Below are 222,101 nucleotides of genomic sequence, written 5' to 3'. Positions count from 1 at the left end.
GGGGCGGGGTGGGGGGGAAGGGGCTGCTCGCAGAGGTGGGGGGGGGGGTTGTGTATGTGTGTGGTGTGGGTTTAGGGGGGGCGGTGTGGGAGCGCGGATGGTGGCAGGGAAGTCCGCTGCATAAGGCGGTAAGTTGTGTAAATGCGTTGCACGGAGTACGTGAGCACCAGACCCAGTCTGACCCGAATCTCGCCAGTTAGCAAAACTGGTGCTGTAAGGTGGCTTTCGTCCTCCGGGGTGCTTTGCTTTTGCGCTTTGCTTTTGCTTTCTCTGTTTGTTGCAAGTTAAGTAAAACCCAGTCAATTTTCCAAAGTCATTCACGTTTCTTTCCATGCAAAACATTTTCCTTGATCTTCCAATATGCTGCATTCTTTGGTGTTGCTTTTAAAAATCTGAATTCCAAGCGTGTAAAATGATTTTCTAATGTAAATTTCTATTGCATTGCTTACTGGATTTCTTTGATTTGGTGTAAAGCGTTGATTTGATTTGCAACTTCAGAGTCAACAGGTTTCTTGTGCTACAGCTTGCCGGTGACCGTGGTTTGCTATAGGGAACGGAAGTAAATCTCTCCAAGAAGTCTCTTTTATTTTTCTGAGAGCTGTAATGTACTTGTGATGCATTTATTTTTTATCTTTATATATATGTTGCATGTGGGATGCAAACTTGGCTATTTATGTTAAGTTATGTTTTATGTTAAGGAAAGAAGAGCTTCTGTTACGAGTTGTGGGAGAGTGTAATTTCCCAATAGTTTCTGTTAAACAGCATAACACTAGTGTTTGGGAGCACTCAAATTAGTATTCAAATATTTTTGCTTTGAATATCTTAAATACTTATGTTCATGTGAAAAAAAAAAAACCAACCCACTGTGCAGTGTACTGTACTTTGTGACCTGTGATTTTTGGACAAAAATATGCAGTGCTATATAAATGTTTTAGGATGAAAGACTGCTGCTGGAAAACTCCAAAATAAGTACATCAGTTGTGTTTTATAATTGGGCAAAGTCATTTATGTAAGGACTACCCTGCAAAGCTGAAGAAGCTAAGTGCTCTCTAATGCCTGTCTCCTGGGTGCCCACTGACATAGACTGTGATATTGGATATTAGCCAGATAATTTATTCTGTGACAAGCAGGTGTCCCCAAGGGTTTTAAGAGTGACTGCTTTGAGGAAGTACTGCATACTGATTCTTCTGAGGCAATTTACAAATATGCTGGCTTATTTATTTTTACACTGTTTAAATTTTATAAGACTGATACTTCAGTGAGGAATATGCTTTTATTTCTTGTGCAGAATGCTTATATCCTATTGATTGTTACTCAATCTGGAATACTTATGGATGGTCCTAATACTTCAGAAGGCTCTCCCTTTAAAGCATGAGTCGTTTTCAGTAATTCATAAAATATACTTGTAAAAAATGTAAAAATTATGAGTTAATCTACCTGCACAAGAATGCATTAGAAAAATGTCTTGTAAGAAGCACTGATCAATTATCATCCTTAAATACAGCATGGTGGAGAAGTTTTAACAACATCCTACAATCTTATATAATTGGTAAATTTACTTGTATGACTGTAATTTGTTGGTTTTGAAATTGTGATTAGCAATTTAATTAGTGATTCAAATGTTGCCTCCTGTTAAAGAACAGCACAACTGCATTTTAAGCATGTGAAGGGGTAACTGTCTAGTAGAGTTAAAATCAAAATAAAGGTATGCAAGGCCTCTGTAACTTAATTCTCTGGTCAGAGAGTGGCCAGTATTTTTTGCAGGCTTTAAATACCCTACAGATGTAAGGGTAAGATGGAATTCTGGTGTGAAAAGAAGTGTTTAAAAGCTTAACTTAAGACTTAACTGACAGGACTGATTAATGTGGAAGATAATGACCCTGACTTCTGGCTCATTGGCTCAGTTTCTTAGAGTTTTAGATCACAGTGAGAAAGAACATAGTAATTCAGAAAGGGAACCCTTTCAAAACCTAATAAACCAGGATACGATACTTTATTAAAAAAAAAAAAATAGACCCAAAACAAACCCCAAAACCCCAAACCTAGCTCTCTTAACATCCTCTAAAATGTCAGATTTATCAGTAAAGGTTATTATTAACATGATAATATTAGCTAAGATCTTTTCAGTACTTTGTACAGGCAAAACCGTAACTGACTTCAATTTTCTTGAAAGATCTTGAACATTCTGACAAATCTTTTGAAAATGATGAATTAGGTCTAGGCAAGAGCTATGCCTTAATATGGAATAGTAGGAAACTAGGTGCATGTTAGAGGCTATCTTCTCATGTCTTTTTCTTGTGCAAAAATTGAGAACGGGCTCTTTTTTTAAATGAGAGACATTCCACCATAAAGATGGGGGTGGGGGAAGTGTATTCTTCAGATGTCAAATATCAACTCCCTCAACTTCTATGTGTGAGTCAAGCATTTTGGGTTATATACAAGGATATGTTTACTTTTTGCCTGTAGTAGCAGGGGAGGAAGAGTTTTTAACCCAGTCTTAGTGTTGCTGCAGTCCAGTTGCTGAGTAGCTGCAGCTCTTAGTTGTCACGAAAATAAGTCTCAGGGTTGATGTGTTTATTAAGGTTTTTCAAGCTGCCTAGTTAAGCTGCTTCAGCAGCCAATGGTGTCATGATGCTGGGAAGTCCTAGCTCTTGTGTACATATCCTTTATTTATTTCATGCTTGAGAATTAATGTTCTTTAGTAGATGCTAAGTTAGGGGAATCTTCTTCATTCATATTTTGTTATATTTATAGCACTTTGTGCTAATGGTCTTGTCTATGATGGCTGCACTAGACTTTTGATAAAACTGTATGTATAAACTTTAGTTTCTCTAAAATGAAGATTATTCCTTTTAAAAATGTAATCAAGTAATGGCATTATATTTATACACTCCTACTTAGAACATCCTAAATCTTATATATCAAACCTTCATTAATCATAATGCTGTAAATCTGTGGAGAAAAACAAAATATAGGAATAGTTCATTATTCTCTTTATGACTTGCTTCCAAACAACAGCACTGGTTTTAATCCTAGTATAAAACATAATGGCTTTGCCATTTATAATCGCGTGGTCTTTACAGCCAGTTGGACAAAATTTCACACAACCGTAGTTGTCTGTTGTATTGCTATCTGAAAACTTTTCAGAAACTTTAATTTTAAAACATTCTTTAGAGTAACTAATTTTAGTCATTGATATTTGCAAACAGTGTCTTGTGCATTTGTGCTCATTAAAAGGACTGTATAATAAACATAATAAACATGATAGGACGAGGGGTAATGGGCATAAACTTGAACATAGGAAGTTCCATCTTAACATGAGAAGGAACTTCTTTACTTTGAGGGTAGTGGAGCACTGGAACAGGCTGCCCAGAGAGGTGGTGGAGTCTCCCACTCTGGAGACATTCAAACCCCGCCTGGACGCTGTCCTGTGTAACGTGCTGTAGGTGACCCTGCTCTGGTGGAGGGTTGGACTAGATGATCTCCAGAGGTCCCTTCCAACCCTAACAATTCTGTGAATTCTGTGAATTCTGTGAATTTTATATGGTAAATTTTACTTGCTGCTTAAAGAGAATTACTTATGATCTAACTCATTAGTGATTTTTACTTTTTCTTTTCAAAGAGATCATAATTTAAGCAATTCCTGTATTTGCAAATTTAAGATGCATCAGGAACTTTGTAGTGAAAGATACTTCTATTATATAAATAAACTCCGCACAACTCAACTATGGCATAGTATTGTTATGAAATAATATGATCAGTTGATCAGTGTTTTCAGTTGCATCATGCCACAGTGTTACTATCATCCTACCATATTAAGACAGTTATCAAAGATAAGGAAAGTAGAAAAAAAAAATCCAGTAACAGACCGTAAAACCTGTCAGCTCTGAAGTGGAAGTTTGTACTGGTAATACTACCTTTTACTCTGCTTCACTATGAAGTGTTCTCAGTTGACTATCAAATATATTGCCTTCTAAAACATTTGGCAGTTTGGGCAGCTCATGTTGACCTACCAAATGAATCTTTTGAAGAAAGTTAAAGCGTATGGGTTTTTTTTGGCATTACTGAAATCTAAACCTCTGTGTTTGGAAAGGATATGAATTAAATACTAGGTCTCCATACCAATTCAGTAATTACCAGCATTCGTTATTCTTTGTCTGTTTGGAGGTTTAAGGCTTCTCAAAAACAAGCACCCTCCGGCTGCCCAACTAAACTCCGTACCGACTATACACCTGGTGACTCTTTACTGTTGCGAGCAGAACATCTCTGCCCAACTGTACATCCACACAACTGCATCTCTGTATAACTAAGAAAGCCAAAGGTTGTTTTAAAAAGGATGCATCACAAGTTTTTTGCACTTTATTGTGTGATCACTATGTAAATATTTGGAAGGTTTTCATGTTTCCAGAGCAGAGTACTGATAAGCTTATGTCAAGAGGAGAAGGACTCCTGTTCAAGTTTTTTTTTCATTGGTCTAGAATCCCTCCTAGTTTATGGAGAGTGGTGAATGTACTTCAGAGGAAGTCAGTATTTAGGATTGGATAGTACGGCACTCATCAGTATTTCCTCACTAATATTTACTAAGAAGCTGTGAAAATAGGCCCAGTAGTCTTATTTGTCCTGTACGTTTTATGGTTCAGGGTAAATAAAATATATCTCTTTCCTCAATAGTGGGTAGGGCAGCTCTTTTACTACATACATATGTTTTGATAGAAAGTTATGATTATGACATCAAGAAAAAAAGGAATTGCAGAGCAGGAAAGATGAACTTCTTCATTGTGATGGCCTAGGCCTATGTTAAAGTAAGAACTTGCTAATAAGTTAGTTACTTTTTCAGTTAGGGCATAGGATCTGTTTTCCACATGCCAGTTTGTCACTTGAAACTTATCAGCTATTCTAAAGTGGTATTGGTCTTTCTCTTTTCTTCATGACTTATTTTGTATGATCTTAGTTTTAATAGTGTAGTGAAGGAGGAAGAACTTTGAAATCTAGGAGATCTGACAAAGGAAGAGTACCTACACCTATAATTACTACCTTTGAAATGAAACTAATAAAGTAAGACTTGAGTACTATTTTTAAACTGAAATATAGGAAAATGTTAGGAATTTGTATTAATTTTAATTAATTAAGGAAATTTAGGAAGCTGTTTAATTGTTTGGCACTCCTAAGATGAACATGGCAAATTATAATGGGAAGGAGTAATGGAAATCTTAAATTTTCATTTCTCCTGGATTGTAGGAAAAAGCTTCTGATTGTTGTATGTGCTTTTAGTTTGTTCTCAAGTATGAATTCCTTTTTTCTTTCACCTGATTGCTTTTCCTCTTGTCTTTTTTTGCTGCTTGTTTCTAGTGACAAGTATTTTTTATTTTTTTTTTTTTGTCTGCAACGGCAGTCTACTAATCTCAAACTACTGTTAACATTGAACTCTTAACTATCTCTTGGAAGGCATTACCATGGAAGCTCTTTACATAGCTAACATTTAGGAGTTAAGTAAACTAATGTACTTTTCCTTAGATTGCCCTCGTAATCTAAAGTAAAGCTGATAACATTGTTTCATCTTATCTTTATCTCCTTTCTCCGAAGAATAATCTTTATTTTCTTTGCTGTAGGTTGTTTAGTGGATATGGAGACCTAGTCTTATCTTGTCTTACCATTAAATCTTATTGGAATTGACTCTAGCCATCTGTGCTTATTATAGTGTAGTATAAATAGCTTTGTAATACAGTAATAGATGGTAAAAGTAACAGAAACTGCATAGGCTGTCTTGGTTTTACAATCAGAAAGGAAAGATGTCTGGAGCAAGAGGTATATTATAAAGGGAAGCTGAATGTAGAAAACAATGGAATATGAGCAGAATTAGAATATCTATGTTTTTAGACTAACACCATCAATTATTTTTTCTGTCTCCATCTCTATTACTCCATAGTCATTGAAGCATTTGAAGTCACTAGGTGCAGAAAGGAGAAATAATAGCTTGGCTAAATATGTTTACAAGTCTTGGCCAGTTTTCAAGTGTAACTCTTTAAACAGACACTTCAGTTTAAATAGTTGTGTGTTGTATCTGTGTTGTCCTGCCCCCCTCCCCAAGATATGCCGAATGAAATAAGGAAATCTTTGAACAGGTGGATTTTGGGTTTTTTTGGTACCTAGCTTTAGAGCAACTCCTAAGTTTTCAAGCATAAGGAAACTTTTATTCTAACCAAGGGATTTCTCTCTTATTAGTACATGAAAAGTACTTGTTAGTAAAATAGCTTCAGTTTTGCTTTATGGATATTTTTCTAATGTAGCCCTTTTTAAAAGCTGTGACACTGCTTTTGCAGTGATGTTTCTCCTATTGTGTATTTGTCTTAATCTGATGTTTGAATGTATTAGTAACCACAAATGAACAGCTTCTTTTTCTGCACATGTTAAGTCTTACTTTTTCTATGCTCAGTGCTAAGAATCTGCCTTGTTTGCCTTGGAAACAAGTATTATGGAGGCAATGGCAGCAAAAGCTAACATACTATATTGTATTAAAAGTTTGTGTAATTTTCATGTTTCTTGAAGTTTAATTTCTAAACCAGAGAAGATTGTGGCTATTAATATCAGCGTTCAAAACTCAACTGGGCACTCTTACTGCATGTGAATGATCTTTAGTTATTTATTAGCTCTTTTTTTAAATGATTTTTCACTTTTGCTTTCCTGTCTCACCTCATTTCACACTGATTAGATTACGGTAGTGAAAATTACTGTAGGAATTAATGGTTTACCTGAGAAAGGTGGTACAGTGTAAGGTAGCAACCTTGGACAGGACAGGAGAGCTAGTATGAAATTCTAACGCATGACAAAGCTTTCATTTTATAATGAGGCTGTGATTTCGCTGCCCTGTTATTATCTTTGCAAGTGACTGCTTTAAGAGAGCACAATAAAAGAATGGGTTTAAAACATGTAAATCATCCAAACTTTTTGGTATTTTGGCACTTCCAGAGAATATTATCTTAATAGGTTGTTATTAAAGACTATGCAGTGCTTGACATTTTTCTGCAGAAAATTCTTATGAACTATTTTTTTATTTTCTCAAGCGGTGTATAATCATTGGCTCAAAGGAGACTCCGTTCACAGCTTGTTCAGCATCTCTCTAAAAAGAGTCTGCAAGTCATCAAATAATTTTATGTAGTGCACTTACACAGGGGCCTGCATACAGCTGAAAACAAACTCCTTTGACATTTTTGAGCTTGCATCGATGATGGAAATTTATTCCTGTTGTTAAATCTGTGTAGCATAGCAATGTGAAGTACAGGACTTACTCCTCGGTATATGCTTCTGAGTATGGAAAATGACTTGTGTTTTAACAGCTATTTATTAAAGTAGAGGGAATTTATTAATATGAAGAATCAGGGATATATATATTTAATGATGTCTTTAAGGATTTGATGGTGGTTGTGTTTGTGACTGAAACATCACTTGGGCAGAAAACCCATACAATGATTCTTATAAGCAGAACCAATTGGCTGGTATGTAAAGCACAATGCCAGGAATCCATTGTGTAAAGTGCCCTTCCAGACTTTTGCTGCAGAATAAGTTAACCAGTTTGGTCAGATTTAGAAAGCCCAGGTGAAACTGTGAATTTAGGGCCAAACAGACCACAGGATTTGACAATATGCTTGCCTGTATATAGTGGCTCATTAACTTTTATCCTGACAGATTATGTTAAATCCAAAAAGTCTAGTTGGGCAAAAGCGTTTCAGGAGACTGTACTGTGTGCTGCTGGCACAGATTAAGCTAAAGATTTGATCTCCAAGGCCTGCAATGTGAGAGAATTAATTAGCTGCAATATTTGCAGCAGAATAAGGGAGAATACCATTTAGGTTCATACTAATCTGATCTGGGAGTGTTTCCTTCTTTAGCCCAAATATGATAATGACTAGGACTGGTGCTTGGTTAGACTTTTTTTATACTAATTTCCCATTTAAAAGGAAATCTATTCTGCCACCTTCATAGGATTTTCTTGTGTGTATTGTCAGTGATTGTGGCCAGTTACTTTTACGTGAAAAATCACAAATGATGTGGGAATGTAAGCTAATTCAAATCCTAAGGAAGACGGTCAAGTGGCTTCTGAATTTCCATTAAGATATTCATTCATTGTCTTAATCCGGGGTGCAAGTGTTTAAACATACTACAGATTAGGTACGCAGTCTTATTTCCAACACCCAGGAACGAAAAGCATGAACATGAAGAGCTCAGTAGTTTCATACATTCCAAAGCCAGCAAAGGGTTATCAGGTTGCTCAGTGTACTCAAAATAGTGTGCAATATTTCTTACGTGAACTGGATTAAAGCACACCGAGTGCATATCTATTTTTGTAAACCTTAATAAATCTGGCATTTCCCACCTAAACTGCTAAGCTGTTTAATTTTTCATCCATGTACTTATTTTAAAGTTGAATATATCTGAGTTTACTCAGGAATTCTTAGTAGGCAGCTACAAGGTCCTGTTTTGGTGTACTCTGGTACTTGGGGCATGAATGGACAGAATTTATTTACATTAGTAAGAAAAAGACTCAGTTATGTTAGGAAAACAAGCAATTGGTTCCAACTGTGATGTGATATTCATGGGCTTCTCAAAAGAAAACATCTCAAAGAATGCAGGGATGTATGGCCAAAACGTCATTGTAGTTACTCTAAGTAACACCTTAACATAGTTAAGTGTAACATGATGAATCATGGGATTTTGCTCTGAGATCTGCAAGTGTAGTTTCATAAAGACGGAGAAGGAGGGATATGCAGAAGTTGATTTAACTATGTAGTTTTGCACTGCAGATTAAACCAATACAGATGTATAAAACCTCAAAACATTTCAATGCTCTTCACTAGCATTGCATGTGCATTTATAAACTACATTCTAGTTTATAAATGTGTAGGCTGTGTAGGATTATACACAGCCTTAATCATCAGGGACCTCTGTGCCTAATTTGGACAAAAGCTACCATACCTTTGTGTCTTTTTACGCATGCTGAATGTTTACCATTCCTCTTTTATTCCTTTCCTACATAAAAATGATACTTTCTTAGGGCATATGAAACACTTTTTTTCCTGAAAGTTTTCTACATTTGGATTGTAGCATAGCTTCTGTAAGTTGAAGGCATGAGTAGCATTTTTCCCCAGAAGGTTTTAAAGTACTAATGTTAGGGAGTATTTGATGCTCAGCAAATCAAAAAGTTGAGCTCTTGTGGTTTTTATAATAAATATGAATGCATGCCACCTACATGTGTAAGTGCATGCACACACATGCACAGGCTAACAGGTATCTTGGATCAATTATGATTTTAAGAGATTTTACTCTGCCCATCCCTCATGCTGGGGAGCAGAATACCTCACAGAATATTAGAAGTATTTCATAGGTACAACCTCATCATGTCTGCAGATCTTATCTTGCCACCAGAGTTGAACATCCCATTGATTGCAGATCATTTTTGGGTATATACTGAGAGTGGCATGAATTTAACAATGTTTGTGGTGTGCAGAATAAAATAATAATTTGTAATTAATATCTCAAATATGCGAGACAGTTGTCTACAATAGTTTCAGTTCATTGGCTGGAGGAAATACCTTTTATATGCCTTTAAGTATCACATAGAACAAGACAAGTATGACTACAAGTGTCTAGAGATTTTCAAGAAAATGTTTGTGTTGAATTCCAGTTTCCCCAAGAAAGGTAGGAGAAGGTATTGAAAAGATTTTAATAAAATTTGTGAAATTATTCTGTGAAGTAAAACTGAAGTTAGCATTTAACAGTGCTTATCTGGTTGTAAAATGTGATAGTATTTTACATATTTTATGTTTTAAAAAAAATCTTTCTTGTCAAACTGATATTCCTTTAGTTCAAAAGTAAGGGAATCTTTAGAATTATTTTTTTTTTACAAAGAGTTGGACTGTGACTTTCCAGCCCAGTTTGAGTGTAGTTGGACTATTCAACAGCATGAGTGTTAGGAAACTTTTTTCTTAAAATGTTGCAAGATACTGTCTAACATTAATAACAATTAAAAGTTCATCTTATTAATAATATTTGTATAATGCTGTTTTTTCCACAGATATTTCTGCTTTTTAATCTTTATTCTAATGCAGATAAAGGTTAGTAATTTTCACATGCTTAATTTCTGCATATACAGATTCTACTCTTGCTTGGTTCTATCAGAAAGAACATTTTTTACTGAATAAATGTATTTGTTAAAGCTAAAATTTCTATAGCTGTAAAATTATACACATCGTTTATACAACTGATTTAAAATAGATCAGTGTTCATCATTTACTGTGATAAACAAAATTAAGCTTGAAAATCAAGTAGATATATTTTCAGATTTGACAACTGAATTTTTCAGTTGCTTAACTTAGGTAGCTTTAGCAAAACAGCTTGTTCATTAGACCAAAAAACCTGCCAAGAGTAATCAAGCATAGGGATGAAACAAAAGATATTGTGATTTACCATTTTATGCTTGGCGCTTGTCAAGAGAGGTGGATGATTGAGGGGTAAAAAGAAGGAAAAAAGAAAAGAAAGAAACCCCTTCATAATGCTGAATTAATTACTATCATGAAATTTGAAAAATCTCAGTGATGTGTAGCCAACTAGTCCTGTAATGCCTAAGTTGTTATTAGGATTCTTTCAAATAGTGTATTTTTAAGAAGTTTTGCTGGAAGTGAACGGCTTCGGCTGATTTTTTTTTTTTTTTTTCCCCCGTCTTTATCAAACCTTCATTGTGGATTTCACTGGGATAGTGTTCTATTAGACTCGATCTGAATCCAGTTTGTGTGGAATCTTTCCTTGTCTAGTTGACGTCACTGAGACTATGTTCACTGATGTTTGTGAGAGTTGAAATAATTCTTTAATGATGCCAGTCTAGTTATTTAAAATCATTATTTGAACATTAAATCTACAAAGCAGACTTCTGACTATGTTTTGCATCTTTGAAAAATTGAAAGAAAGCAAACTTGAACTGGAGAACAAACTAAGTCATCCCTGCAGTGGTAAATTCTTTTCATTAGAAAATCCTATCTAGTGGTCTAAAGTAGAATACATATCAAGATTGTTGTGTGGTGTTTTTTTCCTTTTTTTTCCTTTCTTTTTGCTTTATTGTCTATAAAGGAATTCTTAATTTGTTGGTACTTCTTGGAACACAATGAAAACATTGTGTCTTTATTTCCTTAAGCTACTGGATTTGATTGGGGATTTTATTTCTCTTTTTAAACGAATTGTTTTCCTGAATAAGTTGTTACTTATTTCTTATTCTACTCCCCCACCTCATTTTCGAGGTGAGGGTAGAAAACAATCTTTCAATTTCACTGACCTGAATCAAAATATTTCATTGTTGCTAATTCATCTGAGACAGTTGCTGTTTGTGTATTTATAGTCTGTGTCTGATTCATTTGCTGCATTGCTTCATGGAGTTGTAGGTAGGTGCCTCTGTGCTGCCTTACATGCCAGGCTCCTACAAGGAATTGCATATTGTATGATGTACGCTGCTTTCCCCTCTAGCTGAATCCCATGTTGCACTGTGCAAAACAGTGCAGAGATTCAGTTAAATGTGAGGGTGGCAATTACTAAGTAGAAAAAAAGAAAATCAGACAAGCATAAAAAAAGCGGCACAGTGCATAGCAAGCCAATATTACTGAGGCAAGATTTTCATCCTGTATCAGAAAGGCCATTTATATAGATAGTAATACTATTAAAAACTAACGCTGAATAACCTATTTTGTGAGAGATAGTAAAGCATCTGCTGCATGGCTCAATTCTGTGGGAAATTATAAGAGTTTATGGCAAAGCTAACCACTGGGATGGATTTACCTAGTATTTATTTCTTTTATCTGAAACTGGATTTTATTTTATTTTTTTATCCCCTGGGAGCTGATGCTGGACTAGATGAGTCATCTAGTAGTAGTAATTCTTAGATGTCCAAAGTAAGGTGCAAATGTGTAGGCAGTGCTTTAACTTGATTAGACAAGTACATGGTGTTTCTTTCTGTGTCAGAAATCTCACATGAGCAAACTGCAATGTACCAAGAAACCAGGGATCTACAGCAAATCAAAATCTGGTTTAAGTAAGATATACCATAGTATAATTCAGGCTAACTTTTTTGAAGTCTTTGGTTTGTTCTCTGTTCTTATTAAGGTATATCCTGCTCACTTTGCTTGTCTTAAGAGTTCTGAAGTTCTGTTACACCTATCTCAGCTTTATTTTCTTACAAGGTTACTGGGTCACTTGGTGTTTCCAACATTTGTATTTTTCTACATCTTTATTCAGAAATCTATTAAACAATTTTTTTTTACTCCCCTCCTTTGCCTAGAAAACACAGACATTGTGTGTTGTATATGTTTAAATATTTTTCTCGAAAACCAAAACATTTTACATCACTTTCCTCTTATGAGGTTCACCAGAAAATTAGAAAAGAGGGGGCAATGAAATGAAAATCAAAATTTTATCAATTTTATGTCAACTATAGGGATTTGCAGCATGTACATTCTTTGTACGGAGATTTCTTTGATAATGATCATGCTGATAGATGTCCCTGTATATCCAGCCTTTACACCAGGTTCAAGTCCTCGGTCATTCCCATAAACATTTCAGTGGCAGTTTCCATGCTCAGAGGCTTCAGACAAGAACCAGTGATTTTTATGGCTTCTTTACACTGGTTGAAATGATTTCTGTTTCTGGTATGAAGGAACTGGAAAAACAGGGGTGAAGAAAGAACCCTTCTCTTTTTCAGTCTGGATCTAGATATCTTCTGTTTTATTCAGTTAAATGCACGAGACTATAAACTCTGAAACTGAAGGTCAACAGTAGGAACCATTGAACACTTTGGGGGGTAATGTTAGTAAACATGTAACTCCCTGCTCTCTTTGCATGTAGATTAGTAGAAAGTTGCTCAATATAGTTGCATTGCATCAGAAATAGAACTTCTTACCTGAAGTGACAAGACTTGAGTATCAGGTTCAGATCAGAATTCCAGTTCTTATCATCACTTAAACTGTTAATTTGGAAGAATTTTTTAGCATTCTGTTCGAGATTTAAACTTCAGGGGAGAGTTCAGAGTTGGAATATTTTTGTCCTTTCTGACAGTAGACTGTATTTATCTATAAGTCTTTTTTTTCTTGCCTCCTGCAAGTTTAAGTTTCTTAAAGAAGTATTGGAGTGAATGGTGTGCTTGCTTAAGTTAAATATCTGTAACAAAAATCTGTTTTATTTGTGTGTGTATTCTGTGGAATTTGACTGTGACTTTTAGATAACACTTTCTGCTTTTGAAATACAGTTACTATTTTTGTGGGTTTTGTTCAGGAGTTATGATGTGACTAATTTCTATTACAAACCAGGGCAATTTGGCAGGGAAAACATCCTGAAGACAGTGTAGGTTGTTCACTTGGAAAAGGGTTTAAGAAATGATCCAGTTTTATGCGATTAAGAGGAGGTTAAGGGCTTCAGTCCAACGGCACAGAATTAGTTAAAGACTGTAATGCTGTAGTTTAGCTGTGCGTTGCTGCTCTGAGTGATTTTTGGCTTGAGCTGTTAGGAACAGGTATTTGTACTGACTGGCTGGTATTTCTGTTAAGTAGATTTCTAGGACAGGGAGAATCTTGAACTCTTCTTCAAACGCTATGTATCAGCTTTCTAAGAAAAGTTTGAGAAAATGTGTGAAGTCTTATGGAACAGCAGAATACTCAGTGTGTTTCATTTTTAAAATATAAAATAGTATTACCCCACCCCAATAACCTTAGCTTTAAAGTTAAAAATAGGCAATGCAAATATGAAAGAATTATTCCACATTGTCCTTTGGTTTACTCTTTCTCTCTTAGTTTAATGTCCACATTCAATTTAGATTGTTTCCTCTCTATTTTGTTTCTTACACACAGCAATTAAATCAGCACTCTAGGGAGAAAGCTTAAGAGTAATTTAGAGGGTTCTTAAAAAAAAAAAAAAAGAACAGTTTTATGGTCAGATGAAAAGAACAGAATATTGGTTCATGATTTCTTGTTGTGAGAGTGGAACAGCACAATTTTTGAGAATATATTTATCCAAAAGCATCTTGGTGCCTAGAGTTCTTAGCTCATTGATGTCTCATTACCCTAGCCAGCCAGCCTTCTATACGTGCTTATTTGGAGGAGTGGAATTCATCTGATTCTTTTATCTGTATCAGTTTCCTAGTTTATTTCTAGGAGTCCGTCTTTTACTATACTAGAAAAATAACTTGCTTATTTCCTTACGATATCTTAGTAATGTGATGAAAATAAGACTGAATGCCAAGTCTTGGTTTTCACAATGGTCATCAATGTTTGAACACACAGGTTTAGTGCATCCTTAAATGTGAGGGATGAGATGGTCTAGTAGACTGATCTGTTAATACAACGTATCAACATAAAAAATTCATATTCAGTCCAGTGCCATTGTTCAATATGATTTGACATCAATCTTAGAGGAGTTTCTAAGTTTCTGAGTTTCTAAGATGAACCAAACCAACAGTGTAGTTTTCCGTAATTGCTCACTACTGGGATTGCAGTGATTTCCACACAGTGAATTTGAATTTCTCATGTCCTGAGTGCTCTGTGCCATATCCAGCAAAGAGTTTAGGCCTATGGTTAATGTAAGCCTTATAAGTAGGCTTCCTTTGAAATCACCTGCTATGTTTTAATTAAGTGAGACTCTCAGTTTGCATTAAGATCATTCCTATCTGGCCAGTTTCATTCCAGTAGGGTTTTTTTAGATATAATTGTTGAGTTTGTTTGCTTTTGGTATAGATAATGCTATTAATGGTGGGCTTGAAATTTATTTCTCATTAAATATTTTCCATAAAGCTTTTTATAAAACGAACTTGGCTTAAAAGAGATGACATTTAATGAAAAAAAGAAGCTACGGATACTTCCTTCAAGTGGAAAAGTTGTCTGAGAATTACTGTGAATGATTGTATATCCTATTGGAGAAAAACATGCCATAGTGTTATTAGGGGCTCTGTTCCTTTGCTAAACATTATCTGTAAGACCTCGATTGCAAAATAATATCGCATAGGCTATCAGAGATGAAAGTTTTAATTTTCCTGTTGGTAATTTTAAGTTTTTGTTATTTCTCCTTTAGTTTGGAAAGTATTTTCTCCTTACAGCCAAAGGTTATTTTATTATGTGTTTTACTAACTACCAAAAATGGGTTTTGGTGCCACTACCATTTAAAGTAATGTATATGAAGTTTTGAAAGTTTGTTTTTCTATGGTGGCTAAAATCCTATTTTTTTAAAAAATCAGGTTAAAACTATACTCCTTGCTTCGACTAATGATTAGTAGACCTCTCAGAAACATGTAAGGACTTAATACATTATGTTCAGAAAGAAAGAATATGGAGAGTGAAATATTCTATGCCTTACGTTCCTGTAAATATTCAAAAATTGAGGAATTTGGTTGGTTTATTCATATTGTATTTTATATTAATATTTGGTTTGATAAATTTCTTAAATAGCAAAACTTAAATGTCGGTCTCTGTTATTTTTTAGAGCAGAAAGAAAACAAAAGTGGTAGGCATTAATTAATTCTGAGGTAGTCCAACAAGTTGTGCCATTGTATTTTGGTGGGAGATTATTCTACCTGTCCAATTATGCTGCATTGTGATGTGATCTACATGATTTTTGAATCCGCTTTTCTGAGATCAGCTTCTTTTTACTAGCATTTCAAAGAAATGTTTGCGTTTCTTAGTCTGACTTTTGACAGATGTTTCTCAATTGAAAAACAATTTTTATCCATAAATGTTAGTTGCATGGGAACTTAGATGTTATATTTAATGGACCCAACACCAATATTCAGAATTAGGTTTTTATCCCAATTCTGCAGCGACTTACATTTTTCTGTACTGCTTAATATGTGTGTGCATGTAGTATTTTTTTCTGTATAAAACAATCTTGGTACAAGAAGATTACTTTGACACTTCAGAAAGTAAAACTCCACTACTTTGGTAAGATTTATTGTAGCACCAGTTTTTTTGACAGTCTAGTTCACATTTTAGACATAAATCCCGAACTACTATAAGCTGTCAAACTACTTGAAATATAGTGACTGAAATTTTTTGGTTCTTTTTTTAGAGAATGTTAATATTGCTGCTTTTGTGGACCAATGAAACTTGGGAACTTCTTTTAAATTAAGTTTCTCATTATTAAGCAAGCTAAGTATCCAAACCATAGAATTTGTGGAGGGATCTGCTGTGCAGGAGCAAATACTACTAGTGCCGGGTAATATTAGATCGGGTAGGTAGAAACCTGTAGATTAATTTTTAGATAGTTATTTGCAGGTATAACTGTCCTGAGTAAACTCTGTTTTTTCAGTATTTTAAACTTTATTAAAGAGGAATATACATCAAGAAACTCAAAGTCTTTTCAGTAGTTTACATAGTTAATATTATTTGGGGCAGCTTTGAAATTATGTTTAACAGTAAAGCTGAAATGAAGATTGTGTTCAAATTTAAGATGTCACTTCAGCTATGTACTCTATCTTTTTACTGTACTTTTCTGTGCCTGAAAATTCTATATTTCCTTTATGCCTGGACACACCCCACCCACCCCTGCCCATGACTTACCTCTTAAAGTTAAAAATTTCTGTCATACACAAATTGTCAGTTTGTTTATTTTGCACCCTGGCTTGCAGGACATGGATTTTAGAAACTTTCCTTATTTGTAAACCTACTTGTTCTTCTGTAAATGTGTTTTTGCTGTAGATCTTTCACAAGAAGAAGCAATAACTAATCAAGTACAGCAAAGTCAAGGGCATGACCTCAACTTTTTTATATCCTAGGGAAGCACTTACTATATGAAGTGTAATATGACTATCGTGAACTATAGGCCAGGTTTCCTTTAGCGACCAAATCCCATAGTTTTTGTGCTGTCATTACAGCTAGAGCTGGTGCTCTGAAGACACTGTTCTGAATGAGATTTGTATGTTTTTTGACTTCCCTGGGACAGTTTTGTGTTGGTAATTTTTTTTTTTTTTCAGGTTCTCTAAGACTATTGATGAATGCAGCAGAAGATGAAAGTAAATTGAACACATGTAGAAAGCAGTTGTTTTTTAGATGGAAAATAACCATATCCAGTGGGATTTCTGTATTGTTCTTTCATTATTAAAAAAAAAATGAAAAAGATAAAAGGAATTTGGATGTTTTTTGTGCGAATTTAATTGTTTTCATCAGATCTGATGATTTGCACTTAAATGTTCGAAACTGTAAACAGTCAATTTGTCTTCATTTAGACATTTTGTGTAGGAAACAGTGACATGTATTTGAGGCACCTGGTATGGAAAGTTGCGTGCTTATAGACTTGTAGCATTAAGTGTACACAAGGTAATCTGGAAAAAAAATCACCAGATGTACTGTTTATGTGTGAAAGGTTTCATGAGTTGTGGTGAATTCAAGGTAAAACTCTGACCTAGGAATGAAAGTTATACGCTATCAGACTATTGAAAAAATATTGTAAAATACATGATAAAAACTATTGAACAAGTGTGTGATGTATTGCTGTTTACCATACAGTGGTATTACGCACTCCCAATTCTTGCAGTTGTTTCGCAATGATAAAATTTACTTGTAGCCTATGCATTTCTTGGTTGTTTCTGTCAGCATGTATTCTTTCCTCACCACCCCCGTATCACTGATTTAGTATGAAAGCACACAACATGATACTACAGTGTGTTTTCACAACAGACATTATATTTCTTGATGGATTTTGGTGATTGACAATATGGAGAGGTATATGTAGCTCTTACATTTTTATTTAAAAAAAAAAAACCCCAAAACCTACACAAACCCCAAAGGACAACAAGAAAACCCAAAACCAAAAAAAGAAACAATGTGCTGCATATAATTATTTTTTCTCGTTATTAAGTTAGTATTAATGGATTTTGTTGTTTGGTGAATAATTCTTTAGCATGGATTGTCTAAATAAATGGCAAAGTATGCTTAATATTTGCTTTCCATTTTTAAGGAGTAATTTCACATGCTTTACATTTTCACATACTTTCCTGTTTGTTTTTATTGCTCTACTTCCATGTTTTTCATATTCTTGTGTCTTGTGATTACTTTACTGTTGCCTTATTAGATAACTAATGGAACAAAGGAAGCTGAGAGGTTCTCTAGGGGAAACAGCAAAATAAAATGTTGATGAATATACAGCAAGAGCACTAGAAGAATATTCCCATGTCAAAAATTATAGCAACAGTATAGTAATTTCTTCATAACTGGATTTTTAAAGTTAGTATTATTTTAGATTTATTTAGGAGCAAAACAACAGGTCAAATGTGTGGTTGGCTGCAGCCGGAGCAGGGTTGTTTTTTTGTGTGTGTATATATGCATATGGTGGATTTTTTTCAGCATAGAAGTCATTTGACTACAAACTATAGGATTGCGACACTAATATTCTTTTTTTCAGACTGCAAGAAGAAAAAGCAGATGAGACCAGATGCTAATTTTACCTTTTCTTTAATGCTAATTACAGAGCTGAGCTTGAGGAAATCATGTTCTAGGTTCTTTTTATTGAATGCCTTGTCGTGTATGGTGTGGCATAGATTAAGTTTGTAGGAAAATTATAAGCTTTTTTATTTGTGGTTCTTTTTTTCTTTTGCAGGTAAAATTTCCATTAGAAGCTGTTATAATTTTACTTTAAAAGGACTCTTGCAAAAATAGAGACTTGTTAAATTTGGAATGTGCACATTTGGTCTCTTTGGTCTCATATAGAAGTTTTTCATTTAATGTGGAAAGGTTAGGAAGACTTTAATCAGTTTGTGATAAATGGACAGTGTGTCATCCTTGCCATCTCAATTTTAGTGAACATAGAGAGAAGCTTGGAATTACTTTTCTCCCCAAATTAAAATAGAAGACCGTGCAACAATTCTTTGTCATTTGTTCAGAAAAGTATTTGTCACCAGGGCATCGGTCACTCCTGTGCGTATTAATTTCTACTGAGTGCTTTTTCTGTCAGTGATAGAAATACATCTTTGAGTTTTATCTTGAAGAGTGGTATAAGCTACCGATTCAGGTAATTTTTTCTCTGAAGTCACCAATAATCTGTTGGATTGAGTCCTGATTACAAAATTGCTATCAACAACTGATACATGTATATGAACACTAGTGTAGAAAAAGTAGAGTTGGAGAGCAAACTACAATGCTTTAGCTATTCCTTCTGATACCTCCCTGTGGAGAGATTTAAGGTGCGTCTACATGGCAAAAGGTTCTCGAGATATGTGTAATGAGTGAGGATACAGAAGTAATAATAATGTAGAAACAGTATAGCTCTAGTACAGGCCATTAAGCAAGCAAATTTGTCCTGTTTGTGCGCAAAGCCTACAAAAAGCAATATATGCTCACACTTCTCTTGATTTAGGCATTTGAATTTGGTGTGCAGAGATGATTTGGATATATCTGTGGTGTAGTTTGAACAAAAAGTGTGGTTATACAACAGAATACTTGTATGGAGTAGGTTAATAGAAAACTAATTTTTACTAACTCCAGTTAAAGAGTTATTGCAGAACAGTTGACTTGCTTGTACACAGCAGTTTTTTCATTGATCTTATTTTTGAACAACAACCACTGAAAAAATTGACATATTGTGGCTAGCAGGATATGTATTACTGTTGTTTTCTGAAACAAAAAAATGTTAAGTGGCAATGTTGTAAAAGTGTATTGCTGATGTAGGCTGATTTGGAGGCAACTGAAAATCACTACTCTTATCAAAAAGGTTCCAAATATATTTAGTTTACAAAATGTTAAACCTGAAACTTGGAAAAAAATACTTCAGTTGTGTGCTTAATTTCCTAACTTTGTAACTAAATCTTAATTCAAATGAAGACGACAAAATATTTTTTAAAAGCATGTATTTGGCACATATCAGAAATTTTGCTTTCTCCTTCAGTAACACTTCAGAGCTGTGCAAATGCTTATGAGTACCAGAGAAAGACCCAATGGAGATCAGTGTCTACAAATACTATTCATAAATGAACTATACTGTTGTAGCATTTCTGGTATTGCAGCTGAGACTCAATTCAGGATCACCAAGGTTTAGAAGTGACTAGTTTTTGGTTTTTAGAGTACCCGTTTTCTTTAATTCCTTTTGTCGTAGCAACTGCTGTAGGTGTGAGAGAAGGAGAGAGCCCTTCATCTATGGGGAAAATTCTTTAGGTATTTTATCAGCCATGGTTAACCGCAGCTCTTAACTAAAGGCGTAAGTGCAAAGAGAAGAATTAAATTGAGAGGAAAATAAGGGTATACACACTGAAAATTTTATAATAGTAGGGAGAGAAGGGTTTTTCCTTGTCTGTTTCTGACAGTGATTGGTGAGAGGAGAAAATTTCAAACAAACAGAGTGAAAGGATTGTTTGAGATCTTTGTCCTTTGCGATGTATACACATAACATTTAAGTAATTTGCCTGTTTAGCAGTAAAATGAGAGAAGCCTTTTCCTATCCATGTGTTGCTTCAGGGTTCTCAAAGATAAACCAGCCTCTGGCAAATAAAGATATCTGTTTAAATACTTTTCAGAGGTGTAATTTCATTTACTTTAGACTATTGCATCTTCCCTTTTCCTGTAAGGACAGATTAGGAGCTCGACCCCAAAGTACCGAAATAAAAGATCATACTCACATGGGAAAGCATGTGATTTATATTGGATATTGTTATCACTGTTCCGTGGCAGCTTTATGATTATGAGAGCATTTATACAAGCTTAAGACTCTTTAAGTGTGTTTATAATAGTCTAGATGGAATTTATATTAGGAGTTACTAGTTAATATTGCAGTAACCTTTCTACTTTGTTAACTATGTTCCTGTACATTAGATTCTATTTTCTGTTTTTCATTGTGAGACTATCTGGAAATGGAGGAATTAGTAAGACATTTATCTTTTAAGCCTTTCAGCTTTGATTAGTGTGACAGTTGGAGAGGGAGAAATTTTGCAAAAGTTTCCATCTCCTGAAAGGTCATCTCTTTTCCACTTAATTTGAGTTGTAATTAAAAGCAAGAGTTGTTTAAAAGGGGAGTGAGCTTAATAGATACTACACTTGATTAAAAGGGCAAATCTGCTATCAGTACAAATTCTGCTTACCGAGTGCCTGGATTTATTTATCATGAGATCTTTCTCATTCCCCCCCCCAAGCCTTTTAAAACCTTACATAAGTTTCTTTTTCCCTCGGTACTAATCATTAAGAATACAGTCCAGGCAGGGGTAAATTGCTAACATTATCATCAGAGGAATGAAAAGCCTTAAAGCTCTGTAGATGACAGTGTTGGTTTTGCGGACTGTCTGTTACTGTCTCTGCCTTAAGTCAGAAGATGTGGTGTCTGGAAGGTCTGTGCTTTGTACTGGTGAACTGCCAACCCCAGTGTACTGGTCTGATAGCTGTGCATATTGTTGCAGCTGCAAATAGTTAATACTTGATTTGCTTCTGCTCTACCAAGACATGAAATTTGCTAGGGAATGATTTGACCAATATTGCTGTCTTTCCTGCTTTTGTATTTCTTTCCTGTTTCCCTCCCCATCTCTTGCATGCTGAGTTTTTTCTTGTCATTTATTTGATCACAAGTGGCAACAGTCAGTTGGCAGAAATCTGTCATGTGTAAATTTTTCCAGTGCTGAATGATTCTAGGTAGGATTGCTCAGGATCAGTTCTGCTGTAGATAGTTACAGCACTACTAGTGTTTGTTGCCTTCGAGTCTTTATGGAGGAATTTTGCTTTAATCCAGATGTCAAGTACCTCAAAACTTCATTGTGTTCACAGTGTCCTGAGATAGGGCAAGAGGAGATTTTAATTTCTGAACAGTTTTGGTAGTAGAAATATAAGTGAAGAAAAATGCCGATATTTTCTGCAACCCATCATCCCTCCTTCTAAGCCCCATGAAATCTACTTCTGTCATAATTTGTATCTTTGCCATTGGGATATGAATTCTTAGAATCTGAGAAGACTAAAAGATCCAGGTCATGAAAAGTTTTGATAGGAAGAATGCTGTTTCTTAAGGATCTCAGGGTAGCAGTGCAGTTCCTTATGGCTAGATACATCTATCACCCTGAAAATTAGGTAGCTACTAGTGGAAAAACTTTAAGGAGAGGCCTGCTTTGTACAGTTCATATATCTTTATGTATTAATTTTTCTGTTAAAATTATTACTGGCAAGAAATGAAATTAGAATATGACTTCCATGGCTTATGCTGGAGTAGGAAGGCTGTTCACTACTAGGACACTTACTATGGTTCCTTAACAATCAGAAATTTCTCTCCCCTTATTTCCCTTACCAAATTTCTGTCTTTACATTTCTGCTATTTTTCTTCTTCAAGTCTTCGAATTATGAATGTTATTTTCACCAAGACCTGAGGCTAGACATGTAAATTGTCTTTGCTTCAGAGTAGTGGAGAATGTAAATTAGATATCGCCATATTATAAGTGGAGATACTGATTCCTTTTGGGTAGAAAAATGATACCAGCATTAAAATACTTCAAAATTCTTGTTTCAGGGAAAAAAAGATTAAATTTAAATGAACTATTTTTAGTAGCTTGCAGAAAGCTAATTCTAATCGAGGTTGAATTAAATGTGATAGCAATGTATTGCTTCTTTTTGTTTGAAGTTGCTTAATGTTACAGCCTGAAACTGCTATGTAGATGTAAAATGCCACAGTGCTGCATCTGGAAGAGAAATAACATGTCAAGGAAAAGCTCTGCCCCCCCAGCTTCTTCCCAGAAATAGCTGCATCTGGAAAGGTTCAATTATCTTTGGGTAGATTTTGCAAAACAAAGAAAACTTGTTTATTGTCCTAGGTAAAGCACTACTGGGTTTGTGTCTTGTGGTAATCAGAGTTTCCTTGCTTAACTGAGTAACTGTTGAGAAGTCAAACTAAGGTATTCAGAAGGTAAAGCTGAGACTTGTGTTGCCTAACTGTAATAGTTGAGAAGCTTATTGTAAGCTCATTTTCTGTGGGCTTTCTCCGTAGTAAGTGGACACAGATGTCTGCTTCAAAAAGTTTTTTTGTTGTAATTTTGTGTACAATGTACCACCCTTTCAAAGTGGTCACCTTCTTCTGTCAAGAAGGATAGTTGTCCTAGATGCTCTGTACTGATGAAACAGCTAATTTTTAAATGACTAAAATTAGGTACAGTTAGTGTGTATTAGACCAAGACCCAAATCATAGGTGCTTTGTACAAGTGGATGGAAAGGCAATTCCTTTTTCTTCTGTAGATTCAGTCTGTAATAGAATAAAATATAGAACCTGCATGTTAAAGAGTTGCTTTATGTATAGACTATTTTAGTTTTTTCACTGAAGCATTATACTGCTAAAAAAAAAGTAAAAAATTTAGTCCTGGTATGTATAGTTATGTGGTTAGCTGATCTTTCTCTAAAACCTGTTATTCCAAACATCTGCTGAAGCATAAAAATTAATTATTTTGTCTCAACATTCTTCCACTTCCAGCTGGGTTTAAGGTTATTCCTTAAGAATAAGTTAGACTTTCAAGTTTATTCCCTACAGGGTCTTTTCAGGATTTTTATTTCTTTTCTAGCTTTTAATTTCAATAAAATTATTGATGAATAGATGACCCTGTCATGAGCAGTAGATACCCTTTTATGACCACACCTATGTTAGAGAAGATACGTTATACGCATTTAATTATTTCTCAGATTTTTCACAGAAGTGGCTGATTTTCAGATTAGCTTGTTTAAATGTGAAATATTGCAGTATATTTTCTGTATGATGTGGGACTGAGAAAGAACACGACCTGAAATTCTTGGAAATCTTTAGAGTACTTCAGCGTGCTGTAGGTTGGACCTTGAAGACAAAGTGCTGGTTAATGCACTCAGTGGATATGAATGTCCCGTAACACTTTTTTCTTGCCCTCCATGTGATATGGTACAGTACTTTCTCTGAAGTTGGTGTAGGCATATATATTTTGTGAACAATCCTGGTTTTGCATACTGCTGCAGTCTGCAGTGCAGGTGTTGCTTTCTTCAGGGAGATACTGAAAGAACATTCTTATGTGTGGTATAGCTTGTGAAGGAAGTATAGCTGTACAGCTGTGAATTGCACTGCTCTCACTCAACAAACCGCATCCATTTATTTTCAGTAGTTTCAGGGAGAACCTTCAAAAGCTGCTGATCAGAGTAACAAATCAAAGGTTCAGTATTAAATTCTGTATGAAAAAAAGAAGTGAAAGCAGATAAGGTCAGTGTTTGAAAAACTCCAACTTCATAAATGAAGTGAAAATGACACAAAATTGAGGTATAATATGCAGATATATCCATGCATAGGAAAAATTGTTCAGCAAAAAAGGAGAAAAATCTGAAAACAAGAAATGAAGCAAACAAAACAGCTTTGTTTATACTAGATGTCATACTCTGGTCATCTAGGGATGCAGTATATATATATATAGTATTTATGGAGTTGCCTACTGTACGTACAAAGAAAAATTGTGAAACCTGTAAGCTTTTCACTGCAACTGTTTGTTTTTGAGCCTGAAGAAAAAAAAACAAAACAAAACAAAACAGAATTGCACAATGTATTAAATTACCTATGGAAAGATAGAAGCTTGGGACTTTACCCCAAAATGCCCAAAACATAGAAAAAATGGACGTGATGACTATTTTTGGCATATTTTCTGAAATGAAACAACTTTCGTTATAAACATTTTTTTTTTAATTGTCCTACTTCGACTTAGCCTGAGAGGCAATGAGAGTTCAAAATAAAAAAAGCTCTGAATGTAGGGTCTTACCCTAGGGTAGGGGCATCAAGAAAGTATTTTGGTGGCTCATTAACACCTGAAACATTCTGATTAAAGGCATTCTTTCTCTGTCAGCCAAAAGAGAAGAGACAACTCTCTGTCAATAGATATTTGCAAGTAGTTCTTCTAAAAACATTCACTGATTGAATTTGTTTTTCTAGGTAGACTGTACTGGTTTGAGGTAAAACAGAACCAATTTTGGTCAGTAACTTCGCTTCTTAGCTGGGCCTCTCTTGCTACTGAAATTAACAGCATATTGTGGAGACAATGTTCACTCTCTCAGGGTGATAAGACCTGTGTTTATAGCTGATGCCCAGCCATGGTATGCAGAGAGGCTCTTGCTTATACTTATTGCTATAACAGCCAAGGCCAACCGACTTTGTTATTTGCCCCGTTGGAGGGTCGGAAGCGGAAAAGCGCAGTGGGGTCCCACCTGCAAGAAGGAGCGAACAGGACAGGTGACCCAAAACTGACCAACGAGGGTATTCCATCCCATCTGCCTCATGCTCAGTATAAAGGCTGAGGGATCAAAAGGTCAGCTCTCTCTCTTCCTTCAATGGCAGACGTCTGAGGAGGACTCTGTTCGTCTGCCTGCGATCCCGATCCTGAATGCGGATCTGGAATCCAGTTCCCGTCCGTCACTGAGTCCAGCCTGGGACTGCCCCAGTGCCAGCCAGTGTTGTGATTGTTATCTCGGGAGCTTGATATGGTTTTGTATATATTTCATTTTTTTATTATTTTATTATTAATATTTCATTAAAGTAGTTTAGTTCCTTCTAAACTCATAAGTCTCTTTTTCCTCCTCTGCCCCTCTCTCTGAAGAGGGGTAGAGGAGAGCATCTGTCGGTCCCATCTGGGGTCCTCCAGGTCCCCAGTAGCCGATTTGGCCTAAACCACGACAGTAGACAAAAAGTATTTTATTAGGGACTATGAGAACTCTTGTCTTCAGCTTATAAAATTAAAATGATTTTGGGCCACAGGATATACTGAGGAAAACATTTTGGAAAGAAGAACCAGAAGTAGGCTATGAATGGGCTATGTAAAATACTTTTAAAAAGTCATTTGAGTGCTTTAAATGGAAGCTTTATTTCATGGAGTAAAGCTAGCAAAGAAATTTTGAGCAGCTGGGAATAAGTAAGTGCTGGTTTTGAATACAGAGTAATGCTTCTAATTCTTGAGAATTAAAAATGCTGGTCTGTGTTGTGCAGAGGAAATAAGAATGACAGGATCATAATTGCTTTTGCATTTAAAAGGAAAGGATAACTGGTACTATACATTCAAAGAAAATCTTAGTTTACTTTTTTTTTTCTTTAGTGTTCCTTCAGATAAGCTAGGTGGCTTCTATATTTTGAGTGTTACAGCAACCTTAAAAAAAAAAATAAAAATCTTACTGGGGTAGGAATTGTTAATTCCAGATCCTGATCTCTCAGTTTGTATGAGGTTCAGTTAAAGTTGATACTCTTGATGGTTTAGTTTTTGATTCTCTTGGAACATCACTTGTTGTGAACAAACATAGAGGAGGATCTAAGTAGGTTTAGTCCCATCTTCCTAATTTCTTCAGTGAAACTGGAAAAAAAATGGGGTATTTCTTTTAGAAATTGTATTTTGTTTAAAACCTCCAGTGCAGTTTCATAGTAGTAATGTAAAATAGTTGAAATTACAGTTGTCCTTACAGAGAATAGTTAATCCGCCCTAATAGGAAAACAGTTCTTGTGTGTATACCTTGTTCTAATGTTATATGGCAAAGTAGTTTTACTCTTAAGTCCAACTCCTTTTAGTCAAATTGAATGTTCCCTCTGGTTTTAGACTTGTGATTTCACCTATATTGGGGTAGCCTAAAGATGAGTTTCCTAGTTTTTGGCAGGCCGTGAGCTGTTTTTGCAGTTTGTTTTGTCACATGGAGCTGTGACCATCTGATGGTAGATGTTTTACTTCTCCTTCTGGAAGTATACTTTGTCCGCTGAACCTAAATATTCTCTACTCCCTTTAAAAGTAACTAACTCTTGTTCTGAAGAGCCCTGGGAGTCCTTTTCATCTAGAATGCCCTTATATTCTAATAGTAACCTGGGAAAGAAGGCTTACATTCTTGAGACAGGAAGCCTTTGTCTCTCTTTGTATACTGAGCAATATGTAACTGTCTTTGGGAGTTCCTGTTTTGTCTTCACTGGTTTGGAGGAAAAAAGGTGTATCTTGTATCCTTATCAAAACTCAGACTGTCCTTAGACCTGGGACTCCAGTATGGTTACTTCAAGGCTCTTGAAATTTTTGTTGAAATTAAGCCGCTTGATACTGTTTCGCTTTCTTTTTCCCTTTCTGGAGAGCCTTTATCTTCTTAACTTAAATCAATATAATTATACAGAAAGTACGCTAATGACTAGGGTCATTATAGGACAGCCTTAAATTTCTGAATGATCATAAACAGGAAAAATTCCCTAATTACTTTAGACATAAGTGCTCTTCAGTAAGTACATAATTAAATTATTTATGTTTTCAGTAAATGTTTTAATTGTTGTTTCTTGTAAAGGACAAAGACATTCTAAAATATAGAAACAAGAAATATCTTCAATTTTATGGACAAAAATCATAAGTTTAATGATTAAGGAGATAACATGCACATCTTATTTACAGTTGTGTTTCATTGTATTGAAATTTATGGTATGAAAATAATCCTGATGTGCATGCAGTAGCTTACCATTTGACCTTGCTGGCATTAGTGGCTTTGCTTATTGATGAATGGGATTATTTACTTTTGGATAACAGAATTGAGAGTGCTCTGACCATGAGTGTATAATTTCTTTTTATACTATCTTACAACACTGTGGAGAAGTTTTCTGAAAAAAAGAAACTTCTGAAATTTGTGAACGAAAACCATGGCATGCTCATCAGGCTTCTGTCTATTTCTAGTAAATTTATAGAAAATTGCACTCGTCTTTAAAATATAATGGTATTGTTAAGATTAACTTCAGTTCTACTTTTGTGTCTCATGTCAATGGCCTGTTTCTTATTCTAGATTATTGTAGGTGAATCTGAATTCTAAATAAAAGAAAAGATTGCATTTGACTATGTGTGCAGGTATGCTTTTCTTGAAAAGTGTGTATCTGTTCAAGAAGAAAATGTGATTATTATTTTTTTTTTTGAAGAACATCACAAAGTCCTAAAGAAAGGAAGGAAAAAAAATGCTGCATTTCTCCCGAAAGAAAAAAAATGTATGGACAATTTCATAGAATCTTAGAATCCTTTAGGTTGGAAGGGACCTTAAACATGATTGAGCCCAACCATTAACCTAATGCTGCCAAAAGCACGACTAAGCCATGTCCTGAAGCACCACATCTACATATCTCTTAAATACCTCCAGGGACGGTGACTCCACCACTTCCCTGGACAGCCTGTTCCAGTGCTTGACAATCCTTTCTGTGAAGAAATTTTTCCTAATATCCAATCTAAACCTCTCCTGGCGCAACTTGAGGCTGTTTTCCTCTTGTCCTATCACTTGTTACTTGGGAGAAGTGACCAACCCCCACCTCTCTACAACCTCCTTTCAGGTAGTTGTAGAGAACGATAAGGTCTTCCTTGAGCCTTCTTTTCTCCAGGCTAAACAACCCCAACTCCCTTAGCTGATCTTCATAAGACTTGTGCCTCTAGTCTTATGAACTAAGACTGTGAAACTTCAGAAGGTGGTTTAAAAAAAAAAATAAATAATTATTCTGATGCCAGAGTTAATATCACTGATAAAGAAACTTTGAATCAGGACTAGTAAAATGGCTTCTCCACTGATAACTAGCTAGATCTTTATATTACAGAATTGTGTGAAGAGAAACCAGACAGATAATCTTAGGTGTTTTTCTCCTCTTTTTCTTTTCAGTAGCTTATATTGCTGGCAACTGTCTGGCTTGCAATCTTGTTTGCATGTAATAAAGATATACCTGAAAAAGGAAGGCTTTGTGTAACTTGTATATCCAAAAATCAGTTCTTCTGTGACAAAAGGCTGTCCATTTACTCCAACTTATACTCAAGTATCAAAACTACTTAAGATAGAAATGCAAAAGCCACAAAGGCATAATGCTGTCATTTCAAAATGATACAAAAGCACTTCAGAGCAGCAAATAATATTACAGACTTTATTTTTTTCTTTCCTCCATAAACTCCTTTACTATACAAATCAAAATAATCAGGTATTTGAAAAAAGTTATATAAGGCAAAGATGCTACTCATCTTCGGTATAGTTAAAATGACTACAGCTAAAGAAGATAATTATTTCATTGCTTCATCCACAATTCCCCAATTAATCTATAAAACTTATTCAGAAAGACTTTGTAATTTTGGCACTATGCTCATTGAAGGCTGTTTTAAACCAAGTAGTTGGCTCCGGTGCAATAATACATCTTATTATGCATAAGTCACTGGAAATCTTGTTATTTTTTTTCACTTAGTTGCATATAAAAGTCCCTTTCCTTGGCTGTATTACACAGAATACGACAAGCAAATATTTAGAATTGTTGCTTCAGGTGGTAGGCAGTCATTAGAGGGTTACACATATTCTCATCTTGCTTTTGTTTTTTCCAAATGCTCAGGCAGCTGTCTGTGTGCATTTATTTAGTGTGTGAGGCAGAATTGGCAGCTTACTGAATGTTTGCAAGCAGAATACTCTTGTTGGATGTGGCAATAATGGGGCTGCAGGACTGCCTAGAATCTTCATTGGGATAAACTGTTAATGTCAATGTTGTTTGCTGAAAATACAGGCTTTATTTACCAACTCTTGAAGTCTTGAGTCCTTTTTAATTTTTCTATACTTGGAACTCTTTGTGCAAAAGAAGCCCCTTTGAGAATCTACCAAGCCAATTGGTTTCAAAAAAGGGCGACAATACTCATCGTTTTGATGGGAAGTATAAAGTTGATGCATATATTTGTTTCAGACTGTTGCAGTTTGGGGAGAAAAAATGGAAAGTGGTTTTTTTTTTTTTTTTTGGAACAACAACTTAATGTCCTGTTGCATGCTGGTCAAATTAATGTGTTGCTATTCAGAATCACAGAGAATCATGTATTCTCAAACAATGCTTACCTGATTAAGTGTCTATCTAGAACTGGAAATCATGGAATTTTTGGTATGACATTTCTGTTCAGCCCACTCAGACCTGATCCCCTGCGGACATATGAAAGGGCTTCTCTTCTCATTTAACAATTCAGTTGCCACCGTTTATTTCACATTTGTTCTCGCCTGCTATGAGTTTCTTCATCAAACTCTACCAAGAAATGCTCCCAAATACTCTGCTGAATCAAATTCTCCACACTTAGAGGTGTATAGTGGCAACAATCTGCGTTTGAGTGGTAGTTGTCACTTATCAATACAGACAATTTCACAAGTGCTTTTGAGAAACTCCAGTAATTTTCTCTGGAATTCTGTTTTTATCCTCTGATTTGCTGAAGTCTAGTGGCATAAATCAACCTGTTATGTCTGTCCTCCAAAACTGTCTGTCCTCCTTCTGCACCTTTTTCTCTTTCCAGAAGATTAAAGAAGTTACATTCTTTTAGTTTTAAAAAATATCTTAAATCTGGCTAAAGTCTGGATCTGTACCGGTGGTTTGGTGGACACTCAAAGATACGTAGTCAGAAACTGCAAGGGGAATACCAAGTTAACAGCTACAGTTGTGTGCTAAAACATATATGAGGGGTTAGATGAAGAACTGAAAAAGTAATTGTAACATATCTATTGCCTTTTAATTAAAATGATGCCAGTGTGTATGCGTCTCTCCTCTAAATGTAGCCAAGCTTGGAATTGGCCACCAGAGGGCAAACTAAATGTACATGCTCCCCTGTTCTGCATGTTCTTGAAAATCAGCTACACTTGTTCATACCAATGTAATTTGCTTTTTTGCTACAGTAATTGTAAATACTTTTTCAAGAAAATATTTTTTTTTCACTGAAGAGGTCATATTGTCTTGGTTCGTTGTGTGTCAACAATAACCTGAAAGACCAACTCTGAAACAGCAAGTAGGTGTTCAGTATGAATTGCGTAAAACATGAACAAACTAGTTATACGTCTTATGCGGGATAGGTTTTGATGTCAGCTGTAAGCAGAAGATAGTCTGTGAGTCTTTTGCCTCTCCTCACTATCTGAAAGAGCATTAATCAGTATGAGGCGATCAAAGTGGCTATTTTATGTACAATAGGAAGTTTTTAGTTGTATAAGATTGTAATAAACTATTCTGAAGACCCTTTCCGTGATACTGTGAACACTGGAATTTGAAGGGAAGCTCCCATACATTTGAAACAAGATAAAATTTTAGTGTTCCGTAATTCAAAATGTTTCCAGGAGTTTCCTTCTGCGCTTGAATGGAACTTTGTTATTTGCATTCACAGAATCACAGAATGGTCAGGTTTGGAAGGGACCTCTGGAGATCATCTAGCCCAACCCCCCACCAGAGCAGGGTCACCTACAGCAGGTTGCACAGGACAGCGTCCAGGCGGGTTTGGAACGTCTCCAGAGTGGGAGACTCCACAACCTCTCTGGGCAGCCTGTTCCAGTGCTCCACTACCCTCAAAGTAAAGAAGTTCCTCATGTTAAGATTGAACTTCCTATGTTCAAGTTTGTGCCCATTACCCCTCGTCCTATCACTGGGCACCACTGAAAAAAGACTGCTGCCATCCACCTGGCATCCTCCCGTTAAGTATTTGTAAGCATTAATAAGATCCCCCTTCAATCTTTTTTTCTCTAGACTAAACAGACCCAAGTCCCTCAGCCTTCATTCCCTTTAGATGAAACCAGTTTACTAGACAAAATTTCAGTAAAATTTTATCTGAGGCATATACTGAATTGGTTCTCTGTTTAGTTATGAAAGATGATACATCTCAATGTTTATATATTTTTAGGTCAATAGAAATAGAGGCAGAATATATTCCTTTAAAGAATTACATACAAAATTAAAATGTATTAAGAATAAATAACCTTTTAACTGTTAACAAGAAGGGAATGGATTATAGTCACTAAATTTAGTAGCTTAAATTGAGATTATCTTCTGTCATTGTGTACTGATAGATATATTTTAATTTTCATTTGGTTTTCCTTTGTCAAATAGGAAAGATATTCTTTATATTGTTGTGGCTGTCAGATCAAGTAATATATGTGTTGAATGCGTTTCTTGTTGGAATGTAATGTTACAGTGACTTCATTTGATGTCAGTTTACACACTGATTTTTAGGGTTTTTTTTTCATCAAAACTTCAGTATGGCCTATATCAAACCACTGTGAAGATAGATGAGGTATTGCAGAACAGAAAGAAATGCTTTGGCAGGTTCTATATTGAGTAATTTCGATGTGCAGAAATTTTGGATTTATTAACCCTCATGTGAATTTTAACTCTCTTTGCAAGACAATGATTAAATGGCCAATATGTTTACAATAGAATTTAACTGTCATTCTTGTCAATATTTCTAAATATCTCTTATATTTGTTTCTTGGCTTTTATATGACCATGTTGAAATTTTGGATCGGGTTCACTTAGCATTGCTCATTTTACGATGAGATCACTTAACAGTTGTAAAATGATCCTGGTAGAATACATTAAATATTTGACAACTTTTAAGTGGATGTGTTTTGTAGACAGTATGTTGTAACATAATTATGGTTTTGTTCTGTCTGGTAGAGGGAGATTTTGAACTTATACATCTGTATACACGTACTTACTAAAATGAGTTACAGTAAAGGACCATTTTGTTTAGTGTCATTTTGATATATTTTTCCACAACATCTTTTACACTTAACAAAGTTTTTCTTTTGAAAGAGTGAGTGGGCAAGATGAACACGTCATTGTGTGGAGGTGTGTCCTTGAGTTCTTAAAGAATCCAAGAAAATAAACAAAAGACTAGAAACTCTCTTACAACAGAAAAATGGCAAGCTTCACGCATTTGTTTTGTAAAGAAAATATGTACGTTCTCATACATACAGAATTGATTCAAAAGCTATTTCAGACAGGTTTTCTTAATTTCCTTTTTATCATGTGACTCCAGAGGTTGGAGCTGTTCTGAAGCAGTGCAATTCAATGCAGAAAGAAGGAACAATGTCTCAAAAGTCTGTAGAAGAGGAGGAAGCTCCTGAAGTCAGCAAGCACAGAAAAAGTGATCTTAATGGTAGATGTTTTTAGAAATTGTGTTGCAGTTTATAAGATGGAAATCAAAACATCCAGTGTTGTTACTCAGGGTTTAGTTACTCTGTTTAAAATATTGACTATTCACCTACATTTATTTCATGTAACAGCTCTAGAGAAAGTGTGTGTGTTAAACCACATGTGAGAAAGTGTGGCTATGACTGTTCTTAAGGGAAAGGACAGCCTATAAACAGAATGACTCCTCTTTTATTGGTGGCTCCAGTTTTCAGTAGGTGCGCCTGGAAGCTAGAAAGGTGAATGAAGGGAATTTTTTAGCTTGGAAATTCAGCTTTTCAGAAATAATTTCTACATAATGGCATTTCCTCACCTTTCACTTTCCAAAGACTTTTGTAAAATACTTGTTTGTGTCTCATCTTCATGGTAGATCAAACAGCTTAAAGACTCATTTGATAACATTCAATGCTTTTTTGCTTTTTCAATAGAAGTTTGTTGTCTCAGAACAAACCTCAGTTGAATTTGAAGGAGATTCACCTGAAGATAATCCAGAATAAACAAGACATATTCATAGGTTCTGATCCAGTCTGATTTTTTCAAAAAACAGAACAAACAAGCAACAAAAACAATGCAACAAAAAAATCGTCTAAAGTGAAAAAAAAAAAAAACAACAACCAACCACAGACAAACCCTAGTAAATGCTCCCAACTAAGTAGGAGATGGAAGTAAATCCTTCCAAGTTATTGATACACAGTAATCCGTAATTGCTATTTGTGAAATAGCTTCTGTTTTCCTTTTGAATTAAAACACAGTAAGCATGAGAAGAGACAAAAACCTGTCTGTTGCTTTGGTAAATCACTGTAAAGATGATGCATGGTGTATGTACAACAATGTATATTTTGTTCCTTTTCTTTTTTTCAAAGCCATTGAACACATGAAAATGCTGTATTGAATATATACAATTATTTTTTTAATTTTTGAAAAACTTATTTTAATAAGAATCTTTAGCAGCATTCTTTCAGAATTTCTACTGAATTGTCCTAAAATCCTCTAGAGCTGTTAGGTAGCATGCAGCCTTGTATCATAGGAAAGAATTGACTATGTTACAATTGGAACAATAGTCTGTATTTATCTTCATAGCTTCATAATAGTAATGTGGGAGATAATTTTATAATGCCTTAATAAAAATTTGGCCATCTTAAGGAAAAAAGTACTCAGTCCTATTATATTGTCATTTTTTGAAACTGAAACAGTGGTTTTGGCATGTACAACTGGAGCAGGAATAGTTGTGGTATTACACCAAATTCTTTCCTGAATATATATTGAAATATGTTTTAGAATTCATTTAGAAACTGTTGTTTTCATGGCATTACTGCCAGCTCCTGTCCTGTTTGAGCTTCGATCTGTATGAATAATACAGATTTCTCTTTCCTCTCCCTTTTCCCTCAAACAGACTTGACCTGCCTGTTCATGTTCTTGAACAGATACAGGAATATCTACTCCACATGACTCCTAGAGAGAAAAAATATTTTGGAAGTTAACTGCAAAATGGGAACTTGATGTATTTCTTAGTGTATTACTTCTGTTTCATGATCAGAGTATAATGAACAACTCTAATGGAAGGTGATTCATAACATATCAGCTGAATTATTGAGACGAATGTATTCCCCAAAAATGTCCTGTTCACACATCAACAGAGGGATTTCCAGATATATCAGAAAAAATGACATAGGTGGCTTTCCTTTCTCTGCCTTTTGTGTTCCAAACAGAAGTTCTTGCTACCTCTGCATAAGATAAGTGAGTGACGATTCAAGGAAAGGAAAAATGGATTTTCAGTAGCTATTCCTTATGACTGCTCCAGTTTGTATTAAGTCAAAACTGCCTCAGATATGGTGTTGACAACTTGAACCTTAATGCCTTAGGATGCATGTTTTCTCTCTGTGGTAGCGTTCTTTTAAAAACCTGATATTTTCAGGTAATCCTAACCAATTTATTGTTTTATCACTATGAACATGTGTTATATATATAATTATGTGATATGGCATTTTTTGAAGGCAATGTTGTTTCTTTGTTAAACGAACTGCCTTACTTCCAAGGTTTGTTACTGTTTTAGTAATGCGCAGTTAGTGAATTATAGACTGCACCTTAATGAAGTAATTATTGTGGGAGAAAGTCTGCATCCACTTTATAATTGTCTTTTACTGGTTAATGCAATCAAATGCGTAGTTAGACCCATTCAGTTTTTTGTATCTCTTCTCTAGGGTATTTTAAGTGGATCGTTCTAGAAATAGACCAGTTGGTCTATGTGATCTTGTAAATACTGTGGGTATTTAAAGTTTAAGGTCTTCTAGAGGAAAAAAACCCAATTCCTTCATTGATGGACAAACCCACACATGTGCAATGTTGCCTATTGCTTTTTACGATGCTGGCTATTAACGGTCTGTTTTGTAATTCTTCCACATTTGAATTGAATCTGGAGTTTTTCACGAGTCACTTAGCAACCATCTCAGGTTCTAATAAAACATAATTGGACCTGATGCTTCTGCAGAATAGTATCTGAAGTAACTATATCAATGTCTCTGGAATATTTTCTGCAAATGTAGCAGAGCGGAGAGAAGAAATAAGATCAATTTTTCCTTAAGTTATGCAAGAATAAGGGTGTTTGGAACCAAGATGTTCAATCCATATATCAAACTTTAGATATATATGTAACATTTTGATTCTGATAAGGTTGCACACAACTTTCTGTATTTCAGTTCTCTCTGTGAGTGTTGCTTTCATAATCAAGTAGCAAACTTTAAAGAGTAGAAAGCGTATGACTTAAATACGTGGTATAGAGGGGCTCTGAAACAATAGCAGTACAAGACATCCAGGTCAGAAAACGGCTTTGGGGTGACATATTCATGATGTAAAGCTGTTTACCTTTGTATATTGTAAGGGAAAGATATGTTAGGCAGACAACAGTTGACCAGAATTAAGACGTATAGAGTACAAATGAGTTGCCTAAGCACAGACATCTAGTTTCGGTTTAGATGCTGTAAATTATTGTCTGCTCTCCACCTGTCAGTCCAGGAGTACAGATTTCCCTTACATGTTGTGTCATGTACAATAGCATCATACAGTTGTGTAGAATCTCCTAGGTAACACAATGTTTAGGCAGCTGCATCCCACCTCAAGTCTTAATATGTGGGTGTGTCCTACATGTGGGTCGGGGCAGTCCCAAGCACAAATACAGGCTTGGCAGGGAATGGCTGGAGAGCAGCCCTGAGGAGAAGGACCTGGGCGTGCTGATTGACGAGAAGCTCAACGTGAGCCAGCAATGTGCAATCGCAGCCCAGAAGGCCAACTGGATCCTGGGCTGCATCAAAAGAACTGTGGCCAGCAGGTCAAGGGAGGTGACCCTGCCCCTCTACTCCACCCTCGTGAGAGTGTAGTACTGCACCTGGAGTACTGCATCCAGCTCTGGAGTCCCCAACATAAGAAAGACATGGACCTGCTGGAACGTGTCCAGAGGAGAGCCACGAGGATGATCCAAGGGCTGGAGCTCCTCTCCTAATAGGAGAGGCTGAGAGAGTTGGGGCTGTTCAGCCCGGGGAAGAGAAGGCTCCAGGGAGATCTTATTGCAGCCTTCCAATACCTAAAGGCGGCCTACAGGAGAGCTGGGGAAGGACTTTTTACTAGGGCGTGTAGTGATAAGATGAGGGGGAATGGCTTTAAACTGGAAGAGGGGAGGTTTAGATTGAACATTAGGAAGAAATTTTTTTACTTTGAGGGTGGTAAGGCACTGGAACAGGTTTCCCAGAGAGGTTGTTGAGGCCCCATCCCTGGAGGTGTTCAAGGCCAGGCTGGACGTGGCCTTGGGCAACTTGGTCTAGCGGGAGGTGTCCCTGCCCATGGCAGGGGGGTTGGAACTTGAAGATCTTTAAGGTCCTTTCCAACCTGAACCATTCTATGATTCTATGATCTTCAAAAAATTAACATAAAGTAATATGAAATTTTCTGATAATGTAGGGAACAGTGAATAAAGGAAGGAAAAAATTTCAAAACTACTTTAATAAACTAGAAGTGTGATAGATATATGGCCTATTAAATTAATTGTAGAAGAACCTAAAATAATGAGGGCATTGACAAAACCTTAGCAGATCTTATGGGCCCTCAGTGTCTATATGCTACAAAACAGTGAGTGGAATAATAGTGGATAAAAGTCTTAAACTTTGTGATGGTACCTTGTGTCTCCAATTTTGGAACATAGAAGCTTCAAACAGGAGACAAGAAACAATTTTAAGATTGTGCAGATCACCTGTAAGGTTACAAAATTAATAATCTACAATTTTGCTCCTTTGTTTTCTCGAGAACATTAAATAAATGAAGCATAAGGCAATGTATAGTTTTCAGTAACGCCAATGTAATTTGGAGGATGAGTACATGAAGTGTGTTTTTTGGAATGTGGTGTTCAGGAGTGTTGAATTTATACTTCATTTAGGTTTGCTGTGGAGGTAGTTGAAGCTGATATTATAGAACTGTCTGATAGGTAATGAGGAAAAAAAGTAGAGGGTATCATTTGGCAATTGGTGATGGCATAACAGACTGTGTAGGCATATGCGAGAGCTTTGCCTATTCAAGTAAGCATGTGCATGTTTTTAAGTTAATGTTGTGGTATTATATTGTTATCATCTAGTGCAAAAATTTTTCCATTTATATATATATATGTGTACATATATATTTAAGTCCATAAAGCTACATTAATAGTAAAGAGTGAGGTAATCTTAAAATTCAGTCATTGAAGTAAACTGCTACTTGTCGTATACTTTGATATCACATTTGAGTTTCTTTGAGGTCTACAGAGCTTATGTGGGTCTCCTGTCAGTATTAAATCTTTAAAAGTAGGATCAAGTATTCTTCATTGCTTGAACCTGATGCTCCTAAAAGTTCACTAAGAGCCAGGTTCTCTCTTCCTGCTTGAATGTTGCAACTAGCTATTGCATCTTCCGGTTTCAAGGTTTCTTTGTGGTCATAGACTGAAGATCATTGTTTTTTCTCTCAGCTGTAAGTGTAGTTATTCTTTACCTTCAACAGACCTGTGTGGTTGTGCTGTTGTGTCTTCTCTTTTTTTCACCTCTTTTTTTTTCCTCGCTACTTCTTTCACCTATTGGTATATAGGAGACAAGACAGGTTGTGGAGTCTCCCACTCTGGAGACATTCAAAACCCGCCTGGACGCTGTCCCATGCAACCTGTTGTAGGTGACCCTGCTCTGGCGGGGGGGGGGTGGACTAGATGATCTCCAGAGGTCCCTTCCAACCTTGACCATTCTGTGATTCTGTGATTGTAGGGCAAAGGCGTCTTCATATGTGAATAGTCTTTTTCCTCATCCCAGCTTTCTGAATTTGTGTAAGGGACCATAGAGACTGTGTAGGTTATTGGGTTGTGGTATAATAACCTGTATATGATAGCACTGTAACATCAAAAATATATATTTAAAACAGGAAGAATTCAGTTTGTGATCCCTGCTTCCTTTAAGATGCACGCTGGATTTGGGAATATGGATATTTTAATTTAGATGCAGGCTGATGATGTACACTGACAGCAGTACACAGATACTTGTACCTTCCAAACATGGACTTGGAGAATGGAGCGATACATGCTAATAACTGTTTTTTAATTCAGTGTTAAGTTAGATAATACCAAAAAAGAAGTAAATGGTATTTTTAAGTCTGGAAGTAAATGTTTAACAGCTGTAGCCACTTTACTGATGCCCCTGTGTGGTTGGTTGACCCCAGCCAGCAAGTAAACCTCCACCAGCTGCTTGCTCACTCCTGCACGGGCCCTCCTTTCCCACTCAGTAGGATTTAGGAGAGAACAGGAAGAGCAAAAGCAAGGAAAATCTCATGGCTCAAGATAAAGACAGTTCAATAAATGAAGTAAACTAAGTGATGCAAAGGCAATCACTCACCACGTCCCACAAAGCAGACTGATGCCCAGCCAGTCTCTGAGCAGCAGCCACCTTGGAAAGAGACTCTCCCGGTTTTCACTGCTGACCATGTTGTTATGTGGCATGGCATATCGGTTTGGTCAATTTGGTTTAGCTGTCCCAGTTGCATCCCTTCCTATCCTCTTGCCTACCTCTCGCCCACTTGCTGGGAGGGCAGACTGAGAGAAGGCTTTAGATTTGGGTTAGTTCTGGGACTAACTGGTACTGTTTGAGCACTGTTCAGCAAAAGCTAAAACATTGGTGTGTTACCAACACTGTTTTGGTCGTGAAACTAAACACCATGCTGCTGTGACAAAAAGGAACTCCATCCCAGCCAGACTCAGTACTCCATGTTGCCAGTTCTTATCTTGCATGGCTTTTATCAAAGCTACATAAAATTTCTGCAGCTTTGAGTACTTCTTTCTGTCTTGCCAGAGTTCTGCCTCTTCCTTGCTTCTCCTATGTTTGCTTGCACTACTATCCTGCTATGAAGCCTGCTGTGAGAGACAAGACCTTCACATAATTTACCTTCATTCTATCTATAAGAGCACTTTTCAAACTTTGATTTGCTGCTGTAATCATACATTGCTCATAAATGGTTGAAGTCAGAGGTAGCTGCTTCTCCCAGGCTCCAACTTAGCTTCTAATTTAGAAGCATTACAAGATGAATTAGTGCTGAATTACTCCCTCACATGTATTCCTCTCTTAAAAGGACAATTAGCCACTTCATCAGTGTTGACTGAGTTGAGTACTTTTAGTCCTCTGTCCCACTCAGTTTGCATTACTGTTTTTTGTTCTTTCACCACATGTTCTCTGTCTCTTTGACCAAAACAGCTGGAGCTTATTTAATTTCGTATGTACTTAAATACATGTGTAAAACTTGTTTTGATGAACTTAATTATAGTTTCATCTTTTAAAGTTATTACTGTCCATTCTCTAAAGCAAAATAAGCACTTTGATTTGGCAAACAGACAAAACAAAACATGACTCAGACATTTTAGAGTGCTTATGAGCAACACTATCTAAGAAACATTATGAAATATGTTGTTTCTTTGTGGAAACTCGGTGAATTCTTGAAATTATTGAATTAAAATGGTTGACTTAACGCCTCACAGGACTTGAAAGTTATGCTGTTGGGTAAGGTATGCATGAAGATTTTAGTAAGTTTTAGTTTTCTTTAATGTTTTTGGGTTTTTTTTGAAAAGTAAGATGTATCAGCATACAGTATGGGTGTTATCAGATGTTCATGCTCATTACTACACTTCAGACTATAGGAGGAGACTTGTTTTTTGGAGTACTTGGTAGATTCTTGCTTTACATAAACTTTGTTGCAGAAATTGTACTGTGAAACTTTCACTGTAGTGGATAACATGTTGCAGTCGTGTGCCTGACCAGCTTCAGGAATTCATCCTTACGATATCGATATACTTATGTATTAAGGGTACTACATACCCTGGTTTCTTTACCAAGGATCCTTTTAAGATTGCGGTATTGAAAATTTTATCTTTTTTCATTGTTAGCTGTGATTTTTCTGTCACTGTATTGATTAATTTTTATTTTTTTTAGTTGCTGTTTGACAGTGAACTGAAAACACTGGAGACCTAAGGCTTTTGTTTATAACAATGTGTTGTCATTACAACACAATGCTGTTGAAGTTACATTTAAGCATTTTCTTTCATTTACTCTCTCCTTTCATTTGGTTGTAGCCTTGTGGGATAATTCCATGGAATAGAGTGCAAGCAAAACAGTGGAACCACTTATTCCTATGAATAAAGTTTCTACTTAACTTTTTGAGTAGTGTGTTCTCTGCAAGTAGTCCAGTTAGTATACATCCAAAATTCAGGTGATGAGTTACAGAGCTTTATCTTTACTAACAGAAGCCATCTGACAAAAAAAAAAAAAAAGTCAAGTTATATGTTAGCAACTATTAAAAAGAAATACAAAAGCTTTAGAAGATATGGTTGAGTTCCTGTATAATTCTATGGGGCACATTGTATTATCATTCCCCCTGCCTATCCCCCAAGATATAGTAGAATTAGAAGAAATATTAGAAGAGCAGAAGAAGTGATAGACAGTATGAAAAAGAGCAGATTCTCATGCGAAGCCATTTAATATTTTAGGACTGTCCAATATGGAGAAGGAATGGTGACTGAGGGATATTGCTTTCCCTCTTTTTTTTTTTTTTTTTTTCCCCCTCCAAAGACCTCTGTCTGTTCTTCTGTCAGTCTTTATCTGTTCAATAACAGATCATAACTGTCTGTTCTTGGCTCCAGTTGGAGGTGGAACCTGGGCTAGGTGGTTCCATGGGACAGGGCTTAGTTGCCTAAATACAACGGCATATATTTTAAAAACAGAAACGTGTGTAAATGGAAGTATTTAAATGCACAGGAAGTCTCATGGAATGAATACAAGATGGATTCATTTGAAATTTAGAAGTGAAGACAGAATAGCTTTCATAAAGAAAATAGGAAAGGTCTATGTGGCATAAGTAATAGATACTTTAGTGGGTTCTCAATCTTGACAGGGACCATGCACTTTGAGAGCAGAAAAGGTACTTTTTATTGAATCTATGCTGTTTCACATAAGAAACCCTTAGGGTCACAGGGACACTAGAAAAAATTATTTTCCATGGCTTATGTCAGCCCTGACAAACATACAAGCTGTGTGAATTTTTTATTTAGTCCAGTGCCAATACTAGCAATCAAATAAAATTTCTGAAAAACAAGTGGTGATATCATGATGTGTTTTTGAAGTGTATTGCTAAATTCATTATTTTATAATAACAGTAACCCTCTGTGCAAACATGTTCTGTTTCCAGTGCATTAAAACCAAAATTCACGTGTAGATCATAATGTAATTTTCCTTGCTGCTTACTGAAAATCAAGATGGCAATTAAAGAACAAAAAAAAAAAAAAAAATCCCCAACAAAAGGCCAGCAAACAAAAGCAACAAAAAACACTTGTGAATTTTCCTTTAGCTTTTGTTGTCTTCAGTTCCTCTCATTCTGGTTTTCCTACTTCTGTTCAAGTTTACAAAAAATAATCTGTGGATCAGTAAGCATAACCATCACCTCTGTTAATGAACTGGGGTTTGTTAGCCCTGTGAAAGAGTGGAATCTTAAGTATGGAATATCACTTCTGCAACATTGAACTCAGTTTTCTTTGAGGAACTGCTGAAAAAACACCAGCTGGAGACAGATACGGACAAGGAGGACTGTTTCTCTTATTTCACATTGCTTTGTCCTTGTCATTGAGATTTCAGTATCTTTCAGGACTTTCATAATATAATATGGGTGGGGTTTGACATGTGACCTTTTTTCTTCTTTTAATCAAGTTTTTAAACTTTATTTTTGATATATTTGTTTTTCTTAGTTTCTGATGATGATTTTATTTTCTCTGGAAAGGTATGACCAGAGGAGTAGACATAGTATTTTGGAAGGGCAAGCGGTGATGCCTTTGAAATGTGGTCCTGCAAATCCTGTTGCTGTTAGTGATTGTACAAGGTATCCAAGAAAGAGAAAAACGGAAATTTCCTGGAGAAAGTGTCTTCCTGCAAAAATTATGCTTGGCAGATAATTCATCATGGCATAGCGAAGTTTGAGCGTGCTGTCAAAAACTGGGCCTGAACAATGAACATTGAATCATTGCAGAGAGATGGAAGGACTGGTACTTGGCATAAATTATAGAAGTTGCCTAAAGAATTAATTTCTTCCTGGTACGCTTGTTTGAGATAGATGCAATAACTGAATGAGTAATTGGCTTTGTTAGTCAAAGCACGTACATTTTGTCCTCGTAGAAATTATACAGCTAGATCCAGAGGAAATTTGACCCAAACTCTAAAATGCTTGAAACTTTCAGATGTGACAGTAAGCTGAATTCACAAAAGAGAAGTTGGCTGGCAGAGAGGAGCTGAGCACATGGAGTGTGTGACTTTTTTGTTTCAAAGTCATATCAGTGATCTCAAATACATCCTAACCCTGTTGTGGCTGTAACAATTCTGCAGTGTTTTGTTGTTTGTTGTGGATTTTTTTCTTTTGCTTTGTTTTTTTTTTTGTAGATTTTAGAGGAAATATGTAAAACTATAGTTTTAAAACTATAAAGATGCATATTGTGTTTTTTTTTTTTAAAGTAGTTTTGTTCCTTTTTGATTTTTTTTCTTCGTTTTAATTTCAGTGAGCTTGAGCCATATGTGGCCATAATTTCTCCTTTCATTCTCAAATGCTCTTGGAGGATTTTGCGGAAATAGGCTGCAAATCTTGTAATATTGTGGCATCTTGATTCATATCTGCTTGATGGTGTATGTAGGAGAGCTGTTGCTTAAAGTTGCTTCCTTGTAATGGAGACGAAGTGGAGTGTTTAAGACTGATGACTTATTTAGAATCATAGAATCATTTAGGTGGGAAAAGATCCTTAAAATCATTGAGTCCAACCGTAAAAATATTACTCTTGCGTTATTCTGATCCTTCTCTGGTAAAGCTGCAATAAAGCAGTTCTGAGTCAGGTCAGTGGAATTTTAAGTATTCATTTTAATGATACATGCAAAGATAATACCCCTTAAACACAGTGTGAATAAGCAGCATCATGTTTATAAAGTCTTATTTTCTTCTAAATTTGCATGGTGCCATCCATGTGGTTTATACAGTATCTTAGGGTAGAAAAAACTGATGAGTAAACAAAAGTGAGTACTGAAAATGAGGAAGACGTATGTTGCAGTAAAGTGCCTCCGGTAGCATTAAAGTGTCTAAGGTTAGAAAAAAGCTGACCAAAAGTAAGAAGGTGTTAGGTAGCAGAACAGGATGTCCATGTAGTGAATGATACGTTGACATAAAAGAAATATGGCAAACCAGCTATTTCATTCAGTTGAAACTGGAAAAAAGAATTCTTCTTCATGTATTTACTTACTCTAACTTCCTGTGTTACATAGGCCAAGTAATTTCATTACTCATCTCTGAAAAAATTAGTAATTCCTTAATACTCTCAGTCTGATTTATAAATGCTAGCCTGATCCTTAGAATATTAAAGTTACAGAGTCAAGCATTCAGAAATTATGAAAAACTTTCGACCTGATACCTGAACTGGTCCTTTTTTGGATATGCAGTATGATACAGGCTGTAACTTCATGCTCATATCTTACCTGTTAAGTGAAAAGGATTTTCTCTGAACTGGAGATGAACCATACGTGTCTTTTGAAGGACTTTGAGTCGTCATACTCGTGTTTCAGTCATGTTTCAGCGTACAGACCAGGTACTGAATAAGGCACAGAACTGCAGGAATTAAAAGGAAGGACTTCTGGTGAACGTAGTTGATACTTCAAGTCATGTACTGAAATGTTGTCTCTTGTTTCCATGTTTATTTCCTAGTAAGTGCCCCACTTTTTGAATATTCAAGCTTTCTAACTTGAAGAAAATAGTAATGGTCTGAGTGTAATTTAAAGAATTTAATTGACATAAATGTTTTGCACAAAAGCATCTATTTTTGTGAAATAGAAGTGATGGATCAGTACTGTAGCATTGTCAAGTCTAATGGAACATACTCTTGGTTCTCGTACATGAAGAGAATGTTACATTTAGAAGTCTGACTCTAATATCATTCAAAGGTTTTTTTGAGGGAGGTCCCAAATGGGCTTTGTGTCCATGAAACTCAGAGAAAGGTTGCATATCCCCAGAGTGAGTATACCTGTAAAACAGTTTAAATTCTTAAATGTGGTGGTACTTTAAAATATAAGGCAACCGATTAATCTGGCACATTTTGCTGCAGAATAAATGGCAGAGACTAAATGTAAAGTTTCAGTAACATTTCTTTCGTGCAAGTTATCATAGGAATTACAAAATTAATAACCCAACTGAACGTGGCCCTGAGCAACCTGCTTTTGTTGACCCTGCTTTGAAGCATGGGTGGAACTAGACAGTCTTTAGAGTTTCCTGCCAACTTGAAGTTTTCTTTGTCTGATTCTGTGAAATTCAGATCTTGATAGTTTCCTGAATGAACAAATGAAGCTATCGGTCATTATTTTCAAGTTTACATCCAACAGTAGGCTGTTGATAAACCCTTAAATATCTTCTGTGTTTAGGTTCTTGATAATTTGTGGTGGTGTTTGGTGAGGGGTTTTTTGTTTTCTTTTTTTTTTTTTGTGTGTGTGTTAGTAAAGACATTTTGGTATGTCTCAGATACAGGGATAGCATGCAACTCATGTTTTGATAAAGTGTTCTATTGCAACTCCAGTGGCAGCATTGCAAGTGTATGTTACGTGTACACACTCACAAATAAGGTAAATGATACAATGCTTAAAATTGACTGTTTTGTGTTGTCCTACAAGTGTTTTTGTTTGTAAAGAGAAGAAAATATACTTTCAGGTTCTGTCCAGTGTTTCTTTCTTGCATACTTAGGTTGTTCAAGGTGATGTAATGTCACCTTAATTTTCACTCAGTATTATATTTAGATATTTTGGTTCCCCTGGTACTTTGTTCTTCTGTCTCAGTAGGATTTGCATATTCTGTGTCTTTGTTGTCTTGTCTTTGTATTTCTTCTGGCCATTTTGTTTCTGTGTTTAACAGAATCTTTCTTACAGCTGGAACGTATGTACTGTATATGTTGTGTAACAATGCAATTCAAGTTGTTGCAAGCACAAAGTTTATTTCTGATATGTCTTGTTACCTGTGTAGCATTGGTCTATACTTCCAGAAAAATAGCATGAAACTTAATTTATTTTGATTAAACTGCAAATTATTATATGACTAGAAATATTCATTCAGTGGTAGTAATGCACCAGTTTAAAGATTTACTGAGTTAAAAGTACAAATATGGTGCTTTCTTCTGAAGAGAGGTTATTAAAAAAGCAGCATTTGCTCTTTGTGCTTAAAATGACTTTTCTTTAGATGATGATAGTTGCTTATGATTTAACATGAGCCTTAATTAGTTTATTCTGCTTCATTGTCATATTCCTCTTTTTTCCTAGACAAATATTTTCTAGTTAAATATAATGCTTACAAACTAAAATGCAGCTTATTTAAAACAAATAAAACATAATATGATTTGCATAGAGGGACACGGAAAAATATTTTTCTTGAATTCCTATTAGTAGTGTTGCTAATATGTGTGTGTGTATCTGTGTACCTCGTAACGAAACTGCCTAATCTGGCATGTTTTGCTGTGGAATTAAGTAATAAGATTGAAAGAAAAGCTTCTTTGTGCAAATGTAATGAAGATGTGTATGGATTTCAGTACGTAATTCTTAAACAGAACTTAAGTGGTTTCAGTATACTTCTGGAAAATAACTGGCTTAAAACTTTATGAGCAGGTAGATAAGAAAGCAGTTTCTTAAATTTGTGTGTGTGCGCATGCATGTACGTGTTAAGCCATCAAGCTGTTTAGCAAATATAGTAGTTTTCATTGGCCATTTTAGACACAGTCTTTACTTCCTAGTGAAAAACAAAACAAAACATGCCATTACAAAATTGACATGAAATATTATTCCAAAATGTTGCTTATTTGTCATGTAAGTACTGGAGTGCTTTAGCGAAGATTTGCTTCTTGCTGTTGGCAATAGTATAGAGAGGAATTCCTCAATATTTGATACTTGTCCAAATTCGGGTATCTGTAAATATTTCAGGAGTAGTATTAATATTTCAGTATAAAGAGGGAAGCTACAGTGACGTTAATGATATGGATAGTGGGAGGATAGGAACTGAAAAGCACTTTTCCCCTATACATTCTTCTTCAGAATCTGGAACTGAACTGAATACTCCAGCTCCAAGATAATAAATTCTTTAATATCAGCTGAAGCTGTTAAAATACTAAATCTGTATGCAAGTAGGTGTACAAATTGAGGGGGGATATTGTTTCCTTCTTCATTGTAAGCCAAAGCAAATAAGGTCCAGTCTCTCTTATGCTCTCTGTTGTCATCTGAAGACTTAAAGATGACTTCGTATAAAGGGGTCATTGGCCCTTTCTGGCTGCAAGCAGTGCTGTTGAGCCAGAAATGACAAGGTGAACTGGAACATGTAAATCATCATTGAATCCATAGAATGGTTAGAGTTTGAAGGGACCTTAAAGATCATCTAGTTCCAACCGCCCTGCCATGGGCAGGGACACCTCCCACTAGACCAGGTTATTCAAAGCCCCATCCAGCCTGGCCTTGAACACTTCCAGGGATGGGGCATCCACAACTTCTCTGGGCAACCTCTTCCAGTGCCTCACCACCCTCACAGTAAAGAAATTCTTCCTAACATCTAATATAAATCTACCCTTTTTCAGTTTAAAACCATTAGTCCTTGTCCTATCGCTACACTCCCTGATAAAGAGTCCCTCCCAATCTTTCCTGTTAGGCCCCCTTTAGGTACTGGAAGGCTGCTATAAGGTCTCCCTGGAGCCTTCTCTTCTCCAGGCTGAACAACCCCAAACATCCATCAAATCCATGTCTCTTCAATTTAGAGACAAGGATGTCTTGCAGGACAGTGTCCAATGCTTTGCACAAGTCCAGGTAGATGATGTCAGTTGCTCTTCCTTTATCCACCAATGCTGTAACCCCGTCGCAGAAGGCCACCAAATTTGTTAGACACTATTTGCCTTTAGTGATCTGCCTGCCACCTGTATTCTACTTGATAGAATGAGTAATCCCTGTCAAAATGAACTAAAAGAGACAGAGTTGAAGATAAGCACTATAACTTAGAGTTTTATGTTACTCTCCACCAACAAGGTACCTGAATGCCTTTCATGTAATACTGAAAGGTTTTCAGAAGCCTCTGGAAAGATTCAATCTGAGTCACTGCTGGGGCTGTCAGATGTCATTCTGTATCAGAAAACACCACTAAAAATAGTATTAGCTCACCAGATTCCTTTAGTTTTCCCTTTGAATGCCTTAATTTGTTTTTCAGAATTCTGTTAACGTAATTTTTCAACACTTTATCTTCCTTTTCATGTCCCATGTTTCATTTTTCCATGAAGTTTTGTTTAGGAAGATCCAAGTAATACATTTTTTTTTTTAAGTGTTAAAACCAGTTTTATTTTAAAACTTATCCTTATAACCAGCTGTTTTACAAAGTTTAGGTCTTGTAATGCATGTCATTAACAATTATGGCTTATACCTTATAAGTATTGAGTTACAAGTGTTTTACATCATCTGAATTTAAGTTGTTTCTGATGATTGGAAGTGCCAGTGCATATTACCAGGATTACCAGTTTTTTGAGACCAGTTTCGGCAGCCAGTGTCTAAACAGATGACATATATAGTACAGCTGAATAGTGACCTGCTGAGCATCCAGTTTATTTGCTGACTCTAATGTAGTTTAAAATTTACATAGTTTTTTAGCTTAACATAAATAGCAGGTGTGCAGAACAATTTTTAGTTAGTATTCACTGAATTGCATTGATACAATAATCTCAGTAGTCCAGTGCAAGACCAGGGGCCTGTGATGGGGCTTTCTGAGCTTTTGCAGTTCATCTTATTAGATGTTTTAGAGCACTGCCACAATTGATGACTGTAGTTACTATAATTTAGACTAAGGGATTTGTTACCCCTGGGAACTATTTACATAATTCTGAAGTACTGAAGAAGAATATTGCTGTGGCACAGCCTCCTAGTCTAAAGGTAGATGGTGTAACAGATTCAGTTGCTTGGGGATCGGGGGCAATACAGGATGGCTGAGGCAGCAGCAGATCCAAGGAATGGAATTACACTGAAAAAGCTCTAGCCCAGAGAGCAGAGAAAGGGACAGCTGAAAAAGTGTAATGCATTTCTACTGTGCATTTCAGAATCCAGTTTTGGTCTGACCCTAACCAGAAATAAACATGCCATATATAGGCTTCATTGTGACTAATTTCTGTGAGGCCGAACTAAGTTTATTGTCAGGAACAGCAGTACGTGACTTGCCATTTGATCTGGTGTTGTGGTTTAGGCCAAATCGGCTACTGGGGACCTGGGGGACCCCAGATGGGACCGACAGATACTTCTCTCTATCCGTCTTCAAAGAGAGGGGCAGAGGAGGAAAAAGAGACTTATAAGTTTAGAAGGAACTAAACTACTTTAATGAAATATTAATAATAAAATAAAAAAAAAAAGAGAAATAATTAAATATATACAAAACCGTATCAAGCTCCTGAGATGACAATCACGACACTGGCTGGCACTGGGGCAGTCCCAGGCTGGACTCAGTGAAGGACGGGAACTGGAGTCCAGATCTGCATTCAGGATTGGGATCAAAGGCAGACGAACAGAGTCCTCCTCAGATGTCGGCCATCGAAGGAAGAGCCCTCCTGACCCTTTGATCCTCAGCCTTTATACTGAGCATGAGGCAGATGAGATGGAATACCCTCGTTGGTCAGTTTTGGGTCACCTGTCCTGTCCGCTCCTCCCTGCAGGTGGGACCCCACTGCGCTTTTCCGCTTCCGACCCTCCAACGGAGCAAATAACAGAGTTGGTTGGCCTTGGCTGTTATAGCAATAAGTATAAGCAAAGTCCTCTCTGCACACCATGCCTGGGCATCAGCTATAAACAATTGGTCTTATCACCCTGAGAAAGTGAACATTGTCTCCACAATATGCTGTTAATTTCAGTAGCTAGAGAGGCCCAGCTAAGAAGTGAAGTTACTGAACAGAATTGGTTCTGTTTTACCTCAAACCAGGACATTCCACCCCTTATTCCATGCCATTTGCATCTTGCTCAGATTACTATTACTCTTATCTATCAAATCTACAAGCACATAGATTATATATAACATGGATGCATGCAGGCCACTCATCTACGGTTTATGTTTATATACAAAAGTTTAAGTCCATTTAGTTCATGATTGCAGGATCTCATCTCAGGGCAGGAAAGATGGTATGAAATTCTGTAAGTTTTTCTATATTCTATATAGAAAATTCTATATATATAATAAATATAGATATGTATAATTATATATAATAATAATAATATAATTTTATAAGGTTTTCTTTAAGTCAAGTGACTTGTGAAAAGAAGGTTGGAAGAAGCCCTGAAATAAATGTATTTAAAGAGTAATATTTGGTGTTTCCAAGAGATAAGATTTTAGCTCTCATCGGGCAGTTATGCATATCAACTGGAAAATGGAGCTTTATCCCATATTGTTGGTTGTGATCCATCACCTAAGCCTATATTTCATTGATGGTATCTAATGAGTCCTTGGCTTTAATGACAGCTATAAGGAGACTGACAATTGGTTTTAAAAAGTTTACACAGATGGAGACACGAAATGGGTCAGGGCATCAACTTCTAAGTCAAAAGATACCAAGTTTCGAGGGTATCAGAGATTTCAAATTACCAACAATTATTTTAAAACTACCTTATCCAGAGATTCGGATACTGAAAACTTTTGAACTTAAGTCACAGAACTAAATACTTCTGTTCTCTACATACATAAGCTATAGTCCCATTGCAGAGAATATTATCAAAGGCAGATTAAAAATTGAAGTCCACAATATTAGTTGTTGACATTCATAATAAATAAACTTGGAACAGCTTCTTTTCAGAACTTTTTGCATTGTCAAGATTACCATTTTTGCTGAACTGCAAATCTGATGAATATCTGTGGCTTGCTCCTTTATTGATATTTGCTGTGGAAAGCTTTTATTCTGATAAGCCTTTGAGAGCTAAAAGGGTTTCTCTTTTGCACATCTCTCGGAAAAATCAGTAACACAAAATTCAATGTAATGAATTAGAACAAATGAACAGTTCTCTTTCATAATGGAGTTTCCCCCTGTTTTTTTCTTTTTTTGTCTCATCTAAGACATTCTGCTAGTAGACAGTGCATATTTGAAGAAGTAAGATGACTCCAGTACAAAGCTGACCTATTGTGGAAACCCTAATAGGCTATAAAATAGGTCTCTGAATTTACTGACTAATCACGTTTCTGTGAGGATGACAATGTAAGGGTATTTGCATTTCCTTTTCCCTCATTTGCTGTTACAGAAGAAGGAATCCTTAGATGTGAACTTTCTGAATCGACCTTAAATAACATAAGTTTGATCTTAGTGCCAGAGTTGCATCAGAATTACAGAACTCCTGTAGAATTCACAATGGGAAAGAAGCCTTTCCCCGTGCACAAACCACTCTATGGCAGCCACTTCAGTCTGTGTTGTTTGTGCATCCAATACAAATGGAAATATAAGGACCTGAATATACACAGTAGGGGATCCAGCAATCACATCTTTATCTCTGTTAAAACTCTGTAATACATGCCTTAAAAAGATGTAATGTGGAATTGAATTTTGTGACATCCAGAATTTTTTGGGGTTTGTTTCCTTGGGGCTTTTTTGCACAAACTCTGAAAGTCCATGTGTCAGGTACCAGTCCATGTACCAGGAGGTACTGGCCAAGGAGGTATAGACCAGAGAAGTGACTTGGCCAAAACTCAAGTGTGATGTCATAACCAATGTCTCTCTTAAATTATTTTGATCCTGACTGAATGGAAGAATACTTAAATGATGCCTCATATCACACCAAGCAGAACATGTTGATGAATATTTGATTTAGAGGGAAGTGTATGGAAAGACACAGAAATAGATGGAGGAAATACTCTTTTCCTTATGGAAGAATTAGGAGTAGAATGACAGTGAGCATCGTGTATTTCAGATTAACTATGAATAGTCGTTCAAGTAGTCTCACATATATTGCAGATTTTGACCCAGAAATGAAAGAAACATTTTGACCCTACATGCAGTTATTAAAAGAGTAATACTGTATGTATTCCGGTAATGTGATTTAGGTAATTTTAAGTATTTGTCATGGTAGTGTCTTTCAGAAGTTAGAATTTGAAACAGACATAATAAGAAATATCACTATTACCTTTAGAGAGTGTAACCAAATGAGAAGGAAAATAGCATTATATTACTGCTTTCTAGGATATTTGTCTTCTCAAACTATGTGTTGTTACTGCTTTACAAAAGACATTTTTCCCATGTGCCAGAAAAAGGATGTTAATGTTTGGGGTTTTTTGTCCCCCTGTCCCCCTTTTCTTCATTGCCTTAGTTTGTCTGTTTTGACTGCAGTATGCTGTTTCAATTGAACGTGAAAAATCTTGATTTCTTCCTGAAGCGTCTTGAATAAAAGCTGTGTTCTGGAGCTTTGATACAGCTTTTACGAAAGACCTAAAAGCTCATGTAATACAACGGTCAGCTATGTACCTCCCAAATGCTGGAAGCTGAAACATCAGAAAATAACAGTTCGTATCTGTAAATCAAATGACAGGAAATCCAGTTTTATTGTTTTGAAATCAGGTGCTCTGTGACAGCCTCAACTATGTCATTAATACAGCACAAAGCTGTTATTTCAGAAAGGCACTGTTTCCAATTTTATGCCTGCCCTAAACCCTGAAACAGTTGAAACTGTGTCTGTGGTACAAATGAGGATAAGCTCTTTCTATTGTGGTATATACGTTATGCTATTTTGCAATTAGGATATTTGCCATGTAAGTGACTTCTTAGGGAAACAGGTTGATGATGCCAGTTCAGGTAATCACATCTTTTCTAGGTATTCCTTTTTATTACATCCTTCTGCTTCCCAGGTCTTCCAAACCTCCTCACATGTGCAGACTCTCATGCACGTTTACAGATACCTAACCCAACAATGAAACAGTGATCACAACTTAATGTCAAAGAGGAGCTTTGTTGCAATTGCACAGTTAGAGCTACACTCAGCTTGAAGGACTGTATACCCTATTGACTGGTTGTGAGGCTTTGTTAACATCATGTCCCTCTGCTGTGTGACTCTGGTGCCTGGTAATATTCTTTGCGCAAAGGCATTTTCTTTCAAGCTACAGATTAATATTCAGTGCTGTATTTGCAGCCACTTACACATTTCCTGTTTATTTTTAGAGACTCATTGGAGAAAGAGTCTCCTTGTCTTGAAATATTTCTGTCTTTTCCATTTGGCTTTTCACTCAAAGTGTCATGCAGCAAGGACTGAAAAAAATGTTGCACATTTGAGGAAAATCTTGAGCTTGTTCCTTCAGAAATGGCATTAGAGAGGTTAAGTATATGCGTTTTTGAATAACAGCAATAATTCCATTCATATACACAGAGAAAAAATGGATTGGAATGGTGGAATTCAAGACATGAGTTGGACTTCATGTTCATAACCAGTTTTCTGGTACAAACAGTGTATTTAGAGCATTGAGAGAAGCTTGAGACCTGATGGTCTGTTTTTCCACAAAGGGCAGTGTGAGTGGTTATGTGAGATTCTTGTCAACAGGATGCTAACATTTCATCTTGAATCAAGTCTCTTGTAAAATAATTTAATGTAAAAACAAGATGGCCACCTAAATATGATGACAGAAGAAATCCATATTGAGGAAAGTTTGTAAAAATAGCTGCCCCATGAAAGTTTGGGAATACGTGCTTTTCATTATTGAATAGATTTCATCATAAAAGGCAATCAAGACCTTTCCATGTATTGAGTAGAAATCTGTTATAAAGACATAGTTAGCCTTATAGAGCAGTTCTCTTGGTCTTGCTCTTTCAATTAAGTATTATAATTGGAGCAAGATAGATGATCCATTTTGCCCAATGTATTTTGGAAAATAAGAAAAGGCATTGATATGTTTGACTGTATTTCATAGACTCACAGAATGGTTGTGTTGGAAGGGACCTTTAAAGGTCATCTAGTCCAACCACCCTGCAATGAGCCGGGACATCTTCAAGTAGGTCAGGTTGCTCAGAGCCCCAGCCTGACTTTGAATTTGTCCAGGGATGGGGCATCTAGAACTACTCTGGGTAACCTGTTCCCATGTTTCACCACCCTCGTTGTAAAAATTTTTTTCCTTAACGTATCTAGTCTGAATCTGCCTTCTTTTAGTTTAAAACCATTACCTCTTGTTCTGTTGCTACAGGCATATTTGTTTTGCTTCTGTTATTTCATAGGTTATTTTATTATTAGCTAAGCAGGAACAGTCATTAGCTGTCATACAAAAACATCACACATGAAAGTACTTTATTAAAAAAAAATATTGGGCAATGATCTAGAAAATGTTGTGTGGCTGGAAATCAGGCTTGTCAATCCTTACATACTGTAACAACTAAGAAATTGGCAAGATATTCGTGGGTTCAGCTTCAGTATTCAATCTATGCTGTAGAAGAACTGATGGCTTGAGTATATTCTAGGGCCTGACAGGCAGAAGATAGATCTATATTATTTTTGGTAATCTGTAAATTATAGTCAGAGGATAACAAACTTACTGTATAGATTGTGATCTGCATTTATGTGCTGTGTGTATTTTTTAACCCCAAACTTTGAAATCTGTTGTAATACTGAATGTCCATTGTAATAGAATAAAAGAGCATGGACTTACTTATTTTTGCCTATTGTCTGTTAAGAAATGTTTATAATGTACTTGGAAAGTGTTTGCATGAGAAGAGGATGAGAACTTTTTGCTGTTTTCTACTGTCTTTTGAGGTAAAGGACATGTTACAACATGGGAAATCCTAATTAAATAAAAGGAAAAAAAAATCTTATGAGAGTGGACAAACATGGGAATGGGTTGCCTAGACCAGGAGTTGGAATGTCCTTTCCTGTAGAAACTCAAAGCTTGACTGGGCATGACTCTGAGCAACCTGTTCTAATTGGACATGCTTCAAGCAGTGGTTAGACTAGATGATCTACAAAGGCGGTTTCCTACCTAGATTATTTTGTGATCATAAGGAAAATTAGTATCAAATATGAGACATTGTTGTACTTATGAAGTATAACTTATAAACTATTACAACTTGGTTCACTAAACAGTTAGTGAAAAAAAATTGTGTAATTTGTGAATGTAAATTGGAAGCTTTGAGTATTATGTCTGGTACTGTTCTGCTGAGGAAATTTACAGGATGTTCTGTCCTTTCCTAATTCACAATGTATGTTACAATTATCAGTTATTTCTTAGCTTGTTTTGAGTATAAGAAATACTTGAGGGAGAATGATACAATAAATAACCCATTTTCTTTTTAGATATAACACAAATGATACATCATTGTAGAAGTTAAATTGTTGAACATTTTTGAGAAAAATGATGTGTATTTACGTGTACATTGCACACATACATAGATACATGTACCAGTTTACAAATTCAGAAGTTGTTGGTGTTACTATCAAACTAGGAAACTTGCTTTTAGTCTCTAGTTAAAATGAAAATAGAACATAGGATAGACAAATGGTTATGTCTTACAAAGGTGGATTTCTGTTCGTGCCGTTTGGCAGGAGTAAGTTTTGTTATTTAAAATTTTTGTGAAAAAACTGTAATTTTATTAAATCATAGTTTCATCTTTATTTTTAACTACAATTACCAACCAAAATGCATTGAAAAAAAATGTTTTTTAAGGGCTATTTTTCTGTTTTAATTTTTGTTCGGGGCATTTTGGCTCAAGTTTCCTTATCTGTTATGGCCTGTTACTCTCTCCCTTTATCTGTATGCACAGTGGTTTTGGTATAGTAATTTCCCTATCTCCTGAGAGTAAAGATAGCTCTGTGTGTTGATTGTAATAGCAAAGAACAGACTACTTCTACCACTTTTCTTATATCAGTATGTTTTTGTTAGAATTTTTCCAGCAGGGCATCTTACAAACATACTTCTTCTCTGAGCCTTTTAACTGTTTTATCTCTGCTACTGCTGAGGCACCTGATTTTTTTTTTTTTTTTTTTTCCTTCCCAATTTCACTTTATAATGACATGAGAGGGGAAGGAAAACTCACAATCTCAGGCCTAGGATTTTTTTGAGGGGGCTGGTGGAGCGTCATCTGCTTTTGGATCTAACAGCATTGTTGAAGCATCTCTCCTAAAACCTGAGAGATGCTATGGTAGAGGATTTGGGAGAATGTATCGTGTTCACAGGCGCAATGATTTTCCTGCAATACTTTAAGGTGTATAGAGAAAACAGGAGTCTGAATGCAGAGGCTTGTTGTAGGGTTTCAGGTCCCAACTGACCTCATAGTCCAAAGCAGACACGTTCTCTGAAATATTTCATGGAGGAGATTGTGTTCCAATGCAGTAGGTTGTAGCTGTTGACCTGGAAAACATTTTCTTTTTTGCTTTTATCGCCGTAGTGAACTACAACTGATCCTGGCAAAATTATGAGTAGTCGAAAAGTGGGAACTCAATCTATCTATAAGGTATTACTGAGAAGAAATTAACTCAAATGTTATGTACTCAAGTGCCCTTTCAAGCTGTTGTTTTTCTTTTAAGCAAAAGGAAGGTGGCACATACAGGTCATTAGAGACAATAAATGACAGTATTCAGCTATGATTGCAATTTATGTATAAAGTGTGTTATTACTGAACATTTTCAGTGGACGGAAGAAGGGAGTTAGAATCTAGTTGTAAATGTTAACTGTAGTTCTTGTTAGCAAAGATTTGGTGTGTTGTTTTGTTTTAATTTTGTAACTAGCACTTCGAAAGCCATGACATTCTGCTACTGCTGGTTTGCCACCATAACTAAGGCAACCTGACATATAGTGCTTGTAGGTAGACACACAGTATAGGCACTAAGGATTTGATCCCCAGTCTTGACATGTAACTGGTTTTTATTGCAGAACTTCAGTGGCAGAGATAGGAGATGATATATGCGGTATTTTAGAGGTTAGTTTTATGGTAGATCAAGATTTTCTAAAATGCCATTAGCATTATATGTGCTGCATTGAGACTTCATTCTCTACAAGTATAGCTGTTTTTACTACTAAAGTCCTTCTGTTTTTATTTGTTATGTTCCTTCGGTCTAGTTGATACCCTGTAAAAAGCACAGGTTTTGCAGCTAAATCAGAATAAAATCTTAATGTCAACATTTCAAGGAAAGGTCAGACAAAGAGGACACACAGACTGAGAAAGTCTTGATTCTCCTCCCACTTTTTATTGTACCTCTTTTAGAATCAAAGTAGAATGAAACTAATATAATGAGTTCTCCATTATGTTTTCTTTGCAGTCTCCAGGTTCTTTATTTAGAAATGGGAGGTCACAGCTGTTTTCTACTAGAGTAGTCTCCTCAGTGCCAAGCTTTACTTGGGCAGGGAATCTAGGTTTGTACTGGCAGACGCATATGATACCTTTTTGAATTAGGTATGCCATCTTTAATAAACCTTGGTTAGAAAAATATTTCATTTCCATAGTGACATCACTATAAAATGGAAATAAGAGAATGTATTTAACTAGTGATATAAGTGTGATTTAATGCCAATCTTCTTTCAGTAAGACAGATTGTGCTACATGGTGTTTCCTAATGAAGTAAACTCTGATTACAGATGATCTGTAGTAAATAAAAAGTAGGAGTAAATAGCACGTATCCTATTTCTGCTGATAAAAGATCAGTAGTTCTTGTTTGTGTTAGAATTTGGGATAGTATGAAAAATACAACTAGATATATGCTGGATGTGTGAAAACCACCATTTCAGCAATTGTTATAATTAGTTGTACTTTCTAAGTCTCTTTTCCTGCAAACATTAAGTATGACTCTTCATTTGTTTTGTTCTTTTTTTTTTTTTTTTTTTTCCCCCTCAATAGTGATTAAACTAATCATGAAACCTGGTCCCAAAGTGAGGAAAATCTGTGGAAAAGCATTTATTGGCTTATGTGGATTTTGGGTCAAGTCTCTGGGCAAACATTGCTCAAAGCTGGGCTTAGAAACTTGATATAGTAAAATGAAAAATGGACTAAGGTGATTTTCGACATCATTTTTCAGCATAATGCTATGGAGGTTCTTACAGGAATAGAATAGAGGTGAGTAGATAGAGTGTGGGTTATAGATAGTATAAAAAGTACATTTAATTTGTTTTTATATTCTCTTAGCTCAGTTCGGGCTTTTAACAAAGGCAAACTACAGCAAAGTACTACAGAAAAATTCTGAACAGAAAAGACAGCACTGTTTGAGGAAGAGTAGACAGTCGTGTTTTTTCTCATTCTCAATATAGACCACTGCATCGGGGCTTAATTCAGAAACTAAGAGCAAAAGAAATAGTAGGAAGAGGCTGAAGTTCACAAATTGCCTTCTGTTTGGAAAGATCCCAAAATACATTGCACTGTATGCTGTACAAACGAATAACATATGGTAACACTGAAATTAATCTAATTCTGGAGCAGGTTATAGCAGATTTTAGTGCTTAGCGATATAATTCTATTTTAAGGCAAATTGAAGGCTGTTTTCGAAGGATAGGGAAATCTCAAGAATGCATAATGTAATTTCCTAATCAAACACTAAAAGGGCTAATCTTCCAAATTTTGTGTGTGTGTGTGCAAGAGTCATGCCAGTTTTAATTATAGCTACCAAGAATTTAGCCAAAGTAAAATAGTCAAGTCTTTAGTATTAAGTCCCATAGAAGAAAAAAATGCTTCTAGCAGCACAGTCCTCTCTAATACGCTGCTCCTGTATGAGTTCAATGCTGACATTGTGTGTCGTGTACTGAAGCTTCAGCAGGGTTTTCTGCGTCAACTGGGATTATCCTTTGTCAGTCATCCTGGCAAGGTCTGAATCTGCTCGGTTTGAGATTAAAGGCAATAATAACCTGGCATAGGACCTGAGGCACTGAGATAACAGAATACTCTTGTGGATCGGAAAGGAGGATGATGTTAGGGGTGCAATAAGGTTGTGAAAATAGGACTATGTAATTTCTTTAACTGTTGAATAATGATTTGTGTTGATTCTAGTGTTCTATAATAGTTCTAAGGTGTTAGCAGAAATTTGGTATTGGCAGTTAGAAGGTACGAACCAAGCTTTGTGATAAAACTAGCTTTTAATTTTCGTTTGAATACTCTAATCCTTTGGTAGAATCAATGAATGGGAGTTAGGCATTGGAAAATTTCCTGTGTCTCACTGAAGTCAGCACACGGGGCAAGACACTGCTGAAGCAGGGATACTAGCCAGTAGACTTTTTATTTCAAAAGATTTCATTCTGGTCTCAAATTTAGGGTAATTTTTCCACTATTGGTCGTATCCCAACACAGGAAAAGATATTTTCTTTACTCATGCTAGGTGTTGACGTTTCTCACTATAGAACTTTGTCCTGTTATACATTCAGGATATCTGTAGTCAGAGAGGATCTATACCAATATTCAGGGTACCATTTAGGAACGGCCTGCTGCTTGCTCCTTGTTTTGCTGTTCTACAAGGGATGCATTGTGAAGCATCGTACGGGACCACTGGCCAAAGTTGATTGGAGTTTTTCATATAAAGCAGGAACTTCATGTTGTATGAGATGTCATATTATTTTGGAATAATGTGGTTGCTAATGATCTAGAAGAAATGGGTCAATTAGTTCGAGTTACAGTTAAATTGCATGTAAGAATAATTTCTTTAAGAAATTCAGCACTTGGTGACGTACTGGTTCATTATCATAGATGAGTCTAATAAAAGAATAATGCAGATATTTCAGACTTTCTTTTGTGCTTAAAATTAACTAGATTCCTTTACTGAGCTGCCTTTGAAGACTTTTATTTCTTTTTTTCTTTAAGCTTCATTGATAAAAGTTCTTCCTTTAGGGGCTGACAAATACTGTTCTCTTACAGAGACCTGCATGTTGAATTGCTCTTTTTCTGAGTAGCTGGCTGTTATTCACAATGAGACTGCAGCCAGTCTTTGCTTCCAACAAAAATGAATAATGGCTCTGGTTACTTTAGAAACAATGGAAGAAAGCCATTTCAGAGGCAAACAATTCTTCATTAATTTCCCTGAAGAACACTATTCTTATGCCACAGATTTGACAGATAACATTTAGTGATTAAAAACAGTTGTAAAAATTGTATGGTACCAAAGTGAGCTTTTGTAGATATTGTCACCTCTGCTCAATAGAGAGGTTAAGGATGAATGTAAGGTTAGGATCTAGATATACATATAAGGAAAAGAGACAGCTGAGCAAGCTAGGAAAAGAGAATGAAGGTAAGATGTGTATAAATAAGCGGAAGAATGGAGGTGCAGAAAAGATATCGAGCACATTTACATACCTAAGAGAAGAGCACTGTAGGGGCAGATTTACAAAAAATTCTTTAGGGCTATTCCCAAGTATTTGGACTAGAATTTGGGCTGTATCAGCTGCCCTGGAAATGAATGGGCAGGAGTCGAAAGCGAGTGTGTCATGTAACAAACATTGCCTGCCATACCTTGGAATATTTATAGAGGAGGCTGAACCTGTATGAGCCCTCTTTTCTGCCCCTGTTTCTGCTGTTAATAAACCTGCACTTGCCATTCGAAAGACATAGGAAGGCCACTTTATCTCAGGTAATTTGTGGCCTCTGCTGATGGTAGGGTGTTTTGACTCCTTCATGTTTCAGTGTAACATATCCAGCTTTTCTTGGTAAGTATTTTATGAAAGTTAATGTTTAATAACATAGTTATAATACATCTTAGTATTTTAGGATACCAAGTATCATAGGCACTATTTACTTCATGTGAGAATTTCTTATATTCTTTTTAGTGACACTTTCATATATAAATAGGAATTTTCCACACATGGTTAGGATCTACAAACAACTCTCCACAATAATGGCATCGTGGGTGGATTTAGGGGAAGAAAAGATCTGCAATTTCTTTAAAATTAGTTTACTTTTATTTGGGGTATCAAGGTTTCATAAACCTTTGGTCACTTCAGTGTCAGTAGGATTCAGCCTAAACTTCTTGTCATGTTTATAGACCTGGTATAACCAAAGTCTGTTTTATTTGAAACTGTTGAAACTCTCTTGTGTTAACTCTATCTTAGCATAGCTTTTGACAAGGGGAAAAAATAATTAGAATGTACAGTGTTGTCAACATTTTTAAAAAATTTAATATTTGCAAGTAGGATAAAGAAAAATGTCACAAGATAGGTGTTTCTTAAGGGATCAGTAAAAGGCACTTAAATTAAGGTCATGCTAGAGATAGTGTTTGAGAAACTGAAACATCAGAAAGCTTTTTGAGATGGAAAAATCTGCTGATTTATCTCAAAAGTATCATAGTGCTGTATTAATTTTTGTTAATAAACAGAACTGTTCTTTGAAAGTAAACATTACTTCTGATTAGGCAAAGTTCAGACTAGGTGAAGTAATTAGTGGTATTAAGAATTTTAAACTTATTTTTCACTTTAAATGGAGGTTGAATGAGCCCAAACCTTACTGGTTCTTGTTTAAAAGACTGGCACATTCTTGAAAAGAAGATTGTAGTTGTGAAGTACACATCCTAAGGAGATTAACTAAAGCCTAAATTGCTTGTTAAGCACAGGGGACATAGACTTGCAAATATTTTTCTAAGAAATGAACTCTGATTTGGCTTTCTTTAAACAAACAGACAAAGACACCTCTGAAATTCCTCTTTCATGTGTAAAGTAACTATTTATTTTCCATGAGGCAGCTGATTTTTTCCAAATGTATCTAATAATGGAACCCAATTCAAGTATGCATTACTTGGTGAAGTATTTTTTTTATTTTCTCAAGCCACATGATACATTACTATTACTCTACTAAATAACACATTACTCTGAAATTTGTATGTGCCTTATCTAGTGTGTTCTCCAATTTGCTAAATTTGTACATCTTTAATGTTGGCAAGAAGTGTGGGAATTTTTTTGTATCCCAGAAATAAAAAGGGGGTGACTGACTTGTTTAGAACATAGTTCTTTTCTTCTTAACAACTTTATTTTCTCTTGCCTCTATACTTGTTCTGTTGTTGAGTTTAAACTGTATGACACCTTATTTACATTCCTTAATTGAGGGTGCACAATTATGATTGTATTTTCAGAATACTTAGAAATCTACTGATGAAAATGGTACTGTTTTTAGAAATTAAAACAACTCAACTATCATAATATCTCAACCAGCATAATGTCTGTAGTGTGTGTACAGATGCAATTTAAAAAGTATTTGATATAAAGCTACATATACCTAAAAAATTACAAGTGATTTAATATTTGAGACAAGGTATATCAGCCTTGCAAATACCTTTGATTATGTTAGGATCCTGTGTGGAAGGTACTAAAATAGTAAATTGTAGTCATTGTTTATTTTTAAACTTTACAATGTATATGTTCTCATTTGGATAAAGGAAGTGGTTTATATCAAACATTTGAAGGTTAGCTTATCGCAGCAGCAGGGAGTATCGGGAAGGTGAGCAAAGTACAGCTTTGGAAAGCAGGGAGAAAATAGTCAGTCACCTAGGTGATCAATACACGCTTGAGGAAAAGGATGCTAACTGTATCCACTAAGTAATCACATCAAAATTGAAGTGGGACTGAATGACAATTAACTTTATAACTGAATTGTGTGTATAAATGCACATATACATCTATGTATATGTATGAGATAATAATAATAAAAAAATCTTGTGTCTCATATGTGAATACAAGCTACCCTAGATTTCAGTGAGGGATAAAAAGTCAGTCAGTTTTGGGGTTGTGAGGAACACCGCTAAGCTTACACAAGTCTGAGGGGTTCCCTCATTCTCTCCAAATTTCAGTCTACTAACCTGCCACTCGACATTTTGTGCTGCAACAGGAGTCCTTTGCCACAATTCAGTGTTCACCAGCTTGCTCCCATATAGTTTTCATTTGAAGATTGACCCTCAATCCACTTTCTTTGGCTCACCCACCACTACAAGTGGCTCAGGAACTCCCAAGTAACAGAAGCTAGCAAACAGCGTCTTGGAAGAAATTGTTAATGCTGCTAGAAAGACAGCTGAAAACATTTTTGGTCTCAAAGAATCCCACTGTATCAAAAGACTTCTTTTGACTGGCAGTTGGATAACCCATAACATGTATAATACCTCTTAAAACTACCATTAAGTAGCATTACTTTATATAGTCCAGATCCAAACAAAGCATCTAAGCTGCAGGCACCTAGAAGCCAATCAGCCTCTTCCCGGCTCCAGTAAGCAGATCATGTGCTACCTACTAACTTGATGTTAGAAGTGGCAAATACTGAAGAAAACTCAGAACTCTCTCCCTCCACCCTCACTTGTGACCAACCACCACTCTTTTCTGAGCAGCATTTTAGGCAGAAAATGTGCAGGAAGGTGCCAGCCTGATAACTATTAGGTATAGAAAGCACGTGCCTTTTTATTGTCTAAGGGTTTTGCTTACAATAAAATGTTATCCCTATCCTCCCCTCCCCTCACCGCCCCCACCACACACTAGTTCAATCCTATATAATTTTACCAAACCTGAGATGCAGAGATGGCTCTTCAGTCATTCAGACTCGATGTTTTTCCATGCTTCCAAATTAAGTGATATGAATAGTGAACTGTGATAGTAACGTGCACCCTCACAGGAGATCTTGTCTTTAAAAAAAAAAAAAGGTTTATAATAATTCGATAATAATTCGGGAATATATATATGTATGCACATACATATTTAGTGTAGGGTTTTGGAATCACACATCTACTATCTCAAAAACTTCATTACTATTTTGATTTTTTCCTTTTGTAATTGTTGTATTTCTTAGAGGTAATCGACACTTACTTTATATAAGCTTGGTAAGACTTCTCTTGGATTTTCTTTAAGTTACCACTATATGCAAAAGTGTAATTGATATCAAATACCATTATTTAATTCCTGCACAGTTTTGTATAACAGTATCTTGGCTGGTTAGGAGGTGGATTTTTTTTTTTTATTTTGATATGTCTGTAACTGTATTGGTTCAGTGGTAGAGTTAAATACAGCTTTAAATCAATATAACATCTCTTTTCTGCACGTTAATGGCATACTTATAAAAGCATTCATAATGAAAACATGAGAGGTTTGAATGACTTATTCTTGATAAAGTGATGTAGCTTTGTGTGTTACAGGTGTAAACTATTTTAAATACTTTATTGTGCAAGTTGTTAGCTTGCTATGCATAATTTAGAAATTATGATAAGAACATATAACTATCTAAATAGTTACGATGCACAATGCTGAGGTCATGTAAAGGCTCTAATTCAAAACGTAGGAGAAATTGGATAACATTTTAATATGTTGCATCCAAATTGCAACCAAGCCTCAAGGATTGGGATGCAGTCAATAGCAGCTGGGGATGTGTATTTCAGTTTAATGATAATATTCTACAGTATACTGCTATGAGAGTTAGATCAGAACATTGTTCTGAGCCTTGGTGTAAGAGACTACCTGCTGGGAGAAACACACCAAAATCCTATCTGTGGGAGTGGCATGATAAGGCCATATGGACTCATGGTTATCTTTGTAATGAATTTTCTCCAGACTGAAAAACAAATAAGCAAACAAAAGCAAGGGCAGCAAAAGTATAGTATCTGTTTTATAACTGTTTCCAGATTTTTCTCCTTGACTTGCTAAAACTACAAAATCTTTCAGCTTCTTGAAAGAAAGCTGACAAGTAGTACTTATCTTTCTTCTTGCTGTCCTCATATATGGTTGAAATAATGTTTTCTAAAAATTGAGCAAGGGCCAAGGCCTTTCCAAATACCTTTCATAAACATTAAGTAGACCCTTAAAACTGAGACTTTTTTTTTGTCTTTGTGCCTTCCATGTGTCCTTCGTGTCTTTCAGGGCTTCTGTACTGAACACAGTACAACAATTTTCATAGCTGCATTATACAAACAAAAAGGGGAGGAAGGGGGTAGATAAGTTACATGAGCTCCTGTCATTTGTGGAATAGTGCAACATTTGAAACAGAAGGACATTATTCTTCAAATTTTTACTCATCGTATTTGGTGCAAGTAGACTGTTGAGCCAGTCTGCCATCCACCCGTTTTTTAACCTGCAGGGCTTTCTACTGGAAGGTGTATCACTTGCTGTGTCCTGCTGTGAAGATTGTTTGACATGAAAGAGATTTAGAAATTGCAACTTCTGTCTTGTCTCTGAATTTTCTTTCTATGGTTCTCCACGTCAGTCAAACTGACCCTATTTTTGTGGAGTTCCCTTATATAAGGTTTGGGGTTTGGTGTTTTTTTATTTGTCTCTTTGTTTGTTTTTTCCCTTCTGGTTATTGCTGGCTTGCTCGTAGTTTGAAAACAGTCTGTTTCCTAAGTTGTATAGTGTAGCTATAGTAGATTTAATTGATATAGCAAGCTGAATAAACTGCTGAAGTTGGTATTTTTCTGTATCAGATACTGTTCTGGAGGGTTCTTCTAATAAGGTGTCTGAGAACAAAGATCCAGTTTGCCTCCCTTGAGAGTGGCACCCTGCTTTTTCTGCTGCAAGGCAAAAGTGCGATTATCTGACGCAGTGCAACAAAAAAATTCTCTTGACTTTGTTTCTAAATGTGTTCTGGAGTATGCTAAAAATCACTAAACAGTATTTTCTTGGTCAGTGTGTTGTTTCCCTTATACATATTGTGAATCACTTTTGTTCAAAAAACTATGTTTTCCCTATTTCAAAACAAAACTGTTTTCAATATATTTCTTATTCTTGTTTCATATAGTATCTTCACTTTTGGATTTAGTGTATGAGACAATCAGTAAATGCATCTATTTCCCAGTTTTAAACTACGAATTTTTTATCATGTAGTCTGCAAAAATCTTAATGAAAGAGCATAGATATCGTATGGTCTTCCTCTTAAAGGTTTGGAAATGCTGAAATTAAAACTGTCTAGGTTTAGTTCCTGTCATGCATGCTCTATAATCATTAATGGCATGGTCTTTAATAAATGCTCATACGTTGCTTATTTGTAAGGCCCCCTGTATATTGTTCACTGCACATAACAGAATGAAAAATTTTAAATTATTTCATTCTATCCAGCTTGTTTAGTTTGTGAACCTAGTGTTTGAGCTTCTCGCTCAAACTGTTCTGAAGACAATAATCATTTCCTCTTGGATTTCTAAAGTGATCTTGAGAACACAAAATGCTTTAAAAATTACTCATGTTCAGAATAAAAAAAAAGGTAAAGAAAATGAGGTGCCATTCTTCTCTTTAGTAGCAGGAGGGATGAGATGAGATAGAGATCATGAGTGCATGCTCTTTAGAGACATAACCTTTGATCTGAGCATTTAGCAGTCCATCTAGCATTTTAATAACATTTGACATACTCCATTAGCTCTGAAGCACTGAATTTAGCACTTGATCTAATTGGATTCTGGACTTGATTTTAATGATACTAATTAATCAAAGATTTGCTTATAAAATTTCCTAGTTTTTAAAAAAGCAGGCTGAGAAAACCCTAGGAATTTGTATTTGATGGAGTATTGACACATTATTAATTCTAATAGACGTGTAGTTCTTAAAGTTACCTGAAAGCCTAGACTTGATCAAAACCAAACTTTCCATGCCATGAGATTTTTTGACATTTATAAAATGTTTTTGTTTCAAAATGGGATTTAAGCTAGAAATTTGAAATTTCCTTTCAGAAGAAATGTATAAACCAGCTCCTTTTTAGTTTAGCATTTTTTATAACCAAAATGAACATTTCATGTGTTCTTAGTGTTTGAGAGAAGACTCTAAACAGAGAGCATGCTCTGTATGAGTAGTAGAAACCCCATTGTTATTTGGGGTATCATGTTCCATAGAAGGTAGTTTCAGTACTATCAGTCCCATTCTACTAATGGGAGTCCCAGTCTCCTAATGTCTATGTTACCAAATTTTGGTTTCCAGAAACTTTGTGACTCCTCTGTTTACTTACCTTATTCCAAACCTCTGTTTTTGTTTGGTGTGCTCCAAGCTTCTCACCTAATCTACTTACTCCTTTTGTCCCCAGTCATCAGTTACTTTTTTTTTTTTTTTTTTGCATACCAGTATTAGAAACTATCATATACACACATGCCAGTTCAACTATCCAAGCAGGAAACATAGGTGAATAAAGAAAATAATAATACATTTCAAAAGGACAGGAAGTAGAAAAGAATTGTTCCCATTCTTCAAATATTTGGAATTAAGAGTATTAATGTACTGCAAATATTCATCAATTCAGATAAATTTTAGTTGGAAGGTATCCCTGAGGGATCTAGCATCTCACACAGAGTTGGTGCTGTTGCAATGCTGGATTGATCAGGTCAGCTGTGAGTTTTTTCCAGCCAAATTTGAAAACCCCCAACAACAAAGATGCCGTGATCTCCGTGCACAGGTTGTTTTGCTGCTGCACTACACTCCTAGCAAAGACATTTTCCCTCATATCCAGCCTGAACTTCCCAAGCTGCAATTTGTGACCTCTGCACCTTGTTTAAATCATTAGGCGCTGCTGACAGGAGCTGGTAATTGCCCTTGAAACGGTTGTAGGCAACCATCCATAAGCCTCCTCATTCCCAGACTAAATAAATCCAGTGCTCTCAAATTTTCCTTCTGTCCATTGTAACTCACAGGCCATTTTCAACAGAGTCAGTTGTTTTGTAGCCTGTACCCCACATTCCTTCCTAGTTATTCCTTCCTAGGTTCACAACTGTCCAGTTCTTATTGAGCCTTATTTTTCTGCTGGGCAAACCCTCAAGTTACTGAGGTCTCTCTGGATTGAGCCTTTGCTATTTGTAGTGTCATCTGCTCCCACCAGTTCAGTTGTTTATGTCATGCTCTGTCTTATCATCCAGGTTGTTACTAAAGACGTTAAACAACATGATCACCAGAACTGATTCTGGGGTGCTTTGGCCATTAGTGGGACACTAGATGGATGTTAAGCTGTTGACCACTGATGTAATCAATTTTCAGCCCACTTAACTGTCCAGCCTTGACTTTTGTCGCTTTCAAATGAATGCACTATGGGAGACTATCAAAAGCCTTAGTAAAGTGAAGGTACACTACACCCACCATTCTCCCCTTGTGCCCAAAACTTATTTCATTGTAGAAGGCAGTCTGGCTGGTCAAGCACTGTAAATCCTTGCTGGGTCTGCACTGACTATTTATTCTTGTCTGTCATGTGCATGGAAAAGGACTCAAAGAGGATATTTTTCATTGATCTTTACAGAGAGTGAGGTGAGGCTGCCTGGCCTGTGGTTCCCTGCATCTACCTTCTTACATTTTGTTTTTTAAGACGCTGTCTTTTTTTCCAGTTCCCAGAGGTCTCCCTGATAGGTTCCACCATTTTTCATAGATACAAACCATAGCCTCACAATCATAGTGGCCATTTCTTTCAACACACTTGGGTAAATTCCCTCCAGCCTGGTAGGTGTGATCTAATCTCTCTGTATAGTCTGTTGCTGTTCTGCCACTCTTGGCTGTCCTTCTCTTTGCCAGACTGTGGCATTGTATGCAGAGGTCACGGACTAAGTTTTAGCCTTAATACCAACGTCTTGTGCATTAGTGAAGAGGCACCTGAGGAGATTGAACAGTGACCCTTCTGACCAGGTGTGTGAAAGTCCCACAGATGGCCTTCTGCCTCACATATGTCATCTTTTTCAACTCTGTTAAGGCTACAGCTCCTGTTGTGTAATAAACCTGTTTTAAGGCCCTCCTCACAAGTTGAATCTTGACAGCATAATAGGAGGAACATGGCCAAAACTTTTTCTGTGTGTCTGTAGTGAAAAGATGGCTCATCATTTTTTTTGGTTCATGACGAGAAATATGAGATGAGCTTTTAAAAAAACGTGTTAAATTTTACTGGGATTTAGAAGCTTATCGTGTTCATGCTTTGATATTAATTCCTTCCTATTCAAAATGTTTTTCAGTATTTTCTCAGTATTTGTGAATATAAGCTTTAGTGAACACTTGGTATTTCTTGGCAAATGATTTCAATACTGTGCTATTCAAACCTGCTGTTAGTAATGCTGCGAGTACCAAATAGCCTCCGCAAAAATCTTACTGAATGAGATCTGTGAAACAGAAAGAAAGGGCTGAAAAGCGGTGGCTCTTAGCCCAGCCTCATCAACAGTACTAGAAGCATGAGGCAAAGGGAGCGGGATAAACATTGAGTGTGGAGAGCTGAGTGCCAGAGTTGCTGGAAGCAGTTATTGATTCTAATTGTGCTTTGCCAGCCCTGTGAATACAGGCCTCGGGGGTGGCATGGCCCGGGAGTCTGGAGCAGCAGAGGAAGCTGACATCAGCCTCCCTGGAGGCTGGCACTGAACAGCAAACTAGCATCCTTTCACCTGTCACTCTGTCACCCGCTCAAGTAGGCTAGCTGCCAAAAAAGTAGGAAAGCAGTTTTGTAGCAAGGCTCAATCTCGCCTACAGGTGTTTAGGCCCTTCATTACCAGAGGAGCAATGCTGATATTACCTCTGTGGTGGTTCATTATTTTGGATTTTGTTTTCTCATATTGATTCTTTAAATTACTAAATTGATCTTTAAGGTTACCTGATTCACAGAAGTACTGGATGTGATGTGCTACTGTCTGAAGTGCATTATGCTCTGAAGTACTTCTGTTGGTTTTGGCTAAACTAATATTTCTTATGGGAGACTTAGTCTGGGGAAAAGGAGTTAAATCTGGCAGTAGTCACCTTTCTATGCTAGCCTGGAAAAATCTTCTAGACTTTGTTTTTTCCTTAAGTTCAGGTAATAAATCTGATTTTTTTTGTTTGTTTGTTTGTTTAAACCTTGATTCACTAAAGAAGGGTTCCTGCTCTGTGTTTCTTTGGAGTGTTGGAAAGGAATCCTCAAAGGTGGCTTCATGGGAGGCATAAGAGGTATCTCAGCTGGTGAGGAGAGGTAGATCTTGTTAAGAAGAAACTATAGAGCCAAAATTTTGCTAGACAAACAGTCCCTGCCTTCCTGGAACTACTTCCGCTCCTAGTTCTACTGCAGGTCCTTAGCTATGTGGCGTCACATAAGGTACGCACATATTGTCCTACAGATTAAGCAACCTATTGAATTCATCTAGGATAACTAGTAAAAAAAATGTGCTCAGGAGTGCATGGTCTGTCCATGCTTCTTGCCCTCACAGATCTTCTGAGACACCTAAGATGCTGCAATATTAAATATGGTGTTGGTCAGTGTAGTAGCTACTTTATTCCCTTGAGTGCACTATTCTGCAGTTAACTGGCTGAATTAACACTCCACATTTATACAACAGAGTGCTTACATGGCTTATGATAGATCAGATGTCTGTGCAGGTCAGTAGAGATGAAAAGTAGCATCTGATAGGCAGGCGGGTGTCCACATGCTGCTGAAGAGCATGTCTGTATCCTGGATGAGGATTCTGGACTGGCTCAGATTTCAGGTTGAAAATTTCCCAGTACACAAGCCTCATGCTTTTTTAATGGTGCAACTTACACTTCCCCATTTATGGCTTATGTTTTGGGGTAGTACTCTTCCTTAGATGTTGTTGAGTATCTTATTCTGTGTATGTTGCCTGTGCCTGTCATTTATTTTGGGAAACTGCAGTATTGTGGTGGATTTCCCATATGATTTTGATCACCACCAAATTTGATGGTGTCTTGTCCTTTTATTGCCGTAACACTTCTCCATGTGACCAACAATTTAAGGCTCTGCAGGGTAATGGCAATCTTGCTGACATTGGGCTGAAGGTCCCAGAGCAAGATGTAAGTAGTGAAAAAACTTCTGCACACTATTAGTGCTAACTTTTTTTCCAGCACTGGAAAGAGGCTGGGACAGGGGTATCAAGTGACAACCTTTCCACAGCTCTTTCAGTGGGATTTAAAATATAAATCTGTGTTATGGAGTCACTGGGAAGGTTTGGTGCAGATGAGTCAAACCCTCTGCTATTGGAGAGGTGCAAAGACGTGAAGGGGAGATACCTGGTGAGCTCAAGCCTGCTGCAGAAGTGAGCCTGAGGCAAGTGGAGGACTGTGATGTGGGGCTATTGGCTCAATTCTGTTGGCTTGTTGAAATGAGTCTGAAAATAGCATAGCTACCAAATAGCAAAGACTAGCCTAAAAGAGGTAAAGAGCTTTCAAAACAGATGAGAAACAGATGTATGTACTTAAGATGCAGATAGAAGAAATGGAATAGAAACTCCCATTAAGAACTCCTTGAAATTAAAACCAGCAAAACAGTCTTATAGCTAATGGCAGCAAGGAAAAAAATCCGTATCTAATACTGTAGGTTTTAAGTTAGGGAGGATGTGCAGCCTGAAAGACTTTTGTTTCTGAAATTGTCAAAACATTATTTCATGTCCATCTACAAATTGGAGTATGTAGCTCTTCTTTGATAAAAACAAACCAGCCCCTATTTAAGAATAGGGGGGGCAGCAATAAAATGTATTTTTTGCATTATGTAAGTTGTATAAAATTTGAGCAGAATTTTGTATGGGCAAAATTGAGATTGCCGTTGAATAAAGTTCAGGAAGTCTTTTATCTTTCCTGCTTAGGTAACTGTTAGAAGTATTGTTTCTTTAAAAGTCATTATATATGAAGCAGTACCTCACATTGAACAGTTGCCTATTAGACTTTTCCCTAAATTGGTAGTTTGTAAGTCACACAATTAATAATATCCCTGCTGTACAACCTTTGCTGTAGCAGTAAGTTATACTTAGATAAAATAGGAAGATAATTATAAATTCAGAAAACTACTTCAACTTCAGTGGATACTCTGACATAAATTTGCTTTGATTTTGATATATTGGCTTTTAAAGCATAGGCCATACTAGAGATAAAATGTGAATGCGAAAAAAGGTCTCGATTTGCTTTATACATTTTTTCAGTTCAATCTTGGTCTGAAAATATTTGTGAGGAAACTGCTCTCCTTGCTCAAGGACACCTGATGTTCTCTGAGTCAGACTCATCGTACCTACCATGTATCATTATATTCTTTAAGAATATAGATTTCTGTTGGACCACTAGGTGGATAAAGAACTGGCTGGACGGTTGGCTTGATGTCCAAGTGGAGAGAAGTGACGAGTGGCATTCCTCAGGGGTCGGTACTGAGACCTGTATTGTTCAACATCTTTGTCGCGGTCATGGACAGTGGGGTCGAGTGCACCCTCAGTGAGTCTGCCGATGATACCAAGCTATTTGACGAGGTAGACACGCTAGAGGGGAGGGATGCCATCCAGAGGGACCTGGACAGGCTGGAGAGGTGGGCCCAATCCAACCGCATGCAGTTCAACAAGGCCAAGTGCAAGGTCCTACATCTGGGTCGGGGCAATCCCAAGCACAAATACAGGCTCAGTGAGGTATGGCTGGAGAGCAGCCCTGAGGAGAAGGACCTGGGTGTGCTGATTGTCCAGAAGCTCAGCATGAGTCAGCAATGTGCAATCGCAGCCCAGAAGGCCAACCGGATCCTGGGCTGCATCAAAAGAAGTGTGGCCAGCAGGTCAAGGGAGGTGACCCTGCCAGTCTACTCCACTCTTGTGAGACCTCACCTGGAGTACTGCATCCAGCTCTGGAGTCCCCAACATAAGAAAGACATGGACCTGCTGGAGCGTGTCCAGAGGAGAGCCACGAGGATGATCCGAGGGCTGGAGCACCTCTCCTAATAGGAGAGGCTGAGAGAGTTGGGGCTGTTCAGCCTGGAGAAGAGGAGGTTCCGAGGAGATCTTATTGCAGCCTTCCAGTACCTAAAGGGGCCTACAGGAGAGCTGGGGAAGGACTTTTTACTAGGGCGTGTAGTGATAGGATGAGGGGGAATGGCTTTAAACTGGAAGAGGGGAGGTTTAGATTGAACATTAGGAAGAAATTTTTTACTTTGAGGGTTGTAAGTTTGTTGAGGCCCCATCCCTGGAGGTGTTCAAGGCCAGGCTGGACGTGGCCTTGGGCAACCTGGTCTGGTGGGAGGTGTCCCTGCCTATGACAGGGGGGTTGGAACTCGATGATCTTCAAGGTCCTTTCCAACCTAAACCATTCTATGATTCCATGATAACAATTCAAGTGATGTCAGCAATATATGGCAGCATCTACAGAAAATGTTGCAGGGGAGAGGTGAATAAAATAATGTAACAAATGCTCTACACAAGAAAGAAGATTAATAGGGTCATATTTTTGTATCTGTAGCTAAAGCTGAAAACTTATGCATAACTACATTGTCAGATACGTGGTGGGTTTTTTTTTCCAGCGAGCCTTTTTCTCTTTTACTGTACTTAAATGTGTATTTCTTGGAACTCATGTAGCAGCTGCTTTTTAATAATGAGAGGAGAAGAATTCATATAGAAATCAATGAAGAAGAAATAAAAGTGTTTGAAGCAAAATACCTTTCTTTTTTCCTTTTTAAAAGCTTTTGGTCATTTTGAATCCTTTTCTTAAGGCTGTCAGATTTTCAGACTACATACATGATTATTTTTTTTAAGGTAAGCCGTTTTTAGGAAAAATAAAAAAAACTTCTTAGTCTCAAAGTACATATGTAAATGTAGCATGAACTTCAATTCTTAGAAACACTTCACGATGTTCCTGACTGAACATAATGCTTAAACATGCATAATTTTAAGGCATTGATATTAAACTCCTTGAAATCCATCATACATGGCTATTAGAAGTGCTTTATGTGTCTTCCAGACAGAGGGAGGCTTGAAAGAATTACTGAAGTTTCATGTAGCTTCAAGTAGAGCAGTAAGGATGAATTTTCTATTTAAAATGCATGGATACCTTTAGCTAAAAGATGTTGAAAAAGCGATACAGTTCCTGTGACAAATTTGTGACGTTATTCTGTATACTTTTACAACCTGCTCTTTAACCTCTTCAGGATAAAGGTAAGGAATACCCAGAAGAAAATCAGAAGTCATAGGCTCTGTCTTGAGTCATTGCCCTTTGCATTTAGAGATTCTTAAAGGATACTTTGGCTAGAGATGCTCTGGTGCTACTCAGCCTTCACCATAAACTGTGTATTTTTTCATTCTGGTTTTAATTTTATATTAAAATAATGAAAAATTAGGCTTTATGAGGAGGATATTGAACATTATAATAATCAAGCTCTTACTGACTGAGGATCAGTAAAGGTCTGAAGGTAACAGGAAGCCACATTCTTATACACGTGATAGGTTAAATATCTTTAGGAATATTTTTAAAATTGTGGAACTGCAATTTATTGAAGCAATTTTCTTACTTGAGAATCAATTAACTATTTTATTTTGGTTTTAGAGGCACATAAAGATTTTGTTTAACATATCCAATAATGGACTTTCTTTAAGTAACAGGTGATGTGAAAAATTAACTCTTTAGGAAAATCACCATAGATGTGTATGGTATATGGGTATATATATTTTGGATTTAAGATTCAAACCCACAAAAACAGCCCCCCTATCCCACCCCTCCTCAACCTAAGAAGAAAATGGAGGGTAGGCATAATGGGGAGAATAATACAGAACAAAATAGTGTTACTGTATTGTGTATAGATGCATAGTGCTGCTTCATCCTGAATGCTCGGCACAATTGTAGTCATACGATATGAAAAAAATAGACTTGGAAAAGATTCAGAGACTCTCTACTCTGCCCTGGTGAGGCCGCATCTGGAGTACTGTGTCCAGTTCAGGGCTCCCCAGTTCAAGAAAGACAGGGATCTGCTGGAGAGGGTCCAACAGAGACCTACAAAGATGATTAGGGGATTAGAACATCTCTCATATGAGGAAAGGCTGAGGGACTTGGGTCTCTTTAGTCTAGAGAAAAGAAGATTGAGGGGGGGGTCTTATTAACGCTTACAAATACTTAAAGGGAGGATGCCAGGGGGATGGCAACAGTCTTTTTTCAGTGGTGGCCAGTGATAGGACAAGAGGTAATGGGCACAAGCTTGAACATAGGAAGTTCCATCTTAAGATGAGGAGGAACTTCTTTACTTTGAGGGTAGTGGAGCACTGGAACAGGCTGCCCAGAGAGGTTGTGGAATCTCCCGCTTTGGGGACATTCAAAACCCACCTGGATGCCATCCTGTGCAACCTGTTGTAGGTGACCCTGCTCTGGCGGGGGGGTTGGGCTAGATGATCTCCAGAGGTCCCTTCCAACCCTGACCATTCTGTGATTCTGTAATGGTAAGAGGAAAGATCTGGGGTTGCTTTGTAGACAGAAGTAAGTCAGCTAAAAGTCTTACTTCTAGAAATGCCTGAGGGATGTTATATTTGGGATCTGTGGAGTTGTCTGCAGTATGGAGTTGAACAAGAATTAATTTATCATCTGGCTGGTTTGAGGCCAACTTGAGAACTTGTAATTTATACATGCTCCAGTTCCGTAAGCATAATGCAGGATGCTTTTGGTCTCACTTAGGATGACTGCTCTTTTGTTCTAATAGCCGTATGTTCTAATTATTCCAACTTTTCAGCATTTTAATAATGAACATATTGTCCAAATAGGCTCATTGTGAGTGAACATTACTGATGTAGTAGAAATGGAAAGAGAATCTACAACTGTTATGGTTTTTCAAGAATTGAAAGTTTTGCCAGTGTGATGTGATTCATGGAAGAGCATTTCATTAAAGATAGCTCAAACCTGTTCAGAACACCACTATAGGAGTAACATCTCCATAGTTACTATTGGGAGGGCTATAATTGGAAAACACTATTGTAATTTCTGCATGTCTCTTCCATGATTTAAAAAAGAAAAAAGTCATTCCATATATCTTTTTGTATTTATTTACTTTCAAAAAATAGCAAGTAAAGGAATGTGAAAGTATTGGTACAGAACTATGGTTCTATTCTGCACTTCCAGGTTCTGCTCATTTCTTCCTTCCTCTTTCAAAGCACATATTTCCATAACAAGCATTTTACTAATAAAACATTATCAGTGACATACAGTTTGGGCTGCAACTGCTTTTTTTGCCCTTTGAGGTAAAACTGTTGAACTATTAAAACCCAGAGTGTTTTGTTCCTCTAAAAATGTGCTTGATCCTTGATCGTTTTTGTCATTATGTGGCTTTGACATCTGTACGAGACTCACGTTTTCCCAGTAGCTCACTTTTTATAAATTGAGGTTTCTTTATGATGGTTTTGATGATCTTTTGGCGAGTGGGATGGAACTGCTGGATGTGACAATGCACCCACTGCAGTTTGTGAACCTTAATTTATGCAGACATTTAAATGTTGGGTACAGTCATTTTAATGTTTTTTTTTCTAAAGAATAGCAAGTTTAGTTAAGATATAATAATAAATAATTCTAGTCATTTTTCTGCTCCACCTATTATCTGAGGTGTGCAGATCAATTTATTTATGCCTCAGCTATGATTTTATAATTTATTATCAAATTTCTCAAAATCTTGAAAGCAATTTAGTTAATACAAGTTTTCCCTTCTTGAAATTGTAGCCTAATACAGCTGATTACATAATTAGGAGGATATTTTATGTTTAGGAAGATGATTTGTAGAAAATAGTGGTAATTAGACTTATTTAATGATAGATCTTACTGATGCAGTTGAAAACTACATAGCAGAATATTTATTTTTCTAAAATTTGTGTATCATTCTTTAAAATGTAGTTATATTTTGTTGGTGATGACTTTGCAGCTTTGATTTTGAGAAATCATTAATAGAAAATGTAATTAAGCTTTTCAGTACTTTAGAACTTAAAGTACAGGAAAACTGTAACATTTTAAAAGCAATGTTAGAAACATTACCTATATAAGCACTGTGAGAAGTGCGTTTTCTATTTTAAATGCTAGTAAGTAACATTGTTTGAATAGCATTTTTACTTAATAAGTGCAAATGGCCTCTGAATTACACTGTTTTATTCTATATGAGTAATTTGTCCCATTATGATGACTGTAATGTTTTTCTCATTTGTTTTTTTTACTGCTTGCCTTTTCTAGGAAGTGGAGGTTGGTATACATCTTCTGTCTTTCATGATTATGTGAGTTTTTAATGTATGCATTGATTCCTTATGTTTTACTAAATGTAGGTTGTTTCTCCCTCTCCAGGATGATTATTTTCGTACATGGAGTCCGGGTAAACCATTTGATCAAGGTAAGTTTCTGCTACTAGTTATATGTATGGGATAAAATTCAAGTATTTATTATTGTGCTCCTGTTCTAGAATACCTACAAAATTGTGTCATTTTCTTCCTCTTCAAATGATTGATTTAAAGAGGGCCAGAAATTCACCCTGACCATCATTTTCTATCTGTGATTTTTGCAAACTTTCATTGGTTAGAGACAGAGACAGGAGGATTAGAAACCTCCAAAGTAGCTAAAGTTTCCCTCATATAAAAAAGTTCATGGGGTTTGGGAGGTTTTGTTTTGTTTTATTTATATATTTAACTTAAGTACTATTGTGCTCTCAGTAGGACATTTGAAGAAAAAAAAAAAGATGTGCAATCTGATGTTTGTCTTTTGCAGTTTAAAATATTCATTAAAATGGTGAAAGTCTTTTTACATCTGGCTGATAAAAGAAGGTCTAGAAAAACAGGTTTGGAAGTCTCTGTCATGTTCAAGTGATCTGTCTTGGGGCAAAACACAGATGGAGCTTTGAGAATGCTACAGTACGACACTTTCACCGTTAGAATAATTTGAGCAAACACAGCAAATTTTCACATTAAACATTCCCTCCCCAGGCATTGCAACTTAATATTTACTGTCAATATAATCCACTTTATGTATGTTGTTTCAAAGTGTATGACTGCCTTTGTGAGAGAATCTTGATACTTTTAACTGCTACAAAGAGCACTTCAGAGACTGTCTTTTCTGATAATACCAGTGGCACAAATGCAATGAAGAAACAGTGTAGGGATTCTACACAAGAGACTGAGATAAAAATATGTTGCAAAAATAATGTTTACTCAATTTGAGGAACTTCCTCCATAATGGATACTGACTTTTAAGGGAGATACATAATGAATTGTATTTTCTTACAGCCACATCTCTTAGAGATGGACTTTCTACCACGTTCTATGCCTTTGTCACTTTAATTCAGGATTACAGTAGTAAGCCTGTGAAAGGAAATGTCTTAATTTCTTAAATTAATGCACACGGCTTGTTTTACCAGTTTGTGGGAGAGAGGAGTGGAGAGAGGGGAAAAAAAGTCATGTTTGTGTTATCACTACTCTGTGAATTGTGGTGATTTTCTTCTGGTATTGTGGAAATTTGTAAATATTAATTTAGAACCATGGCAGCCTGAATATTTTAGAACCTGACAATTTCACAGACCATGCATCTCTCCTCATTATACACTAATACATTAGGAAAAGTACTTGACTTTAGTCTTCTGACTCCTCAGAGAAAAACATTTCTTTCTTTTGGTGAAGTATCTCATCTACGAAGCAGGCTTATCACTTCACTACAAAGAACCTTTAGTTAATTCGTTTTCTTCTCTGGTTTTCTATAGAGGGACATGGTCTGCAAATATGTTTTTAGTATGGGAACCGGAATAGGTTATATTTTAATGACCTATTGGTGGCAAAATCTTTCATCAGAAGACATTGAATACACTGTAAATTTTACTTATGGTTTGTTTTTTTTTTTTTATCACATCAATTGGATGTTAGTTTTTCAGAAGATACACTGCAACACTATTTTTTTTTCCACTGGATTTGCACTTTTACACACTCTGGCTTGTTCTATTACTCTGAATTCTTTGGGGGATCCTGATCTTAATGTTTGTAGAATACTTTCCTGAATTTACAAACAACTCAACTCTCCTGGTTCCGACAGGGATGGGTTAATTTTCCCAGGGATGTGGCAAGGGACACAGGTATTCCATACCTGCCCAGGCCCGTGCCCAGGCTATAAGAGGCAGCTAGCTGGGGGAGGGGGAGGCAGTCGCCGCTTGGGGGTGGGCTGTGGCCGTCTGGGTCCGGTCAGTGAGCGGTGATACTGTAATCGTGTTTGTGTATCCCTTTATTGGTGTTATTGTTATTGTTTTCCCTTTTGCAGTTCTGTTAAACTGCCCTCTCTCAACCCATGAGTTTTGCCTTTTTCCTCTGATTTTTCCCACGGCTGTGGGGGTTGACTGAGCGGCTGAGTGGTTCTTTGTTGGCAGATGAGGCCAAACCACGTCACCAACTAAGAAAACATATTAAGGTTATCTGTCCTACCTTGTTTGCAAAATGCATTGTGTATTGGGTAGTGAATATTTTAAAAGCCTGCCTTCGGAGTTCCACTTTCTATTTTCATATTTTTGTTAGCTGAAAATTAACATTGAAGAGTGAAATGCATTTGCTGAGTAATTTGATCTATATTTTACTGTGTAATTTATAACTGAAAACCAAATAATGCTAGTTGGGAACACTTTATTATTAAAAGATGTTCCTACTGTCTTAAATTGTCAATTTATCATTTAAAGACTATCAGGTATTTTTACCTGCCAGTGCACTGCTTTTCAGTTTTCCAGCAATAACTGCTACAGTCTTTGTACTGAATTTGGCAATGATATTGAATTGAGTTCTTTGAGGACAGAAATAAATAATATCATTAATTTATCTCTCAGTGTTTTATTTCTTTGTATTTGACTTTACAGAAACTTACCTGTAAAATATAGAATAAGCAAGGAATATTTCTGGCATTAAAAGATCTGAAGTCCAGGTCTACTAGACAGGATATCTTTTTCTATTTTCTATGAAAACAATGGATTATAGGAATTACTAGTGCTCTTACAGATTTTTTTTTTTTCTGATTTAAATTATGGCAACTTTACATTATGAAACTACAAATAGATATTTGAAATTTTAAAAATCTATATATGAACAAAATATGAAGACCTTTAAACTGCATAAACCCCAGATGACTATTCGTAATAGAGATGGTGGTGGAATATTTAGCTTTGTGTCTGTGTTTTCACATTGTTAGTTGTTATTTAAAAATGCTCAATCTCTGTTATACCCCTTTGTCTTTTAGTTTGTGGTGCAGGTCCCTGGTACACATGTAGCTCCTTGTCGATCTTACTAGTAGTCAGACAAATGGGTTCTCATTATTTACGTTCATTATTTTCTTTATCCATATTCGTCTTGAAATCAGCAGGGGAACTTTTTTCAAATTATTTTTATACAACACCCATATTGTTTTGCAGGTAGTATTTCTGAGGAACCAGTGCTTGCGATATAGGCATATACTTGAGGTCTACCCATAGTTCTTATTTTCATAAGATTTATATGACTATTAAAGCCTTTTCTAAGATTTTCATAGAGTTACTGTATATGGACAGTATATCTTTATATTTTTTTCAAAATGCATCCTTAATCTGGACTCAAATCTTAATGCTAATTTTTTCTTATAGTACTTGAAAAGTCTGTGGTTCAAGGATTCAATAGGCAAGCATATGATAATAAAATGAGTGTCTTGATAGTGTCTTAATTCACTCTTCTGTACTTCGGTATATTTTGAAAGGCATTCTTACATTAATATGATTGAGTATGTCAAAATTTCTCAGGTAGATGGATCTGTGTAATTCCATTGGCAGTAATACGAGTGGTTATATGGAAATATACGTCCAAGCATTCCAGGAGGTTAGCCCTTACTATGAAAATGTATAGTGATATTAACTCCTGGGCTGCAAAATGGAAGTTGTTCTAAAAGATGGAAAAATATTATAACTAGCATTGCAATCCACCAGTGCCATTCCTTAAAGCAACTTCTGACATTTGTCCAAAGAGTACTTGTTCCCGTTGACCTATCTTTTGCTTATATACATATGATAGAAAAATGTATTTAAATAAATGTTTTGACTGTATATGATTTATATGTGTGTGTGTGCATCTATGTATATGTATTTCTATAAATATCACAATGTAAATCCTTAATAAACAATCGTGGGGTAGACATTATTGTTGGAACGCATCTGAATGCTATATTAATTGTATTTAGTTACTGCTAGAAGGCAAGTTGTGTCCTTTCAATGACTTTAGAAGCAAGCAGTTAGGATGTTTTGTGTTTCAGACTATTCCAGGTTGACTAGTTTAGTAGCTTTAATGTATGTTTTTTGTCAATGTTTTCTCAAATTAAAAAAAACAAACAATGCTTGCTAACATGTTTTCTTCGTATACCACTTTTACATCAGATAAAAGTATGCAGGATACTTTTGGTATGTGTGGTACATTTTGGTACATAGACTACAGATGGTAGCAGAGCTTGAAGGGTGTAGTTATTGAATAAAATTGCATACACAAAGACACTGCCTTAATTTTTTAAAGCGCAAAGGATGTTTTCCTTTGCTCAATAGAAATACCTTGGAGGAACAGTGGAGTATTTTAATGTAATGGAAAAAATATGAAATGACATTTCCATGGAGGATGAACACCCTGAAGGTATAGTTGGTTTGTAGATATATTTGTAACATTTCTTATAGACCATTCTGCTGAATTATTTTTGACTTTCATAGTATCAGGTTATGTTAGATGTCTGATTACAGCAGAAATATCATAGATACCATTTTACAGCAGAAATAGATTTTGAAACAATTTCAAACACTTATATTTCAGTTGAGCCTTTACCTTTTAGCTCTTTGTGGTTCACCTACCTAGTTCTGTAATAATTTTGGTAACTAAAAATATGCAAATACATGCAAGCACATATCTGTAATTTGTGATTACATTTCTGTACTGTGAACTGAAACCATTTAGAGTAATACTAAATAAAATAATTTGATTCACTCATTTGCAAGCCCTGGGAATTCATAAGGGAGTTTAATGAAGATTCATTAGTTGAAGACTGTGAAAAGTCATGTAGATTTAACTCTGCTACATTTGATATATGAACTCGTGATCTAGATTTATAGCAAAACTATTGATGTTTTAAAACTAGAAATGTATATCCATCACTATGTATATCCATCACTTTCAAGATAAATTGCAGTACTTTGCAATTAAAATGCATCAGATATCACTTTATATATAGTTTAGTCTTAATAGTAAATAAGCATGAAATATTTTTAACAGCTTTTCAGTTCTATTCTTTTTGAAATTCATAGTGTCCTCCTACAAAGGCACCATTTCTTTATCTGAGCCATCATTCTAATCTGGTGAACAGTTTCTAGCTTCAGGTATTTAGGTATGTTTAGGAATCCTGTTTACCAAGAAAATACACCAAATCCTGTGTTAACAGATTCCCACTGCTTTTTATTACTTTCAGCCAGCCTTTGCCTAAAAAGATCTTTTGTAGATGTCTGAGGAATGCTTCAATGGTGCTTCTTCTTCATTATCTGATGCTGTGCTTTAGTGGTTCTTTATTATTTCTTTTATAAATTTCTCTACTATGGTAACACCATGCAAGTGCCTTGTCCTATACGGTTCACAGTCTTGGCTTCTAACTCAGGTTCACCGGGTAGTACACATCTGTTTTTCTAGTTGTGCATCTCAAATTGTTTCAGTATTTATTTCTGTAGAATCATTGAATGGATTTTAAATTCTTACAGCTATTTTTAAAAAGGCTTTATAAAGGATTTTTAGGGAGGCTAAACCCAGCCCATAATACCATAGTGCTTGCTTTCAGTGGCATTTTAACCCTTTGTTCCTGCTCCCCTGCCACCCTTACTTTATGCCCTAATGTTAGGTCTGTAGAATCACCAAATCTTGAATTCTCATAAGGTAAATTTAGAAGTTTATTTTTCGTTTGTTTGGGGTTTTTTTAACCTGGCAAAATTGTGGATTCAGGTAGCCATTCAGACCCACAAACAATTATTTCAGAAAAGTGGAAATGTGACACATGGCCACAGTAACTTGCTAGAAGTAGGGTGTCAGACCCTCTTAAGCTGGCAACATGCTGAGCATGTGGAACTGTTTCTTTGCATTTCACAAAGCTGCTAAAGTTTAGTCCTGCAAATCTCCTCATTTTTAAAATCCTCCTACTTCTGTCTACTGTGCTGGGATGTCCCAGCTAACTGCCTTGGGTCATGGGTGCCGTCAGTCCCTGAGGACTGTGTCCCTGAAAATGTTTGGGTGTGTACTAGGACGACTTCTTCTTTACAGGCTCATCTCATGGGCTAATGAACTTTCTTATGTTTGCCACAGGAATTTAATAAGAAAGCTTGTAAAATAGCTTATACAGGTAGGTACTAAGAATATGAAATCTGAAATAACACACTACTGTTTAGTGGTGAAGGAAAAAGAAGCAGCTTAATGAATCCCTTTAAAATCACCAACCAAAGAATGCAAAGAAGAAAAAAGGCTGTACATAGTTCTCTTGAACTTGAATAGACAAATGACAGCTCTTAAAGCACATTTTAAATGTTCAAATTTGCCTTTATGTAAAAACCTGTTTCCTTATTTAAGTTGTTTTCTTAACTAAGATGTTTCTTGTCTCATTCTGTAATCCTGTTTATCTCCGGTTGATGTACACGTAACTCTTTACAAACCTTTAATTTACAGTGTGTAAAGAACATACATCCCAGGATGAATAAGTTGCAGTATGGCATTGGCATGTATTCTGCATTGTTCTTCCTTTTTGATGGACACGATTGTGAGAGAATGACACAATTTCAAGGTTGTGCCTGAAGTTCTTAGATAATTGACATAAATTGTGCCATTATTTATCATCTATGAAACTTTAAGAAACCACTTGACCTCTCATGTCAGAATCTGCATGGCCAGCAGTAAATAAAAACAATTTTATTATTTGGACCTCGAATATATTAGGTTTGAGAATCAGTGAGACAGACTAAAGGGCAGATCCAGAATTTACATTTTTATGATTTTATTTTTTTATCCAGGGAGAGTACTTTAAGTGCTTTAAATAAGAGTAGAAAAGAATCATATGCTTCCGGAACATTTACTCTGCTTTTATATGCTACATAAAGTGCGATTAAATATATTTGGGCTTTTTTTTTTTTTATTTAGCTAGGTCTCATTTTAAATGAGACTTTCTCCCTGTAAGATAGAGACATCTCCAAGTCTCAGGTTTCAAACTAACATTTCATTAATAAAAATGTGTTCATGGGTGGAAACAAATTGATTGCCTCATGTATTGAAACCTATGCTGGGAAATGGATAGGTACAACCTCAAAATTTTCAAAACAGGACTTAAGAAAAACTGCAAAACATATCTGTAGGTCAGATAAAAGATGAATGTTGGTATTATAAAAAATATTTTTGCTAGTGATAAACCTACATTGTTAGTAAAATGCTCACTGGTATTCATGAGACATTTTCTGTATTTATCTGCAGATACAAAAAATAAGTCTAAGCTGTCTAATTGTTATATTGAGTCAAGGTGCCTTTTGGAGAGAAAGGCCAGGTTTGGCTGTGGACCTCCCTGTCTGAAGTATTTCACACTCTTCCACTCTGAAGTCACTTCACTTGACTTCTTACCTCCAGTGTTCCTCCATCACTGCATCCTGTCCATGTACACAACAACTTCCTTTTCTGTGCTATGCCAGGTGTTGATAGCTATCAGTCAGGACACAGGTGCATACTCAAAAGTGACTGAAATTGTAGATTTCTTTATTGCAAGCTAGTAACTACAGAACACCTGTCTGTATTTCCAAACTACGGGGTTCTCTCAATCTGGAGACCAGAAGTGTTTCATGCAAACATGAATCTAGTGATCCAAGAGAAACTCTGGAAAGAACATTACAAAGGAAATTTTTAATGGAGTAGGTCCAATTTCTTTACATTTATAATTTTACAGAAGATAAATTTTTACGTTTTGGTTGGGTTTTTTTGTTTTTTTTTTTTTTTTCTCTAATGGCCACTTAAATCTATTTGGAACTTTTACAGGTTTGGCATATTTGTGGTTGTTAGCTTGTAACAGTGAAATATCTTTAAATACTGGAAAACTGAAGCATTTGAGGTTTGTCTTTAATTTCAGTATTTTATGCTGAAAGCACTTTTTATAGACCATTTGTCTGAGCTAGGATGTATAGAAAAGCTTGACTGACTGAATATTGCAATGAAGATGTGATTTCAACTTTTTTTACTTCTTTATGGAATGTATTTTTTGTGGAGGTGTTCATTTAGTTTTATTACATTTCCTGATTATTTTTGTTATGTTAGATTTCTTCAAAATATCTATGTATCTTTCTGATGCTATTAGATACTCTATATGAATAGTCTACTGGATTCTGTTTCAGTTGGTTTAAATCTTTTAAAAGCTGAAGTGTATTACAGTAAAAAAAATTCTGATTAAAATGCCTTCTTTAATTTAACATAAAAATGCATAATTAAATGCAGAAATTGACCAGTTCTCCAAGAGACTGGAATAATTAAAATACCTCTTATAGCATGTTGTCTTGCAAGAGTAAGCATCTTTGGCATGTGAGATAATAGGTGGGAGAAGTTTCAAGACGATGCTGTTCTGCTCTTACAGGTATGCAAATGTTTCTTTCCACTGATTGTCTCAGTTGGAGATCCCAGAAGTCGGTTCTGAGGCATCCAGCATGTCTTTAAATTATGATTTAGTGTATTTAGGAAAAGATAATATAATGCTTAACTGTTTGCTAGTGATATATTACCATTGTGAACTTTCAGGTAGTCTTAAGGTGTTATTTCTTTCTGCAAAATCAAGAAAGTGGACATTGTATTTTGAAAACAAAGTGCTGCACTAAAGATGCTGAAATATTAAAGGATGCCAGCCAAGTCTGCATGTGCATTTCTACTAGTCCCAACTATTCTAGATATTTTTGTAGAATATTTGAGAATTTCTTATTATATATGGAAGAAACTGGATATAGTTGTCTTAATTTTATGGTCAGTTACACCAGTCTGAGTCCAAAGTAACTGTTCTTTGGCAATTTAAATAAATAGGATCTTTTCTAAATTTGCACAGATATAAATAAGGTTGGCATTTGAAACTTACTTCATGGAATTTCTCATTTACATCGACTTTTGGGCTATGGAAGCTCAAATGTCTTTTGAAAGTCTGAAAGTAAGCACTCAGTGTTTGAGAAACTTGGAGTCGTTAATTGCTCTTAAAATCTTGATACCAAAGTTTTAGATTTCATATTCCCCTCACTCTCTCCCAGCCATACTTGCATCCTTGCCTGAAACCTGAGTAAATAAGTAGAATTAATTATAACTTTCATTCAGGGAAAAACTCTGTTAGGAAAACTACAGCCTATGGTAGTGTAATATCTGTTAATTTCTACAGATTTCAAACGAGAGTTTAATAGGAAAGATATCAAAACATTTACTAAGCATCAGTATATGAAGAGTTGCAACATCTCTGTTTCATAGATGAGAAGTCTAATGCACATTGCTTACCACAATGCTGAAAGATGGTAGAGTGCCTTAAGTGATGTTGCTAAGCTCACAGTTTGAATTTGAGATGAAGCGTGTAGGACAGAAATGTGGAACTTGGTCAGAAGTCCTTCCAAGAGACTGCATTTTTTATGATTTTAGAGATTTAGAAAATAAAACTTTTGAAGAAAATGAGAGGGTCCTTAAATGATATACTGGTTATTTGGCAATCAGCAGTAAACAGTTCTATTCAAAAAAAACCCAAACCCTAAACCAAAACAACAAACAAGTGGGACACAGATGCTTACTAGCTGTTTTACACACATTTAGTCATGGGGCTACATGCACCCACACAGACATTTTTATGATATAAGTTATCTGTCCTAGCTGTTCATCCTGGAATCTGCCCACTTGCTCACCCCTCATATCATATTGTTGAGGTTGCTGAGAGTAAAGTTTCTCAGTTGGAGACTAGAATAAAAAAGCTCTTGGTGGAACATGTCCTGTGCAGTTTCCCTTCTCCAGGACAAAAATATCTCTTCTTCTGTGAGCTAGAATGGGGGTGGGGTGGGGGTAGGGAGTGGGGTAGAACATATAAATAAGGCTTAAACTTCTGTACGAGTAACTAAAAAATGTGAAATGTGTGGTTCAATGGAGACGATTGTTTTAAAGAAAGTAGAGAAAGAATGAATGAAGTATTTTGAAACTGTGAAAAAGAGATCAAGCTTTAGTGGGTTTGTTCCAGAGGAAGAATAGAAACCTCCAGCTTTTTTTTTTTTCAGTAATTATTTTAACTTACATTAACAGTACCCAGAATAGGAGGTACCGTATTATGAAACAGTATGAGTGCATTTTTATGTACATTTTTTTTAAACTTTACTTGCAGCAGTGAGCAAAAGGGAAACATGGCAGTACTTTATTTTATGTGTGAGGTGGTTCTAACCCAGTATTGAGTTTCCTGATGGGTTTTTTTTGATGTTTCTTTGCTTACCAGAACCTTAACTAGCACAACTGTAACCGTTGCAGGGCAACTTGACACTCGGTGCTAATGTACCAGAGCTTAGTAGTATAAAATGCTAGGAACAGTGATGCATCTCAACAGAAGCCTGATAAGAGACTTTACAAAATTGTCCCTGATTCATCAGTATGGAGACTTATGAGCACTCGTGACACTAGGTATTTCTTGGGTAGAAGCAACCTCCATGCATATGGCCACCTTAATTGTTGAAGCATTTGCTCACAAATTAGAAACCAGACTTCTAGACAGCCCAGAACATTCAGGTGTTTGAATCTAAACTCTGAATTACTTGCTTGGCCACCTACAGAAAAACCTTCTCTCTGTCCTTCTTACTGAAGTTGTAGATTCATGTGGCCAGATGGAACACATACAAGAAGATGCCTCTTGTGAACATCCAGCTGTAGCTGCTCCTTTTGCTTTTCATGTTATATAGCGAATCGTAAATGGGCAATTCATTCCCTGGGAGAAGAAACAAAAATTTGAGATTCTTCTTTTTCAGGTAAACCACAACAGGTTACTGAGGTAGGCTATTTCTGTTTATTCTCTCACTTATATTCATGATTCTCAGATTGTTGGCTGCACAATGATTCATTTTCTTGTTGAAGTTAAAAGGTGTTTATTCTCAGTAGATATGTACTGGATGCAGTACTCCAGGTCGGGTCTCACCAGAGCAGAGTAGAGGGGCAGAATCACCTCCCTTGACCTGCTGGCCATGCTTCTTTTGATGCAGCCCAGGATGTGGTTGGCTTTCTGGGCTGCAAGCGCACATTGCCTGCTTCCGTTGAGCTTCTCATCAACCAACACCGCTAGGTGCTGCTTGACAGGTCTGCTCTCAATCCATTCCCTGCCCAGGCTGTATTTGTGCTTGGGATTTATTTCTCTGACCCACATGCAGGACCTTGCACTTGGCCTGGTTGTGCTTCTTGAGGTTTGTATGCACCCACCTCTGAAGCTTGTCCAGGTCCCTCTGGATGGCATTTCTTCTCTCCAGCATGTTGACAGCACCGCACAGCTTGGTGTCATCAGCAAACTTGCTGAGGGTGCACTCAGTCCCACTGTCCATGTTGCCAACAAAGATGTTGAACAGTGCCGGTCCCAATACGGACCCCTGAGGAATGCCACTTATCATTGGTCTCCACTTGGACATCAAGCTGTTGACCACAACTCTTTGAGTGTGACCATCCAGCCAATTCCTTATCCATCTGTCAAATCCATGTTTCTCGAATTTATAGACAAGGATGTCATGCGGGACAGTGTCAAATGCTTTAAACAAGTCCAGGTAGATGATGCCAATTGCTCTTCCCTTATCCACCAATGCTGTTACCCCGTTGTAGAAGGCGACCAAATTTGTCAGACACAATTTGCCTTTAGTGAAGCTGTGTTGGCTGTCACCGATCATCTCTTTATTTTCCATATGCCTTAGTGTAGTTTCCAGGAGGATCTGCTCCATGATCTTGGCAGGCACAGAGGTGAGACTGACTGGCCTGTAGTTCCCCAGGTCTTCCTTTTCTCCCTTTTTAAAAATGGGGGTTATGTTTCTCCTTTTCCAATCAGTGGGAACTTCACCAGACTGACACGACTTCTCAAATATGATGGATGGTGGCTTAGAAACTTCTGAAGAGGGCCCACATTTTCCCTAGTCTTTCTTTTATCATTGGCATACCTGTAGAAGCTTTTCTTGTTGCCCTTGATGTCACTGGCGGGATTTAATTCTCTTAGGGCTTTAGCTTTCCTAGCCTGATCCCTGGCTGCTCAGACAATTTCTCTGTTTTCCTCCTGGGCTACCTGTCCTTGCTTCCGCCCTCTGTTAGGCTGCCTTTTTGTGTTTGAGTTTGTCCAGGAGCTCCTTGTTCATCCATGGAAGCCATCTGGTGTTTTTGTCTGACTTACTCTTTCTTGAGATGCATTGCTCCTGAGCTTGGAGGAGGTGATCCTTGAATCTTAACCGGCTTTCTTGGGCCCCTCTTCTCCTCCGGGGCTTTATCCCATGGTACTCTACCAGGCAGATCCTTGAAGAGGCCAAGGTCTGCTCTCCTGAAGTCCAGGGTAGTGAGCTTGCTGTGTGCCCTCCTCACTGCCCTAAGGATCTTAAACTCCACTGTCTCATGGTCACTGCAGCCAAGGCTGCCCTTGAGCTTCACATTCCCCACCAGCCCCTCCTTGTTTGTGAGAATTGTAATTTCCTGTTATATTGTAATTGTAGTTTCCTATTATATTCCCAATAAAAATGATGTTCTAGCTAATGTCAGTTTCCGGGAGTGCTCGCTGTAAATTAACTTATAGAAGAGATGATGGGAAACTTTGCTGAATTGCTTTTCCAAATTTATGTTATAAATAAATAGATCCATTAGTTATAATTGAATCATTTTTTGAATATTAATTGCTTCCTTAGCTGTGAGAATAACAAATGCCTATCCATCTATAAAAGTCAGCAGGTGATCCTAATCCTGTTCTATAATTTTTCTGCAGATAGCAAATTATTTTTCATTTACAATATAAGTTCTTAGAGAAATAGATGTTACAAAGCATTTTATACTTTTGTAAAACTTTGACAATTGTATTTTTCTTTTTATTGAAGCTTAATTAACACGATATTTGATATTATTTTAGGCAAATATATGGACAAATGTAAAGTATGCATATAGGCAAGTAACCTGCAGCAAGCACACTCTTATCGATATTAGGAGCTAAATAAAGCTGAATATTATCTAGTTAAGAAAGCTAAGATCAGACCTATGTCTTTAGAAGCTGGTTGTATCTGACTTCCTGGAAAGTCAGCTGATGCATGATAGCATTAATAAAGAAATTATTTCTGGCTTACATCTAGAGTCTCCTCACTGTAGTGGAAACCATCACCTATTTTTAAAGTATGATTGCACTGTACAATCTACATTCTCACTTCAATTGTGGAAGAAAAAAAAGGCCTCTAGCCTTCATAATTGTGAAGATACTTTAGTAAATGTGAATTGGATACAAACTCAGATTGATGTCTGTTTCATGCTGAAGAAAATAGCTCTGAGGGATACAGAAATGTCTCCACAGTGGGATTGTGACACTTGTGATATTTCTGGTGTGAACATTGTACTGTTTCACAGCTGCTTATTTTAGCGGAAATGGGAAGGAATATATGTTGTTGTCAGTGCAAGTCTGTGTGCTCTGAGCGAGCTGGGGTAAAGCCAGGTGTGTTTTGTCAGGGATCACTAGAAGATGCAGTGAAGAGTTAAAGGCTCAATGCCACCTATTTCCTTAGTTAATGGAGTTATATGCTTAGATTAAATCAACGGTACTTTTCCTGGAATAAATTTATGCATTTTCGTGGTAGTTTTAAGATATTTAGGATAACTCCAAGTAGAGACCGGACGTAGTCAGGTATGTTCCTGCATTGTAAGGGGAGTCCAGTTCTTTTCCAGCATGAACAAGTTCAGACTGTGATTTTGGAAAATGGTTTTCTTGTGGTTTAGCCTTCATTTTCCATGAAAATCTTCCATTTATCTGTTCTATGTATGAAGTAAACAGGTTTAAAAAATAAAAGGCAAGCCATTTCCATGCTTTCATATATATATATATATATGTAAAAATTTTTTTATAATCCTTTCAAAGCTGGGAAAGTCACTAATTCTGCCCATAAGTTTGTTATTTTTAAAAAGCAGGTTAAAATTAAAAATGCGAGGTTGTGCAAAATATATTCATAAAATTTAGATCCTCTGTACTTCATTGTATAAAATTGAGTACGGCATGTGATATTGAAAGAAGAAAGAGAAAGACTTGCACTGCTTTTCACAGTTTCTAGCAACATTTCTTTCTGTATTTTATCCTCTGGCTTGCTAAACTTCAGTGTCAGTCCAGGCAGGCTTTGACCCTTCAGGTAGTTGGCTTTTTCACATTCCAAAACTCTGTATTTTTATATCAGTGATTTATTTGGCCTCTCCCTTGCTGTTGTAAGATACTGCAACTTTTCAAAAACTTTGTCCAAGGACATACATTTTTCTGTGACTTCTGCATCACTAAAACTGGTTCAGTAGCTAAGAAATTTTCTCAAAAAAAGTATTGGAAAAAGTTATGCCATGTATCTCATGTAAGGTAGGGAAAAAAAAAGACTTCTGTTGGGGTTTCATAGCTAACAGAGAACAAGAAGTCCAGACTACTGAGTGATAATGTGAGTTGATGTTGATAGCAAGACCATGAGTGTTAAACATGCCTTTGAAATCTAAAGACACTATTGTGATTTTGGCACCCACAGCTCTGTTGGCTTACTGGCTCTGCTCACATAGTAGCTCCTGTATTAACGCAGTCCCATAGCCATTCTTACTGTATAATGAATGTATGCCACACCTGAGATGATCAAGACTTTTATGTAGGGCATGATAACCATGGAGTCAGCAAATACTGGAAGATTGCATTGGTACTGTAAGGTTTGGATGTACTCTAGAATTGATTATGTGTCCTGGTGTCCAAGTGGTATATGTGTCTGGAGAAGAGAAGACTTATCAGTGCTTGCAAATACTTAAAGGGAGGGTGCCAGGTGGATGGCAACAGTCTTTTTTTCAGTGGTGGCCAGTGATAGGACAAGAGGTAACGGGCACAAACTTGAACATGGGAAGTTACATCTAAACATGAGGAACAACTTCTTTACTTAGAGGGTGGCAGAGCACTGGAACAGGCTGCCCAGAGAGGTGGTGGAGTCTCCGACTCTGGTGACATTCAAAACCCACCTGGACACCATCCTGTGCAACCTGTTGTAGGTGACCCTGTTCTGGCAGGGGGGTTGGACTAGATGATCACCAGAGGTCCCTTTCAACCCCTATCATTCTGTGATTCTGTGATAGGTAAATCTTTGGTGGGAGAGGGTCCTAAGAAATGGTTCACTTTGGAAATACGCAAATCAGTTCTTTCACTCAGATTCTCTGGTCAACTGTTAGCTATAAAGAAATACCTCTGAGAAGTTAATGAACTCACTGGTATATTCTTCAATGTCTAATTGACAGAGATGGTGTCAAAAATCCCTTAAAATTCTTCATTACCCTGCAGATGGAGAGAGCTGCTAAGACAAAGTTTTATGTCTTACATACATAGGTGTGTGCACACAAACACAAGTTTTGTTCGGTACTTCGCTTAGGTTTATAAAACAAACTCTGACCCTAAAAGAAACAGCCAGTCAACCCTGTCTTCTCTCTTTTGTAGCAAATGAAACAATGTGCGTATGCACAGAATGTGTTATCAGTTAGGATAAGTCTTTCGCTTTTGTAATCTGTTAGATTTTCTTCAAAGTAAACTCTTAGAAGAGAAAAATGGACGGAACACAGCTGAAGCTGATACCAGTATAGGGCCAGGAAGGCGTTGCCTTGTAGATATTCTGTTGTCTTGCACAACTGGTTTCTAACATTAGGTACTCACCAGTGAACACCTGTCATTACCTTTCATTTAAAAGGTGCAATTTGTGAATGGTTGCTGCACAGATATGTATTTTTTAGCACAAAATTCTAAACAATTTGGATTATCTGTGGTGGAAAAAGCCTATTAAATACATAAGGGGCCTCATGGATCATCAGTGCTCAGTGCAATTCTTGCAGTCTCTTTTTCTTCCCAGTGGTTTTCTTTCTGATAGTGCTGTCAAAATCCAGGATTTCTTTCTGTCATCCCTTATGCGTTCAAAGCCAGTTTTTAATTTAATTTCCTAGTTATATCTCTTGGAGTTCCGTTGATACATATTTTTTTTTTTTTAAAACCTTAAAATATTTTCATTTACTTGCATGTGCGGTTTTTTTTAATGGAATCTTCAACTCTGGCCCCTGGCCTTGTTTTTCCAGGGGTAAAGTCATTCTGATTCCAGCAATAAACTGGGTGCCTTCCCTAGTTTGATACCCATCTTTATGTTGTCATAAAGGCAAAGTGTGTTGTAAAGTCAGATTCTGCCTGTAACATCGTGAAAAAGTTATGTTATGGCTTGCTAAATTTTGATGGAACTGTGAAAACGCACCTTCAGAGTCCCAAGAACTTGGGAAAAGAAATAACTATTTCAATGGGAATGGAAGGCTACATGATCTCTTCCATTTGCCCCTTTTCCTGAAACATGTTTCCTACTTCCTACTGAACTCGGCATCCTTATGTCATTCCAGATTTCTCTTGCTTATGTATTTTTATGCCATTAACCTATTCAGTTTTGCAAAACAGTTATCTGAAGATATGCCAATATCCCAGTATTGCTCCCTTAGTTTCTTCATCAGGGAACATTCAGGGAAGAGGTACTTGGAGCAGTACATTAAGTGATAACATGTTCATACTTACTAGGGGCTGACATTACATTCTGCCTGCCTGACTTTAAGCAGAGAAAGTATTTGATGTGCGTTCTAAACTTTAAAGTATAATGGAGAAGGATATTCAATACACTCTTGTTAATTTAGATTCCAACTTTGTTATCCTCCCAGTTCAGTCAGTTTTCTGCATTTGCTTCCCACTTGTTTAGAGTTAGTCAGACTAATTTTGGATGAATCATTGTGGTTTTATGGCTGGTTTTCCATAGAACTAAAAATACCTGGGAGAGGAATGCATCTTTGCATATGTCTTATGCTATTATTAACAAAATATTTCTTTTCTGTCTGCGTTGAATTATTATTATATTAATGATTCCATCACTTTTCTGCTTTGTTAGTAATATGATGTATGTATTTTGCACAGCTGAATATATTTGTAAGAAAATAAAACTGAAAAAGTCCCTGCTTAGACTATATTTAATCATACTTAGCAATACAAAGTCATCTGTCAAAACTGCAACTAATGATCAGCCTGGTTCTTGTTTCCCGGGTACATGGTTACTCAGCCTTATGATAATATCATCTGGCAGCTCAAATAAAGGTGGGGTTAAAACTTTACTTTTGATCACGAAGAACGGAAGACAACTTTCCTTTCATAAAAATATGTGTACAAATATATAGTTTATAAGCAAATGTGAAAAATGGGGAAAGAATATTTCTGAAATATAACTGAAGACTAGATAGGAATATTTTAAAGGGAAGATGAACACAGGAAAACTGAATTCTAGTTGTTCATATCTTTCTTGCTTGATTTTTGTGATTTAGGATTTTTAGTGGTGTCTCTTTAAGCTAGGCTTTGGTGTTTTAATTTATTAGGGTGGGTTGTTTGTTTTTTGGGTTTTTTTTTTTTGGAGGGGTGTTAACTTAAAAAACCAAAACACACAAAACCTGTAGAATAATAAAAAATAGTTTTGGAATATTTAGATCTAGATGAAAGACATGGACATCAGAGAAGGGACAAATTGTTTGTTTCTTGTAATACCATAAATTGGCAGAAACTTTTCTGTATTGTCACGTAGGCATGGTTACTCAAGAAATATGCAATACAAATTTAATAGTACATTACAAACAGGATTATTTGGCTATTTTAGTATTATAGCTAGAAATCAGTATTTGCAATGTGAAGTGTAATTCAAGGACGAATATAGATTAACAACTAAAGAACTGGCTACAGAAAAACCCTACAAAGCAGAAATAAGAGACTAGTATATTGCAGGTAGGATTTGTATTTAAGGACAAAGTCATAAAAATCACTCACCTGCATATTTTAGTATACTTTTTCTTTTACTAAAATCTCACGTGAGTTAAAATTTCTCAGTAAATTCGGACAGTGTCATTGTTCACCACTTAAATGTTGAGTTGGAAGAACCTAGCTGTGTGTTAGTAAGCAGGAAAGGAAAACTACTTTCCAGGTAGAAATACCAGTATTTGAGGATTATAGTGAGAAAGTGGCAATTGTTTAAAGAATGTGGTGATGAGTACTTTCTTAGCTATACTACAGCAGAATTTCGTGAGTAGGTGCTTTTCCTCTTCTCTGGGTTAATTTGCTTATGGAACAGCACATCACCATTTACGTCTTATTGAATTACTACTGTGCAATGTAGCTTAGTAGATGTTATTATTTCATAGTAGGAATGACAAGAAATGGATTGAATGGAAGTATGTTTTCTTTTTTTATTAGCATCCTGGCTTAAAGCTTGTGAAAAGATCATGTATGCGGGAGACGTGGCAGCCAACATCGGAGTGAACAAATGGTTCTGATCAAATGTCATTTGCCTGTCTGACTTCTTTTTTCATTACTTTTTGGGTTATGGTTTTCTCTGATTTCAGAAATGCGGTGGTTTCTGAGCTATAAAAATCACAAACCTAATTCTGTGACATGTCTGAAATGGCATGGAATTCTGTAGGCAACAGAATCTTAGTCAAAACTGTTTTCTTTGGGAATTTGGTGCTCTGAATAACATAATGGGTATGCGAACTTTCTAAAAGTCCTAAGCAAATTCTAATATTAAAAAAGTGTTTTCAGCTACAATAAAAACCAGCAGTCTTTGATTGCTTTTGCTACAAGTGTTGACCAGGAAAGAGTTGGATAGGGTACTTAATACTTTCATAAATAAAAGAACGGTGGTATTTTATGAGAATATGTGGAAGTTTACATGTTTCATGAAGATTCATTTTCCTTGGTAAGGAATTCTGCACCTCTGCATTTTGTATTATCATTGAGTGTGCTGCATTTTATCCTGGTGAAAATCAGTGTCTTTCAGTCCGGCGTGCTGCACAAGCAGCAGGCCAACACCCCTCCACATACTTGGTGCATTTTATGTGTGGTGTTTCTTAATTGCATGTTTCTAGATAATTGTTAACAATTTTCTAAAATTATTTTTAGCTTTAGATCCGGCTAAAGATCCATGTTTAAAGATGAAATGTAGTCGCCATAAAGTCTGTGTTGCACAGGATCAACAAACTGCTGTTTGCATTAGTCACCGAAGGCTTACGCACAGGTAAATACTTTAAAAGTTAATCCTATAGACCTTTTTGTAGTGTTTGTGACTGACTATAAACCATAAATATACATTAATTAGTTTAGTTATTTAACAACATATGAGCAGAGCAGGAGTGGAATTTAGTAGTAATTATGTATGCATAATTTGATTAGCAAGTTTAATATTTGGTTTTTGTGATAGGCTGGTAAACTAGAGGGTGTACATATTTAAATATTGCAAGGTGCTGATACAAATACATTTAAGGAAATGCCTACTGTGCTGGTACCAAGTGAATATAACGATCATGATAATGTCCTGCCACTGTACGTTACTTTGACTTCCTTACTTCTTATATGAAGCTAGAGAACTCAAAGCTGCCTGCTAAAGTGTAGGTAATAGCTTGTTATAGTGTAAGTTGTTGGGGTTTTTTTTTCCTTCTTTTTTCTCCTCTATGCATTCTAGTTTTCTTTGCATTCTGGACTGGTTAACTAGAAGGAACAAATATATGATGAAGTTATTCTGGAATCCAAATGTAGATGATTTTTATTTTTACCTTTTTTGGGAGAACAGTTCCAGATGCTCTATTTATGTAGGTCTTAGAGTGGCAAAATATTAATGTACTTTTATGGCTTTATCTGGGGCAGAAAGTGAATATGTAGGAGCCTGAACCATACACTTAGTTGAGTCATGAGATTGTTGTTTGCTAAGGAGGTAGAGTCAAGTTGCATTTTGACTTTGGATTGTTCATTTTTTAGCACTTCATTGTAGGAAACAGCATAGTAGAAAGGTTAAACTTCAATAACTTGATTGAAATAAGTGTGCGTGAAAATGCTTTGCTCAGGAGGGGCTGAAAAGAGATAAGGAAAATAACTTTCTTGTCTGATGTAAGAGGATCATTTCAAGCTTTTTAGAGACCCAGTACAGTTTTATGAATGATATAAGAAATGCTCTTCCTAGTGCCTAATTATGTTAAATACATGAATCTGTAGCTTTTCAAACAAGCAAGATAGTACATAGTGAAAGGAAAAGTTTAAACTATTCTTGATCTGCAGCTGCAGTTAATTAACAAAAAAGCTCTACATTATTTGTAGAGCTAAACTGATTATATCAAACAATCTTAGTGTAGAGCTAGACATTTTGGTTTGATAAAGTATAAAGTATATAAGGTGCAAGAATCATTGTCAGACAAAGCTAGGTAGCAATTTCAACTGCATCTGAACTGTCGGGAATATATCAGTGTCAACTGTGAAAAGACAACTCAATCTTTTGAAATTTCTGAGAGGTATTACACACATTACTGAAAACAGTGAAAAAATGACATCTCCAAGTTAAGTATACGTGCAGCAGGTAATGACTGAAAGCTTTTTTTAGACTAGATGAAGCTGCATACAGTGGTTGAATTAATAAACGTACTGACATCTGCCTTCATACCTGCATTATTCCTCCCACGGTCTAAATCTACCCTCTTTCAGTTTAAAACTGTTATCCCTTGTCCTGTCGCTTCACGCCCTGATAAAAATTCCCTCCCCATCCTTTCTGTAGGCCCCCTTTAGATACTGGAAGGTCGCTATAAGGTCTCCCCGGAGCCTTCTCTTCTCCATGCTGAATAACCCCGACTCTCACAGCCTGTCTCTTCATAGGAGAGGTGCTCCAGCCCTCGGATCATCTTTGTGGCCCTCCTCTGAACTCACTCCAACAGGTCCATGCCCTTCTTATGTTGAGGTTCCCAGAGCTGGATGCAGTACTTCAGGTGGGGTCCCACCAGAGCAGAGGGGCAGAATCACCTCCCTTGACCTGCTGGCCATGCTTCTTTTGATGCAGCCCAGGATGTGGTTGGCTTTCTGGGCTGCAAGCACACATTGCCTGCTTCCGTTGAGCTTCTCATCAACCAACACCGCTAGGTGCTGCTTGGCAGGTCTGCTCTCAATCCATTCCCTGCCCAGGCTGTATTTGTGCTTGGGATTTATTTCCCCGACCCACATGCAGGACCTTGCACTTGGCCTTGTTGTGCTTCTTGAGGTTTGCATGCACCCACCTCTGAAGCTTGTCCAGGTCCCTCTGGATGGCATTTCTTCTCTCCAGCATGTTGACAGCACCACACAGCCTGGTGTCATCAGCAAACTTGCTGAGGGTGCACTCAGTCCCACTGTCCATGTTGCCAACAAAGATGTTGAACAGTGCCGGCCCCAATACTGACCCATAAACAACGCCAGTTGTCACTGATCTCCTAAGCTTATTCTCCCAGTTCCCCCATATTACCAGATTCAAGGAGAAATTAGTTGCCCTGTGTTTCCTTTCTCAAGAGGTTGTCTTCATTCAGTCTCTGACCTTTCTGTAGTATCATGGGATAATAGTACGAATAGCATATTCACAAGCAGTCATGTCTGCTGATCTCTTTACCGCTATTAATTTTTTTTATCCCAAGATTTTATTCCTTCACTGATATCTATAATTTGCATATTGATTTTCAACAGAGTTATCTGTTTTTCCAAGTTCCAAAGGATTAAGCCACTCATTTATAAGTCTTGGCGAAAATGAGATGAGAGAGGTTATATTATCAACTGTTAGCTTCTATTATATACCTGTATCCGTTTCTAATGTATCAGTTGTGTGTATTCAATCTCTTGGGAATAAATCTTTACAAAATTTCATCCCCGTAATTTTCTCTTTCCACTTGGTGTGTGTGCGCAAGCGTGTGTGCGCACATGTGATGTTCTTAAAAAACTGGATAATTGGAATAATCTTTTCTCTTTTTTTTAATTTTTATTGTTGTTAAAAAAAGGCAGTTGGGAATGTCTTCTGAAAAATAGTTTAGACCTTTTTCATGGATTACATAAAGGACTTGCCCGTAGATTTCCAGTTGGACATGTTTTCTATATAAATCCATAGATGTTCCAGAGATTATTCCCAAGACTCTTGCACATGAAAAGTAGTTTTAAGCATGTGAGCTGATATAGTGTCAAAGACTAACCTCAAAGGACAGTCAGGGAAGAGGAGGATCTGCATACCTCCGAGATAAATAAAAGGTTTATGGGCACCTTTGGGCTACCCCAGGGAAAGAAGCATGAAATACACTTATAGCTGAATAGATTATTCTGTAGTGCAATCAAACTAAACTTCTCAGATTTACAGTTAAATTCTCTGTTACTAGAAGCAGCATTTCCAAGCAGCCCCACTACCTTGTTCATAAATTTCAGTATATAAACTCTGTCACTCTTTGAGTTAATAACGGAGAGAGTTTACTAATCAGTGAAGGCTGACGATTGTATCAAATGGAGAAATCACATTAGTGATTTCTTTTGGTGTTTTGTTAGAAATTGACTTGCAGAAAAAAACATATAGACATGGACATTCTGTTATTCAGTCCATGCTTGTCCCAGGTGTTCTTATCTGTTATGTACGATTTCCAAACTGTTGTAGCCCTGTATGAATTACTAAAGGTACCTCAGTAGCAGACTGTGAAGCATGTGATCAGTGGATATCCCAGCCATCTGCAAGGCTGATAGTGACGTGATATGACAGTGGTCCCAACAGGATTAATTAACGTGGTGGTATACTGTACTGATGTGATGATTCTACCTATGTTTTCAGAAGTATTAAAATTTATATTAGCCCGGGGATCTTAGCACTGTGCTCTTGCTGCAGTGTGCTTGCCTTTGCATGGTTTCAAAACCAGCTACTGCATCTCACTGTATTTTCGTTGTGGTGTGAGTCAGGCAAGCCTATAGTTTTGCTATTTCTTCTGTTTCTGTGGCAGCAGAGAGTCATGGCTTCCCCTCAGTCTTGAGGTACTGCACACAAGGCTCATTCCCTTTTCTGGGAGACTTCCAAGATGGCAAGTCCTCTTCTAGCACGCTTCTGCAGTGCCACAGCATCCTAATGCAAGAGCTTCCTTTCAGTCCTGGAAAGACTGAACAATATTTGACCAAAAGGTGTTGCAGATCATTGGTCATGACAGTAGTTTGGAGTACCAGAGCTTTAGAAAGTATGGGGGCGTATTTTTGTTGGTAGCAGGTAATTGCATTTGCATCTCTGCTGGCTTTAACTGTGTTGGAAGCTGTGTTCTGCGTACTGTGTGCTTAGCTGTGTCCTATGAAAGAAAGAGGAAGTACTTTAAGAGGGGAAAACATGCAGGATATATATTAATGTTATTTATCCAGGTACTTCCATGTGGATTGCTGTGGGAAGGAAGAGCTGCCTGCACTAGAATGCCTGATAAATAATTCAGACTGCTGTAAAATATCAGTTTTCATTGATTCTTTGAAACTCTGGAGATTGACATTAACTTTTTCTTTTGCCTAAATGGTGTTTTACTGTCCCTTTGTGCTTTGCAATTTATCTTAATAGGTTAAGTGATAGGCTTTATGGGGGAAAAAAAAAACACCCATACAGTGTCTGTACATACAATAATATATGGAGTATACGTCATTCAGTTACAAATACAACTTGCAGAATATCAGAATACAGCAATGCCAATACTGTGATACAGTGAGGTGAATGTTATGCTAACAAGCAGGATAATCGTCATAGTAGGAGAAATTTGTCTACTCAGTTTTCCATCACTTCACTTTCATGAGATTTAATCATTTGAATGTGCAGTACTGAGAATCTCTAGGAACTATGAGTTCACCCCTGTGAGTTTGAGGAAGAAGGAAAACATTACAAGAATGTTCAGCTAGAAGAGAATTGGACAGGAAATAAAAAAGGATGAGTCAAAGGAGGAGGGATGTATGAGGTAATGGATATTTCAGAATACCTGCAATGAAATGTGGGCTCTTTGTATATGCAGAGCAGCAGGTGGTAAAGATCAGTCCTTAAATCTTCACATACTTGGGGTTGCCGCTTTGAGCAAAGAAAAAAAGAATTTGTGATGACACCACAACACGTAGGAACTCATTAAGGCCGTGGAAAGGTGGTAGCTAAGTAGGCTCAGGAAAGTTGAAAAGTCAGTCCAGCAACAAGCTGTCACAGATTTGCAGGTCCTGGTAAATTATCTGTTAACTTCATCTTAGATTTGAAACAGATAATTTTAATATGAAGTGATACATCATGCAATTTGCTCTAAGAATAACGTTCTGTGAATCATAGACTACTGTACTAAACCTAAGCAGTGTATAGGTGAAGTTCTAAGCAAGTAGGTTAGCTGCAGGTGAAAAGCAGGACTCTAGAAAACTTGAAAAAATGGGGCAGGGTTGCCACCCACTTAATATAAGTGTAGTAGTAAACATGAGATAGTGCCTGTGGTTTCAGTTGGATTACTTTTACTGGAATTCTTTTTTGGTGCTGCACGTTTGTCAAAACAAAAGTATTTCAAAGTGAAAGAAAAAAGGGGGACGGGGAGGAAGCATCTACCTTCTTCAAATGTTTCTCTTTGGTTTTATCTCAAACAAGCTGCAGGAGACAATTTGCAATAAGATGAATTCAGTTGAGACCCAGTCATTACTTAGTCCATTCCAAGACTGGACTGCTTACTGCAAGAAACTGGTGAAGTGATGACTTGCTCAGTAACATTTAGAAATGTGTGTGGTGTATAAGCTCTGAAAATGAGGAAACTGCAAGACAGTTTTGGGCCAAAAATCATGTTCCAGTAAATTCTGAGTGTCTTTTAGAGCCTGGTGACTAACTTTGTGCTTGCTGATTGATCCTAGTGGAATCTGATAAAATAGCTTCTTTTTCTTCTTCCATAAGTAAAAGAAATGTTCTGTGTAAAACTGATATGATACATTAAATCAGTCAGTGCTTGGATGCATTAAATTATTCAGTGCATTAAATGCATGTGCAGTTTTTCTAGGTAAATGTAGATATGTCTCTTTTATGAATTCCCCACCATACATTATGCCCCCTGCCCCCATTGTAAAGGTTCTGCTGGGCTTTTTATGGGTTTGTTTATGTGAAATGTACAGATCAGCACAACAGTTCCCTGCTATGGGAGAAACAGATTGCACTTGTCTCTACCATGTTATATCCATAGCAAGTTAATATGGAATTGAAATGTTTAAAGACTGACGGCTATTAGTTGTGTAAGGACCTCGAACTTTCTTTTTCTTTCTGTTGGATTTCTCACCGTCTCCAATCATTTGTTCTTAGGTTTCAGAGTAGGAAGCAATTGTAACACAGTTAAGGTATTCCAAATCCAGTTTTTATTTCACACATTAGATATAGGAAATCGCTAGGGAATTATTTAGAAATAAGAGATCATTTCTTTTATAGCACATCTTTTTATTTATGATTTATTTTCTTTCTCTTTGCAGATTATGCCTCACAGTCATTTACAGTCCTTCTTTGTTTTGTATTTGTGGGGTTTTTTTCTTCTTTTGGTAGCAGCCTTTACCAATGTCATTTTAATAATGTAGGGAGGGTATTCATAAGAGGAATAGAACTACCTTGTCTTAGAAGTGTGCAGTTTTTAGGGTCTACTTTATGAGTAACTGATTCCCAACAAATATTAAGTAAGCAATACATTCTGATGATACTCAAAATTCTAAAAAGATTAACCCATTTTGTTAATGTAAAAGTTAAGGTAGGAGGGTTGACTTAATCATGGTAAAAGCATTTCCATTACAGATCGCAATTTTCCTGGAAAATGACAAGAATTCACTAGTCATGGATAGAGAGTCATAACAAGTAAGCATTTAACTAAATTAAAACAAAGAAACAAAAAAATTGTAATTGCTCTTTTTGTGTTAGAGCCCCACAAGGCAGGTTCCAGAGAAGTGTGCAGACTGGACCTCTATAAAATGTGAAGCTGGGTAGGTGACCAGTATAAAGGGCCTAATGATACAGAATTCACTGTTTTAAGAATTAAGGAAAGATTGGTGGGTACTATCTGGTTGTATGTTTCCTTTGCTGTTTCTTAATAATAAAATGAACTTAGATTTAGTGAGAATTGTTCCCTGCCCCTAAGCTTGTGTGAAGTAGGACCTGAATTTAGGGTTTGACAAAAATTTTCTGCTATTTCTGCCCGTGAGTGCAGTCTTCAGATTAACCACGGTTTCACTATTAAAGCATGATAAAGAGCATCACTATTATAGATTCACAGAAGCTTATAGAGGTAAAAATGTTGTATCACTTGAACAATCTAATTTACTAAAGTTGTGTGGTTATATAGCTCGATAGATTTTGTGCTAGCACTTAATCTTATTACAACTTCCTTTAGGCTTTTGAGTTAAATGACATTTCCAAGTGCTGACCTGGTTCACATCATTGGTTCTCTAGTTCATCATCTTGCCTTGGACTCCTGCATTCTGACAGTGGTTTTGAAAAATATGGAAAACCAGTCTAAATACTTTTTTATGTGAACTGGATTATCAGAAGTTCTTCCCTGAGTGTGTTCACCTTAGTATTACAACATGAGGAAAATGTTCCGCCTCAGCTTTGAAGTGATGAGTGTTAGGCCCTGAAGCATGAGGTGGGTTAACCTTTATCTGTTATGGATGATGTGACAGAAGGCCAGAGTAAATTTCAAGTGCTGCAGAACACGGATTCCACTGCAAAAGCAAACCAAAACCTCTTCTGTTTCCACGCTGTGGTACTGCATGGCTGAGATTGTCCCCAGGCATAAAAAGTGACCAAGTCCAAGTATGTGAGGCCCATTCGATAAGAAAAATACACGCGCGTACATACATATACACACATATGTGTATACCTATCTGCAGAGATACAGATATAAATAAATATGTACACATGCATATGTATATTTTCTGTTCATGTTGTATGGACATATGTATCCTGGATTTCCAAAACATCACATTTTGGAATTTGAGGTATTTTACTTGTCACTCTCATTTTACAATAAAAGAAAGAGGGTTTTCAATTTAGACTTGCAACCACTAAGTTTTCGATTGGGGCGGGGGAAGAATCAAAATCTGTAGCTGCAAATCTGTCGTTAGTATTAAGTAGTCTGAGCAGTTTTTAAAGAGAATCTGTCAGAACTGATATGGAAGATGCTCTATTTATTTAGAAAAAAGGAAAAGCAGAGAAGAAGGAGCAGTATAGCTTTGTAGCTTTCCTGTATCTTTAGGTGCTCCACCATTTTGTTATGATTTCAAAAAAAGACTTCCAAAAAACTGAAGCAAAACAAAGAATTTTCTTTGGGCAGATTGTGTGGAAGTTGCAAACACCACTATTTAGGATGTCATCATTTCACATTATAACGCTGCTGAAGAAGGCCAGCTGGTGCAGCTAAGTCCCTTATTGGAAATTTTAGTCTGATTCATTACTGTGATTTGTAGTTGTACACAGAAACACTTAATCATTCTTATGCTCCGAGCTCTATTGAATCTACTGAAGGCTTTCTGGTTCTTTGCATAATTTGTGCTGCCAGTCTGCCAGCTTGGCAGTGTTTCAAGCTTGTTGCATTATCTGTGTTTGTTTGCACAGGAAGTGATGCTGCACGTAGGCTGAATTTACAGTAATTCTTTTGTAATAGGCTAATGAGCAACACTACTTCATTCATAATACTAACATTATATAGCTTTGATTAGTCCAATTATTGTGTAACTATGCCATTGTCATCATACTTACACTCTACAAAGTACTGAAAAGGAAATTTGCTTAGCCATAGCTTAATTGAACTTGTTGAGAAAATAATTTGGACTTCTATGTCCTTAAAAGAGAGGTGAAAATATGCATATTTTGGAGATTTTTACATGCTACGCAATTTCATTTATTAAAGGGAAAAAAGCGAAGCTTCATTTTTAATAGCTGTTTTATCTCATTGGGAAGGAAAAAGGTGACTAGCACTATGCATCGTATGTTTTGCATATGTTGTGAGGGCCTGTTCTTTCCTTAGTGTGCATGTGTTTCTTTCATTCATTTTAGTGGGAGTTATGGATACACTCTAATGCAATTAATTCTCTCTCTATAAGTAACTTCTGCTAACACTATTGGAAGATACTGATACAGATTGCAGGAATGTATATTGCAGTACTAATGTTGTCCATATCAGCCTTACTATTTATTAAGGTTGTAACTTAGCCATACGATATTTATACTTTTTGCAGCCAAACTTCAAAAATCAAAAATTGTTGTCCTTAAGAAAAAAAACCCACCACCACCCCAACCCATGTCTGTAGAAATCTAAAATAGAAGTTTTTTTAGTTTTTAATATATTTTTTTTCTTGGTATGTAATATATGTTTTGTAGGAGATCAAAGCAAACTTGAAATAAAGGAGACCTAAATAGAACTTCCCTATTCTATTTATTAGCAGAACAGGTATTTTCTGCTATACTTTTCCCATTCAAAATCTACGATACACCTATTTTTAAGGAAAATATGGAGTCCTAATCCAGGCTAATTCAGAGGGACTTCAGTTAATTTAGTAAGTCGTAGGACTACTGATGTTTTGCCTCCTCCAGTTGTCTTGTTCAGATTATCAGTGGCCTGTACGAGTGAGAGGGTACACTGGATAATCAGGGTGCATGATGTGTTTTTCAGTCATCATGAGTGTCCTACTTTCCACCTTTGCAATGAGATTATGAATTAGGTTTGGGATTTTTTTTGCGGGAAAACGGATCCCAGTTTACTGTATTTCTGCGTGTCTTGCTGGCATGGTTGAAGGCACAGTCAGTTGTACGACCTTGTAAAAGGCATTAAGTTAGGACACTTCTGTTCAAAAACTAGGACACAGGAAAGAATTAGGAAATGTGATTTCTGATTTACGAGAACACTAGTGTTAGAGTGTAGAACTTGTGACTAACCCTGGGGGACATGTTAATGTGCTGTCCTGTTAATGAAAAAATGGTTTGTGAGCTTTTGTTTTGTTGTTGTTTTAGAATGGTCTTTTCCCTCTCAGTATTCCTGATAATCTACTACTTAAAAAGATTGCCTTTTTGTTAACAAAATCAAGAAGAATGATGAAGAGAGTGCTAATAAATGATTTCTCTGTCCTTAACTATAAAGCTGTAATTGTAATCCATAGCAACAAAATTCATTTGGACAATTATGTGAACATTGAAAAAACACCAAAAAAAATCAGAAAAAATATGCAAATTAATTCAGAACTGTTCAATATCCCTTCTTACAAACACTTATCTATAGTAAAGCTTGCAGTTTGTTTTTGTAATGCTTTACAAATTAGTTGTCAGTATCAGTTTTCAGTGTACTTTATTAGAATACATTATCAATTTTAAAATAGCTGGTGCAAACATTTGTAATCAATTAGGGCATAATTTGAAATTGGTTAGTGCGTTGTGTATTCGGGGTTTGTTTTTTTGCCTTTCAGTGTTACTGAAATTAACACTGGGTAATGGAACAGAATAAAACTTCAGGATGTTTGCATGTGAAGGATTCTTTTACAGGTTTTAAAATGTTCATGTGGATCTGTATCTGATTATAATGAGGTGCTTTTACTACTAGCAAGCATCAATTCTAATGCATTTCATTTTATGGGAAGGTCTTGCTTCATAAGTTGTGTTTATAGGCTTGGAATACATCTGTTGTTTTGCTTACGTACCAGTGGTGAGGAAAAAGTGTGTGGAATTGAGTAGGAGTAGTGTTCAGGGAACAGAAATGATTCTACTAATTTCCGTTTGTGTAAAACAATACATTTAAGGTTTCCAATGGTGAAAAATACATTAATTGTAGCAGCTGGAGATGTTTGTCATCGTAGAGTGAAGAATGTGCATTTATTGGTACTTTACAGAAAAATGTGCTACTGCTTTTGGAAATCAAATAGCGTACTTATGATAGTAAAGGCATGTCAGGAGTCACTAAATGTTCAACTTTGTTACGTGGTCAGTTATATAAGGGAGTATTGTGTCTGTCTGGTAGCATTTTTATATTTTCTCTTTCATTTAAAATCAAACAGCAATGTCATATGTCCAGATCGTCATAAGTAAGTTGACTTTGTAAAATGCTGTAGTCTGCTACAAAAGACCAGTAATATACATACAGGTATGGCTTCTTCCACAATACTACATATTCTATATCAGACCCATATTGCCTAAAAAAAATCCCAAACTTATTTGACATTTTATGGTTTAGCCTAAATATTAGAACACTTATACCATATAAAAACATTTCCGAAAACCCTTATGCAACTTCTGTATTAGTAGAAGTAATAATAATAGTAATAAATTCTGATAATCACAGTACAGTTTAGTCTGGATTTAAAGCTTCCTGAATCTGTGGGATCCACTGCCTTAATTCAGGCCGTATCTGCACAGTTGTTTCATAGATGCTTTGGGTTTGTTGCACATGTGCAGACTATCCACACGATGCATTGCACCGCAGATTCTGTGTCCAGAAATCTCAGATAAATGCTCCCATTCTGTCCAGACAAAACTTCTGGGTGAGGAAAAGGTTATATGTGAAGAAACCTTCACTCATGGTAGCTGTGACTCCAGTGTGTTCTGGTTCAATTCCTTTGAGGGAGACTTCTTTCAAATACAGACCTTCAATGATATATTTGAATATCCAAGGACAGATAAACTCTGGGGGTAAAATTTATATATGCACTTTATAGTAGTAGGGTGTTGCTTTTTAGAGGATTGCAAAAGTGCACAGAATTCAGGGTATAATTGAGTGACTGTTACCTGAAGTTGCAGTTGTTATAGCAATAGGGTAATATTTATAAACACTTTATCAATAGAGACAGACTTGCAATTCCTAGCCTGTTCCATAAACCAGTAAAAAAAACCCAACAAACAAAACCACCCACAGAAAAAAAAGAAGTCTCAATTCTCTTCTGTCTTCAGGACAACTTTTCTCCACTAACTTAAAGGAATAGAGAGAGTAGCTGACTACCAAACTACTTCATAGCACCTATGGATCAAGCAACGCAAAAGTTATCATCTTAGAGAACATACATTCATCAACACTTAATTTTTTCCCTGCAGTTTAAGGTGATGTAATTTTTCATGTTTTCAAGCATGACTATCCGTGGTGATACCATTTATCTATTCTGCTTTCTAATTATTCTTATTTCTACCTTAACTGTAGATTATTTTAATGCAGAGACTAAAGTAAAAACTGTTGTAAAACACAACCATTTCAATCCTAGCAATAATGCCTCTTTTTCACCGAAGGATATACCTCTGAAACGGGAGGTTTCATATACGTAAAAATTTAAAATAGTTAACATTGTAATTCGGGATTACTTAATTTCTTGATCAGCTGAAGATCTGGGCACATAAATACTTCTGAAAACATTTGCGTGTCTTGAAGAATGAATTCACTTTGACTTTGTGTTCATTCATTTCCAATGAATGTTTGTAATACCAAGATTTGCATACTTGTGAAAGTTAACTTGAAGTTTTGATCCCTAAGTTCAACACTAGTCATGTTCTAAGCTTTTGCTCTTGGGCCTTCTTTTTAAAGAAAACCCCAAACATCTCCTCTCCCACACCAAACTCTTTGGTTCAAGAGAGAGGCAAATAAGAGGAAAGATTATCTGAGAGGAGGTTTAAGCTGGGGAGTAGAGCAATAAACATACAACTACAGGAAGTAGATATCCTGAGGATATGAATGATTGATTATTAATCTTTGGGGCATGCTACTGGAGTCTGTAAAAGATATGAATGCATGGCTAAGATGATCTGGATCAGAATTAAATACCTTGCTCTTAAATATCATAAAACAAACTTGCATGTTATGAAGTAGGATGTGAGGGATTGCTGTCCCCTTATTCATTATTATAGCCGAAGTTGGAGACCCGTGTACTTTGACCCTTCTACCCATAAAATTTGCTTTCATAGGGAACCAACAATAGCAACACTTCTAGGGTGACTTCAGCCCTGTATCTCACAGATTTGAGGCTTCTGGAAAACTGAATTTTGTTTCATATTCTAGAAGTGTACTGTTATCATATAAACATTTACTTCAGAGTAATGCTAGAGGTTTTTTGCCTACACTGCAAGTCTTTTGTCATGCTCTAATTCACCTCTCCTATCTTCAAAGGTAAAACAAGGTAATTTATGTTAGAATGAATATTGTCTATATGTTCTACTGACAAGCAAGGACAAACTGCCATTATGAAGAACTCGGAAAAGGTATGCAGATGCAGTAGTTATAAAAGCAAACGAAACATTGAGATTTGTAAAGAATGGTAAAGTGAGTAGTCTGTAAATTTTAAGAAATCATTTTATGAGTGAGGTCTCACAATTTATTTGTGTTAATAGCTCTGTTATCTCACTTTGATAAATGACACATAGCGGAAACAGAAACACTGCAGAGCTGTTAAAAATATGATCAAAGACCTAGAGAGACTTCTGGATGAAAAAATACTGAAAAATGGTCATTAGAGTAAAGCTAATTTAGTAAGAAGGACTATGACAGGATTTTATTTCTGAAATCATTGCTCAGTTAGTTTCATTTACCTTCTCATAATGAAGGAACAGGGAGAATACACGAGGCAGCAGATTCAAAACAAATTTTAGGAACCTGTTTAATTTTGACGTGACGCTACTGCCACAGGGCTCTTGATCAGCATTGTGATTAAGTGGAAAGTTTAGAAATGTGTGTGGAGAGCTAGAACAGTCTTGTAAGCTAGCATACAGGTAAGACAACTAACTTTTCTAATATGTGGCAAATGTGTACTTGGCAATAAGTTTTGCCTCTGGTCACTTTCCTGTTAAGTTTTTAGTACAGCTGCCGTCTAAAAGGAGGTGCTGTATTTGATCAGCAGACTGGACACTAGTCCAGTTAGATGCCACAATTTACTTTCTTACCAAAGCTATTCAGATACTGAAAGATGTAGTTAGTTATATATGCTTGAACCTATAAAGACTGCAATAAAAATAAAAATTGAGCTAAACTATGAACAACAGAGGAGAAAAATACCACTGGAAAAAGTAGCACTGTCTGCTCTCAGGATTTTTAAGAGAAAAAAAAAAATAATGCTTTTGTGCAAACAGATGCTTTCCCAAGCAAATTATTAAATGTTTTTTGTGCCCCACAGTGGGGGAAGAAAATATCTGTTTCCATCTATGTCACCCCTCAATAGATAACTTTTTTTCCTTTCCCCAAGTGACCACAGCCTTTTTGTTACTCTTACTATATTGCAGTTTTGAGACTTAAAAGATGGATTTGTGATTGATCTTTTAAAGCAAAGTATCTGGAAACATGTTCAGCTCTGAGGCTGAGAGGAGTTAATTTGTTGCTTTGCAGAGTCATGACTTTGAAGATGAAATTAGGCAGCTAAATTAGGATAAATGTTGTGTTTCAGTATGCAGAATAACAGGGGTGCCCAGCTGGGACAACAGCAAGGGCCCCAGTTGCATGAAGGTGGAGTCCCTGTAGCAGCAACTGAGCAGAGGAAAAGCTGAGGCCTGAAGTATCATATTTTTCAGTTTTTCTGAACAGTTTGAAGTAATTTTAAAATATTTAGGGAATTTTCCAAACTCTGCATGATGCAGAATGAAGTGAAAGCTTAAACAAAATGCTAAAAGCTGAACTGCGATTCTATTAGTGTTACCATCATACAAATATTTATTATTGCTATTTTACCTTTTATAACATGTTTTTGTTATCAAAAAGCATCATCCCATGATGTTTTTCTTTACCGTTCGTCTCTCTCTTCAAATAACTCTTCTCCATTTTTATGTACTACTTTGCTCTTTCACAGTACTTCATGCTTTCACTCAGCATGGCTTAACATTCATGCATTCATGCCTGCAAACTTGAAATAAGCCCTGGTAAGACATGTTTTACAGGGGCTTGAAGGGAGAAGGGGTAAATTATGTTTTATCCTGTAGGTACTATTTTATGGAATCCACATTAGAGTAATTAAGGAAGGAAGAAAGAAAAAGGAAGGAAGAGGCTAGACTGAGGATGCTTATGTATATTAATAGAAAAAAAGATCAAATTTAAATAGGAACCTTAGTGACTTTCTTAATGACAGAAGAATAAGTTACATCTAGCTTTTTGGCTAGCAAGTTATTTTGTGGAATCAAATTGAAGTTTTTTAAAAAGACATAATGGGGAATATAATGCCCTGTTCAGCTGAAGAATTTAGAGATTGCAATAAATATGCTTTTGAATCCAGAAAAGGTTTTTTCAACAGAACTAAGGCGGGCCAACATTAACACTCCTAATCAAGTAAAGACAGACATAGTGATATAATCAAGTCAAACCCTTTCATGCCATGTTTCTACATTAGAAAGATGATTGCTGGGTATAACCTGAAAGCCCAGAGCCTTTCCCAAACATCTTCGTAGTGAAACAAAAGTCTGACATGAGTCTCTTTTGGGGTGGATATTAGTAAATTTGTCTAGAACTGACTGGAATGCTTTCTGATGATGTTTTTTTCCATAAAAAAAAATGCTGATTTAATTGAAATGGAAACTTTCCGTGGGAACATACCAATTTCAATGAAACCTTAGTTGAGAAAAGTTTCTCAGGTCCCAGATTGAACTGGTGGTCAAAACCAGAGAGAAAGGAGTTTGTGTGCTATTTTATCAGAGCCTGGCAGACAGGGAAATCCCATTGCACAGAGATGACAGAGGTTCAAATTGCTGCTGCTGTGAATACTGGCTTTTACACAGTGGAGCAACTCAACACAGATGTGACAGCAGTGTGTCTTTGCAGTGATGAAGACTACTGGGCTCTATTAGTTTTCTGGGCAAGGCTCTGAGCAACCTGCTGTGGCTCACCCATTGTATCTCCCCTATTCTCTCTGATTTTCTGTGGAAAACTTGATGACTTCTTTTTTTTTTTTTTTTTTTTTCCTTAGTCAGAAGTTCTTTGGAAGTTCTGAGAATACTGAAACCATTTTACTACCCACCCCATTGAGTAGAGGGGGAGAGATGACACTAGACAGCTCTGGAGCCCCCAGCATAGGAAGGACATGAACCTGTTGGAGTCAGTCCAGAGGAAGGCCATGAAGATTATCAGAGGGCTGGAGCACCTCTCCTATGAAGAAGACAGTCTGTGAGAGTTGGGGTTGTTCAGCTTGGAGAAGAGAAGGCTCCGGGGAGTCCTTATAGCAGTCTTCTAGTACCTAAAGGGGGCCTAACAGGAAAGATTGGGAGGGACTCTTTATCAGGGAGTGTAGCGATAGAATGAGGGGTAACAGTTTTAAACTGGAAGGATATAGATTTAGATTTGACATTAGGAAGAAATTCTTTACTGTGAGGGTGTTGAGGCACTGGCACAGGTTGCCCAGAGAAGTTGTGGAGGCCCCATCTCTGGAAGTGTTCAAGGCCAGGCTGGATGGCGCTTTGAGCAACCTGGTCTAGTGGGAGGCGTCCCTGCATATGGCAGGGGGGGTGAAACTAGATGAACTTTAAGGACCCTTCCTACTCTAACCATTCTGTGATTCTGTACATAAAAGAGAACTTCTATCATGCCAGACTAAATAATGTGAGACAACATTACAGTAGTTAGTAAAACTTTTTTTGACAATTTGTTTCTCTTTCATATCCTGGCACAGAAATTTCATCATGGATGTCTGTTTTATATTAAATTTTCATGTTTAAAATAAACTATTTTATTAACATGTATGAATTAGCAGCCAAGAAAACATCACACTTCTTGCCTCAAGCAACAACACAAATAATTCTTCATGTTTTAAAAATAGCTTCATTCATAGATGCCAATGAAAATAGCAAGGTTTTGTTTTAAACTGTTTGTTTTTTTTCCAGTACAGCAATATCCCTATCTACCTCTGTGGGTTTAATTTATCTATGACAAAAGCAGGGTAATAAGTAAAAGCAACTATGAATTAATTTAAATTGGAACTCGCAAGCTTTGAAATTCCGCATGGTACATAAAAAATATTAAATTATTTTCTAACTATGAAGCAAACATTTTTACCCCCAGTATGAGCCTTACTTGGATTTTATCGGAGAGAAAGAGTTGTATTATAAGTTAAAACTAACTTTGGAGAACATTAGTATTGTTGCAAAATATGATTAGGTTTCAAAGACTAAGGCCAAACACAAGCAATGTGGGGCCAGAATGGAAGCTGTGCAAGTGTTACCCTTTCTTTTAGTAAGTTTAGCTGGTGCAGTGCTTAGTTGAATTAGGTTTTATATTTATCAGAGTTTTCCCCTCTCCTCCCATGAAATGTGTCAACAGATATTTTTTATGTACGTCCAGGGAATTTCAGCGTATTTGGTAGTATAGCTGACCACAGTGTACAGACCTGTTGCACAGTGAAGGTGAAGTAGAAACAGTACTCTCTGATGCTTTGGGCTTGCCATGCATATGCATGAATTTCATTGCATAGGCAGACTCTGAGATGAATTAGCTATCTGAGATTTAAGGAGAAACACTCCTGACCTATTAGAAACTTAGCCTGTCTTCAGTAGTAAGCAAAAGAAAAGAAAAAAAGAAAGGGATATGTTGAGGGTTTTTTTAATGTAAAAGAATATCAATAGAATAATTTAGTACAATGCAACAGATGATCCTTAGTGAATAGTTTAACCACCCATTTTTGCTCAACTATCATTTTACTATAGACTTGTTGCTATATACTTTTTCTGAGCAGACATCTCTATCAGCTCTATCAGAAATTTTTTACAATGAGGGTGGTGAAACACTGGACCAGGTTGCTCACAGAGGTGGTAGATGACCCACCCCTGGAAACATTCAAGGTCAGGTTGGTGTTGGATGTGGCTCTGTGCAACCTGATCTAGTTGAAGATGTCCCTGCTGATTGCAGGGGGCTTGGACTAGGTGATCTTTAAAGGTACCTTCCAACCTAAACTATTCTATATTCTATGAAATAGTGTCATACTGTTTTTTCCCTCTACTTGCTTTGAACAGGGCATGTTGACAGACTTATCAACAAGTTTTTGTGCATGATATGAGACATGCATACATTAGTCATGAATTCTAAAATAAACATTGTCATATGATTGATTGTCCAGCTGGCAATTGAGTATATATTCAGTTTAAGCTTTCTTTCAAACAGGTGTGTATGTGTGTAGTTCAAATACCATATGGGTAGCACATCTTGATAACAACAAAATCAGAAGAAACACGTAATTGTACCTGCTTATGTAGGTTTTTCTGAGCAAGACATACAGGGTTTGAGTTCAGTTTTTTCTGATAGAACTGAACACAACTGCAAATGACCCCAAACCCTGAAAAGCCTTGCAAATAGAAAAAACTTAAACACTAGTGTCTGTGAGCATAATGAAGTTTTTCTGGAAGAAAACCTGTAAAATGGAAGGCAAGATCATAAAAAATGCTTTCAGGCCCTCATTCTTTATCACCAGGTGTGCTGATTTATTTGTATATTGTATTCAGCTGCGTACACCTGATTCACATTGGTGATATCTCAAATCCAAATATGTTTGAGAAGCGTCCAAGTGTGCTTTGAAGTATACAATAAATTCATGACCACAAGGTCTACCATACGGGAGGATGATCAGCCAAACTCCTTGAATGTGGTCAGTAAGCTCCTTGTGATGATACGCTGCTGTGATTTATTTAATTATAACTAGCATTTTTTGTTCAGAGCTAGGCTTTTGCCCTTGAGTGTGGTGGTGATTCTAACATATTTGGTACTGTTAATGTTCTTTTCACAACGAAATTGTCTAGTAAAAATAAAGTGCGATAACATATACGTGAATTTAGCAGCAGTGCTGATTGGACCATAGGCCTCTCCTGTTGTTTTAAGCCTTCTTTAAGAAAGGCTTCCTTAAGAAAGGGTAAAAAATTCAAGACAATAATTTCTGTTCCTTTAGCAAGTCCAGAAATAATCAAATTCAAAAATAAGAATTGATTATTAAATCTTATTTGCAAAATTTGCATTTACCAGTGTTTATACAACTATGAAGGTGGGGAAAAAATGTTCTTTGTTTTGTATCTTTTGTAGGTCATCTCTTGCAAAAGTTTTAGAGTCATTTTTAAACACACAGTTTGGAAATGAGTGGGGTGGCAAATTAGTTACTGAATATAAATTATAAAATGTGAAGACAGTTTCATATACATTCTGTGTAAATGGAAAATACATGTTCATGTTCCCTGCCAGCAGCCTTATTCTTACAAGTGCTTCTGTGTGTGGGAAGAGGCATCACAGGACTGAGACAATATTAGTACATACATTTCACATTCCTGACGAACAGTAAGGATAGAGAGATTATCAATGTTATTCAAAATAATAAAAGATGATCATATTAAAATTTATGACATTGCTCTCTCATTTGTCTGCCATGGTATCACAACATTGTAGGCAAGTATGAGTAACCATTCTGACACGTAATGGCACTATTCCTGTACTATATTTGCTCATTTTAATTAAAAAAAAATAAAAAATTACGTATTTCTCTTCTCCCTACCCCAGTCCACTTCAGGCTGAAAAACATCAGTTTGATTTTGTAGAGACTCTTCTTTCCATAGCTTCACTGATGAGTATCCTGGGTCATATCAGAATGCATTTGACTTCTTCCAGTGCTGACAACTGAAGCTGGTTTTAATGGAACTGGAATTTTTAAACAAATTGGGCTGACCTTGTAAAGCCAAGAATGCCAAATACATTTGTCTGAGAGAATTAACAAATATGAAATAGAAATCCTAGGAGAAGGCTAAAATATTATTTCCTCCGGTGTTTACTGCTGTTTTGTGTTTACCATTTTATTCTCTCACTGATTACTGTAAGAATAATGTATAACACTGAGCACTCAGAATTCTGTTTCTTATTCTAAAAAGCTGAATTTTAGCAGAGTTTAAACAAGATGATCTTAGACTCTTCCCTATTACATGACACGAAAATAAAGCATATCTAAGATCATGCTGCTGTCAGTAGGCAGTCCCAAATATTACCTGCTCCAAGTACTCAATATAATTAAGCTTAAGTTAAAGATATAATTAGTGTTTTAATATGTAATATACGTTAAAAGCACATCAATATTTATAACAACTTTAAAATTAGTTGCGAGATTTTCAATCATTGGTGTATGTGGGGAAAAAAATCCCACAAAGAAAATAACTTGTGTTAATAAAATAATCCATAAAAATTCATAGGAAAATACTCATAAGAGTATCTTGTATTGATTTTTGAATATACAGTTCATGTGCAGTGTACAGAAAACAATGAAAAAAAAGAATCTTCAATCATAGAAGAACTTATACAAATTTTATCACTATTTGTCACTTTATTTAAATATAAAGCTGAATCTTATAGCTGTGTTGTGTAGTCTGAGTTCTCATAGAACAGAGGAAACAGATTCTGAAACAGCTGCCTTAGGCAAACAACATAAGTGGACGCAAATCTAAAGAAGTTTTCTTGAGGGGGGGAGAAAGTAACCTTTCTGGGAGGAAAAAAAAAAAAAGCCTTTAACCCATAAGGAGAAATAAGAAGGTATTAGAGTTGCCAAGTAGTGCTAAAATCTTTGGAGGGTGATAAATAGAGGATACTGCTGGATTTTTAGAGAGTAAGAAGGTTTGATCAGATACATTATATGAATGGATAAAAAAGTATGAAAAGGAGTTTTTGATTGGTGTGATTTTTGGTTATGTTCTTAGGTGTTTTTTTTCTCCTGAGGGGAGTTGGATCATCTCAGCATTTATGTTATGTCGTTGCTGGGAGGATGTTGCGTTTCCCAGAATGTTACAAATGCTGTTCATAACAATGCACCATCATGAAATAATTTTAGCGTTGTTATATGAATATGAGAATGCCTTCCAGTACATAAGAGATTAGTTTACTGCATAAAATTGACCTTTTTAAAAAAGTAAACAAACAGATGAGTTTTGGGAAAAAAATGAGTGAGTACAGAAAGAATTAAAAGCTTAGATGGTCAAGCTGTACACTGCTACACTACATCAGTCACTTTGCAGAAATAATATTTCTTTAGTTTTCTTCTGTACTTACTATTCAGAAGGAAAAAAGCATGTTCTTTTGAAGTTGATCATTAACTGATATTTTCTACCTATAGGTCTACTTAAAGAGTTTAAATGAAATTTTTGAAGAATGCAAATAAACTTTTTAAGTTCTCAAATCAAAAGTTTTAGGCTGCTTGCTGTCCCTCAAATTCAAGTGATTCAAGTGACACAGCAGACATGTACGAAGATAATATTAAAAGGAGAAAATGGAAATCCTGCTTTCAAATGTTGATTACCATGATGCTTATAAATGGATTTTTCTTCCTTCTTTTCTGTCTTAATTCTCAAGCAGACACTGTGACTGATGCCATGTGAGGGAAGAAACATCTGGGAGCATGGGCAACAAGAGTGCAACTTGCACTTGCAAGGCAATGAGAAAGACATTTTGTGAGAATCACTGTGTCTGCAGGGTTCTGAATGTGATGAGTGGAATACCAAATCTACTTTTATAATGGTGAAAGACCATTTTTGTGGCAGTGTTTTGAGCCAATAGGAAAATTAGCTGTTTTCTGGTGAAAACAATTCTGTAATTATACTCAGCATAAACTAGTAAGTCTTGTAGGAGTGGTCATTCCAATAGTAGTATTAATCAAAATATTGTCATTATTTGTCTTCTTTGGGCTGTAGAAGTGATTATTAGTTGTTTGATTGTTTCAAACATGTTGGAGCACCTCTCCTATGAAGACAGGCTGAGAGAGTTGGGGTTGTTCAGCCTGGAAAAGAGAAGGCTCTGGGGAGGCCTTATAGTGGCCTTCCAGTATCTGAAGGGGAACTAAGAGAAGGCAGGAGAGGGACTTTTTACAAGGGCATGTAGCGATAGGCTGAGGGCTAATGGCTTCAAACTGGAAGAGGGGAGATTTAGAATAGGTATTAGGAAGAAAGTTTTCACTCTGAGGGTGGTGAGTCAGCGGAACAAGTTGCCCAGGGAAGTTACTGAGGCCCCATCCCTGGAGGTGTTCAAGGCCAGGCTGGATGGGGCTTTGAGCAACCTGGTCTAGTGGAAGGTGTCCCTGCCCATGGCAGGGGGGTTGGAACTAGGTGATCTTTAAGGTCCTTCCACCTCTAACCATTCTATGATTCTGTGATTTGTTTTCTTTTTTTTTAATTTATTTTTTGTTTCAGTTATTTTTCTTTACTTCACTTTTTGTGAATCATAGGCATTAAGGTGCTTTCTGATGAGAACTATATCTGTAATTGGACTATCAAATGCAGGTAACAAAAAGCATCATATTATGCAAAACAGGCTCTGAATTGATAACTTTGACTTCCCTCTCCATAATAGATACATAATCATGAAAAAAATAAACCAATACCCAACCCTGCAGTTTTGTAAATACAAAATACACTGATACCTATGACCCAAATTTAAATGAGACTAACCAAATCTGATTATTTCACTTTGCTTATTATTAGGGAGTTTTTAGATTCATGTTCAACAAACTGTAAGAATATCAGACTTGACACAATCTTCTGGTTGTTATATCTAGTTCTTAATATTATTTTTGTTTACGGAAGACTAGTTTATTTCTTTAAAACAATAGTATTCTTTATTAAATTGTGTAAAAAGGAAAAGGAAATTTTTTTAACAGCTGTGTTATCTGTATCAGAAAACATTGAAGAATCTCTTTGCTTTCTTTTGGAACACAAATGGATTTCTTTAAGTTTTTTTTCAAATACCACTAATAGATAGAGAATATATTTATATTCAGAGATTTTGTGTCAGCCTTGCAGAGTTTGCCTATGTAATGTTCTGTCTTTGCAAAATAGAACATGATGGGTTTGAGAGCTGTTTAATAACTCTTTCAGCTTTATAAAATGAAAACAGTTTTGAGAAAGGGTGATAACTCTAAGAGAAATGATTTTAAAATTGCATTATGACAAGGTCAAACAGTTAGATTAGGATAGAAAGCACTTATGAAAGACATTTGCGTGTCTTGGCAAGTGATCAAAAGGTGAAGTATAAGTTCATAAGCTAACATACACTATTAAAAATCTTTCTAAAATAATACATTATTGCTTTACTAAAGTGGGATGTGTGTGTGTATGAATCTCCATTTTATTTTTTAATATTACCTATACATTCTGTCAACTAAAATATGTATAAAATTATTTGAGGCCTCCATTCTGGAATCAGTTAAAATTTTGAGCATCCTATGTAGTCACTGGAGCTAGTGAAACCTGCTCAACTTTGTTATTGTCAATTTCTGCAGTGCTTATGAAAGGTTTAACTATTGATTATTAGTGAGAGTTATCATGAAACTTTTAAGATTTTACAGATTCAAAGGATAATAAAGCCTTTTTTTTTTTTTTTAATAGCATTTAAATAACTGTGTAAGGTAGGAGACCCTGAGTTTCTCACTGTCTTTGGGTGAGAAAAAATGCGTATATTCACTGAAAGGAAAGAAGTTATGCTTAGGTCAATGTTTTTGTGAAGTGGAAGAAGTCCTCTAAACAAAGTGAATTAGAAAAAATAGGTGAGTTGGTAAGCTTAAAAATCATTAAGTCAATATTGCCAATGTAATTTTGCACCTCTTACAATATGAGAAAATAATATCTAGCAAAGGAAGCTTCTTTATCATTTAAATGACAATATGTTTTCACTTAATTTCAAAATAATTGAAATACGTTTTTCTGTAACTTCACTGTTCTTTCCTCACCTGTTATTATTTTCTTTACCTTTATATCCCTACAAAATATGTCCTTCAAAATGTTGCATTAGAGAAGAAGAAAAATCAACCCTTGAGTGACATTTTCCTTTGCATACTGAATATACACAGAGCTTTTATTATAGTAAACTTCCTTCATGTGCAAGGCTCTTTTTATTTTTTGTACAGTTTCTGAAAACAGTAATCCTTGAAAACTTCTAACAGTAGTTGTTCCTACTATCATATGAATCATTAGTAACTCTTTCGGCCTCAGCTTTGCTTTATCATTTTATGATGTATTTTGTCAGAAATTATTATTTGCTGTGGTAATTTATCCCTCTTAAACCCAGCAGATTTTTATCATGATTGCTAAACTAGGCATCAACCCAGATTGTTGTATTGGTTTTAGTTTTGTTCTGCGCAGAACTAACAATTTAAGATAAGCAAGTAATTGTTAGAGAGATGGCCTTCTGCATTGTTGTACAAGATATCTAAAAGAGAAAGAATTTGCCTCAAACTGTGTGGATGTCGCAGAGTCTGCTTTCAAAGCCTGTGGTTCTGTAGCAGTTTGTCTTTCTGCAGTTTGATTTTACTTGTCAATGCCTTGGGGTTTTTTTTAATTATATTGCTGTAGCCCTTTTGGCTGCATTTGCCCCTGGGGACTTGGTGAAGAAATAATTTTCTCCATGAAAAGGGAGGAAACAAAAGTGAAGGCCCAAGTTTGTGAATGTAATCTATAGGAATTGTTGTCGAGTATGGATGGATGTGTGCCTTGGGTCTTACCAGGTTTCTGTGTGTCTGCCATCCAACTCTTTCTTCCTTTTTGGATTCATAGACCTTTCTTCAGTCTCCGTGGAGCCTGGGGAAAAAGTGAGGGACAAGAGAGTGTAGGGCATGCTGGCACAAATTAGCTGGTGGTATTTTTTGTGTTGTGGGGAGGGCAATGTGGTCCTTAGGAGAAACAGTGATGCTATAATTTACAAAAAAACAAAATGGATAAATTCTGGTACCCATTGAAAGCAAAACGTCGTGAAAGAATAGGGGTAATTTTACTGGTCTTTTGTATTTCAGTGAGCTCTTCTTTCTTTTATTGATATTATCGACTGGTTGATTTGGGGTGCAATTAAGCTAATAAAAAGAATAGTGTAATTTTCCTTTGGAAGGATTTCTTTTCCTTCCTCAAAAAAACATATGCTTAAAAAAGGAAGAGAAGAAGGAAAAACTCAAGTGTAAAACCAAGGCAACAAAAAACCCCTTATGTCCACATTAGTGTTTTAGTTCAATTGGGAGTGTGCTGCTGTGTGGAAATCTGATCATCGCATTTACCTTGCTTTGGTTTTAATAGTGGAGTGGCTCTCAGAGTGTATGAAATAAATTCATTTCCAACGAAAAAAAAGAGAGATGTGCTCCAGGATCCTACATTATGTGTGCCAGCATGCCGGACTAGAGTGAGTTTGAAGTTAAAAAGCTAAACAGAAAAACAAACCATCACCCCCTTCTCCCCCAAAAGCATCGGCATTTGGTTCTCGGCTCCAGGTGTTTGTATGTGCAATCCTGTGTTTACTAATGCAGATAGGGTGATTGTGCTCATTGGCAAAGTTCTGTGTTATTCTGTGATCCAAGGTCTATGTCTAATACTGCTGAATTAGCCCCAAAGACCTTTATAATCTTTAGGAATCATTCTCTTGTTGCTATAGAAACAGCATCCTGAGCTGTAGTTGTGATGTGTGAATCCTAACAGACTAAAACTATTGCCCACTGGAAGTCAGTAGGAGTCATCTTACTGAATTCAACAGAAGCAGGATTTTATCTACAATCTTTAAATCCTAACCTACACACAACTGATGTAAATTAAAAATGTTACATCTTAACTTTGCTCGATGAGAACTCACTGACCATTGTACTGTAGAAGTTACAAAATGTGAGATTTGGATTTGATGATGTCAGCTTTGAAGGATGTAGGATATTAGCTTGTCTCCCAGGATATATTGGTTTTTTACCTCCTTATATTGCATATATCTTTTAAGTAAAGATCTTTGCGAAGTAATGATCAGTGATAGCAGTAGAGGATTTCTCAGTGTGGCCTCTAGATGGCATAGTGATTTGGATGTCCTGTACATTCATATAATGTCTGGATAGCCTACATAGAATATAGTCTCTAGAGAAATGAGATCTTTTACTATAAAAAAAAAAAAAAAAAAGAAAATAAAAATCTGGTGTTGCTTATTGTTTTGTTGAAAGAAATTACAGATGTAACAAAACTGCCAACATCAAAAGAAAAATACATGAATATACTAAGAGATCAACCAATACATAGTTTAACTGTTTTCTAGAGGCAGTGGTATTTTGATACATTACAGAAGAATTTTTCATATGTCATGGTGGAGGCTGAAATAACCATGCTGAAGAGCCAAATGTCAAGAGACATCCTGTGATAGGTGAATCACTCTGCTGTGTGCAAATGCCTGCTTCGTCCAAGTTTTTCTTCCACTGTGTTCTTTGCTTCTGAACCTATAGTTATAATCCCTCTCTGGACCACTTTGCTCAAGCAATTTTTAAAGTGCACAAAGGCTCTGTAAGCAGGATATATGCTACCTAAAAGTAAAAAATTATTTATCATCAAATAAACACAATATATAGCTAGCACTAATTTGGTCTCAGACTAAATGTGAAGATGCTCTCCACTTCTTGCAAGATGAGTTCTTGCTTGTCAGACAGTCCAATCAAGTATAACAAGTGTTGACTTTAATTGCTCCTTGAAATGTGCTGATTCTCAGTGTAGTTTAACTGAGGATCGGTTTAAACTTCTGACTGTTTTTCCTTTCATGATTTTATAACTTTTCATACTTGTGGCTTGTTTTCCCCCTGCCCTGGCTGACCTTGTCTCAACAATCTTAGTTCTGTCTGCAGTTTTACCTTTCTTATATTGCATGGTTCCACTCTACATAATTTCTCATAGCTCTTTCTCACAATTTAGTAGTTTCCTCAGAAGTTCTAGCCAAGGCTTTTCAGCCATGCCATATCAAAACCTCAGTCCTTAGGAGGAAAACCAGGTAGTTAGCTGTGAGTTAACTCTGTGAAATATGTGCCATTCTTCCTTGCTCTAATGGTCCGAACTGCAGATACTGAGGGAGTGTGCTTTGATGCTCCATTGGCCTGCATGTCCAGATTTCCTTCTTAGAGACAGTGAGAAGATGGCTTATGCTCAACTCTCACCCTTAGTAGGTGAGTCTAAAGTTTTGACAGCTTCTGTGGCTCAGGACTTCTAAGTGGGATTTGTGGAGCAGGCAAGAATAAAAGTAAAAAAGTTCACAAAAGTCATACAGAAAATTACTTAAATCTGTGGCTTTCTTATTAAAACAAGCAAAACCCCCTGGACTCTGCTGTCCTCTGACCTGATTATCCACTAAGTAGTCCAGTATGTATTCTGAAGTGATAAAAATAAGGATGAAGGATGTCTCCAATATCACCAGGTGAGAATATGGTTTTGATCATATGCAGATTTCAAGGAATTCAACATTTCTGGTTTTGAAATATTATAACATCTATAATACTGATATTCTTTGTGAAGATGAAGTCTTGTTCCTTATCTTCAGCAATACTTCATATCAATTCGTACAAACAAAAAAAAAAAATTGTTTCGTTCAGACCGTGAAGTGTTCAAAAAGGTAAATACTCATTTGTTTAGTAGTCTTATAATTTAGATATTGTTTGTGCTCATGTGCCTCACTTGTTTTTATTGACGTAACGTTATGCATCCACTAGTTTAAACAGAGAATGTAATAGAGTTATTACAGATATTCCTATTAAGGATCAATTTACATCTCCATCTTTAGAAAAGTTTGAGTGTGGTGGTTTCTGTGACGGAAGATAAATTCTGTGATATGCATAAATGCTTTCCACATCTCCAGTATTTGCAAAGCAAAATCTGCTTCAGATACGTGGTCATTTCTACTTAAATATATAGGAATGCATAGAACTACGCCAGATCATTTCATAGGAATGCAGTAGGCATATCCATAAATAATGCTGGACTTGAGTGGAAATTTATTGTATTTCTGACTTTACATGGTATATAAATGCCTGTGTTCGATAATGTGTTAGATAATAATGGATAAATCATGCTCTCTACAACTGTGACTCCAGAGTGTGCTATCTCTGTAGTCTGGGGGTCTATGCTGGAAGACAACGTGAAAGACAGGAGGACTGTGAAGAATGTGCTCATTTTAGGCATCTAGATTTTACTAATTTTCCTAGGGTGTTTAGGAATAGTGTCAGCTGGGAAGGAAGGGAATTTATATTTATGGAGGGAAGAGAGAAGAATTCTGATTCAGTTACTCACTATCTCTTCTAGTACAACCATCTTAATACTTTAACAAATCTATATCCTGTCATTGTCTCTAGGCAGTCTGAACATCCTTTTTCTGTCTTTGATCTTTTACTAAAAAATTTTTAATCAGAACTTTTAAAGGAATACCTACAGCTGGGAGGGGGTACTCTGAGATGTTAAGCTCAAAAGAGCTCGTCTCTTACCGTTTGGAAAGAATATTTGGAACTTTTTCTACAGAGGTCAACTTTTCCTTTGGATTTCAATACAGCTCTCTTACCACGGACTAGCTATTTTAACACTCCATATACATAATTGAGTATCTGCTGGAACTTAGGGGCCTTGGTAAAAACATCTCTGAATCTCTGATCACTTTTTTTTTGTTCTTTTTTTGAAGTCTAAATCCCTATACCAGATTTTCTTTCCCGTTCTTTCCCCTTTATCTGCCAGTTACCTATCCTGAGTCTCTTTTTTTCTTTCTTCATTTAGGCAGTTTGGATTTTCTTTATAGTTTTTAGCAGCTATATGTCTCCTGAAGATGTGACCAACCATATAGCAGTTCCCATCAGAAAACTATGATAACATGTAATGATTTTGACTCAAGCTTTCTTTAATGTTATTCCTTCTTTGTAAGTTATATTTTAAGTATATTAGAAAAATATTTGTGCTAATCAGTGCCTAACTATGTAAATTACAAGTGTAGCAATTTGAGAGGACCTAAGAGACCTTCAGTCTACTTTGTGCTGATAAACTTAAAAAAAAAAATAATCATACAGTGTTTATATCTTTAATAGATGCTTCTTACACTTTAACATCTCAACTTTTCACCATCCCTCTCCCCTCGTGATTTACATAGTAATTTCTAACAAATTACTCCTTGAAATGCCTGTATCATTTGCCAGCTTAATTGAAAAGGAGGTTGGCATGAGCACTGCGTTCAGCTATTCATGTATTAGGTCCCTTTTTCATCTCACCCAACTCCAGATAAGTTAAATAATGAGAAAACTCATTTCTGTGTTGCTATGCGTTCTTTGCTTTTCTCTCTCATTAGAATGCTATGCTAGGTAACTTCACTCAATCAAAATGAAGCAAATACTGTTCTAGGAAATTTTCTACAGCATTACTTAAAACTGTTTTTAAAAATACATAAGGCTGTTTTGTTTAGATTTTAGGTTATTATATAGACATCTAGAATAAAATGCTGGTTTCTTTGCTTGGCAAAAGTAGGCTGAGTGGTACTGAAAATAATGGAGCTGTATGACAACAAAGCAAGAAACTACCTAGAAGTGTAAACTTACCTTTTAAATAATACATGTGGGTGGGAGGATAGGTAGTAAGAATTTGTATCTTTAAGATATCTACTTGTTTTCCTTCTCAGGTGCAAATGAGTAAGTATCACTTTCTTTTTATATGCACAGAAAGAAATATTCTTCTAAATTCTGAAATTATACTGAGTATGTATGCTTAGTGATCCTGACAAAAATGATAGATCTTGCATAATTTTCTAATCTAATGTCTTGCATGCAGTTGCTGGGGAAAAACAATAGCTTAATTTATATAATCTCACATGCACCTGCTAAACATTATGATGGTCCATCAAAAAATACAAACATCTTGCCAACACGGTTAATTTTAAATTGCTAAAATTTATTGTATTTTGATTCCCATATTAACCTTATTAACCTTTGTTTTATTTGTCTTAGATTTATTCAATTATTATTAGTTTCTTAAGACAGATTTATTAGGAATAGTACAAGTCAATGAAACAAGTCAGAACAATATAGACATACACCCGCAGAGTCTGGCAATAATGTCTTGGTTTCTTTGACATTTGAAAGAAACATCTCAATAATATATTGACTGCTATAGCTTTCTTCCAGGATGCTTCCACATGAAAAGGGAATTTTGAAAGAAATCCGGTGAATTCAAGTGAAAGCAAATTAGATTGTGCAATACAAGTGTTTTTTCTGATTATGTTGATCTGACACAGCCTGATTGTGTCCCCCAAAGGCCATGGCAAAATATAATCAGCCAGTCTCTAAATTGGAATAATTCTAAAATCTCTAAAAAACGCAAATCTAGTTATCAGAGACAAGTTACAAGAGTTCTTTGAAAGATTAGGGTTTTAGTAACTGAGATTTGTTTCTGTCAGTCTGTTTGAAGACCTGTGTTTGAAGATTCTCAAATATAGCTGTAAAATATCATTTTTTTCAATTGAATTGGGCACTCATGCATTTTATAGATATTGTCAAATAAGTCATGTTGCCAAAGAGTTGCTTGCAGCTAAATTTTCAATGGGTTACATTAAGCATTCTCAAAGTATTTGCAGGCACGATCACTGTGTATACTGGAAGGTAAGTTTATGTATGCAAACAGGTACATAGGCTACGGTAATTGGGCAGATTGGCTAATTATGTTTCCAGGCATGGAGTTGCATATGCAGTCTAAAAGCATATGCACAATTTGGTGTATGCAAATTAATGCAATCACAAGCATTGCTGGTAAATTAAACCCATATATTTAATTTTACCCTTTAGGTGTCAACAATGTCAGATAAGGCAGAGGTTTTGTATTCAGTAATAGTTATTTTATTACTAGACAGATCCCAAAGCCCTTCTCGGGTAATTTAGAAGTCTGAAATTTGTCAGTGGAAGAGGTTGATTTTTACATGGCATCATATATTTATTGTGGCAAAATGCTAACAAGAGCAAGAACATTTATAGTGATTGCAGTGGAATCACAAAACAGGCAGAATTTTAGTAACTGCAAGTTGCAGTGATCTGGGTTTTCTTCTTGCATATTGAATCAAAAAATAATAACTACAAGGAAGAGGAAAAATAAAAGTCATTTTTTACAGTGAAGTAACTGATTTCTTCATTTACTAATTGTTTTCCTCCCTAACATTTTGAAATGTAAAAATATATTACTTTATCTGCACATCTCAAGTAAATTATGACAAATTATTTATATTGTAGTTAAGCAGTCTTTCTGTATCTTCATGATGTAGTGGACATACATCAAATTCAAGATGATTTATATCATCACAGTAGTTCTTCAGTTATTTCTATGTCAACAGTTTGTATGTACGCTCATTGCCTAGCTGTAAAAAAAATAAACACGACACCTGGTAACAAAGAAATAGTCAATAGGAACTAATGTGATGCAATTAAATAATGGTGAAAGGAAATTTTTGAGTACATAAGTAAAAGGCATTATTAATATATTTTGTGAAATGCATGTATCTACTGTAATTAGTATTAAAAATTATTTTAATTGACTTTTCATATTGGCCTGTCATCTCAGTGACTGACAATCAAAAAATAGCTGTTTAGTAGCTCTGATAATGTAGAATCTAGTTTCTACATCATTGTACTAAAGCTTCTGAACAGATGCCCATCCAAAGCATTTCCATGACCAGGTATCTCTGGATTGATTTCTTGAAAGTATCGTTATTTATAATTTATTTATCATTCTAAGTACGATTCCAAGTTTGGAAAAATAGAGGTATTTCTGCTTTGTAGAATCAGTTATATAGAAATAAAGGTTTTGAGAAGAGTGATCTCCTGAAGGTCTCAGGTGAGTTCTGTGTATAACTCCCTTCATCCTAAATGAGTACCCTGGGACAGCCTGCATTTAAAAGCCTAACAAAGCAGAGTTAGTTGAGAGAAGGTAATCTATCTGACTATATAAAATATCTTCCATTTTCTTTATATATCTCCCGTGGTTGTCACCTACTTGTGATTTCCATGTCATGAGTTTGTTCTAGCATCTATCCCCCTTGTGGTCCTTTCTGAGACACATCATTCTCTTTTCCATCCTTTAGGTGATTTTACTTATCTGTTTTCCTCCATCTAAAAGGGCTCTTTTTTCATTTTTCCGCTCTGTCTTTTCTTATCTTTAAACTTCACTGAGGGCATGTACAAGGGTGCAGATTTGCTAAAACACTGTAATCACCACTAGTCCTTTCCTTGATTTGTTTTAAACACCTACACCAACAGCCCCTGTGTCTCACAGATCCTTCTTTCAGTTTCTGTTTTTTCCTGGTATCAATGGGGTTCTCCCTGTTGATGTCTGGAACTTTTGCAATTGATTTATGCAGCGTTTTAAAGTTACTGTGTCTCAGATAAACAGAAATTGCATCAGGTTGGTAGTCAGGACTCTGGTCCTGTCAGTAACCTCAGGCTACTGGGGCACTTCTGGAAAATTGTGAGCTATAAAAGTAACTAGAAGTAAGAGAAAGATGCAGCCATCTAAATAATCTAATTATGCTGGAGCTCATGTGGATGATTGGAAAAATCTGTGAAGTGAGAGGAGCAGCAATAGTCACGTTATTACTATATGTTGTTATATGCAGTGATCATCCTCTGGTGGAGTTCGCAGTCTTGAGGGATATGGGTCAGGCAAAGAGTAAAGTTCAGACCCTGAATTTTAGAAAAGCAAACTTCCAGCTCTTCAAGGAGTTAGTCAAACTGCAGTCAGGGACAAGGGAGCAGAACAGAGCTGTCAGATCTTTAAGGACGCTTTCCACACAGCGCAAGAGCTCTCGATCCCCAGGTGTAAGAAATCAGGAAAAGGAGGCAAGAGACCGGCATGGCTCAGTCGAGACCTGTTGGTGAAACTAAAGGACACGAAGGAAATGCACAGGCAGTGGAAGCAGGGACAGGTATCCTGGGAAGAGTATAGGGATTCTGCCCAGTTATGTAGGGGTGGGGTCAGGAAGGCCAAGGTGAACTTTGTGAACAAGGTGAACTGGAGCTGAACTTTGTAAGGGCAGCAAATAATAATAAGAAGTGCTTCTAGAGGTATGTCAGCCGCAAAAGGAAGGTCAAAGAAAGCATACCCCACTAATGAGCAAGACTGGCAACTGGTAACAACGGATGAGGAGAAGGCCGGGGTACTCAAAAACATTTTGCCTGAGTCTTCACTGGCAATTTCTCTTCCCACACCTCTCGAGTGGATGGAGCGCAAGATGGGGACTGGAAGAGCAAAGTCCCTCCCACTGTAAGAGAAGATCAGGTTCGTGACCACCTGAGGAATGTGAACATACATAAGTATGTTCAGGTACAGGACCTGATGAGATGCATCCCAGAGTCCTAAGGGAATTGGCTTATGTAGTTGCTAAGCCACTCTCAATGATGTTTGCAAAGTCATGGCAGTCAGGCGAAGTCCCTGGTGATGGGAAAAAGGGTTGAGAGCAGCCCTGCGGGGAAGGACTTGGGGGTACTGGTGGATGAAAAGCTGAACATGAGCCAGCAATGCGCTCTTGCAGCACAGAAGACCAACTGTATCCTGGGCTGCATCAAAAGCAGCGTGTCCAGCAGGTCAAGGGAGGTGATTCTGCCCCTCAACTCCGCTCTGGGGAGACCCCACCTGGAGTACGGCATCCAGCTTGAGTGCTCAGCACAGGAAAGACATGGACCTGTTGGAGCAAGTCCAGAGGAGGGCCACAAAGATGAGCACCTCTCCCATGAAGAGGACAGGCTGTGAGAGTTGGGGTTGTTCAGCCTGGAGAAGAGACGGCTCTGGGCCTTATTGTGGCCTTTTAATACTTAAAGGACATTTATAAGAAAGATGGGGACAAACTTTTTAGCAGGGCCTGTTGCAACAGGGCAAGGGGTACTGGTTTTAAACTGAAAAAGGGTAGACTGAGACTAGATGTAAGGGAGAAATGTTTCACAATGAGGGTGGTGAAACACTGGAACAGGTTGCCTAGAGACGTGGTAGATGCACCACCCCTGCAAACATTCCAGGTCAGGTTGGACGTGGCTCTGAGCAACCTGATGTAGTTGAAGATGTCCCTGCTCATTGCAGCGGGGTTGGACTAGATGACCTTTAAAGGTCCCTTCCAACCCAAACTATTCTATGATTCTACATAAGCAAAGGTACAATTCAACTTTGCTTTTCGTTATCATAATAGAAATGAAATAGTATCTACTTATTCTTCAAATGATGCAATTCAGCAAAAAGGATTGTTATCTGTTACTAATTAGGGTGGTATGTTTGAATTGTTTCCTTTTTTAATACTTCCTGATGGACATAAAAACTTCCCATATGGATATTTTATCACTCGTGCTACATGTAATTGAAGATATTACTGACTTTTTCAGCAGTAACTGATAATTTCTCTGTAACTTTTTGAGTTCCTCTTTATACTGTAAAAAATCTGTGCAGTTCAAAATTTTGCCGCACAACATAATCTTGAATTTAGACTTCTATAACTTACAGATTTTTTTTTTCCCTTCTTAAAGACCACATATACAGCCAAAATTATGAACAGCATAAAAACATTAGCATAGCTGAGAAACTGGGTTTTGGTTTTGATCTTCACTAGTTTACTGTTAGGTGTGTGGTTTTAGCCTTTTACTCTGCACACCATAAAACCAGAGGATGAGGAGTTTATTTTCTTTAATTTTGTTTCTTTTTATTACTCCGGGAAAGTATTTCTTGAATAGTGATTCATGACTAATTAGCAAAATAGCTCTTGATTATCTGTAGGTGAACCAAGCTGAAAGAGTTCTGCTCCATTAAAGAAGATTTCATCTTGTAAGTTAGAACATTTACTACTTGAGTGTGTTCCGATAAGTCATTGCTGTATTCTAAGCATAATCATTTTTAGATTCCTCATTAAAATTCCAAGCAGAAAACACAATATAAAAATAATGCATTATTGTTCTATTTTCTTATTTATAGGAAGCCATTAATATATAAAACATATTGTACGTTAGTCTATGAATAAGGCAACTCTCATAAAACAGCTGTTTCAGGATACAATGGCTACTAAATGCTTTCATAGTTGCAAAAAGCAATTGGAAAAATCAATGAATAAAAATTAATTCAAAGCTACAGAGAGAAAATATGTTTGTCTGAGGATGGCCATATGCCACAAATTACTGAAAGCTAGGAGACTATTCTGAGGAAGCATCAGTAACTTATTTTAGACTTTTAGTCTGACCAGGTGTAGCTTTTTTCTGGGTTAAAATGATCCATCTAGCTATATATATGTATATCTGTTTGTATAAATATACACATATATGCTTATGCAGATCAATTCTGTGTTCCAGGGGGTCACTTTTTTTTCCTTTGAACTTTATGTTGGGTGCTCAAATCTGAATTTTATGAAATGTAAGCTGTGAAAGGCAGTGGTCAAAATGGGGCAAACAGTACTGCGAAGGATCACCTACCTGTTTCTATAGCAGTATTTATGATACAATTTTTTAATACTTAAATGTTACTTCCTTAAACACCAGTATTAATACAACAGCTCCATTCATAGTATTTAATAACAACAAAACCAAGCAAATGCCACACAAGTCAGGCATCTTTCACTGATAAGAAGTGTAACAGTCAAAGCATCATCTTAATCATCTTTTTCTACTAAGATGTCTTAGAAAGTGAAATAATTTGTAGGTATAAAGTATCACTACAGTGAGTAATGTACAAAGGTGAGCGAATATATACCAAAGATTGTGGCAGCTCTTTACTTGGAAGAAAACTTTACGGCTGACATGTATGGCTTACTGTTTGTAAAGGCTCATTAAAATACCCTGAATATGTTCTATTTTTACTACAGCTTATCAGAATTACATACTTTTTGTTTACTTACAGTATGAAAGAGGCTGGTTTAGGCCATAAACAGTGGAGGGGTGGTCCCATTTCATCAAACTGCAAGCAGTGTCCAGTAGTTTATACCAATCCTGTTTGTGGATCAGATGGTCACACATATTCTTCTCAGGTAAGAATTAAATAAAGAACTAAGTTATTCTTTCATTGTTCCAGTCAATTCTAGCTCTTGGAAAATAAAATACTGTATTGTAACACAAATCAGCATTTATTTGTTTTGGCTAAAATATATATTACAGACTGCAATCTACAGCAATTCTAGCATATTGTAAGACAAAAAAAGCGCAAAATGTTAGCAAATCCTAAGCAGCATGAAACAGTAGTGCTCCACAATATAATGGAGCTCCAGGTTAAGTCCACCTATGACAGGCACCAAGACAGGGTTTTGAGTAACGAAAAAAAGTTGCATGTCCCCAGTTTGGGGTAGGATAAACATGTTAAGTCAGATTTTCCAGTTGACCATTGAGGGGATGCTTCACACTCCAGGCAGGTAGGCATAAATGTAACATACCAAGATAAAAAAATGTAATAATATAAATAATTGTTGCATATATTTCCTTCTTGCAACAGCATTTTATGTATTTCAAGACTGTAATCAAATTTTCCTTCCATATTCCTGAACCCTCCTGTTTTTTTCTGTTGTACTTATTTGGAGACAGAATAATAACATTAAAATGTGACTGCCAGTTTAGTCAGTCTTTTTTGGAGAAAAGATTTTGTGCTGGTCATGCTGAAGGTCAGAAACCATGGGACTGCGTTAGTACAGTACTGAGGTGAAACTTGGGAGATGGAGGAACTTCATAATGCGGAAAACAAATCAATTTGTTTAGCATCCTCTCTTAAAACTTTGGGTAGAAGAATGTTCAGCCAATATTAACAACTGAATCCTCTCCAGGAGAAACAAAAGTGTGCTCTTGATGAACCCATTTTTGTCAGAAACAGCATGCAATTCAGTAGTTGATAGCAAGAGGAGCTATCATTCTGACAGCATGTCCTTCCACTAACAAAACATTTCTAATATTAGATAGTACCCAGTGCTTCAAGAGAAGTAGTAATAATAATAATGCTGATAGTTCTAGATTAAATTGACAGAATTGCAGAAGCTCTGTGTCTCTTACTTATAAAGAAGAAAATTTCCATATAGCATGTTAAGCAAAATATTTTTGTGATGTTACCCAGCATTTAAAAATTTTAGAGTTAGTATGGTGCTGTATTGAATTTTCTCTTGTTTTTTACTTCAATCACAAACTATGTCTGAATTTTACAAAAAAGGATTCGAGTTTCCAGGAGTGACTGGCTGTTGGATTGAACGCTTAGCATCCTCTCCAAGGATATTTTCTTCTTGAGAAAATAAAAACATCAAATATAGCTAGTGCTTCCTCAACCTTGACAATTCTTGTGCTTTTACCCTAAATCTTACATTAGAAAATGTTTTTCTTACAAACTGAATATTTAGTTAATCTTAATTTTCTTTTAAAAAAAATTAAAAAATGCCTAACTCTTACACCAAGGTACTTGAGGTATTGGACTCTTTGGCTTAGCAGAAAAATAATCCCTTTCCAATGACAGTATGACTTAAACTTTTAATTTAGGTATTTGAAAATATTCTTATTTTTATTCACAGTAATCTCCTGTCTGTGTTTTATCAAGAGCTTGAAATGTGCTTGTGTCTTACTTGACATATGGCCATTTAGGATTTATTTTCTTGTGCCATGTGAAGTTTCAGTCAATCTTTAAGCCCCAAGCCTAGCCTGCACATAGATAGAAAACAGACAGTAGTCTCTATGATTTTGCAATTTAAGTAGACAAGGTAGATAACTTGATAGAGGTAATACTGAATGAGCAACTTATTTTTTTTAATACTGTATACTTTATCCATTACAGTCTCTCCTTATGTTTTTCCTAATGTAGTACAAACATCACAGCCAGTTTTAACCCCATTGCTTATTTCCTATTTTATCATATAGGAATACTGTATTCTAAATAGTCCTATAGGCAGAAGTGACCCTTGTGGCCTTGGAAGTCTATAAATAACGATGAGACGCAGATATCATCAGTTCATGTGTTGAAGGTGAGGGTGTGCTTCTGAAACAGAATGATGAGAAATTAGTGAATTAAATACATATACTCTGCTTCCATTCAAGTGGATTACCAGAGCAGCAATAAGTGTGATGGTACATATTATCCAACCTCTATGTCCCTTACATGCATATAATGCAGAAGTAATGTATCATCAGAGAGCTTTTGCAGGGTTTCTCTTTTGTCTTCCACTGCCTTGTAATGGTACATTTCAAATCTAAGTTTATGGCAGCAAAACGCTAAAAGAAAGTTAATTAGCACAGAAGGCTATGAATAGTTATTTTTGGGTTTTTTTTCAATTATGTTATGATTTGATATTCTGTAGTGCAGTTGCATCAAAATAGAGGTCCTTGCAAGGTTATCTCAGAAGTAGTTGTTTTAAAAATTGACATAAAGACAAACATTTGTGTTCCTTTACTCCAGGCAAAGTTTAGTTTCATTGTATCATTAGGCTCCAGTAGGAGTTTATGTAGCAATTTTCCTGTATTTAGAATGCATTTGTCAATGACTGTGGCAAATTGTATAATACGTTTTCTGAAAATAAATAAGTCAGTAAATAATAGTATTGTAGAACACAGCCAGGCAGCTGGCAGCTATTGGGTGGACACTGCTTTGGGAGTGTGCCCTCCCTTTTCAGGCTAAGCCCATGCAAATATTTGTATTAAATTATGTAATTATAGATATGTCATACATGTGTTTTGCTTTGGGAAGAAAAAAAAAAAAAAAAAAGATGATGTGATGGGTAGACAGTGCAGAAAGAAAGGTTAAGTTCCAAATTGAGCTTATCCAGAGTCAGGTAACAAGTGTTTTGTTTCCCATTCATTTTGGCAGGCTAGGTTAGGTATACTGTGCTCTCAACCCACAATTAGTTGCATGCAGTCACTGTAAAGGAAAAGTAGCAGGTATAAAATATTCATTATTAGCATTACAAGAATGTTGCAATGAAAATACTACATGTTGAAATGTTGAGTAATCAAAGTGAACATTAATTATTATGTGAGAAGAAATTCAGTGTAAAGACATCCTGCCGTTTCCTTACCAGGGTGGTGTTACAAACAATTTTTCATTAATAGCCTTTAAATAATACTGCCTGTGTTTTACGCTTCCTTAGGCTAGTTTTACCTTCTGCATTTCTCTGAACTTTGGCATTTGAAAGTGCGTTATTCATTTTAACTCTAGGAATTCTCAAGCAGTGCTGTAGCATAGGGCTTTGGTACCCCTATATATTTGGCACCCCATCCATTCTCCAGGAAAAACACGGTCATTGCTGCCAGGACAGCTTTTGCAGCCTGTTTCTAGCTTCCTTGGATGTTTCTGTTGGAACAATTATCCCGTATTATGCTATATTATAACTAAGCTTTCTGAAAAATGGCCACAAGGAAAAAAAATATGGTCACACATCAGATGAATTGTCTTTTGATTGGCTTTTTCATGTTTTAATTACAGCTCCGGTGTTTGGCACAGTAGGCTGAAGTTTTCTCTCTTAGGTTGAACGTGGTTGACCAGTAGCCCTGCTATAACAAAATCTAACCTTAAATAAGATCAATGAGCAATGCTTTGAGTATTTTGAAAGGAAAACACCACAGAAATAAATTAATCTTTAGAATATGCCCATTGCCCTGTGATTTTATTCCAAAATCATCTTGGCAGTAAGTCCTAGATCAGTTTTATTGTTAGTAACAATTTGCTCAAGCTGGTTTCATATTGGCAGTCAATTTTTTATGAAATATTTTTCTCCTACCTATGAAAACTTCATGTGATTGATGATGTCCCTGTAGGTATAAATAGCAATAAAAATCATGTTTTTGCAGAAATAATGGGTCTAAACTAGCTTCTCAAACTAAGATGGAAAAGGAATAGAAAAGCAACCAGTCATAAAAAAGGATATGAATTCTTGATATACTTTACAGATAGGCATGTAGATTTAGATTTTTTTTAATATTCAAATACTTTCTTCAGTCTCCCAAATTATATTGCTTTATCATTAGAAAAGTGAAAGAGAGCCAGTGGATAAAATCACACTGTGTGTAGAGGGGGGAGTTTGGTGCTGGTTCCTTACTCTTATCCAAATTTTGTTTATAATTTTACATGAACCTAAATTCCTAGATTTTTATTCTCAGGGTATGAATTTTTCTTATTAAAGTCATTGCTGTCTTTATTCATTTCAAGTGTTCTTAAGACTTTTACTTAATAATCTGTATCTCTTAGTGCATTTCGTATGAGACAACTTCTTTGGAGGAAGCATAAGAAATAAGTATCGACATTTTTAACCTTTGATGTTATTTTAAACATTGTCCTATTATAAAAGTTGAATTGATTTAAATGTATTTATTAGCTTATTGTGAGTTTTCGGGTCACGTTCCTGACCTGTTGACAGTTCCTTTCTACTTCAGAAAAGATTGCTAGAAATAGATTTACAATTGCAAAATAGATACCTATTTTACAATAGTAAATGAAAGTAATTTTCACAAACCTGATTCAATGTATGTCAGTCTTACTTTTTAAACTGGGCTAATCCACTATGCCTTTTGGTTTTTTATCTGTATTGCTACTGAGCAATCTACTGTAGAGTTAACTGTCAGTTGAGATGTAGCCAAAAATGTTAAATCACTGCCTGCCATCTTTAGTAATAAAACAATGTAATTTCTCTGAAATAAATTATTTGACAGCATGCTGGTCCATATTTTTGCAGCTGGGAGAAGCAGCTTCTTTCAGGTGCTCTGCCAGAACCAATTTGTTTTTCTACTAAAAGCAGGTTTTGTTGAAAGGGGCCTCTCAAAATTAAGATTTGTGTCTCTATCCAGTTCCCAAGCAAGACCCAGCCAAAACCACCCTGTTCAAGTGGACAGGCCTTCTACAGACCAAATCTATGTTGGACTATTACAATGAAGGGCTTGTGGCTGAGGTACATTGGCAAATAGTTGTTAACAAAGTTGTTGGCAAAAGGAAAAAAAAAAAAAAAAAACCAACCAGAAAACCCCAACAAACCACGACCAGCCCTCCTTCTACTCCACCCTCTCACCCCCCAAAAAACACCCCACAAACAAAAAACCTGTAAAAAACATTTCTTGAATGAGACTGACTAGTAGTCAGTGAGATAAAATGTATCTTGCTGGATTGATCCATGGAGTATACTTTATCAGGATAAACTGATCTTTACAGAAATACTGGAAAGTCCTTGTTTAGAATATTATTATTAAATGCTTAAAAAAGGCTAATAATAAAAAATCAGGAAATAAGATTGTCTGGTTTTCCAACTTCTGCCATCGATGGGTTCTACCAGTAATGCCTGAAATTTTATCTGGAACCTTTAAATTGATAGGATGTGGTATTTTAAAAAAGGCAGAGAAATATCAGAAGGGTGACTCGCTTTATTCAGTTTTTCAAATAGGCTAATGTACTAAAAATTCCAAATTATATATGTGATCTCTTTTTATCAACTGCATTGAAAATAAATAGCTGCTAAAGCTGTAGAGAATGGAGATGGTAGCTTAGATGACAAATTACTTCATACAACCTTCAATATTTTGAAATTCTGAGCAACTCAGTATTTCTTAGACGGGGGTGACATATTTATACAAGCAAGACTTGAATTTGGTTTCCTTTTTTCATTTCCAGAATACTATGTTTGCTTAATATAAACTTATGTATTGAGCTTACATTAAAATATACATAAACCGTAAAGCTTCAATAAAAGCCGCTACTTTATGGACTGGAAAATATTTTCTTATGCCTTCATCTATATAATGTCTTTACATTGTTTCTTAAAACAATATTAAGTTTCCTCTAGAACAGAAACAATGTAGGCTGGAACGACAAACCAATAAAAGAATAGGACAAATACAGTAAAGTGAAAAAAGCGTCAGTGTTTATTAAATAACATATCACAGCAGCAGTATACTGATACAAAATAATCAATGTAGAAAGAACTCAGATTCAGAACCTATTCATGAAAATGTAATTTTCTATGTTAAAAGTCAAAGAGGACAGCCACTAAACCACGAAAAATCAAATAGCTTAAAGTAGAAGAGAAGATAGTTAAAAATTCAGGTTTCTTAAACTGTTGGGATGCATTAGAGACATCCATACTTATGTGGGGAATGGTCTTTCCCTGAATGGTAGCTTTAACCAACAGAAGTTAATCTTTTGAAAATAGTATTCAAAGTGTTGTAACTAGAATCACAGCTAAAATAATCAGAATCTTTTTGGCACTAGAATTCTTTTCCAGCAGAATGTATCCACATCGTATGCAGGCAGAAATGCACAGGAGCGGAACACAGAAGCTGCCACTGGCATAGTTACGGTGGGGAGCAGAGAACAGTTCTGAAAAGAAATCAATAGAAAGATGGGTCTGGAGCATTAAGAGACAATAAATAATGTTCTTCAGTTTGTGTAGCTGTTTGAAACATTAAGGCACCTGAGAAAACAGTAGAGAAGATAGTGATGAGCTGTGTCAGTTGCAAGAAGGGGGATCAAAAGAGAAGATTGTCTCAGATTTACCAAGAGGAAGCTCATTAGTGAGCAGGGGTTTAGTGGAGGATAAAGAAGGTAGTAACTGAAGAGGTGGTTAGATGGGATAAGAGGATTTTTATGGTCTTGGGAAGGTTTTGTTTAGGCATATTTTTTTTTTGAACCAAATGGAAAATAATTTTTTTTTTAAAGGAAGAGAGAGCAGTTAAAGATGGTGGGCATGAAACAAGATGGTGTCAACCTAGGGAAAAAATTTTGAGAGTTAGTAGCAGACAATCTGTGATAAGAACGGGATTAAAGAAGATGAGATTGAAAGTGGCAAATGGCAAACTGGCTTATGTCTTGGCCCAGTGAAAACTTTCAAATATTACAGTAATCGTTCTCTGAAAGAAGACCCCAAAGAGTGTGCCAGTGTAGGAGATGGTACGGAAAATGCATGTAAGTACTTATTAGAAAGGAAGAAGTTTAGTGGGGTGTGGCGTATTTCTGTTCTTGTGTCTCTGACAGCCGTACATCCCACCCTGGGCATGTAGTTCCATTCTCCTTGCAACATTCCGTCCTGTGTCCCAAGGGTGAGGGAGAGCCCTGGCCACATTAATTGTCCTTGTACAGAAGGCGGCAATGTAAGGAAATGGAAGAAAATGTAACAACAAAGACATTTCCTGTGTTACTATAGATACATGAACGGGATGATTACACTTTTTTTTTTTTCAGAAAGCAGTTTCTCTCTTTCTCCTTATCACCAGTGTGCCGTGGAAGTCAGTAAGTTTAGGTCCTTAAAAGGGATCATTTTCCTAAATTTATCCTGTTGGATAAAATATGTAGCTACACAATGGTACCTTTCCAAAAAAAAAAGACAAGAAAAAAATCTAACTTAAATGCATGCTATCTTTTTTTTTTCCTCTGTTATTTTCTCTTAATTCTGATGCACCATTTGTTTTTACATGCATATTTAAACCAGACGTCACTTCCCAGTGCACAGAGCCATGGGACCTTGGGGGTTTTGTTCTTTGAAGGTGTCTCCTTGTCTCTTCTTAGTCATACTGGAATTTAAATATATGCTTATCAAGTAGCAGTGAACCCAGGGATCATTTTTTTGCTTTAAAACAGAGCTTGTTCCATGTACCATGTGTTACGGAGAGTTATAATGAATGTATATTGGTTCTAATTTCTTTCCCTTTTTCTGTATCTTTAATTTTCTTCAAAACTATTTCTGTTTTTCCTTTTAAGAAGGGTTTTATAACAACATAGATGTAGAAGGCACAAAAGATGTACTTAATGTTGCTGTAGCCATTTTGGTTTCCTTTAGTGATTAACAGAACACTAAACATTTGAAAAGCTACAGAACTGCAATGAAGTGAAAGTTGCTAGAAAAAATGTAATTATTCAAATAAAATTTTTTTAGGACTTGCAATTAAATTTAGTAATCAAACAGAACAAAGTGTGTAGCTTCCAAAAAGATGTTCTGACACACTGTTGATATAGGTCATACTTGCACTCTGCAGGAAACTGAAATACTGTGAAGTTTCAGGTAGTAACATCAGATACCATAAGAGAAATTTAGAACAGCAGTGCTCTAAACTAGTTATACAGAGAAAAAGAGACGCTTCAGTCCTAGTAATTTAGCAGATGTCAATGAGGTAAAATATCTGTAACATTAAAGAATCATCTTCCAAGTCTCATTCTTTTTTTTATTTGTAATTTTGAAGAGTTCACAATGAAATACTGTAAACACAAACCAATTACTATTTAGATATTTCACTGAAAACAAATTCAGATGTAGCAGGATTGTTCAAGTTTTCAGTATTTCTGATGCTTGAATGCCAGCATATTATGTTTTTATATATTTAAGATTCTCTGCTTAGAATGCATCTGTAATTTGGGATTCTAAAATTATTCTTGAAAGGAAGATGATGTTTGTGTAGTCTTCTCTTAATATGCATGCTAATCCTGTTTAATGGGCTTTAATAAGACACATTTAGCATTCAACATTGTGATACGAAACAAATACATGTTCTTACAGCTCAAGCATATTAAATTTATGGCTGTAAAATAATACAGTTCTTCAGCTGAACCACAGAAAACTGTCTGGGATTCAGGTTTTCTGATGGGACGCCTGGTTACCACATTCACTTCCCTCCCAAAGTCATGTCACTTTACAATATCTAAAGCCACATATGGAAGCACACATCCAGAAGTTTCTGGGTTGTGTGAATTTCACAACACTGGGTGCCGTGAAGTTCCTGTTCACTTCAGGGCTGTTTGAAGCATTAATATACACCTGCCACTCTCCGTGGGGGGTGGGGGGAACAACAACCAAACCCAAAGAAGAGGAAGCCTTGAAGAAATCAATAGTGGATATTCAGAAATGTTCAGAAATGTTTTAGCCAGCTCTCAGACAAAATCCTTAAGGTTCTCCTGAGAATACAGAGACCTTCAGGAAACCTGCTTTCTTTCTACCTTCATCAGTTTTCTTCAGGGGTGTGGTTGTGACCGATCCCAACTTCAGTCTTTTCTAGGAAAGAGAACTGTCCAACCTCTTTCTTTACGTGTACAATGACTTTTAAGCTGTCTGCTTTCTGCTAAATTTACAAGAAGCAGATAATAATAGGCCCTTGTTCCACAAGTTAAGACATTGCTGCTTCCTCTGCTTCTTGTTTTTCTACATTAATGTTGAGATCAAAGTGAAACCAATTTAAGAAATTAACAAAGAGATGTACTGTTGGATGAGATCTTGAGTAAATGAGAAAAAAAGTATGAAGGTAAAATAACTTAAGCCCCTGAAGAACAGATCTGCGCATTGATGAGAACTGAGAGAGAGACGGGGGTCTGAAAAATATGACTGACTATGAGAGGTAGGGCCTCTGCATCATTGCAAAGTTTCAGGGAAAAAAAAAAAAAAAGAACATTATAGGCCAGGATGGTCTTTGTGGAAGAGAAAAATAAGAGTCTGTGTAGCAAAATTTGCCACTCTAGCTCTTCATTCAGAACATGACATATGAAGACTTGGCTTTGTGTTTTCCTGATTTTAATCCATATGTGTTTGATACAGAACAGGGAAATCTTGTGTATATTTTAGAAATCAAATACTAACAGTAAAAAGTAGAAAGATTTAGGCACAGTTCTGTGTGCCTCTACACAAGATATATCTTTTTAAGTTCAAGAAGAGATATATGTAATCCAGGGAGAAACAGTCATGCTTTGGAATATTAACTCCCACTTGCACGACAGCATGTTTCTTCCCTGACAAGGTGAAAACCATTATGAACGTGAAATTTCATAAACATTTCCTTCACTGATAGCACATGTAGCCTTCTATTTTGGACTGTTTAATAAATAAAATCTAGTCTTTGAGTTCAGTGAATTTTAGCATACATTTGTAGGTGGGCAAAAAACCAGTAGAGAACTGTAGAGGCAATGTGATGGTAAGAACACTGAGTGCCCAGGTGTGTCTAACTTCTGATCCAAACGGTGATTCTGTAGTGCACTGATGAAGGCTTTACCTAACTGTAACTAACTATACAGAATTTCTTTATTTTCTTTTTCATTTCCCCAATTGATATAGTATAGTTTAAATGTTTTAGAAACTTGGACAGGATAACCCAGCATGGACTAGCTAGGTCCATGCACATTACTTTTATTACTTTTATTATTTTTCCTGTAATTGAAGACTAATGAGCACGTCCTTTATATGCTATTTTAGCTCACATATAACTTTATAAATATTTCAACTTAGATATAATTAGATAAATTGAACTTGTTTAATTAGTAATGCAATCAGCCGCATGCCTTAGGAAGCCATATCGCATTAAAAATAAAATTATAATGCATGCTAATAAGCAATAAGAAGATTCTTTTAACAAAGAAATCCGTGCTTTTATAATCCATTTATGTCTTATTGTAAGGCTTTATAGCTTTGCCATCACTTTTATTTTACCATTGCCATTGCTCAGAAATTTGCATGTCAGCTGAAATTCAGTGAAGATCTGTCTCGGCTGATTTTGAACCAAAATAGCTGTTTTTAAGATGATGAGTTAGGAGAATGAAATGTTTTTGCTCACATTTCAAATTTTTCTTCAAATTAATTTTCAGATTTGAAGTGGGAACTTGAAAATGTAGTTTTGTCTGAGAAGTATTCCTTTTTCTATGTTTCAAGAAATTTTCTCCAAACTATAAAAACTGTGAAGGCCAGCAATGAGGTACACAAAGGATCTCATGTACATCCAGTGTTGAGTGGCATTCTATGCCTCTGTAGCTTGGGTCTGCTAAAAATGATTAAGAGGTTTGAAACAAGGAGTCTGATGAAGTACTGAAAGTTGGACTATATGGGCGAGAGTTCTGAATAAGAGCCAGAATTTATAGACTTAGTATATGTGTGTATATGTCAGAAAGAGAAATTTCTTTACATTAAGCTTACTTACAAGAAGCTTTTAGTGTATTTTCAAACTGCATCAGTGTTTATAATTTTGGAATAAGCCAAGATCAGAAGAAATAATATAGGTAGGGGTAATATGGTTATATATTTTTACCCCTTTTGTTAATCAGGTTTTCTAAAACACTCTCTAAAGATTTTAAAATATTTTTTTATATTTGAAATGTCTTGTTTTTTACAGAATTTATTGTCTTCAAGGAATATTGAAATATTAATTTGGATGTGAGGTAATATATTATATTTTTTACACAAAAAATGACTAGAAGCATTATTGTTAATATTTTTAATTTACTGTAAATAGTATGTTTCAAGTAGGGCTGTTACAGGGTTTTGTCATTTAGCATTAATTGAGCTTTACATTCTCATTTGGTGATATAAAATGTTTACCTGTTTGCAAAATGTATACAATAAGATGGTGAGGCATATGTATTTTCCCAAACTGAGTAGGTGCCTAAAAATGCAGATGGCTGATTTAAAAAGCAAATAGGTCCTTAGAAGGATTTTCAGAAGCTCCTAAGCATCATGTGTCTCTAAAATCTTTTAAGTATGAAAGCAAAGACAGGTAGGTGCCTAATTTAAATAATCCCAGTAGGCATCTATCTGCATGTTTCTGTGACTTAATATGTTTTCTAGGGTGTCCAAAAAAGATTGAATAGCTAGTTGACCTGATTTCAGACTTTTCTTTTTATGCCAGTGCACTGCAGAGTGCTGAAGAAAACAGGCAAGAGCTATAGAGGTGAACAGGAAGAAAACTGTGCATACGGATTTTCATTTTGTTATGTAAATTGCTTTCTCTAGTTCATAGCTCTGTAAACAACGTATCATCAGTTCTCTTTCAACCACAAAAGATTTTCTTTGCTCAGGGTCTTGGTTCAATAGGCACGTTTCCTTTTGTTCTCTAGTCGAAATGCTAGGTGCATGTCTTTATGGTTAATACTTTTTTAATGTTACTTTCATTTTAAATAGTAGTACTTGTTTGCTGAAAAGCTTTTTACCCAAACTCCTATTGTTTAGGTAGGTAATACGTATGATTAACAGGGTACTGATGGGACAAAAAAGCACCTATAGATCTGGATGACACTTCATAGATAATCTTGCACATTAATTTTTAATTTCTAAAGCTTGAATTAGTTGAAAATGTATCTTGGCATTATGTCTAGCTGGTTTTAGTTTGGCAACTGTGCCTTCTTGGCTGGTTTTTGTAAAGAATTCTAAAATGGCATAATAATTTCAAAGTTAGGTTTACCACATTAGCGTCACTAACTCTGGCCATATTGTCACCTCCATTTTAAGACAACCTAAAGTGACACCACTGCACAAAGAAGCAGTACCAGCTTTTGCCTGGAATTGTCCCCTCATGTCAAGCGGTCCTTTACCTCTGTTGCATGTTCCGTGTCAAGTAATGTTCCATGTTGAACAGGATCTGGAACACAACCTGATGAACACTCACTCTGCCCACCCTGTGCCCATGATTGGTGAGAGGAATCACCAAACTGGTTGAAGCGTATTGTAGTTTCTTACATATTTTATTTTTGGACACTCTCACATCTGAGGCCACAATTTCACATAGCAATTTGCACAAAATACAGTAATAGCAAATTTTGAGCAGGGGAATCTATGTAAGCTTTGTGAAATAGGGATAAAGTGAGAAAATGGGGAATGTGGATAAGCAAAATAGCATGAGATGAAGTTGGAAGCACACAGTACCGAATGCTGGTAATCTGAGATTATCTGTTGAACTGTCAGCGGTATCAGGTTCTAAAAATGGAGAGAAAACAGAGATCTGTATTGATGCATGAATGTGGAGAGATTTCTGCCAATAAGACACATGATGATACTGGAAGAAATATTTTAACACTTCATTCTCTTCTTCAGCATCTATCTTCGTGGTGCTGTAGCAAAGAGCTTTTTTCTCGGAGATCCTGTTGATTGCATCACACAAAAATCTGCTAACCGCCCATTGTTGCTCATCTAGAAACTAGACAGGGACGGAAGAACTGTGAGCTTCTTTGCCAGGAACATGTAAATTTGAGAGGATATTCAAAATTCTCTCACCCATTCTATTTATTTATACTATAACAGCTAGGTTTCTCTGCTTGACCTATGAATGTTCAGTTGGTAGGTAGCAATGCGGGAGGCTGTGGTAAACAACTTGTAGGCTGTGGTGGTAAGATTTTGGAATTCTCCAACTCCTACTGATATCCCCAGTTTCACCTGCACTAGATCACTTGTTCTTCTCTTCTATATGCTAAAAGGTTGGTTAGAGCCTGAGGAGTCAGAAGCAGAGCCTCTTGTTCTCTTCTCTCTCACCGGTTAGTGTAAAAATCATCATCCATGACCACAGTTGGCAATAATAAGAAATAAAAACTCTTAACTTTTTCCATATATGGAAGTATATGTTCAAATTAAGTATTTGTTGCATATGGACTAATAATTATCCGGTGAATCTGAATTTAATTATTCATCAGTGTATTTTTTTCTTAGGATTAGATGGCATGCCCTGTTTAACTTTAAATGCACAGAAAAGTCATGGACTTCTACAGAGCTGTCATTATTGAGATAAGGTACAATTAAAGGTGATAGTTACCTTCCAAAGATGAAACACTTTTTACAGGTGCATAAGTATTAGTTATGGGTTGGCTAAAAAGTAATTTACTAAATGCCCAGCGTTAATTGTGATGGTGTTCAAGAAAACATTTCTGTAAGTGTCATATACCTCAGCACATGAAAATTTCTAAAAGACCTTAGTTCACATTGAATTCACATTTCATCCAATACTCAAAGTTATGTTTATGTGGTAGAAAAGGGTGTGCTGATGTATCTGGCCTAACTTCAGTCTTTCAATATCAAGGGCTTGAAGCACATAATGGACACAGTAAGCATTGGAGATCCAGGTGAATGCCCTGGCAGCTAACTTCTGCTGACTTGTATACTGTAGGTGCCTACCAGATCTGCTTCCACCTGTCCAGTATGTATAAGGTGAAGGAAAGGAGAAATTGGAGGGAGTATCTGCAGACTGCACCTGACAGCACTGTTGCATGAGCTTCTGTTCCTTACTTGCCAGAGAAATAGCGTGTATCTTAATTACTTAGCTTTAGTTAGTTTGTTTAGAAGCCGCTAGATATTCCCGGCAAGACAGAACTACTGTGGAAAAATACGTTATCTTGCCACTGAGGTAGTAGCATTCTCAAAAAGGAACAGAATTAAGTCTGTGAGAAAAAGCAAATTGATAAATATACTTGGGTACATTGGCTGGGAATTGCCAAAGTTAATGTTGCACAAGTACTGTTTGTCTTTATTTTTGGGTAGACATATAATGCAGTCTTAAGTTAATTCTGTTGCCTTTTCTTCCACAGGGCTTTTCTCTCACTTAACACGCAGAATGAACAAACCTCTCTTGTATCTAATCCGTAATTCATTTTTTCTGCACTGTTCAGTACAGTCTTGTGTCTTTTATTATACAGTAGCCACACAGTTAAATTAAATCCCTCATCTGCTTTAATATGTCTTTATTCCCTGTAGATCTTGAGAAGTCTGCAAATAGTAACTAATTTACACTGTCTCATACACAGTACCTCTGTGTGATGAGTGTTGTTTTACAGATAGAAGGTGGTTCTACAGATAGATGGAAGCAAAAAAATTATTTGTGAGATCTGATGTCCAATTAAAGGATTGTTATTTTCATGTTTCACATTGCAAAGCATTCATACATTCAATTACTTTTTGGTTTAGTTTATCTAAAAATATTTAGCATGTTCCCAAATCAGATCTCAAGTTTTCAAGAGCTCAGGAGAGCACAAATACACTCAGTACCAAACAGAATTTTGCTGACCTAAGTTATCTAAGATCCATGGACCAGCATAAGAGTTATTTTCGGTTTCTTTCATGCAGTCTCCCTGGTTCATTCATTACACGTCTTTCAGTCTCTCCAGCAAATGAACAAGATTTATGCAAGCAATAGTCTCTTGACACTGGTTCCTTCTCAGAGCAGGTCTATCCTGTACTTCCTCATTGAATAGTCTTGATGCCATCTGGTCCACCCATTTTCTCAAAGCAAGATAAACTACACAGGTGTCATTCCTGACAGGTTTATCTAATCCTGTTTGTGAAGACAGGGATTAAGATTCAATAAACTTCTCCAACAATTTAATACTTCACTACCCTTATTAATAGAAAGTCTTCCTAGTATCTAATCCAAAACTTTTCTGCATCAATTGAAGCTGATTATTTCTTGTGACATTCGTCATGGTATTCTTTTCAGGTATCTTTCAGATGCCTTTTACTTTTTTGACAGCTGTTACATGAATTCTCTTTTCTCAAGACGGAACTTCCCCACTCCTTGAGCTTCTTTTTCAGTGGCTCTATTTTCTCGGCCTCTGATTATTCCTGTTACTCTTTTTTTAGCCTTTTTCCAATTAATTCCTGTCCTGTTTGAAACCTTGTCACAAAGCTGGACAGGGTGCTCTATTTCAAGCCTGGCCAGAGCTGTGTGGAATTATTTTACCTGTTTTGTAGTTTGCAGTCCTGTTTATATACCCTGGTAGGGTAATGTTTTTAAACATCATTCAATTGTTCATAATGATCACTAGATTTTTATTTTTCCTTTGGAGTGGATGTCTAGCCAGTTGTTCCATAGCTTGTATTTTAAATGGGATTATTATGTCTACCTGACAGTAGAACATAGCAGTTTTCTGTATTGAATTACATTATATTTTTAGCCTATTTCAATACTATGAGTATTTTTATTATATTTCTATCTTCTAAAGTTGTTCAAGCCTCTTTCATGTTTAATAGGATATCTTTTATTTCGTCTTCCAAGCCATTAATGAAAAGACAGAATATTTCCAGGGCTGTGACTTACCCTTGCAAAAGTCCACTCAGTGCATCGTTCCATTTTAACAGTGAGCAGTTGATTGCTACTCCCTCAGGATCACTTGCAACTAGCTTTATACTTATCTCACAATATGAGCACACAAATAGCAATACTTCCCAGTATGACTTACCAGGTTGCAGTGTAAAAGAGTGTGACAAGCCTTGGTAAAATCAAGGTACTTGCAATCTAATATGTCTCTGTTTTCTAGAAGTTCTTCCATAGAATGAAACTAGATCTATTATGAATTGCCTAATAAAACCCTACAGCACTCCATCTCCTTTCTTCTTCTAGGTGCTCAGAAATCAAACTTAAAAGCCATTTTTTCTATAATTTCTGAGATCATCTTTTCCTTCCTTACTTATTTTCTTCATCATTCATTCATTTCCGGTCTAATAGTACGTTTTCCATGCTTTACAATTTCTCAATGGCTGTAAGTTTGTTCAGCCAGTTCAAGTGTTCAAGGATGTAAATATCAAATTCAACGAATTTAAGAATTAGACTGCATAAATATTGTCCAAATATTCTTCCAAATATTCTTTTTCACTCAACATCAAGATTTTTACCTGTCTATATGTGACACTCGTGCTGAAATATTACTCCTTTCTGTACAGGTTTTCTCTGTATTTGAAGTCTTTTGAAAACTTTTCCAAGTCACAGGTTTTGCCAGTGTCCTCCCTGTATATTAATGACATGCCTCCTGTCATTCACACTTGAAAAATTAGGTCAGTTGGTCACAGGAGGATGATTTCTAAAGTTAAACAAGTATATATGGAAATGTATGATATTTACCTGGAACTTGGTTTACAAATACAAGGGAAGTTGGGATTGTTTGGAACTTAATGTAATAAATAAAGTGTATCCTGTCCTTGTATTCATGCCAGTCAAATGCATACAAAAATCATAGGTTTTTTGCTTGTATTTTCCTGTTTACGTTATTGTGCCATGGAAAAGTTAGGTGAGTTTATTCCATGTTGGGGCAAAATCTAGACTCTTTATATATACAATATACAGAGATTCGCTGGCAGCCTTTGACAGGTAGCTACTTGGGAATGGAAGGTGGCAGAGCTTAATGAAATACATTAGTGTCGTTTAATCTGTCCAACTCTCTAACAGTAGTTCTAAGAGGAGAGCTCATGTATATCAAAATAACATACACTGTAGTAGTTGTTCCAGAAATATAACTGTTCGGATCTTTACTGTAATAACAGTAAAGCTGCATGAGTCATGTCTAAAGAAGACATATATTCTTTGATGTTCTTCCCACAGGTTCTAATTGCTTGTCTCTAGTTCACTAAACTACTACTTTGGGCAAATGTTGAAGAATGTTGAGTCCATTTAAGACTGAACAGGTTTTCAAACAGGCAAAATATGAGTAAACAACTTGCATTTTTCTATGGGACACTTGACAGTACAGAAATGAGGAATTTTTCATCCTGAAATGTATTGCTAAGAGACCCTGGCATGGTGCATATTCTTAGTCTATACTGAAATGATTTTTCTTTTAAGCACTGTGCAGCATATTTCTTTGAAGCCAGAAATACCTATAGAATACGTCTTGAAACAAAATGTGTGAAATTTCAAATAGCTGAAGCATCCTTAGAATCAAACATACAAATGAGACATCATGAAACTGCAGTGTAGAAAACTGATATGGTAAGAGGAAAGGGGAATCAAGATCAGAAGATAAAAAGCTAGATATTTTCAGAAGTAAAATGGTATTTTTTCATGCATGTAAGGGATTGTGATGAAAGGTGCACAAGTTGTTTAAATTAGGAATATTGTGAAAACCAACAGATGAGTTTCTTGAAAATTTTATGACATATTTTCCCCATATAGAAACTCACTAATAAAGCCAAATAAATTGAAATTATTTTATTGCTATACGTAACATAATAGTTCATGTATTTTTCTGCTGTTTAAACTATTCAAATGTTTTCCCCACAAAACAGATTATTTCAGCACTGTTCCCAGCACTACTTTTCCTTTATATCACTACTTCTCATAATGTCCTCATATTCTTTATGCTACAGTTTTCTTGTTCTATGGAGTTTTTCAAGTATGTTGCTTGCGCTTCTGCCAGTTTGAGAATAATGTTGAGGGAAGTCTGACCCACCTTTATTTAGCTGAGCTGCCTTTACAGTATCTCAGTGCATTGTTTATTTGGGGAACAAAACCAAGAGGTTTGAGCCAGAGTTATATTCCTGGTGACATTAGCTGCTGATGTGAAATTGTCAGAACAGCCTATCAATTAATTTCTGATTTATGCAAGTACCATGATTTTGTTTTGTATCTGGAGACAAGGAATCTGTCTGTGCTGCCTGCCTGTCCATAAAATGAGTTCAGTGAGTGTGAAATTCTAGCATACCTGTGAGTGGGAGTACTGATTTGGAAGTGTTAATGTGCGGACCTTGCACTCGCTAATTTGGGTATCAGTGCCTCTGGCATGTGGCGGGCATTAAGTTTTTCTTAACATTTAAAAGGGCAATGGTATTTGCAAATAGGAGTGAGTAGACAACTTTAAAGAAAAATAAATCAAAAGGACTAAATTCACAACTCATTACATCAGCTGGAGCAGCTTTGAAGTGTTTACTAGTTTCTTCAGTAACATTCGAGTGAAAATAAAAGCACTGGAGTCTGTAAAAAATAGTCTGTCAAGGAAAAGATTAAAGAAATCTTCAAAAAAGAAAGTATTCCTTTTTTTTGTACTCTTCATATTCTGATTTTCAGTAAAACAAACCTGAAACGGGTTTATATGTCCAATTTTAAATGGTGATCTCATGAAGTTCGGTCACCAACAGGAGTAATCAAAGCCTAAAGCACTGGTATTTGTAGGTTTGACTCCTTAAGATACTAAGATCGTCTCAGATCCTAAAAAAGGGAAGATACCTCTTTTCAAGAGAATTAAATTTGGGTTATGATCCATTCTACTAACTCTGAAGATTGTTTTGAATATTAAAATATGAATTAGGTCATGCACTCTCTGCAAAGAGGTCGGCAGTCATCGTGGCTAATGCTAGCCCTTTCCTGTACAGCCAAGGTAATTGTGCAGGGATACAAAAGGTATTCATTTGTTTGGCAGGCAACATAGGCAGAGCTGGTTGGTTTGCTTCAATTTTCTGGTCCTTTATGAGACACTAGTGATATTTGTATAGCTTTCAATTGGAGCAGATCTGTTGTTCTTTTTTGTTAGAATTAAAAGATTCTTTTAGCCTCATTGTCCTTTAACCATGCCTTTTTGGCAAAAGACAGCATATTCAGAACTGAGCTATAATGATAATTTTATGTAAACACAAAATTGGAGGTATTCTTTTCTCTGTCTTCTGATATGACTTCTTTTTGGTCTTGGCAGTGGTGCAAAAAGGTATTATTTCAGTACAGTGATGCAGTGCAGCTTGTGCTAAGTAGAGAACTGCATGACACTATGACAGGGTTAGAAGTCTGACTGCATGAAAGGTTGATAAAGTTCTGTAAATTCACAGTGCTTATATCTGCATAGTAGTGGAAACCTCAAGCGCAGCCTTTCAGGAGACTCCTTTATTCTTATGTAGCTACAGTGCTCCCACCCCTTACATATTTTTAGGAGAGAGGGAGAACCTTCAACTTTAGGGTTCGCCAGAAACCCTGAAAATGGTATAATGGAATTGCATTAAACTGAAGTTAGATACCCAAATAGAAGATGAGTCAGGGAATATAAGGCACAAATTCTAGTGAGATTGTTCTTCTGAAGTGTTGTAACGCGTAGAAAACACTTCATGTTTTTGTTACTTGAACTGATTTTCTGACTCCTACCCTTTTAATTTCTATGTTCCTGACATCTTCCATCCTTTGTTGAAGGATGAAGTGTTCTTCATAACCATCTTCCTCCTTTCCTTTAGTTTTCTGCTCTATGTAGATGCTTCCCTCCCCCCCTCTTTGTTCTGGTTTGTGTTTTTCCTGATATTACATTGGCAAAACATCCTGCAGAAAGATCTGTTTTGCAGTAAAAGTTCAGCTTTTCAGTAAGAATAATGGTGTTTGCAATAATGTTATTTTCTATGTATGTGGTCTTTAACTATGTTATTTTCGTATGTTTTAAATTTCAATATAGAAAAGGATACTGTCATCTGAAAGGTAGAAATTAAATGATAAATTCTATAATAATTCACTGTTAATCGCTTCCTGTCAATAATGCATATTGTTGCCCTGTTTTTTACTCGTATAATACAAATAAAACCAATGCAGGAAAATTTGTCCTAGCACCTATGTCTGCAAAGATTTAAGCACTTTGTGAAATATTGCCTCAAAATACTTAGAGCTATAATTTTTATTATAAAAGATGTTTATATTAATGATAGTCATTCTCTCTCCTCACAGTGCAAATTAGACTATCAAGCCTGTGTCTCAGGAAAACAAATCTCAGTGAAATGCGAAGGACGTTGCCCTTGCCCTTCCGACAAATCCACAAATACAGGGAGAAATGATAGGAGAGGTGAGTGATGGTAATTTGTATGATATTTTTAACAGCTCATTTCTAAAAGGAAATAAGATTTTGCTTACAGAAGAGTACAGTGATCACAAACGCTGATTATTCTTGAATAAAACCAGCTTTATTTTGTTCAAGGTTATTTTCTTTGCCGTGGGTTTGGAAATTGTGCCTACCCTAAAATGCCACTGTATTTTTCAAATGCAGCTATTGTAGTATGAATTATTGTTGTTCTTTTTTTACTCTTTAATACTCCTCAAGATGCTTATGGCTGCATGTAAGACAAAGAAAAAGTCTTTCCTGGTTCCTCAGTATTTTCAGTTGACTATTCAGGAAAATGAAGTGTGATAGAAAAAAAGTCCTTGTTACTGCTCATATCGTAGGAGCAAGGAGTGGCACTTGAACTATGGAACTATTAATAAAGACTGTCATATAAAAGTGAGTTCTTTGTTTGAAAAGTCTTTGATAGGAATAAATCATCTTCCTTTTGGACTATGCATGAGATTTGGTTGCTGAAAAACGCAGTTTCTTTGCACTGTTTCTTAGCCATTGGTGCAACTAGAGAAAAAAAAAATGTGGCCAAGTATACCTGTATTTCAGTGACTCCCAGGTGACTGAGGAAGGTGGTTGTTAAACAAAACAGGATACCGTCATTGGTGGTCCTGAATAGAGAGCTGTCATAGCATGAGGTTTTAGGCCACCATGTACCTGAATTTGCCAAGAACAGCATGACTGGAGGTCTGCATTTTTGTATTTCTTTGAACTGATCTAGACTGTAGACATGATTTCTCTTCAGACTTATTTAGACTGTAGACTTTAGATTGTATTGTTTTCTTCTTTCTGTATAGTCACACTTTTGATGAGTAAGCTAAAATCTTTATGCACAAATACTCTGAATCCTCATTGGACATACACCAAAATTAGTTTTTGAAGACTTTTTTTTTTCCTGTAGCAACCTTATAAAGATAAAAGAAAGCAGCATTACATTCCTGGGTTATGTTAAAGTTGGTATTTCAATATGGTTTGATGCATTATTCCAAATTTATTGCGCAAGAGAATCTTATCGTTTCCATGATAAGCTGTAGCTACTGCCAAACTATTTTTTTTTCTTATTTTCAAAAGTGAACTAATGTTGTTTTAACAATAAATAGAGATGACCGTTGCAAACATCGAGCTGTGTGCAGGCATATAAGTCAATTGAAAAACTGCTTTAAAGCACTTCTTTAGGTCATATTTTTGGTCTTCTACAGTATCACTGATTGTGTAATTAAATATTAATTGAATATGTGTAATTAAATATTCCCTATGCTATAACCCCTCTGCAAAATGATACAGTCTTGAGGGTTTTTTAAAGCGTTATTTTACAATTTCATGTAGTAACAGTAAATAAATAGATAAATCTGTCATCTGCTCGAGTTGCTAACCTGAATGAAAAACACTGGAAGACCCAGCCTTATATGCTTATTGTGGCCCCTTTGGTAGGACGTATAGTATAGCATACATGCAGTTGCAGTTTTCACTACCAACAATTTCTGCATCTCCAGCATAGATGTGGGGACATTTGCTTAACAGTGGGCATAAAGTGAAATTAAGATAATGAGCCGAGAAGCATCTCTCTGTGAGTAGCCGGCATACAATTCTCCAGTGTTAGTTTTTTCCTATGGTACCATTGCCCTCAGTTTTTACCAAAACAAAATTAGCATTTTCTCTGCTGGAAGCTGTTTCCACCTGATGCAGTTATTTTTGTCTTTGTGTGTGTTCTTTCAAGCACATTCTATTTTTGGTACTTCTGTACTTAAACACTGAAAACAATCTATAGACAAATTTTATTGGCTTCAACAAAATGGAATTGTTTTTAATTAGGAATGAACTCTTCTTGAAGATTTATACTGCCAAGGGATCAAGATTACTTGTGCTTAGTTATGTAAACGAGAAAGAAAAAAGATGCTATATGAGTACGGGAATTAACACTAATCCTGTCTTGACAGATTGTCAGGGCAAGCGAAATACATGGCTTTTCCAACTGCTACATTTTACTGCAACATTGAAATTTGAATATAATTTCTTTACAAGGCCAAAGGCCAGGAGACATGAGAAATATGAAAAGTGAGCTGTGTATCATCACTGCAATTTCAGCCATTATTATAACAGAATACAAAATTTCTTATAACTTTCATTATTAGAACATTTTGTAAGAATACAATTATTTTCTTTAAACGGGACTCCATTAAGTGTTCTAAGCTGTATACACACATTAGTTGCTTAGAAATTTGACGAAGCCGAAGAGGCAAAGTAAGATTAATGCTCCAGATTCAGCAATAAATGAAGTGAGGATTTCCTAAAATACACCCTCTGTCTAAGACAATTTTTCATTTTTTCAGATTGACAAATTCTACTGAAATTTTGGTGTATCTAGGGAGCAAAGTATGTCTATGAACTTTCCCAAAATAGTCTTGGTGTGGAACTCCACACTCCTTTGGGAAGCAAAATTAAACCAGCATTCAGAAAAAAATATTTGCCTCTTCAAATGTATGTGAACCTAATCATGAGATCATAGGAAACTCTTAGTTGCAAGTGAACTCTGAAGTTTATCTAATCCACCTCTCTGATGAATGCATGAGGCAGTTGCGGGCATCCTGGGGTTTGTGGGGAAAAAAAAAAAAAAAGGCTTGTTTTAGTGATACATTCAATAACATTGAACCTGACAGATGTGCAGGGGCTGTTAGATTGAATCCAAAAATGAAAGGGCTAAGAACTTGAGCTAGAACTAGATGTATAAGTTGGTAATAAAATAAACAAGCGAAAAAAGGACACAATAAAATAAAAATCTTTGTCATATTTTTGTTATGGTTTTAGTTTAGGGAAAGCTATCATATAAACTATAAACTACAGTAGGTGCTCCAGTAATTTTTAAAAAGAGAAAGAAAAGAAAAACAAATGTAGTGCACTGCCATAAAAGAGAGGGCAACTCTGAAGAGCACTTGAGGCAGTGTTAGAGGGAAGGATCACACAAAGTTAGAAATAAGTGAAGATGGGGAGTATGGAAGAGAGGGATGAGTTAGGGAATTGCGTAGAAGCAGAATGAGAAAGGTAAACCAGAATGAATGGGAGGCACCACTACTAGTGACAGAGGTGTTAATTGAGAGACAAGTGAAGAAGCAGTTACAGGACCCTATCTTATTTTCCAGGCTAGCCTTTGCCTCACGTCCTATTTTCACTCTAATCTCCTTTTCAAGTATGTGCCAGGATTTGGGGCATCCAGGTCATGCAGACCCGCACAGTTGTGAATGCAGGGATTTCACTGAGCCGGAATGTGCAGGTCTTTATTTTCTTAAGCTCTTCTGAGTCTTTTTTCCAGTGGTTATGTGGAACCAGAAACTAGGAAGGCTTCTGTGCACTGCACTTTTTAAAAGACTGGGGAGACTTCTGTCCCCTTGGCAGTGTCTGAGCACTATTTTTTGCTCCAAATAGTAGTTATGATCCTTTTGCTCTGAGCCCTACTGAGCCCTGTCCCTTGCCTGTAGTAGAAAGAACTGATGAGATCAGAAATTTTATTCAACTTGATTTTATCTTTGACGCTCTTTCTCTCATCCAGCGCTACCTTCACTAGATCTCAGCTTACCTGCCAAGCTGGGAGGTCACTGCTGACCTGGACCAGTCAGGCAGAAAGAAATGTTGGTTTCTGCTGTGCAGCTGCGTGCAGTTACCTATCAGGTGTTGCTGGCCATCATCCCTGGGAGTCCTGCAGCGTTCAGCTCAGTGCATCTCACTCATCTCAAGGATTTCTGCTCACTTCCAGCATCTTCCCACCAGCCAGGATCATAACTGTCTTCTTTTTGGGACACCTTCTTCTTTCTGGGAAGCCATTCTTCTTCCAGGACCCATCTTTTCAGTCCCTACCACCCTCACCACACCAGCCCCCATTTTCCCAATCTAAATAGTCTGTGTGCAGAGGCACAATGCGTGACCGGCCTCCTCATTGTTAGTTCTGTCCCATGTCTCTTTATGTAATGGAGGATTTAATGGAAATGACACTTCTGTTTTATCAAAATTCACACCAGTCCATACCAATGGCAGCTGGCAAGTAGCAACCTTATGCTTGAGGAGTTAAAAGTTCAATTTTAGACATTCACAGACACACACACGCAGACTTACCTGCTGCCTGTTAGTGTTCACATTTTAAACTGTTTTTTCACCTCATGCAATAGCACATTTATTTGAAGTTTTGTTACATTTATTTAGTAATGTATAATTCACCAACCTACATCTACTCTTTCAGTAATTTAAAGTTCAATTACAAAGCTTTTGGCAGTTGGCTGTTTTGACTTTATTTAAATCATGTTTCCTTTCAGCCGACTTTAGATTAATTTATTAACAGCAAAATTTCTTTGGGAAAAATTAGGTGACTTAATAGAGAAATAGGGGTGAAGGAGATAAGACTTTTCTATCAGAATTTTTTCTTGTCTTATTAACAGATTTTCATTTTGCTTAATGTAATTTATTTCGTTATAAAAGTGTGGGTTTTAGAAGAAAAATAGTTTTATCGAGTGCTCTTCTGTCATTTGGCACTTTTTGCTAATTTTAACTACTTCTTTTTTTCAACTGTGTCTTTTCCCAGTCAATATTTAAGTAACAGTAAATTTTATTTCAGTTTAATTTCCAGTTTTCTAGTCCAGTGCCAATTCGTGTTTGATTTGTACTGAATTGATTTGAAACCTATGAATAGACACTGAAATGGACTAATTTGTGTAACATAAATACATATTGGAAACATTGTTTAACGAAAATAAATATTTAAGTTTTAAAGTCTGATTGAATAATTGAGGTTGTGAGACAGTTCTTAACTGATTTCAAGGCTTTGGTACAGGAGTTTTACTATCCTGGTGGAAAAAAGAAATCTGAATAGTTAATAATAGGTGTAAAACAGCAAGAACAAAAAGTTGGACAAACTGTAGTCACAACTGAACTTTCTGCTTCACAATAATGTTTTATTTTGCAGGTTAATATATTCAAAATACTTTTCTCAGGTGCAGAGCTTCTTTTAATGTTAATGAACATAATTTATGGCTGTTGCAATTGCCTAACAAACTCAGTGGTACCTTGGCGTGATCACAGAATCATTGTCTTGCTTTTCCGTTTATTTAGTGTTGCTTCTGCTATTTTGAATTTTTAACAACATGTAAAATGTATCTTTCTATGGCAGTGCACTCATATGCTCAAAGAAACGCAGTCCATTTACTGAATATTACATATTGACTTGAAACCTGTTACATTTTATATTTTTTGAGTATATATTGAAATGGTGCTCGTTCAGGAGATAGCAGATGTTTCTTCATTCCTTGCATTACATGTTATGTAATTCAAGAGTTGTGATGAAGACCTTTAATGAATAAAGATATGCTAAGCAATATGGTTTTTACTAAAACCTCTAAGTGTATAATGCAAAGTTCCGTTTTGAACGAAAAAGGCAGGCAAAAAAAAGCTATTGTAAAAGTTACACAAACCTTTCTACTTCGGGGATAGTTCAGCTTTGTTCAGTGACTTTGGCCATTTTAATTACAACGAAATTACTCTGAAAATGTGTCTGACCCACTGTATAGTCTTACACCATATTAGCCTCTCCTACTAATTGTAGTCTTCTGTTAATTTCTACAAAAGTTTAATAAGTAGCTTATTATGTAAAGGTGGAAAAATAATGCTGAATATTCTTTAGGATCTACTAGAGAGAAAATTATATACCAGTAAGCTTAATTAAAAGCTTGCTAGGTGTGAACACTTGAGTACATGCCTTACCAAAGGCATGATTTTGATTTTTGACCAAGTCAGAATTTGATTTTTGATGTCCATGGCTCAAGCTGTAGTTAGAAGGAAGATAAGAAAAGAGAGAAAATCAATATATTACATAGTTACCAAGCAATTTCTTTTTGCATTAAATGGATGAAGCGTTTTCACTTGTTTGTATGTTTTCTTGTTTAGGCTTGGCAAGCATTAGAAATTTATTTGCTTTAGTTTGCAAAGTACATGTGCTTCTTTGTATCTTGCAGGGTCTAGAAGGCCAGGTTTATTAAGAGGTTTTGTTAATTCAGAAGAAGGAATGAATGCCAACAGCAAAATCCTCAGAGTTTTTAATAACCAAAAAATATTAGTTCAAGAAGTGGCAAGAAAAAAAAAAAAGAACAATTGAAAGTCATTTGGTACTGTTACTTCATTCTCGTGGTATAGGTCAAGACCCATGTTGTCTGTTTTTACTACATAAATAAATAAAGCAGTCTGTGGAATATATGTCTTAGAAATAAGGACATAAAGTTTTAACTGTGTTTACTTTCTTATATGTCATTTAATGTATTATATATGAGGTTTACATATATATATTTTTACAGTATAATACTTTACATTTTCTAGCTGGCTGAAAGAGCAGTTCTGGCTTATATTGGATACTGGTTGAAGAGTCAGGGTAGGACTGTCATGAGCCAGGATTTCATCTGTAATCTCTTTCTGTATGAAATTTGCCTTGTTTCTAGTCTTAATATTTCCTTGGATTTCTTTTTTACTAGCATTGTACTTATATTACTAGTTGAGATACGGAAAATTAATGATATTAGATTGGTAAGTATTTCTTTAAAAAGTAGAGGTTGGTGGACTGAGGAGTTTTATACCCCATCTTCCAGAAAATACAAAGAGGGATCCCAGACAACAGCCTTCTCTGTAATCAGTTGTAGCATTTAACATCTCTCAAAAGCTGCAAAATGCTGCTGAGGAAGGAATATGTCAATCTCTGAAATAAAATTGTTTCACATCCATTCAGAAACTGAGATAGAAAGAGATTATTCACTCTGTCTTAAATGGTACTGCATCATTGCAGACATTTCCTTCTGTTTGTTCTTTGCTTGTTATGTAGGTTACATAGAGGCTTATTGACTAGATTTTAAAACTTGTATAAGATATTAATAACAATTAAAAGCTTCAAGACACAATATGGTGTTGCTAGACTGTTTTGATTGGGTATTTTTTTTTGCCTGGACCAAATACCTGGGGTATATGTCTTTTCATTGTCATAGCACCCTAATATAAGACATTTGGCAATGCAGATGACAAAATCATCCCACTGGGTATGTCAATCTAAAGGAAAATGCAATGAAGACATACATTGCATTTTTGCATTTACAGGAAGATCCATACAAAACATGTTTTGAATGCTAGAGCACCAGATGAGTGTATGGCTGACAACTGTAACTGTGGTCAAAGACCTTCCAAAAGTATCAAAGAAAAGCATCCATTGTCGAGGGCTTGAGTTTGCTTTGCTCTAGAGTACATACATTGAGAAAGTTAAATTATCCTTAAATCCAAAGAGCTTGACAGAGTCCCTGCGTTCTATGTCCCTGTTGAGCTGCGCTAACGCTGTAGTAAATGTGTGCTGTGACATGCCCAGCATCCTGGTCTCCCAAACAGTCTATTTCAGAGATTTGGGTGATGTGTGCTACAGCATCCTCCTGGGTTGTGTCTTTGGATTTCTTTCTTCTCCATGGGAAGAAGGCTGGCATTCTGCTCTGCCATAGAATTAAGATGCAACTGGGACATGCAATCATACCCAAAAGCTCAGAATCAGTTGAAGGTCCTGCAGTTTAGATGGAAAAAACCGTACTATTGTGGGTAAAATATTAAATATCCTTTTCCATTAGCTACTGAAATAGAAGAATTCACTCTCAACGATTTTTGAGCTAATTTCTAATAAATCCTGTGAAAGAGCTCACTTGATATTTTCAGTAAAATAACAGAGGTAGACATATTCGTGGAAAGAAAAGGGCTTCTCTTTATCTGATCATCTGAAGAGGACTGTATAGGTAATATAGGGAGCTGCTATAAATGTCATACTTTTTGCATCTAAGCTTTTGCCAGAAGGATGTGAAAAGGCAACATTGCGTGCTGAAAGTATTTTCAGTTAGCATATCTGAAAGACTTTAATCACAGAACATAGCTGCTCTCTCAGCTGCATCCTATTTTATACTGAATACTGCTGAATTGTTAATTGCTATGGAGAGATGAGGATAAGTAACAGTAGGATTAAAGACACCGTGGATTCTGTTTCGTTCTGTGTGCATCAGTGCATGAAAAACAAATATAGGCACTCTTTTTAAACAAATAGCAAAACAGCACTCTCCCAAATCCTCTTACTTTATTTACATGGCAACTTTTTCTCAATACGTGACCTCAACCACTCTTCATATAGTACAGGTATAGATGCCAAAAAAGAGCTTCTGTTTTGTTTGCATTCAAAAAGAACACTGAACGGTTTCCAGACTTCACAAATAAAGAGATTTAGGGCCAAAAATAACATTGTGTTAACTCCTTAATCTCTACTTTGTATTATTACCTTTCAAGGACAGATAGTAATATTTTGTAATTCCCTTTTTCTCTTCCACAAGATTAACTCCAGGTCATCAATAGAATAAAATCCATATCCAAACCAACATGTACTAGACCAATTAGGCCTGATATTATCAGTGATCAATTATGGGGTAGCCAGGAGAAGCCATTTATACGAGCCAATGAGCAAAATTCCCATCTGTAAGATGAAGTTCATGCTGTGTGGTCAAGGATAAAATTTAACTTTCAAACCTCAGATAAGACAAAAATAACCCACCAAAGAAAATTACTGTTATTTTATAGTGCTGTTTGGGGTTTATTTACAAATAAGTTAGCATGTTCTAAAATATTTCCCAAAAGATCTAACTATAGCATCTAATTTTATGCTGCCATGCTAGTTACAGAAAATAAGTGGCTTGCCTATAAAAGAGAAGCATGCTGGTTTTCATCATGGAGCACTACTCTCAGTTGTTAACTTTCTCTGAAGACTATGCACAGTAAATGGAAGGAGGCAGTCTCAGTAGTTTGGGGGTATAGGCAGTACCAACATTTGATCCACGTGAGGTAAATTTGCATTAGGTAATTGTCAGCGTTCTAGTCTACTGTTTTTCTTGGCCATAGTTTTATGATTCAGTGAAGTGTTTTGTGATGTAATTGCTGCTGCAGTTCTATAGAATACAACATTAAATGAAAATCTTTACTACTGGCATCAAGGTGAATCTTGCCATTGATTTAAATGTAGATAGGCTCTCACACTGTGACTCAATTTCCTTGTTAGAGGAAAAGACTATAGGTAAGCTTTCTTATTCTACTGCAGTTTCTGAACTCTACTAATGTTTCTGAAACCTTTTGTGATTTTAAAGATGCCACAAAGCAACAGTGTATTGTTGTATATCCATTTTAGTTCTTTAGAGGGTATTGACTTAACAGTAAATGTCCGTTTTGCTTTTATTGCTTTTTATGCTATAATACATAGCATTCACTTTTAGATCTCAAAGCTGTTCATCTTAGACCTATATTTGTCCAGGCATGCAAGCTAAAATATTGTTTTCCATTTTTTTTAATTCATTGTACACATTTACAGTAATGTGCTGTAAGTATACATTATATATATATATATAGAAGCTCTTTGAAGGTAAAGTGAAAATTGATGCATTGTAGATTTTTACGCTTTGAAATTCAGTCAGGATAATTCATTAACAATGTCTTTTTTTCTCTCTGTTGTATATAATGTGAATTATAGGCCATCTTTTACTTGGTCTTTAATAGGAAGTACTATTGTTAAATCAGATTTTGTTGCTTTAGTATCTTTATATTTTATAAATGTTAATTTTTTTCTAAGATAGCAGCCTAATAATTTTAGCCAGAATTCATTTATATCTGTAAGTGATTTCCGTATCTATGATAGAGAAAGGCAATTTGCTAGCACAAAAATATTGTATTATTGTATTTGTAAAAGACATTTACTTAATATTCATTACTGTGTTTGTGTAATAACAGAAACTTAATGGAGCCAATTTTATTGTTTATTCCTTCAATGTTAAGATAAATTTTCTGCATTAATCTTCTTTAGATTCTTAAACAGAATATTTTTTTTGCTTGAGTGACGCTGAGCCAAGTAAAATTGTCAGCAGCATCTTCTTTCATTAATCAAACTCCATGTTAAGACTTTCTAAAAAGAGACTTCTCCATCATAATTAGTAGTAATCTAATGTAGTGTGATTAGTAGCAATCTAATGTGGTGTAGAATGACAGAGAATGTGTTTGGAATGAGAAGGTGTATCTGACCTGCATGCCCACAATCCCCTGGTCCTCTTGTCATCTAGGCTGGGGCTTGGCCAGAGCACACCACGTACCCAGGCTTCCCTCCCTTGGAACCCAGGGAAAGGTTGGAAATGAGGGGTGTAGGCTGCTTGCCAGGTCTTGCCCATACGTGATGTGGAAAAGCACACCTCAGCTTGGCAGATGGGAAGCTTTGAAGGCCCCACAGTTTAGTCAGATGGCTGAGACTAAACGATAAAATCTGTGAGAAGTACGAAGGACCTGTGGCTGTGTTTGAAGGACCGGGGAAATGGAGATGGAGCTGTGTAACCTGTTGTTAGGCTGTAGAGGTGAGGTGACTCCATCATTTTTGCTTCAAATGCATGAGTTTGTCCTGTAATTTCAGACTTCTCTTGCATGGAACAGGGTGTGTTCGTTTTGTTTTAAACACCTTTATAGTTCAAAAAAGATAACTAGAGTCGGTTAGTCATTAATAGATGATCTTTTGGCTAAAAAGCAATTTTTGCTTTTGCTTTCTGTTCTTACACGGGTTAAAATACTTGCGAACAAGGGATAGAAATATGTCTTGCAGAAAAGAAGTGATACTACAAATGCAAGTAGAACAATGAGGCAGAGACATTCTAGTAAAAAGTGTACCATGAGTTGGAATTGGAGTGGAGCTGATAGCGTAGGGAGAAAAAAAGGAGAAGGTAGCATGTGTTTGAACGGTGATTTGTATTTTTTTAGTTCTCTGCAATGAGGTTATAGTTGTAGAACAAATTAAAATTCCATTGAACTTGACTGTTAGAAGGAAGAAGTGAAAGATTAAGGGGTGATTGTCCGTTCCATAATAGTATAGTTTATATAAAAAAGGGCCAGAATGCAAAAAAACTGTTTATGCTGTGTTTATGAAAAATAACCCCCATAACACAGCAGAACATGTTCAAGAATGCTGTGGAAAAGAATATTTTATTGTTGTCAGGATTAAGTGAAATCCTGAGCAAGGATTGTTACCTAAGTGCTTGTCAATATTATGAAGAGCAAAAACACTACAGGGAAAGCTGGAATATTGCACACCTATCACTGGAAACAGCTCTTTGCTCACAGTTCCTAGTGTCTTAGCAACAGAAGTCTTCTCCAGCAGTCTTCCTCTTTGCTTTTCCTTTGGGCTGCTTTGTTATTTCCAAGTCCTTCCACTTTTTATGGCTGCTTTTGCATACTCAAATCTTCACAGCTTTGTGAAATCCAGGTATATCACGTCCCCAAATTTACATTTAAATGGAAAATTCCTCAGCTGTCAAGGCTGTGGAAAGCAGTTGTAGCCTCCTGTGGTGGGCTGCACTTTAAGAAGTTGCTTCTCGTGTTTCTTCTGTTACCTGCAAATGGGTATTTAACTGGCAGACCTGGCCCTGTGTTCAAAGTATTTGAATAATAGAGTTCTAATTTTTTAATGTGAGTGCTGCATCTCTGCTCACTGTGTGAGTATTTTTATCACAGGACACCAAGGGCATATGTGTCCTATGCCAGTTGCGCCTTTGAAAACAGGCGTGTGTGTTTGAGGACACAAGCACAGCTGGAATTCCTTGGTGGCCTTGTCCGTCCTGTCCATAGGGAGCAATTTAAGGATGAACTTCCAAGACTTCGTCTCAGGCAAAACTAGCTGGTTCACTACAAATCAGTATGCGAGATTGAGCTTACACACATGCAAAGTTCACTTAAGACTTTGGATGCATTGCCCTTTGTTTAATCCTTGAGTTCTATGGGAGTGTTCAGACACTCGGGGCCATTTAGACACTCTGGCTCTTTGTAGGTAAAAACTCTATATACAAATAGAGTATTTGTATATAGAGTTATTATATTGATATAGAGTTAAAATATTTATATATTTTATATATATAAAATACGGAGTTGTTTTCTTCCTACTACAAAGTATTCACATACTTTTCACAAAGGAAAAGACTTCTCTATAGGAGATTGCTTTAAATTGAGTTGTTATGAAAGTTTTGATTAGCTTGGTTGATTTCTTTATTTCCTTTCCCCTCATTTTTTAGTAGGGAAAAAAGACAAAACTGCAATCTCGTGGTAAATCATAGAATCATAGAATGGTTTAGGTTGGAAGGGACCTTGAAGTCATCGAGTTCCAACCCCCCTGCCATGGGCAGGGACACCTCCCACTAGACCAGGTTGCCCAAGGCCACGTCCAGCCTGGCCTTGAACACCTCCAGGGATGGGGCCTCAACAGCCTCTCTGGGCAACCTGTTCCAGTGCCTCAACACCCTTAAAGTGGTAGTACGTCTTTAGAGGCAAAAATGTTACCTTCAGTGTGTCGTCCTGTGGGTTTGTGTGTGATGGTACAATTTTAAGACAGTTAGACAAGCCATTATGATGAAAGAAGATGATTAATGCTGTTTATGTTTGATGATCATTAATTTTAACCTAGGTCATTAAACAATCCATGAACAATTTCAGTCCTAGACTCCCCCAAACATCCAAATTGTTAGAAAAGTTTAGTCTGTGTAGCACAACAAACTCTATTAAACTATTTTAGATAGTCATGAAAGCATGCTTTTTTTAGGATATGTTCATTATCATCTTTTGCTCTCTGCCAACCAGCTTTTATGGATTTTAAAGCTGGAAGCTTAAATATAGTCCAGACCATTAAAATGGTGTTGCATTCGATTATAATAGCTATAATTGCCTTAATTATGTAAATGAAGAGGCCTTGCCAATCTTATGATACATTAAAGGCTTTAGAAGTGTGTCACAGTAGTTCTATTGAGAATAAATAACCAAAGAGATGCAGATCATATGCTAAGTATCTGGATCAGCATTATCTTTCTGTTCATGCGATGTACGAATAAGCTAACAGGATGCTGCTATGTTTGTGCCTCAATTACTGATGCGATGGTAATATTTTTTACTGATACTATTTTTATACCATCAATATGCAGTTACATTTAAAAGTCTTTCATTGCTCATCAATGGGAGATAACAGCTAGAAAAATACTTTATCAAGTAATTATTTTAATCTAGTTTATTTGCTCCTCCTGCTTATTTTTGGAAGGTAAATTGGTGCCAATTGTATAACCTACTGCTGAGTTATTGGGTCCTGTAATTATGTCAGAACTTACTGGATAGTGAAGCTACTTGAGATCCTTAGGAAAGTCAGGAATGGACTGATGATGGTTCAGTAGCGTTCTGAAGGAATGTTGGAACAGTGAGTTTCACTGAGTTGTCTTCAAGTAGGATGTAAACCCAGCGGTATTTAAAGAACATGTCATACCCTTTTTGCCACCAGTTCTCAATAACAGTAATTGAATCTTTAGTAGTATAATTTCCTGTTTACTTCACAATTTCGACTGTGCTATGCTCCCTGTTAAATAGTTGCAGTATCACTTTTCTGAAGTGACTTGTTTTAATAGCTGGTAGAATTTTGATATTTTCTTCAAAATATTAAAGTCCTTTAAAAGCCAGGGATTAAAAAGTCTGTCTTTGGCAGCTCTTGTTAATGTTTCTATAGCTGCTACACTGAAATTGATAGAAATAAAATGTGCTAATTACAGAGTTAATATCCTAGTGATATGATGTCACTTTATTAATTGGGTTTTGTTACTTTTTTTTTTAAGATGCATGTTGGCTCTCAGGCAAAAATTTAAATATTTATTTATTGAAGCTAACCTCTGTCATGAAAATTAATTTCCACTTAAGCTAACTTTAAGCAAATATGCCAATAACTTACTGTGCAAGAAAAGAATTTCACCTGGTATCAGCATGTCATTACTTGATTGTACAATTCCCTCTTTCTTCCCATAATTAAAATATAGTCAGTTCTTACACATAAAAGTACAGATTTTCACCAAAAAAAACTTGCTTACCTTTCCTGAGTGTACCGACAGGAGAACAATATTGATTTACTGTTTCACTTTTACTTTCTTTGTATAAATATTTGAACTCTCTTTCACAATTGAAAAACGTTGTTCTTTCAGTTGGTGTAATGTTTTGAGGCACTAGTGGAACAGTTTATGTGGCTAGTGCATATTCACTGATGCACTGAAGATGTTTATCTGTGCACTGAAAGTACGATGACACTTAGGCCATGTTCATGTCATCTGATTATCCTACTCATTTCAAGCTGTGATAATTTCTAAAAGTTTGAAAAGACCATGCAATGCTGAAAAGCGATTTAACAATGTGCCTTCTCTCCAGGGTAATCCTTACAGGCTTCTGAATATTTGTCCTTGAAAATATATCTTCCTGTTACTTAAAAAACCCTCAGCCTTATTCTTCATGCCTAATTGTAATTTTACAATTTTCTCCAAGTCCTGTTAGCTTTGAGTCTTCGTGCAGGTTACTATAGCTTTGCTCAGAGACTTGGTAAGAAAAGTTAAACAAATATACACTAGTATCTGCATGATCTAAATCTATTTCAGGTGATATATTTTTATATCTCCACTACTTTCAATACCAAAAAGGCAGATTTTCTATTTGTAAGCAAAAAAAATAGAATTTGTTTTGTGTACTCTTAATGAATCAGCATTATGAAAAGATATATTCATAAAATTATTAGATAGATACTCTGTGGCTCCAATTATCATAATTACCCAACTGTGTTGCTTTTTATCTGCTTCAAAAAAGCCTGTATTAATTTTATTTTTTTCTTGCTATATTAATTTTATATCCCAGAAGCAGGCTGCTTGACATGTCAGAAATCCTCTAAATAAAACATTAAAGCCTTAATGGAAAAGTAAAAACCCAACTTCTTCCCTGAAGGCACCAAGATCCATGAAATTAACTGTGGCATCTGTTTTAAAGTGCTATAGCCACCTTGCGTGCAAGCATCAGCAGTTGTTCAGTTGTATCAAATTGTAAGCTTTGGCTCATTAGCATGGTGGCACCTTTGTAATGGCCTGAATGCTAAATGAAAAGCATTCAGCTTTAAAACATAACTACCCCCTAAAATCAAATGGCTTTGAAAAACAAGTTTGTATTCTGATTTACTAGTACTGAATTGTGTTTTTCTAGAGGAAAAAAAAAAAACAAAACAGTCTTATATTTACTATTGATAAGAGTGCAAGGCAAGTCAGAAGAAATCCTGGATTGATATATATTGAATAATAATTCTTATCAAGACTGTTTGTTTTATTTATCCTGTTTATAATAGAGGTCTTTTCTATATTCCTGAGATTCTTAATACCAGGAGAGCATGACACATTTAAAAAGAGAGTTGTAAGCACAGCTTTAGGGGAAACTAAGTAATTAAGATGGTGGTGTTCTGCTTTGTCTTTTCACCAGGATTGTCTCCTTATCTGAATTTAGGTGTAGATGAAAGTTTTCAGCAGGTTTTTAACACAGTTTACTATGTCTTGTAGGAATCTAATTTTTTGTGTGTGTCTAGTTTTCTTTTAAGGTCAGTATTTGAAGTTGATCATCCCCTGTATTTCTGCATGCACAGTTTAAGAGGATTAAAAGATATGTCAGAAGCCACTGATACACTGTATTACTTAGTCACCTTCTCTCTAAAGGTTTAACTTCAGAAGCTGTACAAAAAGAGCATATAGTTTTAACAAAGTGAATAGAGTACTGCTGCAGCCCAGAAAAACAAGGAAAATACCATTACACTTTCTTCTCTTTTCAAATGGATAAAGCAATGGAAAAATGAAACAGAGTAGAGTCTCAATAGTATGAAATGGGACAAACCGTTGCTAATATTTTTGTCCCTGGCAAATTCAAGAAAGACCAACAGGCCTTGCTCTTAACACCTGTCAAATGAAGAAGTAGGATCAAGGATAGTAACAAACTTAGGATCTTAGTTATTGTGTTGCACCCTGTTTGAATCTATCCAAGAGAAACAGAGTTGGTACAAGTATATCGAAGTCAGCTGGGATGTTTCTGACAGTTTAATTGGTCATTGGATCAGAGCTAGACTTTATAGAAAAAGGGTGCGTAACATTAGGAAAACAAGTTAAAAAGAAAATGACTGCAGATTGGAATCGTTTGGCTTCCTTGAATTCAGGAAGAGTTGTCCACCAACTGAGAGATAGTATAGAAAACTTTTTTCTGAGTCAAAAGCTGAAAGTAGACAACAGTATAAAGCATGTCAAGGCTAAAGGATGGAGGCCATTGTCAGAGACCAGCATCTGTGACAGTTTGCTATTTAGAACAAGAAAGCCACAAACCAATTCAGCTGTTCACAAGATTATTGTGTACATGTGGTTATTTCTTCACATCTTTACAGTTTCATTCTCCAGGGTTAAGGGTAGATTTTGTAATGCAAGCATTGATTTACCATGTCTACAGTTGATCCAGATAGTAATTTAATTATTAGTGAGAGCTGTCACTGACTGTAAGGATTAGCAGTCTGGACCTGTTACAGCAAGCACCTCTGTAGTGTTCATTTCTGGGCAACGTGAATATTGTCATGTAGGTGCAGTGATGACTCTTACCTATTCAACCACACTGTCAGGATGTTCTTAACATATCCCATGGGGGGTTGTTAGAAGTTTATTGACGTGAGTGATACTATGGGACTGATTTCTTTAGCTTGTTGAAAAAGGTTCTCAACATTGGCAGGAATTTAGCAGTCAATATTGAGTAAATATAGTAAAGGAAAACAATGTATCTTCCTTTCTAGCTGAAGTTTATCCCCTTTCCTGAGAACATCCCGATTTTCTTATGTCGAAGAACTATACGTTTCTACTTTTCCTTGTCTTTTTCCTTTTCGTAGACCGCTTTCTACTATTTTTGAACGTACTGTGTAACACTTCTCTCTGCAAGTGAGAAGTGTAAGGTATTAGTCCTTGTAAGTTAGGGTAAGAGAGTTAGGGTGAATGATAAACATTAAGTTACTCAGTTATCTTAAATTGTTTTGATATTTTAGTTTGTTGATATTATTTGAAGTTACTTTAGTCTTTCACGTAAAGATTTGTAAGAAGTGATTGATGCCCAGTGTCATAAAGATTGAAAGTAAAGTTTTCTTTTTCTTTCTTTTTTTTTCAATTTAAACTATTTCTAAATTTCTCCAAAATATTGGGTGAAGTTTAAAATCAGTTGTGTTTTGTCACAGCAGACTTTGATCTTACCATGGGGTCAGGCTTCTGATTTGCTGTATTTCTCTTCTCAAAACCAGAAACAAGTACAGAAACAAGCTGGGAGGAAAAACAAAAAAACAAAAAAACAAAAAAAAGAAAAAAGAGAGGTGGAAAACTTTACTTAGTTTGAAGCAAGGAGACATGAACATCCTTTTTTTCCCCCCAAATAACCTGTGCAACCAACACAGAGAATCTGAACAAAGATCCAGTAAAAGAGGAATTACACCACCACTTCAGTTGATCTTTGTTGAGATGTTTGAAATTATCAGTAAAATGCTTTTAGTACTATACTTACATACACACCAATATTACAGGATCACAGACTCACAGAATAGTTGAGGTTGGAAGGAACCTCTGGAGGTCATCTGGTCCAACCACCCTGGCTCAAGCAGAGCCAACTACAGCTGATTTCCCAGGACCATGTCCAGACAGCTTTTGACTGTCTCCAAGGAAGGAGATTTCACAACCTCTCCGGGCAACCTGTTCCAGTGCTCAGTCACCCACACAATAAAAAACTGTTTCCTAATGTTCAGAGGGAACATCCTGCATTTCACTCCCTGCCCATTGCTTTTTGTCCTGTCGCTGGGCACCACTGAAAAGAGCGTGGCTCTGTTTTTGTTATGTCCTTCCTTCAGGTATTTAAATATAATGCTAGGATCCCCTTGAGTTCTCTTCTTCAGGGTCCCAGTGCTCTCAACCTGTCCTCATATGAGAGGTTGTATTGATCCACAAAAAGTAAAGCAAAAAAATCCACATTTTAGTTGGCCAATTGAAGTTGTCTCACTATCATAATAGAATCTCATTATTGTTTTTGTCATATTCAGTGGTGATTAGTGAGACGATTTTGGTTAGCTGTGAAGACCTGTGAAAGAGAAAAAGCTTTTAAAAAGATGGTCAGAGAACTATAGATTATATATATCTATACTTAGTGAATACTAAACTTAGCTCACTATGCTTCTGTGTGCATATGTATGTATTCCTCCTTTAGCCAAAACATAGAGAAAGAAATACAGTCTGATCTCACATTTTTAAGGAACATGTTGAGAAATGAGTACCGTAGCTTATAACATGAAATGTAATCATGAAACTGTTTTATAGCTCAAAATATATCTATCACAAAAAATTCTTTGTCATTTTAAAATGGGGATGCAAATCCATATGTTTTCTAGAAAGCTTGATACAATTTACAGTGCTTCTAGATTTATATGTTAACTTACATCAGAGTTCCTAATTATGAGTAACGTCTTGGGGAAAAAAAATATAGTTTGCTTACGTACAGACACAATGCAAAAGTCTATAAAGCTTCATGTATATACATACATATATATAAATCTCAGCTTTATATGTCAAACACAAGCACATCTTTTCCGGTAGCAAGTAGAACATTGAAACTATTCCGTGGAACTGAGCATTGTGATTTACTCTGAAGAGTAACATAGCCACATGCAAAATATCGGGGAAAAATAGAATCATTAGTAGTAGTCTAGAAACCTAATGTATTTTCTAGAATATAAGCTCATTAAAAGTGTTTGCAAATAATAAAGCCTGCAGAACAGCCTTTGCTTTCCATCTGTTTTAGCCACGGTGATGTAACATTCAATTTAATCTGACTTAAGCTTTTTAATAGGGTAATGATTTATTCTTGACATTTGGACAAAGGACACAAGGAGTCTCGGAAGTAATTTTTAAATTCCTAGCTGTATACATTTATATGTAGAAGAATTGGACTATACATATGGAAGGATAAAATGATACTGAAGTTCATTACTACAGAGGTCATGAGGTAATTGCAGAATCTGCTATTCCTTGTTACTTTCCCTCTACATCTAAGCAAGATTTCTTCAGGCTGGTAGAATGCCCCTTTTGCTGTTTAGGACTTCTGTAATGGAAACAGAAATGCATATATCCATTAAGAAGGCATTTCCAAAGAGATTGATGGCATTGGCATGCATTTTTTAAGCACTAAGCAGATAGCCAATGCATATGTACAGATCAGTTGCACTGCATATGCAGTGAGTCTGGTGCATCCCAGATGCTTGCAGCTTGATGACCTAAAACTTGAATTGCATGCTCTTCTGAGAGTGCTGAACATAAAATGCCCTGGCCAGAGCTGCTGCTTTTGCTCTGATATGGTGTGCAATTCCTTTTTTATTCCCAGAATTTTGTGGTAGATGAAGAACAGAATTAAAAAAAAATGAAATATGGTAACCCTCGTCCTATATAGTTGAGCAGTTTGTTCCAGTGTATCACATGGAGGCATGTCATTCTGTTACATAAAATAAAAAGTGAATAAAAAAGTCTTATCAAACAATATAAATGCTCATCAACATTCTTCTCAATGATGAAATCTTCCTTTTGCAGTGGAAGCCAGAGCGAGTATGATAACGAAGTACATCTGCTTACTGTGATCTTTGTAGTATAACAAACACCATACTGAATGTAAGCTTTTCAAGGAACTAAAATATAAGGGAATACTGTCAGACAAAAGAGAATCCAAAGTAAAGAGTTTAAAGTCTTTATTTTTGGTAATAGTGATTATTACCAATATCTTATTTTTTGCTATCAGTCTCTCAGTGTTAAACTGCATTATTTTTTTTTTAAACTGAATATGCTTAATATGTGAAATATCAGATCATTCCAATGCTAAAAGGGAAAATGGTTAGACATGGACTCAAAAATTATGCATATCTACATTTGTTTTCTTTGTAATGATTGTGTAAATGCCAATCAATTAATTTAGTTTAAAATGCTCAGCATCTTACTTTTTTGTGAAAAAAAAAAAATGTTTTACATTTTAGTATTTTTCAAAAGAAAGAATACATATTAGTTTGCTCCAGAACAAAATTCATTCAGTAAAAGTATGATAATTGTAAAAGGTATTTTGATACAGAAATATGTGCAGACTGACAAATATTTCATTTTGCAGGAAACTTTTCAAGACCAAAGTGATTAAATGGGACACATGTATTACATGTACAAGAAAATATAAAAAAAAAATGTGTATGGCTCATTAGCTCTTGACACTTCAAAATATGAGAGACTAAAGAAAGAAACAGCTTAGAAGGGGGAGAAAGATAAAAAAAGAAAATGTGAATGGTAAAGAGATGGTGATTGTTTAAGTATGTCTTTGGCTTGGGAGTGCAGTTTTGTGCCTACCAGGCACGTGCTTGGCTGCCTCATGTAGAAAGAAGAGAGGAGAGGAACTCCCTTTTTTTTTTATGTCTAGATTCAACCATCTATTTGTGTTCCTAACTTCTGCTGAAGAGCTTACCTATTTTTTTGTGTGTGGTAAATGAGACAAAATCTAGATACTTAGTTGACCGCCTTTTGGAGAGGTTTTGGAGAGTTTGTGTGAATTGCTCTTCCATGGCCATTGTCACTGTCTATATCCTCAGGAAATTTCTTCTGATTTCTTCTGATTATTATCACTCTTGAGTGACTGATAAGCAGAGGAGCTGTTGCTTACATCTTCACAGGTGACCAATGTCTCTTGAAAATGTCATAGTTTCTATTTCCTTGTTTAATAATTCTTATTAAGATGCCTATCTTACTGTCTGACATATTTGGGCTTAAAGCAGTAACTAGACATTCAGTATCCCTTTATTTTTTTTTTTTTGGTAAGCTTTTACTTACGTCAGATATATTGTACAGCAATGTCGTGGTAGGGGGATCATTTTTAAATTTAACGGACGAGGCGTTGTACAGTGTTATTATTTGGACGCAGCTCCCTCATGCTGACTCATATTGAAAGGAACAATACCCTAAGTCAGTAGGCATTATTTTCATCTGATTGCTAAGTTATGATTCTATTTATGAATCCGTCCACTTAATTTCTTGTTTAATAGACTTATCCAAAATATGGTATAACACCTTGAGGCATCAACAGCAAAATCCACAAATTTACTTTCTAGTATCAGAAAGATAAAAACAAATTCTACTTTGTGTTTTTTAAATATTTTGTTCTTCTCAGCCTGTACAGGAAAACCATTTTCTTGTAAAGTTTAAAGCTTTAATGAGTTTTTGTGGTCTGTTTTTACGTTCTGAGTCTTAAACAATGTTCTGATTGTAACTTCTCATTTCAATTTGGAAATGATACTGTTCAATGTAATTTTTTTAAAATGAAATCTCTCCACAGCTCAAGTTACAGGCTAATTTCAGAAATTACTAGTTGAAGTTGTACTGAATTTTTTTACATAGAAAGTTAAACTAAATTACCATGATGGCAACTGCTAGCCATGCTACGTCATGTCCTGCAACAAATTTATTTAATCTTCTTAGATTCTTATTTTCACTTACTCATGTATGATTATCAGTAGACAACACTCACAGCTGTCTTTGACTTTTTAACAGGTCTTTAGTCAACTGTGGTAAAATCTTAAACGTGGCTACAACCTTTTTGCATACACTGCAGCCCTGTAATCACTGCAGAATTAGTGGTGATGCTTTGAATTGTCTGCTCTCTGCTGCTACTTTCAGGGCTGAGCCAACAGACTGAATGCTGTGCTCTTCAACTGATTCTGCATAAAGTCAGATACCTTTATGTTAATAAAATTTTAACACAAAGTATCAATAAATGTAAACTAACTAGGCTTTCTATTGAAGAGAACCAAGAATGCTCATAGCTTGTTTTGCCATGTGTGCTGAGGTGCCGATCTGTGGCATGGTGGCAAAGGAGCATGTATAGGGCCTGCTGTTTTCTGTCCCTGTCTGCAATTAAAATCAAATCTATAATCCATTTTGAATTTGTGTTCTAGGGGCTGCAGAAGGAACTATTAAAAAAAGCCCACACCACAACACCCAAAACCCAAGCCGGCAAGTGTCTTAACATTAGAGGAAACAACCAAGCTTATGTCAACTTTGCACAGATGTTAAATCAAGTTAAATCAAAAAAGCTCCAGAGTGGTCATTTTTTTTCCTGCTGATTTAAAACTGTAATTCAGTAATTACTCTCTATACTTAGTGACCTTTTCAAAGTACTTACTGCATCCAGTCCTACTTAAAACAATAAAACCATAAATTAGTCTTCCCGGATTGACTTTAAATTATAACAAAGGTACTCTGTGTAGTGTACGGTGTGTTATAGGATTCTGTTATATTTATTCTTCATCATAGTTACCAGCTCTTAGTCCATGGGCAACCATAGAAACTCTTCTTGTTGCTGAAACAGGAATTCAATGCAAAATGAGACGAAGCCTGCAATTTTCATTATAAATAGCTTGCATATTAAGAAATAATAGCAATCTTGGCTCTTAAGTAGAAACATATGTTGATAATGCCTATTTGTAATACATACAGACAGCAAAAACTGAATAAAATGCGAAGTCCGCGCTGGTATTCCAGCAATAGGTGCACTATAGCCTTCAAATCACAACAGTCAAACCAGGATGGGTGGGCTTTGTGCAGTAGAGTAATGAGCTTTTTTGTATTTATTGAAGGAAAAAAACTGGCTTCACTGAAATCAGCGGCAAAACTCCCAGTAAATAGAACCAGGATTTCCGTTTGTTTAATGAAATAAGAGCTATAGAGAAACTCTTAAACTTGGACCCACTACTGTGCAAGTAAATTTTCTTGGTGGTGGTGCCTGCTGTTGAGTCCAGTAGTCTCTGCCCACATTTGCTTCACCTTGCTAAACAGGAATCTGCTGTACTCTGCAAGTCGTTGAGGTGTGATATCAGCATCTTGAAACAGAGGCAATGAGCTGTGCAGACAGGAAAGAAACGTCGTTCTGAGTTCAGTGCAGTGGTAACAAAACCACACGGGTTTTTGACCACAGTTGGTTCAAGTGTAAATGTCGGTGCCTTTATCTTCAAAACCCGCTGGAATAACCTAGTGATCCAGGTGGCCCAATACAATATAATGGTTTCTCAGGACTCTGAACTGCCATGTTGATCTTAATGGTGATCATTGTGGCAGGAAGACCTGAGAGTATCATTTTTACTGCTATTGTGTGACCACCGACATTCAGGTAGCACTGTGATATATTTCTGCGTGTTTCTCTGTAGTTAATGATGTGTTTTCAGAAATACAAAATCCTTTTAAGATCACAGCCCACAAAGGGCAGAAGAGAAACATGCATGAAATTGAAGTTCAATAACATAAAATACAGCGCTATCTGAATAATAACTAGAAAATTATGTTAGAAGTCTTGTGACGGAGAACAGAAGAGTCTATGTGAAAAATAGAGATAATTTCACAGAATAAATATTTCTTACTGCTCTTACTAAGATATCTTCAAAACCATTATCCGTAGCTATTTGATTGTTTCTTAAAATAATTAAATATTGGTTTTGTTTTTTTCTTTTAAAGCCTCAGCTGTTGATGCATTATTTTCACTCTTCCTGACCAAGTACTGATGTCACTGACAGTTTAAACAGTTTCATGAATTTTGCAAACAGTACAGAACAGAGATGCCATTATTAGGGGTAATAGTTGTTTCGAAGTCTCAGATGCAGTGGTGAAGAGGTTCACAGTTGATGACATTTGGCAGTTCCTTTCAGCTGTAGGCAATGGTGCTGATAATCGCACATCCAGTTAGTTCAAATACCTTTCATGCTTTGTGATTAACAAGCAAAATTATAACTGAATAGATTACTGCCTTGCATCTCTAATTGTCCATACTCCTTTTGTCTTGAAAGGTCCTTAACCACCATATGGAAAAGCAATGTACATTCTTATTGTATAGATTTTTGTCTACAATACAACACATTTTATTCTACAGATTTTTTTCCAAAAAGAATGTCATATTTCTTTAAGCAAAAAGGTTATATTTTTTATTTTCTTTCAATGGACTGTAACTTATGAAATGTCATTTTGCATTCTGAAAAATGTCAAGAAAATTGTTTAAACAACCAAGATGTCTGTTGGTCAGTGTTAGCATTCCCTTCCTCTTCAAAGGAGCAAGCAGTTGGTCTAGACAGCACCAAAGTGGGGTTGAAACTCTGGCTGGACTGAAATCATTACTACTTTTTTCAATGTGAGAGTATTTCTCTAAATGTCAGAAAATATGCCAGGATCTTCAACATACCCTAACATCATAGGAAGTTTGCTTAAAGATATCGTGGTCTTTGTTAGCAATATTAGCTTTGTTCTGTTCTGTGTATAAATGGTGCTGATTTGTGCCTGCTGTAAGCAGCTCCTTTCAAAAACTTTTGTACTTGCAAAACGGCAATGCAGATAGACTGCATGCAGGTAGACTGCAACTTGAAAAGAAGCATTTCCTAAAATATGTCGTGATCCTGAAACTTATCCCTCATGGTGCTTGATTTCCATCTGGTGTTGTTTAATGTCACAGATCACCTGGGTTTAGTCTGTGTATTCAAGATTCTCTGTAACACACCCATTCATATGAGGATTGCGAATATATAAAGATGACTTGATGGTTTTCTTTGGAGCTGGGTCCTTCTGAGTATGACCATTTCTTATCTGTGGTTTGCAGCAGGTGAGTTGATGGATGTACAACAACTATCATGCACAACATTGACATCTCTCAGAGCTGAGAGAAACAATCAGAAAGTTGGGTGTCTCAAGTGAAGACTTGGATGTGGTTTAGGGACATAAGGACAGCTGGTTAATGTTAAACTAGCACTGTGTTTTGTATTCAGTGTATTTGTACTCTTTTTTTTTTTTTTTTCTAGTTTTATATCTAAAAGCATGACCTGAAATTTTATTTTAAAATTTGTGGATTTTTTTTCATTACACATGCCTTCAGTTGAGGCCACCAAGAGACAAACTAGATTAGTTTTACTAACTATATATATTCATATCTGGCCTTAGAAATCCTTTGTGCACAAGCGATTGGAGACCAGGCAAATGCTTGTTCTTTTGTTATGTGCTTAACTACGCATCGACTTTTTCCCATTCTTGGAGACTGAGTGCTGGGCTAGATGAGCCTTTGGTCTGGCGTACAACTGTCACTCCTACATTCTTCCATAACCCCCCACAGACGTCTTGTCTTGTTTTGAGAAGTTGGTTCCACTATTTATAAGCCATATCCCTTTTACAAAAAGAAAATGACTGGAGACACTGCCTGCTTACCTGGCTCAGGTAAACAGTAGAGTCCCATAAATAGTGATACAGAATTTTATCACTATCCCGTTGTGTTGGCTACAGAGCAATTTCTTAATAGGGTTTGCAACTTGTGCTTCATAAGTTTACCCTTATGGGTTAACAGATAGTGAATAGGTTTCAGGAGGATCTTGATCAAGCACATTTTTTCCCCTTGTCCTTTCATAAAAATAAAGTCTGTATTTCCTTGAAAAATGAAATCTGCAGATAGTCAGAAAAGATTAGGTTCTCCATTACGTACCCATTTAAATTCTGTGAACTCAAGACCTCTCGGAGCCATGGATCAAACAGGAGGAGAAGGCATACCATGGAAATATCACTCTTGCCACGGCACCTGTGAATAGCTGCTCTTGGAGACAAGACATGAGGCTTGATAGAGTTTGGTCTGACCATAAGCAGCCATCTTTACACACAGCTCTCAAGTCTCTGAATTGTCATTCTTAATGATGGGATGTTACTGTTTTGCTACATTTGCTGTAGTCAAAATTTCCTTCTGTCTCCTTTTCCTGTCCAGTAAGCTTGTTCTCCCTGCAAAGGAGGCTAATGGAGTACATTCACTTGCAGTTTTGCAGTCTTTTCCATAGTTTTTCTTCCTTTTGCAGATTGTCTGATTGAAACCTGAAATTTTTCTCTGATGGGCTCAAATTGTAATACATACTGTAGTTCTTGTTCAGCTGCTACAGTGTTCCCGAGGAACACTGTGCATTTCCTAGATGCCACAGGAGGTGTACAGATATCAGAAGAATGCACTGAGCCATTTGGAGATCAAACTTTCATCTTAACAAAAGAAGTGCCATCAATTCTCTAGAGAAAGTTTAGAGATTTTTGAAATCTTAAGTGGCAGTGTTATAACTCTGGATTTCCTCAACATTGTATTTGGTGTTACTGCAAATGACAAAAGCTTTAAAGTCCCTGATGGGCTTGCACATTAACTTCACTGAGTGCTTTGAATTTGTTAAACTTATATGGGTTCTTTTGTTGCCAATTCAGATAACTTAGTTTCTGTTTTTGTTATCTCCGGTGACAATTTTTTATCCCTGTGTTTAAGACCTCTGTCTTTTATAGAGTTTAGGAGAGTTACTCAGTGCAGCCGGTCAAATGGCAGACATCTTCTATTTCTTCCCTTGTAGTCTTTGTTCAGTTTAAATGGAAAGGCTATATAGATGAAGAACTTTATATTTTGTTGCTCACTAACAGGGTATGTTAGAGCAGAAAAGCTTAGTTTAAGCTTTCCAAAAAGCACATGCTGTTGCTAGGTTCAATTGAATATGTGTATTGTGTCTACATGCATGGGCCCTGATCTGTACTGGGAAAACAGCAACCCTGAGGTTAGGATCCAGTCTGCTCAGGCAAAACCTGTATTGTCTGAGTACATCGGTCAGTAGAACAGGTTGGAAAAAACAAATGTTTTGATGAAAAAAAGAAAGCTTTCTTGGTGGAATTTTTTCCCTTTGTCATTAATTCTGTCTTGACAATTTTATTTTGAAAGAAGGGTACCGACCTCTGGAAATCTTATTTTCTCTTGCCCTGTAGAAAATTGAAAGCTTTACTAAGGGTAAACTTACACATATTTAAGAACTGCTTTATGATGCAGCAGTTTATTAGGATACTTACTTCATCTTCAGTATTGCAGGTCAGTATCTCCCCTGAAGAAAGGTGTTAAATCTGTCCCTTAAACTAAGGAAGCGTCCAAAATGTATTTCTGTTGTGAATGTTATCATGCCTTGAGAAATAGTTCAGTAACCATTAACTTGCTCTGAAGCCATTTGTTCTTGTACTGACCATGACATGGTCTCCATTTCAGGGCTGCAAACTTGGGATGAAGTAATACAGAAAAGCACATAAGGGTATATTTGCACTGTCAAATAATGTAGCTCATTGTCCTTGGCTCTTGTCCTTGGTTATCTGACACTATTAGTTCACTGCCAGAATCTCTGCTGAGGTAAAGTAGCTGTTCCCCTTTCAGATGTCCATCTGGGAATGGTTTTCTCCATGGACTTCTTCCTGCAGACTATATGGATGAAAAAACAGCAGATCTATATTGTCCTTGCAAAGTCTCCCAATTGTATCCTATCAGACACTGTACCCTCCAACATTTTTACACACCCGCATGCCACACCAGTGCATGCTTCTCATACCCTTCTGAGTTATTTATAAAATAGCACTTTGAACAAGTTTCCCCTTCCTCTCCAAAAATAATAATTGTATTCCAGTAGGGTCACTGTTGGCAACGCAAGGTTTTGGAATTTAAAAGATGTATAGGAATAACCAACCACATTAGAAATTACCAAGGCTAAATAAATTCTTATCTCTATGAATATTCATCTACATCTCATAAAAATTCTCTGATCTACATCAGACATTCATGAACAATCCATTTGGTGTTCAGTGCAAAGCCTAGCAAAACATAATTGCACTTTGCTAAGATATTTCATGTGTGCATGTTTAAACATTTCAGATGTTTGTACCCCAATCATGTCTTTTTTAAAATCATTACTTTCTTCATTTCTCCTTCAACTTTTGATTAGTGAATTTGTGTGGAGACACAGCTGCAGATTACGTTTACTTAACTGGATTTCTGATTTCAAGAAGGTGGTAGTACATTGTAGTAAGAGTTTGCATCTCAGTGCATGCAAGTCATGTGCCAGGGGAGTGGATCTTGCTGTTACCTTACCGATTTAATGGATTGACTGCCATAGTTTTCTTCAGTAGTAGAGAAAGAGCTTGTTCACCTCTGATGGCCTCACTTTAAGAAAGATACAAATAATTAGCTAAACTGGAGTGATTCCACCCTCACAGTCCTCACTGAGAGGTCTTCAGGCAACTGTGCTCTTTCATGCACAATTTAAGATGATTAAGAGCAATGTTAGTGATTAAGCATTCAAGAAGGACACACAAGCAAATGGTTAGGGTAAGTGCAAAGTGGTTTAAAACATCAGATCACAATCTAAATATGAAAAGAAGAAAACTGCTGCAATTCCAGCCTTAAATCTGTCAGACTTTAGTGGGATCTAATGTGATGTAAAATTCCTTTATGCCAGACACTTGCGGAACAGAGTTTAGTTAATTTCTATTAGTTGGTGATTGTTCAGCCCGGTGGTCAATTTTGTTATCCTTCTCTGCATGAGAAAAGGTGCAAACCAGTAGACAGTCCTACCAAGGCACAAAGGTAACTTTCTCTCACAATAGATAGAAAGGTCCGTCAATCCCTTTCAGGTTCTGTGTGCAGAATTACCTGGTGTGGTAGACCTCTGAAGCCCCTTATCCACCCAGAATATTTCTGATTTCAGAAAATATCTAATTTGATATATTGAAATAGTATGCATATATATTTTTGAGTATTCTTTATGAAGAATATTGTTCAGTGATCTTTTTATCCTTGTGTACTAGGTTTCAAGGGGTTTCATGTCACATGCAAAAGAAGTCTTTGCAGGACCCTGTCAATCTGGTCTTTGAAAGGAAGAAAATGTCATGACTTTGTACCAGAGCTATGTAGTGCTTTCAGGAATCCTTGAAACTAAATTCAGAAAACTAACTCACCTTTGGGGTATGGTTGGCTGGAAAGCTTTCACCACTACAAAAATTGCTGTTATGTCCCTATTTGATACTTTTCATATCTTCTATTACATGAAATTCTGGATTCAATTGAATATATGAGAATATTTGGGAATGAAAAGATCTTGGAATGTACCACATTACAGTGGAGTGTCTCCTTGCTATCTAACATTTTTGATGACTATCTAGCTTCATAAATATGCAATTTAGAGATTAGTAACATCATTTTAATCCTCAGAAATTAATAGTTAATAACAGAGCATTATGAGAAATCATAACCAACACTAAAGGTTAGCAGCAGTTAGCAAAGGAAGCCATATATATTGACTGTGCTCCAGAAAATAAATTAACAAATTCCACAGTAGGTCTGTGATACTTCTGACAGATTAAAGAATTACTATTGTCTTATTTAATTGCAATGTTTTAGTAAGTTTACATATTTTAAGTTGAAAATCATATCTTAGCACATAAATTCCATATGTTGTGGCTAGTACTATTTTTTCCGCACTCAGAAATGTTCATTATATTTAAACGTGAAGTCTTTAAAACTATGAGGACACAAAAATATCAGATTTATTTTATGAAAATGTAATTTAATTGAAATAATTTTAAATTTTATGAAACATTAATCACGAGCAGAATGTCTGTATGGAACATTAATTTGAGGCTGTAAGAATAAGCAGCTGCATTTCCCTGATATGGTATCTGCAGTATTTATATTAATTATCTCGTAACATAGACTAACTGAAGTAGAAAATTCATTATGTTTAGTTAAATAGTAAGGAAATCAGAATACTTTTATTTGTTAATTTCAAGGTATCTTCCTAAAATCATTGGCCCTAGAGGTAACAGATGGCTAAATAAACTTCATGAGCTTATAAAAATAGAAATATATATGTGAAGTTTTTCAATTTAGAGCCTTTTTTTTAAAAAGAGCAACTTCTGATTATACATATGGGACTGTAAAAAGATGACTGAAATGACTATTCCATCCTTTAGTTACAAGTTTGAAGGGCTTTTTGTCCTTCTGCCAAATTTATTGGGTTTTGCAACCACTTTTCTTTTTGCCATATGTTATTCTTCGCATTTGTGACAGAGGTGGTACAGAGCTAGAAATGCTGCCGTATAGTGCAGGAATTGTAAGGCCATTTGCATACAATTTTAGTTCTGGTGTTCTTAGACATTTAGAATTAGCCAGATGGGAACTAGCCCTTAGTCTGGAGCCAGGAATTTTCAATTTGAGCAATCAGTTCCTCAGGGCTGAATTCATAAACCTATGCAGAATGGCAGCCTTGCAGAGTATTGACACTGAGTAGGTACGCTATATATAATGTTCCAGTTTGCTTTAATAGATACTGTCTTTAAAGGCAGCACTGAATTCTAATGGCGGTATTAGGGTTACAATATTTTCACACAGGGCACTCTGAAAAACAAATGCATTTATATGCACATACTGGATGTGCAGTTAATCAGTGTGTCTCGGGTGCATAGGATTTACTGCGCAGCCATACTGTAGTACCTGAATGGTAGGTAATGCATCGAAAGGGCATCAGACTGCACAAGCATCAGCTGTGGACTGCTCTAAATAGTCCTTCTCACAGTTGAGTCAGAATTGCTGTTGTAACCAGGTTTCTGGATGTCTAGCAATCCTACATGGATAGGTGCAATCCTCAAGTTACAGCATGAGAAAATGGTCTTGTATTTTTCAGGGAAAACAGTACGGAGTTACAAGATAGTCGTATATTGTTGCATTTAAAGAGGGGTAGTCTTTCATATAGTGAAGAACCTTCATGTGAACGGCACAATGATTGGAGGACATGAATGACTTGACAGTGCCTTGAGCAACCTAATGTAATTAGACCTGCTTTTAGCAGAAGGTAAGACTGAATGACTTCTGGAGTCCCCTTCTAACAGAAATTATTCTGTGAATTCTGTGGTCATATGCAGTGATTCCAACACACAGAAAAAGTTGGGATGGTCAGAAGTCCTTAAGTTACCCATCTCACATGGAGAAGTTCCTGTTTTGCTGTAGGAAGCGGTTGATGTGTACCCTGTTCTTCAATTCTCCGTATGCTCTCTGTGTATTTACTTCTTGGTTATTACATACATGAATTTATGAATACAGTTCTGCCCAATTGCATGAGATTGTATGTGCTAGGGATGATCTTCTGCAGTTCTGGTTGTAGGGGGTGTGTATCTTGAAACACACGATAGAGTTGTGTGGCAAGCACAACCACATCATGCGATAGCGGATTACCACAGTGTATCTTGGAAGTTTGCCTTCTGGCAGGGTAAGGTACTTCATATCTCACTCTGAAACAAAGCCTTAATCTTTGTCCTACAACTTAATCCCACTAGCTGTATCGTCAGTAAATCATAGTTTTCAGGCTAACTGCCTATTAGTGGATTCTGGAGTGGAAGTGTCATATTATGTTACATTAGATAAAGACTTTATTCTGGCTGTGGGGCACAGAAGATGACAGATCAGTGGGTGAGTTCTACGCTTAAATTGCTGCTAATGGTTTCTTTAAGTTTATATAGCTTCCTTCACAATTGTCAGGCCTTCTGCTCTTAGAATTGAGTATTGAACTGAGGTCTGCTGCTGAAAAAGTAGGTGAAAGTATCTCTTCCCAAAGTAAACAGAGACACGGGTTCTATCTGCAGCTTTGTGGTCCCATATATTATTGTGAATGATGCCACATAGTGTGGGGGGGTGGTTTTTGCTTCTCTTTTTTTTTCCTAAATCACTTTTTGCCCCTTCACTTAATAAAAGCTACTCCTTTATACAACAGTATTTCAGTGTGTTTATTATGTCAATATGGTAACGATTTACACTTGTTAAACTACAGATAATTTTTTATATGTGTTTCTGTGTGTTTATATAAAAAGTATACACTGTTAAAATAACTTATTTTCTGTTATGAGAGAAAGCTAAGACTGATTTAAATGTGTTAGGGAATTCAATCTGTTAGGCTAGTCCCAAAATATATTCTACATGTCTTAATAGCTTTCAGTAGCGCTATTTTTACTTCTTCATCAATTAGCTTGAGTTGAAAGGCACTGAAAGAACACATACTGATTAGCATTTTCAAATATTCTACTTCCAATCAGTAAATTATATTCAAATGCCAACACAAATTGTAACATTTACTGTATGTGAAAACAAATTGAACAGTTGGTTCCACCTAACATTTAAATAATATTTATTATAAAGATATTTCTGGATTGGGTACCTGTAAGTTTTCAGATCCCTTCATTTTTTGCATAGCTGTATATGCTGTTTAAAATACAGTCAGTTTTTATTACTTGAAATGACAGGAGACTCGAGTAACCTTTGAGCTAGTGATTTCATTTTACCCCATACTAATTCTCTTAATGGCTAACAGAATTGATTGTAATAGCAGGAACGCCCTTGCTTGGGTTTTTTTAATGCCTTGCATTGGCATTAGACAAACATAGAAGTACTTCTTGGCAGGTTCCTGAATGGATTCATGTGATTTAATATGCATTTTTTGATTACTGTCTAACCTTCTACAACCTTTACTGTCTGTCTTTCGCCGTTAAAGATTCATCTCCCAGTCTATCAGGTGAAATAATAGTCTGAATAGATCTGAATTACCTCATCTTGACCTATTTTAAATCAGTACAGACCAATGCGTACAATAATATCAGCAGCATGTATCCTTAGAAGCTGATCACCAGAATGAAAAGTCCCTAAACATATTCTAGAATGCACCAAGCCGTTAATTAATATAATTTTTCATCATATAGCATAATGCTGAGCAAGCACATTTCAGTGGCAAATAGCATTCTAGTGAACGCTGATCCTCTCTGTTAGAGAATACAAGGTTTATTCACATAAATCTGTGTGAATTAAGGTAAAGTGCTGAGGCAGGTACTGTACTGAGACAGGATACAGATCAGAAACAAAGCCAAATGTAGACATTTTCAGTAAATATACCTGATTTTTTTTGTGACTTAAAGATTTTACTTAAGCATAACTGAGGGTTAAGTTGTGCAGCCCCGGCTCCTCTGAAAAAACATAGCTGTGTTTGTAACTGTGATAATGTCTGAATATTGGTCTCCGCTTCTTATGACTTTCTGAAGGCTACTTTGAGACTGAAGTCTTTTACATCTATTCTGTGTTCATCTGAATGTTCTTGGGAAGTTGAACAAAACTTATTGATAATTTCACCTCCCAAAAGTTCTTCTGCTACTTCCCAGACTTACTTTTCCCCAGCTTTTTTCTTTTACCACCAAAAATATTTTCTTTCTGAAAAGAGATTTTTTTTTAAATCGGACTTTTTGCAAGAGCTCTGTTCAGATTGATAGAGAAACATAGATAATTTTAGGCGATATTTGTTATTTTATAATCTATTTGAAGTTTGCACTACATACATAAGTTCTTAAGGCAAAATTCCCCCCAGGCTATACCTGAGCGTGGTACTTACCCTATAATGGCAGAAATTGTGCTTTTTTCATAATTTGATAGTGACTGCTCAATGTGCCATTTACAGTTGTTGCAAGGTGGTGTGTAGTCTGATCAGATTGATCCAAATAAAAAAAGTGTTAAGGTTTGAATCAATATTAAAACAAGCAGTATTCATGGTGTATCAGGTTATGGTAAGCCCCTATTCTTATCAATAAGTTTGACCCATAGTTGTAAAGCACAATTGTAGAAAAAGCTGTTGAAAACAGAAGAATAACATTGATCTTGAATTGTCCTGGAATTTGCTTTTAGCTATTCAAGCATACCGTACGAAAACACTTTAATGGACATCTGTAAAATACGGCTTCTGCCGTATTCTAATGTAACATTAGAGTTCTATTCAGTTTTGCAATTTACTGTGCATACGTATGATAGCTGTGGAGCAGCTTCCAGATTGTTCTCCTAATGTAAGAACATCCAATAAAGCTCATACACAATTTCTGGTTGTATGTGTTTATAACTTAACATGGAAAGAGTTTCATGCAGGGTGGACTGTTTCATGTACTGTGTTAATACTAATTAAAGTTATTTGGAATATCTTTGAAGTATCAGTCATAGTATATTTAGAAGTACAATATTTGAAGCAGTAAATATATTAATGTTTAGCCCCAAACCTTAAAATACTTTAATTTTAGAGCCTTTATAATTCGTATAAACAGATAATTATAATTAATAAAATATTATGCAAATTTAATGTTAAGAAGTTGACTTTCTAGATGCCACATAAATTGCTACTTATATAAAATAGATTGTCAGTACCATTGTGTGTGAAGAGAGAATTTCATGTGGTGCTGCTTTTCTGAAGTTTTGGCACACGTCTGTGGTGAGATAGGACCAAACTGGGGTTTTACTACCTGCTTTACTTTTGGGAACTGTCAAAAGATTCAATCTATTCCTTTGAGAAAATTTGTTGACCAAGCCACAAGTCCCCTGCTTCTTTGTGTTCCCTGATGGGGTAACGAGTGCAGCTTCCCTGCCACCGGCATGGCTTAAGTAGTCCAAGCACCTTGTACCTAATAGCTTAGGAAATGGGAGATCTTGGCCCAAGGATGCTCAAGTGCTAATCTCTAACTATAGAAATAGCTGTACTACTTTAAGGATCTATTTGCCACTACTAATACCCTATGTTCTTACATACTTATGTAAATCTGTTTTCTCCTTTGTCTCTTTCCAGTAAAAAATACTATGTTCTAATAAGGTCTCTTATCTTTTAATTTATTTTAATTATCATGTCAGAATAGTAGTGGCTTTTTTTCCCAGTAATCACAACAGAAAAATCTGAATGGTTTTCGTCAGATTGTTTTATGTTTCTGAAATGCTTCAAACAATATAATGTAACAGAATATTTAGAGAGGACATTATGCAAGAGTAACCATGGAAGTGAATGAATACTGACATCAGATGATAGTTAATTAAGCTTAAGTAGACCCAACCAAAACCACTTAAAAGGAACCACAAAATGAAAAGTACTTTCTTAATTTTTTTTTCTTTTTATTCTGCTATTTTAATGTTAGGATAGCTATACCTTGAAAAGCATTCTGGAAAATAGTAAGTATATGGAAATTTGAAACTTGAGTTTCTCAGTGGAAAATTCCAAAAGAAAGAAGAAAAGAAAAAGGGTGGGGGTGGAGGGAATCCAGTGTATTTTACTTTCCAGCGGTCAAAATTCAATTGCATGTTTAGTTGTTATTTAACCAACTCAAAATTTTACCGTATTTTAAGTATCCTTTGGAAATTAAAAGATTGATAGAAAGTTTCATGGCAAGAATTCTAATTTGCTGGCTGGTTCTACCATTTAAATCTTTTTATGAGAAGTAAATGTAGTTATGCTAGTAAATGTTCTTTGATAAAAAACTGTGATACTCAAATATTGAAATATGAGATATTGTTATAAACTCATGCTTTAAATCCTTACTGAGAACACAGTTTATCCATGTAAATTATTAAGTGTGTGGTTTAGTAGAGTTCTGCTGCATCTCTCCTGTACATTTCACATATAGAACACATCTACTTTTACTTGACACATTAGAAATTGTCATGAAATGAACCAAAAATTCACTGTGCATTTAAATTAATAATAGAGTAAATGTAACTACCTACCATGTTTGAGAGCTGACTCCAGCACTTGAGTAGCTATGGGGTGTAAAATACGCAAACGTCAGTTTAATGGCTTTGTTTTGCATTGCTTTGATTTTTGGTTTTTATCTATTCCCATGATAGAGTTATCAAAATCAGTAGAATGTACCAAAAATTATTACAATTTTCTCATTCTTTGTTGAGATAAACCCCATGATTTAAATTGTCAAACAAAGTTTGGGGAAAAGGTTATAAGAAGTTGAAGTTGGAAGAATGTCCCTAATCTGAGATCTGATAACAGGATGTGTCTGATGCTCAAAATATGCCATGTGTGCCTTCCATTTTGAAAGAAGTGCAATTCAAAGGAGCACAGAAAACGTCTTTTTATGTCATAGTGTGCATGACAGTGGCTAGTACCAGATGCTGAAAGAGCAAGCTCTATTTTATTCTTATGCCTAATAGCCAAAGAGGCACTATCACCTTTTCTTAGTGCTTTGATTTTTCACCATAATGAGCTTAGGAGATGATTAGCTTCAGGGTGTCTATTTGGCTTATTCTCCATCATACAGCTGCAATGTGCATCTTTCTGTTAATGTTACTCAAGCGAGGCTTTTACTTGTAGCTGGCACTTCCTCATGCACTCCCTTTTGTGTGCATATATATATGTGTGTGTATATATATACACACACACATATATGTGGATGTATTTGAGCAACCTTGTCTAGTGGAAGGTGTCCCTGCCTGCTGCAGGGGTAGTGGAACTAGATGATCTTTCAGATCCCTTCCAATTCTAACCATTCCATGATTCTATATGTGTGTCTGTACCTGTAAATGAGCTTATATGCTGACTCTGAGTAGGTCACCTAAGCATCAGAGCTTAATCGGGGCAGCACTGCATATAGACAAGCTAGAAGTAAATGAAAATAGCCAGGTCAGTGCACCACATTAATGTAGCTGTGTTATTTCTGCGACCTGTGGTGGTATTGCACAGTATTGTGCAGGATAAATAAGTCAAAGCAGTTAGATGGCAGATCAGGTACCCCTGATGATTGTGCTGTGCTCCATACCCTTTGATTCAATTCTAAAAGTCTTTCTCTTAAACCAGGAGAGGGTAGTTAGAGAAGGGAACAATATTATTCTATTTCATCTGTAATGGGAAGGGAAATTGAGGAGAAGCAGTGTGTCCCAAGTTAATATCTGATTCTTTGTGCTGACCTGTCAGCTGGTGCAAGGATTGCTAAAGGAAGGTGTCATTGTAGCAAATACAGAAATCCCACTAGTTTGAATTATGATGTGCAGTCTTGGCGCAGGAGATGATTTTCGTCTAGTAGTTGCGGTATGACATTTTTGAACGTACATGCCCATACATCATTAAATTTATTTTTCCCAGTTCCCTATCGAATTATCAGAAAAAAAAATTGTTCCATTACACAAGAGAGAAGCACAATACAAGTTTTATAAAAATGTCAGTTCATAATATATGCAAATGTATATATAGATTGCACCTAAGTCTGTCATGGAGAGAATCAGTCTCAAGAGAGACTTCAGCAAAGAATGAATAAACAAATGCTTAAATGCCTGCTGTTGTACAGGCATCGATAGTTGTTGACATAATGACGTGTTTTAGTCTTACTCTAAAATACAAATAGGTGTTTCACAGTTTTGTTCAATTCAATAAAGCGTGCTGAAGGCTGTGTCACCAAATATTATGGATTGCTACATAATAAAGGAAAAGTACTGAACTGGAGATTTATTTTCAAGAGCGTTACTGTGAAGCTCTGCTAGCTTAGGTATGAGCTCTCCATATTGTAGTTTAGTCAATTACTGGTAGACCTGGAAAACAATCCTGATTTGGAAGCGATAACTGTTGACAAGGGCAGTGGAAGTATTTTGTTACCTAGCGAAGCATACGTCTGGTGCCCTTCCTGCTTTTGTCATCTTCCAGATCCTGTTATTTCTCTTTTCTTCTCCCAGCTTCTCTAAAACACATGAAATGGGAAAACAGAGTTCTGGAAGGGTTATCTGCTTGCTCCAAGCACACCTCTTCTTTCTATCCAGCAGCTTAGTTGTGAAGGTGAATAGGCCTCCTCACTGCAAGTCTCGATCATCTCCTTCTGGTGCTGACTTCAGTACCAACTACCAGTACTGTACAGTATTTCAGCCAGTCTGCTACTAATCTGCTGCTCTTGGTGCTATGGATGCTCTCTTTGGTCTTGCGTGCTTTTTCTGCCTGTGCTCTTTCTGGTCAAAGAAGCTGTCCTTTCCATCACCAGCAGCTGTACAATTGCCAGTTTGCTGTTAGGTGCTCAGGAATGTTGGCTTGTAAAACTACATTTGATCAAATAAGCATTCAGCTTATTGAAGCACTTTTTCTGTCAACCATATTTCCTCTTTTCACGCTTCAGCATAGGAAAGCAAGTTGAGTGTTCCTGCCTTATCTGGCTAAATCATATCTCTGACCTGTTCTGGTATGGTTTTCATTACTTTGCATTGATGAACATAGAAATGAAACTCCGAAAGCGAGTCTTGCGTGTCTCTGCCATACAGCCTCATCTGCAGCAAGATGTGAAAATATCTGTGCTAGAACTGTTTATAGTAGTTTGCAGTAGTTTGCAAAGGATGTTTTTAATGTATCTCTATATATAATTTCATAATTGCTTTATACATCAGGCATTTATTTCTGAGGACCTTAATTGGGTTTTGAAGGCATACCTAAGTAATGAAACAGAACTTTATGAATTAAAGAAAGCTGTGGAACATATATGTTTATATTATTTTATGTTTTACTTTTCTTAGCATACTTTTAAAAGTTCTATTTAGCGCCCAGGAGAAAAACATTAAACAGCTCTGCATTTTGTTTTTCAGTGTGCAGTGACGTGGAATTCAGGGAGGTTGCAAACAGGTTGAGAGACTGGTTTAAGGCACTTCATGAAAGTGGAGTTCAGAATAAGAAGACTAGGATTATTCAAAGGCCTGAAAGAACAAGTAAGAGATTTCTACTTGTCTCATTTGACGTTCTCTGATAATTTTCTGTTCTTTTGTAGTTCCATTGCTAAGACTTGCCTTATTCTCATGTGCTTTAAATAAACGTGTAGGAACCCATAACATTGTGCTTTTCTAAGGTTAATTTCTCATTTATGGCTTAGTACCGATATAAGATGTTCACTTTAAACTTCCAACATTTTTTGGCAGGACTCATGCTTGCAAGAATGTATTGCATCTACTGTTCACAATGCTTTCATTTATGAATGCAATCAAATTGTCTATTTGATGGAACTTGATAATTAGCTGCTGTATAAGGAGACAAAACAGAAGAAACAAGTAGGGATTTGGGGCAACTTTTTCCATAGAGAAAAGTGAATTGCTGAATGGCTAGTTCTAAGAAATAATGTACAGGAGCTGTAATTATGTGTGACGCATTGTTGCTAATTGATGCCACTGTAGGTACCGGTACGGAAAAACACATGGAAAAGAAGCTTGTAAGTAAAAAGGAATTTTCAAGGATATACTTCAGTTTGGAAAAGACTTGGGAGTACTAATGAAGTGGAAACAGTAGGGAGCATAATTTGTTTTTAACCCCCTCAAATATTTAAGTAGTTTTTTTGTTGTGGAAAGTAGTAAAGTTTTAAAATGTAATTATCAAAGGGCTTATTTAAAATAGCGATTGAAGTGTGCAATAATGGTTTCAAGAGTGATGTCCTACTGTGAAGGAGAGTCAACTTAGATTTCATAAGCCGTAAAACTCTACCTTTCATTAATATGAAGAGCAAACTATGAATTCCTCCAGAGTATGTTTCACAGAATTTGGCCACCACTGGCTGCTTACAGTAGTTCCTTCATTATTAACTTTTTAAGTATTTGGGATTATTTTTTTTAGCTTTTGTTTGATTGCTGTTTATAACATTGCTTTTTCTTTCTTCAATAAATCCATTTATTTCATTTAATTGGAAATGTCATTTCTTTGTGTGATTTTTCAAGCTAAGGAAATAATTCTGTAAAACACAATGAATTAAAGATGATTCTGTGTTATCTGGGAATGTTCTCTTAAACATTGAGAAAAAATGTTTCTGAGGTGAGATGGTAATACAGTAATGTCACTTTTTATTGATATTGAAAAAACACATTTAAAGCATTTATTTCCAGTTTACATTCTAGTTGGTGCCCATAACTGGCATGCAATCTGTTTCTCATCCAGTAATGAAAAGAACAGAAATGCAAAGTTTGCAGCTCTTAAGTAAGCGTTTATTGTATAGTCATAAATAAAATGTATCTAATAATACAGCTATTGTAAGCACATCGCTCAGTTAAAGACCAGCTCAAACATTATGTAGGGTCCTGTTTCTTGTTGAATACTCACTTTGTTGAGGGTAACACATGGAATAGGTAAGGTAAAAAATGCAGTGCGGCTCTTTAGAAGCCTGATAATACAATAAAAGTTCCAAAAGAAATTTTGGCAATGATAAGAGGCAACTGTACAGGTATTAAGTACTATAGCATGCATAAATAAAAAGTCTTTGTTTCAAGTAATTGGGTTCTATGTAATGCAGAAATGTAAAGTTCATAATTAATACTTTGAATACATTGAAATGTTCTTAAGAGTGTGAGATTTTTTCCTTAGACATTTTCCTTGGCCTTTTTTCTTTAAGCACACAGGTGGCACGGATAAGACCTAGTATCTATACTTGAGACACGTATTTGCATCATGAGGTGTACATGGATATATTACACTCATATTTATTTTGTCCGTTGTTTGTTTGCAAATTTTTACTTTCTAATAGAAAACAAAGATTGTATTTAGACTTAAGATCTAAATTAATTGACTTTAGACCTTGTCAATTTTTGAACCTAGAAATATGTTATGTGATCCAAACTGGTTGGTTTGTTTTCAAACTTCGATAGTCACTTACTATAACATCAGCAACACTGGTAAAATTGAGTGGTGTCTACCTAATGTTGATTTTACATCTAGTGTATCCTAAATTTTCATGTTTTGGCACTGCATGTACAATGCAGAAGGTAATGACCGCCTGCATAGACTATGTAGACCAAAGCAGTTGTGAGATATGTGGGTATTTTTAGAACACGTTGTGCAGTTGCATGAAGCTCTTTGGTCTGTGAGGTGTGTGAGCATGAGGAACTCTTCAGCAGAAAATGTTATGGTCCCATTCTGATTAGCTTCCTCCAATGTTTTAGGATCTGTGGGATCTTTCACGCCTAATCTGAGCTAGTAAAGGAATCTTTTTAAGGCAGGTAGAGAGAAGTATTTGCCTTCAAAAACCTTCAGATGAGGATCTTCTCCACAAATACAATTTTTCCAATTGAGGAGGAAAAGATGGGTTTCTGGCCCAGTTTTCAGAATTTCCTTTTGTAAGCCTTCAAAGTCATGAAGTCCTCTCCTTTGATGGTGTAAAGAATTCACATGCACTTCAGGAGGTATCTGAAATTTTAGGCACGAGTTAGACTGGATCCTACCCTACCAGTTTTTTGAGAGACAGAATCAAGAGTTGATTTGGATGGCTAAGAATAGTCTTAGGGTCTTTTTTCATCAACAGGTAATTAAATATAATCTATGTGGAAAAATGTGTTTTCATTGTACTATTGACTTTAAATTCCCTGTGAACACGGTGCTGTCAGAAGTGTTTGACTTACACTTGTAACATGGTACCAGAAATTAATCCTAAACAGCTAGAATGTTGTACAAAATATTAATTGATTACTATGCTGGTTTTAAATTAGATTTTCTGTTTCAGAGAGTTATACCTCATCAATCTTAAAATAGAGGTAGTGTTGTTTCAAGAATATTGAAAAGTTTGTTATTTATTATAGGAATATTAGGATGTAAACATGGAACCTTGATGATAGGCTTTGGCATGTTTATTTTTACTAAAACAACGCAAATCAAGTTGTAGAAAATGGTTACATCTGAGAAATCTGGTTTGTCTTATCTTTTCTTCTTTTCTTTTTCTCTTTAAAAAAGAGGTTTTTGACAAAACCCAGTGTTTTACAAAAACGTTTGAACAATAAATGTTTAGAGTCTAGTGTTTTAGTACTGTGGTCAGTTACTCAACTTGCATGTATCTAATTGTGAAAAAAAAATTGCTTTCAAATATAAAAGATCATATTTGCACAATATTTACTCCATTTTATAAGTACTCGATATTTACTTGATTGAATTAATTTGACAGGCAACTGCAAAAAGGGAGTCCATCTATAGACAGAAAGTGATTGAATGAATATACAATCAGTAGTAGTTTTCTTTCATTTGTGGATTTGGGGATGCAAAAATTGTTTAAAAATCGGTTTCATTAATGCAACTATATGATTTTTCTGGTGTGTACATTTCTGAATTTCAAAATTTCTCATTTGAGGCAGCAAATGATACTGCATCTTATCAGAAATTAACGTCTGTGGTTTAGAAGAAAATATTGGGTCATTATGTCCTTGCAAACACACAAAGAAACAAAAATAATAATAACCATTAAACATGCTAATGTCTTTTCTAATACCATTAAGGAATTCTTAAAACTTCTTCGAGAGCTAAGCTCTTGAGTAGTACCCCTAATGAAATCCCTCAAAATTGATCTCCAGAGTCATAGTAGGTCCAAGATATCAGGTGCATTAATTTTTAAGTCTACCAGGGAGTCCAGCCCCTGTTTTGGGGGTGTCTGAGAGCTACACCTAGAAATAAATCTTGCAAAGAACTTCTTAATCACGTATAATGACATTATACTTCGCACATGAGACTTAGTGATCTGTACAGAACAACACCTATGACAAAAAGCCACCCAAATGCAACTTCCCCTTTCAGAGTCCTAATTATTCTAGCAGATCCCTGGAATTGTTCATTAACCTTGGGGAGTTAAAAATCTGTTTTGGCACCCTTTCCCCCAGGCTGTCCTTTATTTTTGTCATAGAGTTCCTTCCTCACTGAAAAACCATTCTGCACTTAAAAAAGCAATTTGTGACATCCTTTCTGGTTGTCTGTTCGCATTTAGGATTTTTCATATTTCAGTCTCTCTGTTGGCACTTGGGACACGATTTATTAAGAGACTTGGGCACAGTCCTTCTGACCAAGGTAGATGTGGTAGAAGTTTATAGTGCCTTGCTGGTGCTTTTCAGAGTTGTTCCAGCTATTAAATAGTTCATATTGATCCATACAATCATAAATATTATTTCTAAACAAACCAAACAATAGTGTTTGAGTTGTTCTGCTAGAGCCATCAATATGCTGATAGCAAGTTAAAAATGCAAGGGGCCGACATTGTTGTGTTTTTACAAGAGTTACATAATTTTGATTAACCGACACTTCTTTTTTTCCAAAGCTGAATCTTACTAGTAATCCAGACTAGAATATTTCAAATAATTAATAGGGGTTTATTTCCAAAATCCCTTTTGGGGATGTATTCAGATTGCATATATCTAGAAGCATCAGTACCATAAATGCTATATAAACACTTAAATCTTGTCCTCAGGCCATTTCTGGTCTAAATAGATGACAGGAAGGGGAGAAGGGTACTTTACGTCCATACTGCAATAATACCACCATTGTCCCCCTTGTGGATGGGGAAGTAAGGAACTGAAAAATTAAGTGAGATTTTACATACTTTTTTAAAGTCTTTTAAAATATTTCTTCTATTTTTGTATTAATTTTGTGTGATAAAACTCTAGGGAATTCAGGCATCAAATGCAAAGCACAAAAAGTACTGTAGTCCCACAAATATTTCTGCTAAGAGGCAGGCTGTTTCTGAAGAATACTTGTGCACCTTGTCATGTTAGAAGATGAAAGACCAGAGGTAATAGAGAATCTTCTTATGGCTTGGGAATAATATGATTATTTGGAGTCTAATACACTAATAATTTTGAAAATAACAGTAAAATACAAGAAGTCTGAAAGAAAATTACTTCTAATTGGGTTGTCTAGATCTAGCATGGTGAGATAGTATTACACTAAAATTGCCAAATGCCCTTAAAAATTTGCTGCAGGAAAAGACCATTTTTGTATAGAAAAGCATAAATAAAATTAACAATTTCAGATCTTTGCTTGGAGGTTTTTACTTCATTCTGACTATCCTAAGTTCCTTATTGATGAAGTCACACAGCTGATATTATGCAGAGATAAATTAAATTTCCCTGATCTTCATTGCTGAAGCATATACGGAAACCCTGATGTACAGACAGAACTTGTAAGCAGAACAATACGTTTTTGCGGACTTCTGTTAGTACTCTCCCATAGAGTCATTGCATATTTACAAGAGATAAAAAGATTGGCAGTTTTAAACATATTTTTTGATGTCTTGACAACGCTGACTGCCTGAGAATTTGGCTAGTTCCTGAGATTATCTCAGAAAATGTCCCATAAGCTGTACTGCAGAGTTGTACCAGCTGGCAACCTGGACCATAGTTGTAGTTTTCTAGAAAGAAAAGGTTCTTCTAATGACTTTCTGCATGTGTCAGGTTAGCGTATGCCCAGGCATCCTTAAAGGAAGAGTCTAGAAGAGGAAATCCATCCTAGAAGTAATTCTGAGCAGGAATTTTAAATTAATCCATCTTTACTTAAAATTAAGACTTTGAATTAACTAAATCAGTATTGTTGACTGAAATTTGTTTGGACTCCATCTTTTGTAGAGAATTATCCTTAGACACAGTGAAACATATATAGGTGCTTATCGTAGCTTTTTTTTTTTCTCCTGCTACTTCAGGTATCTTCTCTACTTTCCCTTCATAGTCACTCCTGTTAATAAAATGGTCAGTCTGGTGTCCACAGAATATATTTCATCTGAACTGTCAATCTATTAGCAAATTGCTAGCCTCCAGCAATAGGATTTACCTTGATTCCCCCTGCCGCCTCCATATAAAATTCCCTGTAACACTTGCTGGAAAAGGAGAGACTTCAGGGTGGAAACTTTCACAGGTGTTTAAGGGACATTGCAGCTGTCTGTATTTCTTTCCCTTGTACCTTTGATTGTACAATGAGAGTCAGTTATCCTAGGTTTATTTTAAGACCTTTGGTACTTTCCCCATGTCTTGCCCTAACCCAGGCTCTGCTTCTATCTGCGTAATCATAGCCAGCATGAATATATCACAGCGACCGGTGACAGAGAACGTTAAGCCTAATGCCGTCTCCTTCTTTGGCTAGTGTGGAGCCAGATGAGTCTCACCTAGATTGGCACTTTTGTAAACAGCAAATATGACAGAAAGCATTCATGTCTGCTTGGTCCTCTCTTTAGGTTAGTCCTTCCTGCTCAGGTCTGTCCTGATAAAACTACATTAGGAAGGAAAACTTGTTCCCAGTGTGTGTGTGTGTGGTAGGCCTCAGCTGTGAGGTGCTCTTAACTGAACATTTTCTCAGAGCCAAAATATTAGACAAATTCATCACAAGTGGAAACCTTCTTGCTATGCAGCTTGCATGCTGAACAAGTAAAAGCCATGATCTAGAAGGCAGTCAGGACTCTAGCAGAGTGCATGGGTGTTTATTTACATGTATGATTTGTGTCTTTTGTCGTACTGGTATTGGGAAGAATCATGCAGTTTACTTCTCTTGGTATATTAGATAAACAATTTATATGTAATGCAGTATGTGAGCCATATGTATGTATGCTGTTTAGATTTCCACATAATGTCAAAAGCTGTCTTCCTCAATGTACACAAGGATTTATTACTTATGAGCTTGATAAGCAAGCAAACAATAGTTTTACCCTGAAATTCAGATTATATTTATTAAGACTTGAAATTCTCCCCTGAGAAATAATCAGAAACAGTGGAGCATTTCTGTTGGTTCCTTTCAAGGAAATGTTTTGAATGCTAGTGTGTACGCCATGGAGGAGGGGTATATTCCTCAACAGTATTTCCCTTGGGATTGTTTTGGCTGAGGAAAGAGCTTAAGCTGGTACTTCACATTTTTCCAGACAATGTTCAGAATTAGCTGCATAAAAGCTCACTTAATTATGGTATATGGAAATAGATTACAAATAAGTGGTTAAAATGAGAGAAAGAGAAAATCTTTTGTAATTTAGACATCTGAGCAGCAGTTTTTGCTCTCCTTAGTATAATGTCCTGGTACTTAATCATCAAGAATAAATTACTGTCCTTCAACTATACTAATTTTCCACCTTTAGTTTTGCTTTTTGTATTGTGGCACAACTGTGAAAAACATGTAAGAACAGCATTCCAGTTGGCGCTTAAAATTATAATATTTGTAGTCTGTGATTTAGGCAATAAATTTCCTAGTTCTAGGTCACCTGGTGATTTTGTGATTCTTAGTTCTGTATCACCTGACCCCCTCATGTGTCAAACCATGTTAGCAGATGTTAAACTCTGGGTATGTGCTTCAATGTTTTCCTGACACTTTTTCTCAAGTATATCACCTTCCAGAATGACACCTGTATTATTTTATATATATAGTAGAGGAAGAAAGTCATTGCAGAGAGAAAGCACTTCCGATAATCTTAAGTTTGGACAGTTCCTTAAAGGTTCTTTAAAATTGTACCAAGAATTTTACTTTACCACAGTAATCTCTTAAGGGTTTATAGTCTGAACGTGGAACTGAAGTGATGATCTTTCTGTGGTGTAGCAGTTCTGGAGGGGGTGGACTGCTCCATTTTAGATCAAACAAGGCTGCTTCTGTCTCTGTCAACATGTGCCTGGCTTACCTCTGAAATTTTTTTGTTTATTTATTTCACCTAAACTAATATCTGACCTAGATTTCAGATGTTTCTACACCTATAGTCACTGCAGTGACTGATGCTTGTGAAAGAGTTTGGCTTGGTGAAACAAGCCAAATGAAAACTAATAGATGTGATTTTTCTCTATTTAAAACACTAAAATTGTAAATACCAGAGAAGAGAAAGAACTAAAAAAAAATAGTAAAAGCAACAACAAATACATCTGGACTGTAAACAAAAATACAAATTACTTCACAAGCAAATTCTGAAAAAGGAAACATAAATTACTTTCAAGGTAGAGCATGATTAATTTTTGAAATTATTACATCAAACAGTTATTTAGTAGAAAGCTAGACCCCATGACCCACTGTGCTTTTTCTTCAATATATGATGCCATTTGGACATCCAAGGAGCTCTTGGACAAACTCAAACACAAAAAGGCAGCCTACAGAGGGCAGAAGCAAGGACAGGTAGCCCGTGAGGAAAACAGAGAAACTGTCTGAGCAGCCAGGGATCAGGTTAGGAAAGCTAAAGCCCTGATAGAATTAAATCTGGACAGGGACACCAAGGGCAACAAGAAAAGCTTCTGCAGGTATGCCAGTGATAAAAGAAAGACTAGGGAAAATGTGGGCCCTCTCCAGAAGGAAACAGGAGACCTGGTTTCCAGGATACGGAGAAGGCTGAGGTACTCAATGACTTTTTTGCCTTGGTCTTCACTGGCAAGGGCTCTAACCACACCACCCAATTCGCAGAAGGGAAAGTCAGGGACTGGGAGAATGAAGAACCACCCACTGTAGAAGAAGATCAGGTTAGAGACCGTTTAAGGAATCTGAAGATGCACAAATCCATGGGACCTGATGAAATCTACCTGCGGATCCTGAGGGAACTGGCGGCTGAAGTTTCTAAGCCACTATCCATCATATCTGAGAAGTCGTGTCAGTCCGGTGAAGTTCCCACTGATTGTTAGTCCTTCCTGCTCAGGTCTGTCCTGATAAAACTACATTAGGAAGGAAAACTTGTTCCCAGTGTGTGTGTGTGTGGTAGGCCTCAGCTGTGAGGTGCTCTTAACTGAACATTTTCTCAGAGCCAAAATATTAGACAAATTCATCACAAGTGGAAACCTTCTTGCTATGCAGCTTGCATGCTGAACAAGTAAAAGCCATGATCTAGAAGGCAGTCAGGACTCTAGCAGAGTGCATGGGTGTTTATTTACATGTATGATTTGTGTCTTTTGTCGTACTGGTATTGGGAAGAATCATGCAGTTTACTTCTCTTGGTATATTAGATAAACAATTTATATGTAATGCAGTATGTGAGCCATATGTATGTATGCTGTTTAGATTTCCACATAATGTCAAAAGCTGTCTTCCTCAATGTACACAAGGATTTATTACTTATGAGCTTGATAAGCAAGCAAACAATAGTTTTACCCTGAAATTCAGATTATATTTATTAAGACTTGAAATTCTCCCCTGAGAAATAATCAGAAACAGTGGAGCATTTCTGTTGGTTCCTTTCAAGGAAATGTTTTGAATGCTAGTGTGTACGCCATGGAGGAGGGGTATATTCCTCAACAGTATTTCCCTTGGGATTGTTTTGGCTGAGGAAAGAGCTTAAGCTGGTACTTCACATTTTTCCAGACAATGTTCAGAATTAGCTGCATAAAAGCTCACTTAATTATGGTATATGGAAATAGATTACAAATAAGTGGTTAAAATGAGAGAAAGAGAAAATCTTTTGTAATTTAGACATCTGAGCAGCAGTTTTTGCTCTCCTTAGTATAATGTCCTGGTACTTAATCATCAAGAATAAATTACTGTCCTTCAACTATACTAATTTTCCACCTTTAGTTTTGCTTTTTGTATTGTGGCACAACTGTGAAAAACATGTAAGAACAGCATTCCAGTTGGCGCTTAAAATTATAATATTTGTAGTCTGTGATTTAGGCAATAAATTTCCTAGTTCTAGGTCACCTGGTGATTTTGTGATTCTTAGTTCTGTATCACCTGACCCCCTCATGTGTCAAACCATGTTAGCAGATGTTAAACTCTGGGTATGTGCTTCAATGTTTTCCTGACACTTTTTCTCAAGTATATCACCTTCCAGAATGACACCTGTATTATTTTATATATATAGTAGAGGAAGAAAGTCATTGCAGAGAGAAAGCACTTCCGATAATCTTAAGTTTGGACAGTTCCTTAAAGGTTCTTTAAAATTGTACCAAGAATTTTACTTTACCACAGTAATCTCTTAAGGGTTTATAGTCTGAACGTGGAACTGAAGTGATGATCTTTCTGTGGTGTAGCAGTTCTGGAGGGGGTGGACTGCTCCATTTTAGATCAAACAAGGCTGCTTCTGTCTCTGTCAACATGTGCCTGGCTTACCTCTGAAATTTTTTTGTTTATTTATTTCACCTAAACTAATATCTGACCTAGATTTCAGATGTTTCTACACCTATAGTCACTGCAGTGACTGATGCTTGTGAAAGAGTTTGGCTTGGTGAAACAAGCCAAATGAAAACTAATAGATGTGATTTTTCTCTATTTAAAACACTAAAATTGTAAATACCAGAGAAGAGAAAGAACTAAAAAAAAATAGTAAAAGCAACAACAAATACATCTGGACTGTAAACAAAAATACAAATTACTTCACAAGCAAATTCTGAAAAAGGAAACATAAATTACTTTCAAGGTAGAGCATGATTAATTTTTGAAATTATTACATCAAACAGTTATTTAGTAGAAAGCTAGACCCCATGACCCACTGTGCTTTTTCTTCAATATATGATGCCATTTGGACATCCAAGGAGCTCTTGGACAAACTCAAACACAAAAAGGCAGCCTACAGAGGGCAGAAGCAAGGACAGGTAGCCCGTGAGGAAAACAGAGAAACTGTCTGAGCAGCCAGGGATCAGGTTAGGAAAGCTAAAGCCCTGATAGAATTAAATCTGGACAGGGACACCAAGGGCAACAAGAAAAGCTTCTGCAGGTATGCCAGTGATAAAAGAAAGACTAGGGAAAATGTGGGCCCTCTCCAGAAGGAAACAGGAGACCTGGTTTCCAGGATACGGAGAAGGCTGAGGTACTCAATGACTTTTTTGCCTTGGTCTTCACTGGCAAGGGCTCTAACCACACCACCCAATTCGCAGAAGGGAAAGTCAGGGACTGGGAGAATGAAGAACCACCCACTGTAGAAGAAGATCAGGTTAGAGACCGTTTAAGGAATCTGAAGATGCACAAATCCATGGGACCTGATGAAATCTACCTGCGGATCCTGAGGGAACTGGCGGCTGAAGTTTCTAAGCCACTATCCATCATATCTGAGAAGTCGTGTCAGTCCGGTGAAGTTCCCACTGATTGGAAAAGGAGAAACATAACCCCCATTTTTAAAAAGGGAGAAAAGGAAGACCTGGGGAACTACAGGCCAGTCAGTCTCACCTCTGTGCCTGGCAAGATCATGGAGCAGATTCTCCTGGAAACTATACTAAGGCACATGGAAAATAAAGAGATGATCGGTGACAGCCAACAGGGCTTCACTAAAGGCAAATTGTGTCTTACAAATTTGGTCACCTTCTACAACAGCGTTACAGCATTGGTGGATAAGGGAAGAGTAAATGAAATCCTCTACATGGACTTGTTTAAAGCATTTGACACTTTCCTGCATGACATCCTTGTCTCTAACTTGGAGAGACGTGTATTTGATGGATGGGCCACTCGGTGGTTAAGGAATTGCCTGGATGGTCACACTCAAAGGGTTGCAGTCAATGGCTTGATGTCCAAGTGGAGACCAGTGACAAGTGGCGTTCCTCAGGGGTTGGTATTAGGACAGTGCTATTCAATGTCTTTGTTGGTGACATGGATGTTGGGATTGAGTGCACCCTCAGCATGTTTGCTGATGACACCAAGCTGTGTGGAGCAGTCAACACGCTGGAGGGAAGGGGTGCCATCCAGAGGGACCTGGACAGGCTTGAGAGGTGGGCCCATGCAAACAAGGCCAAGTGCAAGGTCCTGCACATGGATTGGGGCAATTCAAAGCACAAATACAGGCTGGGTGGAGAATGGATTGAGAGCAGCCCTGAGGAGAAGGACTTTGGGGTGTTGGTTGATGAGAAGCTCAACAGGAGCAGACAATGTGCGCTAGCAGCCCAGAAAGCCAACCGCATCTTGGGCTGCATGAGAAGCAGTGTGGCCAGCAGGTTGAGGGAGGTGATTCTCCCCCTCTACTCTGGTCTGGTGAGACCCCACCTGGAGTACTGCGTCGAGCACTGGGGCCCCCAACATAAGAAGGACATGGACCTGTTGGAGCGGGTTCAGAGGAGGGTGATGAAAATGATCAGAGGGCTGGAGCACCTCTCCTGTGAAGACAGGCTGAGAGTGCTGGGGTTGTTCTGCCGGGAAAAGAGGAAGGCTCTGGGGAGACCTTATAGCAGCCTTCCAGTACTTAAAGGGGGGCTACAGGAGAGCTGGGGAGGGACTCTTTATCAGGGAATGAGGGGTAACGGTTCTAAACTGAAAGAGAGTATATTTAGAAAAAGTATATTAGGAAGAAATTCTTTGCTGAGGCTGTTGAGACACTGGAAGAGATTGCCCAGAGAAATTGTGGAGGCCCCATCCCTGGAAGTGTTCAAGTCCCTGTTGGATAGGGCTTTGAGCAACCTTGTGTAGTGGAGGGTGCTGAGGGGTTGGAACTAGATGATCTTTAAGGTCCCTTCCAACCCAAGCCATTCCATGATTCTATTTAATAGATAGGTTATGATAACTTTAATATTTGTAAACTGTATTTTTCAGGCTTGGGAATAACAAAAGAAGTTTCTTACATGAAATGTTTTTGTTTGAAGTAGGTTTATTATTTCTGATGTGCCAGTTATAATGTATTCCTGTGTACTAGGAAGTGTAGATCATAATTACCAGCATTCAAACTCTATAATTAAATATTAAACTATAGTTATTTTGAGCTTTAACTGGTTTTATAGAAAATATTAGAACATAATGACATTTTTTTGGTGCTTTACTGTTGATAGCAGTAATTTGTACTAAAATCATCTGTTCTTTAATGATAGTGCTTACTCTAGTGTAAATGTTTTTATTTCAAGCTCTGTTCCTTAACTATGACAAATGTAATAGATAAGAATCCAGTGGGAAATCACTATTAGACACACTTTTTAAAAAATCTAAAATTTTATAGAAAGAAGTGAGAAAAAAATGAGGAATGGGAATAGAGGATGAACTCAATTCACAGACTAATGCTAGTTAAGAGAATCAAGAAAATGCACAGATAAAATCTTCTGCAGATATATAATATCGTTCTGACCTTAATTTAGTGATGCATAAAACCTTTGAAATGATCAGTGCTCTTTCTCTATTCTTCAGATAAATTTATTTCTAAATATTCTAAATATTCTAAAATATTCTAAAAAGAATAAAATTTGGAACTGACTGAGAGAAATAAAATAAGAAAGTGTTTGGTTTTTTTTTCCCTTTTCCTTGGTAGAGTTTATTAAATACGTAACACTAGCTTCTAGTGCCCTAAAGTACAAAGTACTTTATGATGTACGCCTTTCCAGCGTGGACCACAAATGCTAATTTAAAAATACTTTGTCCCAAGCTTGAAAGTGATGCCTCTTTCAATAAACTTATGCTTAAAATTCCACATACAGAAGTATTATCTAAAATTATCTTATTTGGGCCACAAGATCCATCCCCAAATACACCTTTAAAGTGGCTTTTATCTTACATTACCTTCTAGCTGGCATCTTACTCATTAAAATCTGTCTCCTCCCGGTTGCTCTTTTTCTGCAACTTGTCTTACAGTTTGGTGAGCTGGCCAGAATGCCAAATACAGAGAAATTTTGTGAGCACAAGAATAATTCCTCCCTTCATGCAGGTACGCAAAGGCAGGATAGGAAACAGTATGTTTCACATGGAACTCTTTCTGAATCCAAGGTCTTGAGGAGGTTGTCTAGCTAAAAGCAGGAGTAGGAAAGAAAAGAGAGATATCTGGGAAGTGATAAAAGGCCTTCAGGATCACAGCCTTAGAGGTAAATAATGTTGTAAATAATGTCATCCTCAGACAGAATGTTTTAAGGTGAAGGAACCTTCCAGATTTTTTCAAATCAGAAACACCTGTTAAATATTTTGATAACTTTATTTGTAAAAGTTGAATAACACATCTACTGTATATCCTTATTCATTCAGTCGGGTCCCGTCTCTCTCTGCTCTTACTAACCTACAAAAAAATAAGTTGTTTTGTCTTGACATTTTATCAGGGGCTGGAGAGGAAGGAAGAGAGAGTCCATTGGTTGAATGCTTAGCTATGTTTTTACATTGTGTTAAACACATCAAAAATATCATAAATATCAAATGGCTTTTTTTTTTCTTTTTTCTTTTATTTCTGTCAAGCAGAAATAATAATGAACGTGAAGGATCAACAGTGAGCAAGAAAAAGTGAGACTGCCCTGACAAAAAGTCATGGTTAATTTTGGATTTCTGGGAAAGGGGTGTATATGGGGTCATCTGACTTCCACAGGGAGTTTTTGGTGCTATCCGTTTTCTTCTTTTCCTGTCTGAAATGGTCAGCCATAGCATGGACGTTTCCAGCTACATATATATGTAAAAGAAATTCTACTGATTTCTGAATCTAATTACTGTGTTGTCTTAGTTGACCTGTTTTAGCACTTTTCAGATTCAGAACAACTAAGGCAGGCAGGCTTGATTTTAACAGCAGTAGAATTCCTGTGTGCTCTTGTGTCAACTTTCCTATAGACATATTCTCCAATCTCATTTTTTTCAGTGCTCAGTTTTAGCTTAAAGGTTTTCAGAAGCATAGTATTTAGTAGCACTAAATCTCATTCTCTGTTAGGATGTATACTCGCCGCATGCACTGTAAGCCCATGGGACGACCCATAGCACATGAACAGGAAGAAACGTGTGTGTATATCAAATGCAGCTCACATCTTCTACATAGGCAAGAGGCCTGGCAGCTTCTGAATTTCCCATCCATGTCCACATGCAACTCTGCATGTACTTTACAGTTGATGCAGGGGAAAAAAACATGAGGTCTGAGCTCTGGCTACAGGGAGGATTAACTCAGACTGTTCCTGATGGCCCTTTCTCCAAGCAACAATTTAGGAAGATGCAAGCTGTATTAGCAGGTCTGATACTGGCAGCCAGCTGCTCTTAGCAATCATCTTTTCTGTGGCCTCCTCCAAGATGTAAAGTACATCAGGTAAAGATGTATCGTAACTTTCAAGGCATTGCTGAGGCTGAGTATCATGTTCTTTATTCACAGAATTGAGTATATGTTATAGGAAGAAAAAAATGGAGTCCAACAAGTTACCTGGAATTTCTTCTTTTCTTAATTCTGTAAACATTGCAAACCACTTAAGCTTCAGTCTCCTGATTTGTAATATCACTAAAATTCCTCAACAAAATTATTTTCCAGGAAATTACTGTAGATCATTTATTACTGTATATAATATGTGTGTTATAGGTATAATGTTTGACAAGAAAACTCATAGTTCTAAATGCTTTGAGTTTGATGGTGGGATTAATTTTTTTAGCAGGTTAATGTAATGCTAACATATATTTCATACGTAGTATTTCAATAGCATACACTGTTTGTGTAGCGTATCTATGTACCACTGCAGCAATTTCCATGATACAATACTTTCTTTTGTGGTGGCTGAGCTCAGCAGTTGCTGTATCTTTCCTGCTGTATGATTTTAATATTTTTTTTGCCTCTTAGGATTTGATACCAGCATTTTGCCAATTTGCAAAGACTCCCTTGGCTGGATGTTTAACAGGCTTGATACGAACTATGACCTGTTGTTGGACCAGTCAGAACTTGGAAGCATTTACCTTGACAAGAATGAGCCATGCACCAGGGCGTTCTTCAATTCTTGTGACACATACAAGGACAGTTTGATATCTAACAACGAGTGGTGCTACTGCTTCCAAAGACAGCAAGGTAAAAGATGAGAACAACCTGCGTATGTGTATAACTGACCTTTTTGTAGTGCTTTATCTTTTTTTAACATAATAAGAAGATTACAGTGAACTTAAAGCTCTTAAATGCTTTACCATGAATTTGTGTTAAGGTTTTTGACCTATTGTGAATACCTAAAGTGAAGTAAAACAAACAAACAAAAAAAAAACAACCACCAAAACCAAACAAACAATCCAAGCTAAATGGAAAGGCTTGCTAGAAATTCAAGGATTTTAAATGAAGTACAAAACAGCAGCTAATGCTTTTACAGCAATATCGTTTCTCATGCCAACTTCTAGTAAGTATACAGAGGAAAGAGAACAAAATAAACAACGAAATGACTTAAATGATTTCCTTCCCAACCTACTTTAATCATTATAAAATAAACTTTTTTATTGCTGAAGTAGGGCATCTTAATGTTCTATTTTGTGAGCCTATTAAAATAACTGAATGAACATTATGGATAAAGTTATTTCCAGTCATTTGGGCCTAAAACCAATTGATTTTTACTACCTAGATGAATCTCTTGTTAATGTCCTAGTGTGATGTGGTTAAACAAATAAACACAATCTATAAGCATTATTTTCCTGAAGTTCATAGAACAATTTTAGATCTAGGTGAGACATCATGTAAATTATATAATCAAACTAGTTGTAATGAATCAAAGAATTTACTCACTAAATATTGGCTGAAACTGGACAGAATTGCCCCTTCATTTTTCTTACTAACATGAGTGAGATTTTCAAAGGGATAAATAGCAACCAAGGTCCCAATTTCTGCTTCTAGGAAATAAGACTTATTTGGTGGATAGTTTGCATAGTCAGTTCAGCCTTTTTGAAAATTTTAATATCAGTTTTTAAATCTCACTTGTGCCCTTAAAACTCTCATGGTAAAATCCCATTAGCACTCAACGTCTATGGTTTGACTCTGATTTCTGTGGAAGTAAAGATTTTTATCATGCCACATCTACCAGTTGTAAATCTGAACAAAAATAAAGCTCTACTTCTGTAGATGTGTACTAAATAGCAGACTTCTTTTCTTTGGTAACTTTGTAGTTAAAAAGTTAACATTTAATCTTTCAAAACACCTTGTTTGTTGTATAGTAGAACAATATTTTGGCTTTTATTTTTGTAAGTATGTATGTACTACTAACAAAATTAGTAAATGAAAAATAACCCAGCAAAGAAGTATAAAGTAGTTCTTAAAGTAAAGAACATAACGTCTTTTGTTTGGCTTTCTTTAAAATAAAAAAAAAAAACGTGACCACAATCATTTCAGCTTAATATATAAACAGTCTTACTCTTTGGAGTACAGCATAATTCTTTTCAATTATCAGAGAAAGTACAGCACATAAGATGTGGCCTTGTAAGGTCCAAGGTTTTTCTACCAATTGGCTCTCCTACTAATTTCATATGTGTGTACAGCATAACCAGGGCATTAAGACAGCACTTCAACAGATTAGTTTCAAGTAGTTTTGCATTCTATAGCCTATAAATACTGTTTGTCTAAAATATTTGCTCAGTGTACCGCTACAACCCAAGGATGGTATTGTAAAGACTGATCTAAACACTACTGAATTACGTTAATGGTACCCTGAAGGCTTAAAATCTGGGACCCAGCTTTCAGTGATACTTATTCTCCCCATTGCAGAATCCAACGTTATCAAGCTTTTCCTCCCTTTTTACCATTTTCCTCACTGTTGTGACCATTTTGTTGTGACAAGGTGCTGATTTAAAACACGTCAGATGGCTTTTGATACCACAATGTCTTTGAGCATATAGTAAAAAACATGTATTCTCAACATTGAAAATGAGGTAAAACCTTAGGTTTGGCAATCCTTGCATGTTAAACATGCACTCCATCCCTCCAAATTAACTCTGTCAACAAAATCCATATTCTCCTTCTTTTTTGCAGGTGTAAGGAGAAAAAAAAAAGGTTATAGTCTTCTTTTGTCACATCTTATTATTAGCTCTTGCCACAACTGAGTCCTAACTTCCTAGTGTATTAGTCACCCACTGAATTCTCTGTTCATAATTTGCTGTGTTGTGCTAAACTTTGTAATATGGTCTTGTTTGATTATGTTTTACTTGACTGAACAAGCTAAATAGGACCTTTAACTAGACCTTTGCTATTAATAGCAAAGATATGGCCAGGTAGAGAAATTCAGTGGCTTCTTTCTGATGTTTACTAAAATAAGTTGATATTAACAGAATGCTTCAAGCCATATAGAGAGCTCTCTCTATTCATTGAGCTTCGTAGGTGCTTTCTGGGCAGACCTACAGTTTTACAGCACTGCTATTGATTAACAGTATATATCATACTGGGATAGAAATTCCATTGTGGTTTTTTAAAATACATAGTATATGCTTGAGTCCTTATCTGAGAAACCCTCTTGCTCTTTGATCTTAGCTGTCAGGATCAGACAAGTACTTGCAACTCTTCTTCATTCTTTCTTTCTGCTTGAGGTCTGTCACGATGCGTTATAGTACACTAGACCCCTTACTGCACGTTATTCACAACTGCTAGTCGATATAAGCAACTTCTTATGAATACTTAAGTCAGATCCTTCTTGTTCAGAAAAAAGTCTTCCTGTAGTAGCTGTCCCACCTTCACTAATGCGTAAAGACTTAACGTATAGCTTACTGGTGCTTATTGCAGTTTTTTGTTGGCCTTATTCTGCTTTAGGTGTAGTTTGGTATTTCTGAGATGCATCCAAGACGCTATCATGCATTTCTGCAATACTTCAAAATCTGCACTTTGCCAGTGCTCTTTGCAAGTCTTCCTGTACGCTTTGGTCGCTATTGCCCTCCAGTTTCAAATACCATTCATGCAAGTGCTTCAGTGCCCATCTTCAGAAATTATTTTCTTAGTTGTTTGATGATAGCTTAACACTTTAGTGCTTATCTAAACGCTGAGACACTTGTGGTGTTGGCCTTTTTATAGGTTGAATTTCTTTCTGCCAGTACTTCATCATTATTACAGCCTTCTTTTTGTTGCATCGCTGCTTTAGAGTAGGAGAGTACCCAATTTTGCTGGGACTATTAATGCTTAGCACCTATGTATTTCTTTACTGCAGCCCTCTGTGTGGATCTATTAGTCCAGCACTTCTCTAGATGCCTTCTTCTTACAGACTTTTCTGTCTGTCAAGGCTAGAAGTCATCTTTATAACTTTAAAACTAGTCCATCTTACAGAGGAAGATAATCACGGTGACTCATTAGTTCATCAGTCTTTTCAGATTGCAGGACTTCAAATATGTTTATAGATGGTTCTAAATGAAGGTGTAACGAACCTTAACACATAATTGAGGTGCCCAGAAAGATTTCTTGAAGTGCAGTATTGATGCTTCAAATCCCTAAAGTTCAAGCCTCGGTTGTCCAAGAACAATTACAAGACTTGGCCCCAAGCACAGGCAAGGCAAAATATGGCAGCCTAATCTGCAGTGGACCGAATGCCAGAAGCTAGGGGCTCTGCCAAATATTATCTACTTGATAGATGGAAAATCACTGTTTTGTAATCAAATAAGATGGAGAATCTGTGAAAGCTGGAGGTTCCTTGTGTGAGTAGCAGCTCCTTGAGACATGTCTGTTAAAAATCCTAAACATACTTGACAAATCTACCAGTTTTACTCCCATTGCTCTGTTAATGTGCCTCTTTTGGGTAAATCGAAGCTTAATATAGCCTTGCAGCACCTCTTGACACAACTGCATATTGATGTCTCAAGGGCCATGGGATACTCTACATCAGAGCACCAAAGAACTGTTAAGTGGTTCTTGAATCAGTCATAACAATGCAGTGATATTGTTAGAAAGACAATTCCTGCCACATCTGTGGAAGTAGATTAAGGATGAAGATGATTAGGTCTCTTATTTGTATTAAGATTATCAGAAGACCGATGTCAGATTCGTTTCTACTTCAAAGGAAGCCACCACACTGATTTTTGTAAAGGAATTTTTTCTCCTTGGCTCAAGGCTCCCAAAAGTTGTCCAGTGATACTGCTCTTTTTATTGAAATAAGTTCAGAAATCTAAAAGAAAGCTTTGCCAAACTCAGGAACTAACTGGAAAATAAAGAGGGAATTTGGGGAGAGAGGAAAAAGGATATGCTGTGGACCAAAAGTTGAACTTCTAGCCTGCCATTCTCTTTGACAGTTTTAAGCACCAGAGTGATTTAGTATTGTTAAGAGTTTTTGCTGCTTTTATCCTGAGAAGCAAAGCTTAATTGTGAATCTTGAAGACCTAGCTTCTGAGAAGAAGAGAGTTTTGGGTAAGTAACTTTCTCATATTGCCTTGTTACCTTTGGTTAGTGGTACTCCTTTTTTTTTTTTTTTTTTTTTTATTATATCACCTAAGATTTATAGCTGTAAATGAAGATTTTTTTTCTTTAGGCATAGTCGATCATTTTTACATTTCCACATGTTAATGCTCATGAGTGCAACTCTGTTTCTAATTTAGGATTTTTTCCCATAGAACAAAATACATGTATTTTTCGTATTTGACTTGTTCTTCTCCTTCAGCATATTTCCCATCTTCTTTGAAAGACAGAATAGTATAGTATAGCATACAATAGCATAGAATCAAATCTTTTAGTTTGGAAAGGACCTTTGAGATTATCGAGTCCAGCCATTAATCTAGAACTGCTGGGTCCACGACGATCTTAGATCCTTGTAGTCTGTGGGACTTGCATGCATAAATCACTATCATTTTTTAGATTACCGATTAATTGGAAGTACCTTTGGTTTAAGAAATAATTAATCCTCAGAATATTGTACAATTAAGAGCTTAACTCTTTAAATATCAAGAACGACAAGAAACTTAGTTTTGAAAGGTAATTAATATCTCCGGCATAATAGTGAGCATGATTATCACCAAAGCACTTTTTACAGCAAGAAATGTAAAACTTTATATAGCCTCAGCAAATACTCAGAGACTAAATAATTAAAATCCAATACCCACCCAATGATGTCAAGTCTTAGTGGTTTTCAGGAGCACACACAGAAAATTGCTTGGTTGTCTGGAGAGACCTCTCTTGAAAATTTGTTCTGTCACTGAGTCCTGTGAACAGTATTTTAACAGTAGAGCCTGCTTTTAAGGCCTTCACTCTAAAAAGAATAATTATAGATATAGTGTGAAAATGTGCCCCACCAGGGCTGAGGCTACTCTAAACATTTGTAAGCTTGTTTAAATATATGGGTTACGTAAACAGCATTTAAAATGTAAAGACAAGAGAAATTAACAGCCTGCTGTCCGTCAGGGGTTATTATTGTCTTCCAGTTTCTATTTGCTCTGTTAGATAAGAGCTCAGCAATAATGCCAAAGGCCTATTGGTATATTTAGGCTATATCAGCCAAGAGGTTCTGTGTTCACCAGAAATATATTTTTGATCCCCAGTTCATTTAGGCATTTGTCACCAGAGTTTGAGCATTTCCACAAGAAGGGCACCTCCATGTATTATAATGTATTCTTGCCGTTCCTGCACTCCTTTGTACATCTTGTGCTGCTCTCAGCTGGCTAAAGGGTGAGCACTCTTGTTTTCCTTTAGGAGGAATTCAGGAAAGGCTGCTTGGACTATTGCCACTCAAGTGATTTTTGCCTCCCCATTGCCCTGAACAGTGACTGGGTTCTGGTCTAAGTGTGTGCTTCATCAATAAGCAAGGCCAGACTTACTCATCTTCAAACTAGCTCAGAAGATTTTTTTTTTTTCCGTTTGCATGGGAAAAAAGTAGTTTCACTATATTTCATAGAATCACAGAATGGTCAGGGTTGGAAGGGACCTCTGGAGATCATCTAGTCCAACCCCCAAGGGAAAGGAGTTCAGAAGGGAGCCTTGAGTTAATTGCATGGCAAAGATGTATTCTAAATAATTAGTCTGCTGAAATGGGAAATGCATTTAAGATTCATAGAATGTGAGATTTCAGTGAGAAGTTACCACAATATTGTCTGGGAACGGTATAAGTGAAAGACACGTGTGAGTAAGCTCAGCAATACCGCTGCTGATTCAGAATGAGAAATGCCTTTGTGCTAATGGTCCAATGTAGTCCGCAGTATCAGTGTTCAGAGATCAGTACTTTGCTGTCTTTGATTCTTCCGCTTATTCAACAGTATAGTATACACATTCATGTCTTATTTCCTTCCCATTCTCGGGGCATACCATGACTTGCTTGCAGTCAAAAATTAAATGATTCAGAACTGGACTAAGCTATAGCTCTGAAAAATGGAAAACTGAATTTTAATACCTATTCTGCTTCTTAGAGCCATCTAAAGTTTGACCGCTGTTTTTAACTTAGTTTGCTGAACACGGGGCTTTGTACCTGTAGGATTCAGTCTTAAGTTGTTGCAATAGAATTACAATCTTGCAGAATTCAGTGGAGAAGATTCTTACTTTCTTAGTGTAGTACGTGAAATACAAAACTTGAACATGACTTCTAACAAGGACAAAAGGGAAAGGATTAAAAGAGCCATCCTGTTTCTAACCAATGCATGAGGCAAGCTTCACAGTCACACTCTGATTTCTGTAGAATGATAAAATAGGGTGTGATAGAGCTACTATTTTGGTCTAGCATTCCTCAATCCTCCACATTACTGACTAGATGCTCGTTTACAGCTGGGTTAACTGGGAGTGGCCTTCTGCAGAAATCCACGGTGGTGCTCTAATTCATAATTCTGGAGCTGTAGCAAGGTGCAGTAATTCTTTTATTTCAGAGCTTGGAACATGACTACTAGTGCAGGGTGAGCGTGTTTCAGTAGTTAGAGTGACCTTAGAACGTAGCAAACCGTGCAAACTTAGTCATACGCTTTCTTTCCTAGATACAGTGTAATCTGTTTAACATTCTTATGTCATTCTAGACCCACCTTGCCAAACAGAACTCAGCAACATTCAGAAGCAGCAAGGAGGAAAGAAACTCCTAGGTGAGCCATAGATCATTCTTTTGAAGGTTTTATTGCTTACATAAATAATCCTAGTGAAACAGCAACATAAAATCAATATTAATCCAACAAAGATAGACCGCAGTAAATTCCAGCAACAAAATTTATGGAATTTTTGAAAGCTATTAAACTTAGTTTTATTACCTTACCAACCAAAAGGTATTACATCTGTTTTATTACCCTAATAGAAGGTACGTTTTTACAGTTATAGAGGGGACAGTCTAAGGCATTCCTAAATTAGTATCTCTGCTGATCCTTTACTTGTAATATTCTTTAAGTAATTGAAATCTTTGTTGTGAATCAGTTTATACTGTATCAATAATACTGAAATGTAAAATCTTCATTTTACTGTTAGGCACTGTATGAAAGCTGCAATAAAAGCCTTGGCCCAAAGTAGTCAAAACTGTATTTCTGCTAAGGATGGTTTCTAACAATAACGATACACTTCAAAATGCTTTCATATGAATGGGGTTTGTCTGCATTTTATGTTTCTTTCAAAAAGTCTCCATTAGTTCCAGATGAAAACCAGTGGATTATTCAGCCTTAGGCAAGTCACTGCCTCACAAAATAAGTCCCCAAGTGTGTCTCTTGTACTCTGGGTGAGGAACCCTTTTGGCTTAGAGCCTGAATTGCCTAGGTATTTTGCATATAAATGCAAATTTAACATTCTTTATTTGCATTTGTTGTTGATAAAATTGACGTGTTACACTGCATTTGCCTGCTGTGGTGAGGTAATTAAGTATTAGTAAGTAACTAAATGGATTGTAAAATATATATTTAATAAAAATAGCTCCTAAGTCTTGCAGCAGATAGTTTGTTAGCCCAGGAAGCCTGGCCCTTATTATTCAAGCTCGTTTGTACTCCACAGATTATAGAACATCCCATTCAGGGTTGGGTGCTACATATGAGCCTTTTCCCCTGAATACAGCAAGATCTTGACTGAGATTTTCAGGGAGTAAGGAATATGCATCATAGGATCAATTCAAAATTTAAGGGAAGATTGGTCACTTTATTTCTTGAAATCAGTCCATGACTGATACATGTTATTTCCCCTCCCACATTTGATACATTCAGTCAATTTCTGCTTATCTTAATTTAGTAATAGTAAACCAGTCGGTGTAGAGTCTGGAATGAGGAAACAGCAAAAGATAGCTACTTTCTGTTACAATTGTTACATTGGCCGAGAGGCAGTTTTCAATATTCTTCTTCGATATTTATATATCACAGGGCAGTACATCCCCTTATGTGATGAAGATGGGTATTACAAACCAAGTCAGTGCCATGGAGGCGTAGGGCAGTGCTGGTGTGTTGACAGATACGGTAATGAGGTAACGGGGTCCAGAACAAACGGTGCAGCAGAATGTGGTAAGTTAAAAACCCTTTGTGGCATTTGGTTTAGAGGTGTTATTCCCTTTGTTTACCAACCAGATTAAATTTTTTTTCAGTAAGAACAGAGGTGGGACCCAACTATGTGGATTTTGAAACAAAAAACAACAAATTATAATTTATTATTGTTATTACTTCATTGTTCTTTTGCAACTCCTATCACTGTGTCAGCTATTATTAGACCTCATATATGTGTTTAGCATAGTGTATATAAACCTAGGGAAAATTAATTATCTAGACCAGTATTAGACAAGGGCCAAAATGCTTGATGAAATCCCTTTGGGTAATCAGCATGCAAGTGAATTCATTTTGACCTTTTTTTTCAGTTTATGTTTGAGGGACTTGCCAAAAGATCCTAGCACACTAAATCTTCCTTTATTTTTCCCTTCCCTGCAGCACTGTGCAATTTTTTCCAAGAATTACCATGTCATCTTTATTTGATGTCCCAGTTATGAAAAATGGCAATAAAATATTTTCCTTTTTTTAAAAAGAAGTCTTATGTTACTCCTTTCCACTTTGTTTGCAACAAAAGAACATAGCTTGAAACAAAGGGTAAATTTAACACAGTATTTGACATACAAGCTCAGGCCTATTGTCCATCTAATCCAGGATCTTTCTGGAAAAATGGGCAGTCCTAGACAGTTCAAGATAATATGTAAGAACCAAACAATAAACAGTGTATATTATCAGTAGTCCTTATTGTCATCTGCAAGTTGTACTTACATCTCTTTCAGTTGTTACTGGCAGTCGTTATAGTTCTATAAATCCATAAAATTTGTCTCCTTTTGTTAACATTGAGAAATTCACCCCTATTGAAGTAGTTTTCTTTTAAGACAAAATATTTTTTTGTATTATTTATCTTTTCTTTCTCTATCACACTATGTAGTTCAAAATAAGTAATTGTTCTGAAACTAAACATTCTGGTGTGCCTTTTGTGTGCTTACGTATATTATACTATAAATTTGTAGTGTATCTTGTGTGTCTTTTCTATAACTATCATACCTTTTTAGCTATTGATTTAGAGACTTCAGGTGATTTTGCCTCTGGCGATTTCCATGAATGGACAGATGACGAAGATGACGAAGATGAAATAATGAATGATGAAGATGAAATTGAAGATGATGATGAAGATGAAGGAGATGATGATGTTGATGATGACGATGATCATGATGGATATATTTGATGATATTAGGGGGTCCATGAATTGTACCTTTCTAAAATTCACAAGATGACATTTCATAAAATCCCTTTGCTCTCCAAGATCAAAAGGATTCTAACAACATGTATATTTTGTATGATTATTTCAAACATTGCAGCTGGAGTCATAGACTTTTTTTGTTTAAATGAGAATAATTATATTATGTGCTTTTGGGTTTTTAAATGCCTTTGTGCTGAAGAAAACACATTGGAAGTCTCACCTGAAGAAAGAAATGTTATGTGCTACTGAAAATATAAATGTGCAAAAACACACTATAAAGACAACCATTCTCTTTAAAACTCCAGTGAAAAGATATTTGCCCTAACTTGGAACTGTGCATGTCCTCTTCAGAACACATACTGTAACTTAACTTTAGTTCTGTCAGTGTTTTTTAAGGCCCTGCAGGCTTTGCAAATTGTCCATTTAATAAATCAAAAATGTATTACAGTAGAAAAACATTGGTGCACAAGTAGCATCTCACCAGCCTTTAATTAACCAAAGGTATGGAGAAAAATTATCAGGAGGGAAGAATAAAGCAAAGTCCTCCTTTGTGTTTGCATTTGTAGTTATGTTTTTTATTAGGAAATGGCTAGGTTATTGAAAGGATTTTTCAAAAGCAGTAGCACGGACAAGCAACAATTCTGTATTCTAAAGTTTTCTTGTCCTTCCTTAGTTTTTTTTCTTTCCTGTCAAGGTTGTACAGGCTTTATCGTTATTTACTCAAACATTGCTTCACCCTTTGTTGTTTTGCCGTATTTCTCTCTAATCAAACTAGCGTAAAATATTTTACGTGGGGAAAAAATATCCTTAAAATTATATTACATTTATACATGACTATGTTTCAGAGTATCAGCACTTACCCCAAGATAGTTTTTAATAAATGTATAATGATACTCTTTATTTTCTTAATTCAGGAAATAGTTTTGCATCTTTATCTTTATTCATGTTGTTTTCCGTTACTAGTGCAGAAACTTAGAGAACGTATTGTAAAGGTGCCTTGCAAAATAGAAATAGAGAGGTTTTAGCATGCATACCAGTATAGGATGTTAGGCAATAGCTAAGCACACCCAATTACCAAATTAATACCAGTATAGGTACTGCTGCTGGAATGAAGAAAATGGGTTATTTTAATTTTTTTCCTAATGTTATGTAATTACCATGTGGACTAGATTATAATTATTGTGTAGAGTAGCACTTAAGATTTGACTGTAGAGAAAATTACTTTAATCACTGTATTTACGTTAGCATGTTAATTAATTGTGTAGACCTTTTGGGACTCCACCATCTTCGTTCATATCATATCTATTGTTTTCTGTCCACAATAGAATTGACGTGACCTGTATAATGTAATACTACAGGTTGTATAATTTCAAAATTGGATCACTGGTTTCCCATTGTTAATTAAAAGGAAAATCAGTTTCTTATTTTAATTAATTTCTACACATTAAATAATAAATTTATTGTTTATCCTATGTAATATTGAGTATAATGCATTTTCTTTTTTACTGTTTCTGTATAGTTTGCAAAATAAAGACCCTTGTAACCAACCTTTTGCCAGTATAGCCCATCATTTTGACTTTTTGCATAGTTTGAAATTTTGAAACAGGAAGAATTGATGTTTCAGATACATTTCACCTATTAAAGTATGTATTTATTTGTATAAAGCCATTTATTAATGTTTTATTTCCAGTAAAGAATTTTTGACTAAGGCAAAACCCATAGGGAACTTTTATTTTTCTGTATTTTTTCCTGAATTTTCTATAGCTTTGTTATGTGCTTTTATGACATTGTCTTCATTACATAGTAAAGAAAGAGATACTTCTTTTCAAACTCTGTCATAATTTGTGGGGCATAGTTGTATTATTTTCTTAAATAAAAGTAGATAAGAGTTTACCATTCCAATATAGTGGGATTTTATCAGAGAACAGTTTCTTATGGCTGAAATGAACTGATATATAAATTGATTTTAAATAAAGAAGCTAAAGAAAAAATGTTGTCATTATTGGCTGATGTAGAAAGTACTGTTGTGGGGTTTTTTTCTCATGTGACAAGTGGTCATTAGATGACAAACTAAAAATGGATTTCATTAGAACTTGTGATATTAGGAGAATTAAAGTATGGAAAGATGATTCATAATGTGTTTAGCCTAACGGGATTACGGTAAGGAGACCATTCTAAAATGAACTGTCATGCAGAAGAGCACAAAAGAAGTTTATATTCTTTCTTCCCTGAAAATTGCCCGCTTAACTGGAAGAGGAGGGAATATGCATGAATTTTAGTCCCCGAGTATCAAAGCTACCTATCATAAAGGCAGAAATAAGTCAAGATAGCTAAATTTACTAAAGAACAGTGACAGTGGAGGTTCATGGTCATTTTGGAGAATTTTTGTGGTCCAAAACTAAAACAGCAGCAAACAACACTTGTATTGTTTCTCATTCATGAAAAAAAGCCAGAGAAGAGATCGATAGTCTGAGACTTCCTTTGAAAACATCCTTCCTTTTTTAAAAAAATAGGTAAATTTGTGTATGGATTAATATTACAGTATTGATTTGTGTTCATGATACCAAATGAACTGGAAACTACTTCACTGCAGCATTAAGAAATGCATGAAATCAGAATCAGGTAGAACAAATAAAGTCAAAGGCTGATAATTTAAAATGGCTGAATAACTAAACCATTCAGAATCTTTTTCCTTCTTTCCATCATATGCAAAAATTTGCATAGAAATATGTCCTCATGAGAACAGTCAGGCAAAAAGCAATAGGGAAGTCCTGACTTTAAAACTTCATTATTTTTACAGTGTTCCTGTCGTCTGTTGTTGGGTTTTCTTGATCTTATAATTGTGCACATATATATGTACTTATAAATATGCAAAGATGTGGATATAAATTTGGAGATTTTCAGACACAGTGGTTAATCCTTGTGCTCTTCTGAGAATGTGTGGAATTATAGTTTTCAGATTCATTGAAAAGTAAGTAATACTTCAATAGTTTAATGAAATCAATTGTTATATAGTCTTCAAGGGTAGTATTTCAGGTCAAGCCACATAGGTCTGCTTAGTTTCAGAGCAAATGAATTAGTGTCATTAGTTTGCTTATATAAAAATTGGATTATTGTACAAGACTCAGAAAGATAGACCATAATGATACTAGGAAAATTTTTACTTGTTTCATGCACATGGACAAGAACTGGATTTCTTTTATTATTATTAAAGAATCCACTGCCCAGATGGAATAATAAAAGTTTATCAGAAAGTGGATTAATTTTATGTTTCATAGGAAATTGAAAAATATCTATTTACAGGATTTCTTCATTAGAATGGTGTATATATGTCTAATTACTAGAAGCTTTTAAAAATTGGATTTAAATAGAGCTGGGGCAGCACAAATTCATTGGAAATACGGTAATCCTTTTTACGTTTTTTCCATTAATCTAAACATATTGGTAGCAAATCATCCACAATTTTATTTCAGCTAGTTCAGTGGAGACTTAGGTAGTTTGTCACCAAGTTTCTGTTTGAAGAAACAGATCGGGGGGATAAACATGAAGAACAATATAATGGATTGGAAGAATCTCCAACTTATACAGTTATCACTGGGTAAGTAATTAAAATTAAAATATCAAATGTTTTAAAAAACCCAACCCATTCGTGAAGGCAAGTGCCATATTGGACCTGCTGAAGTAATAGGGTAACCCCCCGTTATGAGTCGATCTCTGCTAACACTGTCATTGTACTCATTGTGCAGCGTGGGTGCAGTTTGCTAACTTGTTAATTCATCCAGTGAAATGGCAGTAGAAATGACTCCTTGAAGTTAAGGAAGCAGAGCAAGAATGGGAAACAGGGTTGCCTAACCTAAAAGATGACAATTCCATTTGAATTTTTTGTTGTGTTTCAGATGCTAATTGAACCAAATCGTGAAAAAGACACTACTGCACAATATCTGTCTGTCCTCTTGAAGGTGAGTTTTACAAGTGATATGTGCGTGTCTGTTTTTAAAAAGAATCTCCGTGCTATAACGTCAGTAATCATAGAATCATAGAATGGTTTAGGTTGGAAGGGACCTTAAAGATCATCCAGTTCCAACCCCCCACTAGACCAGGTTGCTCAAAGCCCCATCCAGCCTGGCCTTGAACACTTCCAGGTACGTGGCATCCACAACTTCCCTGGGCAATTTGTTCCAGCGCCTCACCAGCCTCATAGTGAAAAATTTCTTCCTAATATCTATTCTAAATCTCCCCTCTTCCAGTTTGAAGCCATTACCCCTCATCCTACCACTACATGCCCTTGTAAAAAGTCCCTCTCCATCTCTCCTATAGATCCCCTTCAGATGCTGGAAGGCTGCTATAAGGTCTCCACAGAGTTTTCTCTTCTTCAGGCTGAACAACTCCAACCCTAATAACACAGAACATTTTACATCTCTTCACCAGCTTTCCACATGACCCCACAGAAAAATTTGATTAAAACTTTAGACAAGGGTAACCACAAAACTCGTGCTCATGCCTATAACCATTTTTGCCAAGATGGTCGAAATTTATCAGTTAAGGTGGACAGAGAGGTGGCCTGTTGTCCCTGTCTGCCCATAGCATTTGCAGCTGTTTTGTAAACTCAAAGGACATTCCGAAGTATGAATACACATCCCTCCAATTAGGGTCATTATTCTGCTTGGCAGGCAAGTGCCATTGAAAAACAGCTGGCTGTAGCCAGCAGAAGGCACTGAGAGCGTGCTCTATAAGTCGTGCTATTGATATCAGATACCCATTTTACAAAGACTCTCAAATTCCTTTTCCTTTTCATAGTTTGTTTACCTCACAGGCTTGCATTCCTGTGAGATTATGTTGAGATTAAATTGTCCACTGGACTTTAGTCCCCATGAAGGAGTTTGGATCTCTTCTACTGTAACTGTAGTGCTTCTGATTGATTTTGATTGATTGAAGGTTCTAGAGCACAAGTCTTATGAGGAGCAACTGAGAGAACTGGGGTTGTTTATCCTGGAGAAAAGGAGGCTCAGGGGAGACCTTGTCACTTTCTACCACTACTTGAAACGAGGTTGTAGCGCAGGGGAAGTTGATCTCTTCTCGTAAGTTACAAGTGATGGGACAAGAGGAAATGACCTCAACTTGCACCAGGGAAGGTTTATTTTGGATATTAGGAAAAAAATTTTCTCTGAAAGGGTTGTCAAGCATTGGAACAGGCTGCCCAGGGAAGTGGTGGAGTCACCATCCCTGGAGGTATTTAACAGATGTGAAGAAGTAGTGCTTAGGGACATGATTTAGTGGTGGGCTTGGCAGTGCTAGGTTAACGGTTGGACTTGATGATCTTAAAGGTCTTTTCCAATCTAAACGATTCTATGATTCTATTCTATGATTCCCATGTGCCTGAGGGGGCTGGAGGTCCACACCAACTTTTACCAAGTTTAGGGTGTTAGAACAGAGTAGTGATTAACAAAATACTATGTTGATTTTGTTTGGAAGCTAGCAAAGTTTACTGAGGTTTTCTCTTCTTTCAAAAAAAAAATCCTAGCAATAGCAATCTGTAATAAGAGTCCAATTTCACAGCCATAATGCTGTGATTCTTCTTCCTTATTTCTCAAGAATAATGCTGTTACTTGAAAGTATACTGTAATTGAAAATCAATTGCTTTTGAGCATTATGCAAAACTTTTTCAGGGCTTGCTCAGTTTTAATACGCTTCTGTCTATTCCATTGTGCTGCATTAGTGTTAAAGAACTGAAACATGCTTTAATTCAAAATCTGCTGTGTGAAGTTGTTTATCTATTTTCTAGTGTAAACTTTAATTCTTGAAGAAAACAAAATCTAGAGATTATTTTAAACACCTCACCAGTATAAATCCAAGCCAAATCCCCAAAGTGAAAAACTCCTATAAAAATATGCTTGGTTCATATGAGACATACATTTTAAAATTGAGGTTGAAATGGTTAAAAACTGTCTTAAGGATTCTTATTGCTCTAACATCCGTGGCAGCTACCTGAAAAGTGCAGTTGTATCTATATGGAAGTTCACGTTTTTATTTTGTGTTGTGAAGTTTTCATGTTTGCTCAGTATGGTGAAAATTTTTGGGCAAAGCTAATGTCACTGGGCTGTGTCTTCATTGGAATTAATTGTGACCAAATGGATGTCACGAGTCTATATGTTAGTGTAACTCAAACGAGAGGATACACAATGTGAAATGGTACTGTAACTAACAGCACCAGATGATGACGCCAGTCCATGTTTCTTCACATGCAAGTGAACTCGCTTCCCTCAGTTCCCCCATATGCTTGGAAATGTAGACTAGTTTCCAATGTAAGGAGGAAATCAAATGTCGAGTAGGGCTGTTCCCTTCAGCAGTAAGAGCTCTAGGATCTGTCCCTAGAAATCTTGCCAGAACATAGGAAGGAGGCTCCTTTGAAGGCACAGCAGCTTAAAATGCGTGGTTTAAATAAGACTGATTACTCAATAATTTTGTAAATAAAACCTACCAACACTTTTAATTTATGCCATGAAAATGTACCTGAGTATAATCTTTGCTCATGGGAAGACAATTTTATAAGGTTTTTTTTTTTTTTTAAAAAAAAAAAAAAAGTAATGCTGGAAGTAAGGCAAGCTCAGAGGAAAGGAAGGCAGGAGAAAAATTAGAATGAAACAGTGTTGGAGCAGCATCTTTGTATTTGAGTAGCTGACTGATCCTATCACTGAATAAAAAAATTGTTGCCTATGCTGCTCTTTCCCGTCTTAATTTCCCCCCACACATGTTTTTATTAGGCTATGTATCTTTATGGCATAACATTCACATCAGAAATTACATGTGAATGCTGAGATGAGTTCAGCTCCCACAGTGGCATCATGGCACAAAGCATCTGTAGCAATTGCACCATTGACCAGCGTAGAAGCTGAGGATGTGTAACTGGCACATTAAAAAGTTGCTCAGAAGAAGTAGATTATAGCAGGTGTTTTCTCAGATGTAATCTAGTACGCCCATTACAAAAGCTTGCCTGACTCAGTGCAGGGAATTGTCCGGAGTTATATATACAAATGATAATTTACTTATATTCTGATGTAAAAGTGGAATAATTCCACTGAAAGGTGTGTATCTTGTCCATTAAGGTAGTTTGATTTTTATGCAGTAGAAATTGCATTACTCTTTTATCTCTCTGCATAGTAACTTTCATTTAAATCAGCAATAATGGCAGAAAAAGCATTGCCATCTGTGTAAATTTCCTGTGTCATTTTTGTAAAGATAAAATAACTGTTAGTGCTGGCACAAAGTACGTCTTAAGGCCAAACAGGTAATGAGTAGATCCCCTAATTTACTGTTCACTCCTATGATTCATAGAACTGACTTACACTGCAAGCACTAGCTGTCTGGTTAACTGTTCTCTGGCCATATTTAGATTTCAATTATTATGAGAAAGTGAGTGAAAGAAGGTCTTTTTTTCCCCTTTCAAATCTATAATATGTGTCTTTTACTGTTAATTAGAGGTCAATTTATCTTAAATTCTCTCCCACTCCACTGCTCCTTGAATACCACTCCGTAACAATGGGGGGGGGGGGGGG

The 222,101-nt window shown here is 36.2% G+C and overlaps 1 protein-coding gene across 1 annotated transcript; it reads left to right on the top strand.

Annotated features, from left to right (window-relative positions):
* Positions 1 to 76,335: 76,335 nt before the first annotated feature.
* SPOCK3 (sparc/osteonectin, cwcv and kazal-like domains proteoglycan (testican) 3) lies at positions 76,336 to 214,713 on the top strand. The gene is made up of 9 exons (XM_009893732.1): positions 76,336 to 76,375; positions 95,224 to 95,338; positions 130,670 to 130,796; positions 150,892 to 151,006; positions 189,263 to 189,382; positions 204,802 to 205,023; positions 211,884 to 211,946; positions 213,192 to 213,329; positions 214,361 to 214,713. Exons 2-9 carry the CDS (start codon positions 95,256 to 95,258, stop codon positions 214,531 to 214,533), a joined length of 1,041 nt encoding a protein of 346 aa, XP_009892034.1. The 5' UTR covers positions 76,336 to 76,375; positions 95,224 to 95,255; the 3' UTR covers positions 214,534 to 214,713.
* The last annotated feature ends 7,388 nt before the right edge of the window (positions 214,714 to 222,101 follow it).

Source organism: Charadrius vociferus, unplaced genomic scaffold (assembly GCF_000708025.1).
Source record: "Charadrius vociferus isolate BGI_N301 unplaced genomic scaffold, ASM70802v2 scaffold59, whole genome shotgun sequence".
Taxonomy (NCBI): Eukaryota; Metazoa; Chordata; class Aves; order Charadriiformes; family Charadriidae; genus Charadrius; species Charadrius vociferus.
The sequence above is the reverse complement of the archived record's forward strand: the minus strand, read 5'-3'. Positions and strand labels throughout refer to the sequence as shown.

What these genes read in the sequence shown, in the direction of transcription:
- SPOCK3 (XM_009893732.1), top strand. Translation starts at nt 95,256, where the DNA reads ATGAAATGTAGTCGCCATAAAGTCTGTGTTGCACAGGATCAACAAACT. An exon ending in AGGGAGAAATGATAGGAGAG is followed by an intron (nt 151,007 to 189,262) that starts GTGAGTGATGGT and finishes TTTGTTTTTCAG; the next exon opens with TGTGCAGTGACGTGGAATTC. An exon ending in TCAAAGGCCTGAAAGAACAA is followed by an intron (nt 189,383 to 204,801) that starts GTAAGAGATTTC and finishes TTTGCCTCTTAG; the next exon opens with GATTTGATACCAGCATTTTG.